Raw genomic sequence first — 288,358 nt, 5'->3', positions numbered from 1 at the left:
CACTGGGCCTTATCGCTAAGGATTTCTTTCAGTGGAAGAACAAAGCTCTACTATAATTAAATCAAAGTACGATATTATTCTCCCACTGAAGTGTAAAAATTCAAGAAGGGTATCGTAAAAACCCCTCCACGCTATCAGAGGATGATTCCCTTTGGTGGCAGGCCTTGGGGTCAGGGTCAAACTTCCTGTTCTGCATAGTTTCCTGGTGGAGTCTCTGGAGATCTGGCCACTTTTCAGTTTGTCACTGAGCTGTGGGCTAGAAATGGGGGGGGGGAGGAGAGATCAAAAGAGCAGAAGAGAGAGCAAGAAGAGGAAGAGAAAGAAAAGAAAGAAGGATTGATTCTGTGAGCAAGATGAAATTCACCATCTTCCCAGGGCTTTGATTCCTCTGCTAATTATATTGCCCCAGAGCCTGTCTAGGCAGAGCGTGCACAGAAGTTCCATTCCCCTGGTGTCTCTGCACAAAGGAGACAAGTTGGCATTTCCAAAAGGGCATTGGTAAAGAAAAGCAAAAGGGAAACAGTTTCAGAAAAATGTAGGTGGTATACAAAAGTAAGTTTCCCAAAGAAAGATTTATGACCTACCCTGATGTTATTCTCACCCTACAGCACAGTATGACCACAAATGCATAGTGGCTGTCCACATGGGATGGGTCCCATCTTAGTTCAGATCAGTCATCCAATGGTCTCCTCCTAGAACCTGAGGAAAGCCCCACTTCCCCAGATCTCTCCCAGGAGGAGCTCCACCTGAGGGATTCACCCCAGACCCTGATTATTCACATAATGAATGGTTTATCTTTTGTTGCAACTTACCAATCTCATCTCCGGGAATATGGTTTTCCAAGTTTGCAGTTTTGCCAATGCAGCAATAACTGAAATAGATAATAGTTTATGATCATCATATCATTATAAATACGTTGTGTCATCAAATACTAGGTCTCACAGATTAGGAGTTCGATAAATATTAGCCAAATGAATGGATGGCACTTTTTTCCTCAGATTAATTTATAAGCAGCGTAATTCGTGCACCCAGGTGATGGTTAAATAGGACCATTGTGGGATTTACCCAGTTCTTCAGGTTCTTCCAGACTGGATCATGACTTCAGGCTTTGCCCTTTTCATTTCCTCTTTCCATCCACCCAAGGCTTTCCACATGGACACACTTTGTGCAGAGTCAAGAACAGGTACGCATTAGGGGAAAGGAGTCCGGGGGCACCACAAGCCTGTTCTGAACTCTCAGAAGTAATGTGTGTGGCTTCGAGGGGCTTCATGGTCCTCAGGGGAGCCCTGGCCTAACCACAGTGCAAGGCGTGGTCCCTCCCTTCTCTCCATTTCTGTTCTCCCACCAGCTCCTCCTACTCTGTCCCTAGGTCCACTGAGGCCAGCCCACAAGTGCTCAATGGAAACAGGAGTGACAAGTGACCAGTATGGTTCTGCAAGAAAAACAATGTCCCTGTTAAAGAAGGAGGGTTGTCCTGCCTCTTCCTTCAAATTCTGTTATATTTGTTAGTCATTCCTAGGATCATTTTTACTAAGAATCAAACATAAGTAATGCAAATAATAGAAAATAAGTGTACAAGTTCATCAAAGACATTTTATTCTTTATTAGGTATAATTATAATGTGCCAATAAAAATATGGAGGAAAAAAGAACAACAAAAAAAAAAAAAAGAAAGAAAGAAAAGAAAGATTGAAAACTTCATCACAAGCCTGTTCCGGTTACTTTTACAGACTACCACAGGCGGCAGGTGTAAGCAACAGAAACTGATTTCCTCACAGGTGTGATGGCTGAAAGTCCAAGCTCAAAGTCCATCTCAATTGCTCCCAGGCCCCCACTGCTTTCTTCACCCAAACCTGACCCTCTCTTGCCATTTCCCAAAGCACCAAAGAGCACAGGGATTTCATGAAAGCGTGGGGCTGGAGGGGAGAGTTATGGTGCCACCCAGAGCAGGCAACCACTTAACAGTCAATATCAGATTCCACAGGCTCAGGACCTGCCCAGGTCTTACGCTGGTTGTCCTGTGGCTGTGCCTCGTATTTTCTAGACTCTTCTTTTCCATGTTTCCTCTTCTTTTCATTTTCCAGGCCCCCAAAAATTTTTCCTCTGGAACGGGTAGAGGACAGTACCTAAATTCCCATTATTTTATTAAACCTCCCTCTCCACCCACATTTTCTTAATTCTATCCTGCTAGACTGGACAGGACCTTCTTGACCAAATGGCCCATGAATGTCTTTTCAAACCTAGGTGCTGACTGTTTTATTTTTTTCCCCCTAGCATGTAAAAATTCTGTAGTGACTATTTTTAAAGTAGTAGCCTCCCGTTCTCATTAACTGTATACAAATACCAGATTTTGGAGGCACCTGAATATGTTGTCATTGGCTATACTTGTGTATTTCTGTACACATGTGATTATGCCTATATATACCCAATTAGTTTTTTAAATAAATAAAAACTGGTTTGTTCTTGAAGAATCTGTTCCTGTTTCTGTTGTACAAGCTTTAGAGGAAGGAAACCAAAACATGAACATATGGAGAAGATATTTTGGGGGGTGACACAGACATTTTGCAAGAAATTTCAAAGCATCTCTGTCCCAAAGAATGTTTGTGGAGTATAGTCTAGAACCATGGAAACCAAGAGTTCCTGTGTTGATGGAGGGGTGGCTGCACAGGGTCTTCTGAGGCTCACAGTCCAAGAGGATTCACCCCTATGCTAAGGGTCCCTTGGAGGTGCTCCACACAGCTGGGCCTTTCTCATTGAATTCTGGTGGAAAGGGAACCCCATTCCCCTGCTCCACCCCATTCAGAAGAAAGCTGATAACCTGAGATATAGCCCCAGGATGTTCAGGTATGATTTCTCCACAGCTTGTACCAAGCTTTGAGTGATTCAGGGCTGCATTTCAACCCCTAACCTCCACTGACTATTCAACACATCTCTGCTTCCCCCACGGCTTCGGCCTTGATGACCCTGGAAACATATAATAAATCTTCTGGCCATGAGTCTGTGCCTAAGCATTCAAGAATCACTACTGAAACGACCCAGGCACATTGCACGTCCATTGACGGGAACCAGCATAAAAATTGTCTCCAAGTTATGTCCAGGAAGCAAGATGGACTTCCTGTGGGTATCCACATTCTGGAGGGACATTTACAGCAACATTGAAAAGGCCGGATAATGGCCTCATTTAGAACAGCCATTTACTACCATAAATATGTTTCCTCAAATAAATCTGCTGGTTACCCTGGCTCTGGCTTGACGTCCCAGCCAAGTGGTTTGTCCTAAATGTTGCAAAAGGCCTAGCCGTATGTCCATCCCCATCAGGGGCCTCGGATGAAGACATAAAATTGGTGAGCCCTTTCTGAAAATGATTGCACAAAATGAGAAAAGAAATAGGGAGAAAAGTCTCACAGGAGCAAGCGTTTACTATCTAGCTTAGTTGCACATAGGGAATCATAACTACTGCTTCAGGAAAAATCAGCCACAATTTAAGTTCCAGACAAGTGTTCCTGCAGCTATTTTTAAAATGATAAAACAAACCAAGGTTTCTTTCAGATATGTGGTAAGGATGAGGGTGGACAGTGGCATGCTCTTTTTTCAATCCTTCAAGGGGCCAGGTTGTTGAAAATCTTTAGGGTCATCCCTTGGCTTTTAGAATGAAGTTCAAACTCCTTAGCATGGCAGACTCATCTGGTCTGACTGTACCTTCTCTGCCCCAGTGACTTTTCAGTGATCTATTCTAGCCTTAAAGAACCACCAGCAAATGTCTCTTGTTCTTCAGAATTTTCTTTCCTTTCCCATTCCTAACTTTCTTTGCCTAATGAAAGCTTCTCTGTACTCAGAGTCCAATTGACCACACAGACTAGTTGGATGTCCAGGCACCTTGCTCCCCTGGACTCCCAGATCTGCACTGGTTATGTTGTGTGGTTTTCTTGTGAATCTTCCAGCTTAGAGAGGGACCATATTCCTGGTACTGGATCATACAAGGAAATTAATGAACATTTTTTGACTAATAAGAGAACATTTTTTAGTTTCTACCATGTAGCACAATTCTTAGACCCTTTGCACATCTTACTTCCTTGGTATTCCCCAAAGCCTTTTGGGGTGAGGATTAATAATACCCTCATTTGACAGATGAGAAAATGAAGGCATGAAAGGTCTGAGCAACATTTCCAAGGAGGGGCATACAACTAGTAAGTATTAGGGTTGGTCTCACCTGGGAAGTTGGACTCCTGAGTCTGTATTTGTAAACAGCATGCTTGGCTGAGTGAATAAATGCATGAATAGATACACCATGGGGAAACTTCTTTCTTTATTTTTTGGCGGGGGCGGGGGGCACTGGGGATCGAACCCAAAAGTGCTTAACTCCCGAGCCACATCCCCAGCCATTTTTACATTTTACTTAGAGACAGGGTCTCGCTAAGTTGCTTAGGGTCTTGTTAAGTTGCTGAGGCTGGCTTTGAACTCATGATCCTCTTGCCTCCGCCTCCTAAGCCACTGGGATTATAGGTGTGCACCACTGTGCCTGGTTTCTTGATGTTATTTCTTGAGAGTAGAGAGGAGTTTGAGTTCTGTTGTCTCACACACACATTAGAGGGTCTGGTCCCTTGCTTGTCCATGGTACTTGTAGGGCAGGCTGGGTTCAGGCGTGGGTGGGATGCAGAGAGTGATGCAGGAGCTCTTCTCCTTTGATCTCTTGTTACATTGAGTTCTTGTCCATTATTTTCCCTTTGAGGATAAACAGTTGTAGATGATAAGGCCAGATATTAGAGTATTCACTGTCTTAAATTATAAATAATAAGTCCCCCTTGTCCTAACTGCTACTCAAACATCTTAGAAAAAACATTCCCTCCCTCCAGTCTAGACATTCTACAGTGAAACATGCCACGGATGTCTCCCACAGGCTCTGGTCTCTCAGCCACAAATCATCCAAATCAGTGGCTCTAGAACTGTCAACTTCCAGGATCTGAGGACCCATCACTCAGATCCAAGTGAGGATGAAGTGAGAGGTGACAAAGATGAATGACAGAATGGAGGAACCAATCCAAGAGGCGACTGACCTGGCAACCAAGTTCTAGCAGGAAACCAGATTCCAGGGCTTTCTTTTGGTTTCCCCCCAAAGATAACAGCTGTTGAACATCAAACTCTGCAAAAGGGCAGCAGGGTCAACCCGCAGGTCTTTTGCTCTATCTAGTGGCTCAGAACAGTGGTTGGGGCTTGGTAGGTTCTTGGTGAGCATCTGTCTGTGGAAGGTAAGAGGAAAGGGAGGCAGGAAGACAGGAAAAAAGGGAGGAAGAGAGGAAGGGAGGGCGGCAAGACTAGGAAAATGCACAGACTTGGGAACTGAAGGGGCAAAGGTTGGCCACAAGGAAAAAGGAGCCGTGACTCATGGTTAGCTCAAGGTGGACTCATATCTGAGGGTGGGGCTAGTCTTCACGGTGGTAGGTTTTCCTCTCCATTTTTTAATTTCAACATCTTCTCTTTCCCATAGCTTGATTCTTTGGGGTCTTAGATGCATGCTAATTTTCCTATCTGTGAGCCTTTGATTTTGTGAATATAAAAATTAACTCGCTGGGATTTTAAGGAGTCTTCCCAGGTCCTGTGGTAGTGCAGAGGAGGACCCTCTTTCCTTAACCCCAACTTTTCTCTCTTCTACCCAGTGTTGTGGCCCAGAACTGCTCACGATGCACACATTTTAATTTTAGGCATAACTGCTCTTTAAATAGTGGAGAAGGTTCTGAGACTGCGGAACGGGTTGTGGAATTGTTTCACTGTAATTCGGTTCCCACAATTTTATCACAGAGGCCTCTTAATGAGATTAAATCTAAGCATTACACAGTTGCCCATTTATTATGTTTCCTGTCTGTCCAGATAGATGGTGATGATGAACCTGAACTCGGCTTATTTTATCATGATGAGGTCAACTCATTGAGAGAGCTCATGGGTGAGACCCAGAAAATATCATAACTCACTCAAGATAAGGTCAATGTCATGGAGTAAATCACAAACCCTACGGTTAGAACAGTCCTCCCATATACCCTGATGTCCGTTTTCAGCCATGTTCTTAATCAGTTCTTCCAAACAATGCATTCTCTATCTGCAGGGTTAGCTGCTTTCATCTCACACAATAATGGCCATTCACTTACCCAAGCCAGCAGCCCCCTTCTTCTTGCTACTAAAATTCCTTAATTGGAATCACCATGTCATTGACCTACACCATTCATTACAGGGAATTTCAGACAAGTTCTCGATAACCCTGGAGTAGAGGTGGCACCTGTTTTCTCTTGTTTAAGATGCTTTTCCACTCCAAAAAGCTCTCATCATTGCTCAGAAAGGAGATTTCTTTTCTCCTCACATTCATAATGAACAGCTTTGCATTCAGTTACAAAACCTAGGACCACTGGATCTTTGGAGTTTCCTTATTTGCTGGACAAGGTTGCTTAGACCTGGTGCTGGGAAGGGGTATTCTCTGCTCCTGACTGTAAGTTGATACAATATAGCAATTTTTTACTATGCATCAAAACTCTAGAATTAAATCATTAATAGATTATTAATCATGGTTGAATGATTTTCAACTGATGTTAACCATTAATATTAAACCCTTTATTCATAAATAATTATTTGTAGAAATAAATGCATTTTTGGAAATTTATCTTAAATAATCATGGCTCTGTCAAGGGATTTGACGATAGGTATGCTCATGGAGACATTGTTTATAGAAGTAAAAAACTGGAAGCAGCTGGATGCCAAATAAAAAATTGTTTAATTGGGCTGGGGTTGTGGCTCAGTGGTAGAGCGCTTGCCTAACATGTGTGAGGCACTGGGCTCAATTTTCAGCACCACTTATAAATAAAAAAAAATAAAGGTCCATTGACAACTAAAAAATATATTTTTTTAAAAAAAATTGGTTAATTAAGAGTCGAGCTCAGTGGTAGAGCCCTTGTCTCTTTGCCAAGCAGGTGTGAGGTCTTGGGTTCAGTTCAGTTACATTAGCTGATGCAATTTAAATAAATTTTTGATGGCATACCACACATTGAACTAGAGTGTGGCCTTAAGCGTGAGGGTGGAGAAGGATATTTAAGGCATAGTTGTAGTTAAGGCCAGAGCCATAAGAGACAAGACAAGAACTTGAGCAAGCAACAGCCAAGCTGTTACAACCCTTGACCCAAAGAGGCATGGAGTTGGGGAGATGACCGGAACATGTAACAGGAGAATTATGCAAAGGCTGAAGGGGAGAAATAGCCAACTGCCCCAGGGACCTTGCAGTACAGAGCCCCAGGGCCACCCACTGGAGGGTGGAAAAGATAAGGACTGAACCCCCACCCTCCCAGAACCTCCAGAGGAAGCACAGCCCTCATGACCCTTTGCTTTTGAATTCTGACCCCGAGAACTGTAAGAGACTACTCCCTGTTATTTTAAGCCACTGTTTGTGATAATTTTACACAGCCTTAAGGAATGAATACACCCTGTCTTTATGGCACAGTCAGAGACCCCACAGGACAAAGGGATACAAACTCTAAGAGGAATCACAGCAGCCAAGCCAGGTCTCCATCTTATGGTGTTAGGAGCCATGTCCAAAAATTAGGTCTTGAAAAGTGGACCAGCGTTTGAGGCTGTGGGAGTGAGCTAGAGAACACACCACAGACAGGAGGCTGAGGTCAGCTCAGCTTCGGAGAATATGTGGTCAGTAGAACTGCCAGCTAAAGCCAGCCAGAGCAGGGTCTGCCTAATTCTGAAAATGAGGATATTGGAGACTTTCCCAGATGATAAGGGCAAGGGCTGAGTGGCGAGGGGCCAACACAGGGGTCACTGAGGTCACACCTGGTTACATTGACCTGATTAGCCCAGGAAGATGCACATCTCTGGGTGGAGATTCCAGGTAACCACGAGACCTGTGATACATGAAGAAGCATCATGAAGAAGAGCCCAGGCACAACCAAGATCCCATCTCCACCTGTGGAGACACCAAGAGAATGGGTTCCAAACTCCACATCACGTACAACCACAAGAATGGGATCCTAATTAGAATAACTTATACTCCATGTATGTAAAATATGTCAAAATACACTCCACTGTCATGTATATACAAAAAGAACAGTATAATTTTAAATAAAATAGAGAGACATCGGGTTCCTGCCTCTCCTAGAGATACCATAAAAGCCATTCCCATTTGCTGTTTGCTGGACTCGGTCTGGGATGCCTGCTGTCACCCATTTGCTATCTCACTTCTGGTTCAAGCAGAAGTCCCTAAGGATGCTTTGCCTGGGCTTACATTCTTCCTGGATCCTGTTTTCATTCCTACAACTCTGGATTCAAGCACCTGAGTTTCAGTAACATTTACCTATTATCCATCTTCGTCATCACTGTGGTCACCTGGTAACCCTGAAAGCAGTTATTTGATATTTGACGGTCATTCAGGAGAACACTTTCCCATTAAAATATTGTGGGAATATTGCCTTTTTAATATTTTTTTTCCTTTTTGTTTTGGAATCTCAGTTTTTTTCCTCATTCTCATTCTGAGCACTTTCCAAGTTCTGGTGCCCCCTGACTTTTGACCTTTGGAGAACTTCCCAACCAGCAGAGGATTTGGGGCCAGGCACTGAACTTCTGATCTGTCCAGCTACCCAGAGGCTCTGCTTTCATCTGCGACCCCATGATTGGCCTCCTCTTCCATATTTGACCCTTTCTCTTAGAATCCAAGTGAGTTCTGTGTTACTTTCCTGACTGTTCTGATGCTCACATTTCTTCCAATTAAACTCTTCCTCCTAATTACAAAGCAATAAATACAGGACCAGCCCCTGAATCTTAGGACTTCCGGTCCCTTGGTATTGGCACTAAGAATACAGCATATTTCAGATCGTTTCATATACTAGAAGCAAGTCATATAAGAGATGTGATTGAAAAGCTCAGTAAATGACAAACTAGAAAGTCCAACGAATACCCAGACATTTAAATCTTTAATCCATTTTGAGTTATTTTTGTATATGGTGTAAAACAAAGGTTCAATTTCATTCTTTGGTAAGTCAATATCCAGTTTTCACAACACCATTTCCCATTGTGTGTTCTTGGTGACCAAAGATTAGGTGATCTTAATGGGTTTATTTTTAGTCTTTCTATTCAGAGCAGCTGAGTGGCAGCCCGGGAGGGCTGGAGCCCAGGTAGTGAGCAGAGCCTGCTACGCCTGCGTGGGCTGAGGCAGGCATCCAGGGCCAAGGCAAGCCAGGGCCGATGGACCTGTCACCTCATTGAGGCCGCTTGGCCTGTGCAGACCCCACACCACACAATGCCCCAGCCCAAACCTCCAGCATACATGCCAGAGACATCAACCTCTGGCTTCCTGACCAACAGCAAGAGAAAATGGAAGTGGGGCAGACCTGAACGGAAGTTCAGACTCAAGGGTTAACCAATAGTGTTAGTGCTTTTCCAAACTCTGATTGCATAACTTGGAACAACAGAGTTGATCCAAGAGCTATATAAACCCCTAGGTGAGCACATTCAGGCAGCAACCCCTGTGGGGTCACCTCTTGCCCCCGCAGCAGTTCTCTTTGTATCTTCACACTTGAATAAATCCTACTCCTTTCACTCCTGCCTTCTGCTCAGACTTGTGAGACCAGAATTTGTGAGACAAGAGCCCAAAAAGAAGATGGAGGTGGGCTGCTGGGGTCTGTTGCACACTAGAGAGCATAGCCCCCAGTTAGAGCTGCAACACGCCACTCATAGAGAAGTTGGTGCAGTTGATACCATAGGCGACTCCTGCTGTGATTAGCTGCTGACACTAACAGGGGTTTTCTGGGCTGCAGAAGCCTGTAGCTTACACAGACTCCACCCACCAACAGAAGCAGAGAATCGAGTTTCATCTCACACCCGGGTTTCACAGGTTCTAGGTCTATGTGTCTATTTTGTGGCAGTACAATGCAGAAGCCTTGTAATATAGTTTGAAATCAGGGCACATGAGGCTTCCAGCTTTATTCTTCTTTCTCAAGATTGCTTTAGCCATGGGCTGGGGTGGTAGCTCAGTGGTAGAGCGCTCATCTAGCATGTGGGAGGCAATGGTTCGATTCTCAGCACACATAAAAAAATAAATAAACAAAATAAAAGTATTGTGTCCATCTACAACTAAAAATAAATTTTAAAAAGATTGCTTTGGCTATTTGGGGTCTTATGTGGTTTCATATAAATTGTATATTAATATGAAATGGATTCAAGAAAGATTTCATATTAATCTGAAATGAATCCCTAGAAGGAAACAGGGGGGAGAAATCCTCAATGAAGTTGGTGTTGGCAATGATTTTTTGGATGTGACTCCCAAAGCATGGGTGACAAAGCAAAAATAAATAAGTGGGACTACATCAAACTAAATGCTTCTGCACAGAGAGCAAACAATTGACAAAAGGAAGAGGCAACCTATGAATGGGACAGGCAAAGATATTTGAAAATCATACATCTGCTTATGAGTCAATATCCAAAATATTTAAAGAACTCACAACTCCAGAGCAAGAAAACAACCTGATTTTAAAATAGGCAAAGTGCCTGAATAGATACTTTTCCAGATAAAATATGCAAATGACCCACAGGTCTATGAAAAGGTGCTCAATATCATCTGGAGGTTCTGTTTTTAAGTTTTTTTGAGAAACCACCATACTGTTTTTCCATAGCGGCGGGACCAATTTCCATTCCCACAGTGTACACACTGTTGGCCATACCCTCCCTAACACTTGCCTCTCCTCCCTGTGTTAATAGCCATCCTAACAGGTACAAGGTGATATGTCACTGTGATTTTAATTCGCATTCCCCTGAGAATTAGACACACTTTCACATTCCCCTTGGCACCTTGATGCCAGAGAGGGAGGGAGGGAGAGAGAGAGAGACAGACAGACAGGCCGACACACAGAGAGAGAACTGCTAGAGGGGATGGGATCTGGTGCTGGGGCCAGGGGTTGGCTAAGAAGGGGCAGCGACAGTGCCAACATGCCCCCAAGAGGGAAGAGCACAGATACTGTGCGTTCACAGAAGCCAGGCAGGCATGCACAGAAGTGAGTGGGTGTGGTACTGGCGTGTGTACAGTTCTCTTCTCATTGCTCCTATTACTCAGTTGAAGTAGGAAGCACAGTCGTGCGGGTCTTCTTGCAGCACTAAGGATGGGTGCAGCCGGTGAGAGGACCAGAGAAGTGAGAAGCCTTCCCCAAAGTCCCCACCATTAGGAAAGAGCCTAATTAGAGTTCAGATTTTTTGGATTCCCACTTTGTCCCCTAATGAAAAAGCTAATCGGCCTGCTCTGCCACAGCCCACCAGCCCTGTCATGGGACACTCCAGTCCTTCCCCAAACCTGTCCTGGACAGCTGGGGGCTGCTCCCTGGCGCTTTGCTGCCCCCAGAGGAGTTGTGCACTTGTGTGGAGTCAATGGTGTTTGTTTCCACACCTGCTTATGATACTGTTCTTTGGTATTGATTTGTAATTTAGATAAACATCATATGAACCAATTAAATATGAGTGGAAATAGGGAGTTGTTTACGTGGAGATGCATCTGAACGCTTTAGAAAAACTAGATAAAGGTGAGTATCTCAAAATCACTCTCACATTAGGCATTGGTGAGACCATGGTAAAGGGAGAAGGGAAAGTCATTAGAATGTTGACGTATTCTGCTCCAGGGCCCTCCGTTTTTCCCTCCACTTTAGAGAAGCCTGGAATGGGAACGGCAGGTGCTGCGTTCAGGTGTGGTTGCTGCACGAAAGACAGAGCAATGCTCCAGCCTGAGAACCCATCCTCCAAGGACAGGCCTGGCCTCGCAGCACAAGATTAGTGGGCAAATGTATGTTTATGTCTTTGAAAGTAAAATAGTATGAGTTAAGGTCATTTTTCATGATCCCCAAAGTAAGAGACTGTTTCCATTAAATAAATAGCTACCACTGCTGATCTTGTCTGATAAGAGGGCTTCTGTTCCACTCAGCAAGTTATTCATCCCTTGCTTCTGCATAAATCAGCAGTTGCCATAAGCTCACACACGTCCCATCTAACTGTCCTTGGCTGCTGTGTGTCTTGGAGTCAGACCTATACAATTTTTGACGTTGAGATCACAAACTTAGATAATCACAGGGCCAGGCCAGTAACAGGGATGAGTGAAAGAATTAGGGAAAGAAAATGCACTTCAGATACACCTGACTTCCACTTTAATTGTGTAGGAATACTCCTAGCGCTTACAAATAAGCATATCTTTTTTTTCTGTTTTGCTTTTTTTTTTTTTAAATAAAAAATGTGCTCTTTCCATTTATTTGGGGGGTTTATGTTTTCTTTCAAGACATGAGAACCTAGCAGAGGCAGATCCAGGCTTTTGGGGGGCCTGAAGCAGGCACGCTTTTAGGAGTCTACTTTAAGCAAAGAAATGCAGTATTAAGCTACCCTCGTGAACAATGAGTGAATTTGAAATAGCTTTGTTGTCTTGCACCGCATAGATGTGAAATCAAATAACTCTTCTGCAAAGTACAGTCCACTGACGTTTGGATGAATATGTACAGTTTTGTCACTGGAAATATTTATTTCTTCAGGTTATTTCTCTGTGTTACAACAATTTTGCAGTCGGTTTTATCTGGAACTGCCAGACTTCATCAGGACAAAAGATGCGTCAAATACGCCAAGACTTGATATGATACTTCGGATGCATAGATTGCACAACTACACGTATTTTCTGTTAGAAGTGCTGCTAGAGATTTGTGCCCTCAAACACAGGAATTTTGATAAACTCTATTTCACTTGATTTCCATAAAAAAAAATATGGTGCATTTATAACAGTGGACTACGATTGTGAACGCTATTTCAAACAGGGGAGACCTTCCCCTTGGTAAGGTGTTAATGAGAACGGAATCCTCTGCTTGTGATTTTGTGTATCTGAAGACTGGAAGGATTTCCCACAGAGCAGTTTCTGGCCATAGACATTTCCCACTTTGTTTATCCACACACTGTCTACGTATTCCTGGTGCCAGCCCCATAGGTCATTCATCTTGCCATTGGACCTCTGGCTCTGCATCTTCAGGTCATATGGAGTCATGGGGGACTCAGCTCTTTGGGTTATGGAGGATCCCAAGGAACCTTGTATGCTGTAGTAACTACCGACATCCCTGCACGTGACAACAACAGAAATGCACATGCATTTCCACTAATCTTAAGCAAACGATGCCCAACTTGATTTCTCTTCAATTAGAGCCCCCAAAAGGAGATACTCTGATGCTCACCACCCTAAGAGGGTGGGTGATGAAGGCCCCTGCAGGGAGGGAAGAGGCAGTGGTCTGAGCCGATTGTAGTGTAGGTATCCTATTCGTGCATATTTTACAAAATAGCATGGCCATGTAAGCAAATTGTGAGGGTCCCTCCTGGGCTTTGGAATGGGCTTATAAAGCTTAATTACATTAGCATCAAAAAGTTGTCTCTGGTACAAAGAAGGTTTTGGGCAATAAGAAAACTGGTGAAGGTTCCCGGTAAGATGGTGGACCACCACAGGGCACTGGATCTCCACCTCTGAATCCAGCCTAGAGGAGAAACAAGAATCAAAAGAATGAACAAAAACACTAAGGATGGCTTTCTCCAGTTTCTTAAGATGCTTCAGAATAATCACCACTTGTACATTTACCACAAACATCAGCAGCAATCCCTAGTAACACACACACACACACACAATCATCTTTGGATTTAAATCTAATGTCATGGAGGAAGAAGAATTAGTGTTGGCTGTTTTCCCAAATCCCCAGTTTGCACCAGCATTGTTGCTCATGAACTTCTTGCTTGTTACACTCTAAATCTTCTAAAGATTAGATTGCTACTGAGAATGGTGGTGCACACCTGTAATTCCAGTGGCATGGGAGGCTGAGGCAGGAGGATCACAAGTTCAAAGCCAGACTCAGCAACTTAGTGAGGCCCTAAGCAACTCAGAGAGACCCTGTCTCAAAATTAAAAAAAAAAATTAAAAAGGACTGGGGATGTGGCTCAGTGGTTAAGTGCCCCTGGGTTCAATCTCCAGTACTCCCACCCCTTCAGAAAAAAATGGATTGCTGCTCATTTACTTCCTTGTGTATAACTCCTTTATATTCTGGCACAGCAAATGCCAGGCAGCCAGAGGAGAGGAGGACATATTTGCATTCTAAATCAAACAGATATATTCTTCCTCCCTCTTGTCAATTCTGCTGGGTAACATGTGAAGCAAAATCCAGCCAAACTTCTGGCTTTGCATTAGGCTGCTCAAGCAAAGAGCACACATTCTGTCTGAGGGAGGTGTGCCCACGTGACGTGACAGACAGGTGACATCATAAGCAGATGTTAAGACAGCAGCCATCCCTAGCCATGTCCACAGGGCTCCTCTGCTTGGGGTCACTGTCCTGAAATAGACACACGTCTACTTTTATAAAGATAATGTGTCCACCTAAAACTAAGCGAATTAAAAAGCATATTTAAAAAAAAAAGTGAGCTGTGCAAATGACAAACTTGAACGACTACACCAAGAAAGGATCTAACGAAGGTGAACTTGCCATGTTTGGAGCACTTATGTACTTTTAAAAAATAGTTACACTCAGCAGGTGCATGCTGCTTTAGCATTAGATTATTCCTTAAAACTTTCAGAGCTCCTTGTAATGAGATCATCCACGTACTAGTCATTTGCAATTACCATAAAGTATTTCACATCACTCCATAATTTACTCAGCCATTTCCTCTGTGTGTTTCTGGTTTCTTTTCAGTTTTATACAGTGTTAAATTGCAGCCACTGTGTATATATCGGTACCTGTTAGATTTTTTTTCTTCAGAATTATTTTCTCATAGAATTCCCCAAAGTAGAACCACTAATCCAAATGGTTCTGGAATTCTTGTTACATATCATCTGATTTTTCTCAACAAAGAAAGAAAAACTACAATAAAGACCCACCAGCATCAATGGAATATTACTCAGCTTTAAAGAAGAATGAAATTATGGTATTTGCCGGTAAATGGATGGAGTTGGAGAATATCATGCTAAGTGAAATAAGCCAATCCCCCAAAATCAAAGGCCAAATGTTTTCTCTAATATAAGGATGCTAATAATAAGGAGGGTAGGAACTAGGGAAAAATAGTTAGATTAGGTAGAAGGGAGTGAAGGGAAGGGAGAGGAGAGAAAATGGGGAGAGGAAGGATATTAGAATGAAACAGACATTGTTTATATATATATATGACTGCATGATCAAACACGTACAATCAGAACATGTACAATCAGAAAAATTAGAAATGATGTCCCATCTATATGTAATATATCAAAGTGCATAAATGAATTCTACTGTCATGCATAACTAATTAAAACAAATTTAAAAATTTTTAAAAAGTCACCAGTAGCATATGAATATGCTTATTTCCTTAAAGTCCTGCAAATATTACACTTTTTATTTATTTTTTTAAAGGTGTGCTAGCTTAATAGGTGGGAGATTTTTCTAAGTGACATTTCTGTCATTGTCGGGGATCCTCTGGGAAACCACACAAGAGCTGGGAGGTGGCTCTGCTCCAGCTTCTCCCCACTTGCAAAGAGACATGTCCACCTGCCATGTGTGCTGAGGCTAAGCCCCTACAACAGCAGCTCCTTTACCTCGAACAATTCCCGCCCACTCACCTGCACACACCCTGGGGATGCCAGAGTCCAGGAGTTCTGTGCAAATGGAGGTTTATTTAACCCTGAGTATTCCCAGTTGGGTGGCCCCCGACAGGAGACCGCTTCAGGTTTCCAGCGTGGTCTTGACAGTGGAGACTCCCAGGCATCAGCCTAAGGCGATCCTTACCGAGAGTTACAGATTCCCAGGAGCGTTCTTGCCTCTCAGCCTCCAGGCCTGCTGCATCTTCTGCCTGAATGTCTCCCCCATCTCATTCTTCTGGCTAAAACCTGTAATTTCAATATTTATCTTTTCCAGGAAGCTCATTCTGATCTCCCTTTCTGGGTCAGGTTTCTTGGTATCTCCCAGTACAGGGCATGGTGCGTGCCTCAATTTGCTTAAAGAACAGATGGATAGACGTGAGGAAGAGAAGGTGAATTAATTAACCTTGGTCCTTACAGTGGCCACCAAGGCACTGGTTTGTAGGAATCCAGGGATGAACCAGGTGTTTGTGAGATATCTAGGACAGGCCAGTCCTCCGGTTATTTTTATTCCAGAAAGATACAGGAGGCTGACTCTCTCAAGTGGGGGAAAAAAAAAAAAAAAGTTCTGGAATCTGGCAGGCAACCAGCTCTACAGTTATCATTCAGCTTTAGTAAAACTAGAATCATTTCAAATCTATTTTTCCAGGCTTTATAGTCTTTTGTTCCAATGACCTCAGGATCCCTTTATGCAACTGAACCTAGAAGTAAAAACGATCTGTCAGAACTTTGTTCTAAGAAAGGAAATTTAAATCAGTGAGAACAGATAAATCCATCAAACCAAAAAATTCTTGCAACAATGTTTTGCAGGGTTTATAATTGTCTTGGCCAACTACAGATTCCTTCGAGGAGTAGGTTAAGTGAGATATAAACAATAAATTAAAAGTAAAAATAGAATACTTTATTATTTTTCTCTACCATAAGGTTTAGCCGCATATAATTAAAATATTTTTTTCAATATGTCACATAATTACGGATGACAGCAACTACTATTTCTCAGGCAACTAGAAATCCTTTTTAATTTTCATTTTTCTAAAACACGAAGCTCCTCATGCTGAGAATCAGAGATGTCTAGACATCTGCAAGGTTTTAATTTTATATTTTTATCTTAGCAATAATTCTTTTTAAAGTAGCAATTGTAAAAAGAAGTTACAGTGGTAATTTACACTTGATATTTTCATTAAAAATTTTAAATTTTTAAAAATTTTTTTAGTTGTTGGTGGACATAATACCTTTATTTTATTTGTTTTTATTTTTATGTGGTGCAAGGGATCGAATCCAGTGCCTCATGCATGCTAGGCGAGCAGCTCTACCCCTGCGCCACAACCCTGGCCCAAAACTTTAAATTTCTTGAGTCAGTGTTTTCTCACACAGGGATTCCCAGCATATTCTGAAAGGATTAAAAAAATTATTTCCCTGTAAGTTCCTGTTTAAGAAACACTTCTCTCATACATACACTTGTAATTCAAAGACCATTCTTCTCTGGTTCTTTTGACCTTCAAATTACTGACACATTAACACTTTATCTCATTTTGGTAATATCACCTTGACCTTAAATTAAGTTCCTGGTTCCTAAATATCTTTTACTTATTTCTTTGAAAGCACTTTTATTTTTTTCTACAGCAAGCATTAAAATGTGCCAAGAAATTTTTCTTCTCCTCCTCTTCTTCCTCCTCCTATAGAAAACTCTAGTTTTCTCCATTGTTATCAAGGATTCAATTAGTTGTTGCATGAGTTCCTCAAGTGAAATGAAATATATTTACCTTTTCTTTATTACAAGGATGATGGAAGTGTTTGAAAGGTTCACATTGCCACCCTTGCAAAACTAAATTTAGAATTATGCAATGGGCCACGATTGCTTTCCCAGTCTAATCAAACACTGAAGACGTGTGAGATTAAATTCAGGTAAGGAAGACTTACACACAGTGCCGGACAGTTTGAGCTGGACCTTTAACAAGGAAAAATCAAAGGGTAAGGCACAGAATTCTCAACTGGGACCATTCTCTACTGGCAAGACATAAACCATTCAAAAATAATTTTATTCAGATCCTGCCAACTTCCTGGGCTGAACCCAAATGCTACTTGCTCTATGAGATTTCTTCTCTCTCTCGAAGTCAATCTATTTCTTCCTTTTCCATAGCTGGCTCTCTCTTCCCTTTGATGTGTCTCCTCTAATCTGCCCTGGCCTAAGCCATCCACCATCTTCAGTAATATGACATTTTGTGTATTAGGTATTAAGTGGATGTCTTGTCTTTCCCTGTAAGATTGTTTTACTGTCTTTAAAAAAAAGGTCACATCCCACTGTCTAGAATATTCACAGCTCTTATTGCACATATATTAAATTAATTAGAAGTGTAACTTGTGGGCTGTACACCAAACTCAAGGAGATCATATCTGTCCATATCTGTCCATCTTTATATATATATATAATTTTAGCAGTAGATAGACATAATAACTTTATTTATTTATATATGGTGCTAAGGATTGAACCCAGTGCCCCCAATGTGCTAGGCAAGTGCTCTACCACTGAGCCACAACTCCAGCCTCATATCTGATCATCTTTGTGAGATCGTCTACAATGCCTTTCATCTAGTAAGTTCTTGGTAAAGATCGACTGAATGAATGGATAAAATGAACCATAACGTTATCACACAAACTCTGAAAGCTCTCCAACTTCCCACCTCCAAACCCCTTTCCAAAGCCTAAAATCCTTAGTGTAGTAAGACTAAGTCAACAAACTTACATTCAGTCAACAAACATGTACAGAGCACCGAAGGTGCTGAGATTTATTTTGGAGGCTCTGGAGATGAGGTGAAAGGAGAGACACAATCCCAACCACAGGAAGCTCACATTTTATTAGAGAAGGTCAATGACCCTCACTGATCTGGTTTTGGGTTGTGGAGAGAGGGAGAGAGAGATTGGAGGAGGCAGGGCAGGGGGACCAAAGCCAGCAAGGGCTAGACATTTATTTAGGAACTCCAAGAAAGCGGATGGGAAATGGGAAATGGGGAAACACTTACACTTTCTACTGATTTTGAATTGAAATTTAGAATTCCTTTAATTGTGTATGTGAGCCGTGAGCCATGTGGTGTAGTAGTATGGGTAGTTTGGCACCAATGGACACTACAAATATTTTCATATTAAATGGGAGTTGTTGCATATGTCTTAAAATATTTACACTTATCACCACTAAAAAATTATAGTACTTGGAGACTTAGCTCCATATTGTCATTTAAGTGTTAGTAAGGAAGACATTCATTATCCTGGTACAGTATCACGTACCTGTAATACTTGGGAGGCTGAAGCAAGAGGATCTCAAGTTGGAGGCCAGCCTGGGCAGTTTAGCAAGACCCTGTCTCAAAATAAACAATAAGAAGGGTTAGGGATGTAGCTCAGGAGTAGCATGCCCCTGGGTGCAATCCCCAGTACTGGGGTGGAGGGCGGGGGGAAGCATTCATTACTGTTTTAAAAATATTTTGATCATAATATTTCAGTATAACCATTTTTCCTCCTGTGTATTTTGTCTTATGCATTTAAAAACATTATTCTGAAAAAAGGATCCATAAGCCTCACACAGTTGGACAAGGGGTCCATGTGAAGAGGCCCTAAGCCCAGACCTCCCCTTGTGGCTGCTGCCAGCCTCAGCCTGGGATCCAGGCCTCGCACGCGCTGTTCCTTTTTCCTGGCTTGCTTATCTCCTCCTCTCTTTACAGAGACACGAACCACCACCACCCGTGGACCTCACTGGCTGTGCTGCCTGGGACACCTGCTCTCGGCTGGTGTGGCGTCTCCCCCACCCACACACGCACCATCACACTGCATTGTGATGGCCTCTGTGCCGGGCTCCCTGAATGGTGTGCGAGTTACCTACCAGCGAGGCCCTCTCTTCTCCCTCTCTAATCACTGTGCCGCGTGTATCTGACACACGTATTTCGGGAGTATCCTTATCCAAATGCTTGGGACCAGAAGTGTGGTGCATTTTGAATTTCTTTGGATTTTGGAATATTTGCTGGGCAGACCATGGACGCGGGACCGGGGTCTAAACATGAAATTCTCTTATGTTTCATTTATACCCAGCTTGAAGGTAATTGTATACAACATTTTTATTGCACCTTCATCTTGACTGTGACTTGTCATACGAGGTCAGGTTTTGGAGCATTTCGCATTTCAGATTTTGGGGTTAGGGATGCTGGTACAGGCGCTCCACACAGGGAGGGACGCCTTCATGCAGGCAGGGCTGGATGGACAGATGGGTGGAGGGGAGCAGGGATGGGTGAAGATTCAGCAGCAGGTGCAAAGCATTTCACGTTTGCAATCCCCTTCATGGACTTTTCTCCTCTTAGAAATGTAATTTTCCTTCTGGTGAAGGCTGATGGGAAGCTCTGTCCTGATAATATCGACAGCCCTTCTCCCACAGCAGGATCTGAAGGAAACTTGGCAAGAAGCGCTGATTCTGGTTCCAGCCTCCAAGCACAGTCCCAGGTTGGACAGGTGTGCTGGTGGCCACAGGAACCACGGTGGATGACCAGGGTATCTGATCCTTTTCGTCTGAAGGCCAGTGACACGGCAACACAAAACTGCCACGGATGGCACGGAGCGAGGGAGGGGTGGCCCGGGGTTGGGGTGGGGGTGAGTCATTCACTCGTGTCTGAGGAGAGAGGACGGGTTTCACCTGCAGACAGCAGAGCCAAGCCTGTCCGCCAATCCCTTCCGATGGCACAAACCCCAATTTTAATTTTAGAAGAATCCAGTGTTACAAGACTTTGGAAAGGGATGTCTAATTCAGCCAGGCACAAGACAAAAACCTAGGAGCAAGGCAGTTTTGCATCATCCTCTGAAGGTGGATTTCAATGACAAAACACAAAATAAAAATAGGCATTTATTTATTGAGTGTGCCGTGTGCTGTGAGACTTCTGTGCATTATCCTCAGTCTTCTTAGACAGCTGGTGAATGCTGATGCATTTTTATCACCTCTCTTTTATGGACCAGAAGGTAGGAAGTTAAGTTGCTGAAGGTCACATAGCTGTTAAGTAGCAGAGCAGGATTTGAACCCGGGTCTTTTTGATCATAGAGCCCAATCTTATCCCTGTCCCTTTAATCAATTTTTGATTCAGGAAAAGTCTTATCCTCTTGGGTGTGGAAGAGCCATGTGTTCATCTGAAATAAGACCATTTTATGATATGAATGGGGTTTTTCAAAGGCTCCTCTACATTAAGTGGGTGGAATAGTGTCCCCTTTGGACAATTTTGTCCTGTGGGCAGGACTGGGCTGGGTGGGCTTGCTGCTCCCACTCCGCCCTGTAGTCAGGAGGTCTGTGGCTCTGGGTAACAGCCTCTGAGCCAGAAGCAGGTGTGTTACAGATGACAAGAGGTTTGTGAAAGAGGAGGCCATGACAGAAAGCACCACTGGTCCCACCATCTCCTTTGCAGGGGACTGTAGGAGGAAAGCCTCCCTCAGCCCTCCGCAGCACACTGTTTTCAGGAATGGACCAACCTGTTGAGAGAACAAAGAGCCCTTGTGTTCACAGACACAGGCCACCTGGCAGCAGCTGGTGCTCCATAGTGGGGAGACCCAGGGCCCTGCTCCCTCCCCAAACTGACCCTTTGGCCACCTGAACTCCAGCTGGGTGCTGCCTTGTGGGGAACTTCACATCCTCCTGAGCCCCGGGCTGGCTCTCAAACCTCTGGGACACAATATGTGCTTAGATGGGAGCCCAGAAAGGCTCTGGAATTGTTCCATGCCCTTTGTGGGGTCTGGTGTGAAGGAAGCAGAGCTCCCACTACTCTGGCTCAGGAGTTCCCTCCTCTGCCTCTAGGGGGCGCCCGCCAATATCTGAGTATAGTGACCCCCCAGGCTGGGAGTACTGGCACCCAGGCCCCCAGGATGGACATGGATGCTTCTAGATACTCACTTTCTTTCTTTCCCATAGATGGTTTCCTTTGGGCATTGAAGATGTGTTTCCATCCAAAATCTATCAGACTCTTTGCTCCACCAAGGCACGGACCATGGCTGCTTTGTTCACTGCTGTATGCGTAGCACCTTACCCTGTGGCTGGCAGTAGATGCTCAAGAAACACTTGTTGAATGAGTGAACGATTTCAGTTAGATTTTCTGCAGTTGGTCTTTCTGTTTAAAGAGGAAGAATAGCATTGACTTGGGGCTGCATTGGTCTTGGGGCTGCTCAGTTCTAGGTGGTAGCATTTCGATTGCAATCTATGGAAGTGGTGCTCCCTAGAGAACCTAGTGATGGATCCAACAGCCTAGTGCCAACCTCACATGGGCAATGGTGCAAATTCCAAATTTACTTTTAGTTCCCAGAAAAATCTTCAGTTCTCAACTGGTAGACACTGGCACAATCCAAGACCTTAGGCCAATGTTTTCTTTCATACATTCTGGAAAGTAAGAGCAGAGCTCTCTTGGGAAGGAATCTAGGGCTTCCCCACAATGGTCCTAGATTGGGTGGCCCTGCCCTTGCTCCTGTCCTTGCCACCTGTAGTCACTTGCTCCTACCTCACCTCATCCCTTTTTCCCCAGGTGCCAGCATAGTTTCTGGAACGTGGAAGGTGCTTGGCTAACGTTTGCTTGGGGTTTAATCTCCCTCTTGGGGCAAAAGACAAGTCTTCTGGTGGCTGGGGCTGTGGAAGAGCATCTTGAAAGACTGCAAAGAGCCCTGGACTCTGAATCAGCTGGGGCTCGGCCTCAACACCAGTCAAGGCCTCAGCCTCCTAGAGAACGAAGTCATTGGGATGTCTGCAGTGTCCATTGCTTCTGGGATCCCAGCGGTCTTTAGACACCCACCTCTTCAAGAGTGCGTGCCAAACGCTGTCACTCCAGCCTTGTTTGTGATGATTTTCCCATCTGCTAACTGGAAATTAGCCAGAGTGTTGGGAGATTAGATTAATATTTAGAAAGGATTTACAAAGAAAAGAACCTAGCTAATCCTGAGAGAGAGGGCTTTGCATTTCTATTTACGTAGTGGGTGGAGACTGTGTCCCTAGCTTAGCCAGTTCCCATAACACTCCCCACATAGCCCTTTCGCTGCTGCAGCTTCTGACTTAACCACCGCTGATCCAGCACAGGCTTCCCTCCAGCCAGCAGCCACCAGTGAAGGACGCCTTGAGGGTTCTGACTCTGTCCAAAGGGGAGTCACTGCAATGAGTGAATGCCCAGGGGCAGCAAGTAAATCTTTAAGAAAAAGAAGAGAGGCAGGGGCTGGGGATGTGGCGCAAGTGGTAGCACTCTGGCCTGGCATGCGTGTGGCCCGGGTTCGATCCTCAGCACCACATACAAACAAAGATGAAGGTCCAGGCTTTAGTATGTGATAGGCCTGGGCTTGATTCTCTGCTCTATCCTTTGGGAAGCTAATTGGCTTATTTAGCCTCAGATTCCTTATCTGTTCAATGGAGATAATGATAGTGCCTACTTGATAGGGCTCTTGTGAGGATAGATAAGATAACACACCTAAAGCTCTTAACCCAAGGCTCAGCCAGCACTAAGTGCTCAATTAATATTGGCTCTTAATTATTCTGCTTTGTTCCGACTCTCCATCCTACAGGTAGATGCAACACGATGTTCCCTTCACTATCGGAAGCTGCAGTCTCACGTTATTCCTTAAGCCTTCGTCCTTTCAAAGTTTGGAGTAAATCTTAGCTGAGGCCTCAGGAGACAGATACCTCCATGGCTGGGAACACCCACGCCCACACACCCAGCCAAGAGAAAGGGCTTTCCTACCTGCTGCTGGACATCCATGGTCACACGCAAGGAGGACACAGTCACACTGACTAGGGTTCACCTTCCTTTTGAATTGGACTGGCAACCCTGGATCACTCATAGCAGAGTAACTGTGCGGGCAACACATCCCGGGATGCCCAGATACCCACCGTCTGTGCAGGGAGCTGGAAGACAGAAACAGTAAAGTCTTCCAGAAAGGCCCCCACACTCCTCCCAGAAGCTCTGCTGGGCTGCACCCCTCCTGTCATTCATGCTCTCTGTTTGTCCCTGCGATGTCCTGAGCAAAACATGTCAGACTACCTGGAGTAACCCCCTGGTGGGGCTCTCCGAAGCTTCTGCTGTAGGAAGCCACTGGCTGCAAAATTGAAGACCCAGACCTGTGGGTGAAAGTCTGAAGAGCAATATTAGGTCATCTATTTTTTCTTACGGTTTCTCGATCTTGCATGTTGTATTTTTATATTTGATTTGGTTATTATTACTACTACTATTTTGGTACTGGAGATGGAACTCAGAGATGCTTTCATCTCCAGTCCTATTTTTTATTTTTTAAATTTGAGACAGAAACTTGTTTCAGTTGCTGAGGCTGGCCTCAAATTTGTAATCCTCCTTCCTCAGCTTCCCAAGTCACTGGGATTACAGGCATGTGCCACCAGACCCCGCTTATTTTTTTCTTCTTCAATAGGCAAAAACTGGGTCCTTTCCTTTTCTCTCTCATTTTTCTTTCTCCAAAACACTTTGATGAAAGCTCCGGGGACACTTAACTAATAGACTGTCAAATACAAAAATCAAACTAATCAATTCAAGTAATTGATAAATGTTATGAATTGTAAAACTCATGTGTGTGTGTGTGTGTGTGTGTGTGTGTGTGTGTGTGTGTGTTCCCCTTTATCATTAATGTCCTAAGCTTTTAAGGCAAGCTGGTAGTATCAGAAGGACTGGAAATGAAACCCATAAGGGACCACATCTGCATCTGTGCTTTGGAGAGTCTAAAGCAAAACAGCAAACATCAAGAGGTTGGCAGGAGTTGGCAAAATCCAGACCAGCAGTCCTCCACCTCCATAGTCTGGGCTTCAGTGCTGCCTGCTAGGTTGGCTAAGGGAGCTGACGGGTCTCAGATCTGGGCTGCAGGCAGAGAAGCCAAAGGTCTAGTTCGCCAAGGTCCAACTTTGGTGTGTTTGAGAATTATTGGAGAAGCTTATCAATCTGCCCCATGCTGCCCCCAGCTCCCTGGAGAGAAGATGAGTCAGAGCGCCCGGGGTTGTCACAGTCCTGTGCTGGAGCTGTCTCACATGGCCTGGGAAATGTTGAGGGTCAGTTACTTAAGACAGCTATCATTAAATATTAAATTATATAAACTTATCATTAAATAATATTAAGAACCAATGTACTTATTAATACTCAAAACCTATCACTTCCTAATTATTTTGCTTCATTTTACTTCATGATTGAGGCTTGGGAAATTATTCACATCATATCTATACGACAAAAGTACTGTGTCATGGTGGACTACTGCACACCTTATCCTAACTCCACCTTCAGGCGCTTCACTGTGGTCTGAAGTTGGCTGTGGTGGGGCGTCTACACCATGGAAACTGGCAAAGGCCGTTTTGTCAGATCATAAAGATGGGTGACAACGATTTAGGGCTCTCACAACCTTGGAACTTCTGATAAACATTTGCTGGCGCACCACAGGAGGCAGAGCCCCAAAGGCAAGCTAGAATAAGCTCCCCGAGTGGGCCCAACCCAGAGGCTGTTCTTAGGACAATTCAGCTAAGAGCAGAGCCAGGGGCCGGGGCAGGCAGCTCTGTGCTCCAGGAGGGTAGGCTGAGACTCTGAAGGTCAGCAAATGCCTCTGCGACCCTGATCCACGAGAAAGGCCTCAGAACTGCCCAGTCCGCAGGAGGCACTGGATCACTGTTACCTACTGTGATCTGACAAAAGAAGATTTAGTCCAGCACATCTGCTTTTTTCTTTGCTTCTTAGGTGAATCCTACACTCTTTGTAGTAAAAAATTAGAAATTACAATCAGAATGAAGAAAAGAAACATCACCATCCCTACCCCACTGTGAACACTTTGCTCTGCTCCTTGATTTCCGGTGTTATCCTGAAACCCCAAAGATGTCGACATTGACCACCTTGAGAAATAGAATGCTCTTATTTGCCAACCCAAGAGCTTCCATGATATTTCCTACCCAGCTACAGGCAAGTGGTTGACTTTGCTTCTGCTAGGAGTTCACCAGCTGTGTGCAGACACACAAGGACGGTCAGTGTCATCACTGTTATGAAAGGCAACTGGCCAGGGGCACGGCGTCTATAATGCTACATTCTAAGTACACTTTTATTATCACTTAGAAGGATCCATCTGATCCATTTACTACACAAATATCTCTTGAACATATGTAAGGTGCAAGGCATTGTGCCCTGGGGGTTATAAAGGTAATGAGGTATTGTGCCCTTATTAATAAGCTTAGTAGTATTAGTAGTGAGAATTACTTTTTAGCAGGATAAGAAATATTTTAAAAACCAAATAAATGGTAGGACTCACTCTATCTATCTATCTATCTATCTATCTATCTATCTATCTATCTATCTATCTATCTATTTATTTATTTGAGACAGTAAGTATCTTCACTGTGTTGCCCAGGCAGACCTTGAACACCCGGGTTCAAGCAATCCTCTTGCCTTGGCCTCTTCAACTATAAGTTTTCTTTTAATCACATAAAATTGCATTTGGCAGCAGAATCCCTTTGCCTTTACTGATATGCCAAAGACACCTGGGCCCTGTTAGGAGAAAGGGTGGATCCTGCTGGTGGCACATGCCCAGAGTGCTCCTAAGGGGTTGGCGGGGAGGTGGCTCTTTCCCAGGAAGTTGTTCCCATTGTCCTCTCACAGCTGATTCTACTGCCTTATAATTCAGTGGCTATCCATCCTGCAAGATCCCAAACCATGTCAAAGACTTCGTTTTGTGCTGAGAACACAGACTGGCCACCTGGCCCATTGCTGGAGGAGACACCGGCAGTGCTCAGCTCATGGAAAGAGATGTGTATTGGTTTCTGATGCTTCAGGGATTTTGAAAGGGTCATGTGGACAATAGAGAATGTGTGCTTTTCCACTGACCTTAGAATCTAAAGCTCCCTGAAGACATCTGCTGCTCCAGCCCCAGTGCTGTTCAATCCCTCTCTTCCTGTACACCTGCTCCTGCAGCACGACCCAAGGCCCTGGGCCACGTTTGCCAGCTGTGGAGGTGTGGGTCTGTGCAGGGCTCCTGCCACTTTCAGCAGCAATCAAGCCCTGGTTTGGCTGCACGTGGCTTGTGTGGTGTTTGGAACTTGGTTGACAAAAAGAAGGTCATCACTGGACCCACCAGTCAGGTTTCTAAAATGTAAAAGTGATGTCACACGCTTACTTATAATCCTTCAAAGGTTCTTGTCTGTATTTTTAATTCCAAACCATTTGGGCATTAATATTATGTCTCACCTCCAGGCTCATTTTCTGTGGGTCCCCTTGCTCTCCCCCCATGTTCCAGCAGTGAAACGGTTTCCCACTGCTAAAGTTGGGATCTGGAAAGTTCCCAAAGTCCTGAGGTTAAAAGCTATTGGGAAGTGGTGGGATCTTTAGAGTTGAAGCCTAGTGGGAGTTCTCAGGTCATCGGGGTGTGACCTTGAAGGACACTGTGGGACCCTGGCCTTGGGTCCTGCTGCAGGAACAGGTATACAGGAAGAGAGAGATTGAATGGCACTGGGGCTGGAGCAGCAGATGTCTTCGGGGAGCTTTAGATTGTAAGGTCAGTGGAAAGGCACACATTCTCTATTGTCCACATGACCCTTTCAAAATCCATGAAGCATCAGAAACCAATACATATCTCTTTCCATGAGCTGAGCACTGCCGGTGTCTCCTCCAGCAACTGGCCAGGTGACCAGTCTGTCACTTTTTCTTCTAGCCATGAGGTGGGGCTTTCTTTGCCATGTGTTCCCACCATGATGTGCTGCTTTGGCACAAAAGTAATGGGCCAACTGAACAAAACTGTGAGCTAAAATAAACCTTTAATTTTATTTATTTTTTAGTGCAGATGGACATGATACCTTCATTTTATTTATTTTTATGTGGTGCTGAGGATCTATCTAATCCAATGTCTCACATGTGTCAAGCCAGCGCTCCACCACTGGGTTACAGTCCCAGCCCAAATCTTTCCTCTCTTTATGCTGATTATCTCAGATGTTTTGTTACAATAACAGAAAACTAACACACCCACCTACCATCTCTCCGGAGCAAACTCTTCTTTCACTGCCTCTCTCCCCAGAAATAGCCACTCCTCCCTTAATACCATCTTCATTGGAATATTGAACACAGTCTTCTTATCTGGTTCTGTCTCACTTGAGAATACATCTTTGCAGTCTTTGCTCTAGCATGGTCACTTGTGGCAAAGAAACCAGAAGAAGTCAGGCTGGAGGAATGGAATAGCCAGGGACTCCATTCTCTGTATCAACCCTGGACTATCAGGAATGGCAGGATAGGAAGCTGAGGGTGTGTAGTGGCAGGAATTTGTGCCAAACCTGTTGAGGTCTGCAAAACTGGACAGTTTGGTGGTGTCCACAAACTTAGTCTTGACCATAAAAACTTAAAACCATGATGATAAGGCCACCTTTCCAAGTGAGACTTACCAGGCAACTTCTTGAATGTAGATTTGGTCAGTGGCTTCAGTAACAGGTTGGTCTGATTTACTTTTCATGACAGATTTAATTTCCAGTAATGGTGCAAAATATTTCCAGTCCCACCAGCTCTTCCAGGACCTTGGTGCTCCTCCATCAAAAGATGGCACTTATGTTCCCTCCACCCGGACCAGAGAGCCTGTGTGACCACCTCTTTGACGAGTACGGTAGAGGAGTTGTGTTAAGGGCAGGCCATGAAAGGGGACAGAGCCACTGCTTCCTTCTTGGGAGACTGGTCCTTGACCATGTTGTGAAGAAGCACCTGGAAAGAAACAGGCCACTGATCCTTGCCCTGCCAAGTCCTGGCTGACAGCCAGCCGTGAGTCCACCTTCTTGGGAGTAGATCCTCTAGTTCTCTATTAGTTGAGCTGATACTGCTTGGAGCAGTACAAATTGCTTCTACTGAGTCTTAACCAAACTGCAGATTTGTGAAAATACATGGAAAAATGATTGTTTTCTCTGATTATGTAACTTCAGTCTATAAATATGCTGAACTCTCGGGTTGTTTATATGATGTATATAGATTAAGGAGTCAGAGATAGGGGGAATGCAGCCCCCCATGTTGAACAACGGGTGGTGATATCTGTCATTTGGCTGGATCTCACTCCTACCCTTACTATGGGGATAATGTGGCCTCCGCAGTGAATCTACAAACTGAAATGTGGAGATGGGAACACTTCCAGGTCAGATCTGGGGGTTGCTTTTCTGCTTCCCAGCTCCCCCACCAAGCAGACTCCTGCCTTAGAGCTGTTTCTCCTACTAAGGGAATGCACACTCAGCTCTTTTTATTTCTCTGAATTCTCTTATTTATTTACTCTTTTACTGATGGTCTTTGCTCTTGGAATGTGTGCCTCATGGGTCAGGGGTGGAGACTGCACCCATATCGTTTGTTCTATCTTTAGTACTTAGTGCCTAGTCAATAGGAGATGCTAAAAAATATATTGCTTTAAAGATTGTAAGAACAAATGAGTTGGGGGTTGGAGCTGTGGCTCAGCAGTAGTGCACTTGCCTGGCATGTATGAGGCACTGAGTTCGATTCTCAGCATCACATATAAATAAATAAAATAAAGATCTATAAACAACTGAAAAAAAAAAAAAGAATGGGAAGCTGCTTAGAGGTTCTCCAGGTCCAACTCCCACCATGGTAGAAATTTCTTCCATGACCACCCAAGCATGTGATAATTGCTCTGGCCTTAAACATCTCCAGGATGGAAAGCTTACTATCTCACAGTGTGGCCTGTTCTATTATATTAAAAACAAAAAAATTTTCATGTAATAGTAATGATCTTTGCCTCATCCATTTTAGTAACTGTGCTCCAGAGCTTTCATCATGACTACCTCTAGAAGGGAAGCTTGGGTTCACCATGACCCCATCTTTTGGTAATGAGGCCCCAGACCAAGCTCCAGCACTTTCTGGACCCATATATCTTTTTTAAAAAAGTTGATTTAATATATTTATTTATTCTTTCATGTATTCATTTTTTGTGATGCTAGGGATCACACCTGGGGCATCATGCCTACTAGGCAAGTGTTCTACCACTGAGCCATACTACATTCTCTCCTAGGACACAATACCTTTATTTTATTTATTTTTATGTGGTGCTGAGGATCGAACCCAGTGCCTCACATGTGCTAGACAAGCACTTTACCACTGAGCCCTGGACTTGTATATCTTTATGTGCACTGATGGTCTTATTCCTGCACACTGAGGATATCAATATATCTTAAGGGATTCTGAAAATTGTAAAAATATGGCAAACTTATTTTGTAGTGGTAGAGATTGAACCCCGGGCCTTGAGTATGCTAGACAAACACACTACCACTGAGTTGCACTTCCAGCCTGGGAAGCTTTTTAAAACATAAGATGAAGTTTTTCAAGATGGCAGAATAGAGGAGGTCACTTTCTGGGCTGCTCTATGGCATGAAAGCAGATGGGAAGCTTCTCAGAAAGGTGGTGAAAAAACCAAAAAGACAAAAAGGCCTTTACTGGGAATTTATACTGGACATTCAAAGCAGATCAGGCAGCTGAGGAGGTTGTATATAATAAGGAAGAAATCCCCAGTGCCATTGTGTCTCCCCTACTCCCAAGAGCACAGTGGAGGGATAAGGGAATTAAAGGAACCCACATTTTTAGGAGGCCTATGACGTGTCTGGGTACAGGGAGATCAGAGAACATAGAAAAACTGCTAGACTATACTGCACAATATTCTCATGGGGAAGATGCTGCATCTCTCCCAGCTGCCCAAGAAGACAGAGGAAGGAACCGTCTTGCAGCCACAGCGTGGAGGCCGGCAGCTGGGGGACCCAATTCCTGGAAAATCTGAGCTGGGCCTGGGAAACCTACACTACAAGACATATGACCAGGAGGAAATCAAAAGGGAATACAGGTTATGGAAACCCATCCGGCTCCCACACTCCTTGAGTCTAATGGCCTGCAGGATCGGCTGGGAAAGACGCACCCAGCCAGGAATTTGAAAGGCTCAGGTGGGAGTGATTGAGTTTGGAGACTGAATCTGAGAGACCAGGAAACACAGGGTCTTTGGGTGATGGAGGGAACTAAAGATTGGCTCCTCCACTGCATGAGTGGAGTTCAGGGGAGATACCTAGGGTAGAGTCTCCCAGTGTAGACCAGCCACTGCTGGACCCTGAAGGTATGCTCATTTAAAATCTTCAGAACAATTACCATTTAGCAAAGAACCTTGAGACTACCTAAGCCTAAACCCTGGCTCCAGGATTTCCTCTCATACTCTAGCAGCCACCATGAGGATGGAGCAGATATCACACACCATCCTACCCCATTCCTGAGAAGGGAAGCTGAGAATTTTTTGAACTTCAACAGAAACAATTCTTTAACTTTCTATTGAGATTATTTTTTTCTATTTTCTTTTCTGTTTAATTGTGACCTGAATGATTCATGAACACTTATATGTATTTATTTCTTTTTTCACATTTTTTAAGCACTTTGAAGGTAGTTATTTTTCATGGACCAGTGTTTTGAGGACTATGATATTGGATTAGTATTTTTTATTTTTTTACTTTCATTTTTAAAATTTATATATATATATATATATATATATATATATATATATATATATATATTCTCTCACTTATCTGTTTCCCTTAATTCTCTTTTTAATTCTGTTAGCAGCCAAACATTATTGTTCTCTTTCACTCATTCTTTAATTTTTAATTTTTTATTTTATTTCTCCTCCTTCATAATCATCACATCCTACATCACTTCTGTTCTCTCCTCTCCACAATTTACAATTTGAAATTGTAAACACTTTTGCAAACTTAATGTTTGCAATTTGAAATTTTAAACACTTTTGCAAACTTACTGTTTTTACTATGGGTAATAACTGATCATATTGTTTCTGTTTATCTAACACTGTAGATGTCATAGCAGGAAATATTTAGTTTAATGCTGTATATTGTTTGCATAGGTTGTTATTATTTGTCTCCTCTTAAACTGTCAGGTACTTAGAAACCTTCAGGGACACTATAAGTCCATAGGGTAGAAACTCTCCTGCCTCAGATCCATACTGTTAGATGGGTAGATACACAAACAACATGAAAAAGCAAGGGAACAAACTGTCCCAAACAAACCAAATACTTCAATAACAGAATCTGTGGATACCACAGTGGAAGAAATGCCAGAGGAGTTTAGAATGTACATAGTTAAACTGATCTGTGAAGTAAAGGACAATATAAGGAATGAAATCATAGAGAAAATATAGGAAGTGAAAGATCACTTCCATAAAGAAATAGAATCCAGATACAAATTCTTGGAATGAAGAAATCAATAAACCAAATTAAAAATTCAATGGAAAGCATCCCAACAGACTAGATCACTTGGGAGACAGTTTCAGGCAATAAAGATGAAATATATAATCTAGAAAACAAAACTGACCATGGAGAAAAGATTTCAAGAGACCATGAACAGAACTTCCAAGAAATATGGGATAATTTGAAAAGACCAAATTTAAGATTTATTGGGATAGATGAAGGTTCAGAGATATAAACTGAAGGAATGCACAATTTTTCAATGAAATAATACCAGAAAATCTCTTAGACATTAAGAATGAAATGGCAAATCAAATACAGGAGGCTTACAGGATTCCAAATATAAAAATTACAACAGACCCACACCAAGGTACATTATTATGAAAATGATTAACATAGAATAAAGATAGAATTTTAAAGGCTGCAGAGAAAAATGACAGGTTACATTTAGAGGGAAACCAATCTGGATCTCAGCTGATTTCTTAACCCAGACCTTCAAAGCTAGGAGGTATTGGAATAATATACACCAAGTTCTGAAAGAAATGGATCCCAACCAAGAATACTATACCCAGCAAAATGAAGCTTCAGAATGGATAATGAAACAAAATCCTTCCAAGATAAACAAAAGTTAAAAGAATTCATAACTAGAAAGCTTGTAGTATAAAACATACTCAATAAAATATTTCATGAAAAAGAAATGAAAAATTGAAAACCAGCAAAGGAAGGAACTACACTAGAAGAAGAGTCAGTCAAAGGAGAAACTATTTCAAGTTAAAAGCCAGAAATAAATAAAAATGACATGGAAAAGTCATTTCTCAAAAACAACATTGGAAACAAATGGCCTAAACTAATCAATCAAAAGACACACTACAAGTTGCATTAAAATACAAGACCCAACAATAAGCTGTCTCCAAAAGACTCACCTCATAGGCAAAGACATCCACAGACTGAAGGTAAAAGGATGGGAAAAACATAAATAAGCAGGGGTTTCTGTCCTCATATCAGAAAAAGTGGACTTCAAACCAAAGTAAATCAGAAGGGACAAAAAGGGACATTTAATACTGCTTAAGAGAATTATAGATCAACAAGACATAGCAATCATAAATATTTACACCCCAAACAATGGGACATTTATGTATATCAAATAGACCCTTCTTAATTTCAAGAATCAAATAGACCACAAGACAATAATACTGGATGACTTTAACACACCTCTCTCTTTCCACTGGATAGATCCTCCAAACAAAACATGAATGAAGTTATAAAACTAAAAAATACAATCAATAATTTAGACTTAATAGATAAATATATAAAATATATTTTATATTTCATATAATAGATAAATATATAAAATATTTCACCCATCAATTACTGAATACACTTTCTTCTCAGCAGCACACGATTCTTCTCTAAAATAGACCATATCTTAGCCCAAAAGCAACTCTTTGCAAACACAAAAAAATAGAGATAATAAACCTTGTATTCTATCAGATCATAATGAAATAAATTTAGAAATCAATGATAAAATAAAAAATAGAAATTACTCTAACACCTGGAGATTGAATAATATTCTATTAATTGACCAATGGATAGCAGAAGAAATTAGGGATGGAATAAAAAAAAATACTTAGAGGTAAATGAGAACAGCAATGCAACATATAACAATCTCTGGTACACTATGAAGATGGTTTTAAGAGAAACTTTAATTACACTGAGCTCATTCATTATTAGGATAGAAAATTACCACATAAATAACTTAACATTATATCTCAAAACCCTAGAAAAAGAACAAATCAACACCCAAAGCAATAAAAGACAGGAAATAATTAAAATCAGAGCCAAAAATCAATAAAATTGAAAGACCAACAACAAAAAAATTTGAAAAAAAATCAAAACAAAAAGTTGTTTCTTAGAAAAAAATAAATAAAATTGATAAACCCTTAGCCAAGCTAACAAAGAGAAAGAGGAAAAAAATCTCAAATTACTAAAATTTATGATGAAACAGGAAATATCACAATGGACACTACTCAAATACAGACAATAATCAGAAACTATTTTGAAAAATTATACTCCAATAAAATAGAAAATATTGAAGATATTGACCAATATTTAGAGTTAAATCACCACCCAAATTGAATCAGAAAGACAAAGAAAATTTAAACAGATCAATTTCAAGAAATGAAACTGAAGACGCCATCAAAAGCATACCGAAAAAGAAAAGTCCAGGACCAGATGGATTTTCAAGCTGAGTTCTATCAGATCTTCAAAGAAAAACTAACACCAATTCTCCTCAAATTATTCCATGAAAGAGAAAAGTAGGAAAACCTTCCAAACTCATCCAACAAAGCTAGTTTCACCCTGATCCAAAACCAGAAAAAAACACCTCAAAGGAAAAAAACTTCAGACCAATATCCGTGATGAACATAGATTCATCACATCAACAGACTTAAAGACAAGAATTACATGATTATCTCAATAGATGCAGAAAAAGCATTTGACAAAATACTACACTGATTCATGTTCAAAACAGTAGAAAAACTAGGGATAGTAGGAATGTACCTCAACATTGTAACAGTTATAAATGTTAAATCCAGGCCAACATCGTTATAAATGGAGAAAGTATTCTCTCTAAAACTACAAAAAGACAGGGATGCCCACTTTTCACCACTTCTATTCAACATAATCCTTAAAACTGTAGCCCGAGCAATTAAGCAAATGAAAGAAATTAAAGGGATACAATAAAAAAGAAGAGCTCAAACTAGCTGATTTGCCAAAAAAAAAAAGATCCTATATTTAGAAGACCCCCAAAACTCCACCAGAAAACTTCTAAAACTCATTAATGCATTCAGCAAAGGAGCAGGATATAAAATTAACTCCCATAAATCCATTGTGTTCCTATATACCAATGATGAATCAGCTGATAGAGAGATTAGGAAAACTGTCCCATTCACAATAGCCTCAAAAAACAAAACAAAACAAAAAAAAAAAAAGGGGGGGGGAATTAATCTAACAAGAGAGGTAAAAGACCTCAAAATGAAAACTACAGAACTCGAAAGAAATTGAAGAAGGTTTTAGAAGATGGAAAAATCTGCCATGTTCTTCAATAGGCAGAATTAATATTGTTAAAATAGCTATACTACCAAAAGTGCTAGACAGACTTAGTTCAATTCCTATTAAAATTCCAATGATGTTCTTCATAGAAATAGAAAAAACGGTCATGAAATTCATTTGGAAAAATAGGAGTCTCAGAATAGACAAAGCAATCCTTAGTGAGAAGAGTAAGTCAGGTGGTATTACAATACCAGACCTTAAATTATATTTGCAGATTATCGTAACAAAAAGAGCATGGTAGTGCTACCAAAACAGGCATGAAGACCAATGGAACAGAATATAGAGGACACTGAGACAAACCTACATAAATACAGTTATCTCATACTAGACAAAGCCTCCATAAACATACATTGGAGGATAGCCTCTTCAACTAACGATGCCCGGAAAACAGGAAACCCACAGGTATCAGAATGAAATTTAACCCCTGTCTCTCAGCCTGCACAAAACTCAATTCAAGTGGACAAGCACCTAGGCATTAGAACAGAGACCCTGCACCTACTAGAAGATAATGTAGGCCCAACATTCCATCATGTTGGCTTAGGAACCAACTTCCTCAATAAGACTCCTAAAGCACAATAACTAAAATCAAGGATCAATAAATGGGATGACATCAAACTAAAAAGCTTCTTCACAGCAAAGGAAACAATCAAGAACATGAAGAGTGCACCTACAGAATGGGAGAAAAATCTTTGCCACCTGTACCTCAGACATACCATTAATCTCCAGGATATGTAAAGAACTCAAAAATCTTAACACCAAAAAAACAAAAACACACAAACAAACAAACAAACAAACAAAAAATCCCCAAAACCCAAATAACCCAATCAATAAACAGGCAAAGGAACTGAACAGGTGCTTCACACAATAAGAAATAAGATTGGTCAACAAATACATGAAAAAATATACAACTTCTCTAGCAATTAGAGAAATGCAAATTAAAACTACACTGATATTCTATCCCACTCCATTCAGAATAATAATTATCAAGAAAACAAGTAACAATAAATGTTGGCAAGGATGTGGGGAAAAGCTTTACTCATACTTTGCTAGTAGAACTGCTAATTTGTGTAACCACTCTGGAAAGCAGTAAGGAAATTCCTCAGAAAACTTGGAACCACCATTTGACCCAGCTATCTCACTCCTCAGTTTATACCCAATGAACTTAAAATCAGATGCAGCCAAATCAATATTTATAGCAGCTCAACTCACATTAACTAAACTATGGAACCAACATAGGTGCCCTTCAACAGATGAATGGATAAAGAAAATGTGGCAAATATACACAATAGAATATTACTCAGCCATAAAAAAGAGTGACGTTATGACTTGCCAGTAAATGGAAAGATATGGAGATTATCTCTGATATACAGATGCTAACAAACAACAAAGGTGAGGGAGCAAAGAATAGAAGTTCATTGGATTAGTCAAAGGGGAATAAAGGGAATGGTGGAGGGATGGGAATAGAAAAGACAGAAGGAATATATATAAACATACTTTTGTATGTTTATATATGAATACACCACCAATGAAATTACATAATGTACAACTGCAATAGGATCCTAATTAGAATAAGTTACACTCCATGTATAATATGTCAAAATACACTCTACTGTCATGTATATCTAAAAAAACACATTAAAAAAATTAGAATCTATTTTTAAAAAAGATGAAGGGAAAATATTGAGCACCACCCCTTTCTAACCCAATTCTTATGCTTAGTTTGGGTACTTCAGGATCTAGGATATGTCCCTTTGATCTCCTACTCAACAACATCATAAAAGATCTTCTCTGACTTTGGACTGAACTCAACTCGTTGTAACACGATATGCAGAGCTTCTGCTCTACATGGCTGGAATGTTCCAGGGCAGGGGCTTCACTTTAGAATGTGCACATTCTCTCAGCCCATCGGATCTTGCCTTCTCAGTGTGGGGCCTTTGGAGAGGAGCTGGGCTATGCCAGAGTTGGAGAATCTGGAGCATGTGGCCCTTCACCCTGGCCCAGAGGCCTTGGGTTCACTGAGGGTCACGCTCTGCAGAGGTATGCTCTCAAGGTGTGGTCTAAACCCAAAACACAAGCAGCAGCCTCAAAGGTGAGCTCCATTGTGAATATTGTTTCCATACCAGAGCTATCTGTCTCTTGGAAGGGGCAGGAGTCTTGCTGCCGGGAGTTTCTCTGCCTTTGCAGCTGAAACGAAGAGGGCACTTGGCTCTGGACCAAACACACCTTCCTGGGTACCAAGACTGCCTGCTTTACCTGGAGCCCTTAATGAAGACAGAGAAAGTGGCAGGGGAAAACTGGAGTTTCCCAGGATTCTCCCTTCCCCACTTAGCACCTCTGGGCATAAGCTTCAGGTCTTTCCATTTTAATTAACCCAGTGAACCAGCCTCTACCTTTCAAAGGAATCCAAGGGAAATCTTTCTGCCAAGTTCCAACTGAGTCCCTGTGACACTCAAGAACATGGGCCAGGCTCTTGTGTAGGTTAAGGTAGTTGGAGAAGAATGAAGATTATAGGGAAACAGTCTACCTTTCTTTACAAGGCCTTGTTTTGCATCCCTGGAATCTCAGATTCAGCTACTACAATGAAGTTCTGTTGTAGAAAGAGCTGGCCTTTTATCACCACTTAAAATCTAATTAATCCATATTGAAGCACAAAGATTTCTGTTGTACTTTAGGGTGAGGGGTCATAGAGCCCTCTTTGTTCATCCTTAGACTTATAATCATCAAGCATTGAGGATATAATTTTACCAAGCAAATTGGAAGGTAACAGATCAAATCCTTATCAGAAAGCCTAACTCATAGTTTTAACAGAGTCCTCCATCCTTTACATGAAACATTATATTCAAGAGGAACAAAAACATACTTCAGAGAGCCCAAAGAGTTAATGACCAAAGCTTATATTCCAGGCAGCATAGAAGCAAGATTGTCACACTACTGTCAACCACAAAGGACAGCAGATCCTATAGGGTGGCAAAGTTGCAAGATTTGTTGCAATGGCTTTAGCTTTTAGAATAGCAACACAATCTATCGGGCTTTCATTATCTTTGCTGGGATGGGTTTTATCCATTATTACAACTTACTTGCCACATTGGAAGAACCTCAACCTGGACTTAAATGAAATGGAAAATTGGACCATGGGACTCTGGAAAACCTGCGTCATCCAGGAGGAAGTGGGGAGGCAGTGCAAGGACTTTGATTCCTTCCTGGCTTTGCCGGCTGAACTCAGAATCTCCCGGATTTTAATGTTTCTGTCGAACGGGCTGGGGTTCCTGGGCCTGCTGGTCTCGGGGTTTGGCCTGGACTGTTTGAGAATTGCAGACAGACAGCAAGATCTCAAGAAGCGACTGTTAATCCTGGGAGGAGTTCTGTTCTGGACCTCGGGAGTCACAGCCCTCGTTCCAGTCTCCTGGGTTGCCTACCTAACAGTTCAGGAGTTCTGGGACGAGACCATCCCAGAGATTGTTCCCAGGTGGGAGTTTGGGGAAGCCCTCTTTACTGGCTGGTCTGCTGGCTTTTCTCTTCTGCTAGGAGGGTGTCTGCTCCACTGTGCAGCCTGTTCCACCCCAGCCCCTGGAGCTTCTGGCCACTATGCAGTGGCAGAAATGCAAACTCGGTGTCCATATCTAGAAAATGGAACTACAGATCCTAAAGTGTAGGTTGCCGACAAGGCCAGTCATCTTCTGTACCACCTATGATGACAAAAGGGTCTTTGTTAAGTAACTAAATCTGTGCTGCTCATATTTTCTCACTCCATGACTACTTTTCTATACTAAGCTCTTTCTTCCCAATTCTTGAGATGAATGAAGGGAAGTCTTCTATCTAAAAGAAAATTGTTATGGCAAGCATTTCATAGGTATGAAGGAAAATAATGTCATTGATCTGGTTACTTAAATAAATATGTGGTGGTGGTTGTCCAACATAGTCTGGAGCTTTAATGTATTCATTTTGTGTTGGAAAGCTTGTTTTGTTAGTAGTTGGAAATGATATTGTCTCCTAAAGAAAATAACAACAATCTGAACTATTCTCCATCAGTAAAACTACATGCTAAGCCAATCCCAAAGTTATCATTTCCATAACAATAACTGATCTTCTTTGAATAAAAGTGGTTTGTGTTTAGAAATTCCTGGCACCCTGTTTAATTTAATGAGGCAGATTTTTTTAAACATCATATTTAAAAAAGAACAATTCCAAAGATTTTTTTTAACATCTAAATATCATCAGTTCATTTACTGGAATTAAAATATTCCTGTGCGCAACTAAAATTACAAACACAGGAATACAGATTAAATTTAGTGTTGACTAGAGATGTTGATCCTAATGTACAAAGTTCTACTGCATAACTTTTCCACAGCACAGAAAACATTTTAGCAAAGGAAAAACAAAACAAAACAAAACAAAAAAATAGTAAGTGCTTATGCACACTTGAGTGAACTTAAGAGAAAGGCATGTAGATAAGCAGACCTGATATTTAATTCAGTATTGTTTCATATGCTAGGTGTTAAATGTAGCCAAAGAGATTTTAAAAAACAGGCCTGACTTAAGGTCTAGAGATTTCTGATAAGATTGATTTATTTGGTTAAGAAATACTTTTCTTGAACCTATTTTTTTTTAAAATGAAAACTCTCAGTATTATCATAACATACACATTGAAATGTGAGAACTGTAACAGAAGAAAATCTGACAGGTGCAATTAGCATGATAGAAAGCAGGAGGAGCTGAACCAAAACCTTCAATTAAACATTTTTGCATTTAGACTTCTTAATTCTTTGATTTGTTAGAAAAGGAACAACAAGAAAGCCATTTATACCTTAACAACGAAAGGAGGATTAGTACTACTTAATTTATTTCACTGACAAAGTGCTTTCTACAGAACTCAGACCATAGGACATGAATATGATCTGGGCCACACCTTGGCATTACTGGTTTACAGCATTATTTCCCTATCCTTTTCTGAGACCTTTTCATCATGGAATCAAACAGTATCAACTCTGGCAAGAATCCTCCTATATACACAATGAAAAAATATTTATGAACTCCACAAGAGATAACTCAAGTGTCACACTTCTTTTCATAGCAACCGGAGGGCAGGAGTAGGGTTGGCTAAGCCTGGCGGGACTTCATGATGGCTTTAGTCTTTAGAATAGCAATGCAGTCTATTGGACTTTTATTTTCTTTGCTGGGATGGGTTTTATCTTGCCTTACAAACTATCTGCCGCACTGGAAGAACCTCAACCTGGACTTAAATGAAATGGAAAATTGGACCATGGGACTCTGGAAAACCTGCGTCATCCAGGAGGAAGTGGGGAGGCAGTGCAAGGACTTTGATTCCTTCCTGGCTTTGCCGGCTGAACTCAGAATCTCCCGGATTTTAATGTTTCTGTCGAACGGGCTGGGGTTCCTGGGCCTGCTGGTCTCGGGGTTTGGCCTGGACTGTTTGAGAATTGCAGACAGACAGCAAGATCTCAAGAAGCGACTGTTAATCCTGGGAGGAGTTCTGTTCTGGACCTCGGGAGTCACAGCCCTCGTTCCAGTCTCCTGGGTTGCCTACCTAACAGTTCAGGAGTTCTGGGACGAGACCATCCCAGAGATTGTTCCCAGGTGGGAGTTTGGGGAAGCCCTCTTTACTGGCTGGTCTGCTGGCTTTTCTCTTCTGCTAGGAGGGTGTCTGCTCCACTGTGCAGCCTGTTCCACCCCAGCCCCTGGAGCTTCTGGCCACTATGCAGTGGCAGAAATGCAAACTCGGTGTCCATATCTAGAAAATGGAACTACAGATCCTAAAGTGTAGGTTGCCGACAAGGCCAGTCATCTTCTGTACCACCTATGATGACAAAAGGGTCTTTGTTAAGTAACTAAATCTGTGCTGCTCATATTTTCTCACTCCATGACTACTTTTCTATACTAAGCTCTTTCTTCCCAATTCTTGAGATGAATGAAGGGAAGTCTTCTATCTAAAAGAAAATTGTTATGGCAAGCATTTCATAGGTATGAAGGAAAATAATGTCATTGATCTGGTTACTTAAATAAATATGTGGTGGTGGTTGTCCAACATAGTCTGGAGCTTTAATGTATTCATTTTGTGTTGGAAAGCTTGTTTTGTTAGTAGTTGGAAATGATATTGTCTCCTAAAGAAAATAACAACAATCTGAACTATTCTCCATCAGTAAAACTACATGCTAAGCCAATCCCAAAGTTATCATTTCCATAACAATAACTGATCTTCTTTGAATAAAAGTGGTTTGTGTTTAGAAATTCCTGGCACCCTGTTTAATTTAATGAGGCAGATTTTTTTAAACATCATATTTAAAAAAGAACAATTCCAAAGATTTTTTTTAACATCTAAATATCATCAGTTCATTTACTGGAATTAAAATATTCCTGTGCGCAACTAAAATTACAAACACAGGAATACAGATTAAATTTAGTGTTGACTAGAGATGTTGATCCTAATGTACAAAGTTCTACTGCATAACTTTTCCACAGCACAGAAAACATTTTAGCAAAGGAAAAACAAAACAAAACAAAACAAAAAAATAGTAAGTGCTTATGCACACTTGAGTGAACTTAAGAGAAAGGCATGTAGATAAGCAGACCTGATATTTAATTCAGTATTGTTTCATATGCTAGGTGTTAAATGTAGCCAAAGAGATTTTAAAAAACAGGCCTGACTTAAGGTCTAGAGATTTCTGATAAGATTGATTTATTTGGTTAAGAAATACTTTTCTTGAACCTATTTTTTTTTAAAATGAAAACTCTCAGTATTATCATAACATACACATTGAAATGTGAGAACTGTAACAGAAGAAAATCTGACAGGTGCAATTAGCATGATAGAAAGCAGGAGGAGCTGAACCAAAACCTTCAATTAAACATTTTTGCATTTAGACTTCTTAATTCTTTGATTTGTTAGAAAAGGAACAACAAGAAAGCCATTTATACCTTAACAACGAAAGGAGGATTAGTACTACTTAATTTATTTCACTGACAAAGTGCTTTCTACAGAACTCAGACCATAGGACATGAATATGATCTGGGCCACACCTTGGCATTACTGGTTTACAGCATTATTTCCCTATCCTTTTCTGAGACCTTTTCATCATGGAATCAAACAGTATCAACTCTGGCAAGAATCCTCCTATATACACAATGAAAAAATATTTATGAACTCCACAAGAGATAACTCAAGTGTCACACTTCTTTTCATAGCAACCGGAGGGCAGGAGTAGGGTTGGCTAAGCCTGGCGGGACTTCATGATGGCTTTAGTCTTTAGAATAGCAATGCAGTCTATTGGACTTTTATTTTCTTTGCTGGGATGGGTTTTATCTTGCCTTACAAACTATCTGCCGCACTGGAAGAACCTCAACCTGGACTTAAATGAAATGGAAAATTGGACCATGGGACTCTGGAAAACCTGCGTCATCCAGGAGGAAGTGGGGAGGCAGTGCAAGGACTTTGATTCCTTCCTGGCTTTGCCGGCTGAACTCAGAATCTCCCGGATTTTAATGTTTCTGTCGAACGGGCTGGGGTTCCTGGGCCTGCTGGTCTCGGGGTTTGGCCTGGACTGTTTGAGAATTGCAGACAGACAGCAGGATCTCAAGAAGCGACTGTTAATCCTGGGAGGAGTTCTGTTCTGGACCTCGGGAGTCACAGCCCTTGTTCCAGTCTCCTGGGTTGCCTACCTGACAGTTCAGGAGTTCTGGGACGAGACCATCCCAGAGATTGTTCCCAGGTGGGAGTTTGGGGAAGCCCTCTTTACTGGCTGGTCTGCTGGCTTTTCTCTTCTGCTAGGAGGGTGTCTGCTCCACTGTGCAGCCTGTTCCACCCCAGCCCCTGGAGCTTCTAGCCACTATGCAGTGGCAGAAATGCAAGATCACTGTCAACAACTAGAGATGAAAAGCCCCAACCCAAAAGTCTAAGCCAGGAGGGATCAGTGGTATCTACTCTTCAAGGTGATGCTTGCTCAACTCTGGATTCGGTAGGATCTCCTGCTGCACAGTCACCCACTCATTATGCTTTTGATTACCTAAAATGCACTTTTCCCCTTGTGACTATTAGTTTCTTTAAAAAACAGTTTCTTTCTAAGACTGGTAAACAACATTTATTTTCTACTTGGACCAAAACCAATCAAGACCTAATAGTAATCACATTCATTTCTGTATAAGAGTTCTCTCAATTTTAAAACAGGCTCAGTGATTGCACAAAACTGGTAAATGAAATGTCATTTTAGTAGTTACATATCTTTGAAGATATTATTCATATGGAGTTGAATAATTTTGGCAATTGGAAACATTACTGCTAATCATTTACTTCCTTCAGGTTTTTAGGATAACCTATAATAATGAAACTAAGATCTCTCTGCATATTTATCTTAAATGCATGACACCTGATTACACTAAAAAATTGCTGGCTATTTAAAGGTTTTGAATCATCCTTTTCAATCAGGGGCTTCAGTGCCTCTATGGTACCTGTTCCAGAAGTCCTTTACATTCATTCATGTCCTCAAGCAGAGGAGGGCAATCTTGTGTTCTGGAAGATTCATGTAGAATCTGCCACACAAATGTGTATCTGCTTCTGTGTCCTATGCTCACTTCATGGTTGACCTTCCTATCCTCCCCTGGCTCTGAGCAGCCACAGGGGGCATGGCAGGTCCAGACTGGCGTGTGTGGGCAGAAAGCATAGTGCCAGCTTAGGTGTGCTATGCCAGAGCATGCACTTGGGAGCTTTTCATTTCCCTTGCACAAGGAAGATGTTCCATTTTTCTTCTCTTTAAAGTCAGCAATACATATAGTCCAAAATAAGAACTACTCAAAGCAAACTTCTGGCTCGGGGAATTCTTTGTGGAACATTTTGTATTTGCTTGATACATGATTCAAGTAAATTCTTGTGTTTGTGCCAATCAAGGAAATTAACTGAACGATAGGCAACACTAAAGTATTAAGCAATATGTATCTTTGTTTAAAAAAATTTGAATTTTTTCCCCCATCCGCAAACACATGGAAAGTGCAGAAACCAAAGTTAATCTATGTGATGTATTTGCAAACTTTGATAAACAGGACAAATTAAAGCAGGAACATATTCAGAATTTAACCTGATTAAATATTTAGTTCAATCCTGAGCTTTTGATATTTAATACAATATAAAGCCATAGCAAAAAAAAAAAAAAACTTTAATTTTATTGGATTTGCATGCTACAGAGATTCAGCTAAACTTTGTTCATTTGGCTATTAATATTCTTTTTGTACCTGTAACACTTAAGATTCTGATATACAAAATTGTAATAACATACTGATAATTCAAAATTGAGATCTAAATATTACATTCTTTTTACCCTGTGCAGAATAAATTCTACCTTTTTAAAATAGTATTTATATTAAAATTCATATTTGTCCATATGGTTTTGTGATCAAAGTTAGTAAAATGTTTTGTTATTGTGAATCTTTTGGGTTAGTACAAATATGACAAGAGTATTAAAAGCTGCCTATAAATACATAACACCATTGCTGATTTTTAAAGCGTGGAAAGGATTATATTAAAATAAGTTTGCCTCTCATGTTAGAATAAGCAAATTTTGTAAAATAAAACCAAAAGTCTCTTGGTCACACTGTTAACTACCAGCCTGAGACAGACTTTATTCTTTAATACTTGTCTGAAACTTTTTGTATTACAAAAAGTTAACAGTTAATCTGGTGAAGTTTATAAAGCTGTAAAATACTCCAATATAGCCTCTTCTATGTCAAACATTTAAAATGGCCAGAACCAAACTATATATTAAACAGAACATAAATAAGACCGTAAATAAATAAATGAAGAAAATAAAATCGTACGGCACAACTACACAAGTTATATAAACATTTTCATGGTCAAACTAAGAAGCTGAAAACAGCTGACCTTCATTTAACTCTACATTAAATAAACTTCTTTCACATTTGACCTTAACAAGGATGAATGGTATTTTTTTTTCTAATTTGCCTTATTCATTTAACACTAGATTGGGCAGCCTAGAAGGACTGTATAGTCTACCAATAGGCTGGGTTTTGTTCAAGGCAGGGGTCACATCCAGTTATATCTTCCAAGAAATTTGCATTTGAGCTTTGGAATATTTAGAAAAAAAAGAAACTTTTAGGCTCAGAAACTGCTTAAGGGCTTTGATTCTGATAAAATAAATTTTCCAAAATATGTATAATTAGTTTTAAGAAAATAAAAATTTTTGCTAGTGAGAATTCTAGCATGGGAACAAAACTTTTTCTTCTTTAAGATGACTTTGCATTTCTTAAAAAAAAAAATGGACTTAGTTTGCTATACAAGACAGCTAACCAAAAACTGCTTCTTCCAGTATAACAGACTGAATAATAAGTATGGCTTAAATTGCCTATAGACTATATACTGTAAAAGCCTTTTGGTGGCAAAGCTATACTGAGGACTTATTTCTTTAAAGAAGTGCCTGGGCTGTGTAAGCTAAAATTCTACAGTGGGAAACAGGACGCTTTAGTCAGTTTATATTGCCAAACTTGTTCATCCAAAATAGTTTCTTTTTCTTTCCTTCTTGTTAAACAAATGATTTACCTTATTCTCCAAACTAATAATTCCCTCCCAGGCACTCTTTCCTTTGCTTCCCAACTACTTACCACAAATTATAGATAGAATCCCTTAAAAATGAGAGCTGCAAAGTGATTTCTAGTAAATGTCAGAAATCTGTTTGACAAACTATTTATTTTGGCAACTTCAATTCAATTAAGACACACCATTTCCTCTGTTCTTGGCTTCACCAATGAGTGAGAATGCGTCCTCTCCACCTCACAGTGCTGTCTGGCCCTGGAACCCAGGACCCCATGAGCTTCTCGCTGGCACCTTTCTCACGCCTAGGACAGAGCATTGGTGCAGACTAGAAACTGGATCACTTGCAAATTCAGGTGAAGTCAGAAGTAGCAGCTGCTCCTCTGTTGAGCCCCAGTAGTGTATTTTAGGATTTCTGGTGTGCTTCTCTCTTCCACCTTGCCCTCAATGTCTAAGATCTTTAAGGTAGTAAGGAGTACTGCTCCTTGGCATTCTTGATATCCTTACATTCAGTATAGTTGTCTAAAGACAATTATAAAAAGGACAGAGAGGAAGCTGTTTTAAGGAACTTAAGTGTTCTGACACAGGTGATGGGAATGAGCACAGCACCTGTGCAGGACTCAGCTCTGTGCTCACTGCCAACAGGAAGAGCGGCTTTCTAGCCTAGAAACACTGCATGGCACCACTGCCACCTTCACAGTCTCCTCACAAAGAAACAAAGAAAAGCCCAGAACGCCACTGACACAAGCTGCTTCCCAGCAGTCAGCTCAGGGGTAGACACTGGTACTCACTGCCTCTTGTCCACATCCGCGATGGAGCCACTGGGGACACACGTGCACTGCACATTGGTGTGCCAGATTATCTCATTTTTGTTATCAGATGTTTTGTCTTTCTTTAAACACATAAGGATTACATTCAAGTTACTTTACAAATTAACATATTGAAAATCTGGTATAAAATGAAAATTCTTCAAGAGTTGACAATTATATGTTACAAAAAAAGAAAGAAAGAAAGAAAGAAAAAGCAAATGTTCAGTCTTTTGCCCTCCCTAAGAAAGTAAACAGGTGAGAAACAATTTGTTAAGCCATGAAGTCACACATCATCAGCTGGCAGGGACGGGATGCTTATCTTCGCTCGGGTGAAGTAGGCAATCTTCTCCCTAGAGGTGGGGATGAGAACACCAACTTCAGCTAGATGCTCAAAATGGTCAACATCCTTTGCAACCAGGGAAACACAAATCAAAAGAACACTGAGATTTTATTTTATCTCACTCTAGTTAGAATGACAAACATCAAGAATGTAAATAACAACAATTGCTAGTGAGAATGTGGTGGAGGAGTACATTTTTACATTGTTGATTGGACTGTAAATGAGGATACTGAAAAGCAGTATAAAGATTTCTTAAAAGTCTATAAATGGGGGCCAGGTTTGTGGCTCAGTGGAAGAGCACTTGCCTAGCATGTGTGAGGCACTGGGTTCAATCCCCAGCACCACATAAAAAAATAAACAGGGGGCTGGGATTGTGGCTCAGCGGTAGAGGGCTCGTCTAGCATGTGCGAGGCCCTGGGTTCGATCCTCCACACCACATAAAAAAATAAATAAAATAAAGATATTGTGTCCAACTAAAAAAAAAAGTAATAAATAAAATAAAGGTATTGTGTCCATGTACAACTAAAAAAAATATTTAAAAAGACTAGGAATGGAATCACCTTATGATCCAAATACCCCACTCCTTGTCATTTATCCAAAAGAACTAAAGCCAGCATACAAGTTTATAGCAGTGCAATTCACAGTGGCCAAAACTGCCCTGTATCCCAAAGCAGGGATAAGAAGAAGCAACCTGCAAGGGAGAAGCTGAGAAGGACCAGACAGACAGTTTTCAAGTTAGGAAAGTGCCAGAACTAGTTTAGGTGTCCACTTACAGACAAATTGGATAAAGAAAATGTGATACAAATTCACAACAGAATTTTACTCAGCCATAAAAAAATGAAATTAGGTAATTTGCTAGTAAATGGATGAAACTAGAGAATATTACGCTAAGTGAAATAAGTCAGGCTCAGGAAGTCAAGGGTAGAAGTTTTCTGTCATATGTGAAAGCTAGTGAGAATAAAGAAAAAAACAGAAGAAGAAAAAGGGATCTCACAAAAATAGAAGGGAAACCAACAGAGTACACAGGAAGGGGTTTGAGAGGGAGGAAGTTGAGGAGGGCATGGGGAAGTACTAGGGAATGAAATATACCAAATTATGCTCTGTCCATGTATGAATATCCCACAATGAATCACACTTTTATATATAAATGCACTAATTAAAATAATAATACAAGGGAGATCAGTAGAGTAGAACAGGTGGATGGTGGAAGGGAGAGAAGAGGGAAGGTAAAGGAATGAGACTGAGCAGATTATGTTATGGTCATGTATAAGTAAGGTGCAATAAATCCCACTGTTATGTATAATTATAATGTACTCATAAAAAAATCCTGCATTAAAATACTTCTAAGAAATTAGCAGTGTTCCCACAAGCCCAGATGGGAGATTTTTTCCTCAGATAGAATTCCATTTACATGATTGACAGTCTCTGCTTTTTAAAGGTAGGAAAAGAAACAAAACGAAACAAAACAACAACAACAAAAAAACAACTCTGGCTATGGTAAATCACCTATAGACCCAGCCAGTTTCCTTTGGGGATTTCCAACATAAGACCATTTTTAAAAATCTAGGTGTTTCTAAATAAGATAGTAGAGGATTCAAAAGGGCCAAAATTCTGCCCTTCCCAGTGACCTCACAGAAGAGTCCATAATATCAGGGAAAATTCTTTCAGTTAGCATCATGCTAAGGTAGGGACAACCGGGTGAGTATACCATGACACAAATGGAGAGAGATGAGAAACCTGATCAGCTTAGAGGGAAAAACCACCCTGTATCCCAAAGCAGGGATAAGAAGCAACCCACAAGGGAGAAGCTGAGAAGGACCAGACAGACAGTTTTCAAGTTAGAAAAGTACCAGAAAGAACAAGATTTTAGGATTATACAGTTAGTCATCAAAGGTGAGAGCAATCTATCTTTTTACAAAACCTCACACAGTACATAGCATTCCTTAAACACAGTTCTGGGGCACGGGAAGGTCATGCTGGTAGCCATAAAGGATGGAGCACTGGCCCCACTTGAGAAACAGACTGACTCAATGGCAGAGGGAGAGTGGGGCTAGAAACAAGAACTGGGAAGGATGTTTTCTGTCTAAAGACTAAGGAAAGGTAGAAAAGAAAAGGAAGAGTAAAAACACTGAGGAGACTGGGTTGAGAGTTGTTTTTGTGATATAGTGTCCTTTAGATTAGTTCAGTTGAATAAGAATCTAAAAAATAAAAAATAAAAATAAAAAAGAATCTCAAAAGGCAAGAGAGTGTGGGCATGATGTTGGTGGAGATCTCGAGGTACACTCAAAAACCAGGGTATTTTAAAATACTTGAATTACTTTATTTGAAATAGGTCACATAAAATCCTCAATTTCTGATATTAACATTCACTACACTCTGAAGTGAATTCCTACAGAATCAGATGACTGGCATAACCCAAAAACTATCCCTGGGCAGGGCCACTCACCTGAAGGACTGCACCTGCCTAGGCACCTTCCGGCTCTGTTCCCGAAGTCGACACACATCCTTGGAGACTTGCCTCATCAATTTTTCTGCATTCAAATCTTGTTTCTGTTCTTCTTTTGACTGTTCAGCCTTGGAAAGAAATAAAAATACAAGAAACCCACAGAATATTAATTATAAATCCCTGCTACCTGATGCAAGGCTTGAGAGACTGGGGGCTAGAGCCAGGCAGGTAAGCCAAGCAGCCAGTGGTGTCTCTTTTTACCAATCAGGGGAGAATCCCATGTTCTACTCATGCTGAGGGAAGCAAGCACTGATTCAGGGGCAAGTTTATTTTAACTGCATTTAAAAATTTTATCACATACAAAACAATTTTCTTATACCTGGAAAGCCTAAGGAATGCCTCAAAAAAAGAAACTAAAAACTGCCACTGTTTGCCAGAAATGTCTACTGCTAATTTTTTGGTTAATACACTTTCAAACTCTTATTCATCTTTTCAAATCCGTACTCCCCATGGTAGCCACTGGAGAAACTGTTCATTGAAGTAGAAATTATCTTCCAAACAAGTACACGTGGAAGTGTATACCTCAAAGATCTTTACAACTGGAACATACCCATGTAACCTGCGGAAGATGATGGAACAGAAAGAACATTCCCAGTTCTCAGAAGCCTCCTTCTAGTCTGAATGCTACCAGCAGTATGATGTGTGAGAGGCCAGACTCCTGTCTGTGTGTCCTTTGTGTGAACAGTACAGTAGGCACTCTTCAGTGTCTGACTTTTTTTTGTTTAACATTACCCTTATAGGAATCAGACATACTATCACATGAAGATGCATCCTGTATTTCTCAGTGCTGCATAATATTCCACAGTGCAACTTCACCATAATTTATTATCTCTGTTACTGCTGAAGGACACTTGGATATTTCACATGAATTTTTTCCCAACATTTTTTTTATTGGTGCATTAGGGTTGTATAGTTTGGTGGGATTTGTTGTTACATATTAGTACATGCACACAATATTACAATATATTTTGCCTAATTTGGCTCCCCAACACTTCTCCCCTATGAAGTATTTTTTTAAATCAGCTGGATATATACAGCTCAGTGGTAGAGTGTTTGCCTAATGTACACAAGGCCCTGGGTTTGATTCTCCAGCACAGGGGGAAAAACCCTAAAAATACCAATATAATAAGTTGCTTTTCTGTTCATTTGATTACTTATGTATTCATCATTTTGTCACCAACCAACAAATAGTTGTTGACTGCCTTCTAAGCAAAGGTGGTGCAAGTTAGTGGCAAAGAGTGCAAGTTCTGGAGCCAAACTGTCTGAATCCAAATTCTGTTTCTATCACTTTCTAATTATGTAAATTTGTGCAAGCTGTTTTGACCTCTCTGTGCCTTAGTTTCTTCATTTGTAAATTTGGAATATGTAATTCAAAGGGTTGTTGCAAAATTTAAATGAGCATAAGTAAAGCATTTAGAGCAGTAGCCAACACATAATTAAATCCACTATTTTAACGTTCAGTTATTACTGTTATTTTTACTATTGGCTAAGCACCAGGAGGTAGGAACAGAGTTTTCCCTCACAAGTCCAGTGAGGGAGAAAAAGAAATTTAAAAAAATAGAACTTATTTCATAATCATTAATGTTAATATTTTTGCAGGTTAACAGATCTTCCTCAGCATAATGTTTTTAAAACACAGAGCTTTTAAGGCTGTCAGTCAAATGGAGCAGAAAGTAGAATTTCCATACATTTCCTGCCCCACATATGATCAACTTCTCCCACTACCAACATCCTCCACCACAACAGCACATCTGTTTCAGTTGATGAGCCTATTGTGATACATCATTATCACCAGAAGTCCATAGTTTACATCAGGCTTCACTCTTGGTGCAATCCTATTGGTTTGGGCAAATGTACAATGACCTGTGTTTATCATGTAGTATGTAAGGAAGAGTTTCACTGCCCTAAAATCCCCTGTGCTCTGTTTCCTCCCTATCACCCCCTGCCTCATGCTCTGGCAACCACTGATCTTTTTACTCTTTCCAGAACTTTGTTTCTTCCAAACTGTCACAGAGTTGGATTGACGTAATATGTAGTCTTTCCAGTTTGGCTCCTTTTACTTAGTGCATTAAGTTTCCTCCATGTGTTTCTGTAGGTTGATAGCTCACAGTGTTGAATTATGTCATACTGTTTTGATGTTTCAGTTTATTCCTTCATCTAGTGAAGGCCATCTCCATTGCTTCCAAGTTTTAGTATTTATGAATAAAGCTGTTATTTAACATGGACTTAAGTTTTCAACTCATTTGGATAAGTATCAAGGACTGTAGTTGCTGGATTTCATGTAAGAATATGTTTTACTTTGTAAGAAACTGCCATGATGCCACGAATGCTGCACCATTTTGCATTCCCACCAGCAACAAACAAGAACTCCTGCTGCTCCACATCCCTGCCTGTTGTCTATGTGCTGGATTTTGCTACTCTCACAGGCATGCAGTGGTCTCTTGTAACTTTAAGCCACAATTCCTAATGACCTATGACATGGAATATCTTTTCATATGCTTAATTTCCATCTATATATCTTCTTTGCCAATTTTTTAATTGGTTGGTTGTTTCATAGCCCTGAATTTAAGAGCTCTTTCATCATTTTGGATAACAGTCATTTATCAGATATGTCTTTTTGCCTTCTTTTTCTCTTGACATGACTTGTGTGGTACAGAAATTTAGATGTTTTTTCATTTTTTGGATGCTAATGTAAATGATACTGTGCTTTTAATTTCAAATTCCACTTGTGCTTTGATGATGTATGGGAAAGGAATTGACTTTTGTGTATTAATCCTGTATCCTGCAACTTTGATATGATCATTTATTAGTTCTGAAAGTTTTTTGGAGGAGGACTGGATCTATTCTTTCAGATTTTCTATAATCATTAAGTATACAGTATAGTATCATTCCTATACTGTATACCCTTTCTTTTCTTGTGTTATTGCATTAGCTAAGACGTCCAGTGTGAAAAGGAAGAGTGCTGTGGGACATCCTCTTTCTGCTCCTACCTTAGAGACAAAGCTTCTTGTTTCTTACCATTAAGTTTTCCTCTATTCTGAGGTTGCTTAGCACTTTTAAGATGAATGGGTATTAAATTCTGTCAAATGCTTTTTTTAAAAAAAGCATGTATTGATTTTATTGTGGTTTTTTCTTTACTAATTTATTCATGTGACAGATTATATTAATTGACTTTCAAATGTTGAACCAGCCTTGTATACCTGGGATAAACCTTCCATGGTCATGGTAATTCCTTTCATACATTGCTAGATTGGATCTGTTAATATCTTGTTAAGGATTTTTACATCTATTTTTGACATAATGGGATTTGACAAAATTAATTTTACAAGCTCTTGCTATGTTGCCCAGGCTGGTCTTGAACTTCTGTGCTAACATCCATCTCCAAAATAGCTGGGACTACAGGTGCTCACCACCATACCTGACAGTAACTTTCTTGAAATGTCTTTGATTGGTTTCAGTACTAGGGTGATGCTGACCTCCTATCAAAAGTTAGCAGGTATCTCCTCTGTTTCTATCATCTGTAAAACACTGTGGAGAAGATAGTTCTTTCCTTAAAATGTTTGGTAGAATTCACCAGTAAACCCATCTAGGAATGGTGCTTTCTATTTTGGAAGGCTTTTAATTACCAGTTCAATTTCTTTAATAGATACAGACCTATTCTGGTTGTCTATTTTTTCTTATATGAGTTTTGGCAATTGTGTCTTTCAAGAAATTGGTCCATTTTATCTAGGTTATCAATGTGGGCAGAGTGGTTTATACTATTCATTATCCTTCTAATGTCCACAGGATCTGTAGTGATATTCCTTCTTTCATTTCTAATATTACTAATCCAAATTGTCTTCTCCCTTTTTTCTCAAGTCTGGTTAGTAGTTTGTCAATTTTATTGATCTTTTGAAACAACCAGCTTTTGGTTTTACTGATTTTCTCTACTGATTTCCGATTTTCAACTCAATGCATTTCTGCTCTGATTTTTATTTCATTTCTTCATGAAACTTCATTTCATCTATGATAACTTTAAATTTAGTTTTCTCTTCTTTTTCTGGTTTCCTAAGGTGGAAGTTTAGATTATTGATTTCAGATTTTTCTTCTTTTCTAGTATATGCACTGAATGCTGTACATTTTCCCCCAAACATTGCTTTTACTCTATCCCAAATTTTGATATGTAATTTTTCATTTTTATTTAGTTCAAAATATCTTTTGAGATTTTATCTTTGATCATGTATTTAGCAATGTGTTGTTTAATCTCCAAATGTTTTAGAATTTCCCAGTTATATTTCTGTTACTGATTTCCATGTTTAATTTTACTGCATTCTCTAAAGACATACAATATTATTTGTTAATGTGTGTTTAGAGCCTGGGATGTGACCGTCTTGGTGAAAGTTCCATGTGAACCTGAGAAAAATGTGCAATCTGCTGTTATTGGATAAAGCAGTTTCCAGATGTCAATTGTACCCTATTGATTGATAGAACTGTTGAGCTCAACTATGTCTACTGGTTTTCTGCCTGCTGGGATCTGCCAGCTCTGACAGAGGCATGCCTAAGTTTCCAAATGCAACGGGTGGATTCATCTATTTCCTTGCAGTTCTGTCAGTTTTTGCCTCTCATATTGACTGTTGGGCACATACATATTAAGGACGGTTATGTCTTCTTGGAGAATTTACCCCTTTATTATTATGTCATGCCCTTCTTTATTCTTTACAACTTTTCTTGCTCTGAAGTCTGTTCCATCTGAAATTAATAAAGCTACATTTTTTTTTAGTTTTTTTCTACCCATTTACTTTTAGTCTGCATGTATTTCTTGTAGACAAAATAGATGAATTTGTAAATAATAACATGCAATAATAAAATTTTTTTCTGAAATTTTCTATTTAATGCTTCAAACTATAGACAACCATGGTAAATGAAAACATGAAAAATGGAACTATGGACAAAGGGGATTACTGTATATGAGTTGGCTTTCAGAAGGTCTTTTTGGAAAGCTGCTTTAAGAGAAAAAAAATTCAGGGCTAGGGATGTGGCTCAAGCGGTAGCGCGCTCGCCTGGCGTGTGTGCGGCCCGGGTTCGATCCTCAGCACCACATACAAACAATTGCAAGGTAACTTCCCTCTTCCCTTCCCTTTTCTTCCCAATTTTTTCCCAATTTTTATCAGGGACACTGGGGAAACTTAACCAAGCAGTGCTTTGGAAGGCTGCCACATGCTGTAACTGATACTCTGCTCCTCTACGCAACAGAAACCACTGTCACTTTTATCCCTGGTAAGGTAGACTGTGACTTAGCTAATTCAAATCTGCTTCTCAGATCCTTTTGTACACTTACTGAGCACACATACTGGGCATCAGACATTTTCACAGGAACTACAGATTTTTTTTTTTTTTTTAAAAAGGAGTCCAGACCCTACCTTGCTTTTCTGCATAGTACTTTCATTTACAGAACTTACATACTATCTCCTTTCCACACAGAATTAGAGTGTCTGGGGGACAAGTACATTGTCTGCCTCCCCTCCACAGAGCCTCTGCAGGTAGCACACAATAGGTGCTCAATAAATACATGTTGGATAGAAGAATGGGTAGCTCTGTGGGAAAGCCAGGTTTTTAGATGATAAACTTTTAATTTAACAGGCATTCAAAAGACAGATGATAGAGTGCAACTCAAATAACAAGTACCTAAAGAGAAATTTCAATAGGGGAAAAAAAGACAATGTAACAGAAAAAAGGGCACAGGATATGACTAGATAAATCATAAAACACACATGAACGACACGTAAACATGAAAGGCCATTTACTCTCACAATAAAAAAAGTGAAACTTTCTTATTTGCAAGTTTAACCATCTTACAGGGCTGAAGGCACATGTCCCAGTCCATAGCTGTCCACAGAGGTGAGATAACTGTGCTCTTTGCTCCCCAAAGGAGACATTCCAAGTCACAGTCATGGCCCTCTCAGCCAGAGGTGGCATGTGACAGAAAGAGGATACTAACTATTTGAGTCAGAGGCTGGGGAGACTTAGCTCATCTTTGAGGACTCCTCCAGTAGGGATCAGCCTCTATTACTGTGGCCTTGAAGATGGTGGATCACAATGACAAAATGGGACATGTGGCATTATTGAGTGGAGGCCAATGGCTATGGTGATGACAGCTAGAGCTCTAGAGAAAGTGGTCAGGAATATTTAGAATGTTGGTGTTTGTTTGCTGTATTTTGAAGTTTAGCACAAATTCTCATAAGAGGTCAGAACTTAGCTGTCGGCACAGAAATAGAAGAAAAAATAGCTCTGCCAAGGGCAGGAATCTGTGGTTGCAATCTAAATTGATGGACAATCCCACAATTGGGATCCTTCTGGGGCTGAAAAATCAACTGCTTCTGTGATAATTTAAGCAGCTATAAACTTCAAAAGAAGATAAAACTGGTTCTGGCAAAAAAGGAATTAAGGGTTTTCTTTCCACTATTTCAGATACCTTCAAAATCAGGAAGTCAAGGAGCAAGGTACTCAGGCTTAAAAGACAGGACAAAGCTGGCGTGGCGGCACAAATCTGTAATCCCAGTGGCTCGAGAGGCTGAGGCAGGAAGATCATAAGTTTGAGGTCAGTTTCAGCCACTTAATAGGACATCCTGCAGACATGTTTTACTGCTCCCCCTTTTCTTTCCGCTTTTGAAAACGTTTTCTATTAAAAAAAACCTACATTTTTTTTAGGTAACAATCCTCTCTAGATTATTTTGCAATTGATAGAATATAGTTACTGGTGAATTTATGTAATTCAATTTTGAAGAGTATTTCAACTATGGTACTTTAGTTACTGTGTGAAGTCCTATCTTTTGTACATCTGTGATTCTTCATGAAGTCCCAGGTGAGGAAGTATTGGCTTAGAAGACAAAGAAATGATTTCTACCCTGTGGTGGTGGTATATTAAGTCACTAAACTAGTAATTATACTGCAATACTGCTATTTGAATTCTTGGTAAATTACTGCAAGGATACAATAATCTTAACATAGTCATCTGCTGACTAACTCAAACTAAATAGATCAGGAAAAGTCCTAGAATGAACATACATGCTGAATTATATTCAGGTAAGAATTTTGACTCTTTTTTTAAATTCTAGAAATGTACTTTATCAGATCAGAAATACAATAGGTGCTAGCATCCTGCTCATAGCCCTCTATTGCTTACCAGATGAAGGAATTGAGGTTTATTTTATCACTCATAGAGCATCATTTCAACTGTTCCTCTAAGTAGCCTAATGGCCAATGACATTTTCAACTACCAGCACTTTTGTGGTGACCACAAAATTACTTTGAAATTTGGCAGCATTTTATACAAAACTAAGATTGATCATGGAACACATGAAGATATTTCATTCCCTACTGAAGGAGAACACACTTCACAGAAGACTGTATCTCTCCCTGTGCTTATATATCTGTGTCTACATCTATATTTTCCTCCAATATTCTGGGTGACAAAATATATCTCAGAATTTTTATTAGCCATTAATCAAAAGTAATCAATATTGCAGGCAGTTAAATCTCAATGTTGAATACTTCACTGTAATTGTTAAGATTTATTTTGTTAAGGTATAATATCATTTTGACATAAGTTTTTAGGAGATTCTAACTTTTGAAAGCGTTAACATCTATATTACTTTAAGCTTTTAAAATGTCTAGCACCACAGAACTTTGGCATTTTGACAGGAAAACACTGAGGAGAGGGGGAATCATTTTGCTTCGTAAGTTGACACAGGCTCCTTTGGAAGAGTATCACTGCTCTCTCTACAACATCTCCCCCTCTCACCCCAAGTCTTGATAAGCTGCCTGGTTCATGAGGACTGAAAGCCACTTCTTATGCCCCAGACTCCAGAAAGGAATGTTTAAACTTTAGCTTACATGCTGAAAGCCTGATCTGCACAAAGGTCAGTGATTTACCTATAGTCATGTTAAGAAGCCGAATCCAGTCTTAATTTACAGTCCTCCACTTTTTTTTCCTGCTTCCTAAGGGGTTTGTATAATACACGAGAATCCTAAGATTTAGTTTTTATTGCAAGCTACAAAAAAGACTTTCAACCACAAAGGAGGAAGGTTATAGAGTGTGACCCTGAGACCTGAAAGCTTTCCTTGACAAGAGAGGAGACCCAGAATCTGCTACTGGCTTCAATTCACTGCTTTTCTGGGAGCCATATTTTTTTATGACAACTGGCAGGCTCTTTGCTCATCGTTAGGCACTTTATGATCATCCTGATAAAAATATCACCATTCCTCAACACTATGGGGAAATGGTGGGAATGAAAGGGCAGTGTGTGAGTGCATATACATGGTGATGTGCCCGTATGTACATAGGAGTGGAGGTGGGAGTAAAAGGAAGCAAGAGAGGTAAGTCAATGGTCATTACCAACTTCCTGAGCCACAATGAAAGGCACACAATTGAAATGATCTTTATTTTCACAGAGCTGGCTATTACAAATTTTAGTGGTATCAAAGAAAAGTACAAAACAAATAGTGCAAACATTCACAGAGCTGGTAAAAATAAAATTTTTTAAAAGCAGCACTGTTGTCTGACGTAAAACTGCCATGAAGCAGAAGAAAGTAAAGATGGAAGGCAGGAGGCTTGGCATCTGCTATGGTTTGAATGTCTGTCTCCTCCAAAGCTCACACTGCAATTTAATTGCCATTGTAACAATATTAAGAGGTCGTACCTTTTGGAGGTGACTGGCCTCATGGGTAGCTTTAGGGCTTTAGAGCTTGGAAAATGGGCCCTATTTTGCCCTTCATCCTCTGCCACGGGGTGATGTTTTTACCTTAGGCTCTGCCATAATCACAAGAGAAATCTCTTGGGCTCTCCTCCCTCCCTATCTTGGTGTACAAAATGATTCCGAAACCAACCAAGTACTGGCTCATCAGATAACAAACATCAGAAATCCTCTATTAAGATATAACTAGATTTCTAATCAATGCATCCTATGTGAGGACTATTATAATAATCATTAGAAACTTACTATGAGATAAGAATCAGCCTAGGCATCATTTAGTGACTAAATTTAAAAAAACTGAGGGCGGATCCAAGATGGTGGAATAGAGGAGGTCCTGTTTCTGGTTGCTCTGTGGCATGAAACCAAGAAAGCAGACAGGCAGCTTCTCTACAAGGTCTCGTCTAGATGGAATACAACATCTCAAAGAGTGTGAGAAGACCCCTATACAGAGGATTTTTGCAGAAATCACCAGCGCTGCGACCACCTGTGCAGAAATCAGAGACACTGCACTGCAATAAGTCTCTGGACCCAAAGCCGGTAGTTCTAGCTCACCCACGGCTCTCAGGCGGCTCAGCAGAAACACCACCTATCAGCACCTCTGCAGAACTCCAGACTGCGCTCCCTCACAGGTCACTAGGCTGCTACCTATCCACAGCACAAGACTATCACCCAGCTTCCACCACCTCACCAGACACCCCAGCGCTGGAAACAGACTAACTCCATCTTGGGAAACCTTCCTCGCCATGTTTTGGTGAGCATGGCTATCAGATCGGATCTCCATTTGAGCAGGTACTTGATTTCCAATTCCTCCCCCCTCCCCAGCGATGATAACTCAGCACAGTGACCACCCAACACAAAAACAGCTCTCAGTTGGACAGGAGTGCAGTGCGAACAGGGCACTGCCCACCTGGTATGAGACTGGGGGTGAGAGGTCCTGCAGTTGGGACCTAATAAGTAATACAGGGGAGGGGACTAAAGTCTGGAGCATAACAGAGAGACCAGGATCTGGGAAATATCCAGGCAAGAGAGGGAGACAATACTGGGGGCTCAAGTCAGTCGAATGGTCACAAAAAAGGCCTGTGAGGCGCAATTTCCCTGCTGGGACTGGTGGGTGGCACTCCCCGCTTCCAGATGCTCCACAGCAGGTCCAGTCTTCTCACCCTGGTTACCTACACCATCCTGAGGGCAGAAACACCAGCTTAAAACAGACAACCCCACCTACTGGATGAGAAGAGAAGCAGGAAAGAAATGGATCTCTAAGAGTATGATTTTTTTTTCCCTTCTTCTTTCTCTTCTACCCTTCTATCCTCTGGCCCTCACATCCCAAACATATGTAAAACCAAGAACTTTGCATGAAATAGGACTTTGAGGACTGAGTCACCTGAATGATATAATATAGAGGAGTTGCATAAGCCCTTTTTTTCTCTTTTTCTTTTCTATTTTCTTTCTTTCTTTCTCTCCCTTTTTCTTTCTTCTTCTTTCACCCTCGAAATTTTACTATTTTTACATCCTGTACTTTTCTAAATACATATGTGTATTTGTTTCATGTAATCTACTATCTTCCCATGTAATTGTCTACCCTAAATTACTTCCTGTCTATTCCCCTGCTACTAACCCTCTTCATTAGATTTCTCCTTCACATTTCCTAAGATATATTAACTCTATATATCACATCTTTTCCCCTCAGCATATCGTCCTATGCCTGACCCCCAGTTCATTGTCCACCACCAGAAACTGTAAACCTTTTTTATGAAACTACTGATTATATTTTAAATAATAACTGAATCCAACATTTCTGAACATTGAGACTAAACTGTAAATGTCTTAATAACAACAATTTGTTCATAGGTGATGTAATGTTGATATTGGGATCTGTTAACATTGTCCTTCCCCACAAAGGAGAGATCTTAGAACCCTATAAGTGCACTACAAATCTATAGGGTAAAAACAACAACATATCAGATCCACAGAGCTGGAAAGGAATACACACGAGCAACATAAAAAGACAAGGGAAGAAAGTACCACAAACAAATCAAGACAACACATCATTAGAAGTATTGGCAGCTACAGCAGAAAAAAATGACAGACAAAGATTCAGGATATACATGGTTAAAATGTTTTGGGATCTCAAAGAAGGCATAAGAGAACAAATACAGGCAGTGAAAGATCACTTTGACAATGAGCTACATAAACAAATCCAAGAAGCAAAAGATCACCTCAACAGGGAGATAGAGGTTATACAAAAAATCCAAACAGAAATCCTTGAAATGAAAGAAATAATAAACCAAATTAAAAACTCAAATGAAAGCATTACCAACAGTGTAGACCACTTAGAAGATAGGACATAAGACAATGAAGATAAAATAAATCATCTGGAAAAGAACATAGACGAGGGGCTGGGGATGTGGCTCAAGCGATAGAGCGCTCGCCCGGCATGCGTGCGGCCCGGGTTCGCTCCTCAGCACCACATACCAACAAAGATGTTGTGTCCGCCAAGAACTGAAAAATAAATGTTAAAAATTCTCTCTCTCACTCTCTCTCTCCTCTCTCACTCTCTCTTTAAAAAAAAAAAAAAAAAAAAAAAAAAAAAAAAAAAAAAAAAAAAGAACATAGACGACACAGCAAAAATGATAAGAAACCACGAGCAGATCATTTAAGAAATATGGGATAGCAAAAAAAAAGAACAAATTTAAGAGTTATTGGGATAGAGAAAGCCATAGAGGTCCAAACCAAAGGAATGAACAATATATTCAATGAAATAATATCAGATAACTTTCCAAACATGAAGAATGAATTGGAAATTTAAATTCAATAGCCTACAGGTTGCCAAACGTACAAAATCACAACAGATTCTTACCAAGGCACATTTTATTGAAATGCCCAACACACAGAGTAAGGAGAGAATTTTAAAAGCCACAAGAGAAAGGAATCAGATTACATACAGGGGAAAACCAATTAGGATAACGGCAGATTTTTCAACATAGACTGTGAAAGCTAGAGGATCCTGGAACAACATATATAAGCTCTGAAAGATAATGGGTAACTAAGAATCTTGTATCCAGTAAAATTAAGCTTTAGATTTGAAGATGAAATAAAAACCTTCCACAATAAACAAAAGTTAAAAGAACGTATAGCTAGAAAACCGGCACCACAAAACATCCTTGGCAAAATATTTCATGAAGAGGAAATGAAAAACAGCAATGAAAATCAGCAGAGAGAGGTAGTACACTAAAGGAAAAACTATACAAAGAAGAAAACCAATTCAAGTTAAATAACAAAAATAAACAAAAAACGCTGGAAATACAAACCATGTCTCAATAGTAACCCTAAATGTTAATGGCTTAAACTCACCAATCAAAAGACATAGGCTAATCCAATCTGCTAGCCTATGTCTTTTAACTCATTTGATAGGAAAAGACATACACAGACTGAAGGTGAAAGGTTGGGAAAAAACATACCACTCACATGGACTGTGGAAGCAAGCAGGGGTTTCCATACTCATATCAAATAAAGTAGACTTCAAGCTAAAGTTAATCAAAAGGGATAAAGATGTACATTACATACTGCTCAAGGGAACCATATACCAACAGGACATAACAATCATAAATATATATGCCCCAAACAATGGTGCAGCTATGTTGATAAAACAAACTCTTCTCAAGTTCAAGAGTCAAACTGACCACAAAACAATAATCTTGGGTGACTTTAACACACCCTTCTCACCACTAGATAGATTTTCCAAGCAAAAGTTGAATAAAGAAACTATAAAGCTCAATAACACAATAAATAACTTAGACTTAAGTGACATATATAGAATATTTCAACCGGCATCAAGTGGATACACTTTCTTCTCAGCAGCACATGGATCCTTCTCGAAAATAGACCATATAGTATGTCATAAAGAAACTCTTAGCAAATACAAAAAAGTAGAGATAATACCATACATTTTATCAGATCATGATGGAATGAAATTGGAAATCAACGACAAAATAAAAACTACAAATTTCTGCATCACATGGAGATTGAACAATAAGCTACTGAATGAACAATGGGTTACAGAAGACATCAAGGAGGAGATTTAAAAATTCTTAAAGGTAAATGGGAACACAGACACAACATATTGATATCTCTGGGACACTATGAAAGCAGTACTTAGAGGAAAATTCATTGCATGGAGTTCATTCCTTAAAAAAAGAAAAAGTCAACAAATAAATGACCTCACACTACATCTCAAAGCTCTAGAAAAAGAAGAACAAATCAGCAGCAAAAGCAGTAGAAGGCAAGAAATAATTAAAATTAGATCCGAAATCAATGAAATCGAGACAAAAGAAACAATTGAAAAAACTGACAAAACTAAAAGTTGGTTCTTTGAAAAAAATAAATAAAATTGACAGACCTTTAGCCATGCTAACGAAGAGAAAGAGAGAGAGAGAACTCAAATTACCAGCATACATGATGAAAAAGGCAATATCACAACAAACACTACAGAAACACAGAAGACAATTAGAAATTATTTTGAAATCTTACACTCTAATAAAATAGAAGATATTGAAGGCATCGACAAATTTCTTAAGTCATATGACCTGCCCAGATTGAGTCAGGAAGATATACGAAACTTAAACAGATCAATACCAAGTGAGGAAATAGAAGATACCATCAAAAGACTACCAACCAAGAAAAGTCCAGGACCAGATGGATATACAGACAAGTTCTACAAGACTTTAAAGAAGAACTAATACCAATACTCTTCAATTTATTTCAGGAAATAGAAAAAGAGGGAGTACTCCCAAACTCATTCTATGAGGCCAATATACCCTGATTCCCAAACCAGACAAAGATACTTTAAAGAAAAAAAACTTCAGGTCAATATCTCTAATGAACATAGATACAAAAATTCTCAATAAAATTCTGGTGAATCGAATACAAACACATATCACAAAGATTGTTCATGATCAAGTGGGATTCATCCCAGGGATGCAAGGTTGGTTCAACATACAGAAATCAATAAATGTAATACATCACATCAACAGACTTAAAGATAGGAATCATATGATCATCTCGATAGACTCAGAAAAAGCATTTGACAAAATACAGCACCCCTTTATGTTCAAAACACTAGAAAAACTAGGGATAACAGGAACATATCTCAACATTGTAAAGGCTATCTAAGCTAAGCCTCAGGCCAACAGCATTCTAAATGGAGAAAAACTGAAGGTATTCCCTCTAAAATCTGGAACAAGACAGGAATGCCCTCTTTCACCACTTCTATTCAACATAGTTCTTGAAACACTGGCCAGAGCAATTAGATGAAAGAAATTAAAGGAATATATATAGAAAAAGAAGAACTTAAATTAGCTCTATTTGCTGATGATATGATTCTATACCTAGAAGACCCAAAAAACTCCACTAGAAAACTTCTAGAACTAGTAAATGAATTCAGCAAAGTAGCAGGATATAAAATCAACACCCATAAATCAAAGGCATTTCTACATATCAGTGACAAATCCACTGAGAAGGAAATGAGGAAAACTACTCCACTCACAATATCCTCAAAAAAAAAAAAAAAGATATTTGGGAATTAACAAAAGAGGTGAAAGATCTACACAATGAAAACTACAGAACCCTAAAGAGAGAAATCAAAGACGACCTTAGAAGATGGAAAAATCCCTTGTTCTTAGATAGACAGAATTAATATTATCAAAATGACCATACTACCAAAAGCACTATCCAGATTGAATGCAATTCCAATCAAAATCCCAATGGCATTCTTCATAGAAATAGAAAAAGCCATCATGAAATACATCTGAAAAAAATAAGAGACCCAGCTAAAGGAATCCTAAGCAGGAAGAATGAAGCAGGTATTGCTATATCAGACCTTAAACTATATTACAGAGCAATAGTAACAAAAACAGCATGATACTTGCACCAAAAAAGGGTGGTAGACCAATGATACAGAATAGAGGACACAGGAACTAACCCACAAAATTACAATTATCTTATATTAGACAAAGGTGCCAAAAATGTGCACTGGAGAAATGATAGCATCTTCAATGTTAGCTGGGCAAACTGGAAATCCATATGCAACAAAATGAAATTAAAACCCTACCTCTCACCATGTACAAAACTGAGCTCAAAATGGATCAAGGACCTAGGAATTAAACCACAGACTGTGCATCTAATAGAAGAACAAGTAGGCCCTAATCTTCATCATGTGGGATTAGGCCCCAGCTTCCTTAATAAGACTCCTATAATTCTTGTGCTAAGAATTAAAACCAAGAATCAATAAAGGGGGTGGAATCAAACTAAAAATTTCTTCTCAGCAAAAGAAACAATCTGTAAGGTGAACAGAAAGCCTACATCCTGGGAGCAAAGTTTTACCCCTCACACATCAGATAGAGCATCTCTAGGGTATATAAAGAACTCAAAAAACTAAGCACCAAAAAAACAATAACTTAGTCAACAAATGGGGCAAGGACTTGAAGAGACACTTCACAGAAGAGGATATATAATCAATCAACAAATATATGAAAAAATGCTCATCATCTCTAGCAATCAGAGAAATGCAAATCAAAACTACTCTAAAATATCATCTCACTCCAGTCAGAATGGCAGCTATTATGAAGACAACAATAAGTGTTGGAGAGGATGTGGGGGAAAAGTACACTCATCCACTGCTGGTGGGACTGCAAATTGGTGTAGCCAATATGGAAAGCAGTATGGGAAATCTGGGAATGGAACCACAATTTGACCCAGCTATCCCTCTCTTCGGTCTATTCCCAAAAGACTTAAAAATAGCATTCTACAGGGACACAGCCACATCAATGTTTACAGCAGCACATTCATAAGAGCTAAACTGAGGAGCCAACCTACATGTCCTTCAGTGGAAGAATGGATAAAAAAAATTTGACATATATACACAATAGAATTTTACTCAGCATTAAACGAGATTAAAATCATGGCATTTGTAGGTAAATGGGTGGCATTGGAGAAGATAATGCTAAGTGAAGTTAGCTAATGCCAAAAAAACAAATGCTGAATGTTTTCTCTGATATAAGGAGGCTGACTCACAGTGGGGTGGGTGGGGATGAGCATGGGAGGATTGGATGAATTCCAGATAGGGAAGAGAGGTGGGAGGGAATGGGGGAGGGAGCAGGGGATTATCAAGGGCAGTGGAATGTGATGGACATCGTTATCCAAAGTACATGTATGAAGAATTGAATTGGGTGTCAACATACTTTATATATAAACAGAGATATGAAAAATTGTGGTATATTTGTGTAATAAGAATTGTAATGCAAAAAAACCACAGAGTACATGTACAAAGGCATGAATTGGTATGAATAGACTCTCTATATAAAGATATGAAAAATTGTACTCTATATGTGTAATAAGAATTGTAATGCATTCCGCAGTTGTGTATTTAAAAAATAAAATTAATAAAGCTAAAAAAAGAATTTTCATTAGCTATTAATCACATTATAAAACTTTTATAATAAAAAAATTAGTGTTTACAAAAGCAAAATCTAAAATGTTATTCCTAAGACAGTTTCTGAAACTGAGATGGGAACTCTTTATATCCTGAACTGGCCAAGACAAAGGGAGATCTTGGTCCTTGAATATCCATAGTTCTTAAACAAAACTGAAAAGACCTGTGATCTTCAAAATATTTCTGGACAGTTCTGAGCTCTAGCAACCAGTTTTTTCCTTATATTAGTGAGCAAAGCCATGTGAGTGATATAAGACTGGTTATGTGAGCAAAACACATGCAGTGTGACATTAAGATAATTTTACTGGCAAAGCCAATTAAATTGGCTTTGAACAGAAGTGTGCTAGGTTGTGAGATTTTAAAGAACCAAACCCCTATATAATCATGGCACCATCTTGATGGAGAAATTGATTCTGAGGCAGGAACCAGGGGTGATAGCACCAATCAGCTATTTTAGAACCATTTATGATACAGTAACTTACACTGTAGACATTCAAGAGATGAAAGGGGAAAACACCACCAATGTCTCACCAAAGGTTGTATCAAATGACAGAGATGACAGTTTTCAAGGAGGTCACTTCTGAAGGATAGTTCAACTTCCTATTATGTTTGGGAGGTCTGTCTGATATGGTTATTAGTATTTCTATCATTAATCCACTAAATTCCAAGTTTTCAATTCTGTAATTATTTCTACAAAATTGATACAGGTGCATTAGAATAGGTTAGAAGTCATCATCTATAGCTTATCAATATTATAATATTAACATTATTATAATTTTATTCTTATAATTATATATTATATACTATATGTTTTTATGGGTGTTCCTCCTCTGGGATGACAAGACAAAATGGGTTAAGAACAGCAAAAGGAGATCTTGGTCCTTGAATATCCATAGTTCTTGACAGGTGGAAAGGTGAACATGAATAAAACAAACTTGGGGCCTCTGGGATCCTGGCTCCTTGGAAGAGTGAATTGGCCACTTTCGTCCTAACATTACCATTATTTTTCCAGATTACTACTATTAGCATCCTGTGAGATGTTGGTAACAACAGCATAAAATCCTTATTTCAGAAGTCTGTCAAAAGAGTCAAGGTTCAAGTACAGAAGTGAATCTTATACAAAGTCCTATGAAAGACTAGCTGATTTACCTAATACTCCTGGAATTTGTTCCGGAGCCATAGGCTGGATCAAGGGTGCCCACATTATGGTCTTACCTAGGTGATCAAGGTATTCTGGAGCCACCAGTCAGCTTCTCATTGTTCTATATGTTGTATTTAGCTATTCACCAGTAAGTCAAGGTGAAATTCTTTAGTCTAAAGGTAGGCAGGGGGCAAACTGAATGAAAATGGAATAAAATCATGGCTAATAAATAAGATTAGCAGCTTTAGTGAATCCAAGAAGTTTTCTAGGCAAGCGTTGTGCCACTGAGCTACCATCCCAGCCCCAATCCAAGTTTTCTGCCAGGGTTGGATGGCACATCTACTACAAAGCGCTGTAAAAATGCAGAGGAGGCCTTGTCATTACCCTGGAAACTGACACCAGCAGCCCACAGGAGGGCCTGCATCAAGAGTTTTTTTTTTTTTTTTTTTTAAACTTCTGCTCAATTTGCTGAGTTTTATATTCCTTTCACTTCCCATATATTTGTACCAAGGGCAAACCTAAGAGTTTCTTTAGTGTAGAAGAAAAACAAAAATCACAGTAATAAATCCTAATTCTTGAGTCCCACATCAACAACAGCAAAAATCCTAGCAGAATCCTACAATAAAATGCAACTTAAAAACACAGGAAAACAGTGAATTTATGATACTTTGACTTTTGAAAAAATGTCTTAATCTTATATTTCAACCAGTATTCGACATACTGCTTGAGTCTGCTGAAGCCTCTCTAACTTGATTTCATGGGAAAACGTGTAACCCCAAGGACTTGGAAGGAGCCTTCCACTTTTGTCATCTATCATGCACATCACTGACACACTACCCCTCCAAAGAGCACATCTCTAGAAAATGTGACTCAGTGACTCCCCATTACAAGGGATTCAGGGCTCTTAATAATTTTGCCCCAATCTATCTTACCTCCAACTAGGTAGGACACAGAATGAGCACTATGGACAGAAAATTAAAAATTTGGAAAGAAAGATTCTGAATTTTATACTATGAAAGTCCACAATCTACCTGGAGATTGTTTTGGTATATTAGGCAGGGATTCAATACTACTGTTTTCCATATTAACAATCCTTATCAACTTCTTCCTTTTCTTCTTTTTTTTTTTTTTTTTTTTTTTTTGGTGCTAGGGATTGAACCTAAGGCCTCATGCATTCCAGGTAAGAGGCCCACCACTGAGCTGAATTCCAGCTCATTCCAGCTTTCTTTATTTAATGGCTCCTCCTTTGCCCACGGCCTCTTGCATCACCCACATTAGAAAGCAATGCTGCAAATAGGTGCTTCTGTTTCTGGGCTCAGTTTTTCACAGCTTGATTATTCTCTTGATTCCTACTAATTCTATACCATATAACCACTTTAGCAGTTTAAAAAAGTCCTGGTTTCTTATAGGGCAAGTCTTCCTCCTTGCTTTTTTTTCTCCAGAATTATCTACACTATTCTTTGTCTTTTATTTTTCTACTAGTTGTATGAATATCCACGAAAAATCATATTGACATTTTTCTTGGAATTTGGATTGTATGGTGGAGTTTTAGGGAAAACTGCCCATCTCCATAATATTAATTCTTTCTCTATATCAGGGATTGGTAAATTATGAACTTTCATCTGTTGTTTTTTTTAAATAAAGTTTTATTTGCACACAGCCTAAACTATTTATTTATATCTTTATAGTTGCTTTTGGGATACAATGGCTAGGTTGAGTAGCGGAGATTGAGACTGTGTGGATCCAAAAGCCCAGAGTATTTAGTATGCTGACCCCTGCTCTATATGAATTTAGTACATTTCATAAAATTAGGTGTTTTTACATTTCTCCTTATAAAGTTTTCTAATTTTCCTTATACTTCACATCAAATTCATTATTTGATCCTTGGATACTCTTTGATACTACTGTAAATATTAATAAGTAAATTCTCTGTTTCTGGTTAGCATACAGAAAAAAATACAATAGTTTTATGTATCATTCTATTATTTATCCATCTTGCTAAAGTCTTATTATTTGAAATGACATAGATTTTTTCAGTGTAGGCACCACATTATCTGCCAATAATGACAGCTTTATTTCCTTCTTTCCATTCTGCTTCTATTTTTCTTGATTGCCTCACAGCACTGATTAGAACTCCTAGCACAATGTTGAACAGTGTTAAATGTCTGTCTCATCTTAAAGGAACAGTTTCAATGTTCATCTATACAGGATCACATTTGCTTTAGGTTATTTTTCATCAGGTTAAGGAATTTCTCCTAACATATTGAGAGTTTTAAACATGAATAAATATGATTATTGACTAATCATTATTTTCTTGCATCCACTGAGTTTATCAAATAGTTTTTTCCTTATTCTATTTAAGTGGTCAATTATATTAATAGAGTTTTCTAATATTAAAAAAATCTTCCTACAGTTCAAACATGGTCAAAATGTACTTTTAAAAATATATATATTTTTTAATATCTTTATTTATTTTTATATGGTGCTGAGGATCAAACCGAGTGCCTCACACGTGCAAGGCAAGCACTCTACCACTGAGCACTAACTCCAGCCCTCAAAATGTACTTTGAAAAAATATACTGTTGGATTATATTCACTAATATTTTAGTTAGGATTTTTATATCTACATTCATAAATGAAACTGGCTATTGGTTTTCCTTTTTGATAATATCTTTGTTTACTTTTAGAATCAGGGATGTTGGCCACACAGAAATGTGCATTCTCTTTTTCAATCATTTAAAACTGAGATATCTGCCACCCTGCCCCAGCTCTAGGGGTTGAACCCAGTGGTACTCTACCACTGAGCAACATTCCCAGCCATTTTTGAGACAGAATCTAAGTTGCCAAGGCTGGCCTTAAACTTTCAATCCTCCTGCCTCAGCCTTCCAGGTAGCTGGGATTACAGATGGGATTACAAATTACTTAATTGAGATAATTTGTTCTTTGTAAAGTTTCGGGGACATGTCTATGAAATATGTAGACCTCATGTTTTCTTTGTAGATAGATTTTAATCACTGCTGCAAATTCTTTGAGTTACATGATTTTTAACCCTTTTCTGCCTTCTTTCATCATTTCTTGTATATTTTCCTAGATATTTGTCTAAACTATGGGTACATATGTTGATTACATTCCATTATCTTTTAAATCTCAAATGATTCATAGTTCTGTTCCTCTTTTCTTTTTTTATTTTATTTTTTATAGTTGTAGAGGGACAACATGCCTTTATTTGTTTAGTTTTTTATGCGGTGCTAAGGATCGAATCCAGTGCCTCACACACGCTAGGCAAGCACTCTGTCACATCCCCAGCCCTCCTCTTTATTTTTATAATATCCTTTGCTGGGCTGGGGATGTGGCTCAAGTGGTAGCGTGCTCGCCTGGCATGCATGCAGCCCAGGTTCGATCCTCAGCACCACATACAAACAAAGATGTTGTGTCCGCCGAAAACTGAAAAATATGTTAAAATTCTCTTTCTCTCTCGCTCTCTTTAAAAAAAAAAACATATCCTTTGCTTCTATCTTCTCTTTCTCAATCTTGCCAGAGATTTACCTATTTTTTTTTCAAAGAGCTCTAACTTTTTGCTTTATTGAGCTTTTCTCTACACAATGGAGATTAGTTAGCAATCAAAAAAAATAAACTGCAATAATAAGTAATTTGTGGAAGAATCTTAGCATGATGTTATTAAGTGAAAAAGTAAGTCCCAAGGTTTTTATAATGACTGATATCTAAGGATCAAGAATTTCATATCATAATAAATCAGAAACAAACAAGCAACAAAACTCCCAAAGAGTCTTAAGTTCTGTTTATATGTGTAGTAGCAAAATTCCAAATCCATTTTGAAAGTCTTTGACCCCAGAGGTTCAAAAGACTATGAGATTTCTCTGTGATATCAAAGTTGGTCAAAGTCAATCAAGAATTTGAAGTTATTGCTGGTGCTGAATTAAAAGACCTGGGAGGGTAAAATCCTGGCTATTCTTACTGAGGTACAAACATGAGAGTGGGTCACTTTAACTGTTAACTCAGTCATCCATTTGGTAAAGTGAAAGCTACTGTGGCACTTGCTCTCCTGTCAGGTATTTAGCTAGAGCTTTATTAGCACATCCCCAGCCTGGTGGGCCTCACTGGCTTCAATGGATGAAGTTCTACTATCTGCTCTCAAACCCAGTTTAGGTGCTTCTTCCTCTATGAAACCTCTCTTGGACCCTAGAAAGAGATCTTTCTTGTGGACCCTGAACGCCTCCTTTGTCACCAGTGTCTAATTGTCCTGTATAATATTCATGGCCATGTCAAACAAAAGGCCTACAATTCAACTCTAGGCAGGACAAACCATTTCCTGAGGTCTTATTATGTATGAAGGTTTCTCCCTATGAGGTGGAGTAGAACAGAAGTAGATAATACATTTTGTTGCTTACATTTTCTTTAAAAATTATTGGTATCAGTTTGATTCTTGAAATTCATTCATTAAGTTTCTGAGTTCCATTTAGAATTAGTAGCACTAATCAGCTAAACAATTTAAACATTTCCTATAGTACCACAACTACAAGATTAAAAAACGACTTTGGGCCCAAAAGAAAAAATTATATCATGGACAGTACTTTTTAATTAATTCAAGGAAGTGTATATTTCAGATTCCTACCCAAAGGTGATAGAAGAAAACAATGTTTTTTGCATTCTTAATATTATAGCTACATGAAAAATTCTATTTGTAGATTATGTATAGATGTGAATGAATACACCCTGCTCTGTCAAAATATAAATTCTAATAAATTCTAATAATGAGACAACAAATCAATATCATAATCATGCAAATCCTTAAAAATTTCAGTAATATTTATGTGGCAGAATGACAAAAACAGTCCTTTTAAGACATTCTACATTTTAATCAGTGATTCTACCTTATTTTGCATAGATTTTGTAGGGTGAAAAGCAAAGAAGAATGCAAGTGAAATGTAATTTCTTTTGAATATAGGAAAGAATAAAAATTAGAAGCATTAAAATTAGCAATGTATTACAACAATGTGGTTAATGAATCTAAAAGAGCTATTCATTATCATTTGTTGATACAGAGGAAATGTTGATAAGAAATTCCCCTACTGTCATCCTCCCTTCCTATCAGGTGACCAGTGGCCACCCAAGCTGCAAATACGTGGAGAGGAAGGGGGCCTCTTATCTGCATATTTTGGGGTAGCAATACTACTATTTTAGAAATATTCTGGACAGAAAACATCCTATAACAGTAAGGAAAGATATGTTTCATTCATAGCAAAAGCATCTGAAGACTCTGAGCCAAATGGAGGTATAAGTTGGGAGCCTCCTACTCAGACTTTAATAAGAATGAACCTGTGTTGGCCCCTCTGTGGGATGAGTGACACTTGGATTTGTACCTGCTTCTCAGCTTGTTTCAGGAGCTTCTGGAATCGCTCATCCTCCAGCACACCTGGTGGAAGATCAGTCTCTCCCTGAGCTTTCAGTTCTTCCAGCTTTTGCCGAAGGCCCCTCAGAGCCTGTAGCTCATCATTGAGGCGACTCTGGCGGGTAAGAGAGGCCTGAAGATCCAGTTCTAGGTCTAGAGATGTGCGTACTGGGCATTCCTGGGCTGTCCTTCTGAGGACTGGCTGGCAAACCGTCTGGAGAGTTAGAAAACACAACAATAAAACACCCTATTATATGGGTAGTCATTTTTCACTTGTCCTACTTCCTTGCTCCTTGGAAATGAGAACATAACTGAACAAGCAACTTGCTTTGGCCAAAGAAAGGTGAGTGGGAGAGATGTGTACCACTTCCAGGCAGAAGTCTGTTAAAGCCAGTGTGAAATCTGCATTTTTCTGTCTCCTGCTAGAGGAATTGCAAAGACCCAGAGACAGAGGCTCCATTAGCTTGGGTCTTCAGTAAGAACACAGGCAGGTCCTCCAGCCAATCTTCAAAGAATTAGTAGCTAAGAAAGTAGTAAACCTTTATTATTTTAAACCACAGAGATTTTCAAAGTTGTTATAGTGTAGCCAAGCTTACCCTGCCCCAATGGAAAAACAAATGTTAGAACAGACAGACAGCTGTTCCATTTCAGGAGGCAAAACCATCTCTGTAGTTCACTCCCTTGATATCTGTCACCTCTGAGTGTGGTCCAAAATGCAAGTGGTTCATGGGACTGCTTCTTTCTCTATTTTCCATATTATGCACTATCCATTCTCCTCATTGAATCACAATTGTTTTTCCCAGGGTCAATCTTACCCATTTATTTATTTTTACTTTTTTATTTTTTGGCGGTGCTGGGGATTGAACCAGGGTCTTGTGCATGCAAGGCAAGCACTCTACCAACTGAGGTATATCCCCAGCCCCTTACCCATTTATTAAGGAATAATGATTGTCTATGTATGAATAAATTTCAGCTGGAGGATGGTAGGCAGGACATTAGGAAGAGATGACATAATCTCTGACTCTGAGGACTTTGAATGGAGAACAGTATGTGGCAATAAGCAATAGTGAGCTGTGAATTAGATCTTAAGTTCCACAGAAAGTTAAACAAGGGACAGATCATTCTGGGCTTGGTCAGACTCATTTGCAGAAAGAAACTTAAACTAGGCCATGTACGATGGTATAAGCAGAAAGTACAAGAACAAGGAGTGCATTTCTTGCCTAGATTGCTGGCAGCAGGAATGGAACACAAGATATTCCTAATAAGAACTGGTGCTATATGATACCAGAGTGGAGGGCCTCAAACTTGACAAGTGTTCTAGTTTGAAGGTCTGGAACAATGGTGGTGCTCATAACAGATGGAATGGAAAGGGCCCATCTGCACCTCTTCTTATCTCAGGGTCTTAGTCCACATTGGGATAATTTTGGTTGTCTCCTCCTATTCTTTCTCCTCTGTCCAACACATGTTAAATGTTCACTAAATACTGAGGTGCTGGGCTTCTGTAGTACACTAAAAAAAAAAAAATGTTTCCTTTATTCAACTTCTGCTCTCTCCAAAAAATACACGGCATGGTAAGAATCACCTAGATCCATATTTGCATTGACTGTATTACTTGTTTTTCACAATCTTTCTTAGTTCTCATGAACATGGAATCTAAGGATTCCAGTGTGCACTGGTATGCAGGTAAATTACTAACACTCGGTTCTCTGCATGGAGAAGGAAACATTGATTTGTAGGCTTGCTGATCTCTGTGGTATAACTACTACCACAGTAACTTTTTAAGGTGTCCATGTGATGTAGAGACACGCACAGTTGGCTCCTGTGAGCTAATGAGGAGGCTCTAACATACCACTAAATCTCTGACCTCATGACTCATATGGTTGTCACTTTTCTTTTCCAGTTGGGTAAACCTTTTGCTGGTGTTTGCAGATGCTTTGCTCTCTTATATCTCTCCATAGTTTTCATGGCGGAATGCCTAAGTCAGAACACCATTCTCTACTCATTTCTCTTAAACCATATCTGCTTCCCTAAAAACCACTGTAAAAATCATCTCCCACACATGTTTTAGGATTAACCTCTGTTTGGTTCAAGCAGATCTACTAACTAAGTTTATGAATAATCTAACTGTTTTTGAGCTCAACTCAACTCAGACACACTTTTGATAAAAATTTCTCTGAAGTGTGCTACTATACTCTAAAAACACATTCTGTTTAAGAAAGCAAAATGACCTGCAAATGAGATGAAACAAATTTTCTTTCAAGATTATGGAAATTTAGGAACTTCCAAAGCATAATATTTGGTAGTGTGAAATATCTACACCTCAAAATTTCCTAAAAAATATTGAATGCTAAATAAAAGTGGGCATATCAGTTTTTAGACAAAAGAAACATGTTCTTTTTCCATTGAGTAACTAGAAAGTTGAACCAAGGGAATCGAAAGTTACCTATTCACATATCTAGTACTTTGCACATAGTGCTACGAAACTAGAGTGGCACTGATAAAGATGAGGACTCTTAACTCACCATACAAGTCCCTCAGCCCTTAATTCCGGTCCACAGCCCCGAGGCTCTGGCTGAACTCAGCTAAAACTCATCCCCTATGTTTTATGTCACTTCATGTCATCTACTGAGAGCACCTCATATGCATCATTCTTCCATCTCCCCCTCACCTTACTTGCCCCATCTCTACCATTTCCTTTGAAATTTTATTTAAGCCTTGAAGCCACAGACCTGCTCCAGGAAGCCTCTTTTAGACTCTAGTGCAGAGGAGCTCATTCTTTCTTCTCCAGCACACTTCTAATGTCCCATGTGTGATTCTGAGAATTTTCTCTAAAGATGGCAAACTCACCACTGATAGCACACACCATGCTCTGTGCTTACTAAATAGCACATTGTAAACTGAAATTATAATAGAAAGTAAACAGGAATTTTTGATCCACTTGTATAGTCCAACCCTCTAATTGACTTAAATATTCTCATCCAGAGATTGATGACATCTAGGAAAACAACCTGAGTAGTCCCACTCAGATGAATTTTAAACTTCTAAAAAGAACTGTTTAAGCAAGTTCAAAATCATGTGATTAAACAGTAAACAAAAATAGAAACACCCCAAAACCTGTGTGCTACTCCTATGCAGAAATGTCTGCTCCCCTTCAGAGGAGGTCCCAGGTTTATATTCCTCCCACAAGTGCTCAAGGGATGGTATGCAGACCTGTCAGCCATCACTGGACATTTGCTCAACCCACTGATGCACTTGGGGGCCCAGCAAGCTCCTTCTCCAGAGATATTGCAAACCAATTTACAGCCTTAATTACCAGAGGTTCCAAACCAGTGACGAAAGAATGCTTTCAAGCATATCTTCTCTGGTTCTCTGACATAATACCTGCATCTGTGTGTGATCATTGTGGCTTCATTCAACAGCCTGGGAGCATGAAGCACTGGCACTCAATAGTTTTCGGATTCATGCTTTGCAATTCATGAATCTGGATTGGTCTAGGGCAGTGCGACATGACTGAAGAAATACATACCCTTTTGACCCGCAAACTGCACCGTTCACTGGAGTTTCTCACAAACAGTGATTTTTTAGCCAAGGTTGAACTGTCACTGTCACTCCGATTTAACTGGTGACAAAAGATTAAAAAAAAAAATCACTATATAACAAACAGAGTCAGTGGAAATTAGAACTGAGAAGTTCACTAAATAAAGTAGGTAGTGACAATATGACCAGCAAATTTCTTTAAGAAAACCTTCCCCAAACAGATTCTTCCTTGTTCCATGGTTTTATTAGCTTAATTTTCTTAAATAATTTAAATAACTGTCAAGTAATACGTTAAGATAATTATATATCTTTTGAAATAAAGCAATTCTTTTAGCTAACGTGATGTTTACTTCTTTAAAGAAATATTTCCATGAATACAGAGCTTAAGGTCAGAGTTAAGACACATTCTAGAATGCTCCTGTCCCAAGTAGCTCATGCCTACCCACTTACCTGCTTTAGGTCTCTGCAGAATGTAACCTATCAATCAAGCCTACTCTGTACCCTGCTTCCCATAGCACCAATCCTCTGCTACCCACCTTACCAGCACCCCCTACCCCTGCCCCACAAGGCACTTCTCAGCTTATACACTTACAATTATTGTTTATAACCTAGGTCTCTTTTGCTTCTGGATAAATCTCATCTAGGAAAGTGCTTAATAAAAGTATTTCTTTTTAACTTGAATGAATAAAGTTAGAATTTTAGAAGTATTTCTAATCCATTATAAAATATTAAATCTACTTTACATTATACTTTTAGAAGTAAAATTTGGTAAATAGATGGAAATCTCAAAATTTTCTTCACAGAGCTATAAATCTGATTCAGTGTCCAAAGGCATTAGTAACAGATGCTTTTTGTTCTAAAATCCAATTCACAGTTTTCAGTCCAGCAAGATTAACATGGGTTGAAGCAAGTATGTTATACAGTGGAAATATATAAAATATATATCTTAAAAGTCACTTATGTTTCTAAACACAGATGAAAGTCAAAAAATTCTTAGCATCTAGATCTTTAAAATTCACTTACTTGCATCACATTAGAACCAGTGAGACCTTAAATTTGTGGGAAAACTAATTTAAAAAAACCTTTTAGTATTTGTAGTCAGAATGTGCAGTTTCTTGTCATTAATGGGAAATGCACTCACTGGTAGAAGGGCAAGCCACAGTCCCTGGTGTCTCATCACACACATGGTCACCTTACCCTGCAAATGTACTGGCTTCGCTCGCCTGGAGAAAAGGTCTGTGAGCGCACTATCATGCTGCTCCTCACATACGGATGCTGTTGAGAGCTCAGGCTGCTGCGGTCTTTGGGTCGAACTGCCATACTGTCATTAACTGCGTCATCAGTATTTGTCTCTTTGTCAACCTACAAGAAAAGTAATTTGTTAGGAGCTAATCAATGTGTGTACATTTATTCTCCATTGTTCTAAGAAAAACAGAAATACCAAACGCCAAAGAGATTCATGTAGCACTTGGGACACTCCTAAGAGGAATGCTTCTATTACAACACAGTTCTTCTGAAGGGAAAGTAGGTACCTGGTAACTTCCAGGTTCTTAGGAAGCTACCACAGTGGGTAGGATCTGTCCAAAGAGATTACCCATAAATAGAAGTGCCACCTTTACCAGGTTAGAATTAAAACCTTCATGATTTTGATTTAAAGAGATAGTATGAAGAATTCTATTTTGAAATATATCATCATTAAACATTATTTAATTTCTGATTATTTTTCAAAATAGTAATGAATACAAGAAAATGAAAATATGCCACAAAGTTATAGATTTAAATGGAAAATGCAATTATACATATATAAATATAATAACTGTTATGAAGCCAAATTTGGATCTTTGGAAATGTAACAAAAATAAAATTTTAAGTTAAAATGGAACTGTCTCGAAATATAAACTTGTAGGCACAGGTAGATGTCTTTTATCTTACAGGAATAACTTGATTACAGACCTGCCTCTTAATGAAAATTTGCTTCCTTGTGACAGGAAGTCCTTGGTCAGGGTACAATACTATTTTCTCAGAAATAAGGAATTCAAATATTCCAAACTCCATTACCAATATTAGAAGTGTGCAGCAGGCATCCCTGAGCCTTAAAAAAGACTTCCCCATTTGGGGACAGTGGTCTCAACACATTTCTCACTTACCTACCAAAGCTGCCTGTTTAACTTGGTTGGCATCTGTGCATAAACCTAGTTTTTTGTCACCTTTCTAGACAGAAAGCTTTTAATAAGAACACCATCTAACTAAAATGAAGTTCAAATGTTTGCTTCATGTTTGAAATAGAAATAAACTTTGAATTTGAAACAATTAAGTAGTCACCCTTTCAGCCACAAGGAATTCAGAAAATACTTCTAATAAATATTCACAGAATACTTTATAGAGACTGAAAGTAGTACTATTATTCTTCTTATATCAAATTTAATGAAGAATTAATACTTTGGCCCATCTAAAAATTATAAAGCATTTATAATGAATCTTTTATATGCCTTTCATGATTAGCTTTCAGATTAAAATCTTAACATGGAATTACACCTGAAGAGATAAATAAGCATCTCCGATGTCTACATGGTGCCTGTGAGGCATGTGTTTTAGTAGAACACAGCTGAATATTCACCAGTGTGGGTACTCCAGCGGGTGGCTGATGTCTACAGTCTTTGGCAACCTCATTTTCTTTCTTCCACTCGCCTTCATCCATCTTCGGCACATTAGTGCATGAACTTAAGTCTTCCATACAGCTATTGTGCTTTGCCAATTTAACCTCAGTTTCTTTTTCAGCCACAATTTCATCAGAGGCCTCTCTTAGCATTGTTAACCTATGGTGAAATGAAACAAAATGAAGATAAGACACACTTAAAGTCAAGTGGGTATGCTGTATAAATTGTGCAACTTAGGCACGTTAACCTGTTATTTGAGAAATGAACAACAGACTTAAACAAAATGATTCAAGCCATTGTCTGGCTGGAACTTTTAATTAAATAGTCCACAAAAAAATAAAATTCTCACTCATTATTTAACAATATACTTCAAAATCTCCATAGTGTAGTACTACAAGTACTACAGAGTTAAATTTATGAAATTTGACCTAACTTCCAGATACTAAAGTAAAAATATTCTAAAATCATATATAAATTTTAATCCCAGCATTTTAAAATGTTGACATTCAAACTGAAGCAATGTGATATTAATTATTCATTCTTATACCATTAATCATAGGAGGAAATGGGATACTTTCAGCTAAGAAAGAATAAAAACATCTATTACTGAAGTTGTAGCTCAGTGGTGGAGCGCTTTCCAAGCATGTGTGAGGCACTGGGTTCGATTCTCAGCACCACATACAAATAAATAAAACAAAGGTCCATTAACAACTAAAAAATATTTTTAAAAAATCCATTACTGACTGCTCACAGTCTAGTAGAGAAAACCCCATGTTAAGGAAGATTTACTATTAAATCAACAGAAGACTCTTAGTGCTGTATGTGCTCACATTTACCAAAAGCCATATCACTGACATGGGTGGCATTACAAGGGGTACTCTACAATATGAAGTCAGTTTATACAGAATATATAAAGCAGGAGTATTGGGATGGTTTAGAACATATCAAGCTTTTGTTGACTGTCATGTTCTTAAACACTGAGCTTTAACTGCAATTGGTGACATGCTGACAAATTGGCACAAACTAGTTATTAAAGGTGTAGCCATGAAATGAACACAAGGGAAGACCAGCAATGATGGCTATGAGTTATAAATTCCTTTATTTTACCCCGTATACATACTAAGTGAATTTTAAAAAATATGTGATGTGAACATGAGGAAAGCTTGGTATTTAAAGATACTAAAATAAACCTTATGCTCACTCTCATATTTATTTGTCCTGCAGGGCTTTGATTTTTATTCACTATTAAGGAATTCTGGTAAGCACAAAGTAACTCTACCTTTTTATATCACTGTCAAAACCCTTCCTTACAAGTGGTCTATGACTATTATTTATGACTTATCCTGTAAGTTTCTTTTTTTTTTTGATAGCTAATCTTTTTTTTAATTTTTATTATTGATTGTTCAAAACATTACAATGCTCTTGACATATCATATTTCATACATTTGATTTAAGTGGGTTATAAACTCCCATTTTTACCCCGTATACAGATTGCAGAATCACATCAGTTACACATCCACTGTTTTACATATTGCCATACTAGTGTCTGTTGTATTCTGTTGCCTTTCCTATCCTCTAGTATCCCCCCTCCCCTCCCCTCGCATCTTCTCTCTCTACCCCATCTACTGTAACTCATTTCTCCCCCTTGTTTTTTTTCCCTTTCCCCTCACTTCCTCTTATATGTAATTTTGTATAACAGTGAGGGTCTCATTCCATTTCCATGCAATTTCCCTTCTCTCTCCCTTTCCTTCCCACCTCTCGTCCCTATTTAATGTTAATCTTCTTCTCATGCTCTTACTCCCTGCTCTGTTCTTAGTTGTTCTCCTTATATCAAAGAAGACATTTGGCATTTGTTTTTTAGGGATTGGCTAGCTTCACTTAGCATAATCTGCTCTAATGCCATCCATTTCCCTGCAAATTCCATGATTTTGTCATTTTTTAGTGCAGAGTAATACTCCATTGTGTATAAATGCCACATTTTTTTTTTTATCCATTCATCTATTGAAGGATATCTGGGTTGGTTCCACAGTCTAGCTATTGTAAACTGTGCTGCTATGAATATCGTTGTAGCAGTATCCCTATAATATGCTCTTTTAAGGTCTTTAGGGAATAGCACGAGAAGGGGAATAGCTGGGTCAAATGGTGGTTCCATTCCCAGCTTTCCAAGGAATCTCCATATTGCTTTCCAAATTGGCGGCATCAATTTGCAGTTCCACCAGCAATGTACAAGTGTACCCTTTTCCCCACATCCTCGACAGGACTTGTTGTTTGACTTCATAATGGCTGCCAATCTTACTGGAGTGAGATGGTATCTTAGGGTGGTTTTGATTTGCATTTCTCTGACTGCTAGAGATGGTGAGCATTTTTTCATGTACTTGTTGATTGATTGTATGTCGTCCTCTGAGAAATGTCTGTTCAGGTCCTTGGCCCTTTTGTTGATTGGGTTATTTGTTTTCTTATTGTTTAATTTTTTGAGTTCTTTGTATACTCTGGATATTAGGGCTCTATCTGAAGTGTGAGGAGTAAAAATTTGTTCCCAGGATGTAAGCTCCCTATTTACCTCTCTTATTGTTTCTCTTGCTGAGAAAAATCTTTTTAGTTTGAGTAAATCCCATTTGTTGATTCTTGTTATTAACTCTTGTGCTATGGGTGTCCTATTAAGGAATCAACCTAACAAAACAGGTGAAAGACTTATACAATGAAAACTACAGAACCCTAAAGAGAGAAATAGAAGAATATCTTAGAAGATGGAAAAATATACCCTGTTCATGGATAGGCAGAACTAACATCATCAAAATGGCGATATTACCAAAAGTTCTCTATAGGTTTAATGCAATGACAATCAAAATCTCAATGGCATTTCTTGTAGAAATAGATAAAGCAATCATGAAATTCATATGGAAAAATAAAAGACCCAGAATAGTAAAAACAATTCTAAACAGTAAGTGTGAATCAGGCGGTATAGCGATACCAGACTTCAAACTATACTACAGAGCAATAGTAACAAAAACAGCATGGTACTGGTACCAAAACAGGCAGGTGGACCAATGATACAGAATAGAGGACACAGAGACCAATCCACAAAATTACAACTATCTTATATTTGATAAAGGTGCTAAAAGCATGCAATGGAGGAAGGATAGTATCTTCAACAAATGGTGCTGGGATAATTGGAAATCCATATGCAACAAAATGAAACTGAATCCCTTTCTCTCGCCATGCACAAAAGTTAACTCAAAATGGATCAAGGAGCTTGATATCAAATCAGAGACTCTGTGTCTGATAGAAGAAAAAGTTGGCTCCAATCTACATATTGTGGGGTTGGGCTCCTGTAAGTTTCTAAAAAGTTTAATATATATGTATATACATACATTCACACAAATACATATATATGTAGGTATAAGCATATATATATGAGTTAACAGTAGTTCAAATATAACAGTATAAGCAACTATATAAAAATTAATCCAAATAAACATATATATAGTATATACACATACTGAAGTATTCACTAAAATTTTTTTTTAAACAATACAAACCAGAAAGGTAGCTATTTGCAGATAAACAGATATATGAATCTGGACATCCCTTTCTAAAGGATGAGGTGCAGATACAAAGAAGGAAATAGAAAAAGAAGATAAACATGGTAAAAGAGAAATAGTTACTCAGAAGTTTTTTTGCTAACTCCCTGCTTTGTTTTACCACAGCCTAAATGGCTCTCCTAATAGTTTAAAGAAAAAGTAGACTGGTTTTCAATTTATCTGGCTCTACAATAACCTAAAATATCTTTCAAAATGGATAGTTTCTAGACAAAAAAAAAAAAAAAAACCAGCTTAGCTGGGCATGGTGACACATGCCTGTAATCCCAGTTCAGGAAGCTCAGTCAGGAAGATGTCAAGTTCAAGATCCCAGAAACTTAGTGAGGTCCTAAGCCAACTTAGCGAGGCCCTATCTCAAAATAAAAAATAAAAAGGGCTGGGGATGTAGCTCAGTTGTAGAGCAACCCTGGTACTGCAGCCTAACCCCAACCCCCACCAAAACAAACAAACAAACAAACAAACAAACAAACAAACAAACAAACCTTAGAAATTAATGCCAAAATTAGTTGAAGAATTTAAAAATCTGGCTAATGTGTTGACTTTGCCCACAATTTTTCTGTTACCTCCTTTAACTCTCTAATGGCCAAGAAGAGACTCTTTATCCTTAGCTTCCTGAAGCTACACTGTTTTCTGTAATTACAGAAGATATAAACTTACAAAGGTTTCACTGGAAGTTTCTTATGAGAAATTAAACTTCTTCCCAGCAAGTTACTACTGCAAAAGGAAATGACTACTGTTTACCAATCTCCTTCTGGACCCCTCTGTTCTTCTGGCTCTGTTTCTTCTTCTTGTGCTAATTCTTGTTCCACAGCCAATAGTTCAGCTGAGGTTCTTGCAAGTAAGGCTGATACTGCATCCTGGAGAATGTAAAACATATGGCAATTAATATCATATACATCAAGAAATGATTTAAAAATTAATCAGATGCAGATTTATACTTCCAGCTGTGGAGAAGCAGCTTGTATCAAACTCAACTCTCTCACTGAGAACAAAGATGAAAGCTGAATAAAATGAAGAAAGAAAAAAAAAAAACCCAAAACAAACCATAACAACAAAATAATAGAACTCCCAGATGTTTTAAAGCAGTGAAGAGTACCAAAGGCTATCAGGATTAGAGGGCCAAGATCCCAGGGAAAAGAGAAATACAAGAAGGTAACGCAACCATCATTGCCACTCTCTCCCCTTGAGAGTGTTTGACAGTTCTAGGTGCAGTCAAGCAGGATAGGTAGACTTGACTGGCTGAGACTGTGGCTGTGGAGTTAGGAGGATGGAGGATTACCACTGAGTGCAGGACTACCAAGACAGTCAGCACACAGGGGTCAGAGAAAATGAAATGTGTGGTGGGATCAATATTATTATTCCTGTTTTAGCATGTGCCATATGCGAACTGCATATGTACAGAGCAAGATGCTGAGAAGCAAGGCAGAGAATCAGTGCTAGTAGGCTGAAACAGCAAGCGGATATTTCAGTTGTCTCATAGAGTCCTGGGGAGGAAAAACATGGAATTCAAGTTCCCCAAATGATTCAGATATTCTCATATGGTAATTTGCCTTCCAGAAGCACACTAAATCCTCCCTAAAAGAATATGTCAGCCATAGCCTCCACAAACCCTCACACACAATAGCCAGAATTCCATCAAGACCTAATGACCAGCTAGGCATGGTGGCCCATGGGTTCAATCCCCAGAGCAACAACAACGATGACCACAAACAACCCCCTCCCATCACAAACAAACAAACAAACCCTAGCAACCAAAAGCTAAAAAAAAAAAAAAGCAACAACAAACAAAAGAGGCAGACCAATTCACACACTGCAGGTAATTAAAGAAGGAATTTACATTTTTACAAATCATTTAAAAAAAAAACAATAAAATAATAAAATAAATTTCAAAAAGAAAAACCACATTAGCATATCAAAGTGAAGATATTTAAAACCAAAAAAACCAGGATGCATTACTTTTTAGGAATCAAAAGTTGGACTATTCTCTAGTAACTCAATAGAATCAATGGAACAAGATGACAAAAAGTGATACCTGTAACATATTAAAAGAAACAACTAACCAACTAGAATTCTGAATATGTGACCAAAACCTGTCACAAATGCAGTTGAAATATACACCAAGAGACCTGTACTAAGAGACATACTAAATATTAAATGAATTCTTTAGTAGGAAAATGATCCAAATAGAACTAATATAGAAAGAAATTAAAATACACCAGAAATGGTAAAGATGTAAGGAAATCTAACTGAATATTTAGATTAACAATTAAAAAAACAATAATAATAATGTCTAGAGGGATATGCACTATAGGTAAATAAAACACATAAGAATAATCACACAGAAGGAAGAAAAGAGAAAATGGAATTAAATTCTTTTAAAACCATTGGAATGTCTGAGAAAAAGAAAAGGCATTAATTGAAGGTAGTTTCCAGTAAGTTAGGGATACATGTTGTACTCACCGGGGAAACAACAGAAAAATAAAAAAACTATAGTATTCCTCCCCTTATCTGTGGTTTTGCATTTCATGATTTCAGTTACCCATGGCCAACTGCTGTCCAAAAGTATTAAATGGAAAATCCAGAAATAAACAACTTATAAGGTTTACAATGCATGCTATTCTGAGTAGCATTATGAAATGTTTAGCTGTCTCCATCCTGTCTTGCCTGGGAAGGGAATCTTCTTGTCAAGTGTTTCAATGTTGTATTATGCTACCTTCTCAAAAGTTGCTTTGCTATCTCAGTTAGCAGATTGATGGTCATGGCACCACTGTGCCTGTATTCAAGAATACCCTTGTTTTATTTAATAATGGCCATGAAGTAGAAGAGTAATGATACTGGCAATATGTATATGTCAAAGAGAATCTTTAAATATTTCTTTTACGTGAAAAGGTGAAAGTTCTTGACTATTTAATCAGGGAAGAAAAGAAAAAGATATGCAGTTGCTAAGATGCATGGGAAGAATGAACATCCTGTGAAATTTTGAAGAAAAAAAAGAAATCCAAGCTAATTTTGCTGTCACACCTCCAACTGCAAAAATTATACAATACCTGATATGTGCTTAGTTAAGATGGAAAAGATAGTAAATCTGTGTATGGATAAGAAAAAATTTAGTATATGTAGGGGCTCTGTGTTAGTTAGCTTTTTGTTGCTGTGACCAAAATATTGAGCAAGAACAATTTAGAGGAGAAAAATTTTATTTTGGCAACTGGTTTCAGAGTTTAGAGCACAGTCAGCTGGTTCCATTGCTTTAGGCCCAAGCTGAGGTGGAACATCATGGCTAAGGATGCAGAGGAAAAAAGATACTCAGATTTAAAACTAGGAAGCAGAGGGGCAGGGTGGGAAAAAGTTTCAGGGAAGATGCATCCTTCCAGGGCATACCATTAATGACCTATTTCCTTTAGCCATGCCCACCTACCTACAGTTAGTACCCAGTTAGCCCACTCAAACTAGGATGGATTGATTAGGTTATAATTCTCATGATACAAACATTTTACCTCTGAATATTCCTGCATTAACAGAGGAGGTTTTGAGGGACACTTCATGTTCAAAACATACCAGGCTTAGTAATACTTGCAATTTCAGGGACTCACTGGGGAGTCTTAGAATGCATCCCCCATGGGGTAGTGGGGCAAGGGAGGGGGTGCAAATGTTACTAATAATTTAGAGAAGAAAAGGGAATTTTAAAAAATGTGATTAATCCAAAATGAGAAAAAAATGTAACAAAGATGGGACTAAAAAAAAATAAACAGTAAGATGATAGGTCCAAACCCAAGTATATCAATAGAATTAAATGTTAATGAACTAAGTATTTCAATTAAAAGATGAATATTTTAAGATTATATAGTATCAATACCAACTATATATATATTATTTAAAAGTGGTACACTTTAAGAACTTGTGGAGTCAGAAAGTAAAAAGAATGGAAAAAAATTTAAACCATGAAGATACTATTAATAGTAAAAAAGGCTTACATAGCTTTACCAATACCAGACAAAATATATTTTAAAACGAGAGGCATTACTAGAGATAAAGAGAGGTACTTCATAACAATAAAGTTATGTTGAACAGAAAGATACAATACTGAATTTATATTCACCTAATAACAGATTCAAAAAGCAAGTACTACCAGAACTAAAAAAAGAAACAAACTTATGTTGCAGTCATAATTAGTTATATTTTAAATTACTTTTCAATAATTGATAACACTAGCAAACTGAAAAAGTTGGAGATGCAGAAAATTTTAGAAACAAAATTGCAAACGACTAACAGAACATACATTCTTTTCAAAAGTTATGGAAGATTTACCAAAAACCTACCACATTCTAAGTCATAAAGCAAGTCTCAATACATGATTGAATAATATGTATTCTCTGAAAACAGTGAAATAAAACTGGAAATCTACAACAGAGAACTATGTTTGATAATTAAGTAAACGTACTAAAAATATTATGGACTTAAAAAAATCACAATGGAAATAATAAAATGTTTTTAATTAAAAGATTATTTTATGATGTTGCATCACATTTGTGAAAAGCAGCCAAAGGTGTACTCAAAGAGAATTATTTAGGCCTCAAAGCATACATTGGAAAAGAAGATTATAAAACAATTATGTAAGCATCCATTTCAAGATGTAGAAAAAGAATATCAAGTTAAACCCCAAGAAAGTAGAAGCAAAGAAATAATAAAGATAAGAGCAGAAATTAGCAAAATAGTAAACCAATGAGTGGGGAGCCACCCCTGAACTATCTGAGCATCTTCACAGGGCCTTGGAGCCAAGGAGATTTTGGTTTGGCATTGCAAGCTATTTTTGTGGCTCCTCCCACTCAATGAATTGCATAATACACATCACCTCTGTTTTCAGTCGGCTAGGAAAACTGATCTTGAAGCTTCAGAATTGGGCGTGACCCAGTGGGAACTGGACAGCCTACCTCCTACATTAATTGGTAAAGAACATTCTAAAGAAAGCCTTTGAAGTTCCCCCATACAAATAAAGAGGGCTCTCAAGCTCTCTTTCCAGGGTAGAAACTCGACCCTTAAGGTTGAAGAGCCATCCTGCCCCTGCTCTTTAAAACTATTTTTTGTGTCATGTGATTTTTCACCGTATTTCTCAGCCAGTCCCCTCCACACAGGGGAATCCAGCTTCCATTGCCTACGCAGGATATGGGAGAGACAAATGTATAATAGAGAAAAAAAAAAGAAGAAGAGTACTCTAAAGAAAATGAATAATTTGACAGTATACATCCTTTATATCAGCACATGAAACTATCTCAAAATACACAATATTTTAGGCCACAAAGCAAGCCTTACCAAGTTAAAAAAAAAAATTTCTTGCATCTTATCTGATCGCAATGGAATGACACCATAAATGAATAGCAAGGAAACTAGAAATTATACAAACACATGGAAATTGAACAGTACACTCTTGAATGAACAGTGTGTCACTGAAGAAATCAGAGGGGAAATTTAAAATTTTCTTGAATCATATGGAAACACAACAGAGCAAAGAACAGGGAATACACCAAAAACAGTACAAAGTAGAAAGTTTCATAGCAATGAGTGCCTTCAATAAAAAAATAGAGATCTCAAATAAATAATAAAGGTCTGAAGGGGAAGAAAAAGCCCCAAATTAGTAGAAGGAAAAAATACAAAATCAGAGTAGAAAGAAATTAACAGAAATCAATGGAGCAAAGAGTTGGTTCTTTGAAAAAAAAAAAATTGACAAGCCTGTAGCTACATTAACCAAAAGAAAGAGAAGACCGAAATAAATAAAATTAGAACTAAAAGGGGAGTCATTACAACAGATAACTGCAAAAATCTAGAAGAAATGGACAAATTTCTAGATTCCTATGACGTACAAAATTGAATCAAGAGGACATAAAAAAATCTAAGTAGAAACTGAAGCAGTAATGAAGTATCCCCCAAACAAGAAAAGCCAAGACATGATGGATCAATTGCTGAATTTTATCAATTTTTTTAAAAAAGAACTAACACCAATGTTACTCAAACTAGTGGATAAAATAGGAAGAGCCAGGAGCGGTGGTGCACACCTATAATCTCAGGGGCTTGGAAGGCTGAGTCAGGAGAATCATGAGTTCAAAGCCAGCTTCAGCAATGGCAAGATGCTTACCAACTCGGTGAGACCCTGTCTCTAAATAAAATACAAAAAATAGGGCTGGGGATATGGCTCAGTGATTGAGTGCCCCTGAGTTCAATCCCCAGTACAAAAAAAAAAAAAAAGAAAAAAAGAAAAAAAAAAGGAGGAGGAGGAGGAGAAGGAGGGAAGGAACTCTTCCAAACTCATTGTATAAAGATAGTACTAAACAATAAATACACTCTTACCATGTTACCATAACTGACAAATACACACACACACACACACACACACACACACACACACACACACACACACAAAAGAAAACTATACACCAATACTCCTAATGAACACAGATGCAAAATCCTCAATGAAATATGAGTAAATCAAATTCATCATATACTCTAATCAAGTTGGTTTCATTCCAGGGATGCAAGGATTGTTCAACATACGCAAATAAAAAAATACAGTATATAAATAGAATGAAGGATAAAAATCGCATGATTATCTTAATAAATGCAGGGAAAGTCTTTGATAAAATTCAACATCCCTTCACGAAAAAGTCTCAAATAAATTAGGTATAGAAGGATAATACCTCAATATAATAAGGGCTATACATGACAAACCCATAACCAACACCATACTGAATAGGGGAAAACTGAAAGCATTTCCTCTAAGATGAGGAATAAGACAGGGGTGTCCTCTCATCATTCTTACTCAATATAATATTAGAAATTTTACTCAGAGCAATTAGGCAAGAGAAAAAAATTAAGAAATTAAAGATATACAAATAGGAAAGAAGTCTAATTATCCCTGTTTACAGATGATATGAATCTATGTGAAAAATCCTAATGATTCTACTTAAAGACTTTTAGAAATGATAAATTTAGTAAACTTAGCAATATACAAAATCAACATACAAAAACCAGGAGCTTTTCTATATACAATAATGAACTCAGTGAGAAAGAAACAAGGAAAATAATCTCATTTATATATACACACATATAAATATCTAGGGATAAATCTAACTAAAGATGTGAAAAATCTTTACAATGAAAATTATAAAACACTAAACAAATAAAAATTGAAGAAGTCACTAGAAAGTGGAAAGATCTCCCATGTTATGACTTGGGAGAATTAATATTGTTAAATTGGCCACACTATCCAAAGTGCTCCACAGAATCAATACAACCTCTGTGGAAATACTAATGTTCTTCACGTAACTAGAAAAATAATTCTAAAATTCACAAGGAAGCATGAAAGATTCTGAATAGCTAAAGAAATCAATGGGAAAAAAAGCAATATTGGAAGTATCACAATACCTGATCTCAAAACATACTATTCATCCATAGTAACAAAAATAGCATGGTATTCACATTAAAAGGCACACAGAACAATGGAACAAAATAGAGGATTTAGAAATAAATCCACACATTTTCAATCAACTGATTCTCCACAAATGTGCCAAAAGCTTATACTGGAAAAAGGACAGCCTCTACAACAAAAGGTGCTGGGCAAACTGGATATCCATACGAAGAAGACTGAAACTACACCAGTCTTTCACCCAGTACAAAAATCATCTCAAAAGGGATCAAAGACCTAAAACTTTGAAATTGCTAGAAGAAAACACAGGGAGAATACTTCAAAATATTGCCATAGGCAACAATTTCCTGATTAGAAATGCAATAGCTCGGAAAACAAAATCAAGAATTAAAATGGGATTACATTGAATTGAAAAGCTTTTGCATAGCAAAAGAAACAACAGAATGAAGAGACAAACTACTCAGATGGTAGAAAATCTTTGTCAGCTATTCACCTGACAGAGGACTGATACAGAGAATATATAAAGTAGTAAAAAAATTTAACAACAAGATAATCCAATCAAAAAGGGCAAATGATTTAAACAGACACTTCTCAAAAGAAGTACAATTGGCCAACAAATATATGAAAAGTGCTTAACATCTTTAGCTATTAGAGGAATGCAAATCAAAACTTAATTGTAATTCCATAACACTGAACTCAGAATGGTTATTACAAACAACAATGACGATAAACAAAACCCCCAAATTACAAACATTGGTAAGAACATGGAGAAAAAGGATCCCCTTAAACACTTGGTGGGAATATAAATTAGTACAGGCATCATGGAAGAGAATGCAGAGGTTCTTCAGAATACTAAAAATACAACTACCATATGATCCAGCTTCCCACCACCCCTGGGAATATACCTGAAAGGAATAAATTCAGCATACAAGAGACACCTACATACCTACACACCCATGTTTATAGCCAAATTATATAAACAGCCTATGTGCCTATCAACAGATGAATAGATAAAGAAAATACGTGCACACACACCCAGACACACACACACATCTCCCTCTCTCCCCCACTTACCTCCAACTCCAGAGAATTATTTGGCCATAAAGAATAATGAAATTCTGTCATTTGCAGGAAAGTGGATGAAACTGAGGGACATCATGTTGAGTAAAATAAATCAGATGTAGAAAGACAAATAAAGCTGTGGAAACTTAAAAAAAGGACTTGAAGAGAGACTATTAGGGATGAGGAGGGGGAGAAGGAGAGAGGAGGAGGAACAAGAGGGGAGAGAATATGAAGGTAGAAGTAAGGGTGGGCATGGATATGGTCAATGCAGAATATAAGCATGTATGCAAATGCCACATTGAAACCCATTTATTTGTACAATTAATGTAAATTATAATCAATAAAGTTGGGTGAGGTGGTACAGTGGCTTGGGAGGCTGAGGCAAGAGGATCACAAGTTCAAAGCCAGCCTTAGCAACTTAGTAAGGCCCTAAGCAACTCAGAAAGATCCTGTCTCTAAATGAGATGTGGCTCAGTAGTTAAGTGCCCCTGGGTTCAATCCCTGGTACCAAAAAAGTTAAATTTTTTAAAAAGTGTGTGTGTGTATAGTGTGTGTGTGTGTGTGTGTGTGTGTGTGTGTGTGTGTGTGTGTATATATATGTTTGTTTACTGTTGTATTAATTTATTTTCCTTTATGTATATACACACATATATATACACACACACATATATATATACACACATATATATACACACACATAAAGGAAAATAAATTAATACAACAGTAAACAAACAAACAATAGAGAAAAATCAACAAGGACAAAGTTAGTTCTTCAAAAGAAATTTAAAAGTTTAACATGTCCCTGATAAAACTGAGGGGAAAATAGGCAGAAGTCACCAATATCAGGAATGCAATGAAATACAGCAAAGTTCTAACATACTTGAACAATAAGAGAATGGATAACTTTATGACAAATTTTAATAATTTAGATTAAATTGACAGGACTGCAGGTGTAGCTCAGGAGTAGAACACTTGCCTAACATATGTGAGGTCCTGGGTTTGATCCCCAGCACTGTCACAATAAATAAATAAGTTAATTAATTAATTAAAATAAGATACTCATAAAAACTTTTGATAATAGTAAAAAGGAAGAAATACTTACCAACACATTATGAAGATAACAAAACTTTGATGCCAAAAAGTCACAATGACACAATGACATCAGAAGAAAGTAAAGATTAATATCTCCTATGAATATAAATGAAAAAAACAAGCAAAAATTCAACCAAATCCAAAAACATATGTAAAAACTGTAATACAACAAATGAAGTCTGTTTTATCTCAAGACTCCAAGAGCAGTTTAACATTTGAATATTAATGTGTAAAAAAGAAAGACCAAAAATATAATCAACTTAAAAGATACAGTAACAATGTTTGATAAAATTCAATATTTGTATATAATAAAAACTCCAGGGGCTGGGGTTGTGGCTCAGCAGTAGAGCACTTGCCTCCCAAGTGTGAGGCACTGGGTTTGATCCTCAGCAGCACATAAAAATAAATAAACAAAATAAAGGTATTGTATCCATCTACAGTGAAAAAATTAAAAATAATAAAAAAAGAACTCCAGCAATTTAGAAAGGAACCTTCCTTAATCGGATAACGGTTTTCTGTGACCATCCTCCCCAATCATTTTAAATGATGAATTAGTGAAAGCCTTCACTTTAAAAGAGTACAGTATTGTCACAAAGATAGAAAATGAAACAGGACAAAAAATTTAGGAATAGACACATACACAGAGGTCACCTGAATTATGACAAAGATGACAATGCAGTACAGATGGGAAAGATGGTCTTTTCAATAATGATGGGTTAATAGCACTATTAACCATATGGACAAAAAGGAACTTTGACCCTTACCTCATATTTTATGCAAAAAATAATTTCAGATGGACTACAGGTCTAAATGGGAAAGAAAAATGATAAAGCTTTTATACGACAATATAGGAAAACATCCCTGTGACCCAGGTAGAGGCAAATTGTTCTTAAATAGCAGGGAAATGGATAAATAAGACTTCTTTGAAACAATATTTCCATTCACCAAGGGACACCACTAAAAAATGAAAAGGCAAGCCAGAGAATTCAAGATATTCGTGATCAATTAATTTGAAAATACTCATATACTGAAAATTCCAAGAACTCCTTCCAACCATAAGATAATACAATTAAAAAATGGATAAAATTCTGAACAGATACTTCATAAAAGATGATATTCATTTAGCAATTAAGCATATTATAATCAGGGAATGCAAATTAGATATACAAGATACACCTACCAAAATAACTAAAATAAGAGTATTTTTACCAAAAGATATATATAAAAGAATGCTATAGCACTCTTAAAAATAACTCCTAAATTATTAACAACTCAAATGTCCATCAGTAGTAGAAGGGATAAATACATTGATATAATTATATTATAAATTATCACCTAAGAATGGGCATAAATGAATGGTAATTATACAGAAAAACATAGATGACTCTCAGAAACATACTGTTAAGTACAAGATACCAGATAAAAAATATATACATTGGATGACAACAACAGGCAAAACTAATATCTGGTGTGATAATTCAGAATAGAAATTACCTTTAGGGGAAGGTGGAAATGCCTAGGATGGAATACAAGGAAGAATTCTGGAGTGCTGTCAATATACTATAATTGTTTGGGATAGTAACTACATAGACATTGTTTGCTTTATGAAAACTCATTAGATTCATGTAAGATTTATGCACCTTGTTATGAACCTCTTCATTACTTCTTTTCACAAAAGAAACACATCATAGAGTGGAATTAGAATAAAAAGTGCAATAAAATGTATTTATATTATAGCCTTATAAATCAACTAAAGCTAACAAAACATCTATAGAACACTCCACTTAACAACAGCGGAATAAATACTTCTCTCAAGTATGTATGATATCTTCCCTGGAATATACTAGGCCATAAAACTAGGTTTAATAAGTTTAAAAGGACTTAAATCATACCAATTAAGCTTTTTGGCTATACTGAAGTGAAATTAAGAATTTTTTAAAAATCAAAAATCATTTAGCTTAATAAATGTGTGGAAACTAACACATTCCTAAACTACCAAAAGATGAAAGAATAAATAACAAACAAAATTAGAAAACATCTTAAGATGAATGAAAACTGAAATATATCACACCAAAACTTATGGAATACTGCTAATGCAGTGATTAAAGGTAAATTTATAGCTCTAAGAACCTATATTAAGAAGGAAGAAAGTCATCAAATCAATAACTTTTCACCTTAAGAAAATGTAAATTTGAAGGGCAATATAAATCTAAAGCAATCAGAAAAAAGGAAATAATAAAGATTAAAGTGGAAATTCATTAAATTGAGAACAAAATTAGAGAAAATAAAACCAAAGCTGGTTCATTGAAAAAAAATTAGTAAACCATTAGCTGGACTGACCAAGATAAATAGAGAAAAATGCTTGAATTACGTAAATTCAAACTGAAAGATATTATGAGAAAATATTATGAACAATTATATACCAAAAAATTAAATAATCTAGCTGAAATAGACAAATTCCTTAAAAGACCCAAGTACTAAAACATGACTCAAGAACCAAAGTACGAGAGACTTAGAAAAGAGAGAATTTCAACAAGAACAAAAACTTCCCACAAAGGAAAATTCCCAGCCCAGATAGCTTCACTAGTAAATTCTATTAAACACTTAAAGAATACCAATTCTTCTCAAACACCTCCAAAAGTAGAAAAGGAGGGAACACTTCTTAATCCATTCCATGATGCCAGAATCACCCTGATATCAAAACCACACAGACATCACAAGAAAACTATGAAAACAGACAAAAAATCCTCAACAAAATACTAGCAAATAGAATCCAATAACATAAAAAGGATTGACACAAAGACCTAGTGGGATTTATCCTAGCAATGCAAGATTAATTTAACACTTGAGAAATCAAGTAAAATGAATGAAGGACAAGAACCACACATGACCATCTTAGAAAAAGCATTTGATAAATCCAATAGACTTTAATGTTAAAAACACTCAACAAACTAGGGAAAGAAGTCTTTCTCAGTCTGGTAAAGGGCATCAATGAAAAACCTACAGCAAAAAGATCGTACTTAAGATGAAAGCCTCCCTTCTAAAATCAGAGACAAGACAATCATCACTTCTTTCATTACCATGGTGGAAATTTTAGCTGAGGCAGATAGGCAAGAAAAAGAAATAAAATGCACGTAATTGGAAAGGAAGCAATAAAATCATTTCTAGTTGCAGAATATATGATCACACATATAAAAATTCTAAGAAACTCACCACAAAACTAATAGAACTAATACATGAATTCAGCAAGGCTGTAGAATAAAAGATAAAGATCAGTTGTGCAATGAGCACTCTGAAAACTCAATTAAGAGTTCCATTTACAATAGCATCTACAAGATTAAAAACACTTAGAAATAAATTTAACAAGAGAAATTTAAAAACTTGGACTCAAAAGTTAAAAAACATTGTTGAAAGAAACTAGATTAAAATCTAAATAAATGTAAAGACAATCCACATGCAAGGATCTTAAAATTTAAGATGACAATACCCCCTAACTTGACTTATGTAGTTAGTGCTTGCTTTATCAAAATCCTGTCTTTTTGTTTTGTTTTATTTTCAGAAATTGATAAGCCAATACTAGAATTCATATGGAAATGCAAGGGACCCTGAATAATCCAAACAATCTTTTTTATGTTAATTTTTTTCAAAACAATATTGAAAAAGAAAAAAATATTGGAAGACTCACAATTCCTATTCTCAAAATGACTGCAATACTACAGTAATTAAGGAAGTGTGGTACTGCCTTATATGTAGATTACTGGAACAGAATTGAGCTTCTAGATATGTAGGTCCCTATAATTATGATCAACTGATTTCTCACAAGGGTATCAAGATAATTCAATGGAGAAAAAATAGTTTTTAATCAATAAATGGTGCTGGGATGACTGTGTATCCACATATAAAAGGATGAAATAGAACCCTCTCCTCATATCACACATAAACAAGTAGAAGTAAACCAAAACCTACGTAAAAGTCTTTAAAACTCTTAGAAGACGACACAGGAGAAATCTTTGTGATATCAGATTAGGCAAAGCCTTCTTGGATATTATACAATAAGACAAGCAATGGAATAAAAATATGCTCCAACGGCATACATTTTAATCAAAATTAAAAACATTTGTGCTAGTAATGAAATCATCAAGAGACTGAAAAGACAATGCATAGAATAAAAGGAAATGTCTATAAATCATTTATCTGATAAAGGACTTGTGTCGAGTGTCAAGTAGGAAAGTAAAGGAAAGGGGAAAGGAAAGGGGAAAGGAAAGGGGAAAGGAAAGGAAAGGAGAAAGGAAAGGGGAAAGGAAAGGAAAGGAAAGGGGAAAGGAAAGGGGAAAGAAAAGGAAAGGAAAGGGGAAAGGAAAGGAAAGGGGAAAGGAAAGGAAAGGGGAAAGGAAAGGAAAGGAAAGGAAAGGAAAGGAAAGGAAAGGAAAGGAAAGGAAAGGAAAGGAAAGGAAAGGAAAGGAAAGGAAAGGAGGGGAAAGGGGAAGGGGAAAGGGGAAAGGGGAAAGGGGAAAGGGAAGGAAAGGAAAGGGGAAAGGGAAGGAAAGGGGAAAGGAAAGGAAAGGGGAAAGGAAAGGAAAGGGGAAAGGAAAGGGGAAAGGAAAGGAAAGGGGAAAGGAAAAAAAGGGGAAAGGAAAGGAAAGGGGAAAGGAAAGGAAAGGGGAAAGGAAAGGAAAGGGGAAAGGAAAGGAAAGGAAAGGGGAAAGGAAAGGAAAGGAAAGGAAAGGAAAGGGGAAAGGAAAGGAAAGGAGAAAGGAAAGGACAGGAAAGGACAGGAAAGGACAGGAAAAGAAAGGAAAGGACAGGAAAGGGGAAAGGAAAGGAAAGGGGAAAGGAAAGGAAAGGGGAAAGGAAAGGGGAAAGGAAAGGAAAGGGGAAAGGAAAGGAAAGGGGAAAGGACAGGAAAGGGGAAAGGACAGGAAAGGACAGGAAAGGACAGGAAAGGACAGGAAAGGACAGGAAAGGAAAGGAAAAGAAAGGAAAGGAAAGGAAAGGAAAGGGGAAAGGAAAGGGGAAAGGAAAGGAAAGGGGAAAGGAAAGGGGAAAGGAAAGGAAAGGGGAAAGGAAAGGAAAGGGAAAGGAAAGGAAAGGGGAAAGGACAGGAAAGGACAGGAAAGGAAAGGAAAGGAAAGGAAAGGAAAGGGGAAAGGAAAGGAAAGGGGAAAGGAAAGGAAAGGGGAAAGGAAAGGAAAGGGGAAAGGAAAGGAAAGGAAAGGAAAGGAAAGGGGAAAGGAAAGGAAAGGAGAAAGGAAAGGAAAGGGGAAAGGACAGGAAAGGACAGGAAAGGACAGGAAAAGAAAGGAAAGGAAAGGAAAGGGGAAAGGAAAGGAAAGGGGAAAGGAAAGGAAAGGGGAAAGGAAAGGAAAGGGGAAAGGAAAGGAAAGGGGAAAGGACAGGAAAGGACAGGAAAGGACAGGAAAGGACAGGAAAGGACAGGAAAGGAAAAGGAAAAGAAAGGAAAGGAAAGGAAAGGAAAGGGGAAAGGAAAGGGGAAAGGAAAGGAAAGGGGAAAGGAAAGGGGAAAGGAAAGGAAAGGGGAAAGGACAGGAAAGGGGAAAGGACAGGAAAGGACAGGAAAGGAAAGGAAAGGACAGGAAAGGAAAGGAAAGGAAAGGAAAGGAAAGGAAAGGAAAGGAAAGGAAAGGAAAGGAAAGGAAAGGAAAGGAAAGGGGAAAGGAAAGGAAAGGGGAAAGGACAGGACAGGACAGGACAGGACAGGACAGGAAAGGAAAGGAAAGGAAAGGACAGGAAAGGAAAGGACAGGAAAGGACAAAAGGAAGAAAGAATATGTACAGAACTTATATAACTCAATACTAAAAAGATAAATAAGTCATTCTACCAAGAAAAACAGCTTGCAGTCACCCAAAATGTTAAAACATATTGTATAATATCCAAGAAGGCAATTCCATTTCCACATGTATGCCCAAGAGAAAGAAAAACATATGTCCACACAAACACTTGTGTATGAATGTTCCTAGCAGCATCGTTCATAATAGTCAAAAAGTGTAAACAACCCAAATGCATATCAGCCAATGAATGGTAAACAAATCATGGTACATTTGCAACAGAATATTATTTGGGGGTGAAAAGGAATAAAATATTAACATATGTACTTTGAAAATATGCTAAACAAAAGAAGTCAGTTATAAGAACAAATAAGGTATTATTTCATGTATAATAATAAATGAATAAGAAAATTTATAGAGAAAGAATATTCATGGTTATTTGGGAGAAAGGTGTTCAGGAGAACTGGGAGTGACTGCTCATGGGTATGGAACTTCTGTTTGATATGACAATGTAGTAATATTAGATTGTAGATATGGTTGTACAACTCTGTGAATATAGTGAAAAATACATTAAGCCTTGTGCTTTAAGTGGGTGAATTGTACACGTTAATTGGGTGAATCGTATAGTATATGAATTATACCTTATTCTGTTTTTAAAAACTTACAGAAAGAAGATAAAAATCATTTCATATGCCTTACTTAGTGTATACTACAAACCTGGGCATGTAATATAAAATCTACACCATGTTTGTTTCTCTTTTACCACCTACCACAATGTCCACTAGTTTCTCACACATAGTAGATGATCAGTAAATACTTGCTTATTTGATTTTTACTTAGTGAATTCTTTCTTTGTAGGTAACCTAAAATAAATTTGAACTCAGTAGCAATATGCACAAATGCCAGATAATTGATGAATGGCCTCAAAAAATACCCCTTCATAAATTTTTGAAGCAGTAAGATATGACTATTAGTTTCAATAAATCTTTTGATAGAAAAATACTTAGGGATATTGATATTATAAATGGAAAATTAACATACTGTTTTAGATTAATAATTTAAAATTCGCAAAATATATGAGTGTCAAATGTATAAGCTGACAGTGGAACCAAGTATGTGAATACTATATACAAAAGCACAAACTTAAATCCAGAGGTTTTCCACAATCATTAAAACAATAAAGCCTCCACATCAGTTTATTTTTATGGAGGAGATGTGATCATTTTTCTTTCTTTTTAGGAAGTTGGGATAAAAGAATCCTGAAAGGAAAAAAGGAAGGACCATGAGAGTGGATAAAAACCTGCTGGTCTCCTTGCATATTTCACATTACTTTATTACATTTAATGACTTTTCTCTAATTTTGACTTACCAAGTCTATTGAATCTACTAATGGCTGGTTTGATTGAAATACAGAGTCCTCATTTTCTTCTTCATTCTTTTTGCGAGGCATTTGCTTGGAAGGAAGCAAATTATACCACAGAGTGAAAATCTCATTAGAAAATGGTAAGTCAGCCAGGCTGATCTGAGTTCCAGCCTATGGGAAATGAAAGAAAACAAAGGAAAAAAGAGAGACAGAGAGAGAGAGAGAAAATAAAATGCTAAATTAGTATATGTTTTCTCTAACATGATAAAGATCATTGGGTGAGCCTGTCTTCTTTTTTGTTTTTTTTAAAGCAATACTCATGAAGTGTTGGGTTTTGAAAAAAACCTGGAAATGATTTATGATTATAATCTCTAATCTAAAAAGCCAATCCTAGGATTATATTTTGAGACATGATTTTGCTAACACCTAATGACTAAGTATGTAATTTTTGTAAATACGGAATTCTGTGCAAATGAAAAGTTATAAATAAATAAATAAGTCTAAACCATGGTACTTCTTATAATACACTATAAGAGTGAATTCATTATTACTCACAATAAAATTATCCACTGAAAAGTCTGAAAACAAGCAAAAGTTCCATGTTGGTTCTTTAATGAGAAATCAGTAAAAAAAAATTTCTTTGGATATATAAGTTGGCAGAATGTCAAAAAACAAAGCAAAAAAACCCCAAAACAGTAAAGGTTAAAGGTTTTCATATTCTACCAAATCACAAATAGCCATAATGTAAATCCAACTATATTATTTTTTAAAAGGCTATCCCCTTTCACATGTTTATTAACTTAATAGAGCTTCTGACATATATAAATATGACATTATACCAAGGCCTTTCTGATAGCCTAACACATCCATCTTTGCTTTATTGCCAGAAAATAGTATCAAACATTTTTTTTCAAGTAAAAATTAAGATTATCACAATTAGCTTTGTTCATCATGAAATGTGTGTGCTTCCTATTATACCACAGAGAAAAGCTCAGCTGGACATTTTCATAGTTTTTGACCACACAGGCCCACCTCTAAACACCAGCCTTACCAGTAAGTGATGGTTTTACAGGTTTTGTGCACAGCAATATATTAAACTTACTATTAGTTAAGTATGGAATCTTTTGCTATAGCATTTAAACATTTTGTTCTAAACAGTTACACTTTTTCTTTAGAAGCTCTAATATCATGGCAGGGGAAACTGAGCTGAATATATTTTCAGTGTCTTGCTTATTGAATTTGTAACAGTGAATTATGTGTGGGCTCTCTTTGATATCTGGTTCCATCATTCACTAGGTGTGAAACCCTCTCTAAGCAGCTCTTTATCTGAAAATAGGAGATGATCACACCTTCTATAATCCATCTTTCCTAAGACTGTCATAGGGATTAAAGGAGATAACACACAGGGTATTCAGCACAGGACTTGGCAATGGGACTAAAAGCATACACAGTAAGTTCTGGTCATAAAAGAGGTATAAATTTTTGTTTAGTCAAAGTAGAAATGAAAAGTTTGTCATAACTGATAAACAGATTTTAAAGGTCTAAAATAAAGGTAAGAACAAAAATCAATACTTCAGGGGAAAAAAAAAAAAAAAGAAACAGCCACTAGACGTGTCCCGAGGTGTTAGACAGGTCTACAGTCATTTAGTCTAGTTGCTGGCAGAACAGCAACTAGAAAGCATATTCTAAGAATATCTGGTTGTGTTAGTTGATAATGGTAATTATTAAGAATCCTACCAAGCATTCTTCCCTGTGGTGTTTACTGACAGAGCAAAGATCAACTCTTAACGTCTTCTGCTGCAAAGCTGTTTGGGAAATGGCTACTCTGAACACATCATTGAACAGCACAGATTCTGTGGGTGGATGGACTTTTGTTCGAAATAGACAGCTGACATCAGTTGAGGAGGGAAGAAGAGCAACCCTAAAATACCTGCAAAGAACAAGAATAAAATAAAATTCATAGGTACTTTGATTACAGTGGATTCACAGCTATCATTTGCAATTATCTGCAAAACAGAGAAATTGAGGGAATATGGAGTTCATTATCAACCAAAAGTGCTGCTGCCATAATGGGTCTATGATCAGATGCAAAGACACTCTATTCTTAACCCATGTGCTAACTATACCCCTGAGCATGCAAAGGGCCAGCCTGCCACTCACCACAGGACTGCAACAAAGGCACATGATAGGAAATCGAAGAGGAAGAAAGCCTTAGAGTGCAGATGAATTTAATATCCCATCTTCCCCAGGTACAGCCAATTCCAAAATAAGTTATTTCTATGTCTGGGAAGGTGGGAATACCCTAAGTAGATACTGGTGACTTTATCCCAAATAATCCTCATCCTGAGTGTTAAAAAAGAGATGCTGATGATGACTCCCCATGAATGGAATACATTATCCTACTAGACAAAAAGAGAGGCAAAGTAGCATATTGTTAATAAAATTTGAAACAGATGAAACAGCAGTTCAAAAATATCAATGTCTAGCATCTCCAAAGCTGCAGATTCAAAGGAAGAGTTACAGAAAAACAGTAATTTCTAATGCTACTTTAGAGTGAATTTTCTGAGCACAGGGTTCACAATTATTGGAAATAGCAAGAGATATTTTCCTTTTAATCCCAGAAAGAGAATATCTACTAAATCTTCTCCTGTCCCCATTTCTAGTCATGTCTAATTCATATTCTAAAACATGCCTTTCTCTAATTAAAAAAATTGTAAGTTCAAATGCAGAACTGAAGAGTGATATATTATTTTTTATTTTATACCAACATTTATTATGAAGATTCAGCATTAAACACCTTGTGAGTCTTGGGCCACTGCTGTTGATTTAAGGCCTAAGACACAACTCATCCTTCTTGGAAGGTTGGAGTTTCAGCAGAAACAATATTTTTTTCTCTGCCTTCATAGAAAAACAATAAGAGGCCAGTATATTAAATAGTCAGAATGGAGGGAAGGGATTTTTCTGTTTCTCCAGTCTTCAAGTTTTCTGCGTCAATGGCCTAACCACTTAACTCATCTCAAAATGTTTTCACATCAAACAAGAATGATTTTATGTAGTTTGGACATCAAGGCATGGAGAAAGCAGGCAGAGGTGGTTTTCTCCCAGCTCTGCTGTAGGAAAGGTCTTGCCAAACCACAGCCTGGCAAATCATGACTGACTCATGGAAACACTGGGGCAACACACCAAAGCAAAAATTCTTGTCATAATTAACAATAAAAAATTAAGCTCTGAAGTTGGGAGAAAAAGAACATTTAAGAATATTTCAAACTAACTGTCATTTTTAGCAGTGTCGTTATTTAGGCCAAGCTTTTTATATATGGGTTTAAGATAACGCTGCTATGTATCTGAGGAAAGCTCAGACCAATAAGACAAAGGTACCTTCTATACTCTCACCAGTTGGATGAATACTACTAATGCCCTCAGTGACTGGCTCTGGGTCATCACACATCTAGAAAGCACTTTTTGACTATCCTCCAAGGTGAGAATGACCGTGATTGGTCTAGAAGAGCTAGAACATGTGGGTAGATGTAAACAATGTAAGTTTAAAGACAGTACATATTCATGGACATTCTGTACTTTTCTTCTGTATTTGTGAATTGGTGCTGTTTGAAGCACAACTCTGGTAGAACTGTCTTCTGCCTAAAGGCCACCAATTGCACACCCCAAGATATGAAACACACATATTAGAAGGGAGAAGCCAAAATTATCAAGCCAGTCTTCACTGAAAATAGCCACCTGATACTTTTAACCTCAGGCCTGGACAACAGGCCCACGTGGTAATCTATGTCACCAGTGCTAGATTATGCTGTCTCTCTTGGTTGATCTTGTTAATGATGTTGGTCCCCTATTCCTTGATTTCAGGAAGTCCTGAGCCTCCCCTCCTGAATCCTATGCAGCTTTGATGATTGTCAACATAACCTCTCATTCTATTTTTTGTTGTCTACTAAATAACCTCAACCTAGCTCTTTTTTTTTTTCTCGCATACAATTTGTTTTCTTTAGCAATTCTTAAATATGAGGATGTGAGCCTAAAACGAAACCTGTAGGGAAAACATCCAGAACTCTTACATTTACTCTGTTAAAAATCCTGCTCATTAAGGAATATGTGCTATTATTAAGGAAAACATTCATTGGCTGGGTATAATCTTTTTAAAAATTTTCTCCAATAGCCTTTTTTGTTTTCTCCAAGCCCTTGTACTGCTTTGTTCAATACTAAAAGTCACCTCCTACAAGAAGTTTAAAGGTAAGGTAGACATACATGCTCTGTATTCTAAATCAGAGAGCCCTTAAGAGAGTCACTGAGACTGTGACTCTATAAAAGTGTGAATGGTGGCAGAGACTGCCAGAAAAACCTGTTAGAAAACAGTCCCAAAGTAGTGGGCTAGACAACATTATGCCATCACTTTGTTAAGATTCTTAGTTTGATGAAATAACTTTAAGAAATTGTTGGTCAGAGGGAAGTGAATGTTGGATGATAAAAAATGAATGTGAAGGGCTGGGGCTGGGGCTCAGTGGTAGAACACTCGCCTAGCATGTGTGAGGCCCTGAGTTCGATCCTCCGAACCACATATAACTAAAGGTATTATGTGCAACTACAACTAAAGAAATATATATTTGAAAACAAAAGAATGTGAAATAAAAATGAAGTGAATGTTGGATGATACAGCATGATAAATATGTGAGGGGCAATGTTGTACTAGGATAATAAAATTTGATCACTAAATTTTCACATAAAAGATCAGAAAATTCCTTCAAACCAATAATAACTATTAGATAATAATAACATTTTTAATTATATTTCAAACAACCATGCCCCAACACAAATAACACAGGATTTCTGCTCAAAAAAGAAAATATGAAGTATTGATTTCTATTCTCAATGAGGAATTGGTTGAATAAAGACCCAAACTCCATTTGCTTTTCTCACATTTTCCTTTTCTCTTCACATTTGCCTACTGTTGATTTAGACATGACCAGTCTTGCTATGTCTTTTCCATATCTTCCTTTTGATGAACTGATTGATTACAATGTAAAATGATCAAAATGTAGAAATTCTTAAGCTTCTCAGTTTGTTTTTCACTGACTTTACTTACACCTTCGAAGTATGAGGTATCAAGAAGGCATGAAGATTTCGGAGTTGTGCTATAATCACCATGAAACTTGAACTTTTTGCATCATATCTGTCGAAAGAGAAGCTGAATGAAATAAACAGTAACCGCAGACTATCAGTCCTTGCATAGACTTCTAGAACTGCCCTTCCCCTGTGTACACAGTTTTACCTGAGTCCTATCTGCACCTGGGCTGTCTCCACAGTGGCAACATCCTCTTCACTGAATGGAACATCTTCGATTTCACTAGGCCTAAGGATGGGAGGTGAGCAGTCAATTATTGGGGGAGGTTGATTGTTATGGTTGCTGTTTGCCATTCAATTATTTTGAATGAAAACCAAACAGTGATAACTCCCCAGGGGAACTGATCCCAGCTTACTGTTTCAGAAGCTTTCTTTACCTCTTCAAGAAGAGTCTGCCTGGGAACTTAGGGAACAGATGTACTGATATCTCACTTTTCTGAGCCCTACTAGCTACACCATACCCCCCATAAAAATCCCAGGTTTTCAGAAATTCACACAAGCTTCACATGTCAAACAGGCATTTTGACATGTGAATTACTCTAACATTCCTACTAAAATAAACTTTTTAGGTCTTATAGAAGGTCAAGTACATATAAGTACACTAATCTGCTTATCATTTCTGAGGCTGAAGGGATGTTTCTGATACATTGGGAATTTTCAGGTACACTACTTCTTTTACTACTGAGAAACAACCCCAGACTCCTTTTTATGTTTTATTTTGAGTCAGGGTCTTACTAAGTCCTTAGGGCCTTGTTAAGTTGCTAGGTTGGTCTCAAACTTGTAATCCTCCTGCCTCAGCCTCCTGAGCCACAGGGATTACAGGTGTGCACCACCAGGCCTGGCAGGCACACTATTTCTTTACTATTCTGAAGGGTGCACTAATAGTGGCAGCATACTTGCAATTTGGAAAACACAGGCTCTGCTACAGAGGAGACGTGGAGAAGCCAGAAAACACGCCTGCGGGGTCCTTACTGTTTCATGGAGGCTTCGTAGACCCCACTGTCTCCAGCCACAGACTCATCAGATACAGCAGCCGACACACAAGCAGTTTTCTCCCCAGGCAAGTGAATTACTCTTCTTTTTGGTAATGATTTTTCCATATCTAAGGAGGGGAAATTTCTTATTAGAAAATTAGGATTTCTTATTAGGAAAAATCAAATATCAAATACACACGAAGTTTGAGCATGATAAAGCCAACATATAATATCCTTCTGAGAGTCAAGGATGTTACTCTTCAAATCAACAGATGTGGACAAGTCAAAGCACTGTGACTCATGAGATTTCTGCAACACTAGTTCCTTCAGTTGTTATTTGGAAATGAATATGGTCTTTTTTTTTCCTAAAATATTTTAAAGCAAGGGATGCACATATTCTGACTCTCCAACCTCTTTCTTCAAGCATTCACAATTATAATATGCTTAGGATAAGAAGCTCTGTGCCTCCCTCAAATATTGGGAGATATTTCTATTTGGAGAGCTTCTGACTACTCAGTGGAAAGAAACGTTTCTACCTCTTTGCTCTCTCCTCTACACATGCCATATTCTCTGTCTCCTATGGTACTATTCTAACAGAAATTAAGGAGAAGACATCTTTGACTTACAGGAATTCCTCACCAGCTAATACCATTAAAAAAACTTTTTGTGCTACTAAATCTTCAGCACCAACTACCACTTAACTTTTATCTCTAACTCATATTCATACAGCAGCGTCCTGCAGTGAGCAAGGAACATTCATTTAAAGCTGTGTTCTGTACTGTAATAAGCTGCAAGCCTGCAGAGTTCTTTCATCCTCGAGTGAGCAAGCCAGCGGATCTGTATTGGTATGCATTTCGGCCCCCTTCTGAGTCGTGACTTTACATCTTGTTAAGATGTTTAAGTTTTAAGGCTTCAGATTACAGGATTGATTGCTGCATTTCCCCTTTTATTTCTGGCAGTGGGAATGCTCTTTCCTTGATGATGAAGTGCCTTCTCTCCGCCCACCCCCCTTTGTGAGGGGTGAAGGTGATGACATGATTTATTGATTACCCCCAGGAATAACCACAGCAGCCTGAAATTGACTTTGACAATGACAGAGACTGACTGTGGAAAGACTTCATAGTCATTCCAACTTGGTTTCTGTCATCCAGCAGGGATTGGTGCTGGGGAGCAAAGTTTACATAAAAGGGACTTGACTTAAAACTCCAGAGCATAGGAAATAATCAGTGTCCCTTTCAGGAAGTCACACTCCCTCAAGGGAAGAGTAGATGTCCTCTGAATAGACCAAGCACTGATGACCTTAAGAGAATCAGTCTTTACACTTATACATATTCTTTTAGTTGTTTTCAGGCATGAAACTGAATGTTATCTACAAAGGTCCTGGGTGTAGTTTTTTTCAGGGTGACTTTTTTAATGGTTCTGGGGATCAAAACTAGGACCTTGCACATGCTGGGCAAGCACTCTGCCACTGAGCTATATCCTTACCCTATGGTGACTTTGGGCGGGGGCGGGGTGGGAGTGGGCAGGGGGTGGTACCAGGGATTGAACTCAGGGGCACTTGACCACTAAGTCACATCCCCAGGCCTATTTTTGTATTTTATTTACAGGTAGGGTCTCACTAAATTGCTTAGCACCTCACTTTTCTGAGGCTGGCTTTGAATTGTGATCCTCCTGATTCAGCCTCCCAAGCCACTGGGATTACAGGCATGAGTCACTGTACCCGGCTCTATGATGACTTTTTTTTTTTTTTTATTGTTGGTGGTAAAAAAAACATTACACAGTTCTTAATACATCATCTTTCACAGTTTGATTCAAGTGGGTTATGAACTCCCAACTTTACCCCGTATACAGATTGCTGTATCACATCAGTTACCCTTCCATTGATTGACATATTGCTTTTCTAGTGTCTGATGTATTCTGCTGTCAGTCCTATTCTCTACTATCCCCCCTCCCCTCCCCTCCCCTCCCCTTTTCTCTCTCTACCCCTTCTACTGTAAATCATTTCTTCCATTTGTATTATCTTGTCTTACCCCTCCTTTCCTCTTATATATCATTCTCACTCCCTTTCCCTCCCACCTCTCATCCCTGTTTAATGTAAATCTTCTTCTCAAGCTCTTCGTCCCTACCCTGTCCTTGTTTACTCCCCTTATATCAAAAAACACTTTTCAACATTCAAAAAATTTAAAAATTATCACAGACACCCATTGCCAGCCACAGGCCCACTGATAGTCACAGTTGCAGACACAAGGGCCAAGAGCAAGGCACCAGCCAAGCAGAGATGCTTCCAGGACTGGTGCCTGGAACCTCGAGATCACTAGGTGGGGGGAATTTTTCCCAAGCCTTCCTCTTTTCCAGCATTCAACTCCACATACAGGGCCCTCCACTTGATGAGATGATGATAAGTGGTCACTAGAGAATACTCCAAATACATGAAGGACAAAGAAGCTTGAGATGCTAAAGACATGCAAGATGCTGAAAGTATAAAGCAAGAAGAATGGAACAGAATGCTGGCTCTCTACTCTTTCCCCATTCTTTCTTCCTCCCTTAACTTGCAATGACACGTGGTAGGAACTGGTTTGGTGGGCACTGTGTTACTTATCACTATCACACGATTATAAGACGTGCTAGGGTGTTTTCCACACATCACGGCATTAATCTTCTTCAATGCTACAAGTATAACCGTATCATCCCGACTTTGCAGATGAGGAACAGACCTGAGAGACAAGGTAACATGCTCATGAAAATACATTCAAAGTGTGAGTAAAGGCATGGGACAGAACGCAACCCGCCATCCACTGTACACCTTCAGAGGCAGGGCAAGGCCCATGGTGGCTTTCTGCTTTTGTGGAACCACTATGCACACATCACACCTGTTCTTGTTTTCCTTTGTGGCTGATTATTTCTATAACGTTACTTGTCTGATGTCTCTCTAAGAGGAGGCACACAAACCACAAGAATGTTCCACCTCTGCCCAGGCTGCTGGCAGGACACAGCATTTCAATCTAGTCTTTAAACATGTGAACTATCCAATCAATTAGTACTCAGAACTACCAGGACCATATACATAAATAAAAATGCTTCTCAAAACAGCACGAAAGCAGTTGGTTTAGAGGCCTGTCCTCTTCTGTGTGATGGGGCACAGCAACTCACATGAGTCTGACCAGGATGCCCATAGAGAAGGACCAGAGCTTTGATTTCCCATTTTGCCTCAAGCTAGCTCTAGAACAGATTACCCTTTTTGGATCACATTAGAGATCATGTGCCAACAAAGGCACTAACTGTACCTAACATATTAAATATTTCTGTCACATAGAGCAAAACAATCAATAAAATGAGATTCTTCTTGTTGGTCTCTTTGAACACACAGGCAGGAGTTTACTTCTTACAGCCTCTTCCTCGGGCTGCAACTGTCACAACAGCCAGAAGATGGCAGGGTAATACCATATACTGGAGACTACTACTTCAAATTAACTTTCAGCAGAAAGGGAGAGTCTGGCATAAAATAAAATTGTATTTATATAGAATTCCCTGAGCAATCTAAACAGTGAACCTTTGTAATAATTAGCTTGTATGCTAATTGACTTGATTTTAATCTGTTTTAGGCCAAAATTTAGAAGAAAGCCCTCTTCTTTGCTTTAGTATTTTAGAACTGGCATCTGTTTAGAAGCATAGAGTATGTTTACAAAATAAGGTCTAGCCAGGTACCACACATAGAGAGTCTCTGGACCACAAAACAAGTACCTAATGATTAAATCTATTAAATAGAGAAGGCAATTTGACAAAGAAAAGGTCTGGGTATATAAGTAAAGGTTCCTTCTTAAATAAAGCTGAAATAAATATTTAGGAGAAAAAAAGGGGAGACTATACCATTTGTCTATGTGGGAAAAGTAACCTTCCAACTCAATGTCCTTAAAATCCTTTAGAGGGAATGCGTAAAAACAAAGGTTTCCATTTACCTGTAGTTCCTTCATATAATGGCTCCCCAGCACAGTCATTAAGGTCTTTGTCCTCTAAAAGAGACTGGGATGCTCCTACTGAATCTGAATCCAGCAGTATGGGATTTTCACCAAGGCTAATGTCTTCAAAATGGCTACTCAATTCACAGTCTTCAAAGTCAGCAGTGAACTGATGAAGAGAGGAGTCATGAGAAGACATGGGAAACGTGCCTTCCAAGACCAAAGGAGAGCCAGGAGGCGACAAGGAAGAAAGGGAGGACCTTGAAGACAGGGATGTCACAGACTTGGGGTCCTCAGTCAGGGTGGGAGTGTGGCCAGCTGCTGCAGCTGCCACCCCACAGAGTCCACTTGGGCCAGGCTGACTGGGGGACTTGGCCACCTCGTTTTCATGGATGGTAGTGATAGGTCCAGAAGGAATGTAACCACTCTTCTCTTGGAGAAGGAAGTCCAGTTTATACTGATAATCCACATCTATCTGATCACCCTGACTGCTGAAGTAGAGCTCACTGGAACTGAGGGAGTTGAGAGACCCTCTGCTGGAGGTGTTCAGCGAGCCCCGACTGGATGCCAAGGAACCCAGGCTGCTCCCAGATGACATGGACAACGTGCTGGCAGAGAGGCTAAAAGAAGAAAAGCACACTGTAAAATCTGTCACTATGTGGAAAAACCAATGATAACCCCTACTGGTGACTTCAGATCCCAAACTGGAAGGAAATAGGTGGTGCCAAAGAACGGAATATATGACCAGGGCCAAGGGATATGCCATCATAGCATTTCCCTGATTATTCACTAATAATTTCTAACTTGCTCTCCAAATACTCTTTAAGCAACAATTCTATCTTAGAAAAAATTATCCTCATTTTATAAAAGTTAAAAAATATGCCAAATAGTTTCTTGGAATTCTCCTTGCATAGCTATACAGAAGCAATCCTTAAAATATAATTATAATTAAATAATTATAATTAATTATTTATAGTTAAAATATAAGGGGGGTGGCAGGGATGACCAGGACAAAGTATTAATATGGCTATGTTGTTAGGTTTTTTAAACCTTATTTTTAGAGAAAAAAAGGCAAACTTATAAACTTGAGTGCTTACACATAAGGTCTCTGGGCCGGGCTTGGTGGCACACTCCTGTAATCCCAATGGCTTTTGGAGACTGAGGCAGGAGGATCACAAGTTTGAAGCAAGCCCCAGCAACACACAATATAGTAAGACCACTTCACAAAATAAAAAATAAAAAGGGCTAGTGATGATGCTTAGGGTTTAAAAAAAAAGCAAGCCCCTGGGTTCATTTGCCTTTCCCATTTTCTGTGGGTGAATATAAAAGTGAGTATTTTTCTAACCAATATAAGAAAATCTATGGCAATTTTAAGGTAAATCTCTCCTACCCTCATTTTTTAAAAGATGAGATAATAGGAGAAATGTTCCATTTTCCTAAGTTTTCATTGAGGGCTAAAATCTTCTTCTTACAACATATTTCAAATGTATACCAAATATGACCTTGGGATTCATGAAAAAAATCTATAACTTTAAATTTGGTTACTCACACATTAATTTTACTCGTGTACCTACTTACATTTAAATAGCTGAAAATAAAGTATAAACTAACCAAGGATGAACCAGAATGTGTCTGAAAGATAGAGAAAAAATTTCCCCTTGAGGATCTAATGGGCTTACCTTTTAAGTTGTGAATGCAAGTAAGTAGTTAATTTAGTAGTTTCTTCAAGTTTCTGTAGCAGTTCTTTTCTTCTCTCTTCCAATTTCAATCTAGAAAAAAATTATAAAAATTAATTGATCTTCAAATGATTATGATGAAATGTGAAAAAAACACAAAGTTTCTTATTACACAAATATTACCTATCAAGAGGGGGAAATCTGAATGAACTTGACAGAGAAAAAACAGGATGCTGTACATAGCCTCACTAGATGATGTGGGAGATTTTTTTTCTTTTCTTTTCTTTGTACTGGGGATTGAACCTAGGGTGCTTAACCACTGAGCCACATCCCCAGGCCTTTTTAATTTTTATTTTGAGATACTATCTTGCTAAATTGCTTATAGCCTTGCTAAGTTGCTGAAGATAGGGGAGATTTATGCCCAATTGCCAATGCTACTGAGAAAAAAATGTAAAATTTTCTTAAGTGGGTAAATAATATAGCCCTATGAGTTGGGGAAGAACAGTGAGGAGGAAATTTGTCTATAATTTGACTTCACATTACTAACACATTTGTCAGTAAAATAATAAAGAATTATAAAAAGCCATCCTAAATACTGATTTTAGCAAGGATTATTCCAAAATTATATTTGATGATGAAAATTCGAGTCTTAATTTGATGAGAATTGTTTAACAATTAAGAAAGAAATTAGTCTCTTTTGCTGCGTGGACTAATTTGGGCTGCTTAAAAGCAAGAAGACCTCAAAGTGACTTCCTTTTCTAGTGACATCATATCTCATCATCTGTACCATGTTATCACAAAATATTATTCACATCCAACTGCAAAAGTATTTTTTTTAATTAGAATATTACAGAATTGTATCTTGAAAAATAACTCACTTTTTAAAGACATATTAAGTACCCTGGGTCTTATGCAACTGAGAACTGCACAAGTAAAGTCTGTGTTATCTGAGGGTTTTTAGATATCGTCTTAGAAATAAGCCAGTTCAGTGCAGACAAGTGAGCTACAAAATGAGAATCAGAAAAAACACACTGTGGTTCCCAGCCTGGATTTGCTGCTTACTAGGGTTGGATCCTTTGGCTAGTCATTGAATCAAGGGTCTCACCTTTCTCATCTGTAAAATGGTGATTATAATCCTCCTGTGTCTACCTGATAAGGCAGTTAAAGGGATCAAATGGAGTAATGTATGTCAAAGTGTTCTACAGATGATAAAAACAAATCAGACTTGTACAAAGCCTCAGCATGCCCTGCAAGGTGGTGATATAAAAATTAGCTATTTTTGTCTGGAGAAAAAGAAAATTTCCCTCATTTCCAACCTCTTTTAAATATTATGTATGTCTTGAATAGTAAGAAAATATATTCATATTTTATTTATAGGTATCTATCCCTTTGATGTGTCAATAACACAATTTCATTACATGTTAAAATAAAAAAGTAATTCTTGCCATTTTATTTAATACTTCAAGGCGTGATAAATTCTTAATTCACAGCTTTCATAAGTTCATTTTAAAAAATAAGATAGTCTTTATTTTTTTAATCTCACAAATATAAATAATAGCTCAACAAGGAAAAAAAATTAACACCAAGAAGATTAACTGAATTAGAAGGTACACAAAGATCTGGAGAAAGCCCAAACATTTCTAAACTCCATGTCTTCAGAAGTAAGAGAAACTTTGAAGTTTTAAAACTATTACTTTTATTAAAATGAGGCTTTTCCTATTTTAAGGACACATCAGCATCACATTAGAATTTAATCCTGAAATGTCTGATTCATCCTAAAGTTTTAAATACAAAGCTTTTTCTTTCCTATTCACCAGAGATGGCCCATCCTCTGCCCTCTTCTAGGTCATGTCTAGGAACTGCTCTCCTAGGTCTTTTAGTTTGACTCTGAATTACTGGCACACACCTTCTATGTTCATATTTGAATGTTCCCCAATATAATACTAACTTCCTAAAAGGCAGACAGAGCTCTTTCTTTCCTACCTAGGCTCTTTACTGGCATTAGCATAATGAAGGCACTGACAAGAGTCAGAGAAACCTTCTAGTGGGGCAGCTGTCTCTGCCTCTGATATAAACACCAAGACTCTCCTGATGGCAGCCAGAAGTCTTCCTCAGATTTCAGGTGTCTTTCATAGGAGATGACTTCCTTAACTTCCTCTGAATAGCTGGCAACTGCCTTCTAAAGAGAATATCCATGTCCCCAAATTTTTCTCCGAATCTGCCTTTTCCTACGTGAGAAAGGGTCTTTTTACCCTGGCCCCTAAGAGATTTTCCCCTTGGCCCTCCTGTTCCACTCTCTCCTTTCCACTGACCTTTGCAAAGTATAGGGTCTTCACACTCTCCTTCTGTCTTAGTGCCTGAGACAGAGACTCCACCAGGTCTCTCCTAAACTCAGAACTTTCCACTTAGGGAACATTTCATTTCCACAGGAAAAAAAGCAGTTCCTTTTCCATTGAAAATAAGTGGCACCCATGCCCTTTACTTGCTTTAAAATTTTTTCAGAAGCATTGATAAAAACATTCAAATAATTAGAAAATGATTAAGACATCTTGGCAATTATAAGGCGAAGCCCCCAAAATTTGTGAGAAAATAAAGAGCAATGTTAGGACTTTTCTTATTAACTATAGAAAATCAGAGTTTAAATAACGTCAATAACTGTATTGTGAAAATAGGAAGCCACGTACAGAAAGACCTCAAGCAACTTCTCAAAAGAGCAGCTCTCACTTTTCCTAATGCACATTACCACCACTAGGTGGCGAGCTCAGTCACTGTTGAAAGATTGAGTAGGTGACACTGCTGTAGAGTAGGGGCAGGAACAGGCATAGGAAACCCTAAGATTATACACAATGTCTGAAAATTCATGTGAGTTTAGCTCCTTCATAGTCTACAACCCATTAATGACTCAGAATCTTGCCTGAGGTCACTGATGAAATAATGAAGGACCCACAACATAAATAGAAAATAGGAAAATTTGGGTCATTGCAGCAAGTAGCTTTCATTGGTAGTTGTGAAGGTACCAAGAAGAAATTCAGTGATTTAGTACTGGAGGAGCACAATTTGTTCTATGATGAAACTAAATTTCACAGAGTAAAATAGAATTTTATTTCCCATTAGTAGCTGAAGAAATACACTGCTTGCAAAGGTATTCTTTTACCTTATTAGGTCCCAGTTTTCGGCTCAACAGCGGCAAAAAGCAGAGAAGAAATAAATACATGTGGTAGGAAGAAACAAATAAAAAAAAAGGTAAAGTATAAGAAAAAGTGGCAGAGTATGAGGGAATAAAGTAAAACAATGAACAACAAGAAGACCACCCAAGACCCCTACTATACTGTGTCTATTTGAGAAATAAAGGACTCAGAGCTCACCGCAACATCCTGTTTTTTGGTACATGTGCAACACTGAACCTTGAACAACCAACAGTGGCTGTGAGAAAATTTTAAGTTGATAAAATAAGCAAGTAAGAGTCCTTCAACCTTTTACTGAAACATAATTATGGTATTTGCCTTTGGCCACAGACACTAGAAAGGAAATTAGTATTCATTTATTTGGAATACTGAACTACTTGACTTACAAATGACTCAAAAAGTCAACATATTACCAATGCAAAATGTATCCATTTTCTTTCCCGCTAACAAGCAAAAATGGGAGACAAGTCTATGTAGGTATCATAGATTGGGAGGACTATCTATACTGCTTATGCCCCATTGGACAAAAGCCCAAGGCTGGATAAGACTAAATAGATTATTATTTTATAGAAGTATTTTATACATTCTCCATTTGATGAATTCTAGCCCATTGCTGCTACTGGAATTTGGATAGTGTGTGCAAACACAAGTATGAAAGTAAAAGTTTTGGTACCAAGGGAAAAAACATATCTTCAATGTTACTTCACTAACCATTTTTGTCTCTCCCTAATAAAAAAGACAAGCCAGACACCATACCTGTAAATACTGATTAAAACAAATAAGCACATGTGTTTCTCTCCCTTTTAGTACAAACCTGTAGAACCTTCCCAGATTCATCTACTACAAACAGCCAGGATGGACACTGCACATTAGCCCTGTAAGATTCAGCTCTCCATGTCCCTAAGTTCCATATTCAGATTCAACCAATAGCTGACCAAAAGTATTCAGAGGGGGGAAAAAACCCTGCATTTGTACTAAACAGGTACTGATTATTTTTGTCTATTTTATTCCTAAAACAATATGGTATAACAACTATTTACATAGTGTTTGTGTTGTATTACGTACTATAAGTAACCTAGAAATGATTCAAAGTATATGGGCAGATGCGCATAGGTGAATGAGGGACTTGAGTAAGCACACATTTTGGCATGGGGGAAGGACTCCTGAAACTAATCCTCCATGGATATGGAGGAATGATTGTAGATAACATTTATTAAGTATTACATAATACACCAAACATCACTGGTGCTTTCACAAGGACCACACAAAAGCTACTAATTTCAATGTATTTACTGAAGACTATTAAACTTTTATATTAGAAATTTAAGGTATACAAATACATAGACAAGGGTAATTCAGTAAAAACAATTTAATTCAGCCTTGCCTTCTCATCATTACTCTTTGTTTCTGTTGGTCTTTGTCAGATGAATCCTAATTTAGCCAGCCTTCCTCATACCTACCTTAGACTGATCTCACTGTCAGTCAGCCCCATAAGATACAAGTCAGAGCAAGCAAGGAAGAAAAGAAGGGAAATGGGAGCAATGAGGAGAATTATTTAAGTGAGTAAAAGAATACAGTCTGCATTAGTTTTTCCTCTTGATACTTGTTCATGAACCCTAAAGCTAAAATGCTATAGCCACATATTACCTTGATCAACATTTTAATTCACAAAAGTCAAATCTCCTGAACAGTTAAACTTGGACTGGCAGAGGAAGAAGGAGGGAAGAGGAGGAGGAAGAGGAGGAGAAGACAGAGGAGGGGAAGGAGGAGGAGAAAGAGCTGCTGCTACCACCAGGTGCAGTGGTGCATATCTGTAATCCCAGAAACACAGGAGGCTGAGGCAGGAGGATCACAAGTTCGGGGCCAGCCTGGGCAACTTAGCGAGACTTTGTCTCAAAATATAAAATAAAAAGGGCTGGATATGTAGCTGAGTGGTAGAGTACCATGGGTTCAGTTCCCAGTATGGATGTGGAAAAAAAAAATTGGATTATGGCTGTGTATTTTAAACTTATATGCAGGTAACTTGAGATAATACCAATGTGAATGTCATTCCTGTTATTGTGAGGCACTGTTCCTTACTTGGTGGCCTAAAGGATGCATATACAGTGGTTTTGAAAGGTTACAGAGTCTATTCTGAAACAGGGGTCCCACCACAGCAGCCAGCAAGGCCAGACATAGGGCTCTGACACAGATGTGTTCATATAAAACAGATATACATAGGTTCTCTCACTTACTACTATTAATAGAACTGAGTTTTTAGATTAAATAATCAACTCACACTTTCCCATAGAAAGATTAGAAAACTTCTTAGAATATTTTCCATTATATTTCAGCTGTTTCAGAGGAGGGTTTCAACTTACAAGCAAAATCCAAGCAACATTTTGTAAACTATTAGGATACCAAAGGGAGTAAACTGTCTCTTCTTTTCCTTGTGAAATTAAAGGCAATAAAATTTTGCATTCTTATAAGTAATAAAACCTAGAATAGGAAGCTTCAGTCACTGTAACAATCTAGATCATCTTTCTTATCAGAGTGCAATAGTTTACAGCTACCATTATCAGACTCAGTCAGTGATGGACTATATTCATGGTTTTATGTCAACATTCCTTAGTTACTCAACATCAGTCACAGGCATTTTCAGTCCTAACAGATGTAGAGTAATGGATGCTGAGGGGCATCAGGTGGGTGTGCTTTATCGCTCTACAGAAAGTAAGTTCTATTGTACCATTCTCTGTCCAATAAGAACAGATAAAACTGAGATTTCCAAACCCAGGGAAAATGTCATCAGTTAAGATTCAGCCACGTTGTAGTTGCCCTCTTCTCAGTAGGAAAACACACCTCTCAGCCAGAGCCCGGCTCGGTGCACCCCGCACGGACAGCAGCTCTTCTTCAAGTCTCTGCCTTTCAGCTTCCAGATGTTCCAATTCATCTTGTGTGCGTTTTTGCGGAGTGACGAACTGCAGTTCCTTCAAAAGTTCTTCTTTTTCATTAATTAGCATCAACTTCTCCTTCTCAATATCTAGCGTCCCAGGCCAAGCCTCACTGTCCAACTTTGACAGTTCAATTTTTAAGTTGGCCATACTAAAATAAAGAGAAGAAACATGCACATGTTTAGGACTCCTGAGAAAGGCAAACACAACCAGCTAAGTCTGGGGTGGAACTGCCATCTAGACCTTCCCAACTGGAGCTTACCAGAAAGCAGGCAGCAGCTCTGTACTCCAGGCTTAGGCCTGACTTCACACTCAGCTGTCCTCTGCTTCATCCCCCATCTTTATGATGTGAGTGAGCACATCTCCCTATCTGACAACAGCATGAAAGACAAGTACACAGACACTTCAAAAGGAAAGTACTCTGGGGGCCAAGGGCAGGCTGTCCTGATGTTTGTATGTGTGTGTGTGGTGTGACAGGAGAGGAACCTGGAGGCTTCCCTTTAAAAACAAAACAAAACTGAGGTTGGCACTGCAATGATGCCCCAAATGCCATTTTTGTAGATTTTTGTTCCTCTGGGTAGCAATACTGTCTACAGCATCTTTTCCAGTAAAATGGTAACCCCCAGAACAGGTTGGCGAATACTAAGGTTATTAGCAGGTCAGGGAAAGGGTGGAGAAAAGAGAACAGTAGTTTGGCTGACTCATTTTAGAACAAAGTCAGTTCCATCAAGTCTCCCCCCAAGGTTAAGGGAGCAGGCCCACATTGTCCTTAAGCTTCCTGCTGTGAAGTCTCCTCTCTGTAGGGCTCTGACTGGTGTATGTACCATTTATTGAGCAAGCACTGCACCAGCACCTTATATCCACTACTGCATTGGATTTAAGTTCCTCTATACATTTATTTGCCTGTTCAGGAGTACACAGTGGACCTTCACCAGCACAGGAAGCTGGTATAGCACCACTGGAGTGTCAAAAGGTGCTGAAGTGAGGGAAACAGGAATGTGGGGAGAGAACAAAAAGCACCAAAAACAAACTGAGTAATTTCAAAGCTCACTGTGCCCAGAGCTCCCCAATTAATGATGAAGTTAACAATTCATTTTCAATATGAATGTCTTGACAACCTGAATTGAATATTTGCTCTGCAGCATGTGAAAACAATCAGGACTTTTTACAAGATTAGAATAGCAACATGGCTCTTCTGCCCCCAAAGTCTAAGATCCAGGTAAACTATGAATACAACTGAGGTTTGCACAAGGAATCTGTGACTGTTAAAAAAAAAAAAAAAAAGGTTGGATGATATATTCAGACATTCACACCAGAGTATGGAAAACAGAAAAAGGAGATTTTTTTTCCTTTTTCAATGCAAAAAATTGTAAAAGGAATGAAAAAAAAATAACAAAAAAACATAATCAAGAACAAAGATGAAAATAAATCCACATCTTTGTGCCATAAGTTTCTTGTTTTAGTTAGAAATAAAATTGCATTCTGAGACTGCTACTTCAGATGTAGTGTATTTCTGATTTCACCCACCGTCTGCACTTATGATAGATGTACCACCAGCTATTCTTCAGCTTTAATCACAAAACCATAAACAACTGTCTCAACATACTGGAAAATTAACCATCAAAATGCTAAATAAGCATGATGTTATTAGCTTCATTAAGCACATAAAACAAAGGCTGCAGGAGAAAAACAGGTTTCAGAGAAAAAATAACCCATCTCTTTACTTATTCAGAATTGAGGAGGAAAATGCATTTTCAACATATGCATAAACACTTGAGAGATACATTCTCATCACCACCACTAGTAACTTCAAAACAAGACCCCAGATAGTACAGCAATGCAACCAAATGGTAAAGAACTAATAAGGTTTGATGTGACTGGATTAACTAATTGAGCTGGGAGCAACAATGTGAGGGAGTAAGGAAAGGTTCCTATTTATAACATGATCAGACATTAGGGAGATCTCCCATTTTATTTTAGAGAGTATGTACCAAATCTGGGGAATGGAATATGAAGAAGACTTCCAGGAGCACCTGAGAAGAGAAGTGCTGTGTAAGCTCCAGATGGAATTAATTATTAGCAGTCACAGTAAAAAAAAAATAGCCCAAGCTGATCCAAAGGAAGCAGAGTCAAGCCTGTAAGAACCCACGGGGATAAGGACTTGTTCTCCAAGATTAGTTTTGAGTTATAGCCATTCTCCTTCAGAAAACCACACACTTTCTGGGCTTTGTTCACATCAGAACCAAAGAGTTCTGCAGGCTAAAGGGCTGACCTGCACACAGCAAGAGGACCATGGCAGCATCCACCATAGGCCCCAACTGCAAATCAGCTTTCCGAATGCTTACTGATGCCAAGGCCCTAGTCTAGACCCTGAGAAGGAGGTAATAAAGTATAACATTTTTTCTTACCTTCAAGACATTTAAACTTTACTGAGGAAAATGTAAAGGAATTAACGTTAGCTAAGTAAACTGCTATTCAGAAGGACTTGGTGATTTGCTCAAGCTCCCATGGTTAATAATTGGAGAATGAAGCTTAGGTTTCTTTTCAGCAAACTGACAAACCAAGTGATATCAGAAACACAGGTTACAGAAAGTAAACTAATTATTGCACTTATTTTACCTATTTAAATCCAGATAACCTGTAAGAACTATGGTCAATTACTTTAAAATTTTCATCATCATCAGTAATTGTGGGCATACTTCAATATCAGATGGGTTTTCCTCATGGTAGGAAACCATGATACCCTAGCAGGTTCTCAGTGGAGTTTTTCATGCCCATGGAAGGAACATGATGAATTACTTTGTCTCCTGCATGGTAACAATGCAGCTTTTCCCAATGTCTCCTAAATAATAAGCCAATAGCATTTTTAAGCTCTTAAAAGGAAAATATGAAATCAACTCAGTATGATCTCCCTCCAAACAAATAAGGTATGCTATATTTTTTAAACATTTGACTCTCTACTAGATAAGGACAGTGAGGTCTCCTCTGCATCTCATCCCAGAAGAGTCACAAAAGTAAGAAAAAGAAAGCACAGGAGTTATTAAGAGTTTATAAGGTAGAGGAGAGAAATAAGAGTATCTCCTCCTTCTCTCTGACATAAATCAGCTGGAACAAACACCTCAGCACCTTCAACGACATTAGCAGTAAGGTTTCCCTTCAAAGCAGAGGACCATGCTCAAAAGTGTCCACCTCAGATCTCCTCAGCATCTGTCAAATATTGTGCCTAAGCCACTGTATCATGTTTCCAACCCAGGAGCCAAACTTCTCACTTTCAATCCAAAGTCTTAAAGAAGTTTAAAGCTTCTTTTTCCAGAAGAGAAGGGGACAATTTTCCTCCCACACTTTTCATTAATTCTCCTTATTCTTCACCTATGAGGGAAGGGGGATAGGGAGGAGAGAGAGGAGAGGGAAAGCAACCCTTAAGACGCAAATAACTAAGGATATAACCCTGGCAAGAGTGTGTGGGGAGTACCCAGCAGATGTCACCATAGGAGTAAAGATTAAAGATTAATTCTGGAAAATAAAATGATGTTTGGGCCCATCAACCATAAAAAAAAATTTGCTCCCCATCCTTACCTTCTTTTGGCTTCTTCATACTGTAGGCTTAGCCTGACCTTTTCAGCTAAATTTGATCTACTTCTCACTCCAATCTAGTAAAACAAAAAGAAAAAAGTCAATTAACTCTGCTAATGAATGAAGAAAACTGCTTTTGTTCTTAGGAAGTACAAATAATTGAAAAGCTCCAGAAAATGGTACCAAAATGGGAAAGCACCAGTTTAAAAAGGTACTTACTTTATATTCTCAGTAGGGGCAAACATTTCTTTCAATTCAAGCCTGTTTGTTTTTCAAAGACTTTCACATTCACTTTCTCCACACATTAAATTCAAGACAAAAAAGTCAGGTAAATGTGTCTGGTATCTTAAGAGTTTATGAAAGTATATGAGTCAATAAAATTTATGAACTGGAACTGATTTCTTTTCCTTTATGAGCCAAAATTTCCATCATTTAGCTTTAAACTATAAAAAATACAAACTAAATAACCTCAAAAATTAATTTTTAAACGGGTTAAGTCCTACTGTTGATATCTACTTATTTAACTTTCATAGCACATACTTTAAAGAAGTATAAGAGAATACAAAAATAACTGGCGATTTATAGAAAAGTAAATACCTATTAATGGCATTATAAAAGTGAAAATGCAAAGTAGTTAATAATATAATAATATTCAAGTCACATTAAACATTTCCAAAGTCAGCTATAAATCATATATTAAATACTTTAAGGTAATCAACTTCTAATTTATAAAACCAAGTTTTCAAGGTATATAGTTCTATTTTTCATTGACCTTAATGTTCATTTGAAATGACCTAAATTTTCAAGTCTCCAAATTTACTAGGAAAAAGTTCAATTTTCATGTATCTCTAGGCTTTCAACAGTGTCACTAAAGAAATATAGTCCGAAAAAGTTTGAACAAAGCTACCCATATGAGCAAATCTTGATATGCTTGACACCTTGAGAGAAAAGACAGCAATTTTTAAAACCAATCTTAGATGAATGAAATACTGAATGTACTCAGTTGGAATGTAAACCACATGTCTAGCTCCTGCTCCAATTCACCATCTATACTTGTTATTAAGGTCCATCAAGAATGACACTGGGACAACCAACGACACGGGTAACTTACATCTCCAGAAATGCTTGTTTGTGACCCGGCATCAAGGGTCTGTCTGGAGAGAGATAAATGAGAATTCATAGGACTTGATCTCAAATCTGGCTCAGATCTGCCAATGTTCTGATCCAAATGAAACCGCTCCTGCAGCTTAGCAAGACTCTGTCCAAGAAACACAAAGTATTTCATAAAGCTTAACATGTAAGAAGGCAACCATTCCTCACCAGGTAAAATTAAATGGAAAGAGCTAATGTCAGTGGAAAGAAAAAAAATTACTTTATTTTCGGTCCTTTAACCACTTTTTATTATTTTAAAAATAAGATTAAAATATAATTTTGCTCTCACACACACCCACCCCACTTTGGAAATACGTGAATAGATACCAAACAAATTGTCTCACTTTTCCTATGACAGCATTTTCCTGTGAATAATAGTATCTCTACATCTAACAAATGCATTTCTATGTTTAAACTTTATTTAGAAGTCTTAATTTCAATAGGAACTTGCTATCATTTGGATATGGTTTCAGTGTGCCCGCCAAAAGCTCATATACTAGAAGCGCGGGCCTCAGTGGGACAATGTTCAGAAGCAGAGGAACCTTTAAGAGGTGGGGCCAGTGCAAAGTATTTAGTCACATTTATTTAAATGTTTTGTTGTTGTTGTTGTTGTTTAGTTGTAGTTGGACACATATAATACCTTTATTTTATGTGATGCTGAGAATCAAACCCAGCACCTTGCATTTGGCTAGGCAAGTTCTCTATTGCTAAGCCACAACCCTAGCCCCATCATCTTTATAAGAGATTAATATAGTTCTTGAGGTACCCTTGTTAGTCCCCAAAAGGATGGATTGGAAAAGGATAATGTCTGCTCCCTGAATCTGATTCCTGATCTTGTTAGATGATCTCTTCTTCCTGACATCAGGTCCTCCTGCAATGAGGCCTTTACTTGATGGGGCCATATAATCTTGGATTTTCAGCTCGAAACTGCGAGCTAAATAAGTCTTTTTTCCTTATAAAGTACCCAGTTGCTTACAGCAATAGTAAACAAACTTATACATAATCACTCACTCTAAGTAACAGAAATCATGGAAACAAAATATTTTCAATACAATCTTTCATTTTAGGTATATTAAGATAACTTCTGTCTTAGAAGACTTCTACAATTATGTCATTTTACATCTGGAAAGGACTCAAGAGATTATTCAGCTTACATTAATGTTAGAAATTAGAAAACTGAGGCCTCAAAGTTGCTAAGGAGTGGCCCAGCCCTAAGCTGAGTCCATCTACGTGTCCACTCATGACACTGTCCATGGTGGTAAAGGTTGGTTTACTAAAGTGAATAATCAAAAGTGAATGTGCCTGCTATTGGCACTCACTCAGTTCTAACATACTGGGTTTACTTTAGAGGGAGGATATATACAAGTAAAAGTACTAAAAAGAAAAATATTACTTAATTTGCTTTTCTAAAAACCTACAGCAACACTAATAAAAAATGGTTAGAAACCACTATTATCAACTTTAAGAGCCAGCATTTAATCCTGATATAAAAATTTTCATAAGGATAGAAATACCAGAGATCTGGTTCCTAACTTTTTCAATTTGCTTTCCAAGGGATATTTATATAAAATGTATATTTAAGAGGAATAGAACTTACATGGACCCATCAAATAATACATTAGAGAAAAGAACAAAGAAACTTTTCATCTTGGGCAAGTCTTTCCTATTTTTCTGTCTGTAAACTGAAAACATTAGTGTTTTTCAATCTTATCTGTAATAACAGTACACTCAATCAACATAGTCACAATCACTAGGGTGTGAATAAAGATTTTTAGTCAAAACAAAAGATAATAGAAAATAAAATCAGAGTATATCACCAGTACTGAGAGCAGGCATATTTCTGTGAAATTTGTTTTAAGTGTGAACATGTCTGTAGCGATAGGTACACTCCCTTGTATGTCATTAGGTTTTGATGTAAAACATATTTCTTACTGTACTCAGAGAATTTGAAAGTCACAGAAGATATCTAATATCCTTTTCAGCTCTATTGTTGATCTCTGTATCTACTAATAAATTATTTTATATTCTTAAGCAATTGAAAAGAATTTAATCCTTTTATTTAATCTGGTCTCTGAATTCAAAGTTGACAGAAAAAAAATTCAAAGATGACCTAAAATTGTTCAGTTGTAAGGTTCCAATGTAAATTTCTTCAAGCTCCATTAACTTCTTTTTAAAAAAGGAACCACGGTACATATTGCCAAAGCTACTAATTTAATCAGTAGCATAATTATGGAACAAAAACAAAATATAAACAAGTCAAGTCTTGTATATTATATGTGTTTTGAAATCACATATTCTGGGCAATACTGCTCAGAACTCCAGTCCTGCTACTTACCAGTTATATGACTTTAAATAACTTATTTTTCTGTGCTCCAATTTCCTTGTCTATAAGCTGAGGATAATGATATCTTCAGGAGTTGTTGTAAAGATTAAGTAAATTATTTACATGCAAGGCAATTAGAAGGATATACAGGATATATATATATATATATATACTGTATATAAAATATACAGTATTTTTAAGTATTTGTCATTATCACCATTATCTTTTTTATTAGATCTCTTGCAAGTTATTTCAAAATTCCTGAAATGCAAAATCATAGGGATCCAAGAATATTTATATATATTCCACTAACACTTTGAAAACCAAAATGATGTTGACTGTAGTATTTAAATAGAGAGGTTCTGTAAAGAATGCAAATACTACCACTGACTCTTAACATTTTTCGAAAGACACAGACTAAATTCTTTCTTGGCTAGATGAAGAACTCTAAAAGTTCTTAGTGTTTGTGATAATTATGGGATGGAGGGAAAAGAAGAGGAGGAAGAGAGACATCCTTAGAAAAAAACTTGACCATACCTAGTAAGCACTTAGAATATTGATCACTGAATGACTGTTTTCTTTTTTCTACACAATGAGTTTTCTACTATACAGAAACAACAAAAGGATTTTCTACCAATAGCAGCTTTCCTAGGGTAACTATATTGGTATCCCCTAGATGGAACAATATCCCCCACTGAACCCTGGGTTGAAAAGAAGTTATTCTAAGCTACTCACACAGCCTCACCTCAAAAGGCATGACAGGTGACATACCCTATGTATCCGGACTAAGGATCATTGGTTCAGAGAATTTTGCTCATTTGGGTCTCACATGAAATTTTTAGTGAGTTTCAGGGTGCTAATTTTCTTAAATGAGCTCTGGGTTCCACCACCCACTGTCTCAAGGATATTCAGGACCTGACTTCAATTAAGCATATAAGAAGTTTAGAAACAACCTGTTCTCCTCCACAGCAACTAGGCTGCCTCAGAGTCTGCAAAACCTCCCACAGGGCCCCCATTCAGTACAAATGGGATGGAGGTGATGGATGGTCATCCAGACTCTGCCTTGCAGAATTACTTAGAAGGTACAGATTGACTTAAATTGGTATAACATACCTGCATCAGATCTTGTTTTTCTTTTTCTCCTGAGCTAATTGCCTTTCTGATAGATTTCAGTTCAGTTAGAATGGCTTTGGCTTCACTAAGTTCATACCCACTTTGGCCTCCAGACATTTTTTTATCGATTCTGTTAAAAGGGAGGGGGGGAAAGGAATACAAAGAAAAGAAAAAATTCACATGACATGGTACATGTTAAATGAACAGTAGGAGCTAGTTTTGGATGATCTTGGTTAGCTAGCAATTTTACTTCAGGACTCTGATACAATGGAACCATCTTTTCAAGTTGATTGTGTCTCCTCCATTCCTTTTAATCATGTTCAATTAAGATTTCTCCCATCCCCCACCTCATATCTAGTCCATTTCTAAGTATTTAGGGGCTCAAACAATGCATGTATTTTTATTTGTAGTCTGTTTGGATGATCCCACTGCTAGCTAAACCCTATCCTCATCAAACACTGATCCTGACCTCCACCCTGAGGGTAAAGGACAGAGGTATGTGGCATAGCAGAAGATAGAAACACCAATAAATAGCCACCTAAATTACATATCATAATATCTATATGAAACCTAGCACAGTGTCAGCAGTGTGGAAGGCCTTTAATAAATACTTATTTATACTAGTGAGTATCCTGTAATACTTGGATTTACATAAAAAGTATCTATTCTATTTTTAGCAAAAACTGTTTGCTTTGCTGAATGAATTCAAATTTAGGAATAAAACAGAAGGGTAGATATGTTCATTTGTCAACTCGTATTGAATAAACAGCTCTTTAATGAGCTAATTTGTTATGCCTGCAGATCTGCTTACCAAGTGTCTTACAGTCTACATGATCATCATCCTGGGCTAGAGGATTTCATGTAACCTAATTTTTTGTGTTTGAAGGGCACAACCAAAGTACCCAGTTCTCATCAAGAATAGTTGAACATTCTCTTTATGACCATCCTTCTGGTTCCGCCCCAGCTACAATGCTGTCCTGGATTTGTTAAAAATACAACTTGAGTTTTATTTGTGGGTCTAGGCCTTTACCCCATTAGCCATCAGGTATACTATACATGTTCTCAAAAACATACTCCTGGATTTACTCATGGACTCTCCAGAAAAACAGCACCTACTAAATCAGAGAAAATGGATTCTGGGCCCATTTGGTTTAGAATATTTCATCATTAATATGTATTTTCAATGTGAACAGTATAATCTGAAAAAAAAACCCTCATCTTAATTACTCTGCCAAACAAAGTTTATTCAAACAAAGGCAGTTTATAGATAGCATATTTCTCTAACTCCTATTTTAGTAAATATTTTATAATACTGAACAAGCAATTGAAGTCTTTAAAAATCTAATAAAATAAACTTGATCATGAAGTCATTTCATAATAAAATATAATAAATGAAGTTACAGAATTTAACAAATTCACACAAGGTGTTTAGGGTGGGAAGGGACCCTAGAGATACCCTTGTCACACATGCCAAATGAAGAAACTGAAACCAGAAAATTTGTGTAAATTAACCCCTAAACTGAATAAACACTTAGCTTGTAGGGCAGCTATCCTGAAAGGACAAACACTAGCTTGAGGCTCTTATGATTATTACATCTAGAATATTTATGGGAATGGTAAAGTATTTTAAATATTAGTTAATTCAATTTACTCGGGTTGGGGTGTATCAGTGAAATTTTTGGCTCCTCTAAGTATACTAATGTCCATCAACTTAGATGAGGCAAAAGATATTAAATAAAATAAAGTTTCAAGCATAGTACTTTTTAAACTAAAAATAAACAAAACCCAGAAACTTTGAGATTTCATGAAAAAGTTAGAAATACAAGTTATCTGAAACTATCAAGGTGAATTTCCAAAGCCAAAGTAATTTCTTCCTACTTATATAAAATCATTCAAATATATGATAATATATTTAATTGAGAAATAAATTTCATCATTTGAAAATAAAAGCAGGTTAGCTGTTTGTAGAAATAAACTATAGTTTAGGAATAAAAGCAGAACTAGTTCAGAGTGCTAATTTAAATTTCTGAGATACTTAAAAAGATGAAAATTTCTTGGTTGTCTAACTGCTCCAGATTGGTAAATGTGAAGAATAAGCTATTTCATTTGGCATTCCCAATGGAGCCCTTGGTCTTCCTCTCCCTTTCTTTTGTCTCCTTTGAACCTCTCTATTTTACTTCAAATGTCTCTTTATTTCCATGCTTTTCTTTTTTTTTTCTCCTCTACTTTTCATTTTCCACCTTTTCTTTCTTTGACCTGACTATAAAGTAAAATAAAATGAGCACGGCTTGTTGGCCTTTTTATTTTTCCCCTCTTCCTCTCCTTTTGCAGTGCTGGGGGCTAAATCCATGATCTTATACAAGTTAGGCAAGTACTCTACCACTAAGTTACAACCCTAGCCCTTTGCTGGATCTTAACACAAAATGCTATGCTCTTTTGTTCTTAATTTGAGAAGAAACTTTTTTTTAAGCATTAGTTTTTACCCTATATCTGAGTCTTTTCTGCAACAGAAGAGAGTTTCCTTCCCAAGCCTTTTCTGGAAAATGAATATACTCTCAGAGGCAAATTGTTATAGAATCTATATATGCTTTTTGCTTGCTGAGTGCTTCATCATTTCCCATTTTTGAATTCTGAATGCACACTGTAGATAGCAAAATATATGCATCTTCCTGGTATCTTTCTACACATAAGCTACATTGCCTAAGTCAAATTTGAGGCTACAAAATGAATAAGTAACATGCAGAATAAAACAAATATTTATTCACCCAGCATAAAACTATTGTTACAATAAAATGAAAGCTCAAGTTTACATTCTAATTCCAAATTTAGCAAAAATATTCCATTTGTTGTAAATAAGTGAAAAATTACAAAAGCCTAAAATGAAAATCTTTTCCTGAAATGTATCTTCTGTCACAGTCACACAAAAAAGTCCCTTTCTAAGTATCAGGAATGTGGTTTCTTAAAAAGTCAAGTCTCAGTTCAATCAATTATCATTCAATGTTTTAGTAGTATGGTGGTTAATATTTGAATGAAAACAGCTTTATTATGTCTATAGTTAACATCAACAGGAGAGGTCTCTGATGTTAGATATCATATCTTTCTGCTCTTGGTTCAAGGGATTAGACTCATTCCAAAGAATGCCTGATTTTCTACAACAAATGTCTATTGTTTTCTTGTGGAATGTTATTGACAGATTCTTAAACATGCCTTAGATTCCTATAAAAATTGCTTGCAAGCAAACTGCTTTGAAACAATACAGCATTGTCATATCAATATAACAAAAACAGCAAGTTTGGCTAACCTTTAATCCTGAGTGGTGACATGAGTTATAATTTCATGTCCTAAAAATGTTTAACATGTACCTAAACATTTTGTGGCATTCTTCAAAGTTTGTTTTCTCACTGTACCACAAAGTCCTGCTTTATGTTGATACACAACTACTAGATAACACATTTATGTCATTCTAGGTCTTCTGGGTTTTTAGAGGAGCTCTGCAGCCAACAGAGGTACCTAGAACATGGCTATCCTAGAGAACCACTAATATTTTGAGATTTCACAAAGTATTCCTGGGGTGGAGGTAAAAACAAGTATTTCTTAAGAGATCCCCAAATTATTCTAATATGCAATCAGGTCTGAGAAACACTAGAACAGAAGCATCTGAATGAATACCAGTATCATGACTTTATGAGGAAGTGGGCAAACAAAAGCCATAAAACCTAATTCTCAAACTAAAGTCATGTGCCTAGCTGGTGACCAAGAGTAGTAATGGGGCATCCCAAGATACAACTCGACAAACATATAGAATAATCAGCATTTGTTTGTCTGGCTAGTAACACATGTGATTTTTGATGAGGGTAATGCCTTACTGTCCTGGACTGTCCCAAATTTCCTAAAAGCAGAAAGCAGAATAGGAATTCAGTCAAAAAGAACAGAGCTGAGTACTTTCCACAGAGATGGCTCCTGACAGCAGCTTTGCATTCCCAAGGTTCTGCTGAAGGAGATGTCTGGAAGAACATGAAACCTGCTGGAACATGAACTTGACCAGGAAAATACCTAGAACTATGGTACCACAACTGGTGGCATCAAACCTGTGCCATGCAGGGGAGACATGGAAAGTAGCTCAATGTCTTTCAGGTTTTTTTCCTTTCATGAGAGACTGCTGGGATGGGGCAGAGGGGAGACAGACCACCTCAGGCGTGCCTGGTAATGGGGTGGGGATTTCTAGAACTTGCTATCCTTCCTATCAACATTTTCTTTTAATCTGACCCATTCTAAAACTGTTCTGAAGGCCCATCAGATTTCAGAATTGAAATGTAAAGGACAGAAGGAAGCAGGAAATGAGCAACTTTGAGCTCTTTGAAGAAACCTAACTTGTTCTTGCTCCCTTGCTATCAATTAGGGTTAGACTCTAGTCATCTGTGGGACTGACAGAGAGGAATGGAGATGCCTCCAAGAGCATTCAGGGCAGCTGCAGGCTCAGAGGGAATCAAGTAGAGCCCACCCAGTTCAGTCCCTAGTACAGAACATTAAAAGGTACTTTCAGTGATTGTTTTCTTACCTTGGAGGCTGGCAGGGGTCCAGGAGACAAAGTTAAGTTTCACTTTGGTTTTTTGTATCTCCAATGATTAATAAAAACTTCAGATGTTTTCAAAGTGTATAGATTTTTCCCAAGTTTTTTGTTGTTAGTTGATTGGTTTTTTTTTTTTATTTCTGGTACAGAGCTCTGAGCATTTTACTTTGTTTCCTTGAGAAATCTCTTAAGTAATCTCTACTTCTATTTTCTTTGTATTAGTTAGGGAGTTTGAATTATTGTAAAATCAATTTCAGTATTTTTTATACTCACTGTTGCAATGTTTCAAAGCCTTGTTCTTTATAGAGCAGTTCTTGCTTCATTTGTGAGAGTTCTCTCTTCAGCTTTTTTACCTTTGTGAGAAATCCATGTAAATATTCATGTTCACAAATAATTAGCAACATAGCACATTTATTTTTAAAGATAATAAATTAGTAAACTATTAAACACAGGGTCATTATTTTAAGTAACATTCACTTTCCCAGTTTTTCCTGCACATAAATTCTATGGAAGGAATTGTCAATGATGTATAGAATTACTGCTTCACTGTCATTATCAATAAGCAACATTCCAATGGGCTAGGTATTATAATGGTCTTTGATTTGTGGTACAGAGCCAATAAGTGACAGACTCAGAACTTTAAGCAACAAGATCTCCAACTTTTAGCATTCCCTTCCCTTCATTTCCTTCATTCCCTATACTTGGGAACCACTGGCCACTCTGCTTCTCAAATGTCCCCAGCAGTGCTCCTGTGGGTGCCATCCTCTCTGCCTAGAAGGCTCTGCCCCAGGCTTCTAATGGCTGACTCCATCTTGTCACATCAAATTTAGTTCAAACACTACCTTTTCATTAGGATTTCAATAACCATCGTAGACATGCCATCACTCTTATTTATTTCAGAGTATTTTTCAATAGCTAAAATTTTTGTGTACTTATTTGTTTTTTGTCCTTCATGGGAAAGTAAGCTGGATCACACCAGCTATATCTTAAGCATTTAAAACAGCACCAGGCAAACAGTAGGGGAAATCAATAAATACTGCTGTCACACTGACAAAAAAAAAAGTTCCTGTTGTCAAATATATTCTTTGGCAATAACAATACTAAAATTTGATGAATTAGAAAAATAGCACATGCCCAGTTTAGTCATGAACAAAAGTCTTCATACAAGGGTCAGAAACTCATTACCATATATTAACTTATAGCTGTAAGTTGTAAACACATTCTATTGCAAAGTATTCTAATGTGTTTTGAACTTTTATTTTCAATTTATTTCACTCAATACATAAATTTATTGACTCTCCACTATGTGTCAGGTTCTGGGCTTGGCATATGAACAAAGCAGACATGGTCCCTGCCCTCAGGGACCTTAAAGAACCATGGAGGAGCCAGATAGTAAGCTAATAATTGCACAACAAAATAAATATTACAAATTACTAGAGATGCTATGCTGGAAAAGTTCAGATACATCAAGATACATAAGAAATGAACCTAAATCCAAGGGATTGGATAAAGCCTGTTCTGGAAATGATGTTTAAGTTGAGAGGGAAGGTTAACAGGGTTCACTTAGTGGGGAAGAGGACTCGGCAAATCTCTGGAATTTAAAGAATGTTATAGTTGCTGGATTATAGAAGGAAGGGGTAGCATGAGATGAGACTGTAGAAGGCCTCATTATATATAACTTGAAGCATGTTGAATATTTCAAAATCTTATCCTAAGAACAATGAGGGATTTTAAAGCATGGTCTGCTTAATGATTTTTAAATGATCACTGTATTTTAAAATGTCATCTGTGGAGATTGGACTAGGGGCCAAAAGGGGCCACGACACCTGCACTATGGGTTGGTGTGTTGGGTAGAACCACAGAAAGACAAAACCAGAGGAGACAGAAATCAATAGGACTTGGTAATGGACTTGTTGTGGTGGGTGACAGAAAAAGAGTTATCAAAGATCATGTTCAAGATTCTGGCTTGGCAACTAAGTGGATGAAAGGTGCTTTCCTGGAGTGGAACCAAATCTGAAGAGACTTCAAAGGCAATTGGAACTGGGCACAGTGGCCCATGCCTGTAATCCAGCAGCTTAGGAGGCTAAGGTAGAAAGATTGCAAGTTCTAAGTCAGCCTCAGTGATTTAGCAAGGACCCTGTCTCAAAATTAAAAAAAAAGAAAAGAAAATAGGACTAAGAATATGGATCAGCGGTTAAGTGCCCCTGGGTTCAGTCCCTAGTATCCCCCATCCAAAAGGGGGGGCGGTGGAATGTGTAAGACTTGAAGAAACATCTGAACTAAAGACATAAAATCAAGATTCACTGACATTGAGATGGTATTTCAGAGTATTACTATAAAAGAAGAGATCTTAGAAACAAGCCCGAACACTTTCATTATTCAGAAGTCTGTCAGAAGAGACAACCTGTGAAGCAGTGGCAAGAGAAGTAGGAAGAAAATAAAGGAGCATCACAGAACACAAGGGAAAAGGAGACTAGGCACCATGAGGAATAAAATGAGAAGGACAACAGCTGTGTAATACTTACGTTTGCATATTGTAAGGCATAGTACTTTGGATAAAGTAGATTTCAATAACTGAATATTAACAACAATCTGCTGTGTTTATCTGAATGTTTAACAGTTTGTGCCCTAAAGCATTTATAAATTTATTTGGGAATATAAAAGAAATAATTATATTTCAAGGTTCAACTTAAAAATACAAAGAGAAGCATACACATGCTATTGGAATTTAAAGGAGGAAGGGGTTACTTATGGCTTTGAGGATGAAGGTTGACCTCATGGAGAAGGAGGTATCTGAACTAGACTTTGAAGATGTTATGATTATAATACTGATGAAGAGCAATGAGCTCATTCATAGTATATCATAAAAATATTTCAGCTTTTAACATTAGATTATTATCATGTCAAAAGAGCCATCGGCAATCAATAGCTCATTCCATATGTACTTCTATTTCTGATGGCATTCTCAAGTGCTTTTTGTTAAAGACTATAATATTTTTAACTTAAAAATAAAAGTTAAAATCCATCAATCAATAGCAACTCTAATAGCTGGGCTGAAACCTGACTGAGCCTCTGAAAACATAATTGATAAAAACAATGGTGATATTGGGACCACTTAAAAAAAACAAATTACAATTAGTATATCTCATTGACATAAAGGAGCATTCTACTTAAAATAATTTGGATTGTGATAACAAAGCAATTTAGATTTATTTTTCCTGTGGTGCTGGGGGTTAAACCCAGGGCCTATGCATGTAAGGCAAGCACTCTATCAACTGAGCTATATCCCCAGCCTCAATTTAGATCTTTTAAAAAAAAATATTTAAAACATTCTATATCTTGAAGAGATATAGAATACTCCCATGTTCACAGCTGCATGATCTACAATAGCCAAGATGTAAAAATAACCTAAATGGCCACTGACAGATGAATAATGAAAATATAACCACAATGAAATATTATTTAGCCTTTATTTTAAAAAGGAAAAAAAAAAGGAAGAGGAGGAAACACTGTAATATGGGACCTGAGGACATTATATTAAGTGAAATAAACCAGTCACAGAAGGACAAATACTGCATGCTTCCACTTATATAAAATACCTAAAATAGTCACAATGACAGAAACAGAATGTAGACTGGTTTGCCAGGGGCTGGAAGGTGAGGTAGTGAGGAACTGCTGCTGAATGTGCAACAAGTTTCACTATATAAGATGAATAAGTTCTAAAGATCTTCTGAGCAATATTGTGCCTATAATAACAATGTTGTGTTGTACACTTATAAATCTGTTAAGTGAATCTTTTTAAGTTTTCTTACCATAATAAAATAAGAATTAAAATTTTTTAAAGATCTAAAGTTAACTTTTGAAAAACTTAAACTCTTCTCAGATGGGTGACAATGACAGAAAACTAAACTGTGCTTTCTTTTTTTTTGACATTATTTAATTTACCTAAAGTTGGCTGTAAGCTACCATTTTTATTTTGGGACATGTTAGTGTTTTTCCTGAATGGTTCTTAGCTCTCAAATATTTATGTTGTATTTAAATTTTGTTAACTATAAAAAAATCATTCCCTAATTGCTAGAGATGTTGAACATTTTTTTCATATATTGTTGATTAATTGTGTATCATCTTCTGAGAAGTGTATGTTCAGTTCCTTGGCCCATTTATTGATTGAGTTATTCAGTTCTTTGGTGTTAAGATTTCTGAGTTCTTTATATACCCTAGAGATTAGTGCTCTATCTGATGTGCATGTGGTAAAAATTTGCTCCCATTGTGTAGACTCTCTATTCACTTCACTCATTGTTTCTTTTGCTGAGAAGAAGCTTTTCAGTTTGAATTCATCCCATTTATTGATTCTAGATTTTAATTCTTGTGCTACAGGTGTCTTATTAAGGAAGTTGGGGCCTAATCCAACATGATAGAGATTTGGGCCTACTTTTTCTTCTATTATGTGCAGGGTCTCTGGTTTAATTCCTAGGTGCTCTATTTATGTAATATGAATTTAATTGCATTCTTCTGTCATATATAATAAATTAGAATAAATAAAGTAAAACAAATAAATAAATAAATAATTTCCATTATACTAACAAGTGTAAACATGTTATTTCCAACTAACCATTATTTCTAATTGGTTTGGTTTTGAGAGGTATTAAATAGTAGTCCAACCACGTTTTTTCTCTGGAACCATGTGATATCATTAGATATTGGAGGATCAATGCTTCTATTCTTCCATTTTCAGATCCACCCTCATGTAGGACACCGAATGTTAAAAACAAATGTCCTTAGATCACAGTTACAGAACTGATTAAATTAAACTAATAGTGCCTTGCAAACTTAACACAATATAGGCTCTATTAGGAACCAAAAATGAGAAGAAATTCATGAGCAGTTTTATGTATTTTCAGGCATTGTGCTAAATACAAATAACTTCTGTTCAATCCTCACAACTACTCTGTTAAACATAATTTTAATTCTTATTTTATATGTGAGGAATCAGGGACCTGAAGAGAAAAAGTAGGTAACCTGCTAAAGGTTGCCTGTTACTAAGCAGTAAAGACCAGTCTAGAACCCAGGAGATTTTTTAATTCCTTTAAATGTTTTAGCTATTAATATCATGACAATACATATAATATGAAAGACAAACCAAAACTGTAGCAAAATCACTTATATAAATCTATACCCTTTATTCTACCTTAGAAGCTAGCTACATTATTTCTATAACCCACCAGAACTGAAGACAAGAACAGCCCACAAGTCCTAGAGCCTGTATTTTCTCTTTTGTACTGAACTTTCTGCAGCTGTAGCCTACCATTTAATTAAGGTCTATTTCTATGAAATCAAATCTCACAACCCAGAGTACTAAATTAGAGGCAAAAGACCCAAGACTTTTGCACATATCCTGCTTTCTATACTGACTATGCTAAAGAAACTGACATTTAAAATTGATTTCAAAGTTATCTCTGAAACCTAGGAAGACGCTGTGATTAAATGTGGTAAGTATGACTAGAAATCACAGAGCTTCTTAACATCTTGTACAATCTGAGTATAATAAGTTTATTTCAAAAGAAGGAAAAAGAAGAAGATAACAATAAAGAAAAGTAAATTCTAAAACCTGTAGACCTCAGAGAGATCATAAGACAGGTAGGTTTCATAAATTTGCCCTTAAAGGGAAACTTGCAACATTAAAGACATAATGAGCAAAATGGTATTTTACTAATGACTACCTTATCTTTTCACCATTACTCCATTGTCTTGCAGGGATCTCCTTTTGCAAGCCAATAAAGGGCAACTGTCAACCTGCTCCTGCTGGAAATCTTTCTCCAAATACAACTTCCACCCTTCTAAAATCCTCACCATTCTGCTTTCCCACTAAATCACCTTTAAGTGCAATGAAAAAATCAACTCCAGATAGTCAAAGGATCAAGAATGAAATACTTTCTAGCTTATCTAAAAAACAGAGAAAAATAGAACCATTCATGATTGTTCAAAATGCCAGAACCATTTATGATGACTAATAAGTGGATTCTGTCATCAGAAAAAAGACAATTAGAAAAAAAAATTCTAACTTAAACAAAAATAAGAGCCATTGAGAAAAACTATATGAAACATTTCTGAAAAACACTATCTCACAATACAAACAATAAATAAAAATGTAGAACATCAATGCTAGATCTCTATAAAAACATAAAATAAACCAGCAAGTTACCATATGACCCATCAATTCTATTTCTGGGCAAATACCGAAAGAAATGAAATGTATTTCCACAAACACATGTACATGGATCTTCATAGCATTACTCATAAGAGTCAAAAGATAGAAGCAATCCAAATACCCAGCCATTGAAAGGATAAAAGTAGTATATCTGCAGGCTGGAATACTAGTCAGCTAAAAAATATGCTGCAGCACAGATGAACCTTGGAAACACTATGCTAAGTAAAAGAGACCACTATTTGTATCATGCCATATGTGTGTGTGTGTGTATTATATATATCCAGAACAGGCAAATCTAGGGAGATAGGAAATAAAAGAGTGGCTGCTTGGAGTTCCAGGGGTAGAAAAGGGAGGTGTAGGGAATGAAGAATAACTTAAATGAGTTCATGATCCTTCAGAACAGCAAAAATGTTTAAAAATTGCATGGTGTGATGGATGTCTAATCATGAATATACTAATATCCATTATATTATATACATTTTACATAGGCAAATTATACAAAAAATGAATTATTTCTCAATAAAGCTGTTAAATTTAAAAATAAAATAGCAAATGAAATGGAAAAAGTAGAACATCACAAAAAACAAATTAATCACCTCCCAACAAAGACAAAATTGAAAACCATATATCATTACTTATCAAACTTCAAAAAATAAATACAAATGACAAAAAAACTTAGCCAAATGGCCTCCATTTCAGATAAACACCCAAGGTGTTAATGGTGCTCGGCAAGGCCTGCAGGTTATCTTCATTTCATTGCCTGAATTTCTCATCTCCTCCCTCCCCTTCTACTGTGGCCAAATTTGACTTCATATTATTTCTGAAAGACCAGACCTATACCTGTTCCACATCAAGACCTAATACTGATTTTTTTCCCATCTAACTTTTTTACCACCTCTGTCCATTCTTTTTGTAGATTACACCTTCTCAGCGATGCTTACTCAGGATATCCTATTCAAAACTGTGACCAGGTCTCCTTTGTTCCACATGCCCCACTATACAGTACTTATTCCAATTTGGATTGAATTTTTTAAAAACATGAATAGAAGCTGATTTTATTAAAATGCTTTCTATCTGCTGAAATGATTATTTAATCTTTATAATATTTATTTTCAAATTCTAAACTATACTCTTAGGATAAACCAAATTTAGTCATAATATATTATTTGTAAATGTTTCTGTATTTAGTTTATCAATATCTTATTTAAGATTTTTACATCTTTGCTTATGTGGCTGGCTCTTGTATTTTAATACACATAAAAATCTTTTCAGAATTTGGTTTCTGTTATGCTAGCTTAATCTTGATAGTTTCTCTGCAATTTCATTGATTGGGTTATTCAGACTTTTTTCCTTTACCTTGAATCATTTTTGGCCAGTGATATTTTATTTGGATTTTTTTCATTTCATCTGGAAATTCAAATAAAATAGTTTGGTTTTTTTTTTGTGTGTGTGTGTGTGTGTGTGTGTTGTGTGTGTGTTTTGTGTGTTGGGGGCTGGGTACTGGAAATCGAACTCAGGGTTTATGCTTGCCAGGCAAGTATTGTACCTACTGAGCCACATTCCCAAGCCCTTCTGGCATAAATTTTTCATAATGTTTTCTAAGCATCTGTAGTTTAGTCTGTCTTTTCAGTTCTTGTACTTTATTAGTTCTTTTTCTCTTATTTTTGAGTCAACCTGACAGACATCTATCAATTTTATTGTTCTTTCAAAGAACCAACTTTTGCTATGTTGACCCTGTGTATTACAGAGATGTTTTGTCTTTCAAAATATTTTCTACTCTTCACGTGACTTCCCTTCTTATATTCTTTGGATCTAGATTTATTCTGTTGTTTATACACTAAATGCATTGCTCATTAAGACTTATTTTCTAGTCTATATATTTAAAGCTTCAAGGTTTTTCTGTAACTTTCTACACTATTAGCACTATTCACTAACTACAGACTTTTTGGACTTCTCCAGTTTTTTCACTTTGGTCTTTTTTCCTGCAGCCTATCAGATTGTATTCAGCTGTCAAGCCTCCTTAGGCTCTTCCAATCTCTGACAATTTCTGAATCTTTCCTTGTCTTTAATGTCATTCATTTTTGAAAAGCATTGCTTGGATATTTATAAACAGTGCCTCAATTTGGGTTTTCTTGATACTGTGTCATAATTAGACTGAGATTATGGATTTGGGGAAAGAATAGAACAAAGGTGTTGTGCCCCCTTCATTAAATGATATTAGAATGCATGCTGTCAACATATTGCTGGTGATGTGAAACTTCACTGGTTATAGTAGGAATAGCCAGGTTTCTTCTCTTTAGTTATACTGTTTTTTTCCTTTCTAAACTCTTTCTATCAGCAAATAACCACTGAGTCCAGCCCAGAAAGAAATCAAAAAATTAAGGAACACGTTAAAAATCACTAGAGTTTAATAACACATGTTTGAGGAGGTATACTTTGAGGCTATGGAAATATCCTGTTTTTCAAAATTTACTTAGCAATTTTAGCAAATGACATTCATGTTTCTTTGACCCATTATTATTTAGAACTGTGTTTGTGGACTTCCAAATTAAGTAGTTACTAAACTTACAACAAACACACTGAAAAGAAAACACCTTAAGTATACCATTCAATGAATGACCCCAAAGTTAAGCATGTAATGGTAAAGAGTTGAAGAAATAATACATTATCAAAATCCCAGTAGGCCATTCTTGTGCCCCTCTAAATTACCTTTCCTTTTAACTAAAAGGTAACCATTATTATAAATTTTAACCCTAGGTGTAGTTTTAACTTTTTTGAACTTCATATAAATGAATTCACATTCAGTTTCTATTCATGTGTATCTCCTGGTGGCTAGCAACAGTCATTCAGCATTTGTTGTTGGCATGCAAATGTGTTTACTTATTTTTACTACTGTATGAAGTTCTACTAAACGGCCACGCAAAATGTATTCACCCATTCTGCTACTGACAAGACATTTCAAGTTTTAGGTATTACCATGAACATTCTACTCATTGGCATTAGATGTGCATAGGATTCAACTTGACTAGAAAAGGACAGTTTTCCAAAGTGACTGTGCCACTTTATTCCCATCAGCAACAAAGAGTTTCTCTTACTCCACATCCCTGACAATCCTTTGTATTGCTGATACTTTTTACTTTGGCTCTTTTTGAAATGTGTGGAAAAATCAGGGTTTTTTAAAATTTTTATTTTTAATGCATTTCTTAAAAGTTCATTATGATCTGAGAAAGTAATCTAATTATTTGAAATTTATTCAAACTAATCCAAAGGCTCAATATATAGTCAGCTTTCATGAACGATCTAAGTGTGCTTTAAAATAAGTACTCCCCACTTTTGGCAGACTGCAATACTTGTTAATTAGATTAAATTTATCAACCATGTTATTCATCTATTCTACACTGTTACTAATTTTTTTATCTGCTTGACCAATTAATGAGTTATACCAGAATCTTCCATAATGTGTTTGTTATTTTTCATTTGATTTTCTGATAGTTTATGCTTTATATATTTTGGGCCCACATTTTAAGGAAGCAATTCAACTTCATGGCCCTCTTCTTTTTCTAGTTAAGCATTTTGCCTTCAAATCTATCAACTCATATTTCTATTTTTGTTTCACTATCACACTGTTGTAAATACTATAGATCAGTATGTTTTAAAAGATTTACACATTACACACTACTGCTAATCCAACTGCAATACATTCAGAGTTCCTTAGAGAAATGTTTGATTTCAGGTCTAGTGGAAAAGGTCAAGGACATTTTTAAGACCAGAGTAAAAGAAAACTATCAGAATACTAGAATAAAAGGAGTCAATGTAAAGAGGCTCCTAAAAGTATATGATAGGACAATTTGAGGATCAATGAGCATTATAATTACAAATCTAAAAATATCAATTATGTTTAAATTTGTGAGCACATAATTTGTAATCCTTAGTGAAATAAAGAATCTAGATGATGATTGAGAATGACTGTTAAAATTTAGAAAAAGGAAAAACAAGATACCAGCCTCCTAATGGACATACACAACACTTTCCATAACAAATTTTCCCAACTTCCCCAAAACACCTTGATGTCACAATCCTCTACCTTTAATTTTCATTTTAAAGAAAACACAGAGGGCAACCAAATAAATTTGCTCATGTACACAATAGAAAAATAAGATACAAAAATTAGACAGGGAGGACCTCTAAAATGACCTGATTATTTTGAATAGTTACAAAGAAAAGATGGTGAATAAAATAGAAGTCAGAAATATATTTATCAACCACAATCTATAGACCATGTTTGGGCCCTGACTCAAATAAACCTACAACAACAACAACAACAAAAGATTATGACACAAATAGGAAAAACCAAAATTGACAAAGAATTTGGATAGTATAAGGAATTCTTAACATTTTAAAAGTAATAATGACAAGAACAGCAATAGTGCTTTTTAAGACTCCCCAGTTTATAGAAACATATGCTGTGATATTTATAGATAAAATGATATATGGTCTCTAATCATCATCAAAATAAGTCAGTGGGGTGTGAAGTAAAAGAACAAAACTTTTGAGGCATGTGATGGATATGTGAAAGACCATTCTGACTATTCATGTGTAGTGTTTGATATTTTCCACAATAAGGTATTCTTAAGCTAACTGCTCCTAGTTTACTTTTATTTTTTTAATTTTTCCTATCCCTGCTTAGACATTTTTCCAGGCTTTATAAAATTCTTTAAAATTGATCACTTATTTAGTCAATTAGATTTATTTATCATTTAGTCAATCTTGCCTACTCAGATAGTATATTCCCTCCTAGGAGAAGTTAACTGCATTTAATTTTGTAAAATGCTGTGAATATGCTGGATATGAAGGTGTTGGAAAAAGCACTTAGAAAGATTGATATGATGGTTTATACAAGAGAGGAGAAACTAAATATCTCTTCAATAAGAACCAATGTAAATAAAGGATTTCTTTTATGCATATATTATTTAGCCCATAATACAGTACCCTTTGATGTTAGAAAGAGGCAAAATCATTAAAGAGAAAAACAAAATATTGTAAAATCTATAACTGTAATTAAGTTTTATAGTTTCACTCTCTTCAAGGTCAGAGTACACTTTTTGAAAAAAAGATAGTACCATACTATAAAACTTATTTGAAGTTACTAGCATAATAGATAATATAAGTTCTTATATTAAATAGAATATTATACTCTCATTTTCTCTTGAAATGTTCCTTTTTAGTAAATGAGTCAAGTCTTATCATTTCTAATTTCATTCAAAATTCACTAAGACTGCTTTAATATTTTCTAACCAAATACCAGTCACAACACAAATTGATTTCCAAACATCTTAAGGATAAACCATATTTCTGCAAAACTTTTTGTCACAAAATTAGCATTGCTTTCTCTCCTTTGACACCCTGAAATAAGGGAGGCTACAACTTAAAAAACTTAGAATGTAAGCTAAGTTTTAAATTAGTGTGAACATAAAGATATTTTCCAAGTCTGGCCAAGTAATTTATATTCTGAGAATCCATATTTCTTTTCATTTGGAAGCACACTGCTATGATTTTTGCTATATTAGATCACTAATTAAAGTATTACATTTTGATGTACACATAAATTAATTACTTTAACTCTATTCACTTACAAACCAAATCTTAAATTCAACTGCCAATCTTTTAAATCTATGCCCAAGATTAAAAAGAGGTGAGATTGTGGCTGACTTTTCTAAGTTCATTATCACTGTTAAAAATAATTCAAAGTGATTCCATTTAAACAATGTATAAGTAGATATCGAGAAAAAAAGATAGTACACTGTTAATTAATAACACTGTCCATTAATCAGTTGTGTGTTAGGAATACAAAAAAAGTACAAAAAAAATTAATCAAAGGGGCCTTAATTTACTTTATCTTACAAAATTCTAAGTTGTGTATGTTGTGGGGCTTAATAAATTTTCCAATGCCTCTGTCTTTCTGAAGATTTTCTTTCACATTTTCAACATTCTATTTTAGATTAATAAACAACCATAAAAACTTAATTAAAATTCATCAAAAAATTCTCCACTAAATTTTCACCACATCTCACCTATTTGCAATCTTAAGCACAGATTTTTCTTTTAAATTGAAGTTGAAGTTTAGTTTGTATGAGATATCTTATTCCTTACCTCAAGAATATTAAGGTCTAAATAGCTATAAGAATAAATAATAGTAAAAATTTTTACATTATTCTTCATGAAAGTTAATTTTTTTCAAGTAATTAAATACAACATTTTAAAAAGTTATGAATAGCTTAATAAGGAGCATTAACTTATTTATTTCACCATTTCAACAAATATAATGATGGTATCAGGAAATATTGTTACTCCGTTAGACCCAGAAGGACACTAAAGTCCAATGATCATCACTACCTATGACCACAATATTAAAGAATGCGAAAAGAGATTTCAGACAGATATTCCTAAATACAGGGTTCCCAAAGAACTGAATGGCCACCTCTGATTGAGTAAAACAAACAAGGTACAATACTAATACTGTTGCATCAAAATAACGAAGTATGAAACTAATGTTTGGCTATTCCTGAAAAATTGTTATTGTGACCAAAATGCAGGCAAATACATGGAGACATAAGCAAGGAAAAGTTAGTTTATTCCTGCATTACTATTCCTGTGACATTAATTGTGAAAGGGATTTATATACACAGGCATTTTCTTGGCTGGATAAGTAAGGTAGGTAGGCCAGCCAAGAAAGGCCAGATTATCAAAATCTCAAAAACTCTGACACATTATCCATCTACTTCTGACAGTGCTACCTGGCCAAAATATGCACAAATACTGGAGAGAACCAGAGTATCCAAACCATGACACAGCTCCAAACATCACAACAGTATAAGCCATGTATAAGCCACAATGGCCATATAGCTGAAGAAGCATTTCTAAAAAAGACCTTTTCACTGCTCACAAATTTTAAACAAGCTGGGCTCAGTAGCACATGCCTGTAATCCCAGTGGCTCAGGAGGCCAAGGCAGGATTGCAAGTTCAAAGCCAGCCTCAGCAACTTAGTGAGGTCTCTAAGCAACTTATCGAGACCCTGTCTCAAAATAAAAAATAAAAAGGGCTGGGGATGGAGATCAGCAGTTAAGCAACCCAGAATTCAATCTCTGATAGCAAAAAAAAAAAAAAAAAAAAAAAAAAAAGATTTAGGATGAAGTTACATGGCATAGAAATTTCTGGTTATTTGCATGAGATACTGTAGTATGTTTTTATTTTTAAATCCCTCCCTCAGTTTGTACATTTCCTACAAGGGATTTAAATGGACAGACTAACAATCCCTTTTATTTTATTTAGCCTAACAGATCACAGAAATATACACAGTATAGAAATACAGTAGCACTTGACAAACCAATACATAACAGTCTTGAGAAATGTTCAGAGAAATATTAATGAATTGGTACCATAAGGTCATTTATTATAGAATGACACAGATCTCCATAAATGGCTTCATAAATTAAGAAATCCAAACAGAAGAGAGGTTTTACTTCCAGTAACTATACATATTCTTGTTTGTATTTTGCTTGTTTGTTTGGGTGCTGGGTATGAAATCAGGGCCTTGCTCATATTATGCACACCCTCTACCTTTGAGCTATACACCCAGCCCATACATAAACTTTTTCCATGCTCTTTCTCTGAGAACAATGAGGAAAACTAAACTAACTAAACAGTAAACATTATTTGAAAGCACTAGAGAACTATTAAGTCTGCAAGAACTTATGTTAAAGACCCAAAAGATAAAGGAAGTTCAGAATCATGCTCCAAATACTGTACTGTTCTTCCTTCTGAGATACTTACCTATAAAATAAACTGAAAGGTGGGAGAATGCAATAACTGAGGACTGAGATATAGAGAGCTATTGGCAGTCTCACAGAGCTGAGAAGCAGGAAGGGAGAGTTTGGCAGTTTAGCCTCAATCAAGCAAAAGGTGCCCTGATAAAGCATCCTCAAAGAGTTCAGTTGGGATTTTGAACAGAAAAGGTAAACTACAAACAGATGTAATCTTAGAACAGAACCAAAGCCCAGATTTTAGTCATTGCTAACATTGACTAGATTAAAATTATCTGACCCTGATACAACTGCCTGTAAGAAACAAAGCTAAATACCCTCTGAGGGATGGTAAGATCATCCAAAGCCTCATGTTAAGACTTTTCTATATGTTGTTAATAAAAAAAAAAAAAAAGTAAGCAACTCTAAGAGTCAAGCATTAACCAAAACAAACAGGCGGGTGGACCAATGGTATAGAATAGAGGACACAGAGACTAATCCACAAAGCTACAACTATCTTATATTTGATAAAGGAGCTAAAAGCATGCAATGGAGGAAGGATAGCATCTTCAACAAATGGTGTTGGCAAAACTGGAAATCCATATGCAACAAAATGAAACTGAATCCCCTCCTCTCGCCATGCACAAAAGTTAACTCAAAATGGATCAAGGAGCTAGATATCAAATCAGAGACTCTGCGTCTGATAGAAGAAAAAGTTGGCTCCAATCTACATATTGTGGGGTCGGGCTCCAAATTCCTTAATAGGACACCCATAGCACAAGAGTTAATAACAAGAATCAACAAATGGGACTTACTTAAACTAAAAAGTTTTTTCTCAGCAAGAGAAACAATAAGAGAGGTAAATAGGGAGCCTACATCCTGGGAACAAATTTTTACTCCTCACACTTCAGATAGAGCCCTAATATCCAGAGTATACAAAGAACTCAAAAAATTAGACAATAAGATTACAAATAACCCAATCAATCAACAAATGGGCCAAGGACCTGAACAGACACTTCTCAGAGGAGGATATACAATCAATCAACAAATACATGAAAAAATGCTCACCATCTCTAGCTGTCAGAGAAATGCAAATCAAAACCACCCTAAGATACCGTCTCACTCCAGTAAGATTGGCAGCCACTATGAAGTCAAACAACAACAAGTGCTGGCGAGGATGTGGAGAAAAGGGTACACTTGTACATTGCTGGTGGGACTGCAAATTGGTGCGGCCAATTTGGAAAGCAGTATGGAGATTCCTAGGAAAGCTGGGAATGGAACCACCATTTGACCCTGCTATTGTCCTTCTCGGACTATTCCCTGAAGATCTTAAAAGAGCATGCTACAGGGATACTGCCACCTTGATGTTCATAGCAGCACAATTCACAATAGCTAGACTGTGGAACCAATCCAGATGCCCTTCAATAGATGAATGGATTAAAAAAAAATGTAGCATTTATACACAATGGAGTACTATGCAGCAATAAAAAATGACAAAATCATGGAATTTGCAGGGAAATGGACGGCACTAGAGCAGATTATGCTTAGTGAAGCTAGCCAATCCCTAAAAAACAAATACCAAATGTCTTCTTTGATATAATGAGAGCAACTATGAACAGAGCAGGGAGGAAGAGCAGGAAGAAAAGATTAACATTAAACAGAGACATGAGATGGGAGGGAAAGGGAGAGAAAAGGGAAATTGCATGGAAATAAAGGGAGACCCTCATCGCTATACAAAATTACATATAAGAGGTTGTGAGGGGAATGGGAAAATAAACAAGGAGAGAAATGAATTACAGTAGATGGGGTAGAGAGAGAAGATGTGAGGGAAGGGGAGCGGGGATAGTAGGGGATAGGAAAGGTAGCAGAATACAACAATTACTAATAGGGTATTATGTAAAATTGTGGATGTGTAACCGACGTGATTCTGCAATCTGCATTTGGGGTAAAATTGGGAGTTCATAACCCACTTCAATCTAATGTATGAAATATGATATGTCAAGAGCTTTGTAATGTTGTGAACAACTAATAAAAAAAATAATAAAATAAAAAAATGTTTAAAAAAAACCAGACCAGACCAAGAATTCAACATATAGGGTATATTCATATTGTATTAATCAAGACGTGAAAATTTAAAATATTGAGATTATTTTGGTCAGAATTTTTTTTCATGCCAATGTGCAAGTAACTAGAAACCAGGAATAATCAAACAAATTCGTACACTGAAAAAAAAATATCAGAATTAAGCTGAAATCAGTAATAAAAGAAAATTTCTAATTATGTAAAAATCAAAGAATAAACTTTTATGAGAAATCATAAAGAAATAAAATATTTGGGAACTGAATTATAAAAAAATACAAAAATTCAAAACTTCTGTAATGTAGGCAAAAGTCATGTATATAAATTAACTTAGACCCTTAAGTACAGATATTAGGAAGTAAGAAGGGCTGACTACCTGATAGTACCCACTAAAGTGTGCTTTTTCTTTTATATTTTTCAGGTCCTGGGTACCAAACCTAGGGCCTCACATATTCTAGGTAACCATTCTACTACTGAGCTATATTGCCAACCCTAAAATGTGTATTTTTTGACACAACAATTCAACTCCTGCACACACACACACCCAAAAAAAAAAAAAAACAAATTGTGCACCAAAAGATATACATAAAAGATGTGTACATTAACATGTAACTCTAACAGTAAGAAATTGGCAATAAACTGTAATGTATATTGTTATAGGTTGGATGTGATGTGTCCTCCAAAAGCTCTTTCGTTAAAGCAGAAGATGAAATGATTAGATTAGATTATGAGAGCTATCACTTAGTCAGAGGATTAATAATTATGGATTAATGCTCTGACTAGATTAATGCTCTGGGTAGTAACTGACTATAGGCAGGTGGGCACATGGCTGGAAGAAGTAGGTCACTGGGGGATGACTTGAGGATTATATATTTTGTTCCTGGCTCCCTGTACTCTTTCTCTGCTTCCTGGCTGCCAAGAGCTGAGAAGTTTTCCTCCATAATGCCTTTCCACCATGATGTTCTGTCCCACTTCAGATTCATAGCAATGGAGTCAAGTGACCATGTACTGAACCTGTGAGCCAAAATACACTTTTCCTCCTCTATGTTGTTCTTGTCAGGTATTTTGGTCACAATAATGAAAAGCTGACTACATATATAACAATGGTAAAAGGGATATAAAGAATTTACGGTGTGTACACCAAAGTAGAATGTTGTATAGCGATAAAAGCAGATTGGATGAATCTTGAAATGCTATTGAACAAAAGAAGCCATCAAATACTACAGATGGTAGCATTCCAGTTTTACAAATTACAAAAAAGACAAAAAATTAACCTGCAATGTTAACAAGTATTGTTTTTAGGGGGTCATAATGAAAAGTAATGCAATGAGGGGACACAATGGAAACTTCTGTGGTTATAGTAATAACCTATTTTATGATCTTGGTATTAGTTACATTTATTAATTTGCTTAGTGAACAGCCGTTAAGACACCCCCCAATCAAGGAAAAACAAGTTCTGGTCTTAACAGCTATTTGATCAAAAAGATTTCAGGCCAATATTAGGAAACACTCCTGTGTGAAGAATTGTGGGGAACTAATAAAGTCTGACTTCAAAGAGGAATGACATTATGACCTAAGTTGCAGTCATCTTTAAATACTGGGTTGTTTCACGAAAGAACAACTTGATTTAGCTCTAAAAGACAAAACATAGCACAATGAAAGAAAGTAAGTAATCAAGATTTAAATTCTGCTAATAATAAATCCCAATAATGGAACGAAGATTGTCTCAATCACAGATACTGAACTTGTTTAAACAAAGGGGAAAAGACCACCCAGCAGGGAAAAGTGGAAAAGTCTGCTATACCAAATGGAGATAGGAGACGATCACTAACTAACCTCCCTTCCATGACCTTTAGTATCTATGCATCCAACCAAAATAAAAAAATCTTACCCTTAATCGTGTAGTGGAGATCTCAGCTTTTAAAATATCAGGATCATATTTAGTACTGGATGAAGATCCTGAGAATACTTTTGAAAGAGAAAAAAAGAAAGAATAATTATTTTCAAGTTGCCTAACTAGTTCTCTCACTTTAGAATTTACTGACTCTAAAAAGAAGATTTATATTCTTCAGTGGATACTTACTTTCTTTTTGCAATTCCTTTGTCATTCAGACACCTAAATATAAAAGTAATCTTCAAACCTCTATAATAATTTTAAAACTCATGAAAGAGAAATAACATAAATTAATTTATTCTAGATTGTATATATACTATGTCCTTAGAGGACTATATTGCAGATGCAGCTAATCAGGGATTTACATTTTGCATGTACTTATAATTTAAGTAGAACTTCCAAGCCCATCAAAACTGCTTCTTTTAAAAGGATCAGCTCCAGATTATCCATATATAAGATAAAGGAGAAGTAAATGTGGTGGGGGTGCAGTGTGCAGAAACTTTGTTCTAACTAATAGTTCCAGTTTCTCATCACTAAAAATATTGTACAAGAGTAGCAAATGGGGCCAAATGACTTGCCTTGTTCTGTAAAAGTACAAATCAACTCATCAATGAATAAAAAGCATTATAAGAGGCAAGAGTAAAAACAGAAGGTATGCATAATTCCCAAATGGGGAAACTTTTATCTGGAAATGGGTCTGAGATATTTTACTGAGAAATCTGTAAGGTTCCCTCACCTCTCATGGCTTAGAGGAATTCTTCTTGCCTAGGAAAGGAAAAGGGCTAAAAAAAAAAAAAAAAGTGCAACTGGCCTTCTATTATCTACAACCCCATCTTCATTTCTAAAGTATGAACAGCCACACTGTACTTACGGCTTGTGTGAGAACTTGACTTTTCCTTATAGGCATCATTTAATCGTACATATTCATCTAGGGCCAAAGCCAGTCTTTGTTCCTTCACGTGGTACAGCTCCTTCTGTGTCCTGAGTGCATCCTGAGCCACTGAGAGATAGTCCTTGAGCATTTTCTCCTGTTCCCCTCGCCATTGTTTTCTTGGATCTTCTATCTGCGTGGTTTCTGAAAATATAAAAGGTGAGGTTTGCTTTGTTTTACAATTTAACCGTGTTTAGAGGATTTAAGCTCAAGGGACTACCTAGTTTAAATTCTCGTATCCTCTAAAAAGTTTATTAGCATTTCTGGAGTGATTTCTCCAAAAATTCAAGAGCTTTTGTTTTTTATTTTGCCAAATCTCCAACCCCTACCCCTTCATTTTCAGGTTCTTGCCAAAAACACCAAAAACCTTCTTACTATAAATCCATCATACAAAAGTTGCCATTCAGGAGAGGGGATGGAACTCAGTAATAGAATGCTTGCCTAGCAAGTGTGAGCCCCTAGGTTGAATGTCCAGCAAGAGTAGGAGAAGTGGGATGGCAACCAGATCATTCGAATTCTCTGGCTCCCCAACACCAACAGAATAAAAAGCAAGCTCTTCATTACAGCATTTGAGGCTCTGTACACTCTGTACTCAACTCACTTTGCTTGCCCATGATTCCATTAATATAGGACTCCTAAGGGTCTGCCCTCTACATCAATGCCACTCCAAATCTGGTTCACAGACTACTAACAATCTATGAGTTCAGTTTCCTGTCCATGACAATAAGTAGGAAATCAAGAGTCAACATTTTGAAATCTTCATATCAATTTTATTCAGTTATTGTATATCTGTAGAATCTAATAATATTGGGGTTTGCATTATTTTATTTTTAATTTTTCTAGTAATTCATCTTTATTATATTTTATCAAAATATCAGTCAGTACATGGTAGAGTATAAATTGAAAAACAAACAAACCCCCAGTTCCTGGCTTAAGGAGAACGCTCTATTCTAAGGTACTTGATTCTGCATACTTGAATCACCTAGAGACTCTGTAAAAATTTCTAGACCAATAAAACCTCTTCAGGTCGAATACAGCCTCTGATAGGCTTACTTTCATTTTTTTAAATGTAGTTTGTGAGTTATTTGTTTGATACTGGGGATTGAACCCAGATCTAACACATGCTAGGCAAGTGCTCTACCACTGAGCCACAAGCCCAGTGTTCTGGTAGTTTAAAAGCTCTTCAGAGGACCCAAATGAACGTCCAAGTCTGAGAACCACTGCTTTACAATGAAGCTCATATGCTATCTCTTACATGAAGCCCCCCTGCCAACCCCTCAACTGCCAGCAACTCTTCATCTGGAGTCCTCCATAGCAATTTATGCTTCTTTTTTAAATTTGAAATTAATTCTTCACTATTTGGTAAGCCACAAAGCATAAATAAAAATGAAAACAAAAGGATACAGACCATCCTGATTTTTAAAAAAATTTTATAATAGACAAATGTTTTTGTGACATGTTGAGCCAAGAAGTTGGGGTACACTGGTGTCTGGCACTGGGATACCATGGTGCTTTCAAGGGACTGGGCAGTGGTTGTTAATTCACAAGAAGGCTAGTGCAGGTTGGCTAAGGAATCTCACCTATGTCTACAGATATGTACTACACCTCTCCACTGTGAGACAGGGTAGTAGCTGTCTCCAGGCAGAGGAAGGGTTATGATGGGGAAGATTACGTAAGAGAGGCTTCTTGGGTGCTAGCAATATTGTTTCTTTCACTTGTCACAATTACATTACCAAATTATTTGTTCAACCTATGTATTTTCAACTGTGTACTTTCCATGTTACATTTCATAAATATAAATATTTTAAAAGTCAGGGTATTATGACTTAAGATTTTGACTCTCCCAGAATATTTTGCCTGGGTGTACCCCAATAACACCAAATACAACCTGCAGATAATCTGGGGAAAAAAAGGAGGTTACCTTTAATATAGAAAATACATGAGGTTTGATACACACAGATTACATGAAATGGAGATTTAATTTTTTAAAAAAGCATGTTGAAGACCATGATACAGGGCCACTAACTAGAATACTAAAAAGCATTTATGAAACAATGATTCTCAGATATTAGACAACAGGTAATAAAGGACTATGATCTCTAAAAGAAGGAAAATGAACTCTAAGATTACCTCCACATTTCTGCCTGAAAATATTTTTGGACAGCAGTGCAAAAGGGATAATCTGAGCAGAGAAAGGAGGTCCTGCTAAATTACGGAGGGAGCACAGATTTCAGGAGGGTCCTGATAGATGGAATTTGTAGAATGGAGTTATAGAAGATCCAGAAATTTGTAGAGGAGCTGTATTAAGTTTCTGGGTAAATACTAAGATGCACAAATGGGGGCAACACAGAAGGCCAGGCAAACAATAATTGGAGCTCTGTAAGTAGAAATTCTCAAGCACATGCAGGGCTATGCCAGGTTCAAATTGTGATTAGCCAGAGGCAAGTGGCTACAGTAAACATCTGGGAAATTCGGTGGCAACAACTGTGGAGTTATACTCTAGTCTTGGTGCTAAGTAAGACAAAGAGCAAAAGCTACTTTGAATATGACCTATAAAACTCTAAAACAAATATCTAAAGAATCAGGTAACTTAAGTACTCTATTGAGTGGGTGGTGGTGGTGGGATAAGAAGAAAACTCTTTTTAAAGGATTAAAAAAAACTTGCACCCAGGAATAACCAACCAAACAAACAAACAAAAAAAAGTAACTACTTTTCAGCATCCACTAGAAAGTTACTAGATAGGATAAAACAAAACAAATATATGGCTCACAGCCAGGAGAATAATCAATTAGTAGAAAGAAACTTGAAAATATAAAGATGATAGAATAAGCATAATCTGGATAAAACAGCTATCACAGTCCTGAAATAAACACACACACACACACAGAGTCCATCCCAATGGCTAGGACACAGGTAAAAAGAGGCTCAACATCATTAATCATCAGGGAAATGCAAGTTAAAACTATGAAGTGATACCACCACACCATAACTAAAATGACTAAAATTTAAAAACAGTGACGTCAAGTGATGGGACATGGAACAACTGAACTCTCATTCATGGATACTAGAAATGTAAAATACCATAATTTGGTTGTGGGAGGTATAACTTAGCCATTACCATACAGCCCAGTAACTCAATAACTTGTTATCTGCCCAAGAGATATGAAAATACATATCCACAAAAAAGACCTGTATACAAATTTTCATTAACAGCTTTACTTATAATAGACAAAACTGTCCATTACAAGTCAAAGTAAATTTTTGTATAACCACACAATGAAATACCACTTAGCAATAAAAGAAAGCATAATACTAACATACAACATGTATGAATCTCAAACACATGAGGAGGGAAAGATGGCAGACACAAAAGAGTACATGCTGCTTGTTTCCATTTATATGAAATCCCAGACAGAAGTAAACTGAATCTAATGACAGGAAGCAGATCAGTGGTTGTCTGGACCCAGCAGTCTGGGAAGTACTTGTTACAATGAACACAAATGTTCTTTTTGAGGTAATGAAAGAAATGCTGATTATTGCAATGGTTACATGGTACACATTTGCCCAAACTCATGAATTATATACTGAAAATAGATGCGATTTGGGCTGGGATTGTAGCTCAGTGGTAGACTGCTTGCCTGACATGTGTGAGGCACTGAGTTTGATCCTCAGCAACACACATAAATAAATAAAATAAAGGTACTGTGTCCATCTACAATAAAAAATACATATATATATATATAAAAGATCAATTTATTATATCATATAATCTAATAAAGTTGATTGAAAATGTGTTTTTAAAAGTTTGAATGAATAATTACAATGTTAAAGAGAACTGAGGTGTAATGGTAACAATTAAAACATTATTTCAGCCAACATCCTTTGTCACATCAGCTGCTGCAAAAGAGCATTCATTGGTTAGGGAGTAAGGTCATGTGGGTTCTAATCCTGTTCTGTTATTAGGCAACTGTAGAAATTGGGGCAAATCATTTTACCTTTATATCAAGTCTCTCAAATGTAAAAGGAAGGGAACATGTTGGATTAATATTCTGATATTCTATTCTGACTCTGACCACTTTTAACCTTTGTGGTGAACACTGCTGGGGTCCTATCTAAATATTCTTAGATCTCTTTTCCCAGGTCTGTGCACCTGGTCCCTGAATTTAGCCATTCTTCCTTGTTAATATATGGTTCATTCTTAAAGGACTCCAGAAGATAGCTCTTGGGCACTCAAGAAACCTTCCCTACAGCTAAAGATTAACCAGTGAAACAGATAGGAAAAAATCTCCATGTACAGCAAATTCTGAGATGTAGATTACACTCCAGATCCGATCCCAATCCTGTGGAGTCTGGGACTTTAGAGAAATATGACCTATGTCTGTATTTTCCCCTCACTATCCTCCTTTTCCTCATTTCCTTACTGGTTTATCCTGTGATTTCCTTCATAAATCACTTTCACTTAAATTCTTGGCTTAGGGGGGCCTGCTTCCAGAAGAGCCCAACCATGTATAACCTTTTATAATCTATGCAAATTAAGTGAATCAAGTTTGATCCTGGGTGGTAATTCTCATATCCTTCATGTGACAGAAACAGTGGGGGAAAGAAGGAATGGAAGAGAGAAAGAGGATGAATCACTCTTGAAAACACAAAAGAGGGGGTTGGGGTTGTGGCTCAGTGGTAGAGCGCTCGCCTAGCATGCACAAGGCACTGGGTTCGATCCTCAGCACCACATAAATGTAAAATAAAGATATTGTGTCCACCTAAAAATTAAGAATAAATATTTTTTAAAAAAGAAAATTTTGTCATTAACAGAGAAACTCAATAGTCAGTTCTAGCAATGTTTTTTAGGATACCGATGGAGAACTGAATAAGTAAACTGCCCTGGTTATTGAAAAACATAAAATCAGTTAGATTAAGACACAGCCTAATTACTTCAATAAAATTATTTCTATATTCCATAACAACATCGCTCCTTAGATTTTAAGCATCTGATATCATATCATACTTGAAAATACCACCACAGCCCATTTTGAGCTGCTTTTTCAGGGGTAGAGAGAGTATATTAGTCAGCCCAGGTGCCACTCTCAAAATGAAAGGTAGAGATTGGGGGGGTGGCAGGTAATGGGTCATACAGAAGGAGTGTTCTAACCAGCACCTCAGTACTTATAACTGGAAAGGGATGAGAAACTGTTGAGGTACAGGAGAAAAGGAAAACCATACAGTGACTTTACCACTTGCATGTCAGGAAGGCTGAAGGTACCTGCATTTTGAAACACTTATAATGAAGGGATGTTCTGAAACACAATGTTGTATTTTCCACTTGTTAGTACAGAATATATTAATCATTTTTTAATTTCTATATATTTATCAAACTTTGATATGCATAGAAGCCCTGCTGGCTGAGGACAGACTGCTGCTCCCAGAGTTAGTAATTAAAAATTACTAACAGCCATGGCCAGCAAATGGCCCTGTCAGTCCACCTTTCATATGCAAACCAGCCCATCCAAGTCCCAGTTCCCAGCTCTTTAACTCACTCTCACACTCTAAGCAGATATGCCCCATCTTAAATCACCTCAGGGTCAAGGACTGAGATCACCTCTATCACTCAGAGCCCAACAAAATTACTTAACTCCACCAATCCTAAACCTGTCCTCCTGCCGCACTCAGCTCAGCTCATTCCTTCCCAAGGAAAGCACAACAAAAGATCTGAGTCATGATTCTTCCTTCACTTCTTCTGCTTTCTGACTGACCAGGATACTTCCCTACATAGTCCTGAATGTTACAGTGTGTACCTTTCTCTTGAGAACTCTAAGTACTGAAACTTTTTTCAATAGTATCTACCTCTTCCTATTATTAGTCACTCCTATAAATTAAATCCCAAGCACAATCAAAACAACATGGATCACAATAAGAACTGGCTACTGTTTGAATATAAGAACCTGTAGTTAGATAGAGGTGAAGGAAGGGAGGGGAGGGGGTAAGGAGGTAGGAAGGATAGTGGAATGAATCAGACATTATTACCCTATATATATATATACACATATATAACTATACAACCAGAGGGATTCTACAGCATGTACAATCAGAAGATTGAGAAATTATCCTCTATCAAAGTACATTCTATTGTCATGTATAACTAACTGGAATAAAAAGGTTTTTTTAAAAAAAGAACCTGTTCCTGATAAATTCGAATAGAAAAGTTAATCATTCTGCTGAAATGTCTAATGCCATGTACGATATTCCAAATGCTTTGCATGTGAATCTGAATCTTTTTAAACTTTTTTAATTGTTGATAGACCTTCACTTTATTTATTACTTTATTTATATGTGGTGCTGAGAATTGAACCCAGTGCCTCACACATGCTAGGCAAGTGCTCTACTACTGAGCCACAACCCCAACCCCAATGAATCTAAATCGTTTTTTTTATATAATTTTATTTTTTTATTGGTTGTTCACAACATTACAAAGCTCTTGACATATCATATTTCATACATTAGATTGAAGTGGGTTATGAACTCCCAATTTTTACCCCAAATGCAGATTGCAGAATCACGTCGGTTACACATCCACAATTTTACATAATGCCCTATTAGTAACTCTTGTATTCTGCTACCTTTCCTATCCCCTACTATCCCCGCTCCCCTTCCCTCACATCTTCTCTCTCTACCCCATCTACTGTAATTCATTTCTCTCCTTGTTTATTTTCCCATTCCCCTCACAACCTCTTATATGTAATTTTGTATAGCGATGAGGGTCTCCCTTTATTTCCATGCAATTTCCCTTTTCTCTCCCTTTCCCTCCCATCTCATGTCTCTGTTTAATGTTAATCTTTTCTTCCTGCTCTTCCTCCCTGCTCTGTTCATAGTTGCTCTCATTATATCAAAGAAGACATTTGGTATTTGTTTTTTAGGGATTGGCTAGCTTCACTAAGCATAATCTGCTCTAGTGCCGTCCATTTCCCTGCAAATTCCATGATTTTGTCATTTTTTATTGCTGCATAGTACTCCATTGTGTATAGATGCCACATTATTTTTATCCATTCATCTATTGAAGGGCATCTGGGCTGGTTCCACAGTCTAGCTATTGTGAATTGTGCTGCAATGAACATCGATGTGGCAGTATCCCTGTAGCATGCTCTTTTAAGGTCTTCAGGGAATAGTCCGAGAAGGACAATAGCAGGGTCAAATGGTGGTTCCATTCCCAGCTTTCCCAGGAATCTCCAAACTGCTTTCCAAATTGGCCGCACCAATTTGCAGTCCCACCAGCAATGTACAAGTGTACCCTTTTCTCCACATCCTCGCCAGCACTTGTTGTTGTTTGACTTCATAGTGGCTGCCAATCTTACTGGAGTGAGACGGTATCTTAGGGTGGTTTTGATTTGCATTTCTCTGACAGCTAGAGATGGTGAGCATTTTTTCATGTATTTGTTGATTGATTGTATATCCTCCTCTGAGAAGTGTCTGTTCAGGTCCTTGGCCCATTTGTTGATTGATTGGGTTATTTGTAATCTTATTGTCTAATTTTTTGAGTTCTTTGTATACTCTGGATATTAGGGCTCTATCTGAAGTGTGAGGAGTAAAAATTTGTTCCCAGGATGTAGGCTCCCTATTTACCTCTCTTATTGTTTCTCTTGCTGAGAAAAAACTTTTTAGTTTAAGTAAGTCCCATTTGTTGATTCTTGTTATTAACTCTTGTGCTATGGGTGTCCTATTAAGGAATTTGGAGCCCAAACCCACAATATGTAGATTGGAGCCAACTTTTTCTTCTATCAGACGCAGAGTCTCTGATTTGATATCTAGCTCCTTGATCCATTTTGAGTTAACTTTTGTGCATGGCGAGAGGAGGGGATTCAGTTTCATTTTGTTGCATATGGATTTCCAGTTTTGCCAACACCATTTGTTGAAGATGCTATCCTTCCTCCATTGCATGCTTTTAGCCCCTTTATCAAATATAAGATAGTTGTAGTTTTGTGGATTGGTTTCTGTGTCCTCTATTCTGTACCATTGGTCCAACTGCCTGTTTTGGTACTAGTACCATGCTGTTTTTGTTACTATTGCTCTGTAGTATAGTTTGAAGTCTGGTATCGCTATACTGCCTGATTCACACTTCCTGCTTAGCATTGTTTTTGCTATTCTGGGTCTTTTATTATTCCATATGAATTTCATGATTGTTTTATCTACTTCTACAGGAAATGCTGTTGGGATTTTGATTGGCATTGCATTGAACTTATAGAGAACTTTTGGTAATATCGCCATTTTGATGATGTTAGTTCGGCCTATCCATGAACAGGGTATGTTTTTCCATCTTCTAAGGTCTTCTTCTATATCTTTCTTTAGGGTTCTGTAGTTTTCATTGTATAAGTCTTTCACCTCTTTTGTTAGGTTGATTCCCAAGTACTTTATTTTTTGGGGGGATATTGTGAATGGAGTAGTTGTCCTCATTTCCATTTCAGAGGATTTGTCGCTGATATACAGGAATGCATTTGATAGGGAGCCTACATCCTGGGAACAAATCTTTACTCCTCACACTTCAGATAGAGCCCTAATATCCAGAGTATACAAAGAACTCAAAAAATTAGACAAAAAGACAACAAATAACCCAATCAACAAATGGGCCAAGGACCTGAACAGACACTTCTCAGAGGAGGACATACAATCAATCAATAAGTACATGAAAAAATGCTCAATCAATGATCGCTAGCAGTCAGAGTAATGCAAATCAAAACCACCCTAAGATACCATCTCACTCCAGTAAGATTGGCAGCCATTATGAAGTCAAACAACAACAAGTGCTGGCGAGGATGTAGGGAAAAGGGTATACTGGTTCATTGTTGGTGGGACTGCAAATTGGTCCAGCCAATTTGGAAAGCAGTATGGAGATTTCTTGGAAAGCTGGGAATGGAACCACCATTTGACCCAGCTATTCCCTTTCTCGGCCTATTCCCTAAAGACCTAACAAGAGCATGCTATAGGGACACTGCTACATCGATGTTCATAGCAGCACAATTCACAATAGCTAGACTGTGGAACCAGCCCAGATGCCCTTCAATAGATGAATGGATTAAAAAAATGTGGCATTTATACACAATGGAGTATTACTCTTCATTAAGAAATGACAAAATCATAGACTTTGGAGGGAAATGGATGGCATTAGAGCAGATTATGCTAAGTGAAGCTAGCCAATCTTCTTAAGAAGATTAACATTAAATAGGGATGAGAGGGGGAAGGGAAAGGGAGAGAGAAGGGAAATTGCATGGAAAGGGAAGGTGATCATCAGGGTTATACAAAATTACATACAAGAGGAAGTGAGGGGTAAGGGAAGAATAATACAAGTGGAAGAAATGTTTTACAGTAGAGGGGGTTGAGAGAGAAAAGGGGAGGGGAGGGGAGGGGAACGGAGGGGGGATAGTAGAGGATAGGATAGAGAGCAGAATTCATCAGACACTAGAATGGCAATATGTAAATCAATGGAAATGTAATTGATGTAACTGATGTGATTCAGTAATCTGTATATGGGGTAAAAATGGGAGTTCATAACCCTTTTGAATCAAACTGTGAAATATATCAAGAAAGATGTAATGTTTTGAACGACCAACAATAAAAATAAATAAAAATAAATAAAAAAAAAGAAAAGAAAAATGAGTGAAATGAAGAGAAAATGAATAGTCTGAAGTAAAGGGAAATAACAGATACAAGAAGAAAGGCACAATCGTCTATCTAAAATCTGCATTCACATGGAAGAAAATAATGCCTGAGAAATCCCTAAATTTCACAAATTTATGCAATATATAAACCATCACATTTTCAGAAGTTAGTATCACTTCCACCAAATTAAGATGTTTACTTGGATCTTAAACAACTAAAATTTTTCTTTGATAAATATCTTAATAGCATACCTGCCTAGGAAAATTTACAGGATGATATGGGTTAGAGATGCTATAGAAGGGCACAAAATTTACTTCTCTCCATCTAAAGCAACCATGTCCATATGAAAATTATAAAAACTTAAGGAATTTTCCTTGAATCTCAGCACATGTGTTGCTTCAATGTTCATATAAAAGAGAGTGGTTCAGGACTACCCATCTGGGACCTCTCCCTTGTAGGAGCAACACTTCCTCTCTGTTTAGGAAAGACATAAACTATTACTTTATGGGGGGTATGAGGGGCATGGTTCAGACTAATATGGAGTTAAGAACACACAATCTAATCTCTCCCACTGATTGCAACTAGAAACTAAGAACTAAATACAGATGACAAACAGAGGAGGAATTCAAAAAATAAGAGCAAGGAGGATTCAGAAACAAAAACAACCACATGGCAGTGTGTTCTCCATTTTTGTTGATGCAGAACTGGACTTAATATCTTCATCTCTTCAAATCTGCCACAAAGAAAATAAGAAGTCACAGACTAGAAGAAAAGATTTCACAACAAAAGACTTTAATACAGAAGATATGAGGAATTCTCACAATTCAGTAATAAGAGAACAAATAACCAAATAAAAACATGGGGAAAAGTTATGAACCAATTCTTAACAAAAAATATATATGCACAACACATACAATCACACACACACACATTCACACGTGCGAATGACAGTATATTAAGAGATAGGGAGTTTGAGAGTTTGCAGGTGAAGCCAGATTTAAAGATAGGTAGTTAGTGTAGTTAGGTAAATTGGCTCTAAAAGAGTAAGATAAAGAAAATGAAGAGCATATTGAGAATGGAGTCCAGGAAACCAGAACAACACCTGGGGAAATTGAAATGTTAATTCCCACAAGGCCCAGAACCCATCCTAAAGCACTGTTAATGAAGTAGCTCATAGCAAACAGGGAGGTGCTAATCAAACCATCCCAGGCCCTTCCTGCCCAGATTACTCCTCCCTGCCCCATCAGTCCACTATCTCTTACCTTTTGGCCTTCCCACCAGCATTCCATCACTGCAGACTAGAGGGAAACAAAGGACAGGAATGTGGGAGGACTAAAAAAAGACCTTAGATATAAAAAAGGGAAGACCTCCCCTTTCCAAGGATTCTGCCTTTCTTCCTCTGGGAGGAAGTCTTTTCTGCTATCCTTTAATAAAGCCTTCCACTTTCCACTCTACACTTGCCTCAGTGTGCTTCTCTGGTGTTATACTTCAGCATTCAGGGAAACAAGGGCTCACAGGTAACACAGGGACACACAATAGTAAAATCACAATGGGTTACCACTTCACACCTGATAAAATTTTGAATGACAACACCAAAAGCAATTGGAACTCTCAAGCATTAATAGTACAACCACTTTGTAGAACTCTCTGGCCATTTCTTCTGAAGCCAATGCTTACAACATGGCTCAGCAGTTCTACTCTGGGGTCTTTATGCTAAATGTGATGTCATATTCCCACAAAGAGATGTTCACAATAGCTACATTCATAATAAGTAACTGAAAGCAACCCCAAACATCCATCAAATGATGAATAAACAAACGATTTCAGGTATTTTCAGATAATCAAATAGTACTCAGGAATAAGAGGGGTCAAACAACTGATATATGCAACATGAATGGATCTAACACACATTCCCATGCATTTCTAGAAAAGGCAAAACTAATCTATAGTCACATGGAGTTGGGGAAGGATTGACTACAAAGGGGAAAGAATTTCTCCTATGATAGAAATCTTTATGTTGATTGAGATGGTAGACACTTAAAATATACATTTTACTGTATGTAAATTATGTGCTTAAAAATTGATTCTATAATACTATGTAAAATTTCATCTCCCAAAATAAAAACATCTAGAAATACTGAATGAAAAATCAAAAGATGATCTTTATTCTGAAAACCACAGATCTTTGCTGAAACTGAAGAAAACTTAAATGGCAGATTATACAATATTTATGGTTTTGTCATAGCTTTCTTCCCAAACTGTCTATAGATATCAAATTTCTAACAAGCTCTTTTGAGGAAAATAATAAATTGATTCTAAAATAAATTTAACAATGTACAAGATCTAAAATAACCAATATAAACTGAAAAAAAGAACAACAAACTCAGAGGACTTTACTACCTGATTTCAAGACTTAACATATTTCACAATAAGTATAGAAATGTAGTCCTAGAGTAAAAAGAAACAAATAATTAAATGGAATGGAGTAGGATTCACATACACAGCTGAATGATTTTTAACCTAGATTCTAAATCAATTCATTGGGGAAATTAAAGTCATATTAATAGATGGTACTGAAGCGGGAGGACAATTTTGATGTCAGGCTTGGCAATTTCATGGGACCTGCCTCAAAATAAAAAATTAAATGTGCTAAGGATGTAGCTCATTGATAAAAACACCCTTTGGTTTAATGCCCTGTACCAGGGAGAAAAAATTGGTACTAGAACTTCCTCTGATATATATAAGAGGGGAAAAGTTCTCAAATCCCCATGCCACCCCATCTTTTATATATTTTAACACAAGACCTCTAACATGCTAGGCAAACACTCTACCACTGAACTACATCCCCAGCCCTTTATATTTTATTTTGAGACAGGGTCTTGCTAACTGCCTTAGCTGGCCTTAAACTTTCAATCTTCCTGTCTCAGCTTCCTCAGTAGCTAGGATTACAGGTGTGTGCCATCACACCCGGCTGAGATCTTGACCCTTATTACACATTATGAACAAATGTTCACTCATATTGGATATACTTAACAGCAAAAGCTAAAACTAGAAGAAATTATAGGAGACTATCTTTACAACCCTGGAAAATTTCTTAGGAAACAAAAAGCACTAACCATAAAAGGAAAATAAGTGACGTAGTGAACTCTGCCAACATTTAAAATTTTACTCTTCTAAAGACACCACTAAGAAAATAAATAGGCAAGTGAAAGACTAGAAAAACAAATATTCATTGTGTGCGTGTGTGTGTGTATCTGCTAAAGAATACATACACAGATTACATAAAGAATTCCTACAACTGCACCTAAATAAATAAACCCAATTTAAAAATGGGCAAAGGGCTTGACTAGAAATTTTCCCAGAGAATAAATACAAATGGCTCATTAACAAATTGAAACAAATGTTTAACATCACTAATCATCAGGGAAATGGAAGTAAAAAATAACAAATTCTTTTGAGGATGTTGAGAAAATATTACCATTTGCCCTCTTGGTGGAAGTGTAAAAATGATAGAGCCAGTAGGAAAACCAGTAAAGGTCTCTCAATTAAAGATAGAACTATGATTCTGACTTCCCTCTTCAGGGTATTTATCCAAACATTTACAGCTAGGATTTCAAAGAGGTATTTGCACACCCCTGTTAATTGAAGCACTATTCATGACAGCCAAGAGTTGTAAGCAACTGAAATGCCCATTACCAGATGAATGGGTAAAGAAATTACAGGACACATTACTAGAGAGCCTTAAAAAGGTCATTGAGCCTTAAAAAAGGAAATCCTGTCTTATGCTATTACATGAATAAAACTTAAAAACAAATGCTTACTTCAAAAAAACAGACAAGACACCTAACCTAGTCAAACTTAGTTAAATCAGAAATTAGAATGTTGATTGCCAGGAGCAGGAGGAAAGGAAAGGGAACTTTGGTCCCATGGGTATAGAGTTTTAGTTTTGCAAGCTAAATAACTTTTAGAGATCTGCTGCACAGTAATGTGCATAGAATTAACAGTAATATACTATATATTTCTAAATGGTTGATGAACTGGAGATCTGCAAGGCCCTGAGTTTGATCCCCAACACCACCAAAAAAAGAAAACAAAAACATAGTAAACTTCTGAATTTTTTACCACAATTTTTTAAAAAAGATATTTAAATGTACATAGCAGCCTTTTTCATAATAGCTAAAACTTGGAAAAAAATAAAATTGCAAAATAGATTTTTAAAACTGATTTGCTCAGGTAGGTAGAATACTATTCAGCAATAAAAAGGAAATATTCTACAGTGTAAACAATATCATAAATGAAACTAAGTCCATTGCTACATCTTTGTTTGAGAAGTATGTAAGTTTGTTGTTTATTTTTAAATTGGGTTATCTTTTTAACACTGATTTTCAGGAGTTCTTTATGTGTTCTGGATGTGGGTTCATTGTCAAATACACTAATTCTCTTCTTCCATGCTACTGTTTGAATCAGTAGTACAGTCTTTTTATGTATACATTTTAGTTGCCAATGGACCTTTATTTTATTTATTTATACGCAGTGCCGAGAATCGAACCCAGTGCCTTACACGTGCTAGGCAAGTGATCTACCACTGAGCCCCAACCCCAGCCCCAGTAGTACAGTCTTTAAAAACACATTGAGTGAAAGAATCTATTCCTAAAATCTAAGGAAGTTCTGAATTCTAGAATAAGCAAAACTAAAATCTGAACAATGTTTGAAACACTAGGGAGGAGCTGCCTAGTCAGGGTCAGGATAGAACTTACTGAAGTGATGGAATTCCATATCTTGATTGGGATGGAGGATACAAAAAAATATGTATTTGTCAAAGTTCACTGAAAACACACAACATCTGTGCAGTTTCATGTGTGCAAACAACACCGAGGTAACTAAAAGAAAGAAAAATTATGATACAACTTTGATTCCACCAAAAGGTGATTTTCTTTTGATTGTATTAATAATATCAGAAACTTACATATAGTACCTCACAACTAACATCTAGATAGATGCAAGCACTCCCATCAATGTCTATATCCCCATCACACACCCACTAAAAGGTAAATGCTAAAATAAAACACAAAAGGCCTGAAATAACTATCACTGTCAAGGTCAAATTTTTCTTCTAAATATTTAAGAGTGTTTCAGAGAAATAGTATTAACACAACCAAACACTCCTTATTTCATTTTTTAGCTAAATAAAGAGAAAATAATGCTGAAACTATACAATGCCAAAACACAACATATGTGTGGACCAGCTGTTATGAGAAGATAATACCATTTGCTCTCTAAAATGTCACAGAAATGTCTTGAAGATTAATGAGATAATGGGTCAGATCCTTTTCAGTGAATAAACTACTTGCTGTGGGTAATTTGGACACTTTAGGGCACAATAAATCCATTAGGCCACTAGGTTACAATAACCATACTAAAGAAAAATGGTAGGCTTGGGGCTGGGGATGTGGCTCAAGCGGTAGCGCGCTCGCCTGGCATGCTTGCGGCCCAGGTTCGATCCTCAGCACCACATACAAACAAAGATGTTGTGTCCGCCAAATAGTAAAAAATAAATATTTAAAAAAAAATTGTAGGCTTAAAAATTTATATTCTGATAATCAAGTTTTTATATATTCAGAATAGTGCTTTCTGAAGTACAAGTTACATTTGAAATATACTTTAATTCCTTTTTTAAAAATGAGCTTTTATTTTGTGAGCTAGGTAATAAGTTCTTCCTTTCTTTTAACATTTAAGAGTTAATCAATTATAGTAGGATAAAGAAATAAAAGTTGCAATCACTGCCCTCAAGAAGCTCACAATTTAATAAGAAAAACATATAAACAACTTTAAATGCAATGTGATGAAGTTTTTTAAAAAAATCCTACATACCTGGTATTACAAAAATACCCAGGCTGGCCAACAAATCTAGATGGGAGTGAAAGACCTATGAGGTCCAGGTATGTGTTGCAGAAACTTTGGGAAGCAGCGGCACCTGAATAGACCAAGCCTGGAAGGATGAAGCAATTGGTCCAAAGGGAAGACCTAGGGTGTTGTTGGGAAGAGAGGTCAGGGACTAGACCAACAGACATACAGAAAGGCCGAAAGCCAGGGAAGCAAATGATACTGCTGGAGGATCCTCCAGTGCTGGTGTAGGGCAGGAGATTAAAATGGAAAGGGCCCAAGGGGCAGATGGGGAGGAATCCTATAGTAAGAAATCAAATACATGCATCTGAAAGTTAAGGGACAAATTTGGCAACTGACATCCTGAAGGAAGTAACTAAATTATCACCCAAGAAAATCTGCAAGGTGCAAACTGCAGGCTCTACAGAAGTCCTGATAGCAGAAACAAGAGGGGATACGTAAGAGAAACTTGGACTGCGGCAGGCAGGTAGTGAAAAGGAAATGCCATGAAACCCAAGGAATAACCCACAGTTACAAGGAAGACGAGACTACAGTTTTGGCTAGCTTTGATCATCTGTATGGTCTCAGATGACCTCCAGCAAGAATGATTTCTGTGAGATGTAGAACAATGGAGAACATGAAGTTCAAGCAGATCATGGCTTTTACCATAGCTAGTAAGGGATTTAGGCTGCAGGATGATCTTGAGTGGGTAGGGAGAAATTTACTGTTACTGTTTTTTCTTTTGTAGTTTGGTTTAGTTCCATTTTGACAGTTTCCAATATTTAAGACAGAAGAATCACTAGAAAGGGTGGGCGGAGGGGAGTTAAAACCAGAAAATAACTGGGAAAGATATAACACAGGAGAGAAGGATGGGATATAAAAGTGATTAAGAGGTCATCCACAGGGTGGGGGTGGAGGATCTCAAATACCTCTTTCACTGAGAAAGAAGAACAAGCCCTACAAGATGGATTTAGATACCAAAGAGTTGGCAACTGGTAGGAGGGAAGCAAAGGGAATTCCTTTTCTTATTGTGGTATCTTGAGAACTTATTTCCTTTGAACAAGTACAGCTAGGCTGGCTTCTGGTTTCCCAAATACTTTAAAGAAAAAGAGCTAAATCTTATTCACCTAAAGTAACTGTAAGAGTGAAATAGCTGCACATTTCAGATATTCCATTGAAAGGTTTATCTGATCCTCCAATACCACAAACATCCACACGCACGCATATGCATACATATAAAGACCTCTTCATGGAATTTTTAGAAATTTTCAGGAAGAGATAATATTTCAACAAAAAAGATATGTTTTTTAATTATTAAAAAAAGACTAAAGTAATAACTTGTAAAAATTGTTATTTGTATTTAGGTTGGGCTAATGTATGCATGAAAACTGACTCCCAATCTGTACCACACAGATATTCTCTACCACAGATTATAAATTTTATGTGCTCTTTGAAAAACTGAATTGATACCTCAAAGTGTCTGCTCCTTTCCATCCCTCCACTTCATCTACTTGTAAGAAATCACTGCTATTCATTTGGGTATTTATCTATCTATTTATTTATTTATTGCCTCTCAAAAAATGTATCACATACCTAATACAGGGCTGCTATAAGCCATCACTAATGAATAGTAAGAAATAAAATACTTTTCTACACTGATATTATTCCTAATGAGTAAAGGGTACATTTGTAAAATTTTAATGTAAGAGTAGATCTAAGAGAAATAAGAAAAAATTCATTATATAGGTCTCAAAATCTATCAAAATAATAATTCTTAAATGAAATAAGCAAAATGGTCACTGTAATTATTGTATGCTTCTCTGAAAGAATTTTCAAATGGCTGAATAAAGAAATAGTCATGTAAACACACACACACACACACACACACACACACACAAATATTTTTTAAAAAGGAAAAAAAAAACCTTCAAGTATGTGTTTTAAAAAGGTGTTCATGGCCACAGTGGTCCTCTGCCCTACCTTTCCATGACAGATCTAAAAGCTGTTAAAAATGAGACTTTTCCTTCCTGCCACAAAGAAATCAAGAAACAGGAAGAAGAAAAACGCTCCAGTCTCTCCCACATGTATTTTGTCTTCCAGAGTTGCTGGTGAGTGCCAGTCCCTCCCTCAGGTCACCTAGTACACACCAGCTGCGTCTACAGACAGCATATGCCCATGCCCAACTCTTCTTCGGGCAAGCACTAGTGGAGAAGGAATCATCCTATCAGATGCAGAGGTTGTAAACAAGTCACCCAACAGTTTTTTGTTTTTTAATCTTCACAGAGTCCTAGACCTGCACTAGAGAAGAAAACTCATTCCCTGTAGTGCAAACAGCCAGCCAGACCACACATTCTTTCTCCCTCTCTGTCCCTCCCCATAATGCAAATCCACACACATGCCCCAAATACCAAAACAGGCATTTCAGTTAAGTATCAATCATTAAGAAAATGGAGGTTTAAAATAAGGAAATTCACGTTGTAAAATGTATGCCCTTTTATGTAAGTACAGATTTTTGGAGATTCTTTTCTAAATGTTTGCTTTCAGCAAAAAGAAAAACTTACTGTTGATGTGATCGATGTAGTAGACACCAATCTGAGGGTCAAACCCTGCTTCCCATCCCCACGGCAGCTCATCCCCAACACAATCAGCAAATGACAAGGGCTTCGTTAACCTACAACAAACCAGAATAAATACACTGTGATTTTTTTTTCCATCAGACCACATGTCAAAATTCAATATCCTAACCACACAAGTATCTAGGTTGCATTTCCTTTTTGTTCTTGATTAGTTCCAGAGTTTGTACTACTGTATTTAAAATACTAAAGAAAGAGAAAACATACAAGGATAAAATACAGACATGAATATCCAAAAAAGGAAAGTAAATTGTTATCCCCCTTTGAAAGTTCACAGCTTAAGGTTGGGAAATAAATCTCTTCAATTAATAATTCAAGCCATCTCAAAGCAAAGAGAACTCCAAGCTGAAAGTGAGGAGGCTTGGTATCTAGCTCTAATTCTATGGCAAAATTGCTGTCCCACTGAAAACAAAACTTTGCCCCAGGATTCAAGCACTGGTATCATTAAAATGATATAATTACTTCTAAGATAAGAATATATGCAACAAACTATACTAATTTCAAATTTGAATGCTCTTATACAAATCAACTAAACACTCAACTGTGAGGTCTGCTATGAGTTTTCCTTGACAGGAAAGAAAACATGTCTTACTTTCATAAGTATCCCACATATATCAGTCACTCAAGAAAATTTTAACAGAACCAAACACAAAGTATTAATATACCAATATGATCTCACCTTTTCAAACTGCCTTACACTTTCTCCTAAAACTGCTTTCTAAGATACTTTCTCTTTAATACTAATTACTCTTTAAAACTTTTTCTTTAAAACCCATGGGGAAACTACCTAGTTTCCTAAGCAAAATACAGATTTCAGACATAATTACAGATTATTTTTTTTATTCCCTTTGTTTTTGCTTTTGGAATTTTCCCAGGCTACTGGAGCAGTGATGGCAGGTTAATATCATAGATTAGTGAATGCCTTGTTGCAGGGTGGCTGCCACCATTCCACATACTTTCTAATTTAATATACTGGCATCAATGCCATGGATCTTATATAGGAAATATATATCTGTGCTAATGAATATCAAAAGTCTCATTGCTCACCTGAAATATGGGTCACTTCCAGAACCACATCATTCATCAGAATAACAGAGTACATTATCTACCCTTCAGACTACTGGGAGAGTGACATGAAAAGTATTCCCAGGCCTAGTCTATAACCGTCCTCCGAAGACACAAAAGACCAATGGATAAAAAGAAAGGTTCCCTTTTCTTTCAACCTCCCCATTGCATGAAATCTAGAGATGGCTCCAAGACTACTGGTCTTTGAAACCAGCTCAGCTGACAGAAGCAATAATGAGGGTAACCACCTCTAAACTAACACACTATAAGACATCTTAACTGGACTTCTCTACCTCAATTTCCTCCTCTTATTTTCATACCCCTCCTACATAACACATCCTCTCTCTGCAATTTAATTACTTCCTAAGATTGATGTGAGGATAAAAAGGAATTAACTTGGAATAGTAACTAGCACACAGTAAACAGTCAATATTAATGATTATCAACACAAACACAACATGTGAATTCTCCCTCAACTCCTAAGAAGAACCAAGTCAGATGTAAACAGTAGTTCTCAAAGTATAGTCCCAGGACCAGCAGCATCAAAATAAATAAATAAATAAATAAATAAATAAATCTTGAACTCTAAGGTAAACCTACAAAATCAGAAACTCTAGGATCCAGCAATATATGCTCTCCAGGTCATTTTACTGGCTTAGAAGTTAAGCACTTGATATTTTGCAACAAAGAAATCTGCATTCAACTCCTTGTTCTATGACTTACTCACTGCACAAACTAGGGCAAGTTATTAACTTTAAAAGCTCCAGTTCCCTGATTTATTTTTTCGAAGAGGTCAGGAGGAAAGGGTACACCGTAAAGTTTAAAAAAGAACTAGACAATATAACACCTGGCAAATGGTAAGCCTCAATTTTGTTAAATTAAATATTTTTATATATGACAGCGGAATGCATTACAATTCTTATTACACATATAGAGCACCATTTTTCATATCTCTGGTTGTATACAAAGTATATTCACACCAATTCATGTCTTTATACATGTACTTTGGATAATAATGTAAATCACATTCCGCCATCATTTCTAACCCCATTCCCCTTCCCTTCCCCTCTCACCCCTCTGCCCTATCTAGAGTTCCTCCATTCCTCCCATGCTCCCCGCTCCCTACCCCAGTACAAATCAGCCTCCTTATATCAGGGAAAACATTAGGCATTTGTTTTGGGGGGATTAGCTAACTTCACTTAGCATTATCTTCTCTAACTCCATCCATTTACCTGCAAATGTCATGATTTTATTCTCTTTCATAAGCTTCAATGTTAAATGAGTGAAATGAATCTAAAAAGATGTTAAGCAACCTGCCTCAAAATGGTAACTTGCCATATTTGTTTTGTAATCATGAAGTAAATTTGTGTCCAAAAAAAATTGTGCTCAAATTAGATTTCATATCATAAGTTTCCCAGGAAAAATTGATGCTAATTTTAATAAATGAATTAAATATCCTATCAAAAAAATCTCCATGGTAGAGATAGTGGCCTGCCTACTTTCACTGCCTATAAAAATATCTCTTTGACTACCTCACTAAAGCTGACCAGAGTAATACTCTGTTACTGTGCCAGCTTGCCCTACACATGATTCTGTTTGAGAATCCTGTTTCCCTAACACCTTTATTAATGTTGTCATAGGCACACACAGTCTGAAGAAATGAACAATGAGAAGATACAGAAATGGCAAGTTTAAGTGACAAAAAAGAGATCTTACACCCGATATCAAATCTACATGCCTGAATATTATATGAATATGTTTATTATTCTTATAATTAAAAGAAGTTATAAAAGGATCAGAACCTGTGCTGTGATTACAAGTTATGGTAACTTGGTTACACTTGGAAATAACTCAGCTTTTTCTGGGAATTGGTCAACAAATAAAAAGCACTGAACTGTCACTGTTATAAAACTAAATTACAACTGCAAGGATAGATATAATTATGAACTCAGTGAATAATTCAGAAGTTTCCATTCCAAAAAAATTTTAATGTTGGGGTTGGGGTTGTGGCTCAGTGGTAGAGCGCTTGTCTAGCACATGCAAGGCCCTGGGTTCAATCCTCAGCACCACATAAAAATAAATAAAATAAAGGTATTGTTTCAACTACTTTTAAAAAATAAATATTAAAAAATTTTTTAATGTAAAAATTTCTTGGCAACTTTACTTTAAAAGCCAATTTAAACAAGGGGACTTATTCTGTATAATTAATATAGACTAATAAAAAAGTCAGTTTAATACTTTATTTTATATATCTACAAAATATCTTTTCTGCATTAATAAGTAAAACCATTAAACATATAATTGTAAATATTAAAAGTTTTACAATTGAATTCTTACCCAAATTACAAATTATAAATTGAATAACATCCTCAGAAACTGGACATATAAAATCAAGGACCCATTTATGCTGTGACCCTGATAAGAAGAAAATAATTACTATGACATACCTAGGTAATATTTCTCTCTCAGTCTGTAAATATATTCAGTACCCCATCCAAAACAAAAAACAAAAAAAAAGCCTTTTCTCAAACTTTTTGACTACTCCCTGGACATTTTTTTCCTAATCATTCATTGACCCTAAGCTGGAGATTTTAAATCTGGAGGACTTCAGAAGGCCCTCCCTACCATAATTTCCTTTCTGCCACCTAATACCTAAATCCAGTTACTTCATGAATAAAATATATGCACACATATAAATATATATGTTTTTCTTTTGGTAGTATGAAGGATTGAACCCAGAGCCTCACACATGCTAGACAAGTGTTCTACCAATGAGCTGTCCTCCAGCCCTTTATAAATTTGATTTTCAGACAGCATCTCCCTAAGTTGCCCAGGCTAGCCTCAAACTTGGATACTCTTATCTTAACCACCCAAGTAACTGGAATTGCATGTGTGCTACTACATCTGACCATTAATATACTCTTACAAAGCAATATTCACCTTTGAAAGAACACAAAGCTCATGCTGGTGGTTTTGGGAACCCAGATATATAACAAAAGCTTCAATGTTTACAGTAGTCTATGTAAAACGACTCAATTTTTACATATAATTTAATTATACTAGTAATATTAAACTTTTACCAAATGCTTATCATGTACTACATAAGCTTTAATATTTATAAATGTGTGAGTTAAATCCTAAAATTCTATAAAATACACATAATTATAATCTTCATTTGAATAATCTATGCAGAAATAAAAACCTATCTGTAATCAAAGACTCATGTTTACGCAACACATACCTCTCCTCTAAACAACAGTTATACTAAAGGCAGTAGTGGTTGCATAATCTGCTGCCTGGGCCTTCACACTGCAAAGATTCACATGGACATTCTGAAGAAATAAAAAGCAAAGTCTAATCACAAATAAAAGGAAAAACACATATCAAAGGCACATGACTCTTAAATTCCTTCACTATTTGACCAAAGAGATAAGGTAGCTTTAAAAAAAAAAAATTTACCTTTTTTGAGGGGCAGGATCCCTGTGGACTGAACCCATGGGTACATTACCCCTGCTCTTTTTATTTTGAGACAGGGCTCACTAAATCTCAGTGAGGCTGGCCTTGAACTTGCAATCCTTCTGCCTCAGCCTCCCAAATCACTGGGATTATGTTATGGTTTGGATGTTTCAAGCTTATGTGTCAGACAATCCAAGAAGGTTCAGAGAAGAAATGACTGGGTTGTAAGAGTCTTATCTCAATCAGTGAATTAATCTCCTGAGTGGTAACTGAAGTGGTAGGATATGGCTGGAGGAGGTGAGGATTAGGGGTGTGGCTTTGGAGTATATATTTGTATATGGCAAGTGGAAACCCCTCTCTGTTTCCTGGTCATCATGTGAGCTGGTTCCCCCTGCCACACTTTCCCGCCATGATGTACTGCCTCACCTTGAGCCCTGAGAAACAGAGCCAGCCACTTTTGGACTGAGACCTCTGTTGGGGGTGTGGGAGACCTTGCCTTTTGGTTTTATTTTTCCCATCGGGTTTCTCCCCGCTTAAGTTTCCGACTCTCCAGAAGAATATCATGTAATCCTTTACCCCTCCCGCTCCTCTCTGAAGAGCGCCAACCCGGAAGGGAGCCAAAGTCAAAACTTTTCTCCACCAATCCCCAGGGGACACAGTGTCAGCTTGCCTGTTCCTGAGTCACCCTGCCAATCAGCACCTGCCAAGTCGCCCAGCAACCCTTCTTAAGCTGAAGCTTGCAAGCTCATGCTCTCTGCTCTCTTCCTCTCCTTTTCTTCCCCCTTGGGCTGCTGCTCTCTTCCTCTTCCCTTCTTCCACCCCCACCCCAATAAAATCTCTTGGTTGAATCGCCATCTCGGGTGAGTCACTTGCCTTTCAACCTCTAAAACCATGAGCCCCTAAATAAACCTTTCCTCCTCTACAATTGTTCTGGTTGAGTCCTTAGTCACAGCAGCAAAAAAGCTGACTAAAACAGATTACTTACCTCTTTTTTACATTACAGTTGTTATTCATGGTCCAAAAAATAATTTCTAAGTAAAATGACATAATTTATGTATGTATGTATTTCTTAAACAGGTTATAAAATGAAACCAACTTAACTGTTTATATTATCTGCCTATTTGAGATTAAAAAAAAGTTGGTGCTAATGAACTAAGAATCAACCTAAAAATGTTGGTTGAAAGGAGTACTTCTCAAAAAAAACCAAAGTTTCCAACTTGCTACATCTGTAATGGGTCCTGAGAATTTGCATTTCCAGGTGGTGGCACCTGGATCACACTTTAAGAACCACTGTTGAAAAGGCACATATTGCATCCATAATTCAACCAGTTGATAGAGAAATGAAAAACTGATTCAATTTAAAAACAAACCTGGATTGCTTCTGACTTGGCTTCAGAAATATCTGTTATGAAAATAATAGACTGAAATATTTAAACAGAATTAATGGCTTAGTAATCCTAAGATTAGGAACTATCCAACTCATTCAGTTTAGGGTTTCGGGGTTTTTTAAAATTATTTTTATTTATTTATTTTTTTGTGGTGCTGAGGATCGAACCCAGTGCCTCACCCATACAAGGCAAGTGCTCTACCACTGAGCTATACGGCCAACCCCAACCTCATTCAGTTTAAGCAAACATTTCTTTGAAGAACATTCGGCTAATTTCAAAATAAGTTCATCAATGTCAAGGTTTTCTGTTTCCTCTGTTTTCTCATTTATATACAAAATAGCATCAAATACTCAACATCATTAGTCATTAGGAAAATTCGAATCAAAACAATAGTAAAGTACTAGCTCATATCCAATAAAAGAGCTATTTTTAAAAAAACAGAAAATAAACAAGCATTGACAAAGATGTGGAGAAATAGGAATCCTGTATATTCTTGATGGGAATGTAAAATGGTGCAGCCTTTGCAGAAGTGGCTTAGTATTTCCTCAAAAACTTAGAAATAAAATTATATGAGCACAATACCATTCCTGGGTCTATTACTAAAAGAAATAAAAATATGTACACAAATAAGTACGTGTCCATGTATGTTCATACCAGCATTATTCACAACAGCCAAAAGGATGAATGCAGCCCAAATTTCCATCAGCAGATGAACAATTTGTTTTATATACATGCAATGGAGTATCATTTAGCCCTATACTACTTATTATATGCTATAATATAGATGCATCTCTGCCGCAGTCTGGCTGCAGCAAAATAATCGGCGGGTGACAAGCAACTTGTGTAGATTGATACAGCAGGAGTGGGAGCCTTTTATTGTAGGACAGGAGGGGTATATATACATTTCATACAGCTTATCTTAATTAACATAAACTAGATACAGCATTCAACCAATAAGGAATCTCCATACTTAATGGCTCGCTGGTGTTACTTCACAAACCACTCCCTCTGGCAAAATGCCAGGGGCCATCTTGACTTGTTTACAGACCCTAACACATCTCCAAAACTTTAGGTAAGTGAAAAAACCTAGGAATGCACAAAAGATTATAAATCATGAAATTCCATTATATGAAATAACCAGTTCTCAAGTAAGGGGGTTAATTCAAACTGCCTAATAGGTCCTATGGAGTGATGGGAATGGTTTGAAACTAAATATAGGTTGAGGTTGCACAATACTGTGATTATACTAAATGCCAGTGAATTGCTCACTTTAAAAGAATGTTTATGTTATGTAAATTTCACCTCAAAAATTATTTTAAAAAATAATAACAGGTATATAACAAAGTTAAGATTACAAATGAATAAACTATTTTCACAAGAGGTAATAAAATAATTAAAACATGGGGAAATGTTCAATATTGCTAATAATAAAAAGATATGCCAAATAAAACAAGAACCAGGCAGACTTAATTTTAAGCCTAATAAGGTATCAAGTTTTTGTTTTGTTTTCCTTTATCTTAGTGAAAAAAACCTAATTCTGGTGAAGATGTGAGAAAATCAGTTGTTTTGATTCATTGCTAGTTACTCTGCAACTCAAAACAATCTGTAAGAAAGGAGCTGGCAGTATTTTGAAAAAACATTTAAAATATTTCTGGGCACAGTGGCACAATCCTGTAATCCATCAATTTGGGAGACTGAGGCAGTAGCATTGCAAGTTCGAAGCCAACCTAGAGAGACGTAAGGCAACTTAGTAAAACCCTGTCTCAAAATAAAAAAGAATGGAGATGTGACTCAGTGAAGAGCAATCCTGGTTCAATCCCCAGTAACAAAAAAATAATAATACTAAAAGTTAATTCCATTTAGCCTAGGAATGCTATTTGTGTAGTATTCATGAACTCTGTCCCACCTATTCATCTACCAAGAGTAAGCTGTCAGCTGGGGCATCTTACTACACTACTGTCTCTCTCTCAGCCCTGTTCTTTCCAGTCTCTATAGCACAATGCCTACCTCATACCAAGTTGGCACATAATAAATGTTGATTGAATGGATGCTAATTAGGAAAAAAGGCAAAAATAAAGAACAATGATATGATGGAAGAACTGTAAAATAGTGTTTTAAATTTTTACATTTACAGCCAGGCATGATGGTACACACCTGTAATCCCAGTAACTTGAGAAGCTGAGGCAGGAGGGTCAAAAGTACAAGGCCAGTCTTAATTAGCATTTTAGGGAAATCCTGTCTCAATTTTAAAAAAGGATGGGGGTGCAGCTTGGTGGTAAATTCAATCTCCAGTACAGAAAAAAAAGAAGATAATAGTAAGTATACATAATATTTATATAGATACAATGGTAAATGTATTTACTCAAATACTAAAAGGAAAACTGATACTAAGGTGATAGTTGAGAAATATATTATGTGACAGCTGGGACAGGGTAGGAGAAAATCTTTTAGTACTGCATTGAAACATTTGGTTTTATGACTTATTTTTATTTATTATAATTACATTATGCATCATAATGAATAGCATAACCAAAAACAAATTCTTAGTTAAAATGGATATAATATAATTTATCTTAGATGTTCAGTAATTCAGCAAGTTTAAAAAAAAAAAAAAAAAAGTGCTTTACACCATAGAAGAAACACAGCAGTCAAGCAAACACTTTAACCTGAACGTTTTTCTCTCCTCAGAGCCAAGAAATGTTTGCTTGTTGGATTATGTGGTTTTGAAAATAGTTTCAGAATTTAAGTGGCTGTGCCAGCCAAGGGGGTAGGACTGTTTAAAAGAGGAAGAGGACTTAAAGGATTATTGTCCAAACAAACAAACAAAAACCCACCAAAGCTACCTCATTCCCCAACCTGTGGTTCAACAACACATAGTTTCACCACAGGTAATAATTGTTCAAGAATAAAGACTGAAGAAGCTTGAGTATTCACTCTGGAGAATGTACTCCAGTCAGCAATGAAGAACTCTTCTGAATGAACAGTTCCATATTATTCTCAACCCCTCTTTTAAAGAGATTAATTCAATAATTAAAATGAACCTATATTACTTTTACTAAAACTTATAGAACTAGGAAGATTTTTTAAAATTCCTTTAGCCACAATATAAAGGGACATCCCAGTTAACAACATGCTATTTCCTTCCAGGCTATATTTTTTAAATAAATATATACTTCATATACATAATAAAAATGTGCATATTTTATAAAATTGATAATAGGCTAAACAAAATATTCATATACTATAGTTAGGATAAGCTATTATTATTAAAGTCCCTCCACTTTCCTACAGAGTGATAACTATTGCAATGTTTTGAAATTTTTCCAGGCCATAAATTCATATCCTTAAGGAGAGAAATGAATTACAGTAGATGGGGTAGAGAGAGAAGATGTGAGGGAAGGGGAGGGGGGATAGTAGGGGATAGGAAAGGTAGCAGAATACAACAGTTACTAATAGGGCATTATGTAAAATTGTGGATGTGTAACCAACGTGATTCTGCAATCTGCATTTGGGGTAAAAATTGGGAGTTCATAACCCACTTCAATCTAATGTATGAAATATGATATGTCAAGAGCTTTGTACAACCATTAAAAAAATAAAATTAAATTAAATTAAAAAAAATTCATATCCTTTTAAAAAACACATAAACAGTCTCATATATTTTCTAAGACTTAAAGTAGTGAAATATAAGTTAGAATCTTTCAATGACATATATAAGTTTACTTAAGTCTTCTAATATCTGCATACATTGAAAGGATTATAGCCTGTTAATTACCTAATCATCAATTGACATTAGTTTTCAAGAAGAATTAATGTAAGATAAATATGCTTGTAAATATTTAGTTATTTCTTAGAATAAATTCTAGTAGTTGGTCAAAGAATATTCACATTTTTTAAGGTACAAAATGTCAATATGCATTAGAGAAGTGTTTCCAAAGCCCTATTAGCTAACTTTTAAATTACTTAATTCTGATAAGATGTTCTCCTCCAGGTGGGCTTCACCAATTTGCATTCTCCCCCACAACAGAAATGAAAGCACATTCTACCATCTCTAGATATTGTCTCTGGGGTTGGGCTAATCTAATTATTACAAATTGACTATCTCTATCTGAGACCAAATGTGTTTTAGATTTGTGTTATTTGGAGGGGATGAGGAGAGATATCTGCATACACATGAGATATCCTGGGGATGGGAGTCAAGTCTAAAGACAAAAATCATTGATTTTTTAAAAATACTTATTTTTTAGTTTTATGTGAACACAATATCTTTATTTTACATTTATGTGGTGCTGAGGATCAAACCCAGTGCCTCATGCATGCTAGGCAAGCAGACTACAACTACATCTACACTCTACATCTACATCACTACAACCACAGGGAAGCTTAATCTAGGCAACTGTCAGTCATCCTGGAATTGAATAATTCTAAACTTCTATTTTTTTAAGTAGTATTATGGAAATTTAAATTACAGACCATAAACATTTCCCATTTTTAAGTATACAAAGTAATTCTGAGTAAATGTATGCTGCAAAAAGCACCAGTTTAGCACAGTTCTGCCAACCCCAAAAGATCTTTTGAATCTATTTACAGTCACTCCTAACCCTACCCTCCACCTCAGGCAACCAGTAATTTACTTTGTCTTTATAGATTCCTCTTCTCTCGAGTTTTCCTGACACAGAATCACAAAATTTGTGGTTTCTTTTGTTGGTATTCCTTCATGTATCACAGTGTTTTTGAGGTATAACGTGTTGTTCCATGTATCAATCTTTTTATGACTGAATTTACTCCAATGTACAGATATACATTTTTTTTTACTTATTCACAAGTTAATGGACATTTGGATTGTTTTCACTTCTAGTTATTGTGATATGAATAATGCTGCTGTGAACATTTGCATCCCAGCCTAAGTTTGGAGAGGAGAAAAATCAATTAGACTTCAAGCTTGGTGGGAAGGGCCAGGTTTCATGACACAGTTGGCACAAGTTATTGACAGACTGTTCTACAAATACCAAACATCAGAGAAGAAAGAAAAAATTAGTTAGTTACAACAAGATACCTTCATTAACACCAGGATATCATGAGAAAAGGTAGCAAAGAACTATTTCACAGCTGAAGCAGGACATCTGTAATGCAGACTCCAATGATATGGACTACTGAAAAAATCTACCATTAGCAAGTCAAGAGAAAACCAGTTAGCCTGTTATATAGGCAGCAAACACAGGCTTTTACACATGCAGTTCCCTCTACCTGAAATATCTTCTCTTCCCTGCAATTTTCCACCTTCTGCTCCTTTCTCAGTTCTACCCTTGCAGTTTTCCTTTATAATTCTGTTTCCTTAAAATTAATTAAAACATCATCTTTCTCATTGGAAGTCATCCTATTCCCTAGGCGGTCACTATTTAGTAACATTTCATAAAGCTTTGGATTTGGAAACATTTTCCCATTCAAATATTTCATGCTGTTTACATTTTTCAGTTTACTTGACTATTCAGTTCACCGAGTTCCTAATGGTTTTTCAACTATGCATTCCCAGCACATAGCATGGTCATGGTGCTCAACAGATGTTTCTTATGGAAAACAATTTAGAGTGATTTCCAGCTGATGTTTCTGTGGAACTTCAGATTAATTAGAGGTAGATCTACCTGATAATTCCGTAGGGGTGTCTAATAGCCACATCAATGTGACTCTTATGAAAAGTAACTCGATTTCCCCTATGTAACTACTTCTTCCTCTCAAACAAACCTATCTTGGGATCTTAATACTGGTGCTTCAGCCACAACCCAGGATGCAGTCATCCTTGATGCCTTCCTCCCCCATCAACCTCATGTTCCACCCATCAAAGTCCTGCAGGCTCACCCTTCAGAACATGACCTCAATCCACACAACTTTCTCTCTCCACTCTAATCAAACTTTTTCTCTTAAAGCCAGAAGCATCTCTTCTTTGGATTGCCACCAAAACTTCCTAACTGGTTGCTACATTTCCACTCTTGTCCCTCTATAATCCATTTTCCATACAGCAGCTGGCTGGTTCTTTGAAAAAAAATTAAATATTTTTTATATAAAATTGTAGTAAGGGCCAGGGATGTGGCTCAGATGCAGAGTGCTTGCCTGGCATGCTTAAGGCACTGAGTTCAATGCCTACCACTTGGGGGGGAAATTGTAGTTAGGAAATTATAAAAACATATCCCTGTAAAATATTAAAGTAATGTAAATAACACTCAAGCTCCATCTGATGTACAGCTCTCATTCAGATTCCCATACTTCTCTCTTTAAAAATACCCTCTACACAAGTAGTGTGTGACCTTCCAGACTTTTCTCTACATACAGCCTAGAAAATACATATTGTTGTCTTTTTAACATAAGTAAATACTGTGTATTCTTCTGCATTTTTCATTCAACAATATGACTTTTCATGTTGCCACCTTATTTTTTATTAAGTTTATTTAGATCACTGTTTCTTTAGCCTTTCCATACAGTCAGTACTAATAAACATTTTAATTGTACCCCAACAACACTTAACTGAATAATATTAAAGACTGACAAGTATTTTGCTCAGGTGCAGGTTTACAAAATTAACCTTAGAAGTACTACCTGTCACATAGCTATACATATACACAAAGGATGGCAAGCAGCTCCTGCAGGAAAGTGGTTATAGCCATCCTACATGATTGGGGGGTGGGGGAGAGGCAGGGCTGCTGGTTCTGCAGCGCTGAAGACTGCTGCTTCTGAAAATTGTTCAGCTACATCATGCTTAGTTCTACCTACCATGTATCAGCCTTCCTGATTTAAAGACACAGGTATTGTAAGAAAGAAGTGTTGCAAGAACCAAGTCTTGATAACTGGTTACTTCCATCCTATGGTTTTTACCTTTTTTATAGTCTCATGACCATTATTAACATTTAAAGACAAAGCAAATGAATTTCATAATGAATCACATAATGTTTGTTGGGAGTCGCCCTGGCTCCAAAGACTAACTTCCCCATCCCCCAGAAGAGCCATCCAATGGTGAGCCCTGCTGGCTCACATAATCCTTACCCACCAACCAGACTAGCCATGCTGGCTCACATGATCCTTACCCACCAATCAGAAAGCACCCCATGCCAAGTGTCAAACCATTCAACCATTAAACTGTCATAACTGTCAGACCATCCCCGGCTCTATAAATATGCAGAGCTGCCTCAATAAACAGGCATTTTCTCCGACGGCAAGCCTTGATAGTTCTTTCAATATTCACATTTGGTGGTGCTGGGTATTGAACCCAAGGACTTGTGTATGATAGGCAAGCACTTACCAACTGAGTTACATCCCCAATTCTGCCAATCTTGCCTGGAAAAACACACCTTGTTGGTCTGACCACATGAACATTGCATGCCTGCCAGATTTAACTGAACAATCTTCCTGATGGCATAGTGATGCACTTAGCACAGCCTGGTCTTTTACTAAGAGATCTTTACATAATTGACTCAAATGGAATTATTTAGCATTTGACTATCAGTGATTGTCTAAGGTCCCAAAGTAGGAAAGAGATTCACAGATAAGCACAGGCTTTCCAGAATGTAAAGACTATGAAGGCATCTGACCAGATTCCCAGACAATTAAACCATGTCAGACTGATTCCAAAGAAAGTTTTAGGAAGGTAAATGAATCAGACAATCTCCGTGCACCTGCAGCTTCTCATGCTGGAGAAAAAGCATATGCTAGAAAGCATTTCAGCATTACATTTCAAAGATAAATGTTTAAAGACATGCAAAAATTTATGTCTGCATTCATAAATATAACTGATTTTTTTGAAACAGTGACTAAAGTTTTTTAAGCTTAGAAATAAGTCTTGATTATAGTCAGTTTCTATAGAATGTCTGTTCACATATTTTATATGTATTATTTAACAAAGAAAACATTCTTTTTACCTAGCTGATCTTGAATCTAAGTAACACCAAAAGACTATAACAAATATTTAAAGCTTCTGAAACAAAGGGCTTTTTCAAATTCTTTGTGTTAAATTACTTTCTATTAATCTTACAAAAGTTACATTTTAAGTTATTAACATCAGAATCTAATTTGATTCTTTTATGGTATATGTAATTTTTGACCAAGACAAATCTGAACTATTTTAAACATTTAGTGAACAAACACATTTTTAATGATCAACCCTGTAATTTATGGTTTACATGATTATTTTACTTATTTTAGTCTTTAGTTGACTTGATATAATATGAGCAAGAAGTAGTTATCTGCTATACAATTCACCAAGATTTATAATTTGCTCATTACCTCAGCAGTGTTGACTAATATACAAATTCATCTAAAATAGGTAGTATCTATCTTATCACCCAGCTTATTTCTTACTGATACTATCTTTCACCCTAACCTCCCCACAGTTTGCTATGACCACCACTACAATCCCTAGCAGAGAGAACAATGAATGACCAGTGCTCATTCAACACATGTTCAATGAATCTTTTTTCTGTTGACCTCCACATCCTGATGACCCCCCCATCAACCACACACTAAGTCACTCCCAGGATACCAGGCTTTTGCAAGTATTTGTTTTGCAAAAACAACTCATCCTGGCCCCAAGTACAATTAACACACAAACTGAAAGAATCGAATTTTTTTTAAACCGCCTGGGTTGGAATTTCAAGAATCAAATATCAGAAAACTAAGAAATGCTTCCTAAGCAGCCCAAGGAACAACATTTACATGCCACAAATCAATTCCATACCTAGCATTTGCTTTACCAGTTAAACCGATTGAATTTTTATAACTTATGTGGAGACTCTTTGGTGGTATTTCCTTGTGCACTCTAGCCTCTATTTTCCTCTGGCATAGTACCAGATCCTCCAAGCAGTAAAAATTAGACATATGGAATGTGAGGAATGTCTGATAACTTCAGAGATCAGCCCTTAGTCATAAACAAAAATGCATGCCCTTTGAGCTTAGACTCAAATTCAATTTGAAGGAAACAAAAAGTCATGTGCCTGAATGCTGGCGAAGTTTGCAAGGTGAAACAGGGTGGGCTGGGAGAACTCCGAACACAGTTCTTCATCACTGTAAAGATAAACACTACTTCTTTATTTTAAATGTTAATAAATTATTCAAAGCATGGCTTAAGCTTTAGATTAGTACCACATGACTTTGAAAACAAACCATTAAAATTCTTTATAAAATAAAATCTGTTTCCATATGCTGTCACTAACATCTCCTTATAGATAAGGGCCACATCTTTAGTTAGTTAGTTATGAAGTTCTGTATGTGCCAGTAATGGTCTAGATTAACTTAGAGCAAAATCATAAATATGAAAATCAAAAGCTAATTGTTCTTGTCCAACAGAAAAATAACATGCTACTGCAGCTTGTTTATCTCAACTGAGTCCCCATTCTCAAGGGGACAAAAAGGTAGAGAGAATTTTTGAAACAACTCTGTAATTTAAATACATTGGATATTAGATGATATTGTAGAACTATATTTAATATGTCCATAGGTATGATAATGGTTCTCTAAGATAGTATTTTCTTTTTTAAAATATTTATTTTTTACTTATAGGTGGACACATATCTTTATTTTATTTTTTTATGTGGTGCTGAGGATCAAAAGGGCCTTGTGCGTGCCAGGTGAGTGCTCTACCTCTGAGTCACAATCCCAGCCCATAGGTTAGTATTTTCATTCTTGGAAAATATATTCTGAATTATTTAGGAGTGAAGAGCCATGATATTTGTAACATACCTTCAAATGTTACAGCAAATAGTAAACATAAACACATTTACTTTACACATGCATGTGCACATATGGAGAATATTGCACATGCCTTTGCACATACACATGAACAGATAAAAGGGAAGAAACAAAGCAAATATGGCAAAAAGTTAACTGTCAGACCCAAGTGGAAATACATATACAGCTATTCATTCTACTGTTTTCATTTTTTCATGTTTGACATTTTTTCAAAATATTGAGAAGAAGGACATCATTAAGGAACAGTATTGATTTAGTGCATGTACTTACCTACACACTCTCTAAAAAACAGTCAAAAGGGTTTTCTTAAAAAGCATAAATACAAAAGGAAAAAGAGTAGGTCAACAGATAAATAAGCACAACAAAATCTGGGGTGGCAGAAAGCAAATGACAAGAGTTGTAAGTGACTTAGGAGACCTGAAAAATAGGAACCCTAAATCAGCACTGGAGAAAACCTAAAAGAAGATCCATTCCTACTGCAATAGTCTAAATGGCTCAGGAATTTCAGTATCAAGGACTTCAGACAGTAGGGTGTCACTGTGAAGGACCCTTAGAAGTCCATTAAGAGGCAGTGAGCAAATTCCCAAGCCCCCTTTCCTTTGCTCAGCCTTGTAAAACTCCAGAAACTGGGATTACATTTGCCAAGCAGGCAAATAGTGGAGTTGTTCCTGGGAAAACTGACCAGTCTGAGGGGGAAGCTCTGTGACATTCACATCTGGGAGTGCCTCAGTTGAGAAGCTGAGCCAGATCACTACCATACAACTAAGCCCCAACACCAGGACAGAGCTTCCAAACACTTACTGCGCGGCATTCTTAAATACAATTGACAACATTATTGGTCAGAACAGGCTGGGTAATACTGCAGTTAAAACCCCACCAGTCTCACTAGCTAAACACAACCACAACCAAAATTTTTTTCCCACTTAAGCCAACTCCAAAGTGGTGCTGGATGTTTCCCCAGGCAGCTAGCCTCTACAGCGTGGCTCAGCATTCCAGACTGCATCTCCAGTGCTGTGGCACCTCCAACAACACAAGCATCAAACAACCTGACAGGAGAGAGATGCAATCATTTCTGTTGTCCATCTACTAGCCAAAATAAGTCATACAGAAGCAGGGAGGTTAACCCTCACATCTACCCAGGAGGAGTGAGAAGCCAGAACGGCTGATATCAGTTATGTCCAATGGAAAAGCAAAGAACAGCAAAGGCCTAAGATAAAAGCAGAAAGTAAAACAAACACTGAAAACATGAAACTGAGGCAATTCAATGAACAGGAAAAAACTTCAATTTTTTCAGAGGAACTGATAAAAATTTCAACTTCCTTCTTCAGAGACAGGTAACAGTGCAGGTTACTAACAAAACAGAAATATTTGTAGAAAATTATTTTAAAACTCCTGGAAATAAACAATATGATGACAGAAATAAATCCAATGATTGAAAGGATATAAGATCAAGTTAAGATAATTTCCCAAAGAGTACAATAAATAGAAAGGGGAAAGACTGGTAAACTGTACAAGTAGTCCTGGGGTTCTAATACCATTTGAATTCCACAGAGAGAAAACAAAGTAAATATTAAAGGGAAAGTGTTATCAAAGAAATAGTACAAGAAAACATACTTGAACTGAATAACTATGGTTTTCTGATTACATACAGCCCACCTAAGCACAGTGGTTAAAAAAATAAAGTCCAACACTAAAATTTTAGAATATAAAAGCAAGTAGAAGCAATCTAAAAGCTTCAGAAAGGAATAAGTTCGCAGGGAAAAAAGTTAATTAACAGAAGTATAAGATTCTCAAACACAGCATTGGAAGCTATAAGCAGCAGTACAGGATCAAATTTTTATTGCAAATTATTTCCAGCCTGGATTTATATCCCTAGACAAAATATCAAACAGGTATGGAACAAAAAAAATGGCATCTTCTGAGATACAAATCTTCAACAAATGTCTCTTATACTCCCTTCCTCATGCAACACTACCAAAAGAATAAACCAAGAAAACTGGATGACATAGGATCCAAAACACAAAGCATCCAATAAAGGAAAAAGACAAATGAAATCTGCAAGATAGCAGTAAATATGGAGATTTTAGGAAGACAGCATACAACAGTTATAGTGACTGATCACTCCAAACTAGAGACAAAGAACAGAAGGCGGAGGAGGTGGAGGTTTCAAACTGACAGAAGTCCTGGTGTGTTTGAATGTACCAAAATAATATAATGAAAGATTTACGATTCTGACAGCAAAATGGTGACTGGGATATAGAAAATTAAGCCAATGGAGAGGGGGGAATGATACAATTATTAACTACATATGAAACAACAGGAAATCATAGAACACTAGATTGGTCATCCATTAATAATATTTACAGTCATAAAAATGTAAACACTAACTACTGATTTCTTTACAAGGTGATATTAATGTGCTGGGAGGATAGGGGCAGGCAAGCATGCATGGGGAAGCTGTAAGAGCTGAAACTTCACCCACAGTGGGAAGTCAGTTCTCAGAACTGAAAACAAAAATCAACCCATATAAATATATTATTTAAAAGCACAAAGGTAAATACCAAAATAAACAGCTAAATATATGAATGTGGTCCACTCTAGGGAGAGGGAATCAGATGTAGGGAAGAGTAGTAGGGCAAGGGACTACTGTATTTGCCTTGGGAATCTATTTATGTGTTTGTTCATCATTTACAGATAATTTAAAGTTTTAAATCTTTCATTTATAAAAAGTTCTATTCATTTTCACAAAACTTCTTAAGCCAGTCCTACTGGCTTTACCTAGTGATTTCGAATTTATTCGAATTGAAAAGACATTTTCATATAAACTTTTAAAGTTAAAATTGCTTAGAGATTATAAAGTATATTTTTTCAGTACTCCAAAACAAATAACATAAAAATATGAAGGCATTACCAGTACAGACTTTTTTAAATACTTTTTTAGTTGTCAATGGATACTATACCTTTATTTTTTATTTATTTGTTTTTATGTGGTGCTGAGGATCGAACCCAGGGCCTCACACATACAAGGCAAGCGCTCTACCACTGAGCTACAATCCCTGTCCCACCAGTACAGATGTTTAATACAAAGATCTAGTGAATCTTCAATAAAATTAAAAATACAAGTATTATACCTTGTTCTTTTACCTTTTATTTAGAGGACCTTTTTACATTAATACACCATTAAGAGACACTAAATAATGTATCTGAAAAGTATTTTACACAGTGTTAAAGTCTAAATAAATGCTTTTAATTATCATTTATTTTTGAATCCTTGAACTCTGCTCTCAAAAAGGCTACTGAACAATTTAAAAGACAAGACATTTTCCTCATTTACCTCTTAATTTTACAAAGCAGGGTGGGGGAGATTGATTTGAGGAAATTGTCTTTGAGAACTTCATTATATGATGACTATTTCTCTGCCCTGTTACTTCTACCATGCTTTCAAAAATTAGTATCAAATCTATAGAAATGTAAATCATGTCACAAAAAGTGTATATCAACGTCCCAGGCTCCCAGGATTGTAACTCTCTGAGCCCACCCCTTTGCAATACTCCACAAGTCCCCAAACCTGCCCTCTTTTCAAAACTGCTCTCCTCTTTACTCCCATGTACTACCCACACACCCTTCAAAAATGGCTCTAACTCCAAATGTAGGAGCCAAAATATTTGCTTAGTGAAGCCCTGTAACTGTCACAGGTTTGAAGATCACACTCATGCAGGCTGTTATGTGCTTCATTTCTCAAAATGCTGAGCCTTCAAAGTTAGGCTGGGCTACCTAGCTGGTCTCCCACTCTGACTATATTCTCAATCTAATGCTTTAAGGCAGATGATGGATCATGAAGGACCAATATTTTATGGAATGGAAATCATTCTCAGGTCATAGGGCATAGCAACTATTAACCTAACTTTCCCATCTTTTTAAGTTAATTAGCATGTTGAACATTGATATTTCCAGCATTATTTATGCTGCAGTTTTATTTTCATTAAATAACAAAGCTACTATACTCTAAATAACATCAAATTCTATTTTCCAAAGAAAATAAAAATCATGCTTTGAATCATACTCTTCTTCTGAAATTTAAATTAGTGTCCATGAGAAAGTACTGATTTTAGAGCAATTTGTCTACTTAGGTAAATGTCTAATTGTTTCTATTAAAGCTAGCTAGAATCATGTTTTCAGAAGTGTTCCCTGAGATGGGAATAAAGTTTTACATGTATATTCAAGAATGTAATTGTTAAATAATTATTAATTCATTAGTTTAAGAGGAAGTTTTAGCACTTTAATACTTTACACTAGGTCTTGAATCTCCAAAATTACTTGCTTCTTTTAACATAAATACTCTATCAAATAAACAAGGGTCATATTTATGTGAAAAGATATTTGTTTCATTATTTGAGTATACCATTGTCATTCCAAAATCATGTTTTAAAAAGTTTCTCTGATGGTCATCCAAAAATATGATAAAAAGATTAACTTCCCATGAAAGTGTAAAAAAATATATATACCACACTTGTTGGTCCTTCCTCAAACTTTGAAAGCTTTCAAGTAACAAATATAATTTCAATAAGCATCAATAATAATAAAGTATAATCAAAGTAAAATCAAGTTATCACATGCTAATGCTAATGATTTGTAAACTAGTACCTAATTGATCAATTTTGTTAAATTTACTATTTCCAAATGTTTTAAATACATAAACCTTTATAAGTACTTTTTGCCACAAAAATATGACATTTCATATCTAAAGACTGTTTTTTAAAAATCTTTTATGTTTTACACATGCCAGAATTTTAAAACCCTATTTCAAAAAGGTTCATTATGTGGGAACAGTATCTACCCTCTGTTTGTCGTTTTTATCCTTAATGATTTCTACCACAGCAAGCACATACTCTAGCACACAAGGGCACACAGGAAGGAAGAATAGTCTCCCTTCTCAATGTTTGCTTTCCTCATGGAATTTCTAGGCACTAGCCATTTTTTAAAAAATAAGCTTCAACATCCTTGAAGTAGAGTAGATATCTTACTTTATCACAGCTAAGCCAAGACACAGAGACAAAAATAAATGACAGAGTTGGCAGAATACACCTTGACAATGAAGTTAAACACGCACTACATGAGGAATCAGAGCATCTAGGTCCTAACCTCATCTCTGCCAACAACTTGCTGGAGAGTTCTGACAGTTTTCTTCATCTCTAAAATAACAGGGTTTTGATTCAAAGATCTAAAGTCAACTCATGTTCTAAAAGGATGATTTTTTAGGTTCTGTGACCAAAAAAAATCTGTCCCTAACAATTTTGTTTTAAACTCCTTTACCCTCAAAGAGTTCTTTAGTATATCTAGTAGGAAACACATGGATCTTATTAAATCTTTAAAACAAACAAACAAACAAAAAAGGACAGCCTTCCATGGCCAACTACATAAAATCCAAGCATCTGGTTTGGTGTTGAAGACACTCAAAATCTGACCTTCATTTCCACTGATTCCCCCTAGGAAGACAAAGCATATTTTTTCCTAAGCACACCAAAGTCTTCCCATTGACATTTTTTTTTTTTTAAATACTCTTATGTATCTTCACAGAGTCAAGTCCTACTAATCCTTGAAGCTAGGGGGACCATACAATTAATCCTTTGAACTAGGACAATTCTGACCCTGAGAGGGAATGATTACTAGATGGGATACAAGGATAGCAGTAGTAACCCAGGGCTGCCCAAGCAGAGTAGGGCATGTGATGGTGTGACAAAACTCAAATACATATGGACTAGAAATAATCTCTCCATCACCTAAACCTCTCACTTTCAATTTGTATTTCTTTTCACTTGTCATTTCTGCCATGTATTTGCGCTCTTTATTAAAAAAAAAAAAAAAAAGAAGCTTTACCTCCCTACCCAGTCTGAGTCATGCAATGATTCCATATTATATTCACAACAATACCTGACATAGAGTAGGTTCTCAATAAATATCTGATGATTGAATCATTTCCTATGTCTAATTCCAGAATATAAAAACTGGTCATTTTAAATTAGTAGATACCTTTTGAAAATCAATACCAAAGTTCACACAGAGAAGAACCACAGTCCTTGATCATATTAAAGATCTATCTCCCTCAGAGATGACCCAAGTTCACTAAATTTGATGGTATGTTCTCATGTGATACTTCCACAATACATCTGACAAATTCACATGTGATGTCATTATAGGCTGGGACAGAAGCCATACCATACAACTACCTGAGATACCTTCTTGACAACTAGGTCTAACCTCTGATACCAGATCCATACAATTCTTTGTTTCCAATTTGTAAGAAGGTATTTCATGAAAAGGATTATTCCACCTTAAAAAAGCTTTAGATCTTAGTACAGTGATAATTTATTATCCAACAAGGTTTTGACTACTTGGATCCCAAAGTATTTTAGCTATACCATTTGTAAGTTACTGACTACCTCCTAGTTATTCATTCTAGTCATCTGGAGGTCCAGATCTACAATCATTGATCTTTGTATGCTCCAGGTTACACAGAATAACACAAATATACACACTCAATGATGGGGCATTGAATTAATTTTAAAAATCAAAAAGCAAATGACTTGAGATTGTGTATCAACTGAAAAAAGAATTCCCCAGTCCTGACAAAGCATGTTTCAAATACATGCCAACTTAGGCCTTCTTCATTCATGTATTCCTATTCCTTAATGTGCAAAAAAAAAAAAAAAAACCTATAAGGTAGACACAACAATTCTCTATTTTATAAAATACTACATTAGCTGTTAAATGGCAGAGCCAGTTTTGAATCCAGACATTCTGCTCACCAGGACTATCTTGGTTCACCCAAGTACACTGCAACAAGCTTTAGAGATACAACATTTACATAAAGAAAATATTTTACAATTCACATTCTTATCTCTAAATGGAATAGGCTACAATGATAAATGCCCCAAATGCTTTACCCAGTTCTATCGGTTTACTAAAAATAAGGAAGGAAAGATAAAACAGCAGCAAAATCTACATTAGCTCCTTCTTTCAGCCACTAGTATAGATAAATCTGGCTGTACATGGGTGGGGTTACAAATGGAAGAATATAAGAATTTAACATAGCAAATTAGGACTACAAAGCTTTTACTCTAAACTTCCCATTACTAACACAAAATCCCAATTACTAAATTAAATGCAGTTATTAAAAGTGTCACATATCAATGCAGCAGTCTTCATCACACACACATTGAAATATTCTACATAAATATATCAAGTTATTTTCAGGACACTATAATGAGGCAATTTATCATCTGGAAAGTTCAACTAGGTATGACTCTTTTACCAAAACAGAAGTGCTATGAACTAAACAAAAGCACTTTTTTAAAAAAATCAAATACATTTTTTTTGCCTGAGCATATTTCATTATGCCATATTCAAATGTGACAATACAGAACTTGTATGAAAAATTTTAAAGTTAGACTTTGTGCCGGTTTTTACGGTACTTTCACTACCTATATAGTTTCTACATTCTTTGCAACAGTAATTAAATTTAAGCCTCTATGGGCTTCATTCCCATTTGCTACAAGTCTGAAGGCATGAGAAGTATGTAGCATTTATATAACAGGAAATATCTAAAAGCATTCTGCTGAGATTTCCTTCCCCCACACCCCCTTCCACACCCATTCCTTAAACTGTCTTCAAAAGGTCCGCTGTGTTCTTTAAAAATTAAACATTGGTTACTAATAGAAATTGTGTACCTATTCCTTAGTTTATTTAGACATCACATCACTACTAAAGTTGCATTTAGCCTGGCTTTAAACAGCTTCTCAAGCCTAGCACCTGACTCTTAATGCTCAAATATTTTAATGCCATGCAGGTCAAACATGCTTTTCACTTGTTATCAAGTTGGAATTTAGGAAGAGAAGAAGAAAGCTTACCAACTCAGCTTTCCATTCTCTACATACCAAACCTAATCAAGAGGCCCTTCCAACATTTGACAAGAACGTGGCTTTAACACTAGCGTCAAAAGAGGCCCTTTCACCCCTTTCCCCCTCGCTAACCCCCATTTCCTAACCTACCCTCAACTTTGCCCAGCCATGGTTTGAATTCCCATGGGCATTTACTCAGTAAGACAACAAAACAATCAGAATGTAAAATGCACAGCCCCAGGAATCTTTGTAGTATGTTAGAGGTAAAAACTTCAATACATCATTGGAACGAGCCTAACATTTATTAGCTATTAATACCTCTATAACAGTACCTGGTAACACTTCTTAGTATTATTGATTTTTTAAATGCCCCAAATATGCCTCATCTACAGGATATTATTGGTCATGAAAACTCAGTAAGAAGGATGTAAATATCACCATACTGAAGGCTATCACATGGAATTGGTTCGCGGACCAGCTATAATTTGCCTGGCCTCCTAAAAACAAGTGCTCATGTCCCCAGAAGCCAATCAATGTCCAGGAATACCCACAAGGTCTAATTCCATCAAAAAAAAACATTCATTCTTATAATAGGTGAGTCAAGCTCATAATAGGTGAGTCAACAGGTCTAAACTCAACCCATTCCAGGACCCATAATCACAAGAAAGGATTTATTTCTCTGCTGGTTCCAAGGTCAGACATATCACAAAGTTTTTCTTCCAAAGTGTAGACTGGCTTAAGAATTTCCCAAGATATTCTTGGTTTAAAGAAAAAAAGAAATGTTGGAATCCTTAACTTCTAATTTTTTCTCCTTTTTAAGACTAACTGCAGCTAGGCACAGTGGTATGCACCACCCCAGCTACTTGGGAGGCTAAGGCAGAAGGATCACTTGAGGTCAGGACTTTGAAACCAGTCTGGGCAACACAGCAAAACTCCATCTCCCAAAAAGAAAGGGGTTGGGGAGGAAGACCAACTCCCAATCTCTTCTTTCTATGTCATTACTTTAAAAAAAAAAAAAATGTAACATCACATAATGCAAAAGACATTGACCTGCATTAAGCCATAATATTTTCCACATGAAGTAACAAGAGCTTAAACTCATGCAATCTAACTAAATAGAATTAGAGCACAAAGTGAATCTCTTATATGGGCCTTCTTGATTGCTGCTCACAGAAATTATTTCATCCAAATTGCAAGAGTGCAAGAGAGAATTTTAATTTCACTTCCATTTTCTCATTATCCTCAAAAACTCTAAAAGTTAAACTGAGTCAATCCCAACTGAATTGAGTAATTTGGGAAGTTGGCTCAGTTGTCCATAGAAACACTAATTTCATTTTATCTAAAATTAATACAGCCTGAAACACTACAGCAAGCCACTCCCACTAATCTTGCCACATTATTTGATGATTCAATTCTATCAATAATTATGTTATAAAATTATAAAGCACTCAAAAGCTAGAACACAAATCACCTTTGCATTATGACCTAGAAAATACATCTCTTTTCAAAATCGAAAATATCTAAATTAATTTTAATAATTTTGAGCACCATCCACATATAATAGCAATCATAACAAAGGGTACTTTCAAAGTAATTTAGCAATGACCTATAACTTTGGTTAAGTCAAACAATTAAAACGAAAAATAATAAAGGAATAGAGAGAAATTCTAATTTACTCTGGGTTATGTTCCAAAAACTCAAAATTTTTAAGTCAGCTCTTCTTGCTCAGCTTATTCATTTGATTAGGCCCTCAAACCAGATGATAGAAGTCTCACAGTTTACCTAAATGACATTTTCTACATACCCCCTATCATAAGACAAGTTTTGCTTTATTTTGTTTTAACTAAAAGAAGCATTTGTTACTATATTCTTTCTACTTCCTACAGCTCTGGGGGCTTTGGGATGAAAACAAATCCATGGGCTCCTCTCCACTGACGGATGGTGATTCCTGCAGCTAGCTCAGTGCAAGGGCGAGCTAGCAGTGTAGATTATGAACTACAGTAAGGAGGCTTGAACAGCATCACCCTTTACACATTCTGAGTACTACACATCTTTTGAGACACTTAATTTCTGTTTTCTTTGTGTCCTAATGAATGGTTCTGCCAGCTTCCTTGTTAACACTATTTCATACATTCCAGAGTTTTTCTCCTTTACAGAAACTTAAGTCTTAAGTTTTACTCTTTCCTCTTTTCACCCCTATTATAAATCACTGTGATATCTTAAGGCTTATTAATGCTAGACACTCAAGTGAATGGGCTCCTTCCCTTGAAGTCATCTCATCTCACCAAGGCACTCTAAAAAAGTACAAAAACTGAACATAGGAAACTCTGAGGTTTCTTGGAACACAAGAGAAAATGAATACATTTGAAATGGCAACAGCCTTGTTTAGATCTTGGAATTGTGGATGAGATCGTAAGCATATGCTCTAGAAGCCAAATAACCATTAAACTGGTTGGCTTAACTCCATAAGGGGGGAAATACCCTGATGCTTCTGGAAGTGGAGGAGGGGTCTGTGCAAGGGAGGGGAAGGGTGTGGGAAAAACAGTTGAGTGAGACTGTTAATGTGGTTTCTTATGAATCAGGCAACCTAAATATGCATCAAGAGTAAAACCAGCTATCAAGTCTGCAGACCAGAAACAGATACAGGGAAAAATGAGACTGTCAGTCAAGGGGCAGCTGGAAAACAAGGTGTCATATTAGTGTGATGGGTAGCATGAAACTGTTAATAGATGGTAAATACCATTGAGAGAATACAGCTAGATAAAAGACAATAAAACAGCTGATACTGACCGCTGAAGGGAAGTGACAGCAATGGAAGTTAAAGCAATCCTCACTTTGTACAGTAAGTGCTGCACCAGAAAAATTAATGTGCAAGTTGAAACTACAAATTATCTTGATAACTAATGAGAAAAAGGCTACAGTTGTTCCACAATCTTTGAAAATTTTTATCAAAACATTAAAAACTCTCTAAAAGTATAGGGAAGTAAATTTTTTACAGTAAAACTAATATTTTGCATACAATAGTTAAAAATTAGAAGCAATGAAAATTCATATTTCTTTATAAACAAAACAAAACAAAAATAGTTTGAAATTGCCTTCCTCACAGTGTAGGATTTAGGACAGGGAGCAAGCATGTTTTCTATACGTTGGCAAATTGCAATAATCCTACGTTTGGATTAGCTGCTAATAATTTTATCATTTATGCTTTCAAAGTCATGAATTATCTCCAAGAGTTCAGTTTAGAACGAATATATTTAGTAGAGTCACATCCTCTGGAACACATTCATCCTTACTCATTTATAACTGAATATATTGCCTTCATCTAGTTCCTATAGCTAAATATCTAGAGTCTTTGAAATGTTGGTGATGTCAACATTCATGTAGTCAACTATTTCTTCTAATGTTTCCATTTATGGTCAATTCAAATCCTGCAAGGTTATATGCACAGCAGGGTAAAAGTTTCTGCCACACTGTATACCTGTTACTGCTACTTCTTGTTATAATGCTTGACTATTTCTTAATGCATGCTTTGTGTCCTATTTCTTCTAACATTCAGCTGCAAAATTGCACAATTTTCAAGTTTATCATTACTTACTTGTATGGAAGTCCACCTAAGATAACAGGCTTTAAAAGCTGAAATAACTCCTTGGTTCACTAACAAGATTAATGAAGTTGTGTTTGCTAGTAATAAAACAAATTTTCACATTTTAATTCAAGTCTCCAAGAGAATCAGGGTAACAAAGAACACAAGGAATTATAAATTCATAAATAACATTATCACATCATCTTAAAATCTGAGCTCAGAAATTAATAATAAACTTATAATCAGGTGCCATAATAAAAACTGAAAAATGCTGATTTAAACCACCAATTTCACACATAGAACAGAGAAAAGTTTTTCAGCCTCTCCTCACAGGGTGTTCTTGACAATGATGCTGAGTAGACTTAGTATCAGGCACTCACAAAGAAGGGCTAACTGAAAAGTGGACTGTATATGGACCTTTTTTTAAAGTGCATCTTACTACTTTCAAGTGCATATGGTCCAACTAATTGTTAACAAAGGAAAGCATAATGGAGTAATTCATAAACATAATCTCATTCCAGCACTATACACAGGCACAGTTATCACCCCTAGAACATTATAATATCGTCCAAACTAATGTCTTCTCTCCAATCACTCTCTCTTCTAACAGTCTTCCATGGTCTTCTTTCTTACATTCCATCACAATGCCTTTACCAAAACTCTTCAAAAGGTATTTATAGCATGAAGAATTGAGTTCAAATATCTTATCCTCAATATCCAAAGCCTCCTAACATGTGGTCCTTAGCTCCTTTTTCAAACTTTTTGTCTAATCTCTGCTCAAGCTAACCACCACATCTGCTCCAACCCTTAGCACATTCCTTAATGATCCTCAAAGCTCAGTGGAGAAGCCCATTAACTCCATGAAGCCTTTCCTCACCACCCCAACAGCTTCTTTCTTCTTAGAAGAACTTGTAATAGAAAGCCAGATGCATACTTACACACATACATACATGGTATGGAAGTCCTGCCAAGTCTTAATTTTTCCCTTTCTTCTTGAGTATCAGTCATCTACCTTCAGCCCATTAATTTCCCTCTCTCCTTTCATTCTTTTTGTTGCTTCTCCTAGGCAGGTGCATTAGGACATACCTATTACAATATAGGAGGATAAAGTAGCTGTGAGAGCACAGAGATGTCAAAGGAATCAATGTTCTTAAACATGAAAGCAAAAATAGCGCTGGAAAGACTTGTTAACTGTGGTCTGAAAAGGGAAGCCGGAGCCTAGATCAGGCAGCAGAGCAGTTCTGAGTCCACCACCCCTGGTAGGAATAGTGTTTCTAGTATATTGTCATTGGCAATAATTCTATAGTCATTGTTGGCTCTACAACTGGGAGGTTGGGGGGCCGGGCAAGAGATAGGGAAAGACTACCAAATAATACCACCACAAAGAGTGAGCTTCATCCTAATCCAGATATAATTATTAAAAATCAGAATTAGATAGATCTAAACTAATGAAATGTTGCCACATTTTCAAAACACAGAGCAATAGAGGTAGATTCTCTATGAAAGATGCAACCAATTTGTTATAGCAATGGAGATCTTGGTGGTGAGCACAGAAAACTCATACAGAAAATCTCAAGATTGTACCTGACCCTTCCCTGTACTATTTTCAAGACAAGAGTATCAGGATCATTTCGAAATATTGCCTGGAGACAATAATCTTCATGAATGCCACACAACTCAAATACATAGTCTTCATGAGTTTATGTAATCATGCTAACAGCCAACACATATCTTGAGCAGGTATTGAATGACTGAATCCCCATGAACCTCTGAGTAAGGTATTTCTATAACTCCTACTTTGCAGATGAAGAAATTGAGGTCCAAAGAGATTAACTAACTTGTCACAGAGCCACCAAGAAGCAGAACTTGTACTCAAATGCAAGCAGTTTGTCTCCCTTGGAGTCCACACTTTTTTCTTTCTTTTTCACAGCTTTTATGTTTCACATACCATAAAATTCATCCACTTTACATGTAAGTTCAGGGGTTTTTAGTATATTCACAGAATTGTGCAGCTATTCTCATTTGAATTTTAGAACATTTCAACATTCCAAAGAGAAACCTGGTACCCATTACAAACTCATTTTAACCCTTATGCTCAAAGCTCCTCCCCAGCCAGCCACAGCCACAGCCACAGCCTCATGCAAGGACAGATCATCTTTCTGACTATGAATTTGCCTGTTGTGGATATTTTGTTTTAATTATATAAGACAGAAGAATGCATTGCAATTCTTATTACACATATAGAGCACAATTTTTCATATCCCTGGTTGTATACAAAGTATATTCACACCAATTCGTTCTACCTGTACTTTGGGTAGAAATAATGATCATCACATTCCACCATCATTAATAACCCCATGCCCTTCCCTTCCCCTCCGCCCTATCTAGAGTTCATCTATTCCTCCCATGCTCCCGCCCTACCCCACTATGAATCAGCCTCCTTATATCAGAGAAAACATTCGGCATTTAGTTTTTTGGGAATTGGCTAACTTTATTTAGCATTATCTTCTCTAACTCCATCCATTTACCTGCAAATGCCATGATTTTATTCTCTTTTATTGCTAAGTAATATTCTGTATATATATATGCCACATTTTTTTATGCTTTCATCTATTGAAGGGCATCTAGGTTAGTTCCACAGTTTAGCTATTGTGAATTGTGCTGCTATAAACGTTGATGTGGCTCTATCTCTGTAGTATGCTGTTTTTAAGTCCTTTGGGTACAGATCAATGAAAGGGACAGCTGGGTCAAATGGTGGTTCCATTCCCAATTTTCCAAGAAATCTCCATACTGCTTTCCATATTGGCTGCACCAATTTGCAGTCCCACCATCAATGTATGAGTGTACCTTTTCCCAACATCCTCACCAACACTTATTGTTGTTTGTATGCATAGTAGCTGCCATTCTGACTGGAGTGAGATGAAATCTTAGAATGGTTTTGATTTGCATTTCTCTAATTGCTAGTGATGATGAACATTTTTTCATATATTTGTTGATTGACTGTATATCCCGTTCTGAGAAGTGTCTCTTCAGGTCCTTGACCCATTTATTGATTGGGTTATTTGGTTTTTTTGGTGTTTAGCTTTTTGAGTTCTTTGTATATCCTAGAGATTAGTGCTCTATCTGACGTGTGAGGGGTAAAGATTTGCTCCCAAAATATAGGCTATCTATTCACCTCATAGATTGTTTCTTTTGCTGAGAATAAACTTTTTAATTTGAGTCCATCCCATTTATTGATTCTTGATTTTAATTCTTGCACCACAGGAATCTTATTAAGGAAATTGGGGCCTAATCTAAAATGATAGAGATTAGGGCCTACTTTTTCTTCTATTAGACGCAGGGTCTCTGGTTGTATTCCAAAGTTCTTGATCCATTTTGAGTTAAGTTTTGTGCATGGTGACAGATAAGGGTTTAATTTCATTTTGTTGCATATGAATTTCTGGTTTTCCTAGCACCATTTGTTGAAGAGGCTATCTTTTCTCCAATGCATGTTCTTGGCAGCTTTGTCCAATATAAGATAATTGTAATTTTGTAGGTTAGTCTCTGTGTCCTCTATTCTGTACCATTTGTCTACCAGTGTGTTTGGTGCCAATACCATGCTGTTTTTGTTACTATTGCTCTGTAGTATAGTTTAAGGTCTGGTATAGTGATGCCACCTACTTCACTCTTCCTGCTAAGGATTGCTTTAGGTATCCTGGGTCTCCTATTTTTCCAGATAAATTTCATGGTTGTTTTTTCTATTTCTAAGATGAATGTCATTGGAATTTTGATCAGAATTGCATTAAATCTGTTTAGTGCTTTTGGAAGTATGGTCACATTAATAATATTAATTTCGCCTATCCAAGAGCAAGGTAGATCTTTGCATTTTCTAAGGACTTGATTTCTTTCTTTAGGGTTTGCCACAGTCTGGCTGCAGCAAAATAACCTGGGGGGTGACAAGCAACTTGTGAAGACTGATACGGCAGGAGGTGGAGCTGTTTATTGTAGGACTGCAGGGGTATATATACATAACTGAATACACAGCTTGTTTCAATTTAGCATCATCCAGTTACAGCAATCAGTCATTAAGGAATCCTCATATCTTAATTATACACAGCTTAACTTAATTGACATAATCTAGACACAGCAGTCAGTCATTAAGAAATCTTTATCATCTTAACAGCTCGCTGGTGTTACTTCTCAAACCACTCCTTCTCGCAAAGTGCCAGGCGCCATCTTGACTTGTTTATGGACCCTAACAAGGGTTCTGTAAAATTTTCATTATATAGATCTTTCACCTCTCTCATTGATTCCCAAGTATTTTATTTTATTTTATTTAGGCTATTGAAAATGGGGTAGTTTTCCTCGTTTCCCTTTCTGAGGATTTGTCACTGATAATATAGAAATGCCTTTAATTTATTAGTGTTAATTTTATATTTGGCTACTTTGCTGAATTCATTTACTAGTTCTAGAAGTTTTCTGGTAGAACTTTTAGCATCTTGTAGATACAGAATCATATAATCAGCAAATAGTGCCAATTTGAGTTGTTCTTTTCCTATGTGTATCCCTTTGATTTCTTTGGTCTGGCAAATTGCTCTGGCCAGTGTTTCAAGAACTATGTTAAATAGAAGTGGTGAAAGAAGGTATCCCTGTCTTGTTCTAGTTTTTAGAGGGAATGCCTTCAATCTTTCTCCATTTAGAATGATGTTGGCCTGGAACTTAGCATAGATAGCCTTTATGATGTTGAGATTTGTTCCTGTAATCCCTAGTTTTTCCAGTGGTTTGAACATACAGGGGTGTGTATTTTGTCAAATGCTTTTTCTGCATCTATTGAGATGATCATATGATTCTTATCTTTAAGTCTATTGATGTGATGAATTACATTTACTGATTTCCGTATGTTGAACTAACCTTGCATCTCTAGGATGAATCCCACTTGATCATGGTGCACGATCTTTTTGATATGCTTTTGTATTCGATTTGCCAGAATTTTATTGAGAATTTTTGCATCAATGTTCATTAGAGATATTGGTCTGAAGTTTTCTTTTTTTAATGTGTCTTTGACTGATTTGGGAATCAGAGTGATACTGGCCTCAAAGAATGAGTTTGGAAGTGCTGCCTCTTTTTCTATTTCCTGAAATAAATTGAAGAGTACTGGTATTAGTTCTTCTTTAAAGGTCTTGTAGAACTTGGCTGTGTATCTGTCCAGTCCTGGGTTTTTCTTGGTTGGTAGATTTTTTATGGTGTCTGTTATTTCGTCATTTGAAATTGATCTGTTTAAATTGTGTATATCATTCTGATTCAATTTGGGCATATTATATGACTCTAGAAATTTGACAAAGCCTTCAATATTTTCTATTTTATTAGTGTACAGGATTTCAAATAATTTCTAATTATCTTCTGTATTTCTGTAGTGTCTGTTGTGGTATTTCCTTTTACACTACGTATGTTAGTGATTTTAGTTTTCTCTCTCCTTCTCTTTGTTAGCTCGGCTAAGGGTCTGTCAATTTTATTTATTTTTTCAAAAAAAGAACCAACTTTTTGTTCTGTCAATTGTTTCAATTTCATTGATTTCAACTCTGATTTTAATTATTCCCTGTCTTCTGCTGCTTTTGGTGTTGATTCATTCTTCTTTTTCTTTAAGATGTAGTGTTAAGTCATATATTTGTTGACTTTTTCTTCTTTTAAGGAATAAACTCCATGCAATGAACTCTTGGAACTGCTTTCATAGTATCCCAGAGATTTCAATGTTGTATCTGTATTCTCATTCACCTCTAAAAGTTTTTTAATCTCTTCCGTGATGTCTTCTGTAACCATTTGTTCATTCAGTACCATATTATTTAGTCTCCAGGTGTTGAAGTAGATTTTATTTCTTATTTTATCATTAATTTCTAATTTCATTCTATTATGACCTGATAAAATGCAGGGTGGTATCTCTACTTTTTTATATTTGCTAAGAGTTGCTTTGCGGCATAGTATATGGTGTATTTTACAGAAGGATCCATTTGCTCCTGAGAAGAAAGTATATTCTCTCACTGAAGGATGAAATCTTCTATATACGGCAGTTAAGTCTAAGTTATTGATTGTATTATTGAGTTCTATAGTTTCTTTGTTCAGCTTTTGTTTGGAAGATATATCTAGTGTTGAAAGAGGTGTGTTAAAAATCACCCAAAAATTACTCTGTTGTAGTCTCTATTTGACTCTGGAACTTGTGAAGAGTTTGTTTGATGAACATAGCTGCTCCATTGTTTGGGGCATATATATTTAACAATTGTTAAGTCTTGTGGTGTATGGTTCCCTTGAACAGTATAAAATGTCCTTCTTTATCTCTTTTGATTTACTTTGGCTTGATGTCTATTTGATATGAGGATGGAAACCCCTGCTTGTTTCTACAGTCCATGTGAGTGGTATGATTTTTCCCAACCCTTCACCTTCAGTCTGTGAATGTCCTGTGAATGAGTCTCTTGGAGGCAGCATATTGTTGGGTCTTCGTTTTAAATCCAATCTGCTAGTCTATGTCTTTTGATTGGTGAGTTTGGGCCATTAACATTCAGGGTTATTATTGAGATATGACTTGTATTCCCAACCATTTTTGTTTATTTTTGGTATTTAATGTGACATGGTTTCTCCTCTGATTAGGTTTTCCTTTAGTGAATCCCTCCCTCTGCTGCTTTTCATCATTGTTTTTCATTTCCGCTTCTTGGAATATTTTGCTGAGGATGTTCTGTAATGCAGGCTTTCTAGTTGTAAATTCTTTTAACTTTTGCTTATCATGGAAAGTTTTTATTTCATCATCAAATCTAAAGCTTAGTTTTGCTGGATATAAGATTCTTAGTTGGCATCCATTTTCTTTCAGAACTTGGTATATGTTATTACATGATCTCCTGGCTTTGAGGGTCTGGGTTGAAAAATCTGCTGAGATATGAATTGGTCTCCCCCTACATGTGATCTGATTCCTCTCTCTTGCAGCTTTTAAGATTCTATCCTTATTCTGTATGCTAGGCATTTTCATTATAATGTGCCTTGGGGTAGATCTGTTGTAATTTTGTACTTTTGGTGTCAACACATTAAATACCAAATATAAGCCTCTTGTATTTGGTTTTCCAATTTGCTGTTCATGCTTGGGGAATTTTCTGATATTATCTCTTTGAAGAGATTGTGCATTCCTTTGGTTTGAAACTCTGTGCCTTCCTCTACTCCAATAACTCTTAGATTTGGTCTTTTGATGCTGTCCCATAATTCTTGGATGTTCTGTTCATGATTTCAAACTTTCTTCTCTGTGTGATCAACTTTATTTTCCAGATTGTATACTTTGTCTTCATTATCTTACATTCTTTCTTGCAAGTGATCTAATCTGTTGGTTATGATTTCTATTGAGTTTTTTATTTGATTTATTGTATCCTTCATTTCAAGAATTTCTGACTGATTTTTTTTTCAGTCTCTCTCTCAAAGTAATCTTTTGCTACGTATATTTGCTGTCTTATCTCATTGTTGGAGTGACCAATTTTTGTTTGTATTTTCTCATTTTGGTCATTGTTTAATTCACAGATTTTTAAATTATGAACCTTCTGAACTCCTTGTCTGATATTTCATCAATTTTGCTGTCCATGGGTTCTGTTATTACAGTGTCCTGGTTTGTTTGGGGCACTTTCCTCCCTTGTTTTTTCATGTTGTCTATGTGTCTTCCTTTCTTGCAGTGTGGATCTGATATATTACAGTTTCTTCCCTATATTCTTGTAGTTCCTATGCAGATTGTCTGCACCTTACCTTGATGTTGGGCTGCCAGACCCTGCTCATGTCCCTCAATGAATGCTACTGCATCCTGAATCTGGGTCTTGCATAAGTTGGAGTGGGTGGATCTGGGCCACTGGGCTTGACCTCCCGTGGTAGTCTGCTGGTAGGAAGGGGCGGTCCTGCACCAGAGGCTAGGCTCTATGGGTGTCTGCCCTGCCTGGGAAGAGGTGGACCAGGCCTGCTATGTGCCTGGGCCCCACAGAAGAGGTGTGGGTGGATCTTCTGCTGTGGATATTTTACATAAACAGTGGAGTCCACACTTTCAATAATCACACAAGTGGAAATGTATCAAGAAAATCAAATAAATTATACATTCTAAAAATTAATCACAAAGTATAACCTTTTAGTTACATATATTAGGATTAATTTTTAGAATGTAGTCTATTTAAAAGTACTAAATAATTATTTGGATTAATATTTAGCTTTTTTATCTTTATTTTGTTTATTTATTTATTTTTAATGTGGTGCTGAGGATTGAACTCAGTACCTCACATGTGCGATGCAAGCGCTTTACCACTGAGCAACAACCCCAGCCCTATTATTTAAAGCTAACATAAGTCACTGTAAAGACAGTGAACCCATTAATAATGACTATTTGTAAGGCAATAATAATTACTAAACAGTTACATTTCAATTATTAGACTAATTAAAATTAAATTAATAAACTATAAATAGTTTCCTCTAATAGCAAAAATTGTTTTTAAAATAGGCACACATTTTAAATGTCCAACTGTTTTAGTTATAAACAAGAATTAGTATTTTAAAAACAAAATGCAATATACACAAATCAATAGAACATTTATCCAGGTTATGTGAAAAGATATGTGGCATATGTCTCTTTCTTCACACTCTTCATGTGAGAAGCAGTGAAGCAGAGAACATTAAGTCTTGGCTTTGAAGTGCTGTACAAATCACTGTGCTTTCATTCTCCTGCTCTGTGACCTCAGGTAAGATATTTAACCTCTCTGACTCTGGTTCACTTACTCACTGAGCTGGTACAAATAACACCAAATGCCTAAAGTTATTCTGAAGATAAAAACATATGCATAAAACACCAGATCCAAAGGAAGAACTTAATAAATGTAAAATCCTTTTCTTTCTTGTAAGAGAAACAATAATAGTTTCTGTCTCTGTGCTTCAGTAAGTTCAAACTATTCTGATAATTTCCAGGGTCCAAGAGACAAGCAATGCTTCTCCACCCTTGCTTTGTTCATGAAATTTTGGGGGAAACAACTGGATTAGTACATGCAAATTTTAGACTCCAATTTATATAGAGAGACTTATCTGACAGTAAACTGTACATTCTAAAATTCAATTTTTAAAATCATTGTTTCAAAAATCTTTAAAAAAAATAAACCTAATATAATGATTTGAATGTGCCACAATGTGCAAAACATTGTTTTATTTTTGAGACTAAAATGGATGAGCTTACCTCTGTGATAAATCTGAACTCTTTCACAATCTCCAATTAATTCATGAATCTGGACACTGCCAACATTTCAAATATCATGTACTTTTAAAATGTTCATTGATTTAAACCTATCCTGCATTTGATTAGATCTCTAATCCACTATAAATTTTACAAAAAAAATGTAGAATTGAACATGGGGATGCTATCAACCAAAACAACTTTTTCTTCAGGATGAAGAGAGAAACTGTACATTAAAATACTTAAAGACATTTAGAAAGAAAATACCTATAGTGTTTGTAGTTTTATCACCCCAGCATTTATCCCTAATGAAAAGCAAGGAAGCTACTGCCACAAAGGTCAGGATAATTTCTTTTTAGAAGGGACTAGAAAGGTATTTGGGGTAGCTAACAAAGCCCCAGCATCCTGGGGTATTCTCTTTAGGACAATTCATTAAGCTCAACTCTTGTCTTATGTGGATTTCTATACAGTTTTGTTTTTGTTTTTGCTGAGGTTTGTGTCTGTTTTTACTATTAAAAAGAGTTGTAGGGGCTGGGGTTGTATACAGCTCAGTGGTTGAGTGCTTGCCTCCCACACATGAGGCACTGGGTTTGAGCAAAAAAATAAAATAAATAAATAAATAAAATAAAATAAAGATGCTATGTTCGTCTACAACTAAAAAAAAAAAAAAATTAAGAGTTTTAAAATGAAAAGAATGAAATTCTAAAGGTAATTCCAGATTATCCACTAAGCAGATTGTGTGAGCTGAGGCATGATGAGCAGTGACACAGGCCTCTCCTACTGCCACACCCCAGGTTTTTTAAAGAAAAAATGGGGTCGAGCACTAGAAATGTAGCTCAGTGGTGCAGCACTTGCCTAGCATGTGTAAGGCTCTGGGTTCAACCCCAATAACAAAATTAAAAAGGGAAAAGGGGGATGAGGAAGTTATTATGATTAAGGAGGTCCTTACAGTTCCTTTATGATTTAGTACTCTTCATTTTGAATTATGCTAGAGGGACACACAACCACATTGACAATGTCTCTCAGGCTCTGGAAGATTTACATCTGTCCTACCATTGGCTGTAAAGGTGGTTTGGTGGGTCCATTCTTAATTGCTCAAGTGCTTTTTAGATATTTTTCTCTTAATACATTCAGGGCACTTTGGTTGGGGAAAAAAAGCTTCTTCTATGGATTCCTAGTTGAATAAGAAATTTCTTGTTTCAAGGAGTTCAAACCATCTATAAAGAAGCAAAGTCATACGATCATTCTCTGAGAGCCAGAGACATCTCATATTGTGGTATTCATTGCCAACTTCAGAGAGGAAGAGAACCATTGTCAGTGTGCACAGGAAAATGGAGAAGGTGATGGAAAGTGGAGAACACTCAGAGTTCAATAAACATTAAGGTAGCTTAATAAATCAGAGATGGAGCTCTAATTTATATAAATATAAATTTATATTTATATTTATTATATATTTATATAATATTAAATAGGAAGATAGAGGAGCAGTGTGACAATTTTAAGTGCACCCACTTAATTTAAGATCCAGATACAATTTAAATAAGGTTAAACAAACTTCCTAGTCAGCATTTATTAAAACCCAAGATTCGTTAGTAGTGACATAAATATGGAATAATGTCACAGTTAATCTTTGGATAATTTTTTTAATAGCTGTCTTCATTAGTACTTTATATCTCAAAGATCCCACTGTTTTTCCAAGATAGGTATTTTTATACAAAGGTAGAAAATGTGCACACCTAAAGTACTGTGCAAGAGCCATAATCTCACATGCAGCATGTATCTTTTGTGCTCAGGGAGGTAAATCAGAGTTTAAAGGTAGTTTTAGTAAGATCATTTAACTGTAGAGCTATAATTTCACAGAGTCCTAATATTTCTTACAACCCACTTTTATTTTTAACTACTCAAAACAAAAGGTTTATTCAGTACAATCACTCTAAGTATTTACTTTATAAAAGCTATTCCCATTCATAATGAATAATGAAACAATGACATACATAATCTTGTGCAAATATATACCTTACTACAGAAAAACATACTTCACCTTATTATTCTTGAGATGCTTTTACATTTGTTCTTTAGAATGTTTCAAAACACAGAACTTCGTGTGGTCAATCCTTTAATACTCAAAATCTCTAATGATAAAATTTTAAAATAAAATCCTACATAAAACATGCCAAAACTTTCTGTACCATGTTTGATTTCATACTAAACCATTTATTTGTTTATTTTGGATACCAGGGATTGAACCTAGGAGCATTTAACCTCTAAGCCACATCCCCAGTCCTTTCAGTTTGAGACAGGGTCTCACTAAGTTGCTGGGGCTTACTTTGGACCTGTGATCTCCTGCCTCCCACCCACTTAGCTGGGATTACAGGTATATGCCACTGTGCTCAACCATCCTAAGCCTTTTTAATTTCATTATCTTTCACTAACATCTCCTTATAATATCTTTTAAAAGTTAAATGGTTTTTACCACTTACTAACCTCTGACATTCACTTGGTACAAGTGACACATTCTTAGGTCCTAGTGAATGTGAAAATCTACAAGACACTGAGTGTTCCTTACTCAAGACTGATATGAAGGTTCCCTGCACTGCCTAAAGCTTTGCCCTGTTGTATAATAACTTGTAGAGAAAATAATGTAAAGAGTTACAATACAGATATGACATTAACTCAAAAACAGTCATAATAAACTAGTTATGCGGCTTTGGGTAAATTACTTAGCCTCTCTGATCCCACAGTCTTACAGAAAATAGACATATGACAGTTTCTAAGAAGTAAAAGACACTATACATAATGAGAAACCAAAAGAGACCACAAACTCAAAGGTTCCTCTTTCCTTCTCCTTTATCTTCAGAAATTTAGAGATTGCAGGGGTAAGAAAACTTTATCTGTGATACGATATAAACCCAGAATGATAGTGCAGTGGAGAAGTGTATGATTTGTGTGTGTGTGTGTGTGTGTGTGTGTGTGTATGTGTGTGTTTGCAGTACTGAGGACTGAACTCGAAGCACTCTGTTACCACTGTGCTACATCCTTTTTCACTTATTTTGAGATAGGATCTTGCTAAATTGCCAAGGCTTATCCTCAAACTTGTGATCCTTTTGCTTCAGTTTCCCTAGTTGCAGGGATTACAGACATGTGCCATTGTCCCCAGCTCAGGATTGTGGTTCTTAAAGTGTGGTTCCAGGACCAATAGGATTGACATCACCTAGATGGTGTTAAATACGCAAAAACGTGGCATGGTAGCTCCGTCACCTTAATAAGTGATATTTTCTAAGGATGAATCCATGAAAAAGGTGCAAAAGCTTCCCAAATGCTTCTGCAGAACACTAAAGTTTGAGAATCACTGATCTAGAAAAACAAAACAGATCAATGCAGTATCCTCTCATAATTAGTTCTTCCACTTAATATCCCTTGCTTATCTCTGTCTCCTTCCCTATTTTTACCCCAGTTTCTTCAACTGGGCAGCTATGTAAATTTCACTTTGTACTGCTTCCTGCCCTCCTGGAAGATTCTTCTCTCAGAGACAATGTGATAATTGTCACATTTTCTACCCCAAGCACCACTTTGTAACACTGACATCTCAAGGGCCCATATCCACCCAGGCTATACACTGCCCTAATGAGCAGGCCATCCTATGCAATCTCAAATCCTATGATCCTTTCCCATTCTGCCCAGAAAAATGAAGTTCATGACAGATCACTTGCCTAGAATGTATGAAGCCCTGGGTTCAATGCATACCACCACAAGGGGAAAGAAAAAAGTCATTCTGCAAGTCCATGGTACCTGAGGCATGGAAGAACTCCCAAGAACTCTAAATTTCCTACATCTAACTTTTAAGACTTTTATGACAAGTCAACCAAGGAAGGTTTGAAAATGCTGATTTGTTTACCATAACTGAGTCCACACCTATATTCCCTTCCTTGCCCAGGTACAGAAAATGCCAGCCTTCCTGAGGCTGCTTATTATACTTTATATCTTTTCAGATCATTCTGTCAAGATAAAAGATAAAGTCAAAATAAAGAGAGAGACAGTCTAAATAAAAATTATGATGGGCTTTTGCCTGAAGTATACAAAACAGGAATTACTAAGAGTGATAGCATCAGCCAGTTAGGGACGACATTTCTATCACCTATTCTGTGACTGATTTCCAGGTCCTAGCAATCCACATTCCAAATGACTTCCTTTTATCATCTAGAATGGGACCCTCTCAAAGTGCAAGGCTGACAATTCAAATAAAACCATGGCCCAGTTTGTTTGGCTACAAGGAACCAGCCTCTAATAATTCATGTGCCACAGAAATCTTCTCTCAATGTGATACCCTAGACTCAGTGGAACAAAAGACTGAGACCACCATCCTGACAATGAATTATTCCAGCTGTCCAAAAAGATGAGTCACTTCAACTTACACCAAGTAGAGTCTGGATTAGACACAAATAATTGCTGGTCCCAAGACCTCCTTCCCACCATCAAGTCACATAACTGAGGAGTTTATCACACATTTGTCAAACCAAACTTCAAACTCTGGATCACTGCAGGTAATGCATAAAGTCAGAGTACTCCACTCAAGGACAGGAGATAAAGAAAGGCATGCCCCTGAACAACACAGGATGTTTAGGTTGTGACGGAACAATGACAAAAGAAAACACCAATCTGAGATTATGACTAAATTCTGATAAGAAAATTGTTGTTTCCAAACTATTAGCTCCAGAAATACTCAATTAACTTACAGTCACTACTGCTATGTGAAAGTGCACTATTCCCTGCACTATTTCTAGCACTGAATGTAATGCTTTTGTCTTATCAGTTTCAAAGGGGGAAAACTGTTTTTAATTCCTTAGGTATTTAACTTTGTAAAGAAGTTAAACATTTTTCATGGTTTTATTTATTTTACTTTATTTTTTGTAACTTTAGCTATTTTTATGTGGTGCTGAGAATCAAACCCAGTGCCTCACACATGCTAGGCAAGCACTCTACTGCTGAGCCACAACCCCAGCCCCTCATGTTTTTATTTTTTTAGATACTTTTTAGAGATCGTTCCTGTAAACTGCTGCAAGGCAATCTTGAATAAACCTATACTTTTTACTTACTCTAGTTCAAACACTTTTTAAAACTATAGTAATAAAGCTTTTAAAATATAAATATTAAATAAACATTGCATCAAAGCAAAATATATCAAAAACCTCATAGTAGAGAGCAGGACAATTTAGAGGATTAAGGGCAACATCAACTAATCTGATGCCTTATTTACTCATGGAGAAACCAATGTCTAGAAAATTTGTCCAAAGTCACACAGCTTAAACCAAATGACTGTGAATCCACCTGCCTTAAGTCTAATATTTTTTCTATCATGTCTCTATCTCAGGTAATAATAGACATCTACTATGCTGAGTAAATGGTTGTCATTATCAGTTAATCTACCTATCTAATAACTATTTCTGGATAAGAAAAAACACACATACATCATGAAAAAGTCCAGTGTGCATTAGAGAGGATTGCTGTTGCTTCAGCTACTTAGCATCCCTACTCTCTTTTAGAGGGAAGACTGCCATGGTCTCTCCCAAGCGGCTGTTATTGGGACCACTATGACAGACCCACTCCCTACCAAACATGTGAGCAATACTGACCAATCATATTTAGAAACCCATAATGAAGTCTACACATAATATAATTTCAATTATATAAAATATGCATGCAGACAAATAATACACAAATGTCATTATTTTTAAATATTGATATATGAAAAATTACTTTTACACTCATGCTGCTGACCTGTCATTTCAACAATAAAAAAAACCTTGCCTCATATATTTTCAAATGTGAAAATAAATACTACCAAAATTTTCCTTTCTAAGGCCACTTATATTCACTTACTATAAGGTATCTGTGATTCTAAATGTCTTACAAATAGCATACATTATAATCCCTACAACAACTCCATAAGGGAAAGAGGCCACAGATCGTGCCGCACAATTAGTAATCCACAGTGCCCAGTGAGGCTCTCCACAACAGGCCATGCTATTACTCAGCTAGTGCTTTGAATTGGTTAAACCCTGTCTCCATGAGTAGGGTACCAAACCACTCTAACGAAGAATAGCAAACTGTATAAGCACAGTATCATGCCTATTGCCTACTTCCTTGGATTGTGATCTGGGGCAGATTTCGTCACCTAAGCAAAAGTAAATCTAAACTGTACTGAGACATAAAAGAAAAGTGCACTTGACTTCATGAATGCCTTAGATGCTGCTGAGGCAATACTTTTTTCCAATAGTTAATAATGTTTGTTTGGATATTCTAATTATAATGCAATGTGTATTTACAATGAATAACATTCCATGTACGATGAACTTTATTAAACAAGTCTTGCCCTGTTATAAACAATTAGTATGAAAACAACTGAAACCAGACCTCTTATTAGTAAGACATACCATGAATGAGTAATGACATCTGGAATCATACATTTTCTCCCTACAAAAATTTCAATTAGTCCTGGCAGCCATGAATTTAATTATTACTTTCAAATATTAATTATAACGTTCAAAAGAATGATTTAGCAATGTTTCAAGATTCTGAAATTAGTGCCAAATAGTTTTCTTCAGCCCAATATATCTTAGTATTAATCTCTTAACAAAATACCCTCTAAATTCATAATTTCTTTCAATTTGCAACTGAAATTCTACAACAGGACACTAAACGCTAAGGTTTCATAGTAAGCAATTATTATTGATTCCAGTCAAATGATCACTTTTCACTAATCTCCTACAAGACACTAAGTAATTAAGTGGGAGAGAAGATTATTCAGAAATTCTAAAGAAGTGCAAGCAAACTATCAACTATTCCAAGTTAAATAGGTTTCTGAAGCTGAGCATGGTAGTACACACCTGTAATCCCAGAAGTTTGGGAGGCAGAGGTAGGAGGATCACAAGTTCAAAGCCAGCCTCAGCAACAGCAAGGAACTAAGCAACTCAGTGAGACCCTGTCTATAAATAAAATACAAAATAGGGCTGCCGATGTGGCTCAGTGTCAAGTTCCCTTGAGTTCAATCCCTAGTACCTAAATAAATAAATAAATAGGTTTCTGAAACATGAACACTTGAAGAAGATGGCTGGAGAACAGTTTAATTTCCTGTATCCCTTAATTTTGTATTCACTAAGTTTTGACTTTTTGTTAAGAAAGAGTTCATGTGAAGAACATCAAACCATACAAAATTATTACTACTCAAAATAAATTTTTCAATTTTTGTAAAAACTTGAAATATTTTTTACTTAATATTCTAAAAATAAAACAACATAATTATTGTGTAGTTTGTATGAATTGTGCAGTTTTAAAAATATGTCAAACAGAAAAATGATAATCAGAGTTCTCTATTTAGTGGTGCTGGGAACTGAACCTACAACTTCACACTCTAGGCAAGTGCTCTACCACTGAGCTGCATTCCCCAGCCCAGAGTTCAAAACATTATAGTCAGTTCCCAATTATCCAAATGAAGCTCATCTATACTTAACAAGGTAAAGTTACCAACTGCATTTCATAACTAGGTGTCTCTCATGAATTAGTAACGACTTCCTGGAGAACTCCAAGGCAGCACAGCCACGGCCAGGATGCAAGTGGAGTGGAGGGGAATGAGTGCCAAAGCTATACTGTCCCTGATGCAGCATTTCTGGCAAAATGTTGGTGAAGATGGCTTCCGTCTGACCCTGCGTCCATTCTCAGTCACCTGTACTCACTATTTAATGAGTATTCAGAGACGGCAAGTTAATTTTAATTCAGTAAAGCATAATTTAAAAAGAAAATCAGGCTGCAAAAGTGTGTAATTCACATTATGAATTCCAAAGCCAAATTTTAAAAAAGTGTGATGTGGGGGAAATGCTTGTTGCCGCACTTTCTAACTGGTAATTCTCTGATAGTGACAGGATAAATTTTACTGTTCATTCTTCACAAGAAATTAAATTTTGTTATGCTTCTCTTTATACTGCTCATTGTGGGAAGAAAACTGTATTTTCTTGGTTTTTACTTTATATATAATTTATGGAAGGAAGCTGAACACTTCAGTGTTTCACTTTACAGGATACTGAACAGTAAAACCGCCCAGCCCACACCCGAATCCCCTTGGGTAACATTAGCTTGCTGCTGAACATAAGCCAGAACATACACCACATGGCGACATTCCAGGGCTTCTCATGCTGATGCAGGCAGGGAACTGTGCCCAGGGGCAAGGGATTCAAATCCACAAAGCAGACATGGCACAGCTCCCCAAACCACCATTTAAACATTATTTCAATATTAAAATAGGTACAAATATATTAAAGGAAGACAAAATTGGCATGATCATTAGAAGAAAGACATTAGAACAATCTTCCCTTCATGGAAGGATCTGGACAGGCAGACACACACACACACACACACACACACACACACACACACACACACAAACACACAGCCCTTAGAATCCAATGTTCTTCATCTGAGGGCACTTATGTGAAGGTAAAATCTCAGAGCAGCACAGCACTGCTCCATTGATATGCATAAATTGAGGACTGAATCAGAAAATGTTAGTTACCTTGATTTTTAAAAGTCTAGAACAGTTGGCCAGGCAGGGGGGCACATGCCTGTAATTCCAGCTACTTGGGAGGCTGAGGCAGGAGGATCATAACTTTGCTTGACCCTGTCTCAAAATAAAAAGGGCTGGGGACGTATGTAGAATGCTTGCCTAGTGTGTACAAGGCCCTGGGTTCCATCCCCAGCACTGTAAGTAAAGAAAAAAGGCTGGGTCTAGGGTCTTCAGCTAATTCTTGTTAACAACTTAGATTCCAACAAAAAAGTGCATTTGGGGTAGAAAAAAAATTGTTTATTGAAGTTAAATCTGAACCCTACTGACACGAATAATAGCAAAATTGAACATTTATTGAGCATCTCCAAGAAATATAACACTAAAACTTAGGGGTGTTACCCTTACATTACTTGCCAAGAATATTCCAAATAGAGGGACTGTGCTTGGTATTACATCCCCTCTGTCCAGACGTGCCCCTCAGATATCTCCCCACTTTCCCACATGCCCATGCTTTCCCACCACTTTTCTAAATCAGCACCCCATCCCCTCCTATCAAGACTGCCATCCTTATTCACCTGACCTTTCTGTATTTTCTTTTCACAGAATCCAGACGTTTCTTTGTTTACCTATTAAGAATTTGCCCACTTACTTTAGTCTACACCCCATGAAGGTTAGGGCCTTGCACTCCGATAAGCTTTTCACTAATAGCATCCAAGCCTACCAGCAGCGCTGGGCTTATATAGAAGAATAAATAAATATTTGGTAAATAAATGATGACTAGACAATAACTATTTCCTAGAAATGTATAATAGGAAAATATGTATAATTCACAAAGATAACAGAATTGTACAACTACATAATAATGCAAGGTACTGAAGAGTAAAGCCAATCGTCTGTACTGAGCTTCCAGTACAGAAAGACATGCCCAAAGCCCCTACAGCAAGACCACAGTCTACCTCATTATACAGCACACCACACCACTCACTGAATCACCTTTGAAATAAGAGTGACACAAATGTGAAACTAACCACTGGTTGATATGTCTTTAAAAACAAAACAAAACTGAGCCTCACTAGAAGACATTGTAGAGCCCATTTAGGCTATATTAGGTTTAGATGCCTCTCAGGGTGATGGCTGCTATGGACTGACTTTATTCTACAGAATTCACTGTTGACACCTAAGTGTGACTACATTTGGAAACAGTTTTTTAAGGAGGTAACTAAGGTTAAATGAAGTCATAACAGGACAGCCTTGATCCGGACAGGATTTATGTCCTTATGAAAGACAACAGAGAGCTCCCTCTCCCACAATCCGAGTGTGCACACAGGGAGGAGTAGCCACATGAGGACAGAGGGGAAGGCTGTCATCTACAAGCAAGAAGAAGGAATCTAAACTGCTGACACCCTGATCTTGGACTTCTGGCCTTCGGAACTGTAAGAAATGACTTTGTTTGAGTCACCCAGTCTATGGTATTTTGTCATGGCAGCCTAAGCGGACCACTCACTATTTGGGAAGTGGAAATGAGATGACCTCTAACAGCCTTGCAGTCTTTCAGAAGCCCATTCTTCTTCCTGTTGAATACTGTCCATTCGACTCCCCATAGATCTATCTCACTTCAATGAGGATCTGCTCCAGTTAAGATTTGCCCAATTCAATAGAAGTCAACATTTCTGGCAAGGTTTTGTTGTTAATCTACATTTTCCCAAGCCACAGTAAATCTAAAAATGGGGCTGCAACTCAGAGTTGTTGTGAGGATTCAATTAGTCTATGATAAATGTTTATAGTAGTGTATGACATAAATGCTATATAATATCACCTACTATCATTATGAGCACAAAATCTAATTTTACTCCCCAAAATAACATTAGCAGTAGGTACAATTAATACCCTCATTTCAGGAAATAGAGGCAAACAGAAGTCACACAGTTATTCAGTAGGGGAGTCAGCATTAGAAATCAGGCAGCCTGATTCTAAGGTCTATACTCTTAGCTCAGTATCTGGCCTACAATAAAAACTCAGCAAACGTTGTTGCTCTTAGTACTAAAGTCATAATATAATATTAGTAAAGAAAGTAAAGTGAACACACGTCAAGAAAGTAACTTCTTTTCCTGTGTTATTCTTATAAGGTCTCTCAATCTCTCAATTTTATGTAGGAGTAAAACTTTCCCTGCTTATGTACAATAAAAATAGCTCTAGTCTTAAAATTCCAATAGTCTTGAAACTAAAAGTTTTAATAGTTCATATTCACTGTGCTTTGGATATGATTTTAGTGTGCTCCCCAATGGTTCACGTGTTGGAAACATGAACCCCAGTGTAGTGGTACTGAGGTTGTGGAACGTTTAAAGGTAAGGAAATCTTCAAAGATGATTGGAGCATTGGTGGGGATGTTGTCCTTGGAAGAGATTCATGTGATTCTTGCAGGACCCTGGTTAATTTCCATGAAAGCAAGTTATTTTAAAAAGAAAAAAAAAAAAACTGGTCCATGAACGTCTATGGCCTCCTGTCTGACCACATGATCTCTCCCTCTCAGGATCTCCCTCTCAGACTCACAACGTCATCTGCCATGTTATGATACAGACAGAAGGTTCTGAGCAGAGCCAAGTAGAAGCAGACACAATGCTCTTGAGCCTCTAGAACTGCTAAACTTCTTTTCTTTATAAAGTACCCAACCTTGGGTATTTTATTTAGCAACAGGAATCAGACCAAGACAACTGTTTACTATTCCCAAGAGAGTCAGTGACTTCCCACAAGCTAAATCTGCTTTTGTCTCTGTATTGGCAGCTCATAACCACTCTCTCCTTGAAGCTGTGGTATCAAGTCTTGTTTATTTTTTTTTTTTAAGAGAGAGTGAGAGAGAGAGAGGGGGACAGAGAGAGAGAGAGAATTTTAACATTTATCTATTTTTTCTAAGTTCTCGGCGGACACAACATCTTTGTTGGTATGTGGTGCTAAGGATCGAACCCGGGCCGCATGCACGCTAGGCGAGCGCGCTACCGCTTGAGCCACATCCCCAGCCCCTCAAGTCTTGTTTATAAATTCATCATTGCAGTAACTCCTTTAGAAAGAAGATTCTCAGGTAGATTTTCTTTCTTTTTTTTTTAATCTAAAAATCCTGATTTAGTGGATCTTGAGCAAGGTATAGAATCTTTGCTTTTAATCAGCAACCTATATGATTCTGATAGAAGTTGGCCCAAGGGTACAGTCTGCAAAGTCACTGTTTTAGAAAAATCTTTTAATATCTTTCTCCCCCTCTATACCCCAGAGCAACCCATACAATACAGGACACATTCATTCATTCATTAAAATGTATTTTTTATCTATAAATACTAGGGGTACAGCAGTAAACAAAGTCAGAATTAACATACTTTGGAGTAGTCACACAAAACAAATACGTGAATGCATGTGTGTATGTACATGTGGCATAATAAGCTTGTCCATACAATAGGCTAGATTATTCTATGGCTGTGAGCAAGTTTAAAAATCTCAATGGCTTAAAACAACAAAGTTTAATTTCTCACTCACTTTAACATACCCATCACCTGTCTACCGAAGGCTTTGTTCATTGTGGTCAGTCAGGGACTTTGGCCAATAGAAACAGGAAAGAGAGAAGTCAAGAATGACTCTAAAGTTTCTGGCCTAAACTAGGGGTGGAATAATGTTGTCATTTACTGAAATGGGAAAAAAAAAAAAAGGCAATTGTGGGATAAGGATCAGGAGTTCATTTTTGGACATATTATGAATGAGGGGCCTACTAAACATCAAAGTTAAGCCATTAGAGTCTGGAGTTTATACCAGCAATGTGAATTGAAGACGCTTGAGATACAGGTGGAATTTAAGCCTGTGACTAAGAGCACCAAAACAGGACTGTCCTCATTCTGCTTACCCAACCCAATGGGAAAAACTGCTGAATTTCTAACTTTTAGTCTCTGCCTCTCAAGTAAAACTTGATTAAAGAAATAAGCAGAAGAGTTACTACTCTGACCCCAAAGTCTAAGACCACAATGCAACTGGACCCTCCTGAATCTCCTGGCTGCTGAAAGAATCAGTAAAGTTCCTTTATTTATTCATATGAACCCCAACCACAGTCAGTTGCCACTCTCCCAATTTTCACATCTACTCTAAACTTGACCAGATTGCAAGGCAAAAAGAACATGTGATACCATTCTCTGTAAACCCACCTATCCTACTGCTACCTGTAGTGCATCCTAAACCTGACACTACCTGTGGCCACATTATAAAAATACACATGTAGAGGTCATTTCCGACAACATGAAGGACTAGGTGACCAGACAAACTCTTCTACTTAAGGCAACTAAATATGTTTCTTATTTTACTAAACCTTGACTTTGTCCATGAATAAGAAAATAAAGAATGTTTAGATGAGAAACTAAAAGAGAGCAGGCAGCAGAAAAGTGAGGCCCAAAAGCAGGCTTTCAGAAACTAGACAGGGTGCCTATCAAATCCATGAGTTAGAACAGGAGTCAACAAACTTTTTATATAAAAGACCACACAACAAATATTTTCAGTTTTTCAGACCATACAGTCTCCACTACAAAGACTCAACTCTCTAGTTAAAGCAAAAAGGCAGTCATAGATAGTAAGTACCTAATAGAATGGGTGTTCCTGTGTTCGATTAAAATTTTATTTCCAGGGCTGGGGTTGTAGCTCAGTGGTAGAGCACTTGCCTAGCATGTGTGAGGCACTGCGTTCAATTCCCAGCATGGTATATAAATAAATGAATAAAATAAAGGTCCATCAACATCTAAAAAAAAAATTTTTTTAATCTCCAAAATGAAAGCACTAAGCCAGATTTGATCTGCAAATCTGAAGTTGATTTGCCAATCCCCAAGCAAAGCATGAATTTTCCAGATCAGAAGCTAGGATGCCATCTCCAAGTCAAGAGTTTGACCAAGGCATGAAAATCCTACCACTAAGTTCAGATGTCAAAGAGACTTGTTCCTCATTATAATACTCACCCCCACCCCAGAACTTCAGGCAAAGAAACATACTATCTGAAACTCTAGTGCAAAGTTATAGGGAGAAGAAACAGACCTAACTTCTCCGCCAAGACATTATAAAATCAATAGAACTTTCAAGTCTGATTTTACACTATATATGGTGGCTAAAAAAAAAAAAACAAAAACAGAGATAAGAATTAAAGTGATTCCAGAACGGTAAGCAGCTAGGTAAAGAAAATATATCTTTTCTGAAAGAATTTCTTTTGAGGGGGGGAGGCTCAAAGAATTAATAAACACAAAAGTTTCATTAAAGTTAAATCGTCCATGGGGCTAGGGTTGCAGTTCAGCGGTAGAGCACTTGCCTAGCACACGCGAGATCCTGGGTTAGAGCCTCTGCACCACATAAAAATAAATAAAATAAAGATAATGTGTCCATCTACAACTAAAAAATAAAAAATTTTAAAAAAATTAAATCGTCCATACCAGGCATGGAGGCACATGCCTGTAATCTCAGCAACCCAGAAGACTGAGGTAAGAGGATGGCAACTTTGAGGCCAGTCTGAACAACTCAGCAATATACCGTCTCAAAATAAAAAATAAAAAGGACTAGGTTGAAGCTCAGTAATGGAGTATCCCTGGGTTCAATTACCTAGTACCTCCAAAAAAAACCCCAAACTTAAGTAGCTTACAGCTAAAAATCACTAAAACACAAAAACACACAAGCAAACAAAGATACCATGGGCAAAATGGGGCAGGGGCAGGGGGTGTCTGCATGATCAGACCACACAGGCACAAAAAAGAAAATCTGATATAAGAATTACCAAACATAGATGAGTATGAGTATGGTTACTACATTTTTATGTTTCAAGAACAGAGGTTTTTAAATGAACAAAGAATGATCAGATTTTGAAATGAACCAATGAGACACTTCAGAATAAAAGAAACAATACCAAATAAAAAATTCAAACAAGTTTCATAGCAGATTAGATACAGCCGAAGAGAGAGCCTGTGAACTGAAAGTCAAAACTGAAGCAACTATACAAAATGAAGCCCAAAGAAACAAAGAAATAGAAAACATGAAAAAGTCATTAATAGAGAAAGCAGAGTAAGAAGGTATAACACTTTCCTAACTTCATATTCAGGAAACAGAAAGAGACTGGGATAGAGGCAATATGTGAAGAGATACCGTGTAAAGCTTTTCTAGAATTCATTTTCTATGTACAGATTCAATAAACCTAATATGTTAAGAGGGATGGATAATAACAAGCGTGATCTAAAACAAACACACGGACCACATGTCCACACCCGCAGAACACATATTATTGTCAAGCAAAAAGAGAATAGTCACTATGGCAATATGAATAGGCTATAAAACAAAAATCAAAATTATGGTACCATAATTTGGCCCCAATTCAATTACATTAGCAATCAAAATCAACAACAAATCATTATCTAGAAATTATGAATGATACTTCAAAATAGTTGTAGACAAGAGAAAGTAAAACAACTTTAGACTTACTGTATAATAAGAGTAATTTTTAAAAATTTATCTAATTAGTTACACATGACAGTAGAATGCATTTCAACACACTGTACACAAATGAAGCACAACTTCTCCTTCCTCTTACTGAACATGGTGCAGAGTCACACCCATAGTATAATCATACACATATATAGGGTAATAATGTCCATCTCATTCTACCATCTTTCTCATTCCCATACCCCCGCCCCTCCCCTCACAATCCAAAGTTCCTTCATTCTTCCCAACCTCCCTCCGCTCCCAAAACTCCGCCTTTGGTTTTTCCGGATTGGCTTGCTTCCCTTAGCATATTCTCCTTCCATTCCTGGCAAATGCCATAAATTCATTCTTCCTTAAAGCTGAGTAATATTCTATAGTACCACCTTTTCTTTATCCATTCATCTGTTGAAGGGCATTTTTAAAGAAACAGACCAAAATCGACTAATCAAAAATACTGTGCTAAGCTAATCCGGTTGTTTGTTTCTACGTATGAAAAAAAACATGCAATACTTGTCTTTCTGTACCTGGCTTATTTTACTTAACATGATGCCCTTCAGTTCCATCCATTTTCCTGCAAATGACATAATTTAATTCTTCTTTATGGCTGAATTAAATGTCCCTTTTTAAATATTCAAAAATGTCAGTAAAATCAAACCAAAGTACAGAAATAACAGGCATATAAAATAATGAAACAGAAAGCAAACACTATAAAGGATGAAATATGTCAGTAACAAAACTTATTTCTTTGAAAGAATAAAATGTGATAAGCCTCTAAAAAATGTATAAAGAAAACAAGAATTGAAGTTCAAACAGACAACAGCAGAAATAAGGAGACGTATGTAGACATAGCAGGTACCACTTAAATTAAACATAGCATAAAATGATTTATCACATATTTATCTAACAAATTTCAATGCATGTATAAAATAAACAAATTCCTAAAAAATAAAACAAAAAAAATTAAAACCAGGATTAAAAAAAAATAAAAGCCTTAATAGTTTTAGTAGTATTAAATAATTTGTATCAGTAGCTAAAATGCCACACCCCTATCATTTTATAGGGTTGTTCAAAGAGTCAAGAAACAAAGCCAATATTACAACAATTCAAGAAAAAGTGAGCATATTTCTCAACTCATTATATTATAGTGAGTAATCTTTTTTCCCCCCCAGTTTGGTTGATTTTTGTTTGTTTATTTTGCTCAAGGAGTTGGTCTTGGTTTATAGTGAGTAATCTTAAAGTGAAAACTTGACAGGAGTGAGGAAGAAAAATTACAGATCAAGCTCACTTAAGAATTCTGATATCAAACAAAAAATAAGAGAACTCTTAATTGGCATCAAGACATATGTTTTAAAATCTTTTAACATGTCTGAAACTGGAAAGCACCATAACAATCTATGGCATCTTATAATTATCATTAACCAAAAATAAATAAATAAAAATTCTGAAATAGGGATGCATCTTACATCAATGGTATTTTTAATTTGGTGATAAAGTATTGGTCAGCCGAAACCAAGCAAAGTACAATTAATAATAATAGTAATTCATGAACACTGGAATATCAGTTAATATATCTACTACTACTTGTGCCTTTCACACACATACAATCCCTTAATTATCTCAGGAATATAAAATCATCAAATTCAACAACCATTTACTTCATTTAAAAAAAATTCTTACCCTGCCAGGAAAGAAAAGGAACTTCCTTAACCTGATAAAGGATGTCTGCGAAATATCTATTTACATTGAAAGCATTCCCTGTGGGATTTAGAACAAAACAGAGATGCCTATTATTACTAGTTCAATTCAACACTGTATTCCAAGTGCAAGCTAGTACTGTGTGGCAAGAAAAAGAAATAAAGGATTAAGGATAAGCAAGAAAGAACAAAAGTACCATTATTTATGAATGGTATCTTCTTCACATAGTCTGAGACTTTCCCTACTAAATATCAAGATTTATTACAAAACTGTAATGTTTAACACAATATGATATTAGTAGAAGAACTGAATAACTAAATCAAAGGAACTGAATGGCAACACAAAAAAGAACCCTCACAAAGATGGGCATATGCTATATAGAAATATGAAGAGTTGAATGCATGTCCTGCATCCCATACTCAAAAACCAAGTCCTAATGAGTTGAAGACTCAAATGCGAAGGATAAATCTCTAAAGTGTTGAAAAGATAACCACAGCAGGAAAACCCAAGATGGCGGGCCAAAGGGAGGCAGCATTCTGTGTCCCTCCGTGACCCTCAACTAGTGGGAATACTGCTTCTATGAGAGTGATAGAGGACCCTATTCAGCTGCTCTCGCTCAGAAATCACCAGTGCTGTGCCCCCAAGCAGGGCTCCAGGCCTCAGTGTTCAACTCCCGACACCCAACTCTCCAAGATCCACCCAACACAGGCTCACCACTTAAGCAGGATCACCTACCAGCACCACTGCAGAACTCCCAGATGCTGCTCCACTCCCATGCAGAACAGGACACTCAGCTGCTACCTACCCACAGGAACTCCGGCCGCCACTCCCCTGTGGATCCCTACCTACCAATGAGGGGCTCCCTGAGTCGCCTCCATATTGCGACTGGACCCGGCAGCTACTACCATAGTCCCTACCATAGTCTCGTAGGTGGTAATCTGTCTGCACCTGGGGGCATCTCACAGGCTCTGAAGGCACCAGAGCCGCAGTACTGAATGTCACAGAACCCATCCTCAGCTCTGAACACTTCGCACAACGCCATCGGCCAGCTCCCCCCACCCCTCCCGACAACCACACGCTGGAAGTAGGTGGCCTCCATCTTGGCTCATCTTCCTCGCCATATTTGGTGGAGGCAGCTCAGAGATTGGAACTCCACCTGGCCAGGTACCTAGTTTCCAACTCCCTGCTCCCCTGGCAGTGGTAACCCAGCACAGTAACTGTCCAACACAAAACATCTGTCAGTGGGAGGGATGTGCAGTGCGATCAGGGTGCCTGCCGCCCACGGGAGCCCTGGTGACAGAGGTCCCTCAATTGGGAACTAAGGGAGAGGAAAACAGTGCAAAGTTTGGAGACTAACACAGAGACCAGGAACTGGGAAATCTCCAGGTAAGATAGGGAGAGAGAAGAAAGAACCAGGCGCTCAAGTCATACAAGCAGACCCCAAAAGAGGCCCTTGTGGTGCAGTATCCCTGCAGGGACTGGCGGGTGCAACAACTCACTTCCAGGAACCCTTCATCAGGACTAGTCTTCCCAACCTGGTTCCCTTCACCATCCAGACAGCAGAGATACAAGCTAACAACAGACAACCCCAACCATTGCATGAGAAGGGAAGCAGGAAAGATACTGATCTCTAAAACTATCGACAATGTTGGTTTCTCCCTTCAAGAATTTTTTTTCTTTTTGTCTTCTCCACCTCCCATCCTTCTGCCCTCACAACCCCAACATACGTGAACCCAAGAACTTTGCATAAATTAGGATACTGAGTACTGTGAATAATATAGGTGTGTTGTATATGCCCCCTTTTCCCTTTTTTCTTTCATTTTTCTTTTCCCTTCCAATATTTACTATTTTAACATCCTTTATATTTCTGAATTCATGTGTGTTTGTTTTATGTACTTTACTGTCTTCCCATGTACTTGTCTACTCAAAATTACTTCCTATTTATTTTCTTGCTACTTACTAACCCTCTTCATCAGATTTCTCTTTTACACTTCCTAAGATATATCAACTCTATATCCTCACATCCTACCTCCTCAGCCCATCATCCTATGCCTCACCCCCCGGTTCATTGTCCATCGTCAGAAACTGTAAACCCTTTTACAAACCTACTGATTATATTATAGATAATAATGGAATTCAACATTTCTGTACATTGTGACCAACTGTAAACATTTTAATAGCAACAAATTGTTCATAGGTGGTTTATTGTTGATACTGGAATCTGTTAACACTGTCCTTCCCCACAAAGAAGAGGTATTGGAACCCTACAGGAGCACTACGAACCTATAGGGTAAAAACAGTAACGCCCTGAACCCATGGAGCTAGAAGGGAAGACACGCAAGCAACATGAAAAGACAAGGGAAGAAAGTGCCCCAAACAAATCAAGATACCACATTATTAGAATCCATGGCGACCACAGCAGAAGAAATTACAGAGAAGGAGTTCAGGATGTACATGATTAAAATGTTCTGTGAATTGAAGGATGATATAAGAGAGCAAAAAAAGCAGTAAAAGATCTTTCGACAAGGAGCTACATAAACAAATAAAGGAAGCAAAAGTTCACTTCAACACAGAGACAGATGTTCTTAAAAAAAAAAATAAGAACAAACAGAAATCCTTGAAATGAAAGAAACAATAAATCAAATTAAAATTTCAACTAGGGGTGGAGACATAGCTCAGTTGGTAAAGTAACAAGGCCCTGGGTTCAATCCTCAGCACCACACACACACACACAAAATGTTCAATTGAAAGCATTACCAACAGAGTAGACCACTTGGAAGATAGGACATCATACAATAAAGACAAAATATATAGGGCTGGGGATGTGGCTCAAGCAGTAGCGCGCTCGCCTGGCATGCGTGTGGCCCGGGTTCGATCCTCAGCATCACAAACAAACAAAGATGTTGTGTCCGCCGAAAACTAAAAAATAAATATTAAAAAAATTCTCTCTCTCTCTCTCTCTCTCTCTCTCTCTCTCTCTCTCTCTCTCTCTCTCTCCCCCCCCACTCTCTCTTAAAAAAAAAAAAAGACAAAATATATGACCTTGAAAGGAATGTAGACCACACAAATGGCAAGAAACCATGAGCAGAACATACAAGAAATATGGGATAGCATAAAAAGACCAAATTTAAGAGTTATTGTGATAGAGGAAGACATAGAGTTCCAAATCACAGGAATGAAAAATCTATTCAAAGAAATAATATCAGAAAACTTTCCAAACATGAGAATGAGTTGGAAAACCAAATTCAAGAAGCCTACAGGATGCCAAATGTACAAAATCACAACAGATCCACACCGAGGCACATTCATAATGAAAATGTCTAACATATGGAATAAGAAGAGGATATTAAAAGCAACAAGAGAAAGGAATGAGATTAAACATAGGGGGAAAACCAATTAGGATAACATCATATTTTTCAACACAAACCTTGAAAGCTAGAAGATCCTGGAATAACATATATCAAGCTCTGAAAGGAAAATGGATGTCAACCAAGAATCTTGTATCTAGCAAAATTAAGCTTTAGATTTGATGATGAAATAAAAACCTTCCAAGATAAACAAAAGTTAAAAGAATTTACAGCAAGAAAATTGGCACCACGAAACATCTTTGGCAAAATATTCCATGAAGAGGAAACGAAAAACAATAATGAAAATCAGCAGGAGGAGGTAGTACCCTAAAGGAAAAACTAATCAAAGAAAACAAGTCATGTTAAATAACAAAAATAAACAAATATGGCTGGGAATACAAACCATGTCTCAAATAATAACCCTGAACATTATTGGCCTAAACTCACCAATCAAAAGACACAGGCTAGCAGATTGGATTTTTTAAAAAGACCCAACAATATGCTACATCCAGGAGACTTGTCTGATAGGAAAAGACATACACAGACTGAAAGTGAAAGGTTGGGAAAAATTATACCACTCACATGGACTGCGGAAGCAAGCAGGGGTTTCCATCCTCATATCAAATAGACATCAAGGCAAAGTTAATCAAAAGGGATAAAGACATTTCATACTGCTCAAGGGAACCATACACCAACAAGAGATAACAATTATAAACATATATTCCCCAAACAATGGAGCATCTATATTCATCAAACAAATTCTTCTCAAATTCAAGAGTCAAATTGACTACAACACAATAATCTTGGGTAACTTTAACACACCTCTCTGACTTTATTAGCTGAAAAACTGCTCTTCATCAAAACCTCCAGAAAGATAGAAGGAAAGATAGCCAGACGGCCATAAGCTGAGAGATGTGTATAGTATACAGAACTCCACATTTGTTTCTAAAACATATAAAGAACTTCTAAAAATCAATAAAATACTAACAAATGACTAACAAATAATATGAACAACCAAAAAATCCACCTAGAATTGCAAAAAAAAGATGCCGGGGGGAGGGAGGGGAATGAATGGCCTATAAACAAACATAAGAAAATGTTTTCAGTCACATTCTCAACAGCATCTTTCACAAAACCATTTTGATGAAGTTACTTTTTTTTTTCAATGTCTCTGAGATACAATAGAAACAGCCCATAAAGTGGTGTCCTTGGAACCGCTGCACTGGTTAATAACCTTCACTACAACTGTAACTACTACTATGTTATAAAGATTACAAAAATCTAAAGTTTCTATTTGGCACTAATTTAGGAACATTCCCAAAATATATGACAATTCAATAAGGATCTTCAAGGGAAAATGGCTAATTTGTTACCAAGGCATTAAAAACGAATATTGTGGCTCAGAATTCAGATGTCATACCATAATTACACAAAAGAACTTTAAAGGAAGAGAAAAGTCTATTTTTTAGAAACACTTATACATTGAAATTCCTTTGTTAGAGGTATTCCAAAAATAGAACCTATACATTTCCATCATCCCTGCTTCTTCAGGCACCTCATGATTCTAAATGACAACATCAAGCTTCAGTCAAGCCTACAGTAAGGAGTCCCAATTTTAGCTATAAACAAGCAAATGTAGCATAAAAAGGTTTGTCCCCTGTTAGATGCAAAAGGAGATGGGGAACTTTGACCAAGAGTCAGAAGGTCAAACAGCCAGTCAGTTCCCACCAAGAAACAGAGGCAGCTTTTCTTCTTTTTCTTTTTGCAAATTAAATTCTCAACCTGGTTTTACTCATTCCCAAGGAAAAGCAAGGATTTCCTATCTTGATTAACCTAGATTAGCCTCTGCCCTCAGGAGGCAAATCCTTGATGGACTCCCTAGACAACCTCCACTTCTACTATCCTTCATAACTCCTTGGGTTGCCCAGGGAAATTTTTATGGCTTTATTTGTGACTTTATATGTGACTCTTTTAGCATACAGAATAGTTTGTGCTAAGTCACTAATCCTTCAACATATAAATCAGTAGATTTTGAGTGAAGATCACTGTCCATATTGTGGTTTTTTAATTCCTATGACCATCCACTCAGATTTTCTAAGACACTATGTATGAGAAAGTCAGGCTTACCTAGATGAATCTAAATATTATAAAATTCACCTTTACAGAGTACAATTATACTAATTCTGACAAATGCATACTGTTGTGCATCCACCACCAAAATCACAATATGGAATATTTTCATCACTTCCAAAAGTTCTGACATTACCCTATGTAGTCAATCCCTCCCTCTCCCTATGGCAACCACAGATCTATTCTCTGATCTTATAGTTTTTCCTTTTCAAGAATGTTGTATATGGGCCAGGGAGGCATCTAAAGTGGAAGAACACTTGCCTTACATGCATAAGGACCTGGGTTCAATACCCAGCACTGTTAAAAAAAAAAAAATCCTATAAATTGAATCATGCAGTATGTAGCTATTGAATTTAGTTTCCTTCACTTCGCCCATGCTTTTTTTTTTCGGGGGCAGGGGGAGTACTAGGGAGTGAACTCAGGGACCTTGGCCACTGAGCCACATCCCCAGACCATTTTGTATTTTATTTAGAGACAAGATCACACTGAGTTGCTTAGCACCTCACTTTTGCTGAGGCTGGCTTTGAACTCATAATCCTCCTGCCTCAGTCTCCTGAGCCTCTGGGATTGATTACAGACGTGTGCCACACTTGCCTAAGCATTCTTAATTGGAGGACAAAGGGTGATATTGCTTCCAAGGAGGTGAAAACTAATTCTTAGAGACTGCAAAAGTTTTAGTATATTATAATGGTCTGGGTACTCTATATGGTTTGGGTACTCTATAAGATCACTGTACTATCATATTTTCATGCAAGATCATCCATATTGTTGTATTGTTACATGTATCAATGCTTTGTTCCTTTTTACTACTGGGTATAATTTGGTATGGAAATGTCAATTTCTTTATCCATTCAGTAATTGATCGACATGTTTTCAGTTTTCTTAAGGAAAACCCAGAAGTGGAATTGTTGAGTTGAGTGATAAATGTATATTAAATTGTTTAACAAAGTGGCTATATCACATTGCATTCCTACCAACAATTTAGGAAATTTCCAGGTGCTTCACATCCTCAAGAGCATTTGTTATTATTAACTTTTTTTTTTTGCTTGTTTACTATTTAGCATTTCCAACAGATGTACACTGGCCTCTGACAATTTGAAGCTATAGTTATCTAATGACTAATGATAGACACTAAGCATCTTTTACCCATTTATCTTCCATCAGTACATCTTCTATGGTTGAGAATCTGCCCAGATCTTTTGCCCAGATTTTATGGGCTGTTGTTTATTTTTTGTAATTATTGAATTGTGAGAAATAAGTCAGGATTTTTTGCTTTTGTTTTTGTGGTGCTGGGGAATGAATCCAGACCTTTCTATACTTTACTATAATATTCATGATTCCTAAGTAGTTATGCAACATTTTTTAGTTCCAACAGTTTTCTAATTCCATCTTTCTGGAATATGGGCAAACTTTTTTGTTTGTTTTAATATTTTTTAGTTGCCAATAGACCTCTATTTTATTTATATGCAGTGCTGAGAATCGAACCCAGTGCCTCACACATGCTAGGCAAGTGCTCTACCACTGAGCCACCACCTCAGCACCTGTTTTTGTTTTTTTAAGTTAATGTTTGGGTGAGAACTATCTACCAACATACTAGGAAGACCAGACTTGAAGTCACCTTTATGGGACTGAATTCCTCATGGGCAACCTGTCCTCCTCCACTCACCATTTCTACTCTTTTGTAGAAAAAGAAATCCGTATTAACAGAAAAGTACAGCTATATAAAAAAAGTCTGGGAGAAACGTACACACACACACACACACACATACATATATACCATATATATGTATACATGGATGAGTATATACATATATACTATTCACACATATATACAATCTGTTTCAGCAATCAACATGTACATGAATTATTTTAACAATAATTCATATATGTCTAAAGTTTTGTTACTTAAAAAGTATGGGTAAAAAAATACCATTGTTGCAAATATGTATCACAACACTAAGTTAAAAATTAGCTCAGAGAGCTAAGTTGAAGAAGTAACTCTCAGATGAAATTAATAATCTGAAAGCAAGAGAAGCAACTGGAAACAAAGACGACTTCAAAGCAACACAAAACATGAACATTCTTCCTTAATACAGTCTATATACGGTAAGCAATAAGTATGCTTTAAGTTAATAAATTAATTACTGGAAATAAATTGCAAAACTGCAACCATCTGTTATAGGTTTGCTAGAAAGAAGTTTGTGAAGTTATGTAGCAGCCAACATCTTTGCAGAATATCAAGCTAAATTCCTCAATAAACCACTAATGTGCTAATTTTTATTATCAAATAACAAATTTTAATAACCTCTACAAACTCATTCAGAAGGCTTTTGTTAACAACCCTACAGAACTGTATGTCATGTTCTCAAAGATAAAAAGGGAGCCAGGTACAGTTGCTCACACCTGTAATCCCAGCAGCTCAGGAGGCTGAGGCAGGAGGATCATGAGTTCAAAGCCAGCCTCCACAAAAGTGAGGTAATAAGCAACTCAGTGAGACCCTGTCTCTAAATAAAATTACAAAATAGGGCTGGGGATGTGACTCAGTGGCTGAGTACCCCTGAGTTCAATCCCTGGTACAAAAAAAAAAGTAGACTTTTTAGATCACTTCCACCACTTTTACATTTTAGCATGTCACTGATTAAAGTGACCTTAATTTAGCTGAATTTTGCCCTTCCTCTAATATTATACAACCACCAAATGACATCACCATCCTCTCAAATACTCAAATCAGAAACTCAGTTTCACCTCTAATATCCCATCAGTCAATAGTCCCTCTTGCCCTTCGTTTTACATATAACCACTTAATCTCCATTTCCGTTGCCACCATCTGAATCCAAGTCAACATTACCTCCTACCTGAACTACTAAAATGGCTTACTAATGATCTCTCTCTTGCACTATTTATTACCCTTTCCCCATCAATTCATTTTCCACTTCCCCTGAAGGGGTTAAAGTATATGCTTACAAGAGAATTTATATAGCCATAAAGAAAAAATGTCATAGTTCTTTACATACTTTCATGGAATGATATCCAAAATATGTTACCTGAAAAAAGTAGGTAGAACAGTCTGTATAACATTTTTATTTGTTTTTAAAAGGCGAGAAAAAATATGTAGCTATGTATCTGCCTATACATGCACAGAACATCTATGAAAGGATGCCTAAGAAATGGAACTAATAGTTGTCTACAGGAAAAACTGGGTGGGAAGAAGACGACTCTGCTACATCCTTTAGTACTCCCCCCAACCTTTGGTAGTGGGTATTAAACTCAAGGGCACTGAGTCACGTCCCTAGCCCTTTGGGGATTTTATTTAGAGCTGAGTTGCTTAGGGCTTCGATAAATTGCTGAGGCTGGCTCTATAAACTCATGATCATCCTGCCTCAGCCTCCCAAGTGGCTGGGATTACAGGCGTAAACCACCATGCCTGGCTTTAGTATCTTTGAATAACGACTATGTGATTATTTTTACATACTCAAAAAATAAATAAAATCCAAAGAATGGAAGGATACATTTTGCCCTAAGAATAAACCAGCATGTCCTTGATTTAACCCTTGCCTAACTCTTCAATCCTGTTTTGCACCACCTACACACACACACACACGCAAACACACGAGCGCACACGAGATTCTTTCTGAACTTCCATGGCATCATGATTCTCCCTGCTCACAGACTTCGCATGAGCACACCTGTCCCCCAAAAAAGATCTCCCCCCAGCCCTTTTCTAGGTAACTCCTACTATCCTTGGGTTTTCACTTAAATGGTACTTCCTCAACTCCCCAAAAAAGTCTCCCTTCCTCCCAAAGTAAGTCAGGGCCCCCCAATACACTGCCATTATACCTTGTGCTTCTCCTAAAACAAAAACTACTGTTCCATGTGTGCCTAACTGAGCTACACTTCACACTCCATGAGGACAGTAGCTGGGTCTATCTTATTTGGCATCAGGGAGGTACAGAAAAATGTACCAGATGTGCATTTGCAAGGAAAGGGGAAGGTGACTTGTAATGAATCTGGAGAAGTAGAGAGGACCTGACCCAACGCAGGCACTCAGGCACTGGCTGAATGAATAAATACATGGACAAAGGAAACAGTTGGGCTTGGATCCAGCTTAGACAACTACTGGCTGGGTCACCTCAGACTGATTATTTAACCGGTTTAAAACTCTTTATAAAATGGAAATAGTTACATCTTCCTTTTAGATTTACTATAAAGGACTAAACAAGGTACCAAAAAATCAAGTACATACCTAGTGCCCTGTGGAAGCCAAGGAATGACCATAGCAACTATAATTAAAACTGAACAGGCCTAAAGTTTGTATCCCTTCAAGAGACTGTTCTGCCAAGAAAATAAAACATCTCTGTTTAGCATAAAAAGACACACTGAAATAAAAATAAAAGGTTATTAAGAACAGAGAAAAGTGTTATATTCAACAAGACAACAGTACATAAAATGCAGCAGCATGTACTTGAAGTCTCCAGATAAGAGAACAGGTACTGAACGAGGAGAAAAGGTCCAGGGGCAAAACAAAAACAACATAACAGCCCTGAATTCTGCACAAGAAGGAAAAGGCTATGCATAAAAACAAAATGGACATATTCTACAGCTGGGACAAGAGATCAAACAACTGCGGAGATACACCTTTCATTAAAAAGCCATTAAAAGACATGAATTCCAACCTTCTCACATAAAAGGCCAGATGTACAAATGGTTTCGCTAAACTTAATGAGAAAATGGACACATGCACAGTACTTGAAAAAAGTACACAAATATTTACAGATGGGTACAAATCAATTCATCCAACTTGTACATTATCAAACCTTAGAAAGAGTAGATATACAAATCCTTAGCATCAGTAGTGATAAGAAACATATCACCTTGTAAGGCAGTCCGATCCATTCTTCAGCAACTGAAAGTATTAGACCAAAGCTCAGTACAAGGAAAAAGATGCATGTTTTATTTGTGTCCTCTGGTCCTATCTCTCTCACATACAAAGACTAATCTTTCATACACAGACAGACTTCCAAATATTTGAAGACTCCTTTAAGTAAGTAATAGTAAGTTTCCACTTTTCGAATCTTAGTTTATATTATTGTCTACTTCTAAACCTTAAAGAGTCCTGGACAATAAAATATATGATAATCGAATTACAAGAGAAACCCCACCACACACCTTCATCAGGTTGAGCATTCACCTTTTCACCAACCACTCTTCCTGTTGACATAATTACCAGTCTCTTCACCATCCCCTAAACCCTTAGGGCTGAATTAGTTTCAAGTAACTGATATCCCTAAAACAAATGTAGTAGTGCAGGTAGAGTGTCAGAGACAAAGCAAAATTTATTCTTCTGATCATATAAGTTCACCTTAGCATTAATCAGGTCATATTATTTATAAGTCCAAATCATAATTCAACTGTTAAGTCTTTTTCCCTTGCACTTCCACTAGGAAATCCTGTTTTAAAACAACAGGTCACTCAATTACTAATATACCTAGCTAATCCATATTTTGAAATGTTCTTCTGAGAATGTTGTATTTTGTTCACGTCCACTTTGTCTACTGCATGAGACTGTTTTGGAATATGCTATTTTGGAGGTGACTCATGGAAGTCAATATGGAAATATCCTGAAAATAGTTGGAGAACAATGACATAAGTAAATTTACTCATTAATTCACCAATACATTCAGTAAATACAATTTCTCATATGCCAAGCACTGGATTCTTATATGCTCTCAAAGTATCCTCCCATAAAATGTCTGTTAATTGCAAGGTTAAAAAACAGTAACTGCATAAGTAGAGAAATAAGACAACACCTTCATTAAGCAATTTAAAAGTAGCATCATGTCATATACAAGCACAAAAATGGGAAGTTATACTCCATGTATGTAGGATATGTCAAAATACATTCTACTGTCATGTATAACTAAAAACAACAAATTAAAAAATGTTTAAAGTAGCCTCATAAAGGGAGAGCAGATGACACGACATGCCTCTGGATGAGCCACATGAAAAGGATGCAACTGCTGGGCAGGGCGGTGCACACCTGTAATCCCAAGATATCAACATATCAGAAACTGATACAACTAAAGCAGTCATCAGTGATCAAAAGATATTTATAGCTTTAAATGATAATATTAATATGTAATAATAAAAATAAAGTAAACAAGCCTCAAATTTGGTGATGTAAGTTTTTAAAAAGTGAGAAGGCAGAAGGAATAAAGACAATATGCAAAAAACACTCAGAAAAACAATAGTTTCCACCAGTAAATCCAAGAGCTGGTTACTTTAAGAAAAAATACTCAAATAATGAACAATTAGGTAACCTGAACTAAGCAGGAAAAAAAAAAAAGGAAGGAAAGAAAGAGGAAAAAGCACAAAGGCATTAAGTAATAAATGAGAAAGGAAAACAACCGCAGACATAGTAAAAAGGGAAATATTAGTTATCCAAGAACAATCTCTCCTACCCACCCAAAAACAGTACAACATCAAATAAGCTATAAATGTGAACTCTACCAAACCACAAGGACTATACAATTCCACTGATACCTGAACTGTTCCTCAATATGGGAACGATGGAAAGCTCCAAATTCTGTACAGAAAATCAGCAATGTTATAAACCAAACTCTAATAAACAGCATCCAAGAAACGGGGAGACTAAGCTACCTCACAAATATTAATGTAAAAATCCTAAATAAAATATAGCCAGTAGAACAAAGCAATATACATTTATAATTGACCATGTAAGCTTCATACCAAAACTCAAAATTAGGAAATCTGTTAGTAAAGGTCCTCATATTAGTAGTTTTTTTAATAAGAATTTCTCCTTGTCCATTGTTGAATGATAGATTTGTTAATTTATTCTCTGTATTGGTTCTCTGATTTTGTTAGTGTTACAGCATAAAATATCACTATCGTTTACTAAAGTTTAATCAAATATTATTGATGGGTAAAATCAAAGAGATTCCAAAAACATGACAGAATGTATAGATACGTTTGTGAAAATATCAAACCATAAATTTCAGTAGTGGTTAGTTCCTTAGACTAATATTGGGTATTATTGTGCCAAATCTTTAAAAAAAAAAATCCCAGAGAACAAATAATAAACACTGATGTGTGTGTGTGCGTATTTATGAGTGTGTATATATGTACATATGAATGATTATGTATGAATACATGTTCATATATGTCTTATAAATGCATGTATATGTGTATATATGTGTATGTGTATGTGTTTATAAACTTTCTTCTCTTAAAACATTAAGTCAGTAAGTTTCATAGGGCAAGGACTTTGTGACATTCCACACTGTATGTCTATCACCTAGAGCATACTCCATATATGGTAGGTATTCATTAAGTATTTATAGACAGACTGTCTTGGCTTCACTGTTGAGTGTTATACTAAAAAATGAGGTGAATATTTTTGCTTTTGAATAGATTTTCCTATTAGTATTGTTATGATAGTAGTTTAAAGCACAAACTATCTCTGCATAGTGAGAAAGCATGTAGAAATATTTAAAATGTATACTTAATATTTATCAAAATACAGATATAAATGTACATCTACATTTCTAATAAGAATATTTAGGAAATAATATTTTGCCATATTTGCCTTCAGATTTAAAAATATACAGAATAGATATATTTCAGGATAGACCTCCTTATACCCTTTCTTCCACAGGGATAATTACTAACCTGATGTTAGAGCAAATCGTTGCTGTTTCAAAATTTTGATCGATGTGCATATACCTACAAATGCTATATACCTTAGCATTATGGGAATTTTTAAAAATTTACATAAATGAGACACTCTATGTACATGTTCTTCTGAAACTTCTTTGTCTCACCAACATCATCAATATTTATTTATGTTGAGATATATAATAATAATCTAGTTTATTCACATTCATCTGCTGTGTAGCTATGGTGGTTTAGATGTAAGGTGTCCCCCAAAAGCTCATGTGTGAGACAATGTAAAAAGTTCAGAGGAGAAAAGATTGAGTTATGAAATAATTCCTTGATGGGATTAACTGGGTGATGACTGAAGGCATGCAGGGTATGGCTAGGGGAGACAGGTCACTGGGGGCATGCCTTTAGGGTATACATTTTGTATCTGGAGAGTGGAGTCTCTCTCTGCTTCCTGATTATCTATCATGTAAGCTGTTTCCCTTGGCCATACTCTTCTGCCATGATGTTCTGCCTCACCTCAAGCCCCTCAGAATGGAGCTTACTGTCTACGAGTTGAGACCTCTAAAACCATGAGCCCTCAAATAAACTTTTCCTCCTCTATGATTGGTCTGGTCGAGTCTTTTAGTCACAGCAGCAAAATAAAAAGTTGATTAAAAGAGTAGCACTCCATTATATAACTAAATCGTAAAAGTTGGATGAGATAATCCCATATTGATGGAAACTGGATTGTTACCAGTTTTCTGCTTTTACAAATTATGCTGCAATTAACTTACTTGTACACACATGCAAGAGTTTCTCTAGGATTTAAAAGTGGAATCCTGAGAATACAATAATGCAAATATTTAAGCTGATACACATTATGCCAATGGTTCTCCTTAGTGGTACTATTATTTACACTTATATCTACAGTAATAAAAGTTCTTATTACTGTCAGGCTTATAAATTTTAGTAAATCTAATTGACATGAAATTGCATTTCACTGGAGTTTTACTTTGCATTTCCCTTACTACTTATAAAATTGAGATCTTTCCATATATTCATGATTACTGTAGCCTTTTCAGAGAACTGGCTGTCATTTTCCTCTGTCTTCTCATTTACTTATTGAAATACAAATTTCTATACTAATTTTTATTAGTTATATACAAACATTACCTCCCTTTTTGTCTTTTAATTTTATTCATTTAATCAGTTAGCTTTATATTTCTATGACAAAATAAATGAGAAAATGAATTTAAAAGGAGAAAAGAAGTATTTTGGCTCAGGTTTCAGAGAGTTTGATCCGTGTTCATTTAGGCCTCCAGAAAGACTAAACATCATGGAAGGAGCACATGGCAAAATAGAGCTGTTTACCTCAGTGTGGCCAGGAAGAAACAGGGTAAAAGGGGCCAGGGACAAAATACACAATGACCTAGTTCCTCCAACTAGGCTCCAAAATGTTGCACTAACTCCTAATAATGCCACAGGCTGGCAACCAAGCCTTTAGCACATAACATTTAGGAGACATTTTAGATCCAACATATTAACATTTCACCCCTGGCCCCCCAAAAGTACATGTCTATCTCATAATGCAAAATGCAATCAGTCTATCTCCAAGAGTCCTCAAAGTCTCAACAATTCCAGAATTGCTCAAAAGTCCATGTCCTAAGTCTTCTTTGAAACTCAAGGCAAACTCCTAGAGGTAAGCCCCTGTAAAACCAAAAAGAAAATTTTATCTTCCAAGATACAATGGTGGAGCAGGGCACACATTCCCATTCCAAAAGGGAGAAAAAGGAAAATAGCAAGGAGGAATCAGACCAAAGCAAGATGAAAACCCAGCAGGGTAAACTTTAAACCCTGTAGTTCTATTTTTGGGGTCCAGGGCACAAGTCTGCAGGGTGTGAGTCCCAAATGTATTGGGCAGCTCCAATCCTACAGCCTTGCCAGCTATAGCCCAGCCTCTCTCTTGGGCTGCCCTGCTTCTTGCCTGAACCTTCCCTCAACAGGTGTCCCATATTCCTGACATCTCTGGCTTCCCGGGGTTTCCAATGCAGCTTCACCATCACAACTTCATGCAGTGCCCACTCAGGAACTATCCACAGGAATTCCAACCCTGTGGTAACACGCTACCTAGCCTCCTAGGCCTTCCTTTGAAATCTCTGTGACTCCACAACTCTTATAATCTGCACTCCTGACAAACCAGTATCACATGGATGATGCCAAGTTCTGCCAACAGCTAGAGCAGTATCTGGATCCACTTGGACCATGACTATAACAGCCCAAGTACCTGGATGGCTGCACAAGGTGAAACCAATCCTGGCGAAACAATTTCCTAGGTGGTCCTGTGGAAGCAGGGCACCCAGGTACTCGTTTTCAAAATAGTCGTTCAAATGAGTTTATACTTTTATACCCTTGATGGATGAGGTCCAGCTAATTTCCTATTGTCCTAGCACCAAGTACTTAGCCTTTTTTTTTTTTAATGGCACTAATTTTTTCAGCAACCATGTATATCTTCCCCAACTTTGCACAGGCTTATTTTCTGGCCAAACTGGAAATTTTCCAAACCTATCTGCTCTGCTGTTTGCCCAGGATTCTCACTGTAAACCTGGCTAAAAGCAGTCAGCAGTACCAAAGCCACAGCCTGAAAGCTGTGCTGCCTTGAATTTTCTTCCACCAGACTAATTACTCCATCACCTTTAAACTTAGCCTCCCACAAAGTCTCAGGGCCTGGACAAAACTGTAGACAAGTTCCTTGCCAGAATGTAACAAGTGGTCTATACTCCAGTTCTCAATAGTCCTCATTTTCATCTGAAACCACATACACACCTTTAATGTCCATCTTCCTATCAGCATTCTGGTCTGTGGAGTTCCCACCAGAATTGTATATCAAGCTATATTTACATCTTAGGGCTTCTCTAGCCTGCACCTCCAAATCTTTCCAAACTCCTTCCACAAAACAATTCCAAAGACTTCTGAACCACCCAACAAATAGCCGCACTCCTGCTACCAATTTTCTATGTAGTCAGCTTTCTGTCACTGTGACAAAATACCTGAGAAAAACAACTTAATAGGAGAAAAGATGTATTTTGGCATATTTTCCAGTTTTTAGTCCATGGTCACTTGGCCTGCTTGCTTTGGGCCTACGTAAAGCTGAACATCATGGAGAGAAGAACATAATGAAACACAGCTGCTCACTTCATGGTGGTTAGAATGAAAGAGAAAGAGAGAGGAAGGGGCAGAAGACAAAATATACCCTTCAAAGCCTTGCCCTGAGTAACCTACTTCCTTCAACCAGGCCCTCTCTCCAAAAGGCTGCACCACCTCTTAATAGCACCACAGGCTGGCCATCAAGCCTTTTAGCACATGATCTCTGGGAAACATTTTAAGTCCAAACTTTAATACCGATATCTTTAGTTATATCAGAATTTTAACTTTATTATAGACAAATTTATCAATCTTTTCCTAAACAGTGTGGACTTTTTAGTACGTACTCTGTATTATAAAAATATCCACTCCCCTACAAATTTTATAATAGCTTAAACTATTTTTCCACATTTGTTTCCCACATTAACCAATGTATGGATTTTTGTGTGAATTTTATTTTTGACATAGAAGGCCTATCATTACAGCACCATTTGGTAAAAATCCATTCTTGGTCCACTGAATTTGTAATTTGCCTTATAAATACCATTTATGAATCAGTAAGAGGGCTGGGGATGTGGCTCAAGCGGTAGCGCGCTCGCCTGGCATGCGTGCGGCCCGGGTTCGATCCTCAGCACCACATACCAACAAAGATGTTGTGTCCGCCAAAAAAAAAAAAAACTAAAAAATAAAAATGTTGAAAATTCTCTCTCCCTCTCTCTCTCTCTCTCTCTCTCTCTCTCCTCTCTCACTCTCTCTTTAAAAAAAAATCAGTAAGAAAAATGGCAATTTTTCAACAAAAATAAAGAACAAAAAATATGAAATCTGCTTCACACAAAAGGAAAAATAAAATGGCTTCTTAACAAGTGAAAAAATGTTCAACCCCCCTCATTTCTCATAATAGATGAAAATGCTGTTTTGGTAGTATTCATTTGTATTTCTTTTATTAGTAATAAATATCAAATATTTCAAAACACAATGCTTGCCAAAGGTGTTGGAAACAGGCACTAATTCATATGATTATCAATAGGTACAACTTCCAAGGAAAGCACTTTGAAACAACATATCAAAATTTAAAACATATGCATCTTCTGGTTCAGTCTTTTCACTTCTAGGAATTTATTTACACTGAAGAGACTCATGCATGTTAGTATCAGCAAAACGTTTATAACAGAAAGGTAAAAAGTGGGAGGTGCTTAAATGTTCATAAATGAGAAAATGGAGTTCTAAAAAACTCAGTACACTAGAAAAGAAAGACTATTAAGAGGCAGTCCTATGAACAATGCAACTAATTTCTAAGACTAAGAAGAACAAAATGTCAAGGTACAAAACAGAATTACAACTGTATCAAAAACTAAAAAGCTAAGATGTATGTAGAAACATCCATATGCATCTGTAGGTTTGTAGATGGAGAAAATATCTCTGGAAGAATATACAAGAAAAAGGTATAGATGTCTGATTTTCAGAAGACAAATGGGGTACTAAAGGGAAAGGAACATAGACCAACTTTTACTAAGTATTTGTATTAGTCCATTTTTGTTAATATGATGAAATACCTGAGGCCAGGTAGCTTTATAAAGGAGAAAAGGTTTATATAGCTCACAGTTCTAGAAGTTCAAAGGCATAATACCAGCATCACCTCCAGCTCTAATGAGGTTTCCATGGGGGATAGAATCACAATAGCAGCAGCCTACACAAGAGACAAATCACAAGCCAGACAGGAAGCCATAGAACAATTCAGGGACCAGGCTTAGGAATTTATAATTTGCTTTGGTAAGAACTAAGGGTACACACAAGAACTACCCTAATCCCTTCTGAGGGCAGCACACACAGGTCCTAAAGATCTCTCACTACACCCATCTCTTAAAGGTCCCACCACTCCTTAATATTGCCCTTACAAGGGACCAACGCTCCAACGTATGAACCCTTTGGGAGATACACTTAAACCATATCAAATCATAACAGTATCTTTTTGTTCATGTGAACTTCGTAACATGTACATTTATTACCTATTCAAAAATAAGAAAAATTTAAAAATCATTTAAAGGGAAAAAAATGCTAGTTGAGAATGTCTTTGCTAAAATGATCGAACATCTGCCACCTCTCAGGAGGATGAAGAAAGAACTTATATTTTGCCCTTAAAGACTGAGGACCTGGATAAAAGTAGAGCTGCAAAGTCCAGGAAAGACAGCAAAAACAGTTCAGGGAACAGAACCTTTTATATAAATGAATAAAAATGCAAACGAAATTAGGAAGCTAACTAAAGCGAACACATGTACCTCAAGATGTTGTAGTAAGAATTAAATGAGTGCCTAGAAGAGTGCCTGGCTCATAGTATACACTATATAAGATAAATTATGTATAGTTCTATAAATTACAAATCATTATGAATATTAGATAATGTAAAGGTCATCACTCAGATGTATACCAACCCTTAGTTAGCCCTCAGGTGACAGTGCTGGGAAACACACAAAATAATTTCATTCCAATTTTCAATGAATTTATAATTTAACAGGAATGACAGAAAAATTACACATTTACTCATATATACACAGTCATTCACAAAAGTATATATATCTCATATTGGAGAAATATTAATGACCTTTGATTTCTGAAAAGTAACAAACTAACTTAACATTGTGGACAAATTGAAAGTCTATAGTCAAATTCTGGCCTTTTACCTTCTAGTTGAACTTCAGTTTTCTTAACTATAGAAATAATGTTATCCTGCAAATCTGCTCTGACATAAAAAACAGACATATAGACCATGGAACAGAAAAGAATCCAGAAATAAGCCCAGAGAGTCAAATGATTTTTGATAAGGATGACAAGGCTACACAATGGGCAAAAGTCAGTCTCTTTAACAACTGGTAATGAGAAAACTGGTTACCCATACTTGAAAGAATGAAGATGAACCCTTCCCTTATACCACATTCAAAAATTAACTCAAAAAAAGGCCTAAATCCAACACCTGAAAATATAAGTCTCCTTGAAGAAAACAAGGAAAAGTTTTATGATATTGGATTTGGTGATAATTTCTTGGATATGACTCCAAAAACATAGGCAGCAAAAGCAAATAAGACAAATGGCACTACATCAAACTTAAAAAACTACACAGCTAAAGCAAACAATCAAGAGAATGAAAAGGCAATTTAAAGAAGAGAAAAAGTATTTACATATAGGGAAGAGTATACAAAGAACTCCTACCACTTGAAAACAAAATACAATCCAATTTGAAAAGGGCAAAAAGCCTGGCTGGTGGCATACACCTGTTAATCTCAGGAGCTTGAGGCAAGAGGACCACAAATTATAGAGACCAGTCTGAATGTAGGGAGACCCTGTTTCAAAATAAAAAAAGAAAAAGGACTAGGGATGTAATATAGCACAGTGGTAGAGCACTTACCTAGCACATGTGAGGCCCCGAGTTCAATCCCCCACACCTCAAAATAAAACAAAAATGGGCAAAGGACTTGAATAAACATTTCTCCAAAGTTATATAAATGTCCAATAAGCACAAAAAAAAAAGATCCTTAAAGTCACTAATGAAAGTAATGCAAATCAAAACTATAATGAAATATCACTTTGCCCATTAGGATAGCCACTATCAACAAAAAATAACAAGTGTCAGAGAGGATATGAAGAAACTGGAACCCTTGTACACTGTTAGTAGAAATGTATAATTCTGTGGCCACCGTGGGAAGCAAGATAGCAGTTCCTCAAAAATTAAAAATATGATCCAGCAATCCTACTCCTGGGTATTTATTCAAAAGAAATAAAACCAAGAGAAGGGCGCAGTGGCACACACCTGTAATCCCAGCAACTCAGGAGGCTGCGGCAGGGGGATCAAGAGTTCAAAGCCAGCCTCAGCAATTTAGCAAGTCCCTAAACAACTCAGCTAGACTCTGTCTCTAGAAAAATATGTTTTAAAGGGCTGGGGATGTGGCTCAATGTTTAAGGGCTCTGGATTCAATTCCCAGTACCAAAAAATATATTAAGTAATAAAATAAAAGCAACACCTGGAAGAGATGTTTACATATTCAAGCTCATTCACTATTAATATCCAAGAGGTAAGAGTAATCTAAGTGTCCATTGACAGCTGAATGGATAAACAAAATATGGTACATATACACAAAGAATACTATTTCTCCTTATAAAAGAAAGAAATACTATCATATGCTACAACATGGATGTACACTGGACATTACTTAAGTGACATAAATGAGTCCAGAAAAGACAAATATTGCATCATTCCACTTTTATGAGGCATTTAAAGTAGTTAAACTCAAAACTGAAAGCCAACTCTCACACATATTGTATGCTGGCTAGAGTCAGACCAAGTTTTTAGGTTAAATAATTTGTCAAAAAAGCTCAATACAAACAATAGTTTTCCACAAAGCAATGAATTCTTATTTAATATCACCTTATTCAAACAAAGGGCAAAGTTTTCCTTTAAAAAGCTAAATATGTTAGCTGTTGCGGGACATATACTCTCTTTCTACTCAACTCTGCCATTATAATGTGAAAACAGACAGCATATAAATGAATGGGCATGATTGTGTTCCAATAAAACTTCATTTATGGACACTAAAATTTGAACTTCATATATAATTTTCACAACTCAAAATATGATTTTTTCCAACTAAATAAAAATGTAAAAGCCATGGTTAGGTCACAGGCCATAATAAAAACAAACATGAGAGAATGTGGCCCCACACCGTATTGTGCCAGCACCTGCCTTAGAAAATAGTTCTCACTGAAAGAAGCAAGATATTTTGAGTTTAGAGGATGAACACTACATAAAATGTTTTAGGTTCTTTACTAATTTTTAACTGAGCAGCCACATAATGCTAATAATTATTTTACCTGGTGAAAACTAAAGACATAGATAGTAGAGATATTTTCTCCATTGACACTAAAAAAATCATAGACATCTATGTACCTCTACATTAAAGCTACAATCATCACAAAATATTACAATATTACACCTATCAACAATTTTCTTTTTTGCTTCACAATGTTACTTTTTAAAATGTGTTTTGGGGGTTGGGAATGCAGCTCAGTGGTAGAGTGTTAGCCTAGCATGCATGAGACTCCACCAGGCAAAATAAAGTGTTTTATATGTTCACATCCACCTACCAAAGGAATTAAGAGAATTTCCAAGAAAATGCAGACAAGGTAATATTAAACATCAATGAAAATTTAGGGAATGAGTATAAGTTACAAATTTGAACTATTTGAACTTTTTCTTCTCTGTAAAGGGGATTTATTTTAAATCATGATTTATTAAAAGTATATTTATGCACATAATCATTTCAAGTGGCCCACGAACTAATTACAGAAAATTCAAGTCTTTCCCAATCTGCATTCCTTCTCTCCCCAGAAGTAACCACTAATAAAGATTCCTTGTTCAAATGGTTGTAGTTCACAAATATCAGAATATATGAGTTTGACCATTTATTTTAACCCAATTAAAACTATAATACAGATCTTTGTATCTCAATACCTGTATTTCTTTGTATCTATTCATAGTATTTCATTCTATGTGCCATGAATTATTTATTTAACATAAATATAAGTGTTTTCCAATAAAATGCGTGGGGGGGGTGTGTTTTCATGCAGCTGACCCTAAAATCTCAAATAACTTATTTTCCAACTAATGGATTCCTCATTTGCCTAGGAAAGAAAAACCAGCTTTCCTGTTTTTAATTTCCAAATTATTGATTAATTTAGTGACCAGATCACAAATTACCAAAAACATCCTTGTTATACTTGTAAAGATAATTTTCTATCTCTGCAAGCTAGGACACCACTTCTGATATTTTGATGAAACCAGGTATTTCAATAATTTGTTCCCACTGAGGCTTTCCTTAAAACTCATCCACAAACAAATTAAGTTCATTCGATGGATTGTTCAAGAATCACGCAGGGGCTGACGTTGTAGCTTAGGTGGTAGAAGAGTTTGCCTTGCACATGTGAGGTACTAGGTTTGATCCTCAACCCCACATAAAAACAAATAAATAAAGATATTAAAAAAAAGAATCATGTTATTATCACGATAGGTATGTACTGAAATAAAGAATTCAGAGATTAAAGACTGACCCTAGAACAAGAATTAAAAATAGCAGAAAGTAAGTGAATTAACTACATAAAAGGCTTGGCCTTCTATGATTTACACTTAGAAATTTTTACTTAATGGGTTAAGTGAATATCCATCACAAATACTACAAGCTCATCTTAAATCTCCAATTCACATACCAGAATTGACATCCTAAAATTATATCTGTATTTTTAAAAGTGACATCGTAATGAAAATATAAATCTAAATTTTCAAAATTAATAAGACTTTTAAAAAAATAACGGTTTTACAATATACATGGGTAAAGTTCACGGTTATGCAGAGAAGCAAATGTGAAGAGAGGTGTGACACCCCCTCTTCCGAAGGTGGAAAGCTCAGCAGGCCCTTCCAGAATCTTAAGGAAAGTTATATTTTCTTCTTGTAAACTCTGTAAAAGACTGGTGCCTCAGGGTTTGTTCTCAATAGTGAGCAGAGGAAGAGACAAGAATGCAGGAAGAGGACAAAGGGCATCTCTTCACTGAGTTCTGAATTCTCAGAGGGAGAATTAATTACATTATCACTATAAATCCCTGAACCCTGCCATTCCCAGAACCCATGACTTCAACTGGGGAGCTGGCTTCCATAGTCCAGCCAAATTCCCAGTGGCTTCTGGGGAGAGAATTCATGGATATCAGGAAAGCAGAGCTCAACCTCAGAACCAGGGCAATGCTCTTGATTTTCATTCAAATGGCCCAACCTGTGTCCTTCACAACCACCACTAATTTAGGTAAACACTGTTAGTTTAAATAGCACAAAGGAGTATAATCAAAACTCACACAATAGAATCAAATAACAAGTCTAAGCAATCACCAGCAGTCAGTAAAATTTAGAGGGGGGGGGGCAAAGAAAAAAAAAACGGGAGGACAAAAGAAGTCTTTAAGAATGAAATAGGATTGTGTGAGAAAAAGAGAAGGTCTTTTTTGAAGAAAAAAGTTTCTGGTAACTCATGGCCTTTCTATGCAAACCACTGCACAAGCTTCTTTTTTGGCCACAACAGTAAACCTAGTCAGACAAGTGGCTAAAAGGACTCAACGCTTGGCTACTCGACTGCAGCCCCACAAAGTCTCCTCATTTGAATAGTATTTAAGGAATGTTTTGTCAATGTGTCCAATGATTATTCACTTCTACTGCATTCTTCCTTCACCATAATTATGGTCAAGGAGCAATTTATGTTATAGGTAGAACACTCACAACACTAAATGTTGACTTTTTTAACCTGTTAAAATGCACTTATTTGTCTACATTTCCTTTAATTAAAAAAAAAAAGGTAAACTTTAACAACTGTTGCTCATAGCAACACAGGAACAAAAGATTTTTCACATGCATAATCTAGGCATTTAATTAAAATTCACAAACTTGGATCTCAAAGTCAAAAGTAGAAAGGTATGAAAACCAGATGCCTAAAAAGAATCAGATAAAATACATCATTCAGCTACCACAAAAACAAACAAAAAAAAGTGTAATAACCTCTGTCAGGAATAAGGGATGCACAAATTAAATCATTCCTCTTCAACCATCCTTTTAAGTGGATGCTTATATATATCCAGGTAAGCTTCGTGTCCTAATAAATCAAACAAAAACACATCATACTCAGTTTCTATCACTTCCTAATAAAGGCTCTTTTTACTCTGAATCCAAATCTGATCAGTTTAAGGAAAATTATAATGGGCAACTTACTGAGATATCTTTCTCAAGATTTAGGCTCTGTAAGAGTAAGTAATAAATAATCCCAATTAAGGAATATAATTTACACATCTGTAGTAAAAACCAAGACTTTTTCAGCCAACAGATCACCCATGAGGATTAAAGTCAATGGAAAAAAAAAAAAAACACTGAAAAGCATAGGAAAAGCTGGGACTCGGCTTTATCAGAAATTCTCATCCTTTATAATCAGTTCATCCATCCTCAAAAGAGGGTGGTCCTGAGGATGGGACGGTGCTGTAGGTGATACACTGGGCAGGGGACGGTTCCAGAGAAGCCTGGATTAGGAAGAAGTTATGGTACAAGGTCAAAGTGGTTTTAGAACCAGAGGACAGGGATAAAGAGGATTTATAGTATATTAGATTTCTGCTGCTGAAAGAACATTAAACACTGGAATAAGGCAGAAGTGACAGAATCAAATTAAACTTTATTTGCACAACTAATACACATAAAACACCATGCTATGTGTCCTGTGAGGGGACATAAATAAATAATATTGTGCATGATTTAACTAAATGAACCATACCAACTCATTTTAGAAGATTAAAAATAAACTCTGAAAAAAACAGTAGTTAATTTGAGGAGTTAAACTATATAGTATACTTTAAGTTTTTTAATATAGATACTAAAACCAAGTATAAGAATTAAAGCACTGGCAGATTATGTGTAGCTAAATTCAAATGATGAAACTTCATCTAAATCCTAAAGAGTAGCTATAACTCCCAAACCCCAGAGAGAAGGTCAAAGGCCCTTCTGAAGAGTAATTAGAGGCAAAATGTAGTTAAATGCACAGCTTTGAAGTCAGACAGACATGGCTGAGTCCTGCCATCACCTAAGCTTTGTGCCCTTGGACAAGTCACTAAATCTCAAAGCCTCAGTTTCCTACAATGGGGATATAGTCGCTCCTTTTTCTTCATAGTAAAGAAATGCCTGAGGATGATCTACTATTATAAAGAAAGTTCTAAGGATAAAAGAGTATGGCATCCAGCTTCTGCTCGGCTCTGATGAAGGCCCCATGGTGGATGGCACCACAATGGGGGAGCTTGTGCAGGAGGAGTAAGAGACCACACCACAAGACAAGAAACCAAACAGGATGGGAAATAGCCAAGCTGATTCTTTATAACAGCTCTCTGAAGAGAACTTTGTTATTCCCTTCTGAGTCCCTGCCTCTAAACCATCTAAGACAACACATGAGTTTTCTGAGGATAGACTTAAACCATATTCAAACAATAATGGGGGATAATAATGGTATCTGTCAAAGGATTCATCTGTTCAATAAATAAGTTTAAGAGTGTACCCAGAAGCCAGGCATGGTGGTGCACACCTGTACTCCCAGCAGTTTGGGAGGTTGAGGCAGGAGGATTGCCAGTTCAAAGCCAGCCTCAGCAAGTTAGTGAGGCGCTAAGCAACTCAGTGAAATCTTGTCTCTAAATAAAATACAAAAAAAAAAAGCATGCACAGACCAGGACATTGACAAGCACAGTACATGCCCTCAAGGAGCTTAAGACAGTGTGTAAAGGCTTAACAAATGGTACTCATCATCATTATCATCATCATCATCATCATTATTTTACCACAGTGGTGGGAAAAATATGTTCCAATGAAAACAATTAAACCTGCTTAGCTGAAATAAGGCTTCACAAAAAAAAAAACAAAAAAAAAAAAACTGACATGCCTCAAGAATCAGTCCAGGGATCCTTTGTTTTCTTCATTTCCAGTAATCTACTCTATTTCATAACATTGAATACTACCTTTGTATACCCAAAATTTAGTATCTCCATCTCTGAGCTCTTTCCTAAGCTCCAAACTCGATACCCGGGTATCTACTAGGTACCTCCATTTGAATGTCTTAATAGGCATCTCAGACCTAGAAATGTGAAAAGAACTAGAGATTATCAACCCAACAGGATACCAAGCAACCATATTCCTCTCTTGGTTTTTCCCCATCAGTAATCCAGTAAATCTTTGATTCTCTCTTTTCCTCATACTTCACATACCCAAATTTTGAAAAAGTTCTTTCACTTAAAAAAAAAAAAACCACCAAATTCATTATTCACTTCTCCCCATTGCCAAAGCCATCATTTTGGTCCAAGTTGAATATTTCTCATTTGAGTTATCTCACTGCAATAGCATTAGAGAAGTGACTTCTTAAACAATATTTTTTTTTTTACATACACAAACACAGAGGTCCCATAATACTTCCATTCAACTAAACACTTTAATGGCTTCTAAACACCCTTAAAATTTTGATGTCTGGGTCTGGGATTGTGGCTCAGCGATAGAGTGCTCACCTAGCACAGGCGGGACCCGGGTTCGATCCTCAGCACCACATAAAAATAAAGGCATTGTGTTGTGACCATCTACGCCAAAAAATAAATATTAAAAAAAAAATTGATGTCTGTAAGGCACACATGGTCCTCTCTTTTACCTGTCTCATCTCATAAGACTTTCCTCCCCTGTCTGAGCATCACAGTAACGATGACTACCTTTCAGCTCAATGAACATGCCAATCTCTCTAGTGTCTTAGGAGTGCACAGCCCAATCAAACTTTTTTTTGGGGGGGTACCAGGGATTGAACTCAGGGACACTCAACCACTGAGTCACATCCACAGCCCTACTTTGTATTTTATTTAGAGGCAGGGTCTGAGTTGCTTAGCACCTCACTAAGTTGCTGAGGCTGGCTTTGAACTCGGGATCCTCCTGCCTCATCTTCCCAAACTGCTGGGATTATAGCCATGAACCACCTTGCCCAGCCAGAACAGAACTTTCTGCACCACTGTAAATGTTTTCTATCTGCACATGTAGCTATAGAGCACTTAAAACGTGGCTAATGGCGCTGAGGGAATTTTTTTTTTCAGGGGGGGGGGTGGGGGGGCGGCTGGGGATTGAACCCAGGAGTACTTTATCACTGAGCTATATCTCCATGCCATTTTATTTTAAGACAGGGTCTTATTATTAAGTTGCCCAGCTGAGCTCAAACTTGCAATCCTCCTGCCTTAGCCTCCTAAATCACTGGGATTACAGCTTGTGCCACCACACTGGCTAACTTAATTCAATTTTGATTAGTTTCAATTTAAGTAGCCACATATGCCAAGAAACTATCATACAGAAAAGTGCAGGATTTCCTCCTGGCCTTTTCTTAGGCTTGAACTATTCCTCCCCCAGATCTTCCTCAAAAAAAGATCTTTCTTGACACCCAACCAAAAGTAGCTCCCACTCAAATTACTATCACTTCACTTTGTTTTCTATCAAAGCACCTTCACTAGCATCTTTACAACTTGTCTTTCCCAAACTAGATCATGAAAAATGTATCTTTGCCTATTTCATTTAATGTTGTGTCCCAAGATACGTGTGCTTGACATATACTGTTTTCAATAAATGCTTAAATGTTGATTGAATGAATGAGTAAATTGATTAAGGGGTCAAGTCAGTAAAAGCAGGCTATGGATAAATTATAAAGGGTCTTAGAAGAAAGTTCTTCCTGTGTTTATAATTCATTTATTAGGTATAGGGCTGAATAGTGTTTGTATATGCCCCAAGGGGACAGGCAATCTAAAGAGAAGCACAAAGGAATGGTACACAGACAAATCAGGTCTCACGCTCCAACAGATTTAGAATCAATTTTATGAAAACGTTAGTGATGCAGACACACAGATGTTCTTCACATATGAGACACTAGGAAATCTCTCAAGAATGTATGTACACACATTCTACAAGTACACCTTTACGGAGAAAACAGGACTAAAAGGAGTGTCAGACAAGTTTTGTAGTCTTTGGATCTATAATACAAACCAGGGCATTGTTATGTTAAACAGTCTTGCCAAGTTACACACAAGTTTATAGTAATGCTGTCCAATAAGAAACATCACTAGATGTGTCACTCAGCTGAAAAGGGGAAGGGAAGCCAGGCACAGTAGCACACGTGTCATTAAACTCAGCCACTCAGGAGGCTGAGGCAGAAGGCAAGTTTGGGACCAACCTGGGCAACTTAGTCAGACCCTGTCTCAAAGTAAAAGATAAAAAGGGTTGGGAAGCATGGCAGAGCATCCCCCAAGTTTGATCCCCAATATTATGTTTAAAAAAAAAGTGAGGAGGCAAAGAGGGAAGAAAGTAAATTATCTGTTTCTCCCATATTCAAACATCCTACTAATAATCAGCATAGGAAAAGAACACATAGTAAGAACAGAATTGCCTGCCAAAAATCACACCTAGGTCAATAAGGCAACAAAACTGATAACCTCGTGATACCATATACAATAATGAATTCCACTCATTCATTTATTGTCACAAATTCAAGGAAAAAAAAATGGAATTTTTAACTTATCTTTATTAAAGACCATAATGCTAAGGAAAACAGCAAAGATTAAAGGTTTTACGCTAAATGAAACCATGTGCTCTTCAAATTTGAAAAAGATCAGGAAAAACTCTACCACATTTTCAACTTTATTGAGTACAACTGCCACTTAATAAAATTATCTTCTTATAAAATGGAGAAATTTTTTTAAATATTTATTTCCCAGTTATAGGTGGACATAATCTATTCATTTTATTTTTATGTGGTACTAAGGATCAAACCCAGTGCCCCACACATACTAGCCAAGTGCTATACCTCTGAGCCACAACCCCAGCCCTGAGAAATGTTAATTAAGTATATAACACATTCCATAGACTTATTACTAAGTTAGAATTTTAATCAGGAATTTATAGCACAAATCTCTGTCAACATTTATTATTGTTATTCACATTCAGAATTGGAGACCACTACAATCCAGGGCATATGAGGAAAAACTACTGCATGCGCAGAAGAGCAAATTCTGCACCAAACGGAAGCCTCTCTGCCTTCTAAACCCCAACACTTTTTACAAAAATCTCAGGAACATGTACTTAGCTAAAAGTTGCTGTTTTCAAAATCTAAATATCTACATTTCTTTAAAATTAAAATTTCCTATCTCCACCCCCACTGAGACCAAAGAATATTAATGTACAACTCTGTTCAAATTATCTATTGGAAATATCGTTAAATCTTCATAAACTCTGAGAGTGAAATTTAATTTCCAAAGCATATCTTTGTTGTCCTAAAACTGCTCCTTTTAATTCAGTTTCCAAAGCATACCTTTGCTGGCCTATGCTCTGTTTTCCAGCCATGATTTCTTTATTGACACCAGGCTTAACAATATAGGATAAATTATTTACAGAGGAAAAAAAAAAGCAGTATTCATTGGGATGCCCTTGAATGTGACAAGTATCACCTCTGAAACGTAACAGATAAGACATGAAATTATTTTCTGCTTGATCATCATCACCAACTTTGCAATCTTATAAATCATATCAATATGCCATAAGAAGTCAGTATCTCCAGTCATAAAAACTTTTAACATAATACATACTATAATAATATTTATACTTCCTATAGTAAACTAAAAAAACTGCTATATACCTCCAAAAACTAATTTTTGCCTGCTTTTCTCATGTCTCTGTGTACAAGTTGTTTTAAAGATCATCTAACAGACGCTGGGGTAATAGCTCAGTGGTAGAGCGCTCACCTAGCATGTATGAGGCCCTGGGTTCGATCCTCAGCACCACATAAAAATAAAATAAAGGTACTGTGTTCACCTACAACTAAAAAAAAAAAAAATCATCTAACAGTGCCTGGCATCTGGCAACCTTACTAAGTGACTAGACATTGGTTGAACTGTCTCCATATCACAAAAACAACTTTTATTTTTGGGGGGGGGGAGTTACTGGGGATTGAACCCAGGGGCACTCAATCACTGAGGCACATCCCCAGCCCTTTTTATATTTTATTTAGAGACAGGGTCTCTCTAAATTGCTTAGAGCCTCACTAAATTGTTCAGGCTGGACTGGGGCTGTAGCTCAATGGTAGAGTGCTTGACTAGCACGCATGAGGCACTGGGTTCAATCCTCAGCCTTCATAAAAATAAACAATAAAATAAAGGCATTCTATCCATCTACAACTACAAAAAAAAAATTTGTTCAGGCTGGCTTTGAATTCGTGATCCTCCCATCTCAGCCTCTGGAGTCACTGGGATTACAGGCATGCACCACCGTGCTCCGCCACAAAAACAATTTCTACTTCAGGTTCTCAAGGATGTCCCTTGGTTTCCTGTCAACATATGAGATATAAAGAATTCACAGGCAGCTACTTGTCACCTGATATCCATGACCTCACTTCAATTTTAAGAATAACAGACCAAAGACTATAAGGCCCAGCAATTTCAAAAAATGTGTTTAGACAGACACAGTGGCACACACCTGTAATTTCAGCAACTCAGGAGGTTGAGGCAAGAGGATCCCAAATCAGAGGCATAGAAAGGGCCTCCACCAAACAGAAAAAAAAAAAAGAACTTGTTAGGAAAAAATTAAAATGTTGTATTTCACTGAAGAAAAATAATATTGTGATTCTTTAAACTCAGCGTTCATGTCTGTTCATCTTTATACTATACAGTATTTACAGTTCAAATTATTTATGTAATAAATGAGTAATCAGAGATCATCAAGAAACATGTCATCTTATAATAAAAGGTTAATATTTCTTTTAAACATTTACATAAAAGATTTTAAAGATTTTATCTTCTTACTTTATATCAGAGTTCGGTAAACTTTTTCAGGGACAGAGAAGTAAATATTTTCAACTTTGTGGGCTCCACATTCAGTCTGTCACACATTTGTTTCTATTTATATGTTTACAAACCGTTTCATGATGTAAATAAAACCCATTTTAGCTGGACAACTATGCAAAAAGAGGTCTTCAGGCCAGGATTTGGCCCTTAGGCCACAGTTTGCCCACCCCTGCTTTTGAATTTAAACAACCAAAAAGAAAAAAAAATCCTAATTATATACTATGTTCACATTTTTTTGTTTTTTTGTTTTTTGAGGAGCTGGGGATTGAACCCTTGTGCATGCAAGGGAAGCAATGGTCCCACTTTTAACTAAAGAAAAATACTTCCAACTGTTTTGTGTTTTTTATAATAAAAAAAACTTTCTATTTTTAAAGGTTTAGATTCATAGGAAAAATACAATGTTAGTACTGAAAGTTGCCATATAATTCCACACTGTTCCTTCCAATAGTGTGGTACATTAAAACTAATGAACCAATACTGATTTATTATCAATAACTAAAGTGCATTTTTTATTCAGATTTTCTTAGTTTTTACCTTTTTCCTGTTCTAAGTTACTACACTCCATTCAGTAATTGCATTTCCTTGGGCTCCTCTTGGCTGTGACAGCTTCTCAGACTTTCCTAGTTTTTGAGAACCTTGACAGCTTTGAGAACTAGTGATCAGACATTTTGTAGAAGACCTTTATATCGGGATTTATTGAAATATTTTCTCATGATTAAGTTGGAGTTATTGTGGCTTTTTTGGAAGAAAAACCATAAAGATGAAATGTTATCATCATCACATCATGTCAGGTGCATAGCAACATGACTTATCACTGTTAATGTCTGCCTTGATCACTTGCCTGTTAAGGCAATGTTAGATTTTTCTCACACTTTTTTTCTTCTTTTCATTTTTTTTTTTTTTTTAAACAATAAGGACTGGGGGGTGTAGCTCTACAGTGCCGGTCTAACATGAGCAAGGACGTGGGTTCAAGGTTCCTTCATAAACAAGGACTAGGGAATACTGCAAAATTGTTTTGAAAAATGAACAAAAATGGGTTTGATTCATAACAAATACAACTATCTAAAAGGAATAGCTCTTAAATCATTTTGAATACGCTGCTGTATACATACACCATACAGTATGATTCATTATGTATATAATTCATATAGATGTCTCATAAAATACATTACATCTGGGATGAAGACAAAAATTAATGTGTATTTTGCTACTGTATTCTCCTTGTGCTTCCTCTCCACTCTTTTTCCCTGAGCCTTCAGGAAGATGATACTCATTAGGCTGAATTAAAGGGATATAGAGAAAATATCACAGATGATACCAAATTATCTTCCCTTTTTAAACAGTGATTATGATTGTAAGCATTCTGGGCTGTGACAAAATCGTATCCATTTTTTTATCTCCTAGATTCCAGATTACCTATCTGGTAACCACAATAAAAACTGATTAATTTATATCTACAATATCAGTGTTAAAATCATTCAAAACAGTCAGATATAAAGGAAAGGGAAGGTATATCATAAGGCCAAAAGACATGCTGATTTCTCTTAACTTTTTCTTGGTCAAGTAATAGTTGGAGGCACACAAAAAAAGTGGGAAGAGAGGTTTTGGCCTTAAAAGACAGAAGGCTGGGCTGGGGTTGTGGCTCAGTGGTAGAACACTCACCTGGCACACGTGTAGCACTGGGTTCAGTCCTCAGCACTACATAAAAATTAAAAAATAAATAAAAGTATTGTGTTCACCTATAACCAAAAAAATAAAAAATAAAAGACGGAAGGCTTGGGTCAAATAAAGGCTATCAAAACACTCCAAAGAGGAAAATGCAAATCAAAACCACAATAAGAAACTACCTAACACCCACTAGAATAGCTTTAAAAGAAAAAAGTATTAGGATATAGAGTTGCTGGAACACTCAACACTGCTTGCTGGTAAGAATATAAAATGGTGTAGCCACTATGGAAAATAGTTTGGTAGTTAAAAGACAAAAGGTCAAAATGGCCCAGCAATTCACTTTTAGGGATATGTATTCATACAAAATCTGTATAGAAATGTTCATAGTAGGATTACACACAACAGCCCAAAAGTGGGGCTAGGAGAACATCACCAAATGCCCACCAGCTAATGAATAGATAAGCACAATGGAATATTATTAAGTCATTAAAAGGAATGAAATACTGACAAACTCTATAAGCAGGAAGGAATCCTGAAAATATTATACTAAGTAGATAAACATAACACACACAAAGGGACACATATTGTGCTATTCCATTTATATGAAACACCCAGAACAGGCAAATCCAGACACAGATTAGTGATTATAAAGACTTCAGGGGTGGGAGAAAATGGGAAGTGAGTTCTTAATAGGTATGGGGCTTATTTGGAGGGGATGATGAAAATATTCAGGAATTATGAAGAATTTATAGTTGCAAAAACATTGTGAATATACTAAAACCATTGAATTGTACAGTTAAATGGTTAAAATTGGGAATCTTATGTTTTTTTTATCTCAAAAAATACTTGAGAAAAAAACACTAAAGACACTGAAAACATCCTGAAGCTGTATCTTATAAATCATTTTTAGCTCAAAACTTACAAATACATTGTGTCTTTAAAAATCTCTTTTCTGTCTCACATACTTCTCTAGTAATTTTCCCAATAACAGGAATTTCAGAAATAAATGAAGCTATAGCCCAAAATTCTAAGAGGTCAGTTCAATTAATTTCAATCAAGTTCATAAGACCAGCATACTCAGGCCCTATCTCAAGGAATTTATACTGCACAGGGCTAACACTGTGTCCTACTACTTCTAACAACTCCCACATCAGCAAAATGAAGGTGGTCTTGTCTCTCCATAGAGATAGCCTCATTTTCCTACAGAAATTTACTCAAAACAAGTAAGAAATGCCATTTATAAGGCAGTGCAGGGCCTTCAGGCAGCTTCCACACTTTGCCTAGTGCACCAAGGCTTCCTCTCATTAAATTTAAATACCGGTTTGTTTGCAGGCCGCATGTCACAATGGCCGACTATAGCTGACAACTTAGTAATTTGCAGCTCAAAACAAATAACATATTTATAAATAATAGTCTTTCTTGAAAAACCAATTATTGTCTTGAGCCTTACAACAAAATTAAACTGCAAACTATGGACTATTAAAGCTACTGAAGAAATCTTAAGTCATTCAAATATATTAAGCAACTACTGCTCACTTCAGCAAGCATGGTAGCAAACTGTGTTGAAGACAAGAAATATTTCTTGGGGAATTTTTGGAAGACATAGTTTAGTTTAAATTAGCACTTCCTAGAGTGCTTTAAAAAAGAAAAAAAAAACAACTTTCTTTTAACAACCCTTCTATACTTCAAAAACCATAATCACTCAACAATTCAAAGTAACCACCTGGTACCCAGATTCTGAGCCTGCTAGAAAAGAATGGTTTCCTGCAATGTATGACCATGGCAGTTGTGAAGCTATCAGAGCTGATTTTGTTTCCTTTGCTCTCAATAATTCGTATACAAATTGTTCAAAATGCAACAGCTCTATTCTCTCATTATTTTTAAACCAAATGGAAAACTGATTGTCTCTGACCACTGGTAGATTTGGGTCCTTTTTAGAAAGCCCAATAATAAACTGGAAATAAGAAAGTAATTCAACACTCTTTAATTAATTTAACAAACTCTCTATTAACTGACCTAACCAACAATCGTTTAACATTTAGCACATACAAAGAATACAGAAACAATAATAAGCAATTAGGACTCTTGAGGAGTTTACACATAAGCAGTGGGTTGAACAAAATTACTTACTTTGACTTTGAAATAAAGAAAATATAGTTCCTCAGATTGTAATCATGTGCCACATACAAAGTAGGTATAGAGAGCCAAAAGTTAACTCACATCAATGACTCACTTAGCAGGCACTCCGCCTTCTGCCTTACTTTTATCATCCTCACCAGCCAAGATTTTTCCCCCCAATGAGAAAATACAGGTGCTCAACATCTGACCCTAGACCTAAGTCACAGATTGGAGACTATCAGATTTTAACATAAAGTCACTTTGTGTGGTGGTAAACCTTTTAAGTTCAACCATACAGACTTATATCTCTGGGTAACATTCAATCCAAGCATAGAAATGAAAAAAAAAAGCTACTGAGAATTCCTAAAACCACTCCTGCTGTCTGAGACCTGCCTACCTTAGCCCCCTACTCCTTGAAGAGGCAATGAATCCACTCCGCTTTTTTTCTCCTATTTGAATGCAGTATTTTTAAAAGCACCAGCCCATTTGGCCATGATCTATGGCCCACCATAAATACCAACTGGTGTGGTCAAAGGGTGTAATTGTAAGCAAAGTATGAAGTGACTAAGAGAATAGGCCTGCAAAATAACACTCTTAGGGAGTGGGACCTACTAGGGAGCCAAGGAATCAGAGACAAGATCTCCCTTGGACTCGGCTGTCTTTTAAAATCATCACTGGGCAAAGAGGTTCTATGTCCTTGAACTCCACCCAAGAACCCCCAAGCATGCCCAAGTATCAGGCAGAAAGAGTTAAGGATGCAGGCTCTCGAGCTGGACTGACTGGCTTCAGATCCTGGCTCCATACTTAACAGCATCAGCACCTTCTCCCTGACTCCACTTCTTCCTCTGTAACTAGAAGATAAGAATAGCATCTACCTTATAAGACTAACCAGAGAATAAAATGAGATCACAGTTAAAGAGCTTAGCACAGTAGCTCGCTCACAAGAAACACTAAGTAAATATGCACACCTGTATCTACTATTTTTAAGGGCTACCTGAACTACCAGTTCATTCCTAAATTTAAAATGTCAACACAGCTACTACTAATTAGCTGGGTCCCTTTTAAACATCCCTATACGGGAGTAGTATTATCCTCATTTTAGAGCTGAAAAATAAAAGTTTAGAAAAATTCAAAAACTCATCTAAACTTACCCAGTTAATAAGTGGTAGAGCAATAAAAGCCCTGATCATATCCCAGCAAAGTCTGCATTATGTCATCTACCTCCAAAAGACTTACAAGCATTTTTAAATAATACTTCAATATTCTAGCATCATTATTTGTTAAAAGAAGTTATGTTCTTCTAAAAATCCCTAGACTCCTTCCACTAAATCAGTACGAATCACCTAAAAAACCAGGAACACCAGACAAATTCTGATAAACTATCAAAAACACAAAATTGTTTTTCTTAACAGAATAAAAGCAAAAATGACTGGGTATGGGGCTGGGATTGTGGCTCAGGGGTAGAGTGCTCCCCTATCATGCATAAGACACTAGGTTGGATTCTCAGCACCATATAAACGTAAAATTAAGATATTGTGTCCACCTAAAACTAAAAAATACATTTTTTAAATCACTGAGTAAATCACTGCAGCCATTTTAATTAAATAGCTTTAAAAGTTCAAAAGTACTGCAGACACATAGTATATCAAGTCATTCTTCTTTCAGAATATGTAATTTGATCCTGCAGAAGAATCCACACACTCCAATTGGCCTGTGTAACATCTCTCTTTCCCTATGTTTGCCCAGTGTGTAACAAAATTGACAAGAGTTAATAGTTACTCCAAATATTCTCTCCAACCTACACTTATACTACTTAAGATGACTTACTACAAGTGTCCTAAAAGAAAATAATCAAATTCATATTAAGTATGTCATGGTGACTGATCTCACAGAATTTTTTTAAACTCTCACACTGAGATCCAGAAATAGTTAAATTTATTCAAATTTACAACTCCAACAACTTCAAGGAAAATCAAAATAGCATACCATCCTAGTCAAAGCTATTTATCCCCATTAAATGAATTGGTCACCCAGTTTCCTGAAAACAGAGCTCATAATAATTGCTAATCCTTAAAAGTTAAAATAAAGGGCATGCTTTACTTGTGGAAGAAGTAGTGATATGGATAAGCCAAGTCATATAATTTCACTTTACTTTCTATTTGCTTTACCCAGGCATGACATTCTTGTAATCCTCTTTGTAAACAAATGAGATGATATAATAAAGCATATAAACTGAAGCAGAAGAGAACACAAAATGCCTTAATATTTCAAAAATTTCCTGCAATTTCAATAATCTGAAACTCCCAAGTATCCAAAAGAATTACTACATAACTGTAAAAGTCAAATATTTATACAGGTGCCTTAAAAGCCACTGTTGGGTACACACCATCAACACTGACATTTACTATCTGTTAAGTAGCTTCAAAGTGCAATGACATTAGTCAAATAACTGGCTTTAAGTGTGAAGTTTATGACAACAACTAATACATCTGGAGAGACTGTGAAGGTGTGATACTTATCACAACTTTCAATCAGACCAGCAAAAGGCAGGCAAGCTATGACAAGATGGGACCTGGGCACAGGTGCCTTTTCTCATTTCAGGAGGGAAACTTAAACTGATACCTTCATGGATAATTTAACAAGGATTGTTCCATAAATTTTTAATGTTATTTATGACTTTCTTATAATTGCTTTTTAATTGCTTTCAAAACCAATGGTCTTAGGACAAAAGTGAGAATGAAGAGAAGAAAACTTTCAGCTTCAAATTAAGAAAAAGGGGACTGCTTAATGGGGCTAGCACCTCAAAAAGGTTATAAACCCCTAAATCCACATTCTGTACGAAGCTGGGAAGAATTTTCAGAAATAACAGAACTCCAAATGAAGGAGTTATTCCTAGTCTATTACCTAAATTTACAATTAGGAATACCTCCTTAATGGACAATTTACAAATTTACAATTAGAAATGTGTACTTTTGTTGTCATAATAAATCTAATTCTGAGAAATTTTCCTATTAAGGATAAAAAGAAAGAAGGAATAGAATAACATTTGTGAACACTCAGCTAAACTTTGGATAATAAACTTCTTAGATAATGATTATGCTGTTCATCTCCCAGCACGAATAAAACATGTGTACCGAGAACTAAACAAAATCAGGCTAAGCTGAAGTCGAGTTCCCAATACCCAAGGTTCAATTCTAATGTTCTTTTCACCACTTCTTCAAAACAGAATCTGCCAGGTTAAGTTTGCAGGTGAGGACAAACACTACGAAGTAAAACTCCAAAACAAGAGTTTCTATCTAACATCTGAGCGGCAAGGCCAGTTACACCCACTACCAGGGCCCAGCCAGGAACCAGATCCCTCTTCCTCTTCCATGCTCAGGCTCTCCGGACTGACGGGGTCGCAAAGGGAAAAATTCTGCAGATGAGTCTTGGGAGCCAAGTTCAGCCAGAGAGATGCCACAGGTGGCCTGAGTGGCTGGTTCCACACCATGCTTTATGGCCTCCTGGAAACCCCCCAGCCCATTCCAGTCTCGCCCAAGCCCAAGGTGCCCTCCGGCCTTAATTTGTCCAACTTTAAGTGGAAGCGAGTTCGGAACAGCTTTCAGGTGTCCCCTCTTGGTCCGTTAAGTGGACTAGGAGTACCAGCCCCGGGCACCAATCCCGCCCTTCCCTTGGAATTGTCTAAAGGTCCTAGAGGGGCGTCGGGCAGGCTGTGGGTAAAGAGGCCCAGGAAGGGGCAGCTCTACAGTCCCCTGCGGGGCGCCTCGCCGGCTGACGCAGCCCCGCCTAAGCGGACGGTTCCGCGCCTTCCCGGGACCCCGCGGGGCACCGGGGCCCGGCGACGCCCCACGCCCCCAGCGCCGCGGGCGCCGCCGCCCGGCCAGGTCTCCCAGACAACAGCCGCCGCCGCACTTCCGAGGCGGGTCCCCGCGCCCACCCGCGGCCCGGTCGCCCACCTGTCCCGGGGGTCGATCCAGCTGGTCCTCCTGGTGTTGTGGTCAATGTAGAAGACCTTGCCGTCGTAGTCCCTGGCCTCCTCCCAGCCCCGGGGTAGCGGCAGCTGCCCGCTCCCGGCCCTCCTAGGCATGATCGGCGGCCTCGCCGGCGAGCGGCGCCTCCATAGGGACCCGGCGCGGAACGCAGCGGGAACACGACTGCCCGGCCTGGCCGCCGCACCCGACGCGGGCGCCGGCGAGGGGCTGCGGGGCGCGCTGCTCGGCGGGGCCACGCGCGGGGGACGCCTCAGGAGAAACCCTGCTCTCGGCCCCGCTGGGGATCAGTCCACCATGTCTGCGTCGGAGCCGACAAGCGAACCCTCCTCCTCCTCCTCGCCGCCGCCGCTGCTGCCTCCGCCTCTTCCTCCTCCTCCTCCCAGTCCCCCTGTGGCCGCCGAGGGTCGCGGCGCCCAGGCTGCCCAAGCCGACGCCGTCTGGGCTCGGATCCGGGAAGCTCCACCGAGCAGCGGCCCCGGCGGCGACGGGCCTCCTCATTTGCATGCTATTAGCATGCGCCCGCCCCCCGCCCCTCCCCGCGCGGGTTCATCTGCATGCACATTCCTCGCCGCCACATTCCTGGGCTTAACCCTGCCGCTCCCGCGGGCGGCTGCGCCAGCCGGGACGCCCGGCTCGAGCCCGAGGCGGGGGAGGGGAGCCCAGGGACCAGGTGGGAGGGAAGGGAGCGAGAGGAATTCTCGGCTCGCACCTTCCCTGGGACCCCAAACGTCGCCCTATGGCCAAACCTTTGGTTTTTTTGGAGTTTCGGGACGGGAAAGAGCGCCAAAGAGAAGTCTCGGCAAACTTCTCAACCTCTTTCCGTCTTCTAGGGAAGCCACAAGACTTTCTAGAGGAAAGGGGTGGGGGAAACTGTCCTCGGAAGAAGTCCCAACAAACAACGAGGACACAAAGGCTCCCTCCCGCCGCCGCCCCAGCCCTTCGGAACCCCGGGGACCGAGTGGCGGGGGGGGGGGGAGTGTGAAAGCCCTGGAAGGGTGTCCGTGGCTTGTCCGGGGCGGCCTCGGCCACCCCCTCCCCGGCCTCTCCAGGGCGCCTGGCCCTCGGTGACCTCAGCGGAGACCGCGGGCCTCGCGGCGGAAAGCGAAGGCGGGTCCGCGGTCCGAGAGCGCCGCGACACACCCGCCCCAATGGCCCGCATAGAAACTCCGGCCTGACCCCGAGAGGCGACCCGGCCAACTCCGGCTGACGACGCCGCCCGTGGGCCTGGGGTGCAGAGTCACCCGCGACCCTCCGCCGCGTCAGGCAGCCCTCCCATGGGGTCCCTGGGCCACAGGAGGGCCTCTGCTCCCGGCCTCCCCTGCAGGATTTAGGGCAGTAGGACTTGGCCGCGTCCAATACCCAGTCCCTTCCGTCCAGCCACCGGCCCCGGGAAGTTCCCCACCCCAAGCTGCGACCAGGCCAAGAAGGAGTGGGCGACCGCGCTGGAGGGAGCCCAAGGCGGCGGGGCAGAGGCCAGATATTCCCTGGCCATAGATCCATCCAGGATGGGACACGGATCTTCTCTCGCAGGCATTTATTTATTCAGCAGCTACTACGTGCTGCTCTGCACCGAGGAAGGGCCGGACGTCGGACTCCGGATAAGACCACGCCGAGAGCGTGCTGGGCCTGGACTCCGAGCACTGTGTCCCCAGCCCAAAAATTCCTTTCCTGCCTTGTCTATACCACGGTTCTCCATTCGTATTCTTCCGGATTTCTAAGCAAATTCTTTTAAAACACGGAGTTCTGAGGAAAGCAGGCCCTGGAACGCATTCATTCACCTCTTGGTGTGCATTCGCTTAATTTTGTCTGCTAATATGTAATGACTTCCCACCTGTGCAGGACTCAGGGCTGGGCCAACATTATAGGGTTTGCCTCTCTTCCCGGATTCATAGGCCCGCGAGTGTTGAAGCGAATTGATACTGCACTGGAGTCAGTCTGGAAGGTGCAGGAGGAGGGTGCTGGCTAAGGGCGGAGGCTCAGACTTGGAGAAGGCGCTGGGCTTGACTTCTCTCCTTGAAGGGAAAAAGGCCATCTCTTCTGTACCTGGAGCAGTCTAGGCGGGGAGCAGAAATTTAAACCGCCAGAAACTCTGTAAAGCTTGGAGGACCTGGGAGGAAGCAACCAGACTGTGAGCCAGAGGTAGTGAAGGTTAGCCCCGAAGACGAATTCGCTCTTTGGCGCTTTTTCTTTCTAGATCTTCCTTTACACCAAGGCCTTTGGAAGCTAGGCTTTGCGCTTAGTAAAGAGAACCGCCCGCCCACCCACCTCATAACCTGTATTCTGCCCCGCTCCATTAATCAAGAAATGATCTCTCAAGGTCCTAGTCAGTGGAATGAGACAGCCTGATGGTTAGTCTTAAGGTTGGACTTTTGAATACTGAAAAAAACAAAACAAACAGGGCTTGTCTAAAATTAATCTCTCACAATACTGAGGGGATGTGTTTTGTTTTGGATTGCTTTAAATTAGTCCACTTGCATGCCCAAAATTTGCTGTGTGTATACTAACACCATTAATCCTCAACCAAACCAAGCCATTGTTATTTAAAATTGCTTCCTGGCTTTTCTCCCCCCCTCCCCCAACAGTTTAAAGACATTTGTTATGCTAAAATATTAACATCCTACGTTTAAAAACAACAACACCACATTAGAGTAACACACTTTGCAGTTGCCATAACTTAACTCATTTCACTGGGATGAACTACTTGCACAGTAGTTTCCAGCATTGTTTCAAATTTGGTAAACTCTCAGCTAAATATTATTACCTAATTTCTAAAACAAATGAAGGATCCAAACAACCCACAACATTAAATGGCATTTATTGTTCCATAAATCTTCAGACTTCAAAAAGAAATGCTAAGTGGACAAAACTCTAAAGCAAGGAAGAGACAAGCTCACTTCTCTCCCACTGATAGGCGCAGGAAACATTTGATCATACAAAAGCAGTTAAAGGCAGAAAGGAGAGCTGCTGCTCTACAGCCATTCTTGTTTTGATCTCCTTTGAACTCTGCTGTTCTGATTTCACCTAATCTATGCAGGAGCATCCCTTTAGAGAATTCCTAATGGTTAGGATAATGAAATTTCATCAGTATTCATATCTGTAAAAATGTAAAAATTATCCCCATTTAGATTTTATTTGGGTTCCCCATGATCCTTGGCAAAGAAGTATGACACAATCTACTGTTTAGGATGTCAGATTATCAAGTTCTGGTCAATGACAAATCTATTCTCTGACCCTCAAATTTTCCTTTTCTCCTACCTTTACAGTTTCTCCAGTGGTAATAGTCTGTGGGGATAAGTTCCACAGTCAATATCCTAATCCTAAGTGGCCAGGAAATTAGCAATATAAAAATTAGGATTAGAAAGTGAAAAATATTTCAAAAGATCCTCTGGTTGTACCGTACCCAAATTTAAAATATACATTCCTTTATTCCAGCAATGTAATGATTTTACCTCTGGATATGAAAATTCCTCAGTGTCTTCAAAGGATGTTCATTGCAGTGTGTTTAATAAGATCAAAACTGGAAAAACCACCAGTGGCCATTAGTAAAGTGCTGATTAAAATGAAGTATAAATTACCCATGCTCAGCAAGCATTTAAAAAGCATTAGATACATTAAATAAGGAAAGATGTCCAGGATATATTAAGTGAAAAAAGCAAGGTTCAAATAGACACTGCTCACTGCCAGTTAACTTTAGTATAGAGTTACAATCCGATTCTGGAGGTCAGGCCAACCATAAAATGTAAAGATGACAGTCTCCTATACACTTACTTTGTGTCAAAGGAATAGCACAGTAAAGGAGGGAATTTTTATAGAGGATGGGAACTATCAGGGAGGTCCCATCAAAGAAGTTTACATGAAGTAAATGATCAGTAAGGAAAAGGGATGGGGTAGAGGCGAACACAGACATAATCCCAAATTAACAGGCCAGGCAGGGCATGCTTATGGAAAGAAAAGGACATACAAAGTTCAAAGATGATTCTGGCATGAAGGAACACAAGACTGGCTGGAGCCGTCTAGTTAAGGAGGTTGTAGTGATAGTATAGGTATGAGATAGATAAGGGCTGGGATTAGAAATAAAGCAATGAGGATGAAAAGGCATGATCTGGCAAGAATTTGTGACTGATTAGATTAAGAAGGGAGCAGTGAATAGACTAGAAGCAGGAATCTGGGATGAGTCCAAGATTTTAGACTGTGGAAACAGATTCAAAGAACTGGAAAAAAATGAGGAAGTCCAAAGGGGGATCTGATATAGGGTTTAGTTTTAGAAATTAGAGATACCCAGCAGAAAGTTAAAGGTCAGGACTAAAACTCAAACAACAGGTCAGGACTGCAAATACATGTTGGATGTCATCATCGGAAGCTGGTAGAGGACTGAGGCTTCAGAACTGAATCTTAGGAAGGAAATATTAAAGCAAGTAGAAGAGAATTAAGTAACTCATCTATAATCCTATTTTTGGCCCATAACTCTTCAGTAATGTGATATGATTTTGTTTATTTCTTTATGGTCTCTGTTTTCAGTGATGTGTGTAAGAATTATTTGCTAGCGTGAAAACCATCTTTGAATGAATTATTGTTATAGCCCTTATTGTTCTGCTAGTGAATCAACTCTGTGTAGGACAAGATGAACTGGTTTTCAATATTTTAATATCCCTTGTTTTCTCAAGGAGATTGGCGATTATATAAGCCAGAAATTCTAAATAAAAAGAATATTCCTTTTTTTCCTGAAGCAAACAAGTTAGTGACTTTTGGGGACTAGGGGAAAGGAGTTCTTCTGCAACCAAACTGATTAAAATAAGTACTATCTATAATTGTTGTGGATAGATTATCCTAATCCACAATTTCTAAATTTTGTTGTCCAAACAGCCCTTAAGAAAATAGGCATGTGATCTTTAAAAATCCCCAATGCTAGCCTAAACCAAAATCCTATATTACCATAAACACTTTCCCTCCAGTTAATGATTATACTAACACATTAAGCAAAAAAACCCCAATCTTTCCAATTCAATAATAAGCAGATTTATTTTTTTGTTGTTTTTCGTGTTTTGTTTTGTTACTGGGGATTGAACCCAAGGGCACCTAACCACTGAGCTTCATCCCCAGTCCTTATTATTTTTTGTTTTGAGATAAGGTCTCACTAAGTTGCTTAAGGCCTCCCTCTCTAAGTTGCTGAGACTGGTCCTGCTTCAGCCTCTCAAGTTGCTGGAATTTACAGGTGTGTGCCACTATACCAGGTCTATAGTATTATCCAGACGTGTGATCACTACCCAACACCTATCCCAGCACCTGGGATGCTTTAATAAACAGATGAAAAGTGTGTTTATAATTAGCTTGTGTAGTATATAAGTACAGATGCTGCACTACAAAAGTTCCAAGATTTCCCTTGTTTAATTATTTACAAATTTTATAATTAAAGGGATCTTATTTGCATATAATAATTCTGAAAAAACAAAGCTATATCCTTCAAGTTGTTATTCTGTACTTTTAAAAACATAGCAAATTCTACACAACAATAATTCTACACAGCGAATGATTTATCTGTTTATTGACAAGCTCCATTTAAAAACATCCTAAATACTGTTCCCCTGGCATCCTAAGGTAGTACAGGGATGGTGATTCAGACTAAGTGGGGGATCAGGCTCCCCTGAGCTGCACTGTGCATACTAGTTTCTCTAAGTCTTTCCCTTCAACTCATGTCACCTATTCCTACAAAAACATCTAAATCATCTGTTCTAGGAATTGCCTAAACCATCATATCCCAAAATATGAACAAATTCCTCATTAATTAATTCGATATTTATTGAGTCTTTTTAATTTTTTTTAGGTATAGTTAGACACAATACCTTTATTTTATTTATTTATTTTTATGTGCTGCTGAGGATCAAACCCAGCACCTCACGTGTGCTAGGTAAGCACTCTGCCACTGAGCCACAACCCCAGCCCTGTTGAGTTTTTATTATGAGTAACATTCTGGAGACTAAAGGGTAGATCAGAGCAAGATCTCTGCTAGATTGTAATACTGATTCAGTACTTGGGTATTTCTATACATTTGCCATTTTTATGATTTTAAAGGTTTGTAATTTTGTTAGTGTGATAGTATTGTTCTGATATGTTAAAAATAAAAAATCTGAATCATTTATTTATTGAGAAACATTCAAGAGAGTAAGACTAAAACTAGGCCAGGCAAAGAATGATGTGAAAACTACAGAAAAGCTGGTAGAATAACAAAACAAGTACTTACGTTGCAGATTCACCAGGAGATGTTAACATTGATCTATACTGCTCTTTTTTTGTTTGTTTGTTTGTTTTTTGGACTAGGTAGAGAATCCAGGGCTTTGAGCATGCTTAAACAAATTCTCTACCACTGATGTACATTCCAAACCTTTCTAAAACCTTTTTTTGGGGAAAATAAGGGTCTCATTATGTTTCATAAGTTGGCCTCAGCTCCTGGACTCAAGGGATCTTCCTGCCTCAACATGCTGACTAATTGGGACTAAAGGCATGCACCACTGCATTTGGCAAGAACATAGCTTTTATTTTCTGTCTATGGATATGATTTTCTTTCTTTCTTTCTTTCTTTTTTTTGGGGGGGGGGGCTAGAGATTGAATACAGGGCTTGGGCATGTGAGGCAAGCACTCTACCAACTGAGCTATATCCCTAGCCCCATAGATATTTTTTTCTTATCAACCACTTAAAAGTAAATAGCATGCGGGTATGGTGGTGCACGACTGTAATCTTAGCTGCTCCAGAGGCTGAGGCAGGAGGATTGTAAATTCAAAGCCAGCCTCAGCAATTTAGTGAGGCCTTATGCAACTCAGCACGACCCTGTGTCTAAATAAAATACAAAAAAGGGCTGGGGATGTGGCTCAGTAATTAAATGCCTCTGGGTTCAGTCCTCAGTTAAAAAAAAAAAAGTAAACAGCAGATATCATGGCATTTTGACTCCTAAATACTAAAAATAAGGACATTCTTCCATATAACTGCAGTATTATTATCCAACCCAAGAAATTAAAATATATAATATTACATAATACATAGCCTATAATAAAATCTCTTCAATTGCCTCAAAATGTCCTATAAAGCTATTTGTTGTTTGTTTATTTATTTAAAATAAGATTCAGCCTAGAATATTACAGTGCACTTGGTGGTCATGTCTTATCTTAAATATTCTGCCTTTCTATTATTTTTTAAAATCTTTCATGGCAATGACATAAAGTCTAGGCCATCAGTTTTGCTAAATATCTCACAGTCTTGTTTTACATTATATCTTTATGATCAAATATTGGTTAAAATTTTTGTCTGGAAAGACATCCCATGTTTATCAATTAGAAGAATTCAAATTGCTGAAACATCCACACTATCCAAAATGATCCAAAGATTCAACACAATCTTTATCAAAATAGCAGTGACACTCTTAGAAGAAATAGGAAAAAAAAAAAAACCCACCCTAAAGTTTATGCCAATTGAAAAAAGACCCAAATAGCCAAGGAAATTTTGAGCAGCAACAACTACAACAACAAAACAACAACAAAAAGCTAACAGCATCACACTACCAGACTTTAAAATATACTGCAAAGCTGTAACAACCAAAACAGAATGGTACTGGTATAAAAACAGCCTCATAGATGAATTGGAACACAATACAGAGGCCAGAAATAAATCCATATATTTGTAGCCAACAAATCTTCAATAAAACTTCTTAGCATTTCTTAGATTGGGGAAAGAACATTTTTTTTTTCAATAAATGGTGCAGAAAAGTGAAACCTAACCCCTTTCACTCACCACAGGGGGGGGGGGACTCAGAATGGATTAAAGGCTTAATACAAAACCTGAAATTGTGACGCTACTAGGAGAAAATATAAGATGAGCACTTCAGGACTTGATACAGGCAATGAATTTTTGTCTAAGACCCTGAAGGCACAGGCAACAAAACCAAAACAGATAAATGAGAAAACAATTCACAGAGTGAAGAAACAACCTTCAGAATGGGAGAGGTTATTTTCAGACTAAACATTTAACAAGTGGTTAATATTCAGAATATGTGAGGAACTCAACTCAATAGGTGAAAAAAACAATTTAAAAATTGGTAAAAGAACTTAATAACTACTTCTCAAAAGAAGATACTCAGTAGCAGAGTACAGAGGTGTGCTCCCACAGACCCAGCAATGAAGATGGGCATCCGGGAGTGGAACTCTACCACTAAACCACATTCCCTTTTAAAGTTTAATTTGAAACATTGTCTTGCTAAATTGTCAAGGCTGCCTCTTGTCTCAGCATCCCAAATCACTGAGATTACAGGTAAATGCCACTGCATTGCTTGAGTCTAGGAGTTTGAGACCATAGCTAAGGTAACACAGAGAGACTCTCATCTTAAAAGAAGAAGAAGGAGGGGAGGAGGGGGAGGGGAGGAGGGGGAGGAGGAGGAGAAAGAAGGAAGGAAGGAAGGAAGGGAAGGAAGGGAAGGAAAAACCAGGCCATCAACCAAGTATTTGAAAAAAATTGTTCAACATCACTAATCATTAGATAAATGCAAATGAAAATCCCAATGAGATAATGAGGTTTCACCTCATTCCAGTAAGAATGACAATTATCAATAAGACAAAACATGCTGGACACAGTGGCGAACACCTGTGATCCAAGCAACTCAGAGGCTGAGGAGGCTAAAGGATCTTAAGTTCAAGTCTAGCTTCAGCAATTTAGTGAGACCCTGTCTCAAATAAAAAATAAATAAAAAGGATTGGAGATATAGCTCGGTGGTAAGGCATCCCTGGGTTCGACCCCAGTACAAAAAAAAAAAAAAAAAGACAAAATATAATAAGCACTGACATGGATGAGAGAATGGACTTCTTACACACTGTTGGTCAGAATGTGAGTGAGTTGGTACAGACATTATGAGCCAAAATATGGAGTTTCCTCAAAAAATTAAAAATAGAACTACTATATAATCCAGCTGTCCCACCACTGGTGTATCCAAAGGAAACAAAACCAGTATGTCAAGGAGACATCTGCACTCCCATGTTTATTGCAACACTACTCATAGTAGCCAAGGTGCTGAATTAGTCAGTTTTGTTTCACAATTGGTGATACTAAATTTGATCACTCAAGGTGGTACCTGACAACTTTATCTGATACCATTTTCTCCTTTGTAATTAGCAACTATCTACAGGATGATACCTTGAGACTGTGTGAGTGTCCTTTTCCTTATGAAATCTTTCACTCACTGGGTTTGACATCCAATGAAGAGCCATGCTTAAATTGATAATTACATTGATGGCTCCAAGATAGGGAGTTTCTCCATGCATTCATGTGCCAGATTTTTTTATCTATTTAAAACTTTTTATATGCCTTCTCCTCCTCTTCTTACTCCTTCTCCTCCTCCTCCTCATTATTATTATTATTATTATTATTATTATTACTGGCTTTCTTTAGCTCAGGCCGCCTTAACAAAATGCCACAGATTGGGTGGCTTAAACAACAGAAACCTACTTTCTCACAGTTCTGCAGACTGATAAATCCAAGATAAAGGTGCCAGCAGATTCAGTTCCTGATGGGGCTTCTTTCTGATTTGTAGACAACAGCGTTCTCACTATGTCTTTTACATGGCAGATTATAAGAATTCTCTGGTATCTCTTCTGGTAAGAACACTAATCCTATTAGGCTAGACCCCCACACACACACACCTTACGATTTTATTTAACCCTTTTTGGGGGCAGAAGGTGGTTAAGGCATATGGATTTCAGGGTAGGGGTACAATTCAATCCATAGCAAGCCTCAGAGATTTATTTTTTGGTTCAGTGTGCTATAATCCATCACCATGAATTTTTTCATTGTGGTAGATATGCAAAACATAAAACCTACCTTTAAAACTATTTTTGAGTGTACAGTTTTGTGGTATTGAGACACTTTTTTGTGAACAATGAATTATCACCATCTATCCCCAGAAGTTTTTTATCTTCCCCACCTGAACTCTGTATTCAATAAATACTAAATTTTCATCTCCCTCTTCCCCCACTTCCTGATAACTGTTTTGCTGTGTGTGTGTGTGTGTGTGTGTGTGTGTGTGTGTGTGTGTGTGTTGGTGTTGCTGAGGATGGAACCTAGGACCTCAAGTCTGTTAGGCAGGTGTTCTACCACTGTGCTATGCCTCCAACCCAAGGGCAGCATTTCTTGTTAGGATTTTTTCTTTTTTCAGCAGTGCTGATGATGACACCAGGGCCACTGAGGTACAGCACCAACCCTAGGAAGACATTTCTTTTTTTCTTTTCTTTTCTTTTTTTTTTTTTTGATGGGGGGAGAGAGGGTACCAGGAATTGAACTCAGGAGCACTCCACCACTGAACCACATCCCCTGCCCTATTTTGTATTTTATTTAGAGACAGGGTCTCACTGAGTTGCTTAGTGCCTCGCTTTTGCTGAGGCTGGCTTGGAACTTTCTATCCTCCTGTCTCAGTCTCCCTAGCTGCCAGGCATGTGCCACCATGCCCAGCTTAGGATGGCATTTCTTAAACCTCAATGAACTTAGGGTTTCATGGTGAGCTTTGTAAAAATGCAGTTGCCAGGTCCCACTCCCTGAGATTCTGATTCAGTTGTTCTGAAATGGGACATTGAGATCGACGTCCTTGCAGCAACTTCAGGTGCTTCAGATGCAAATGGCCTGAGTAACAATTTGAGAAATACTGTTTTTATCTGGAATTCATTGATCAAAGGATATGGTACATTTAGTACTGTGACATGTGTTGCCCCACTGCCTGAAAAGTTGTACCAGTGTGTAATTCCACCAGCAATGCATAGCAATGAATCCTCCTAGACCTTCTGATGTATTCCCATGGTACTTCTATGGAGTCCTATAAGTGAGAGCATTTAATGAATGGGTGGATCATCTTCCATTTGGGCTTCAGTTTCCTGATATAAAGTCAGGATCTTGGGATTATATCAGTTTTCCCAAATTTACATGATGATAAGTATCACCTGGAACTCTAGCTAAAAATTTTGAGTCACAGGCTCAGGTTTATTAGATCAGAATCTCCAGGGCAAGGGAGTGGAACTATCTGCGTGTTTATCAACAACTCTGGGCTTCTCTTAAATTCTAGGTTATTTCTTTGATTGAGTTTTATAAATATTGCCCTGATTGACTTTCAATATTCTCTCTAGTTCTATACTATTTTGACTGCCTACTGTTAAAAGACCTTATTTAATTATGGACCAATAGCCATGAAGTTTAAAGGAATTAGTGCAGACTGCATACAGAGGAGTTATAATGTCCAAATGAGATATGTATGAATGATGGATTCAGAACATATCTTTTGTATCTTTGTCAAGGCTAAATATTTCAAATTTTTTGCATTTTTAAAGAAACTGTCACTGCAAAAATTTAAAATATTCCTAAAATGCCAAGGTTGCATACCAAAACTCCTGTGCTGCTTTCTCACTGGGAATATTAAAATGATGGAATGCTACATAATAAAATAAAAATTTTAAACCTGAAGGAAGGCTTAGACTTTAAGTAAAAGATAAAAAATTCAAGCTTTTCAGCAAAAAGAAATACATCCAGTAGAAAACAATAATAACGATAAAGGGAATTGAAAGTAGATTCTATAATGCTCTTAAAGGAATGGTGTGTAATTTGGAGAAGTTATGGTTTGAGGGTTTGCCACAAAGGAATGCATTGATTCACAGAGAGTAAATATTAAACAGATGAAGATTTTCCATTCAGAAATGACTTTTCTTCACGTAGTACATTGATTTTGGAATCATATTTACAAACACTCTTAAAATTTTGTCATCAGTTCCCTGTTAACTATTGATATTTTGGTCAAATAAATCTTCTGGTATAGACTTTTTAAAAAGTTAATTACTTTACATCATGTACAACCACATGAATGAGATCCTAAATAGAATAAGTTATACTCTATGTATGTATAATCTGCCAGAATATACACTCTACTGTCATGTATAACTAAAAAGAACAATAATTTTAAAAGTCAATTACTGAACATTTACTCTGAGCCAGGCACTATTTGCATAAACTGATCCTCCTATAAGCCATATATATATAGTATGTGTGTGTGTGTGTGTGGGGGTACCAGGGACTTAACTACCAAGCCACATCCCCCGCCCTTTTTTTTAATATTTTATTTAGAGACAGGGTTTCATTGAGTTGCCAAGTGCCTTGCCAGTCTGCTGAGGCTGGCTTTGAACTCAAGATCTTCCTGCCTCAGGCTCCCGAGTTGCTGGGATTACAGGTGTATGCCATGGTGCCCGGTTAGAGTTATAAATTTTTAAATTTTTTTAAATTGTTCTTTTTAGTTGTACATGACAGTAGAATGTATTTTGACATATCATACATACATGGAATATAATTTCCCATTTTTATGGTTGTACATGATGTGGAATGACACTAGTTGTGTATTCATATATGAACATAGGAAAGTTATGACTGATTTAGTCTACTGTCTTTCCCATTCCTATTCCTCTCCCTTCCCCTCAATTCCCCAGGTCAAATCCAGTGAACCTCCACTCCCTCCCCGCCCCAGCACTCACCCCAACCCTTGCCTATTGTGAGTCAGCATCTGATATCAGAGACAACATTTGCCTTTGGTTTTGGGGTTTGGCTTATTTCATTTTCCATGATAGTCTTCAGTTCCATTAGGGTTTTATATTTTTATGACTCATTTTTGTGGTACTGAGGATTGAACCCAGTGGGGCTCTGTCACTGAGCCACATCATCAGCTCTCTTTATATATTTTTTTTAATTTTGAGACGCAGTCTAAGTTGCCCAGGCTATCCTTGAACTTGTGATCCTCTGGCCTCAGCTTCCTGAGTAGCTTGGATGACACCAGTTTTGAAAAATAGAGTAAGAAAACATCTCCTTAATGAAGTGACCTTTCTAACCTTTCTAGCTAAGTCACGTGGATCTGTGCACCCCCAATAGGATGGGATGTGTGTATTACATCCTGTTGTATGCTTCTCCCCAAACCTAACACCAATCTAAATCACGAGAAAATATCAGCTGTTATGGTTTAGATATGAGGTGTTCCCCAAAAGTTCCTGTTCCTGCAGGAATACTCAGAGGCAAAATGACTGGGTTATGAAAGCTGTAACCTACTCAGCCCATCCTAGTGTGAATGCACTGGGTGGTAACTATACTGTAGGGAGGTGGGGCATGGCTGGAAGGGTGCATCTTCCTTGTGATCCCTTCAAACTTCTCTCTCTCTCTTTCTCTCTCTCTCTCTCTCTCTCTCTCTCTCTCTCTCTCTCTCTCTCTCTCTCTCTCTCTCTCTCTCTTCTTCTGGACTTGGACTTGAGCTGTCTCACCTTTTGTCCTTTTACCAGAGCAATGGAATTGGCCATCTGTGGACTGAAACCACAAGCCCCAAATAAACTTTTCTTCCTCTAGGTTTTTGTTTTGTTTGATTTTGATACTGGGGATTTAGCCCAGGTGTGATTTTACCACGGAGCTACATCCCTAACCCTTTTTTATTTTTTTATTTTGAGACAGGGTCTCACTAAGTTGCTTAGGGCCTTGCTAACTTGCTGAAGCTGGCCTTAAACTTGTAATTCTCCTGTCTCAGCCTCCTGAGTTCCTAGGATAACAGGTGTATGCCACTACATCTGCTTCTAAGTTGTTCTTGTCAGGTGTTTAGGTCACAGTAACACAAAAGTTGACATCAGCTAACCCCAGAATGAGGAAACTTCTACGAATCAAGGTATAAAAGATAGAAAGGACTGAGGAATTGTCACAGACCAGAGTAGACTAGGGAGATATGGTGACTACATACTCTCCGGAACAAAGAAGGACATTGTTGAAGTCTGTGTAAAGTCTGAAACTGAGTGACTAGTAATGTACCAATGTTAATTTCGTATTTGGACAAATGTGCCATGGTTTTGTAAGATTTTAACATTATGGGAGATTGGGTGAAGGATGTATGAGAGTGTTTTATACTATAAATGTGTGTATGGATCTAAAATTGTTCGAAAGTAGAGTTCAGTAAAAGAAAAATAACATAGGAAGAACTAAGACAACTTCTTTTCCACAAAATCAAGTATCATACTGGAACAAGAATAAAATCATGTTGTGAAATTTCTCTTTATAGAAATATCTTTTGATGCCAAAGAAGACAATCATTTTTATTTACAGCGGGCAGATTGGTCTTCTAGCAGTGAAGAAGTTTGTAGTATCTGTTACCTTGCAATTTCTTCCAGATCTAGATTCCAACTTGATTGAAATTCAATTTAATTCATTTTGGGCAAAATTGGCTGATAATCTATTAATGCCAAGAAATAAATATCATATGGGCTATTTTGAAATATTTTTTATTTAGAATGTAACAATAACCTTTATTGTATTCTATAATCAAACTTAATGCAATAACATTTTTGGTATGAACATGAGTAATTAGAATTTTTTTAAAAACACATTTTTTCTATGTTGGTGATTAGAGCTGGGGCCTCACGCATGCTAAGCAAAGGCTCTACCACTAAGCTTCACCTTAATTCAGACAAAAACCTTTAAATAGTACTGATTCTAAATAATTTTGCCTGCTCACCCAGTTTGCATGGACTGACAACATCATTCAAAAATCCAATATTCTTGAGTAGCTTGTTCATGCAAAATACTGTGTAATATATTCAGTGAACTTGTCAGTCATGAGTTAAAAGCTCAACAAATATCATTTTAGACCAAATTCAGTGAATCATTTCAGATATAAAAGTGAGGTGCAAATAAATGTCTATTTAAATAAGCAGCACAACACATTTGTGCACAATTCTTAGATAAAACTTTTGTTCGTTCTTAAAAGGTCAGTATTATGTAGAGGACATAAAGTCCAACTATTCAAACAGACAAATAACAGATGAAACAGATGGACTCTGACCTGCCATAAAGGCCAAAAAATTCTCCTGACTATTTTGGCTCTTAGATTATAACAAGCATTAAAAAACAAAACAAAACAAAACTATGCTTCTGCTATTGTGGTTGTAACTTGCAGAACCTTATTCTTTTTCATTCTTGTATATTGACCCATCAAAGTCTACATCATAGATAATAGAATAATAATCTATAAAGCATCCATTTAAAAATAGGTCTGACAGACTAAGGACCATAAAACTAATTTGGGTTCAGTGCCCAGAGAAATCTCATATTGAGATAATCTTGACTTAAATAAATAAACTACAGCCACATATTAGCTAAACTTCTTGGTGGATTTCTAGTTAACTCAGTGAAGGCAGATAAATGTGTCCCAGCATTAGAACTGATTTATGCTGAACTGTAGAAAGGTCATCCATACCAAAATGATTTTGTGAGCTTGCATATATAAGACACCACGCAAGAGTGTTTACAAACACAGTTTAAAAATCAGTCATCCAATCACTGTGAGTTTCCAAACCATCTGGCTGGTCTTTGGTTTTTGAGTGAAACAGCTACAAAGTTCACTTCTGTGTTTTGCTCTGGTTACTCAATGCAAAAAGGAAAAAACGTGTTGACAAGAGATTGTAGAGATATAGGCAGACCTTTTCCTTTTTGCAGAGAGCATTCTTGGAGAAGTCCAAGGGGCAAGTGGGAAGGCTCTTCCTGCAAAGGGAAGAGCCAGCCTCTCGCTGTTGACCAAGTCCAGCTTTGGGCTCCACTCATGGGCTCTGAGAGTGTGAATGCCTTTGCCACTGTGGTGTTATGGTTTGGATCTGGAATGTCCTCCAAAAGTTTGTGCCTTGAAGGTTTGGTCTCCAATACAGTAGTGTTCAGGGCATGGAGTTTGGGAGATGATTGGGTCACAGGGCTCTGACCTCATCGATGGATTTATAGCTTAACAGGGAGGTGGTGGAAATTTTAGGGCGTGGGGACTAGTGGGAGGAAGTAAGCCACTGGAGTGTACCCTTGAAGGATATATTCCGTCCCTGGTCCCTTCCTCACCACCCCCCCACACCTGCTTCCTGACCACCATAAGAGGAGCAACATTTATTTTTTGAAACTGGGGATTGCACTCAGGGGTGCTTAGCCACTGAGCCACATCCCCATCCCCATTATATTTTTTATTCTGAGACAGGGTCTGGCCAAGTTGTTTAGGGTTTCCCTAAGTTGCTGAAGCTGGTCTGGAACACAGGAGAGTTTTACCACTGAACCACATCCCCAGCCCCTGAGTACAGTCTCTTACAAGAGCCTTCATGGAAGGCAAGGAAGGCCTCCTGCTAGAGAAGACAAAGGGAATACAGATGGTACGTGAATTAGCTCAGCAAATCCAAGGTGGTACTGAACTGGATTCAGCCAATCAGATGCTCCCAATGGGATGGGCCAGAGAGATGAAGGCTTCAAAGAAGCAGAGAGAAGGAAGGCAGCAGGGATACCCATCTCAGAGTACTGTGAAGGTCAGGGTACCAAAGGTAGTCAAGGGTAAAGGACCAGTGCTCAATGGTGGCCCAAGTGCTGGGCGCTGCTCACCTCTGTCTTTGCAGAATAGCTCTCCTCAGCCTCAGACACTTTCAATAGGCTCATGTGGCTTCTTGCTCCAGGAAGCTCCTTTGAGGAGGAATTTGAGAAGTGAAGCTTATCTGAGATCTTTCTAGAACCATTTCTCAGCTTTTGTGTCATTGTCTTGGGTGTTCCTCTCTCCCAGACAAAAGGGACAAGCTATCAGTTTTCTCTAGTGAAACCTCGCTGGTGGGTTCTTGTAGACAGCAGGTTCTGCCTTGCTGAGTTATTCATATTATATAGAACAGTAGTTTTCAGGCTGTGCTGAAACCGGAGTTACTCCATTTTGTAAAGCAGGAGTTCGACATCAGCTACTCCATTTTAAGTACATGTGCCAAGGCAGAATGACTCCCCACCTTGCTTATACAAGTTACCAACCACCATCTGCCTGGTACCACCATAAGGCACAAATTGATGAATAACTTTTTTTGTGCCAACTTATCAAACTAAATAAAGTTGTACCTGGACACATGGACATCCTGAATCATGTCAGGAACACCAGATGCAAACTCCTCACTGGAGACTCATAAAAAGAGGCGCTCCCTGAGACAGAACATGGCAGCACCCTGTACCCATTGCCTGGTCACTCATACTGAGCCTTGCTCAGGAAAATCACCACAGTGAAGAACTTTTGTTTTCCTGTCTCTGTGGGGTTTCAACAGAGCGTGGTTTCTCCTGCCCCTGATGACCATGCCCAGCCCACTCCAAGCTTACACCTGGAGCTGACACTCTGAAACTCTGGACTCTCTGCTTTGACGACTCTGTGGAACTGGTTTGTTAAAATCCTTATCTGACCACTTACAACGACTCTTTGATGGCATCTGTCTCTCTCTCTCTCTGCTTGTGCTCTTTGCTCGGCATCCTGCAACCTTGCGTCTGCCTCAAGTCGTTCTTAGTCTGTGACCTATTCATATACCATTGTGTGAAGTATGATGTGTGATTTGAGTGTTCTAGATAGGAGAAATTAACATTGGAATAAAAGAGCTTGTGTTTGCCTGGCTCATGACTATCAGGTGGCCTGCATATTTGATGGTGTAGCCTGTGAATTTATTGTTATTTAATAAATTGTGACATTGTGGAAAGAAACTCGAAAGTGTTTGGTCTATATTAATGACATATCTTACTCATGACAGTTCTCTTTGAACTCTAAGTTTAGTGACCAAGTTTTTATTTCTTTTCCTCTCACTTCTTAATTTTCTGTGTATACATATGTGAATGCAGGTGTGTGTATGTGAATACATGTGTGTGCATTCATGCACATGCATGCATGTATCTCTGTATGAGGTGTATGTGTGTATAGGTGTTTCTTACTCCTCAGACTTCTATGTTAAAGTCGGACCTGCAGTCAAAAGAGTTCACAAAATAGAAATAAAAATAAAAAAGAAAAGACGAAAGAAGCTTTAAGTGTACAAGTGCAATGCTGAATGTTTTCTCACTGCATTTAATAGTACCTTTTGGGACTACAACCCCAAAGGTAAGAATCACAACTTAAATAAATGTGTGTATTTGAAGTCTTAATAGGATTGCTTTCTTTGCATTTTTCAACATGAGGCATTTTAACCGTCTGTTAATTATTGTTTCTTTTCCTTTCTTCTCAAGCCACCATACCAACCTGCCAGAATTAACCTTACACCTCTGAGAAAACCTTCAATCAGCAGCTGATTCCTTAGTATTCAGAACTTTCCACTTCTTCAGATCTCCGCTGTTGATAGTAGACTGAAAAAAAAAATCACTGGCTTAAATTCTTTTTTTTTTTTTAATTTTTTTTCAGGTGTAGTTGGATACAATACCTTTATTTTATTAATTTTTATGTGGTGCTGAAGATCGACCCCAGTGCCTCACACGTGCTAGGCCAGCGCTCTACCGCTGAGCCACAACCCCAGCCCAACACTGGCTGAAATTCTTGGTATAGAATCTGAATTTACCGATTCTATCATTAACCAGCTGGGTGATTTTGGACAAGACACTGACTTTTCTCAGTGTTTCTGTGTCCTCCTCTGGAAAAAGAGGTGCTGTTTATAACAATACTTAAACCCTAAGGTTGTTTGAGTTTTAAATGAGTTAAGGCATGTGAAGTACTTCCATACTGTATGCCTGGCCCCGTGTATAATATGTTCTCAGGAAAGGCTAACTGTTGCCACTAGAATGCATATCCCTAAGTCATCCACGAGGAATTTCTTATTGCCTATTGTGGGTAAAACTGTGTCCCCAGCAAATTCACATGTTGAAGTCTCAATTACCAGGACCTCAGAATGGGACTGTATTTAAATTTAGAGTCTTTAAAGAGTTCATTAAGATCAAATGAGGTCAGGGCTGGGGATGTGGCTCAGTGGTAGGGTACTTGCCTAGTGTGTACAAGGCCCTGGGTTCAATCCCCAGCATTGGAAAAAATAAAGATAAAAAAAGAGAAAAAAAAAATCAAAAGAAGTTAAGTGGTTAGGCTCTAACCCAATATATCGGTGCCCTTATAAAAAGAGATTAAGGGGGCTGGGGTTGTGGCTCAGTCAGTGGTAGAGCACTTGCCTAGCACGTGTCAAGCCCTGGGTTCCTTTCTCAGCACCACATAAAAATAAATAAACAAAATAAAGGTATTATGTCCAACTACAACTAAAAAATAAATGTTTTTTTAAAAAAAGAGATTAGGATACTGACCATGTAGAAGGAAGACCATGTGAAGATATGGGGAGAAGGTAGCCAGCCATCTGTAAGCCAAGAAGATAGGCCCGCAGAAGAAGCCAACTAGGTTGATGCCTCCATCTTGGGCTTCTTCTAGTCTCCAGAATTATGAGAAAGTACATTTCTGCTTTTTAAACTTCCCAGTCTGTGATGCTAATGTTTTGGCACTTTGTTACGACAGTCCTACCAAATTAATACACTGCCTAACCTCAAGCTTTGTCCTTGCCTTCCCTGACCTTGACCCTTCTGTGCTCCCGGCTCTAGGTACTCCTCATATGGTCTCTGGTCTTTTTGCCACTTTCTTTGCCTCAGGATGTAAATGTTCCCCAGGTTCTTTCCCAGCACTCTCCTCTTTCTTTTTCTACGGTCCTCAGGAAGTTATTATTCACTCTCCTGGTTCCAGCTGCCACCCTGTGCCAAATAATTCCAAATCTGGGATTATTAGGTCTGGTTTGACTTCACCTGAGATTTGTATTGACTTTCCACATGTCTGTTGACATCCTCACAGTATCTTACTACGATAGCCCCCCGTTATGGTCTGGATATGAGGTGCTCTCCAAAAGCTCCTGGTGTGGCAGCTCGTGCCTAGAACCCCAGCCACTTGGGAGGCTGAGGCGGAGGATTACAAATCCAAGGCCAGCCTCAGCAATTAAGCAAGACCGTATCTCAAAATGAAAAATGAAAAGGACGGGGGATATAGTTTCATGATCAAGCACCCCTGGGTTCAATCCCCAGTGCCAAACAGACAATGAAAGAAAAAAAAAATGAAACAAACAAGCAAACAACTTGGGGGTTAATGCAGGAATGTTCAGAAGTGAAATGATTGGATCGTGAGAGCCGTAATCTAGTTAGTCCATTCTAGTTTGAATGGAATGGGTGGTGACTGTAGGCAGGTGGTGGTGGCTGGAGGAGGTGGGTCACTAGGGTCATGCTCTGGAAGGGTACATCTTCCCTGTGACCCCTCCCCCTCCCCTCTCTCTGCTTCTTGGCTTCTGTGAATGCAGCAGCTTACCTGTCAGGATGTTCTGTCTCCTCTTGGGCACAAGGAGGTGGCTCACCATGGACTAAGTCTCTGAAACCATGAGCTAAAATAAACTTTCCCTCCTTTGACTTGTTCTTGTCAGGTATTTTTGTTACAGTGATGAAAACCTAACACTGTCCCCTGCAATCAAACTCACTGTCTTTTCATCCATACTTTTGCCTCCTGGCTTGACTTTTTATTATCTTCTTAGTGACTCAAGCTGTGAAATCATTCAATCATCATAGATTTTCCTCCTTATTGTCCTTCGTCCCCAAGACCTATAATTCATTTTCCAGTTTCATCAGTTGTTGACCTCACAGATAGTAATCATTTATATTCTGCAAACATGTTGCCCTTGTCTTGTGTAGATTATAAAACTTCCCTTCAAAGTAGATTCCGTAAATTGCTTAGGGCATTGATAAGTTGCTGAGGCTGGCCTTGAACTTGCAATCTTCCTACTCAGCCTCCCAAGTAACTGGGATTACCGTAGTATACCTCCATGCCATGCCAGAACTCATCATTTCTTGCCCAGTTATTTTGCAATTTCTATTTTCCTTATCTTTGGTTTCAGATTTTATCCTTCAAAAATTTTCCCCCTTAAAACACGAAGATATTATTTTCCTCTTAAAATATCTTCGTGGTGCTTCGATGCCTAATTTAACAAATTACTTCTGTTGGCCTTCACCATGTTCCATGATCTTTCCTTTTCAGGTTTAGAGGATATTTAAAAAAATTTCTGGCATCTACAAAATCATCCAGTCACTTTATACTACTGCCATATAAGACTATTTGAGAATCAGTGCAGGTTGTTGACCCCACAGATAGTAATCATTTATATTCTGCAAACATGCCCTTGTCTTGTGTAGATTATAAAACTTCCCTTCAAAGTAGATCCCATATGGCAAATAAAACAAAGGAGAATTCTAATGGTTTTCATAAATGTTATTTTTTTTCTTGATAGTGGAAATTGAATTTATGTGTGCTCTAGTACAAGCTACATTTCCAGTGCTTCTTATCTTTATTTTATTTTATTTAAATTTTGAGACAGTGTATCATTAAATTGCTAAGGCTAGCCCAGAACTTTCGATCCTCCTGCCTCAGCCTTTGAAGTCTCTGGTATTACAGGTGTGGGTCGCCTGGTGCTATTTTTAACTCCATGGAACCTCATCACATCTTATCCAGGTAAGTTTGCAGAACTGAGGATAATTATTTCAGTGAATGTATCCCTTACTCACCTTAGGTTTATTATTTATTTGGTACCAAGGATTGAATCCAGGGCCCCTTAACCACTTAGCCACACCCCCAGCCCTTCTTGTATTTTATTTAGAGACAAGGTCTCTCTGAGTTACTTAAGGCCCTGCTAAGTTGCTGAGGCTGGTTTTGAATTCATGATCCTCCAGCCTTACCCTTCTGAGCTTCTGGGATTACAGGTGTACACCACCCCACCTGGCTACCTTAAGTGTATATCTAAAACTTCAAGATGCCATGTCCTGTACTCACTGTTTTCAATGGTCCATACCCAGTGCCACTCCTTGGAAAATGTCAAGCATGCAAGACTCCAGTCCACTGCAATCAAATCATTTCCAGTGAGGTTAATGATCTGTAAATTGCTAACTTTCTGGAGTGAAATCCTTACCCATATGAAAAAGAAATGGAATCTCACTTTAATCTTATCCTTGGGGAACCCAAGATTTGCAGGTTCACCATTACAGATGTTCAGTAAACAGAGGTGAAAGTTGGTAGAGACAGGGAGATCTGTTTGGGGCGTATAGTTTTGGAGATTTTCACCTGCAGGAGAGAAAGTAAACTGTGATGTTGGATGTAGTACTAGGCTCAGCTAAGAGTGCAGAAGAGGAGGTCTTGAATCTGCAGTGTGCACACAGAGAAAGGAGAAGTCAAGGAGAGACTCTGATCACCCAGGACAAGTGTTGCAGCAATCAGTTCTGAGATAAGTGAGAGGGAAAAAGCAAACAAGGCTAAGCATGTAGCTTAGTGGTAGAGCACTTATCTTGCATGTGTGAGGCCTTGGGTTTGAGCACCCGCACCACAAAAAACAAAAATACATACATACTTCTCATTTAAGTTTCCCTTCTTCTTAAGAGCTTATCCAGATCTTTGTCCATGGATCCTAAAAATATTTTGTTTTATGTTCCAATTACTTGCTTTAAACTTTCAAGCTATGTTGGTATCATTCTTTAACGAGGTCTGAGATGAGATTTTTTTTAAAGAAAGGGTTTCTTTGGGGACAACTAAATATAGTTTTTAATCTGTCTTACTTGATTTTTATTTTAGTAATACCCAGAGGAATATTCATGTATGAATAAGCCTGAAATAATAAAGTTTGGAATAACTGTATTTTGAGGAAATAGGTCAATTCACAGCTACCATTAAAAAAAGGTAACATCTTGTAGCAATAGTTCTTTCTGAATATTGGCCATCAAAACTATTGTTACGTCACCATTTGATGTACTTAAAAATTTTTTTAGTTGTAGATGGACATAATACCTTTATTTTATTTATTTATTATTTTGTGGTACTAAGGATCTAACCCAGTGCCTCACACGTGCTAGGCAAGCACTTACTGCTGAATTACAGCTCAGTGTATTTTTTTTAACTTTATATTAATGGCTGAGATGTAGAAATACAGTTTGGGTAATTTTTGAAGAATAAATGACTTTAGATTAAAATATGTGGGGAGTTAAAATTCCATTAATATTACTTCAGCTGTACTTCACTTGATTTGAGAAAAGCCATGCTAATTCTTGCTAAATTATGAACATCTTGATTAAAGAACATCCATACCCCAAAATCTCTTTTATTTATAGACTGGTTTCTCCAGTCCGCTCAGGTTTTACCTGGGACAACTAAGGGGTCATGAGATAATGCTGCCACCTGGTGGTCATTGTGGGGAACTAACATCTACCCCCAAACTACTCTGGGGCTCCTCCTACATGAGTTCAGTTCAGTTTTGTTCTATTCAATTAACATTTACTGAGTTTACCTGAAGGACAAGTGTTGTGGTAATTACTCCAGGAATGCACCTGTCTTTGTTTTTTCTTGGTGTTTTGACTTTTTCAAACTTAGTTTATTTAATCTCACGCAATTGTTTTCTGGGAATTCATATTCTTTGTTGTTGTTATTTTTGGTACCAGGGATTAAACTCAGGGGCACTCAACCCCTGAGCCACATCCACAGCCCTAATTTGTATTTTATTTAGAGACAGGGTCTCACTGAGTTGCTTAGCACCTCACCATTGCTGAGTTTGACTTTGAACTTGTGATCCTCCTGTCTCAGGCTCCTGAGCTGCTGGGATTACAGGTGTGCGCCATGGTGCCCAACTCATAATCTTTTTAAAAAACTCTCTGGCCACCTTTCTTTTCTCAGTTCTTGCTTAGCTCCCTGTTTCTCTTCTTTCTAGAATTCCATTTTTGTACCAGCAATGACGCTAAATCCTGACTTTAAAGCAAAAGTGTTATGCTATTAGATATTTTTCCAAGGATAAAAGGAAAAATCACAAATTTTATGATCTGCCTCCCAACTTCTAAAGGCTTTGTAAGGTCCAGAGTTCTACAACAGCCCCCTTTTGTCTTCTTATCTAATTGTGTTGCCTACATGGCTTTTACCCACTTTTTTCCTGAGGCCCTAACCTTGAAAAAAAGTTTTCTTTTTTCTTATTCATTTTCAATTTTCTAAAATAATAAATGTCACTTTTTACTATTTACTTTCTTTCCATAAATAGAGATCATTTCAACTCATGGTGGGCTATGTTCTTAAGATTATTTGTGAATCTAATCATTAGTGATAAAACTTTTTAGGGAAAATTCATTCTGAGTTCAAACAAGTAAGCTTAAAAGCTTTTGAAATGCAATCTACTTCAACATGACAATTTTCTGCAATTGAAAAAGAGATAAATCAGAGCTCATTTTGTTTATAATAGAAAGAGATTTGTTACTTCATAGAATGATTTATCACAGAATCTCTAAATAACACATTCTTCTCAATGCATTTAAATTATGATTCACTTGTAAAGTACTTAGAAGCAGAAGTAGTTATAAATCCAGTGAAGAAAAACATACATAGAACGGAGGAAAATTCAAAGAATTTGGAGAAATTTCACAACTTCAGATTCTGTTATTTATTTATTGTAGTACTAGGAATTGAACTCAGGAGTGCTCTGCCAACTGGGCTATATTCCCAGCCCCTTTTATTTTGAGAGAAGGTCTTGCTGAATTGCCCAGGCTGGCCTTGAAGTTGAGATCCTCCTGTCTTAGCCTCCTGAGTTGGTATGATGACAGGCCTGTGCGACTGCCCCTGGCCAGAATTCTGTTAGCTCCACTAAATGTGAATATATTTGAAATATTTTTCCTTGCAGCAAAACAATTGTAAAGATTAATATAATAGGACATAGTAACCATCAAAGAAATTCCTAGAATTCTTGGTGGGATTGTTAAATTAAAGGGTATGTACATTTGTAATTTGGTAAATGATGTCAAATTTCCCTCTGTGGAGATTATATCAATTACTTTTCTAGTTTTATTCATTTTTTTAACCCCAAGTACATTATCATTATTGGTTTGTACAATCAGTATTTGCTAGATTTATCCACACATTTATAGCTTACTGGGTTCTTCATTCCTTCCTCTCCTCTGGCCCTCCATATGGGATAATTTTCATTTATTTGTTTATTTTTTTGTACCGGAGATGGAATGCTTGTACCGGAGATGGAATCCAGAGTCTTGAGCATGCTAAACTGTGCTTTACCACTGAGATACATCCTGTCCCTCTTTTTTGTTTCTGTTTTTTTGAGATAGGATCTCATTATGTTGCCCAGGCTGTATTTAAAGTATTGTAGACCTTCTTATTCCATTATAAAGGTCTTTTAACCTCATTTCTGTATTTTAGACCTCCGTCCTACATCATAGATAATTTCTTCTGACCAATATCCAGCTCACTAATTTTCTCTTCAGCTCTTTCTAGCTTGCTGTTAAACTGTATTTGGGTAATTAATTTCAGTTACGGTTTTTCATTTTTAGAAGTTCTTGGTTTTTAATTTCATTAATGTAATTTTACAGTCCTTGTTTCGTAGAAATATTTTCAAGCTAGTCTTATTTTTTAATACATGCAATTCATTTTTTTTAAAGAGAGAGTGAGAGAGGAGAGAGAAAGAGAGAGAGAGAGAATTTTTAATATTCATTTTTTTTTTTTTAGTTCTTGGCGGACACAACATCTTTGTTGGTATGTGGTGCTGAGGATCGAACCTGGGCCGCACGCATGCCAGGCGAGCGCGCTACCGCTTGAGCCACATCCCCAGCCCCAATTCATTTTTTTAAAAAAAGTGTATGTGCCTGAGAATTCCGTATCTGTCTGGCAGCCATGAAAATGTGCCTTTCAGATCTTTGGACTCCAGGGAGCACTCACGAATGACTCGTGGCCCCGGCTACACTGCTCCTATATTCACTACACATTCTTGTGGAAATTGTGTTGGAGATGGAACCCAGGTCCCTGAGCATTCTAGACCTGTGCAGACCTCAGGCTGCTCCTATCCAGGCTGAGCACAGAAAGGATTCCGGGGGATGCCTGTTTCTGAAAGATGTGGGGCTTTTCTGATGGGTGTCTTTGGTTCAAGGTTTCCCCATCGTTTAAGACTCTTTCATCTAACCTCCCTTAATTCTCTTCTGCACAGAGCTGCATTGTATTATGATGGTTCCTTCTGGCTCCATTGGCAGCCCCCTTATTTTCCCTGACAGGCATTTCCCCTAGTGAACTCTTCTTGCATGTCGAATCCTGTCTTTTTAATATATATATATTTTTCAGTACTAGGCATGGGACCCAAGAGTGCTTTATCACTGAGCTACATCCCCTGCCTTTTTTGTTTTTAATTTTTATTGTATTTATTTATTTTTTGGTGGTACTAGAGATTGACCCCAGGACCTCGTGTATTCTAGGCAAGCACTCTACCACTAAGCCACATCCCCAGCACTTATTTTTTTGAGACAGGACCTTACAAAGTCGCCCAGGCTGGCCTCATACTTGGAATCCTCCTGCCTCAGCTTCCCAAGTCACTGGAATTACAGGCATGTGCCACTGAGCTCGTCAACCCTAATCGTGTTTTGATTAGGAATCTGGACTAACACAAATGATACTAGGAATCATCTGAGAAAACAGATGGTAATTGGGGTTTTGAGAGTGCTTTAGGTGAGCCATGGGGAGGCTCTCTTGGTTGGTAAGCGGGGCACAAATAATCCCCCCGCACTAGGTAGAGACTTAATTACTAAAATTTTCACTAAGAGTGAATTGAAAAAAAAAAAAAAGTTCCAGGGAAGACTCTGTGGAGAGGCAGACATTCAAAAGCTAGGAGTGGAGAATGGGGTACAGTGTCTCCAAAGTCAGCAGCATTGCCTGGCGACTGCCAAATTATACTGATGCCCTACAGGGGATCATGAGAAACTGGGGCCATTACAAGTGGCTTATGGCTAATCATAGGCACGTCAGTGGCATCATGCAAAGGGCCCCTTCTCTCTCGCACTGGTGGGATATGTGTGGAATCCGCATGGTCCATTTAGGGGCATCCTGGTAATCCCTTTGCCCTGTTGGAACTGTGAGTGGACACATGCAATAGGCCCATCCTGAGAAGAGTATGATGATCCCCTAGGAATGAAGCATTGGTCCTTATCACTGGGTAAGCCTCCAGGAAGTTGTGGAGACAGTGACAGTGGCAGCAGAGAAACCAAGAGCAATGATAGGGACCTGACCTTCTTCTAAGTTTCCTCTTAAGAATAAATGCTCACGGGGACCAAAGAGCAGCTGCTCCCTAAAGCCATGGGAAGAAGTAGGTCTGTTCTGTATGAGAGTTGATGGGCTCAAGAATCCTCTTCTCAGATCGCCAGTGACAGGGAGAATAATTACTGATGGCCTTGATTGCTGTGCTTTAAATTCATCTCACTTCCACTTGTTGCTTCCAGCTAATGACCGGGTAGGACAGGGACGCTGAAGCTGCTCTATTTCTGGCAAACACAAAATGCTTCTGATGGGCAACTCTGGCTTGGGAATTTCTCATGGGCCCCCAGAAATTTTCTTAGAATTGCAGCTGCAGTCCAGCACTCTTCTATCCAACTCCTCCCACCCCCCACTTTGTTTTTCACAGAGGCTAACCCTGCATCACAGTCTGAAGGCTCTCTCCTGGATTATACTCATGTTTTCCCCTCACACTTATTTTCTCTAATAGATTCCTTGCACATTGAACTCCGTCTTGGTGTCTGCTTTCCATTTGGAGCTGACAGCTCTGTTGTTGTCCTTCACGACAACTTGCTTCTTTGTGTCTGGTTATCTTTGACTGTGTGTTGGTCATTTTCATTGCCATTGACATACTGGGTTAGGGACTGGCTCAGCGAAAGAAGCAGTTGACTAGCATGAGGGAAGCCCTGGGTTGAATCTCCAGTATTGAAAAAAAAAATTATTTTCCTTTGAGAAATTTCCCTACAGTCTGAGATAAAAATTTTCCTCAGAAAAATATTTTCATTTGCTTCTGCTAAGCACCTGGGAATACTGCTGGTCTAGGGACACTGTAAACCATGTTCTTGGCTTCAGGTTCCCTGGGAATTGTCAGGTGACATCAACCTGAGGGAGGAGTGCTTTACTCTGTTTAGTATTTCCCTGAAAATGCAGCTCTTTTCAGGCTTCCATCTTGTGTTGACTCTAGGCTTCTGTTTCTTTTCTCTTGCTCCCTTTTGCTTTCAAAATGAAAATTTACATTTACCAGGGTCAGTAGGTACTCTAGGCAAAAATGCTCTTTATATTCTACATACCATTCTGGGTTTCTTTTTTCCTTCCAACATTTACATGGTTGTTTCTTATTATCGTATCAGACTTTCAAAAATATTTTATGTAAAATTTTTATTTATTTATTTATTTTTGGTACTGGGGATTGAACCCAGGGATACTTAACCCCCTAAGCTGCACCCCCAGATGCTTTTATTTTTTATTTTGAGATAGGGTCTTGCTAAGTTGCTTAGGGCCTCAATAAGTTGCTAAGGATGGCTTCAAACTTGCAATCCTCCTGTTTTAGCCTCCCAAGCTTATTGGATTACAGGCATATGCCACCATGCCCTGAAGTAGAATTTTTAGGTGTTTTCATTTGGAGAGTTGGTCTAAGTGATCTAGCCTATCATTACCAGACAACAAAGGCCTGATGTGTTTGTTTTACCCACATGAACCTTACAATCATCTCGTCTAATTGCTAGACAAATTTTTGTTGGGTTTTATGGTGGGAGGCCGACTAGCATGTGACTGTGTCTGTCTCCCCTTGTGATTGGTGTGGCATCGTCGTTGGTCACTCTGTGATCTGGTTGCCTAGGGAACCCAGACAATAGCCCTGATCTTTAGGGTTCGGGTGACTGTGTCTTCGTGCATGGGCGTGTCTTCCTATAGCCCCATGAGTGGACCTACACTCACCTGTTCCTTTGTGATATTAGCCCTTGCCCTGTTTGGGATAGAATGTTCCATGGAAACACCCTTTATGTGTCCCCTTCTCTTACTGTGCCCTTGGGTGTGGCCTTCCTAGATGTCAGTCAACCTGCTGAAGCAGACATCATGAAGCTGGCCTCAGCCCCCTGAAACCTGACCCCTTGCCTCATTTGAATAACTTCTCCTCAATAAAAGGGGTCAACTCTCCTCTCTCTCTTTCTGCGGACCCTTAAGAGGAGCCTTCACAGCACCCCCAAAGAAAAAGGTATTTCTGTCTCTTGTGTGGTGACTTCATGTGGCCCCGTTAGCCCAGTTCCCCTGGAGTGACCCCTGAGTGTTTTAGTTGCGAGCAACCCAACAATTGGCGTCCCTGGGTGGGCGAAAAGTTCTGAGTGTTTATGTCACAGGGAACGTGACATTTTACTGTTTTTTTTTTTAACTCAAAAATATTAATTGCTCATAGTTATGATCAATGGCATTTATTGACATATTTTCCACTCTTCACTATGAGTCTTGTCACTCATGCTTTTCCACTAACACCAGTGTCTTTTCTGCTGAGGTGCACCTTTCAATATTCCTTTTAGCACATTTTTGAAAGTGTGCTTAATTTGCTGTCATAGCTGAGTGAAAGTTAAGCTGGGCATAACATTGTAACTTGACAGTTATTTTTCTCCAGCTACTTAAAGATATTATCTTATTTTACTCTGGCATCTATCTATTCTTGCTGCCAATTATTGAACTTTTGTACATAATCCTGTCTTTCATCTTTGATAGCTTTTGAGACTTGCTCATTATCTTCATGTCCTTTAATTTCATACCATTGTTTCTCAGTGAAAACTTATCCTTATCTTGATGTTACTCAAAGTTTTTTTTTTCCTTTTTGTTGCTAGGGATCCAATCCAGAGCCTCACTCATGCTGGACAAGCACACTACATGCCCAACCCTTTTAATTTCCTTCCTTCTTTCCCTCTCTCTCTCCTTTCTCCACCCCCTCTCTCTTAGTACAAGAGATTGAATGCAGGGTGCTCTAAGGTTGAATTACATCCCTGGACCTTTTTATTTTATTTTAGGACAGAGTCTCACTAAGTGGCCCATGCTGGTCATGAACGTGCAATCTTCTTGCCTCAGCCTCTAGAGTAGCTGAGATTCCAGATGTGTGCCACCATGCCTGGCTCAAGGTTTACTCTCAATGTGAAGTCACATTCCATCTTCAGTTTTTGACTATTCCAATATGGTTTCTTTTTTTAAAAAAAAATTTATTTTTTAGTTGTAGTTGGACACAATATCTTTATTTTATTTATTTATTTTAGGAGAACCCAGGGCCTCACTCATGCTAGGCGAGCACTCTACCGCTGAGCCACAATCCCAGCCAAATATGGTTTCTTTGCCAGTCTTTCCATTTTCATCTTCTGGCCTATGTTAGAATTTTGCAAAGTTCTTTAACATTTGGGGGAGGGTTACTGGGGATTGAACCCAGGGGTGCTTTATCACTGAGCTACATCCCTAGCACTTTTATTTTTTATTTTTTTTAAAAAATATTTATTCTTTAGTTCTCGGCGGACACAACATCTTTGTTGGTATGTGGTGCTGAGGATCGAACCCGGGCCGAACGCATGCCAGGCGAGCGCACTACCGCTTGAGCCACATCCCCCTTTTATTTTTTATTTTGAGACAGGGCCTTGCTAAATTGCTGAGGTTAGCTTGGAACTTGTGATCCTCCTGCCTCTGTTTATCAGCTATGTGAAATTAAGCAAGCAAGTTAACATCTGTGAGTCTCTGTTTTTCACCTGTAACATGGATAGAATCAAATTTGCCTCCACGTAATTGTAATGACCAAACTAGATGATCTATGAAAAGCACTTAGAGCAGTGCCTAGTACCTAGTTCCATAGAGGTTAGCTGTCCTTGTCCCTCCTCCTCCTTCTACCCCTCCTTCTCTTCCTCCTGATGTACTGGGGATTGAACCCAGGGGCACTCTACCACTGAATTAAACCTCCTGTCCCCCGTGGTATTTATTTTTATCTTGAGACAGGATCTCATGAATGAAGATGGATCCTTATTTTACACCATGTAAGATACC

General features: G+C 37.5%; 4 protein-coding genes, 2 long non-coding RNA genes and 1 pseudogene across 9 annotated transcripts; 3 read left to right on the top strand and 4 right to left on the bottom strand.

The window, feature by feature from the left end:
• Positions 1-4,288: 4,288 nt before the first annotated feature.
• On the bottom strand, positions 4,289-38,067 carry LOC144370325 (uncharacterized). 2 transcript variants are annotated; one of them, XM_078031023.1, is made up of 5 exons: positions 28,019-38,067; positions 23,358-23,521; positions 22,425-22,491; positions 21,539-21,752; positions 19,713-21,120 (listed from the first exon to the last, which is right to left on the bottom strand). In XM_078031023.1, exons 1-4 carry the CDS (start codon positions 28,084-28,086, stop codon positions 21,725-21,727), a joined length of 327 nt encoding a protein of 108 aa, XP_077887149.1. In that variant the 5' UTR covers positions 28,087-38,067; the 3' UTR covers positions 19,713-21,120; positions 21,539-21,724. The 2 variants fall into 2 exon arrangements, 1 of the variants encoding a protein (XP_077887149.1); XR_013430302.1 differs by lacking the exon at positions 28,019-38,067 and adding an exon at positions 4,289-13,513 and having other exon boundaries at positions 15,610-21,120; positions 21,539-26,432.
• Positions 37,951-38,745, top strand: Cldn24 (claudin 24). The gene has a single exon (XM_005329235.4). It carries the CDS (start codon positions 37,951-37,953, stop codon positions 38,611-38,613), a length of 663 nt encoding a protein of 220 aa, XP_005329292.1. The 3' UTR covers positions 38,614-38,745.
• Positions 38,746-40,076: 1,331 nt separating this feature from the next.
• LOC144370324 (claudin-24 pseudogene) lies at positions 40,077-40,874 on the top strand (annotated as a pseudogene).
• Positions 40,875-42,205: 1,331 nt separating this feature from the next.
• LOC101978211 (claudin-22) lies at positions 42,206-43,755 on the top strand. The gene has a single exon (XM_013360310.4). It carries the CDS (start codon positions 42,206-42,208, stop codon positions 42,869-42,871), a length of 666 nt encoding a protein of 221 aa, XP_013215764.1. The 3' UTR covers positions 42,872-43,755.
• Positions 43,756-45,646: 1,891 nt separating this feature from the next.
• On the bottom strand, positions 45,647-258,161 carry Wwc2 (WW and C2 domain containing 2). Of its 2 annotated transcripts, XM_078031022.1 has the most exons (23): positions 257,622-258,161; positions 166,027-166,136; positions 147,877-148,080; positions 147,003-147,079; positions 129,299-129,378; positions 124,456-124,585; positions 120,979-121,125; positions 119,871-119,944; positions 116,203-116,445; positions 110,183-110,272; positions 108,504-109,123; positions 104,546-104,675; positions 103,722-103,802; positions 103,536-103,622; positions 100,181-100,373; positions 98,450-98,614; positions 82,468-82,583; positions 78,088-78,286; positions 76,668-76,832; positions 75,460-75,552; positions 71,905-72,147; positions 49,105-49,232; positions 45,647-46,668 (listed from the first exon to the last, which is right to left on the bottom strand). In XM_078031022.1, exons 1-23 carry the CDS (start codon positions 257,750-257,752, stop codon positions 46,602-46,604), a joined length of 3,573 nt encoding a protein of 1,190 aa, XP_077887148.1. In that variant the 5' UTR covers positions 257,753-258,161; the 3' UTR covers positions 45,647-46,601. The 2 variants fall into 2 exon arrangements, with proteins under 2 accessions (XP_077887148.1, XP_040150131.2); XM_040294197.2 differs by lacking the exons at positions 166,027-166,136; positions 257,622-258,161 and adding an exon at positions 162,340-162,442.
• LOC144370327 (uncharacterized) lies at positions 155,750-159,877 on the bottom strand. The gene is made up of 2 exons (XR_013430305.1): positions 158,845-159,877; positions 155,750-158,315 (listed from the first exon to the last, which is right to left on the bottom strand). It is a non-coding gene; the product is annotated as an uncharacterized LOC144370327 (long non-coding RNA).
• A 13,562-nt stretch (positions 258,162-271,723) lies between the features above and the next one.
• LOC144370326 (uncharacterized) lies at positions 271,724-278,008 on the bottom strand. 2 transcript variants are annotated; one of them, XR_013430304.1, is made up of 4 exons: positions 277,808-278,008; positions 275,732-275,835; positions 274,090-274,167; positions 271,724-271,918 (listed from the first exon to the last, which is right to left on the bottom strand). It is a non-coding gene; the product is annotated as an uncharacterized LOC144370326 (long non-coding RNA). The 2 variants fall into 2 exon arrangements; XR_013430303.1 differs by having other exon boundaries at positions 274,090-275,835.
• Between the last annotated feature and the right edge of the window lie 10,350 nt (positions 278,009-288,358).

Source organism: Ictidomys tridecemlineatus, chromosome 14 (genome assembly GCF_052094955.1).
Source record: "Ictidomys tridecemlineatus isolate mIctTri1 chromosome 14, mIctTri1.hap1, whole genome shotgun sequence".
In the NCBI taxonomy this organism is placed as follows: Eukaryota; Metazoa; Chordata; class Mammalia; order Rodentia; family Sciuridae; genus Ictidomys; species Ictidomys tridecemlineatus.
Note: the sequence above shows the minus strand (reverse complement) of the source record. Positions and strands in the feature narration are given on the sequence as shown.

Excerpts from the sequence above, each read along its gene's own strand:
- LOC144370325 (XM_078031023.1), bottom strand. The coding sequence starts at position 28,086 with ATGAAAAGTAAATCAGACCAACCTGTTACTGAAGCCACTGACCAAATC. Across the intron at positions 23,522-28,018 it reads TACATTCAAGAAGTTGCCTG|CTCCCTGCACAGACGGTGGG; the intron begins GTAAGTCTCACT and ends TCTGTCTTCCAG. Across the intron at positions 22,492-23,357 it reads CCATGGATGTCCAGCAGCAG|TTAGCAGATGGGAAAATCAT; the intron begins GTAGGAAAGCCC and ends GCTAATTTCCAG.
- Cldn24 (XM_005329235.4), top strand. The coding sequence starts at position 37,951 with ATGGCTTTAGCTTTTAGAATAGCAACACAATCTATCGGGCTTTCATTA.
- LOC101978211 (XM_013360310.4), top strand. The coding sequence starts at position 42,206 with ATGATGGCTTTAGTCTTTAGAATAGCAATGCAGTCTATTGGACTTTTA.
- Wwc2 (XM_078031022.1), bottom strand. The coding sequence starts at position 257,752 with ATGCCTAGGAGGGCCGGGAGCGGGCAGCTGCCGCTACCCCGGGGCTGG. Across the intron at positions 103,803-104,545 it reads TACGAAGCCTCCATGAAACA|GCCTAGTGAAATCGAAGATG; the intron begins GTAAGGACCCCG and ends TCCCATCCTTAG. Across the intron at positions 75,553-76,667 it reads GAAGCCAGTACATTTGCAGG|TTAAATCGGAGTGACAGTGA; the intron begins GTAAGGTGACCA and ends TTTTGTCACCAG.